The sequence below is a fragment of the Homo sapiens genome, chromosome 11 (assembly GCF_000001405.40).
Source record: "Homo sapiens chromosome 11, GRCh38.p14 Primary Assembly".
Lineage (NCBI taxonomy): Eukaryota > Metazoa > Chordata > Mammalia > Primates > Hominidae > Homo > Homo sapiens.
Genome location: NC_000011.10, coordinates 6,293,172 through 6,496,977, shown reverse-complemented (window position 1 = coordinate 6,496,977; position 203,806 = coordinate 6,293,172). Strand labels below are relative to the sequence as shown.

At 46.1% G+C, this 203,806-nt stretch overlaps 7 protein-coding genes, 3 long non-coding RNA genes and 1 pseudogene across 67 annotated transcripts, besides 21 other annotated features; 7 read left to right on the top strand and 4 right to left on the bottom strand.

Annotated features, from left to right (window-relative positions):
* Window positions 7,594–9,000, top strand: LOC644169 (voltage dependent anion channel 1 pseudogene; annotated as a pseudogene).
* Window positions 9,001–12,296: 3,296 nt separating this feature from the next.
* On the bottom strand, window positions 12,297–15,477 carry TIMM10B (translocase of inner mitochondrial membrane 10B). Its single transcript, NM_012192.4, has 3 exons — window positions 15,423–15,477; window positions 15,126–15,221; window positions 12,297–14,933 (listed from the first exon to the last, which is right to left on the bottom strand). The coding sequence occupies exons 1-3, from the start codon at window positions 15,459–15,461 to the stop codon at window positions 14,757–14,759; spliced, it is 312 nt and encodes a 103-aa protein (NP_036324.1). The 5' UTR covers window positions 15,462–15,477; the 3' UTR covers window positions 12,297–14,756.
* Window positions 14,855–16,054: an enhancer, noted in NCBI's record as "BRD4-independent group 4 enhancer chr11:6502154-6503353 (GRCh37/hg19 assembly coordinates)". NCBI's record gives its function as "activates an origin of replication core promoter dependent on BRD2, P300/CBP, MED14 and CDK7 cofactors, and independent of BRD4, by STARR-seq in HCT116 cells {active_cell/tissue: HCT116}" and the evidence as "EXISTENCE:reporter gene assay evidence [ECO:0000049][PMID:35650434]".
* Window positions 15,369–15,418: an enhancer, noted in NCBI's record as "active region_4343". NCBI's record gives its function as "activates an Ori minimal core promoter by ATAC-STARR-seq in GM12878 lymphoblastoid cells {active_cell/tissue: GM12878}" and the evidence as "EXISTENCE:reporter gene assay evidence [ECO:0000049][PMID:35858748]".
* On the top strand, window positions 15,647–20,459 carry ARFIP2 (ARF interacting protein 2). Of its 22 annotated transcripts, none has more exons than NR_163424.2 (9): window positions 15,647–15,747; window positions 16,515–16,655; window positions 16,910–17,006; window positions 17,720–17,838; window positions 18,019–18,240; window positions 18,326–18,399; window positions 18,780–18,937; window positions 19,086–19,260; window positions 19,710–20,459. NR_163424.2 is itself a non-coding variant. In NM_001370412.2 (8 exons), exons 2-8 carry the CDS (start codon window positions 16,557–16,559, stop codon window positions 19,863–19,865), a joined length of 978 nt encoding a protein of 325 aa, NP_001357341.1. In that variant the 5' UTR covers window positions 15,647–15,747; window positions 16,555–16,556; the 3' UTR covers window positions 19,866–20,459. The 22 variants fall into 22 exon arrangements, 18 of the variants coding, with proteins under 18 accessions (NP_001357341.1, NP_001357335.1, NP_001357340.1 ...); NR_164826.2 differs by having other exon boundaries at window positions 16,799–17,006; NR_163423.2 differs by lacking the exon at window positions 18,326–18,399 and having other exon boundaries at window positions 16,555–16,655; window positions 18,019–18,119.
* Window positions 15,899–16,018: an enhancer, noted in NCBI's record as "active region_4342". NCBI's record gives its function as "activates an Ori minimal core promoter by ATAC-STARR-seq in GM12878 lymphoblastoid cells {active_cell/tissue: GM12878}" and the evidence as "EXISTENCE:reporter gene assay evidence [ECO:0000049][PMID:35858748]".
* Window positions 22,498–23,436: an enhancer, noted in NCBI's record as "H3K27ac-H3K4me1 hESC enhancer chr11:6494772-6495710 (GRCh37/hg19 assembly coordinates)". NCBI's record gives its function as "activates a minimal SCP1, AML or CMV promoter by ChIP-STARR-seq in naive H9 embryonic stem cells {active_cell/tissue: H9 hESC(naive)}" and the evidence as "EXISTENCE:reporter gene assay evidence [ECO:0000049][PMID:30033119]".
* Window positions 22,519–48,365, top strand: TRIM3 (tripartite motif containing 3). 11 transcript variants are annotated; one of them, XM_024448328.2, is made up of 13 exons: window positions 23,037–23,187; window positions 23,828–23,894; window positions 31,246–31,413; window positions 38,682–38,913; window positions 39,131–39,282; window positions 39,502–39,682; window positions 39,949–40,681; window positions 40,803–40,906; window positions 45,540–45,707; window positions 45,918–46,086; window positions 46,357–46,427; window positions 47,532–47,672; window positions 47,798–48,365. In XM_024448328.2, exons 3-13 carry the CDS (start codon window positions 31,283–31,285, stop codon window positions 47,948–47,950), a joined length of 2,235 nt encoding a protein of 744 aa, XP_024304096.1. In that variant the 5' UTR covers window positions 23,037–23,187; window positions 23,828–23,894; window positions 31,246–31,282; the 3' UTR covers window positions 47,951–48,365. The 11 variants fall into 11 exon arrangements, with proteins under 11 accessions (NP_001234935.1, XP_024304096.1, NP_006449.2 ...); NM_006458.4 differs by having other exon boundaries at window positions 23,730–23,894; XM_047426257.1 differs by lacking the exon at window positions 23,037–23,187 and adding an exon at window positions 23,231–23,367 and having other exon boundaries at window positions 23,730–23,894.
* Window positions 22,911–23,140: a silencer, noted in NCBI's record as "silent region_3103". NCBI's record gives its function as "represses an Ori minimal core promoter by ATAC-STARR-seq in GM12878 lymphoblastoid cells {active_cell/tissue: GM12878}" and the evidence as "EXISTENCE:reporter gene assay evidence [ECO:0000049][PMID:35858748]".
* Window positions 23,437–24,376: an enhancer, noted in NCBI's record as "H3K27ac-H3K4me1 hESC enhancer chr11:6493832-6494771 (GRCh37/hg19 assembly coordinates)". NCBI's record gives its function as "activates a minimal SCP1, AML or CMV promoter by ChIP-STARR-seq in naive H9 embryonic stem cells {active_cell/tissue: H9 hESC(naive)}" and the evidence as "EXISTENCE:reporter gene assay evidence [ECO:0000049][PMID:30033119]".
* Window positions 27,565–27,859: an enhancer, noted in NCBI's record as "tiled region #6512; HepG2 Activating DNase unmatched - State 8:EnhW, and K562 Activating DNase unmatched - State 8:EnhW". NCBI's record gives its function as "activates a minimal TATA promoter and a strong SV40 promoter by Sharpr-MPRA in HepG2 and K562 cells {active_cell/tissue: HepG2 | K562}" and the evidence as "EXISTENCE:reporter gene assay evidence [ECO:0000049][PMID:27701403]".
* Window positions 53,554–53,623: an enhancer, noted in NCBI's record as "active region_4341". NCBI's record gives its function as "activates an Ori minimal core promoter by ATAC-STARR-seq in GM12878 lymphoblastoid cells {active_cell/tissue: GM12878}" and the evidence as "EXISTENCE:reporter gene assay evidence [ECO:0000049][PMID:35858748]".
* Window positions 55,991–65,929, top strand: HPX (hemopexin). Its single transcript, NM_000613.3, has 10 exons — window positions 55,991–56,097; window positions 56,248–56,306; window positions 56,440–56,511; window positions 56,692–56,813; window positions 58,469–58,622; window positions 59,326–59,538; window positions 59,801–59,932; window positions 64,961–65,091; window positions 65,175–65,337; window positions 65,508–65,929. Exons 1-10 carry the CDS (start codon window positions 56,015–56,017, stop codon window positions 65,765–65,767), a joined length of 1,389 nt encoding a protein of 462 aa, NP_000604.1. The 5' UTR covers window positions 55,991–56,014; the 3' UTR covers window positions 65,768–65,929.
* Window positions 60,929–61,128: a silencer, noted in NCBI's record as "silent region_3102". NCBI's record gives its function as "represses an Ori minimal core promoter by ATAC-STARR-seq in GM12878 lymphoblastoid cells {active_cell/tissue: GM12878}" and the evidence as "EXISTENCE:reporter gene assay evidence [ECO:0000049][PMID:35858748]".
* Window positions 62,594–62,643: an enhancer, noted in NCBI's record as "active region_4340". NCBI's record gives its function as "activates an Ori minimal core promoter by ATAC-STARR-seq in GM12878 lymphoblastoid cells {active_cell/tissue: GM12878}" and the evidence as "EXISTENCE:reporter gene assay evidence [ECO:0000049][PMID:35858748]".
* Window positions 77,517–77,916: a silencer, noted in NCBI's record as "silent region_3101". NCBI's record gives its function as "represses an Ori minimal core promoter by ATAC-STARR-seq in GM12878 lymphoblastoid cells {active_cell/tissue: GM12878}" and the evidence as "EXISTENCE:reporter gene assay evidence [ECO:0000049][PMID:35858748]".
* Window positions 77,525–101,854, top strand: APBB1 (amyloid beta precursor protein binding family B member 1). 9 transcript variants are annotated; one of them, NR_047512.2, is made up of 15 exons: window positions 77,867–77,993; window positions 85,617–86,351; window positions 93,156–93,331; window positions 93,434–93,490; window positions 93,574–93,659; window positions 93,770–93,833; window positions 94,253–94,402; window positions 94,769–94,896; window positions 94,996–95,001; window positions 95,290–95,404; window positions 95,549–95,633; window positions 95,906–95,989; window positions 100,763–100,878; window positions 101,016–101,192; window positions 101,699–101,854. NR_047512.2 is itself a non-coding variant. In NM_001164.5 (15 exons), the coding sequence occupies exons 2-15, from the start codon at window positions 85,631–85,633 to the stop codon at window positions 101,442–101,444; spliced, it is 2,133 nt and encodes a 710-aa protein (NP_001155.1). In that variant the 5' UTR covers window positions 77,884–77,993; window positions 85,617–85,630; the 3' UTR covers window positions 101,445–101,853. The 9 variants fall into 9 exon arrangements, 8 of the variants coding, with proteins under 8 accessions (NP_663722.1, NP_001155.1, NP_001244249.1 ...); NM_001164.5 differs by having other exon boundaries at window positions 77,884–77,993; window positions 101,277–101,853; NM_001257321.2 differs by lacking the exons at window positions 77,867–77,993; window positions 85,617–86,351 and adding exons at window positions 91,561–91,845; window positions 92,194–92,233 and having other exon boundaries at window positions 101,277–101,854.
* Window positions 77,927–78,116: a silencer, noted in NCBI's record as "silent region_3100". NCBI's record gives its function as "represses an Ori minimal core promoter by ATAC-STARR-seq in GM12878 lymphoblastoid cells {active_cell/tissue: GM12878}" and the evidence as "EXISTENCE:reporter gene assay evidence [ECO:0000049][PMID:35858748]".
* Window positions 91,365–91,659: a silencer, noted in NCBI's record as "tiled region #8482; HepG2 Repressive non-DNase unmatched - State 22:ReprW, and K562 Repressive non-DNase unmatched - State 22:ReprW". NCBI's record gives its function as "represses a minimal TATA promoter and a strong SV40 promoter by Sharpr-MPRA in HepG2 and K562 cells {active_cell/tissue: HepG2 | K562}" and the evidence as "EXISTENCE:reporter gene assay evidence [ECO:0000049][PMID:27701403]".
* Window positions 101,982–106,504, bottom strand: SMPD1 (sphingomyelin phosphodiesterase 1). 8 transcript variants are annotated; one of them, NR_134502.2, is made up of 6 exons: window positions 106,062–106,504; window positions 105,475–105,594; window positions 103,591–103,762; window positions 103,285–103,361; window positions 102,937–103,082; window positions 101,982–102,800 (listed from the first exon to the last, which is right to left on the bottom strand). NR_134502.2 is itself a non-coding variant. In NM_001318088.2 (6 exons), exons 2-6 carry the CDS (start codon window positions 104,949–104,951, stop codon window positions 102,371–102,373), a joined length of 975 nt encoding a protein of 324 aa, NP_001305017.1. In that variant the 5' UTR covers window positions 104,952–105,594; window positions 106,062–106,504; the 3' UTR covers window positions 101,982–102,370. The 8 variants fall into 8 exon arrangements, 6 of the variants coding, with proteins under 6 accessions (NP_001305017.1, NP_001305016.1, NP_000534.3 ...); NM_001318088.2 differs by having other exon boundaries at window positions 101,982–102,780; window positions 104,782–105,594; NM_001318087.2 differs by having other exon boundaries at window positions 104,822–105,594.
* Window positions 106,288–106,787: a silencer, noted in NCBI's record as "silent region_3099". NCBI's record gives its function as "represses an Ori minimal core promoter by ATAC-STARR-seq in GM12878 lymphoblastoid cells {active_cell/tissue: GM12878}" and the evidence as "EXISTENCE:reporter gene assay evidence [ECO:0000049][PMID:35858748]".
* LOC124902624 (uncharacterized) lies at window positions 106,622–111,760 on the top strand. Of its 2 annotated transcripts, none has more exons than XR_007062573.1 (2): window positions 106,622–106,871; window positions 111,564–111,760. It is a non-coding gene; the product is annotated as an uncharacterized LOC124902624 (long non-coding RNA). The 2 variants fall into 2 exon arrangements; XR_007062572.1 differs by lacking the exon at window positions 111,564–111,760 and adding an exon at window positions 108,863–110,888.
* A 19,950-nt stretch (window positions 111,761–131,710) lies between these two features.
* On the bottom strand, window positions 131,711–134,183 carry LOC124902623 (uncharacterized). The gene is made up of 2 exons (XR_007062571.1): window positions 133,868–134,183; window positions 131,711–132,691 (listed from the first exon to the last, which is right to left on the bottom strand). It is a non-coding gene; the product is annotated as an uncharacterized LOC124902623 (long non-coding RNA).
* Window positions 133,605–133,899: a silencer, noted in NCBI's record as "tiled region #11421; K562 Repressive DNase unmatched - State 12:CtcfO". NCBI's record gives its function as "represses a minimal TATA promoter and a strong SV40 promoter by Sharpr-MPRA in K562 cells {active_cell/tissue: K562}" and the evidence as "EXISTENCE:reporter gene assay evidence [ECO:0000049][PMID:27701403]".
* A 16,425-nt stretch (window positions 134,184–150,608) lies between the features above and the next one.
* LOC101927825 (uncharacterized) lies at window positions 150,609–177,837 on the bottom strand. Of its 11 annotated transcripts, none has more exons than XR_007062567.1 (9): window positions 177,281–177,837; window positions 173,286–173,393; window positions 172,943–173,084; window positions 166,513–166,737; window positions 160,230–163,362; window positions 158,585–158,659; window positions 154,587–154,724; window positions 152,861–152,966; window positions 150,609–152,562 (listed from the first exon to the last, which is right to left on the bottom strand). It is a non-coding gene; the product is annotated as an uncharacterized LOC101927825 (long non-coding RNA). The 11 variants fall into 11 exon arrangements; XR_930992.4 differs by lacking the exon at window positions 152,861–152,966 and having other exon boundaries at window positions 160,230–160,339; window positions 162,330–163,362; XR_007062569.1 differs by lacking the exon at window positions 152,861–152,966 and having other exon boundaries at window positions 166,513–166,808.
* Window positions 175,711–175,800: an enhancer, noted in NCBI's record as "active region_4339". NCBI's record gives its function as "activates an Ori minimal core promoter by ATAC-STARR-seq in GM12878 lymphoblastoid cells {active_cell/tissue: GM12878}" and the evidence as "EXISTENCE:reporter gene assay evidence [ECO:0000049][PMID:35858748]".
* Window positions 175,831–175,890: an enhancer, noted in NCBI's record as "active region_4338". NCBI's record gives its function as "activates an Ori minimal core promoter by ATAC-STARR-seq in GM12878 lymphoblastoid cells {active_cell/tissue: GM12878}" and the evidence as "EXISTENCE:reporter gene assay evidence [ECO:0000049][PMID:35858748]".
* Window positions 175,901–176,260: an enhancer, noted in NCBI's record as "active region_4337". NCBI's record gives its function as "activates an Ori minimal core promoter by ATAC-STARR-seq in GM12878 lymphoblastoid cells {active_cell/tissue: GM12878}" and the evidence as "EXISTENCE:reporter gene assay evidence [ECO:0000049][PMID:35858748]".
* Window positions 176,471–176,520: an enhancer, noted in NCBI's record as "active region_4336". NCBI's record gives its function as "activates an Ori minimal core promoter by ATAC-STARR-seq in GM12878 lymphoblastoid cells {active_cell/tissue: GM12878}" and the evidence as "EXISTENCE:reporter gene assay evidence [ECO:0000049][PMID:35858748]".
* Window positions 176,477–178,032, top strand: CAVIN3 (caveolae associated protein 3). Its single transcript, NM_145040.3, has 2 exons — window positions 176,477–176,885; window positions 177,414–178,032. Exons 1-2 carry the CDS (start codon window positions 176,502–176,504, stop codon window positions 177,813–177,815), a joined length of 786 nt encoding a protein of 261 aa, NP_659477.2. The 5' UTR covers window positions 176,477–176,501; the 3' UTR covers window positions 177,816–178,032.
* Window positions 177,064–177,801: an enhancer, noted in NCBI's record as "H3K27ac-H3K4me1 hESC enhancer chr11:6340407-6341144 (GRCh37/hg19 assembly coordinates)". NCBI's record gives its function as "activates a minimal SCP1, AML or CMV promoter by ChIP-STARR-seq in naive H9 embryonic stem cells {active_cell/tissue: H9 hESC(naive)}" and the evidence as "EXISTENCE:reporter gene assay evidence [ECO:0000049][PMID:30033119]".
* Window positions 192,719–193,437: an enhancer, noted in NCBI's record as "OCT4-NANOG hESC enhancer chr11:6324771-6325489 (GRCh37/hg19 assembly coordinates)". NCBI's record gives its function as "activates a minimal SCP1, AML or CMV promoter by ChIP-STARR-seq in naive H9 embryonic stem cells {active_cell/tissue: H9 hESC(naive)}" and the evidence as "EXISTENCE:reporter gene assay evidence [ECO:0000049][PMID:30033119]".

The following is a 203,806-nucleotide window of genomic DNA, read 5'->3' as shown; positions in this document are numbered from 1 at the left end:
CCACCCCCAACGTATCCATCTACCCTATCCCACCTCCCCAAAAGAAGCCCGAATAAAACAAAATCCTTGATCTCAAGGAGCTCAACATCTATTTGGCACGGGGGGAGGGGGATTTTTTGGGGAAGGGCTTATGGAGGGGCTAATTTTTAAAAATTAAGTTGAATGAGGCCGGGCGCGGTGGCTCATGCCTGTAATCCCAGCATTTTGAGAGGCCGAGGCGGGTGGATCACGAGGTCAGGAGATCGAGACCATCCTGGCTAACACGGTGAAACCCTGTCTCTACTAAAAATACAAAAAAATTAGCCGAGCGTGGCGGTGGGCGCCTGTAGTCCCAGCTACTGGGGAGGCTGAGGCAGGAGAATGGCGTGAACCCAGGAGGCGGAGCTTGCAGTGAGCAGAGATCGCGCCACTGCACTCCAGCCTGGGCGACAGAGGGAGACTCTATCTCAAAAAAAAAAAAAAAAAAAAAAAAGTTGATGATTAAAATAAAAAAAGAAATTCAGCCCACCTCTCCTCTGAAATCAGATTAGTATATCCAACTGCCTACTTAATGTCTCCACCTGGAGAGCTTATAGGTATCTCAAACTTAAAATGTCCAAAAGCAGGCTCCTAACCACCCTTTCCCCACCAAAGAAATGCTGCTCCTTTCACTGTCTTTCCCACCTCAGTCAATGGCAAATCCATTCTTTCTGGTTTCTCACACCAAAACCTTGGAGTCAGCTTTGAGACCTCTTCCAAACCCCTTCTTTCTCTTTCCCTCTTCTTTTTCCCTTTCTCTTTCTCTCTCTCCCCCTCCCTCCATAAGTAATCCTTCAGGAAATTCTGCTGGTTGTGCCTTCAGAATATATCCAGAATCCAACTATTTCCCACCATCTTAAGTACTACAACCTTGGTCTAAGCTGCTATCATTTCTCACCTGGGTTTTTCCACAGCCTTTGAACTGTTCTCCTTGCCTCAGATCCTTCTCATGCTTCTCACCATTGCCCCTACAATCCATTCTTTTTAGAGCAGCCAGTGATCCTTTTCAAATATAGGCAGATCCTATAACTCCTCTGCTCATAGCTCACTAATGCCCCCTCATCTAATTCCTTCAGCTGAAGGCCAAAGTCCTATCATGGCCTACAAATTGCTGATAACTGCCTGCTACCTCTGTAGGCTTCTCTCTTCACATTCACACTCTACTACTGCTGTGCCTGAATCACACCAGCCATACCCCCACCTCACAGACTACATACAAGCTGTGCTGTCTGCTTGTGTATCAGTTAGGAGATACACAAGTTATGACTGTTATTTATTTATTTTTTTGTAGAGACAGGGTCTCACTATGTTGCCCAGGCTGGTCTCGAGCCTCTGGCCTCTAGCAATCCTCCCACCTCACCCCTAAAGTGCTGGGATTACAGGCGCGAGCTATTATGCCCGGCTGTGATGGTTAATTTTATTTGTCAATTTGACGGAGCTAAGGGATGCTCAGATAGCTGGTAAAGCATTATTTCTGGGTGTGTCTTTGAGGGTATTCCTGGAAGAGATTAGTATTTGAATAGGTAGACTAAGTAAAGATCATCCTCACCAATGTGGATGGGCATTGTACAATCTGTTGCCTAAACAGAATTTAAACAGGCAGCTGGTGGACTTGCTGTTTTAGCTGAGACATTCATCTTCTGTCCATGGACATCAGTGCTCCTGGTTCTCAGGCCTTCAAACTTGGATTGAATTCCACCACCAGATTTCCTGGTTCTCTAGTTTGTAGACAGCAGATTGTGGGACTTCTCAGCCTATCAGTTCTGTTTCTCTGGAGAACCCCCACTAACGCGCAAGTTTTCTGGAGCTGCATAACAAGTTATTACAAACTAAGCAGCTTAAAAACAACACCTATGTAGTACCTCACAGTTCTGTAGATCAGATGTCCAGCATGACTTTACTGGATTCTTTGCTCAGGGTATCATAAGCCTGAAGTCAACATGTTGACGGGGCTACTCATCTGGTGGCTCTAGGGGGTGGGGGGTGTGGGGGGATCCACTTCCAAGCTATTATTGTTGTTGGCAAGATTCAGTTTCTTGCAGTTCTAAGACTGATGTCCCTGTTTTCTTCATGGCCATTAGCCAGGAGCCACTCTCAGGTCCTAGAGGCCACCTGTCTTCCTTGACATGTGGTTCCTCCATTTTCAAGCCAACAACAGTGCCTCTAACCCTTCTCATGCTTCACACTTTTCTGATGTCCCCTTCTGCAACCATAAAGAAAACACTCTGCTTTTAAAGGGCTCATGTGACTCATGTGACTAGATCAGGCCCACCCAGACAATCGCTCTTACAGTCAACTATGCCATATATTATAACCTTCTCACATAAGTAAAATTTGTCACATTCACAGTCCCATGGAATATGCAGCGTATACTAGGGAGATATATACTAGAGAGCAGGAAATCTCAGAGACAGTGGTCCCCAACCTTTTTGGCACCATGGACCAGTGTAGTGGAAGACAATTTTTCCACGGACCAGGGGAGGGGTTAACGGTTTCAGGATGATTCAAATGCATTACATTTATTGTGAGCTTTACTTATTTTACTATCACATTGTAATATATAATAATTATACAACTCACCATAATGTAGAATCAGTGGGAGCCCTGAGCTTGTTTTCCTGCAACTAGACAATCCGATCTGGGGGTGATGGGAGACAGTGACAGATCATCAGACATTAGATTCTCATAAGGAGCATGCCACCTAGCATGTGCTATTCACAATAGGGTTCATGCTCCTATGAGAATCTAATGCCACCAATGATCTGACAAGAGGCAGAGCTCAGGTAGTAATGTGAGCGATGGAGAGTGGCTGTAAATACAGATGAAGCTTCACCTGCTCACCCACCACTCACCTCCTGCTGTGTAGCCTGGTTCCTAACAGGCCATGACTGGTACCAGTCTGTGGCCCGGGGGTTGGGGACCCCTGATCTAAAACTTCTACCTACCACACAAATGCTGTAATAAAAAGACCCAAAATATCATGGCTTAAACATGATAGTTTATTTTTTTCTCTCACATAACCATCCAAATATAAGTACTCTGAGGCTACCACGGTAGCCTTCAGTTGTTCTGCCTTCTCCAAGGAAGTAGTCCTCATCTTTAAGGTCCAAAATAATTTACCACCATGTGTGCCACGTCCCATCCCAACTAGTGAGATGGAGGGAAAAGGAAAGGAGAAGGCATACCCTTTCTTTTAAGGGCACAGCCTGGCAACTGCACACATCAATCACATGACCAAGCCTAGCTGTAAGGAAAGCTACAAAATCTAATCTTCATTTTCAGTGGTCATATGCCAACAGAAAATTTAGAGGTTCTTTACATAAAGAAAGGAGACAATGGATACTAGAGGACCACTAGTGGTTTACACAACTAGTTGAACAGTAGAAGAGTGAACACTTCTTCAAGATGCTCTCAAGGCTTACTCTCTCAATTCTCTGCTCAAATGTCACCTTATTAGTGAGTTCTTCCCTAACTGCCCAACAGAAAATAGCAACTCTCTCCCCAACATCCTTATCCTCTTTACTTGCATTACTTCTCTCCACAGCACTTATTACCACTTCATATAAATACTTATTTATTTCCTATTTCCCCTGACTAGAAATATAAGCTCCATGGTAGCAGAGATTCTGATTGCTGCCTACTCTATCCCCAGCTCCTATACTAGGCACCATGAGTACATGATCAGAAAATATTCATGGAAAAAAATACATAAATGTATAACAATCTTCATTTGTGAGTAAGAAGATGGGCTCTGGAATCAGACTGCCTGGATTGAAATCCTAACTTCATCACTTACTAGTCATGGGATATTTTACCTCAGTTTCACTTTTTGAAAATGAAGATAATAATGTCTACCTTATAGTATTGTGAGGATTAAGTGAATTAATGCACACAAAATGCTTTAGAATAGAGCCTGGTAAGTAGTAGACATTTGATATAATTGTTAAGTGTTTAGTTGTTATTAATTTTGACATAACGATGAACAAGACAAAGGATTCAGTGAGGGCATGAATAAAGAGCATGGACAACTCTTTCATAAAAGGGCAAGGAACGGTACCTGAGTCACAATAGTCCTTAAAGTTTAAGGCCTTGAAACAAGAAAAAGGTGGGTGCGGTGGCTCATTCCTGTAATCCCAAAACTTTGGGAGACTGAGGTGGAAGGATCACTTGAGCCCACGAGGTTAAGGCTGCAGTGAGCCGTGTTCATACCACCACACTCCAGCCTGGGCAACAGAGCAAAACCCTGTCTCAAAAAACAAAAACAACAAAAAAACACAATCAAAGCTCTTCAGACAAAGACAGAAAGGAATTCTGTTCAGCAAGCTCTGCTGAACCCTCAACACTGCCTAAAACTCTGTTTCTTTTGTCAGTTCACTCTTCCATTCCGGGCAATCAGTATTTCAAACCTCTTGTACTCTCTCATCTTCCATTTCCTTCTGCTTTATTCTCAGATGATGACTTTACCTTCTATTTGAAAAAAAAATGAGATGCTGTATTATCAATCAGCATTCTCCAGAGAAGCAGAATCAATAAGATATATATATTCATATAAAGACATATATTTTAAGAAATTGGCTAACACATGTGTGGGAGCTGGTAAATCCAAAATCTGTAGGGCAGGCTGGCATGATGGAAACTCATGCAGAAGTTAATGATGCAGTCTTATTTTTTCCTCTTTTTTAAATTTTTATTTTTTTAGAGACAAAACCTCACTCTGTTGCCCAGGCTGGAGTACAGATCATAGCTCACTGCAACCTTGAACTCCTGAACTCAAGCAATCTTTCCATCTTGGCCTCCCAAAGCATTCGGATTACAGGTGTGAACCACTGCACCTGGCCCGATGCTGCAGTCTTGAGGCAGAATTTCTTCTTCTCTGAGAAACCTCAGTTTTACTCTGAAGGCTTTCAACAGACCCACATTATCAAGAGTAATCTCCTTTATTTAAAGTCAACTAAGTGTACATGTTACCCATACCTATAAAAATGCCTTCACAGTAACACCCAAATTAGGGTTTGATTAAATAACTGGGTACTATAGCCTAGCCAAGTTGACACACAAAACTAACCATCACATGCTATTTAAAAGGAATTCTCTCAATCTCCAAATGCTAAATTTTAAAATCATTTAGATCTGCTCTTATCCATTCCTCCCTCCTTACTGTTACCAATTAGAGATGCTCTTTCTCTCTCTAAAGGCAAGTTCTATACCTTTGCCCTGGGACTATTCTTTCTTGCCTCCTTTCACTCAACAAATATTTATTGAGTATCAACTGCATCAGGCACTGTTTTCAGTGTTTGGTTATATCAGTGTACAAAACAGAAACAGTGACAGAAATTCCTGAGTTATGGACCTTACATTCGAGTGGGAGGGACAGATAATAAAGAATAAAATGACACTTTGGGAGGCTGAGGCGGGCGGATCACGAGGTCAGGAGATCGAGACCATCCTGGCTAACACAGTGAAACCCCGTCTCTACTAAAAATACAAAAAACTAGCCGGCAGTGGTAGTGGGCGCCTGTAGTCCCAGCTACTTGGGAGGCTGAGGCAGGAGAATCGCTTGAACCTGGGAGGTGGAGGTTGTAGTGAGCCGAGATCATGCCACTGCACTCCAGTCTGGGCAACAGAGCGAGACTTCATCTCAAAAAAAAAAAAAAAAGAATAAAATGAATAAACTACATAGCATGTGAGAAGTGATACGTGTTATGGAAAAAAACAAAGCAAAGAGAATCAGGAATGTCTAAGGGAGCATGGGTTACCATTTTAAACACGATAATCAGAGTAAGCCTGAATAAAAAGGTGACATCTGACATCTGAGCAAGGACTTGAAGGAAAGGAGGACAGACCTTCTCCCTATCTTTTGTCTGGTTTATTTTATTATTTTGAGACAGGGTCTTGCTCTGTCACCCAGGCTGGAGGGCAGTGAGGTGATCATGGCTCACTGCAGTCTTGATCTCCCGAGATCAAGCAATCCTCACACCTCAGCCTCCCAAGTAGCTGGGACTACAGGCATGTGCCACCACGCCCAGCATATTTTGGTTTTCGTTTTTTTTTTTTTGTAGATATGGGGTCTCACTATGTTCCCCAGGCTGGTCTCGAACTCCTGGGCTCAAGCAATCCTCCCGCCTTGGCCTCCCAAAGCGCTGGGATTATAGGTGTGAGTCACCATGCCAGGCCTGTCTGGTTAATTTTAATTCATCCTTTGGGTCTCAGCTTCAAAATCACTTCCAGTGAAGCTCTCCTTCATCCCTCAAACAGAAAAAGTTTGCACTTCTGTATGTTTCCATTACAAGATGCATTTCTTCTTTATAACATTCATCACAGTTGTGATTACTGGTCCTATATTAACCTTCACGTAACTACGTTAAGTTTCAAGAGAACACGGATTGAACGTTCTCGTTCAGCTCTGTATCTGCAGGGCTTAAGCTAAAATTGGTAAAAGCAGTCACTCAAATATCTGTGGAATATGTGAATATATAGATGAATGTGGGGCATACCCAGAAAAGGAAAAACAGAATCTCTATTACATGTAACTAAGCTAATTCCTAACTAATCAAAAGGGGTCTAGACTCAAGACAAAAAGCTATTAGGAAGCACTCTGTTGAGCCCCTGTGTCTCCGTGCTGGAGCTGCAGGGACTCCTTTTTTAAAAATTAAATTAAAAAAATTTTTTAAGTGTAACAACAACAAAAGCTGTTAGGAGACTGCTGCTGTAATCTGTGTAAGAGCTGATAAAATTTTAAGGGGCCGGGCGCAGTGGCTCACACCTGCAATCCCAGCACTTTGGGAAGCTGAGGCGGTTGGATAACCTGAGGTCAGGAGTTTGAGACCAGCCCGACCAACAAGGTGAAACCCCATCTCTACTAAAAATACAAAAATTAGCTAGGTGTGGTGATGGGCACCTGTAATCCCAGCTGCTTGGGAGGCATCAGGCAGGAGACTCGCCGAGGAGAGGTGGAGGTTGCAGTGAGCAGAGATTGCATCATTGCACACCAGCCTGGGCAGAGCGAGACTCCATCTTAAAAAAAAAAAATAAAGCTGATAAAAGTTTGGTTAAGGTAATAACAATGAAGATGGAGAGAAGGAAAATGGTTTAAGAGATATTTAAGCAGAACTATAGGACTTAGAAATTAGGTGGAAACTAGAATGGCAGAGTGATTTGCTCCAGACGGGGCCTTTTAGATGTTGACTGATCTGTGACTATTAAGGGTAGAAGATAACACCTACTGAGATTTTGGGTGAAAAACATCTTTAAATCATTGGAAAAACGTCAAAGGTTAGATGTGCAGGTTCACTTCTGTCTCTTCTGATAAAAAAGCCTTTCTCTTAGTTAATAGCAAATTGAGCTGGGAGGAGATTCAAAGATGCTCATTCAACAAATATTTGTTGAGCACACATTATATGCCAAGCACTGTGATAAGGATACAATGGTGAGCAATACAGACATGGACTCTGACTTTATGAGGTATATAATGAAACACCATTAAAAGCACTACACACCGGCTGCTTGCTTTGCTCCATGCCTCCCTGATGAAGCCCCCATCATAGCTGCCGCCAAGCCTGCCACCACCACCTCTGAGCAGAAGATGGCTGTGCCACCCAAGTATGCCAATCTTGGCAAATCTGCCAGGAATGTCTTCAACAAGGGCTACGGATATGGCCTAATAAACCTTTTGAAAACAAAATCTGAGAATGCATTGGAATTTGAAAGCTTAGGCTCAGCCAACACTGAAATCACCAAAGTGACAGGCAGTCATGGAGACCAAGTACAGATGGACTGAGTACGGCCTGATGTTTATGAAGTGAAACACACAACACACCAGGACTGAGATTACTGTGGAAGATCATCTTGCAAGTGGACTGAAGCTGACCCTCAATTCACCCTTGTCACCTAATACTGGGGGAAAAATGCTAAAATCAACACCAGGTACAAGCAGGAGCACATCAACTTGGGCTGTAACCTGGATTTTGACATCACTGGACCTTCCATCTGGGGCGCTCTGGTGCTGGGTTACAAGGGTTGACTGGCTGGCTACCAGATAAATTTTGAGACTGCAAAATCCTGAGTGACCCAGAGCAACTCTGCAGTTGGTTACAAGTCTGATGAATTCCAACTTCACACTAACGTAAATAATGGGACAGTTTGGTGGCTCCATTTACCAGAAGGTGAGTAAGAAGTTGGAGACCACTGTCAATTTCACCTGGACAGCAGGAAACAGTAACACTAATACGGTTTGTCTGTGTCCCCACCCAAATCTAATCTTGAATTGTAGCTCCCATAATTCCCACGTGTGTGGGACTGACCTGGTGGGAGATAATTGAATCATGGGGGCAGTTTCCCCATACTGTTCTCATGGTAGTGAATGTCTCACGGGATCTGATGGTTTTATAAGGGGAAACTCCTTTCACTTGGCTTTCATTTTCTCTCCCGCCTGCCACCATGTAAGATGTGGCTTTCGCCTTCCCCCACAATGGTGAGGCCTCTCCAGCCACGTGGAACTGTGTGAGCCCATTAAACCTTTTCCTTTATAAATTACCCAGTCCCAAGGTGTATCTTTACTAGCAGTGTGAAAACAGACTAATACAAACACTCACTTTGGAATACCCAAGTATCTGATCAACCCTGACACCTGCTTCTTGGCTAAGTGAACAACTCTAGCCTAACAGGTTTAGAATACACTGAGACCCTAAAGCCAGGTATCAAAATGACACTGTCAGCTCTCCTGGATGGCAAGAATAACAATGCCAGTGGTTACACGCTAGGTCTGGAACTGAAATTTTGAGCATAAATACTGTACAATTGTTTACTTTTACATTATTTTGCAGCACAGCTACCTTCAGAATTTAGTGTATCTTCTACTGTATGTCTGGGATGCAAGCATTGCTAAATGTTAGACTTACAGGCTAAATATGTTAATTTCCAGGCTAAAGATAATTCAGCTTTAAAGTGTTACTCTTTCAGAGGTAGAGAAGAAACCCAATTCCAAAAAAGGTCCTTTCAGCTATAGACTTGGAGGAGGAACTTGGTGGCCCCTCTAGAGAAGCCAGGTTTCTTTTTTATCTAGAAATGACTGCACATGGAAGCTGATAATATGTAGGCATTTTGTAAATTCATATTGAGTAAATGAATGAAATTATGACTTCCTGAGAATTGAACCTTGGTTTCCTAACCCTAATTAATGAGAGGCTTGTTGCTTGATGGTGTGTGCAAACTCACTTGAAAGGGACTCTTTTAGACAGATCTTCATGACCTGTTTCCACCCCAGTTAATCATCACCTATTTTACACCAAAAGGTCTGCAGGGTGTGGTAACTGTTTCTTTTCTGCCATTCTGGGGTGGAGAGGGTGGATATGATGAAGCCAATAATTCAGGACTTAATTCCTTCTCATGCTGTGGTTTTGTGCCCCCCCCACCAGAATATGAAATAGCTTCCAGGAGTTCTGGATATAAGCTTGGAAGAATCACATGGTGACAACACTCAGAATCTAAATTGGACTTCCGTTGTATTCTCACCACTCAATTTATTTTTTAGCAGTTTAATGGGTGTATTTTAGAGCCTTCCATTTTGTGTGAATTTAGATCCTCCCCTTCAAATGCTGTAATTAACATCATTCAAAGTAAAACTTGAAAAATATATTGAAAAAAGTGCGATACACCAAAAGCATGAGGAATTATGGGAGCTGGAGTCTGGGGAAGAGTTCTTTGAGGAAATAGTAACTAGGATCTCAAGAATGAGAAGTAGATAAAGGGGGAAAGCATTGTAAGCCAGGAAACAGCACATACAAAGGCCTTGAGATGAAACAGTACATGACAATTTAGAGAAAGTGAAAGAAGGCCAGTGTGGCCAGAGCACAGAGGGAAAGAGTGAAGTGTGATTTGAATAAATTCAGCAAATAGTATTGACAGTCCATTGTTTGATAGTTACTGATAAGATAAAGCTGGAAGTAGTCACAGGCTGGATCATGCAGGGCCTTGTAGGTCATATTTAGAATTTCAGTTTTTATCCTAAGAATGGGAAGCTCTTGCAAAGTTTAAGCATTAGTTTGCATTTTATGGCTTATGAGTGAACAACAGATTGAAGGGATACAAGAGTGGGTATAGGAAGCAGCAGCAACTGCAGTAATCCTGGTGGGAGATTATGGTGAAGGTGGAGAGAGAGGCAGTGAGAATCAAGGGATATTTAGAAATGTAAACTGATAAGATCTGGCAATTGAGTGATAGAAAAAGGCAAATGCCTTCTAGCTTCTCCAACTGGATGAGTACCAGGCATAGGATAGTTTATTAGGAAACATGTTGAGTTTGGGATGTTTTTGAGATACTTAAGTGGAGATGTCAAATAGCTTGGAGGAGATCTGGAAGTCATCAGTAACTAAAGTTCAGAGTGGGGATGAAACTGTCCTAGGAAAATTAGAGTGAGAAGAACAGAACCGAGAGAAACTTTCAGATTTAAAGGCTGGGAGGAGGATGAGCCTGCAAAGGAGGCTAAGCAGCTGTGGTCAAAGATCAAAGAGGTAGTAGTAAAACCATGAAAGTAGAATCAGACGCCAATGGAAGAGTATCAATGATAAGAAACTAGAAAATTATACCAAATGCTACTGAGAAGTGAGGTAGTGAGGACTGGGAAATAACCACCGGATTGAAGGATAGGAAGGTGATCACCAAGGTGACCTTGGCAAGAACCATTTCAACAGAATGATGGTTGCAGAAGTCAAAATGGACTCGGTTGAGGAATGAAAATGGGAAATGACTTGTAAAATGGAGAGGCCCAAACTATCCAACTGTTTTGAGAAGTTTAACTGTAAAGTAGAAAAGATAGAAGTGTAACTGGAGGGGAAATGAGGTATGAAGTGGTTTATTAACAGGAGAATCTTTAGCATGTTTAAACACTGATGAGAATAATTCAGTAAAGTGGAAGTCAAAGATCCTCCAAGATGGAAGGACTAAGATTCCGAGCACAGAATAGGCACTGGCTTTAGACAGATGTATGCTTGCCTTGTTTAGACAAAAGAGAAAGAATGATGCATATGTGTGGGTAAATAAGTTGTAGGATGTTGAGAGAATGACCGATAGCTTCTACTTTTGTCTATGATGTAAGAAATAGTTACTTGCATAAAGTGAAGATAATGGTGCGGGGGAGTGATAAGAGATTTAAGAATGTTGGTTTGAAATAGTCATTGCAGGGAAAAGTTAAAATGACTAGAAAAATCTAGTAGGACTATGGGGCTGAGACTACATTTGAAGCTGATAACCATGGATTCATAGTGATATAAATCTGCTCCACAGTTGTTTCCTGGGGTGGCATTTAGCTGTCCAAATGCAGGTACAGACAAGTATCACTTTATTTAAGGGTTCAAAAAGAGATGAAAGGCAAGGAAATTCAGCCTATTGCACGAAAACCACTAGTTTAAGCTATACAGGAATCTAAAGAAGGAAGGGACTAATGGAAAGCAGAAGCATTGGCTGCAGTGAAATCAGAGAATGATAGAGGGAATAGTTCAATAAACCAAGTGGAAGGAATATGGTCAATAAATAAGATGCAAGTATTTTGAAGATGGAGCAATTTGAGGTGATGATAATGGCCAAGATATGACAAACGGAGTGAGTGGCCAAGACAGAGTGGAAATCATCAGAGATTGGGCCAAATAACTAGGAGACAAAACACCAAATGAATTGTCTATGTAAATGTTAAAATATCAAGGAGTGGACAGGAAGACCAAGGGCTAGCTATTTAAAGTAGCAGGAGAGTAGTAGTAAATGAGAGTGGTAGACAAGTAATCAGAGGGTTGTATGGATGAACAGCCTCAAAAGAATGAGGCTTTGCAAAGGAGTGGGCAGTTCTGAAGCCACAATGGCAGGAACAACAAAGTATCTCCAACGTTTACATTTATGATAACATGATAAAGCTTGTCAACATTTATTCTTTAGTGTTGTGCTTGGAACATCACATTGCTCCGATTATGCCAATGGCTATCACTTTATGGTAAAACCTGAGGAAGACCAGATTATGGAAGGTAAAGTGGTAGGAATAAGGTTTTTCTCCTGAACACTGAACATATTTATAAACAGGAAAGAACCAGGACAAGAGATTGAAATTTTAAGAAAGGGATTAAGAGATGGGTCAGACTGAGGGACATTTGTTTTTTCATGCCTAGAGGCAGGTTAAGTACAGATAGAAGCTCTCAAAGTTCAAAGAGCAAAGGCTTTAGAATCAGACAGATCTATGCTCCTAGCTCTTCTTTAGCAATTACTATTGTGTGACATGGAAGGACGGGAAGCACAGATAATTCACAATGGAAGTTTATTGCAAGGATACACACAAATGTTGATGTGGAAGGGTCCTCCCACCAGCAGCACAGTATCACAGGTCCCATCCTCCTATCTTCTGGAAGTTAAGAAGTTCAAACCTGTTTTACTTGCATTTATATTTCCCAAGGACAGAGTGCCACCCTGTGGGTAAGGTCCTAGTCAGCAACTTTTACCTTCCTAACAAACTTTTCTGTTCAAGAGATAGCAGCTAAAGGGGGCAAAAAACATGATTGGAACCACTTTTCTCAATAAGAAACTTTGTATAGGCCGGCCGTGGTGGCTCACACCTGTAATCCCAGCACTTTTGGAGGCCGAGGCGGGCGGATCACAAGGTCAGGAGTTCAAGACCAGCCTGACCAATACAGTGAAACCCCGTCTCTACTTAAAATACAAAAACAAAATTAGCTGGGCGTGGTGGCGCATGCCTGTAATCCCAGCTACTCGAGAGGCTGAGGCAGGAGAACTGCTTGAACCCGGGTGGCGGAGGTTGCAGTGAGCCTAGATCGCTCCACTGCACTCCAGCCTGGGTGACAGAGCGAGACTCTGTCTCAAAAAAAAAAAAAAGAAGCTGTGTATAAATGTTTGCACGAAATCTGCAGAATGTGCCTTCTGGCACATTCTGGATTCTTGCTTCCTCATCTGTTAAGTGAGGTTAATACCTCTTACTTATAGTTGTTGTAAAGATTAATATAAAGCATGACATCTACCAAAATCAGAACCTACACAAAGTGTGTGCTCAATAAATACTATCTTAAGAGGCAGCCTGCTGTGTAAAATGAACATGGACTTTAAAGTCAGATCTGCACTTTAATACCGGGTCTGCTACTTGAGAATTTCAATTTTCTGCTCTGTAGATAGGATAGAACATCTGCTTTGTAGGTAGTTGTAAGAAGTTTTAAAATTATTACTGTGGAAACCAATGTCTAAGAGCTTCAATTTCTCTAAAAAAGGAAACAGGGTCACCTGATGAGGGTGGGGTATGGGATTAAGGACAGCAGTAGAGGTGTAAAATAACTGCCATGGTAATTAGAGAAGGAAATGGACCAGGAACCCATAAAGGTGTGTGTTGGTGTGACTGCGTGTTGGTGTGAGGACTTGGCTGAGGTTGGAGGCCTTGAATATTTAGTGGCATTCATTACACAACTGTTTTTCTCTAGCAGTTTGAATGAAGGAATGGAAAAGACAGAATAAGTGGAATGATACAAAAAGATGGCCAATGGTGGCAAGAAAATGGGGTGATGGAATGATATGCTATCCAGGCTGCTGAATACAGAAGTAAATTACACAAAGTTGGGGGGCGGGGGAGGCAATAATGAGAAAAGAATGGAGAGGCTGGAATTAGAAATCACAGAATGTACTCAATGGGACCAATGTGGGGCAGATGATAGAAAGCTGGATTTAGGAGTTTCTAGACGAGCAGTGAAACATTAACGTAGCATTAAAGAAGTCCCGAAGATTTAGTTTTATCCCTTTTTATCATAACCATTGCCATCTACTTCTCCCTTCAGTTTCTCTTCCTCGGATTTGGCTGCATTGCAGAATATGGTCCCCAGCTCTCTCCCTTCCTGATTGCCCGTGAAGACAACCACACAGACCTTTGTTCAAAGGTTTTACTGCTCATCCTGAGAAGACTGTACATACTAAGAAAGTAACAACCTGGGGAAATGGCTGAAGTTCCAAAAGACTCCAGACTTCTTACAGGTTTCATCTCTCTTCTGTGGCCACTAACTTCCCAAGGAGGCAGTGCCCAAAAGCCCTGTGGTTTTTTGATCCGTTGTACTTCGATAGCTCCTCCTTTCCCTAGATCCAGCAGAACTCTAGACATGTAAGACATAGTTCACAAAACAACAGTTATGAACCAACAAATACTTGGCTCACGGTTATGAGCCACTGAAGTCAGTCAGACTTAAGGACAACTAGACAGAGCTCCCATTTTCTGTCATCTGGGCAGGAACCAATCTCCTGTTGTATAAAATGACCTTCTGGTACTTTCTGGAATCTTGCTTCCTCATCTGTTAAGTGAGGCTAATACCGCTTACTCATAGTTTTGTTGTGAAGATGAACTAAGAGCATGACATATTACCCGTTTTAAAATTGTACACACAGACCCTGCTTTAACCAGATGCCTGCAAATGCTCAGGTTTTCCTTCTACATATAGAAAACAATTTCTCAGCTGCCAGGGCTGAAGCCAGCAGATATGCACTAAACGACAGAACAACGGATTGTGCCAATAAAGTAGGCAAAGCTTCCTTGCCCAGAATATAAATCAAACTGAGTAAAAACTGGGTATATTGGCTCCAGGAAAAGGAGCAAGGACACCCAGCTTTCAGGCAACCTCGAATTCTCTCTGTTTAGGATTCACCAACCCCAAGGTCCACCGGGTCCTTCAATCTGAGGGTCCATCCAAGGCCTTCCTTCCTGGGGTTGGGTATGGCTAGCTGCCTGATGGAGAGACCCCAGGCTGTTCAGCAGCAACGCCTGGCACAGCCGAGGCAGCCTCGTAGTCTGCGATGCGGCGCTGTACCAGGGCAGGCATGAGCTGCACGTAAGCGGCCATGAGGCGGTGGTTGGAATGGATCAGCTTCCCAGCACAGCTGTGCAGACAGGCCTCCTAGAAGGAAGATAGGGTTTAAGTGGAGGATAAAGGTGCCCTGTCGGGTCCGCCTCCTTTCTTCCCCATGCCCAGCCTAGGGGTGAGGGTCGTGGGAAGGCCAGGGCCAGAGGTACGGGAAGTGGGGTGAGGAGGGAAGCAGTCTACCGCTAAACTCTTCTTGCAGCGTAACCTCCCTACACAGTTCCCCACCTCCTCAGCGTCCAGAGCTCGGTGGTGCAAGCTGGGCACACAGCGCTGGAAGCAGAGTTCTGTCATCCGATTGTAGACCAACAGGAAGTCACGCAGCTGAGAGAAAAGGGGGACCACAAACTCAGCGATAAGGGCCCCACACTTCTAGTCAAGGTCGCGCCGCCCAAAGTTTCCCAGGCCCGCGCGCCATAGCCCGAAGTTTCCAGCCCTCAAATCCCTGGCCCTGTGGGGTTCCCGCGATGTGTGCAGGAATGCGAGCTGAACGTCTGGCCTCGAAACGACTTAGTTCTCACTTACGTTTCGCAGTTGCTGTTGCTGCTGCTGCTGCCGCTCCATCACGCCACCGGCGCATGCCGTACGCCACTTCCGTTTCAGCTTCTCGGTGCCGCCCCGGAAGTAACCTCTCGCTGATCTCGAGAGCTAGCTCGAGTATCGCCCTGCCCTGGCTGCGACGTCAGCTCCGCCCTTATAATCTGCGACGTGGCCGGCTTCTTCTGCCCGGAGAGGACGTCATTTCCGCCGAGTCCCTGACCTGCTGCTAGGATCGCGACGGGAACTGGAGCCCGAGGTCCCCGCGCGGCCCGGGCCTGGCGCCCTGAGGGGAAGAGCGGCCCGGCCCGAGGTGAGAGGAACATGCTTGGGCGACGGGAAGTTGAACGCACAAACCTGTCCAGAGGGCAAGATGCCCCGAGCCCCGGGGAAGGATGAGGACACACCTGATGTCCAGGTGTATGGGGGTGGGGGCGGGGACTCACACACCTGGGAGACATAACTGACTGTGGAAGGGTCACCGATATCCTGGGAGAGAGAGGCTTTTACCAGAGACTGGGAACATACACCCACTGATCTAACTAAGGCCTGGTGGGGAGGGCCCGAGGAAGACGAGGTGTATGAGACGGAGGAGGGGAGACCCCCTGAAGGAAGGGGGAAGAAACGCTAAAGGAATGTGAAAGGCCAAGCAATGGAGAACAAACCTGAATAGGGGGGTGAAGACCTGAGCCCTGGAAAGGGTTCATCTCCTCAGCATAAACACGCCTGCATGGAGATAAGTTCTAAGAGAGCAGACTTTCCCTCTTCACTGTTGTATTTTCATTGTCACAAATAGTGCCTGACACATAGTAGGCACTCACTAAATGTCTGCTGAATGAGTGTAGAAATAATCACCAGAGTCCTGGTGAGGTTGGGGGCTTGTGAGAAGACACCGTGCTTTGGTGTGCCTGTTTCAAATGTGCGTTTTGGAGGGGAGAAATACATATATCTGAAGAAAGGAATGATGGCCAAACGCTGGGACACTCAAACCCTGGGACAGCCTTTAAAGAAATGACAGAGGAGGCCTCCTTCTTCTAGAGTGCTGGCCAGTGTCCAGAACTTCTGTGTTGGGCTTTGCAGGGTGCTGGGGTGGAGAGTTTTACTCCAATACCTTTCCTAGCCATGACGGACGGGATCCTAGGGAAGGCAGCCACAATGGAGATCCCTATCCACGGGAACGGCGAAGCCAGGCAGCTTCCTGAAGATGATGGGCTGGAGCAGGTGCTTCTGTTTGATTCTTCTAATTGTTTCAATTTAGGAATCCAATTTATAAATCCTAGGTTCTCACCCTCCATTCCAGTAGCCTTCCCCTGACTTATCTGACTCCCTTCATTCTTTTTACGTATCATTTTGATTCTGTGCAGACTTCCCTTGTGTACTATCTTTATGATGCTTGAATCCAAACTTGTTCCCACCTCCAAAATGCTTCTGCAGCCCCTATGTTCCTGAAGCAACCCCTCTTCTCTGGCCTATAGGACCTCCAGCAGGTGATGGTGTCAGGACCCAACCTCAATGAAACCAGCATTGTGTCTGGTGGCTATGGGGGCTCTGGTGATGGACTCATCCCCACAGGTATGAATGTTCAGAAACAGGAATCTTGGGTGGAGGAGGGGACAGGAATGGTTTGGGGAAGCATAGGATATGTCTAGGAAAGCTTGAATTATGTCTGGAGATCTTGGGAACTTCTGCTTGTAGGAACCTCATGGACTCTCCTCAGCCCAAAAGCAACTCCCAGCGTTGTCCATCCATTTCCCTTTTGCCACTTAGCCCCTGAAATGGCTCATTTGTCCTTTCCCTGCCACCACCTGAGTCAAGTTAAGACCTGCTTCACAGGAATGCCCCCCCTCTACAGCTTGAGGCTGAGTTGGAACTTTGTGAAGCTTCTCAGAATTTTTAGATTCTAAAGTTTAGAGGAACAAACAGCCCTGAATCTCACACTAAGATTCCACATGGGAATGCAACCAGGTTTCTTGTTATCATGACCCACCATCCTTGACTCCTGCTGCCCCCAAACTCAGTGTATTTTCTTCTGTTTCCTCTGCCCCTGTACACCAACAACTCCCTGCAAACCCCTCCTCTAACCCCCAAGGAGGCCATATGTATATCAGGATTTGGTTCTCACCGCGCAAAGTCCGAGTTCCTCCTAGTAAGCAGGAGCATCCAGTTGTCTCTAGCATCTCCTTCAGGGAAGTCAATTTCATGTGCTCGAAGAGAAGTATGGGTGGGGCCACAGAGGTGTCTGGTGTATCTGAGAGAGGCTGGTGTCAGAGAACTTGATCCTTTAGGGTCTGGCCGCCATCCATCTCACAGCACCACTCCTTCTGGCCCTGGAGATGAGGTGGCTCGGGGCATTGCTGGAGAAAAGTTTGACATCGTCAAGAAATGGGGCATCAACACCTATAAGGTAGGATTTAAGCACCTCTCCCTTCCCCAAAACTCCTTATGGGTACCTTTTTCCCTTTTCTTCGTGATCGTAATATCCCATCTGTGGCTGAGAGTAGGAGCCTGGGGGGTGCTGGGGTAGATACCTGTTGTGTGGGGAGGCTGTTAGGGTCTCTGATTTATTCCCCCATTTCCCAATCAGTGCACAAAGCAACTGTTATCAGAACGATTTGGTCGAGGCTCACGGACTGTGGACCTGGAGCTAGAGCTGCAGATTGAGTTGCTGCGTGAGACGAAGCGCAAGTATGAGAGTGTCCTGCAGCTGGGCCGGGCACTGACAGCCCACCTCTACAGCCTGCTGCAGACCCAGCATGCACTGGGTGATGCCTTTGCTGACCTCAGCCAGAAGTCCCCAGAGCTTCAGGTGCCTCACCCAGACCAAAGAGGGTGGGGGAACTGGGCATGGGCCCTCCCAGGCAGTCATTCCTCATCCTCCCTCCCTCCTGCAGCCCACAGGGAGAACCCCTTCAGGGTGGGCCCAGCCCTACCCCCAGCAGCACTCACCTGTGGAGGCAGCCTAAGGGTTTGTACAGAGGTCCAGAAGTTGGAGGGGGTGGGGGAGGGGGCACACTAGGTGCCTCACAAATAACCCCTCTCTGCACTGGGGAGAATGCCTTCGTGCTCAGCCTAATCAGAGCCCCTCCCCTGCTTGCCACACTAGCTCTCAGACTGTTCCAGTCTTGTGAACTTACCCAAGAATGCCCACCACCCACATTCCTACCCCAGGTATCCCCAGGGTGATCCCACTAACTTTCCGGCTAAGAGAGCCTTGCTGGAGGCAGTCCTTGGTTGTTCCAGTTTTGCTGGCTGTGTCCTCCCCGGGGAGGAGGGGAATGAAGGGCTCTACAGCTTCAGTCAGGTAGGGAGTGTTATTCAAGGTCTGTTCCTCCCTTCTGCCCTCAGGAGGAATTTGGCTACAATGCAGAGACACAGAAACTACTATGCAAGAATGGGGAAACGCTGCTAGGAGCCGTGAACTTCTTTGTCTCTAGCATCAACACATTGGTCACCAAGACCATGGAAGACACGCTCATGACTGTGAAACAGTATGAGGCTGCCAGGTGTGGGCACTGGCAGGGCTTAGGGTTTGGGGAGTTGGCTGGTATGGGTGGAAATTTGGGCATTAGGGGCATAAGAATTCAGGAAGGAAAGGAGAGTATGTGTTGAGGATAAAGGAGTGGAGACCAGCCTTTATCACCCCCTCCCCAGGCTGGAATATGATGCCTACCGAACAGACTTAGAGGAGCTGAGTCTAGGCCCCCGGGATGCAGGGACACGTGGTCGACTTGAGAGTGCCCAGGCCACTTTCCAGGCCCATCGGGACAAGTATGAGAAGCTGCGGGGAGATGTGGCCATCAAGCTCAAGTTCCTGGAAGAAAACAAGGTGCCAACCCCACCCCCTTGACCCTAGCCCACCTTTCCATCTGTAACACTAACCTTCCCCTCAGACCCTCCCCATTATTGAATGAGGAAATGCAGCCTAGCTGGGGAGTAGAGTGTTCACCCCCTCAACCCCTGGGCCTTTCCAGATCACCCTCCCTCCAATTCCTGGCCCTTTCCTGTTGGAGGATTTGGCTGCTGGTCCCAGGAACATAACTGGGAAAAATCACCCCCTGAGCTGGGGTACAAAAACCCTAGGCCCACAAATCCAGTGAGGTTTCTTCCATCATACTGACCCTTCTCCTTTGACTCCCTGGGTAGAGTTCAGCCCCTACCCCAAAAGCACCATCAGAGCAGAGTCCTTGTGCCCCTGGTCTGTGCCTGGGCTCAGGCTCATAGACCCTCAAGAAGGGCGCCTGAGTCCAGCCTTAGCTGACCCTGCTGGACCCCCAGATCAAGGTGATGCACAAGCAGCTGCTGCTCTTCCACAATGCTGTGTCCGCCTACTTTGCTGGGAACCAGAAACAGCTGGAGCAGACCCTGCAGCAGTTCAACATCAAGCTGCGGCCTCCAGGAGCTGAGAAACCCTCCTGGCTAGAGGAGCAGTGAGCTGCTCCCAGCCCAACTTGGCTATCAAGAAAGACATTGGGAAGGGCAGCCCCAGGGTGTGGGAGATTGGACATGGTACATCCTTTGTCACTTGCCCTCTGGCTTGGGCTCCTTTTTCTGGCTGGGGCCTGACACCAGTTTTGCCCACATTGCTATGGTGGGAAGAGGGCCTGGAGGCCCAGAAGTTGCTGCCCTGTCTATCTTCCTGGCCACAGGGCTTCATTCCCAGATCTTTTCCTTCCACTTCACAGCCAACGGCTATGACAAAACCACTCCCTGGCCAATGGCATCACTCTTCAGGCTGGGGTGTGCTCCCTGACCAATGACAGAGCCTGAAAATGCCCTGTCAGCCAATGGCAGCTCTTCTCGGACTCCCCTGGGCCAATGATGTTGCGTCTAATACCCTTTGTCTCTCCTCTATGCGTGCCCATTGCAGAGAAGGGGACTGGGACCAAAGGGGTGGGGATAATGGGGAGCCCCATTGCTGGCCTTGCATCTGAATAGGCCTACCCTCACCCACCCACCCAGTTTAATTGTGCTTAGAGCCCAAGAAGATTGGGATCTAGCACTAGGAATAAACCTTTCATAAAAGCAGGCCCAGCGAGGTCAATTTGTCGGGGACTCTAGGAGGGTGGCCTGGGTGGAGACAAGCTCAGTCTAATCAAACACCAGAACCCTATCAAGTCAAAAGAGCTGGGGCCAGGCAGCTGAAGTCACAGGTTTCAGAGATGGTTTGAAGGCCCAGTCTTCTCTCCCAGCCTCAGTTGGAGCCAAAGCTTTGTCCTTTAGCCAGCACCAAGATAGCTATGGATCTTAAGAGCACCAGATCCAGAGGGGGTTGGGTTTGCTGACCTTCATCATGCATTCATTCATACAGCAAATATTTACTGAGTGCTTTCATTTGCCAGGGACTGCGTTAGGCCCTGGGGAAACATCAGTGAATAAAACACGGTCCCTGCCCACAGTGCTTAGGGCCTACTGAGGGAAAGAAGTAACCAGGCAACTACAAAACAGTGATAAGTATTAGGATACAGAAGTACAGAGGGCGCTGTGGGAGCACAAAGGAGGGGCATCTGGCATGGACTGGGGTGGAAATGGGGATGTCAGTTTGAAAGCTGAGACCTGGCCAGGTGCGGTGGCTCACTCCTGTAATCCCAGCACTTTGGGAGGCCGAGGCGGGCGGATCACCAGGTCAGGAGATCAAGACCATCCTGGCTAACACGGTGAAAACCCATCTCTACTAAAAATGCAAGAAAATTAGCCCGGCACGGTGGCTGGCGCCTGTAGTCCTGTAGTCCCAGCTACTCGGGAGGCTGAGGCAGGAGAATGGTGTGAACCCGGGAGGCGGAGCTTGCAGTGGAGCCAAGATTGCGCCACTGCACTCCAGCCTGGGCAACAGAGCGGGACTCCATCTCAAAAAAAAAAAAAAAAAAGCTGAGACCTGAAGGGTGAGTAGATGACAAACAGGCAGGGTAAAGGGAAGAGCATCCCAGGCAGAGAGGCTAGCATATAATGAAGGCTCTGAGTAGGAACTGGGAGGAATTGCTTGGAATGAAAAATGAAGAGGGAGTGGCTAGATGAAGACTGCAGGCTGGTTAAGGACTTTTGCCCTCTGGAGAAGGAGCTGAGAAGTGTTTTAAGCAGAAATTTGACTGCATGGGAGAAGTATAGAGTTGAGAAAAGTAGTCCTCTGAGGCTTAAGATAGTGTCATCTAGACTCCAGTTCCCTCATCTTGGGTAGCATAGTAGCCCCAGCCCAAAACTGCAAGCATGATCCCCGTCTGGGTTTCCTTCACAAGCACTGGAGCATCTTGTGCTATGTGCTGAACTCAGGTGGATAAGAGGTTGAGGCGGTTCCCAAAGCTCCTGCTGCACCCAGGTGTTGAGCCTAAATCTGAACCTTGTGGAGAGGTCACAAGAAAGATCCCTAACAGCACTTTGGTTTAGTCAGGGCTAGGTGTCATCACCTGTATGCCCTTTGGCCAAGGAAACCAGAATTTTTCAGGATTTTCCCCACCTCTGGAAGGCTGGAGGAAGGGGAAGACCCACTCAGCAGATTCCCATAGTGCAGGGATCCTCACAGGCATGACTTTGCCCTTTGTCATGGATACTGCAGCTCCCAGACAGTCTTCTGGGCTTTGATCAGCCTGCAATCATCTGACTAGAGCTTGATTTTTGGGGCAGGGAAGGTGGTCCTTATATGAGCTGCCACTTAATGGGCCACTGGGGATTTTTCAACATGAAAGGTACCGAGTCTCCAAATGCTGGTTGTAGGGCCTAAAAACAGGGCTCAACTCCAGGTTCTGCCACTTTCTAGCTGAGTGATGAGGGCTAACGTCTGGGGAGCAAGATCCCTATTTTTTCCCATTGTAAAATTGGGCTAATAAAAGATGCTACCTACTGACTATTAAATAATATATGTAAAGTGGCTAGTTCTGTGTCGGCACATAATAACCACTCAGTCCCTGTAAACTGTTACAATTATTTTCCACTTGGGGCTGCTTTTTGCACAAGGCGATGATTCTGAGAATTGTCCAGTGTCTTTGGTGTGAGGAAGGGAGTCGCTGGATGGTCTGAACCAGAATTTCCTCAGGAGGGGGCTCCTGAAGCGCCCAAAGCCTAATCAAATCCCCCACCTTTCTACCCCTTAACTCCTTCTCCCAGAGTTCTGGGTACTGCCCTTCTGCCGCCCAGAGATCGTGCTGAGGTACAGACGGTTTCTACGTCTTCCTGGTCAGCCGATAGACTAGCATATTCCATAGGAGCACTCCAAGGAAGCCGGAAAGGGCGCCTCCAGGAGGCAGGCGGCCCAGACAGGCTCCCAGAGTCCGAAATCCCTGCTGCCCCAGCTGCCTTTTCTTGACGGAGTCTCATCTCAATCCCTGAGACCGACTACACCGCCCTTCCCGGAGCCGGAGGCAGCTGGCGGAGATCCGGGATCCGAGATCCGGGATCCGGCTCGCCGGCCCGCCGGCTCCCTAGCAGCACCAAGGAGGCAGCGTCCGCAGGAGGTGGAGGCGTTGGCGGGGGGGCGTGCGGGTGCGGTAGGGGTGGGCAGGCGGGGTGGGCGGGGCCTCCGCGGCGGCGGGCGGGGCGTGGGTGGGTCTTCCCTACTGGAGTCACCCCCTCCCCCGGCCGGTCCGCAGCCCCGCCCCGGCCCCTCCCTCCGGCCTGTGCGGCTAGTCCGGCGGCGGCGCCGGCGCGGGGACAGGCGGAGGCGCGGGCAGGGCCGGGCGGACGGGCGCTGGCAGCAGTAGCAGCGCCGCGGGCCCTTCAGAGTGGCCGCAGTCCGAGCTTTGCCCTCGCATCCTGTTCCAACGCGGTGAGTGCGACGGGCGGGCCCCAAGGGTGCGTTTGTATTCCTGTCAGCCCGGGTCTGGGTCGGAGCGTCTGTGGGTGGGGGCACAGATGATTTTCAAAAGCTGTGCCTCTCTCTGCCCACGTGAGGCGTGTCCATGTCCGTGAGAGCAGCAGGGGGATTCTTCGGGCTGTGGCTGCTCACGTGAGGTCCCTGTTTTGAGGCGGGGAGGCGCGGGTGGATGGGTGATGGTTCCTTAGGGGAGCGCGGGGTTTGGGAGCTTGTGTGTGTTGGCGGAGGGTGCTGAACGCTGCGGCCGAGGGTGGTGGTGGTGGTGCGTGCTGAGTGGGACTCTGGAATATTGTGGCCCATCTTGTCTGAAGGGCTCTTTTCTCCCTGGTGCAGACACCTCCACCCCTTGCTCCCCCACCCCCACCCTACCCCACCCCCCGCCCCTTCCATCCTCTGGTACCCACAGGCCCACCAGTCAGGATGGAGGACACCCTTTCCTCCCCATGCACTGCTCTGTGGACAGAAAGCCTCATGTGGAGGCTGTTTTTTTGTAGGAAAGGACCCCTCTGGTTCTCCTGTAGCCTGAGCCCTGCCTGGAGGACCCCAGGCCCCTCCCTGGTTCTGACCTCCTCCCTTCTGCAATTGGCTTCAGATCCTGGGCTGCAAACCTGCAGGGACAGATGGTTGCAGGTTGGAGGGGCAGGCTGCACCCCAGGGAGGTCAGTTCGACTGAGGGCAGGCCCTGGGCTTGTTCTTGGTGTGGGGGTTCTCTGATGTGGACAACAGAAACTCAGGACTGGCCCTAGCAGGAAGATCACATCTGGGAGGTCACAGCAGGTGCAGAAAACATCACAGGTCTCCCTTGGCCAGTCTGTCTAGCTCACTGGTGCCCATTCATCCCCTAAGCAGGGGATGATTTGCTGCAGAATTGGAATCAGAGCTGCAGGCCTGACAGTAGCCCTGCCTCCTTGGGCTTGTATGCCTCCAGTGACAGAGCACTTGCTACTTTCTGCTGTGGAAAAGCTTCCTTATATTAAGCAGAGGTCTCTCTTCTTGGGACTTTATTCACTTGTCTTGTTACTGCCATTACTTTTGCATCTCTCTCTGATGAAAGGGAACTGCAGAGATTTAAACAGAGCTCTCCTGTAACCAACATATACTGAGTACTTCCTGTGTGCCAGGTACTGCCACAGCCACTTAGGAGACAATGGCATTCTTGCCGAGAGAACTTGAGCAAAGAGTCCATCGTTGGGATAGTATAGCCCAGGTTCAGAAAAGCAGAAAAACCATATGGTTAGAATAGAGAGCGTTCATAGAGTGTCACAGGTGACTTAAAACTCAGCAAACATTTATTTACGGGGGCGAGGGGGCAGGGGGAGTGTGGAGGGGAGGCAACTAAGACCATCCTCTAACACATTTAGCCTAACAGTGGAAACTAGAAGTCAAATCATCGAGGTAGTACAAGATGGGATTTAATCATGGGCTCATGGTACAATCTGTGGAAGCCCTTGGCTTGAGAGGGAACCTTGGGAATCTCAGATTTTGAGAAAACATCCCTCTTCTCCCAATTTACAAATAAGGGAATGGGGTTGGAACTTACCTAGAGTTTCACCTTGTGTTAGTGGAGTTAGTTACAGCATTAGGACTAGATCCTAGATCTCCTAACTTTTTAAACCTAGCCAAATTTCAGAGGCAGAATTGAGGATGTAGTCATAGCTTGTATCTGAAAGGTGAAAGAAAAGGTGTAATTGAGAAGACTACCAGGGTTCTCGCTTGTGTGGGTGGGTGAGTGGTGGTGCCTTTTATTTATTTATTTATTTAGATTTATTTATTTTTAGCATATTTATTTTTATGCTTTTAGGATGTAAAAGCATCATGTATAACCTCTGCCTTTTGGAGATTTGCAATCTTGTCCATCTGTTCCATATTTCTTAGTTTCTCATGTTTCTGTTTCTTTACTCACTGTTTTCCCAATGTACGTATCAATGTCCTATTTGTCTCTCAAGACCCAGCTCAAATACCCCTTCCTCTGGAAGCCTTCTTTATTCTGTACCATCCTCAGAGTTAGGTACTTCCTCCAGTTTGCTGCTGTAGCAATTTGAACATGTCAATATCATGGTACTTATCACATTGTAGTTACGTGTTTCCATTTCTGTTTCTCACATTAGTCTAAAAACTTGTGAAAGACAGGGAGTGTGTCTGATTCAGCTTTGTGTCTCTATTTCACAGCTGAAGGACCTGGCCCACAGTGTGCCCAGAGAAGTTTGATTGAATGGTTCATTCACTTTACTCAGTCTGGCAATGTTGGGGGAGATGGCCATGAATTTCATTGCTTTCCTTCCCTGCTAATCTTATTTAAAGGATTCATTGGCTTTAAGGACTTTGCCTCATCCAAGGCTTCATTTGTTTCAGAGAAAGCCCAAAGACTGTAACCTGCAGTCATTTGTCATTTTTTTGAGGTCTCAAATGATCAGATAAACCTGGAAGCTAGTGAGTAGACGTGAGTTATTTTAGCAAGCAAATGAGCCTAGCTGACCTCTCGCATCCATTTTCAACAATGCCTTGGTTACCTCCATTCACAACTGTGTAACTCATGTGTACTGGGAATCCTGTGAGATTGTAGGAGGAAGTCCTGGGGAAAATTAATGCTATTTGAGAATTTGGAGAAACTGAAAAGCCTTGAAACACATCCTTTGCAGATGTCCAGGATCTAGTGGAGTCAGCACTGGCTGTCTTCATTTGTTCACAATCAGCTTCTTGCTTGACTCCCTGCATCTGGCTTCCTGTCCTCCATCCCCTGAAAACCACATGCTCTGAGGTTAATGAAAGCCTCTTTGGGGCTTAAATAATGGGACCTCTGCAGCATTTCACTCCCTTGTTCATGAAGTTCTCTTCTCCCTTGGCATTCATGACATCTGTTTCCTGATTCTCTTGCTTCTCTGGTTGTGCCTTCTCAATCTTCTTTGCAGACTCTGCTTCCTGGGCCTATCTCTTAAATATTGAGGTTCCTTGGGACTTGGTGATAGACCCTCCTTTCTCTCTTTACCCTCTCAGGGTAATGTCATCCACGCCCATGGCTTCAGGAACCATCTCTGCACCAACATCCACATTCATGTCTCCAGGCCAGACCTCTCTCTTAGGCTTCAGCGTATCTTTCCAACTGCCAACTGGACCTCTCCACTTGAATTACATCCCATAGGCACCTCAGATTCATCACATTAAACAGTGAACTCTAGCTGGGTGCTGTGGCTCATGCCTGCAACCCCCACGCTTTGGCAGGCCAAGGCAGGAGGATTAGTTGAGCCCAGGAGTTTGAGGCTACAGTGAGCTATGATCATAACACCACATTCCAGCCTGGACAACAGAGTAAGACCCTGTCTCTTAAAAAACAAAAACAAAACTGAAAAAACCTTAAAAGATAAACACCAAACTTATCACCCTCTCATCCAAACTGCTCTTCTTTGAGAGTTTCCAAAGAATCATCTGTTAATTCCTTCTTCTCCCCTAACTCTTCACATGTAAATACCCAGCCACCAAGTTCAGTTGATATCCCCCTGCAAAATTGATTTATCTTGGCCTGTCTTTGCTATTCTCCTAATCAAGGCAGTTTCTTAATTTTCCGTCCTTGCCCTTTAAACTATTTTCCACATAGCAGCCAAAAATGTACTTTTGTCACTCTATACTTAATAGCCCTCACCACTACCAAAGTTTTCCTTTGCTTTTTGGATAAATCCTTCATCCCCTAGCAGGTAAGCGTAAAGTCTAAACTCCTTAATAAGACCAACAAGGCATTGCATGATATATCTTTTGCCTACCTCTCCATCTTGTTTCTTAGCCCTCCCATCACAGTGTCTGATTCAGCCTCCTGATGCAAAAGGCACCATACTCTCTGTAACTCATCCTCAGCTTGAACGTTACTTTCTTTAGGAGTTACTAAAGTTACTTTCTTTAGGAGAAAGGTTGGCCTCCAACCTCTGGACCCACCCCTGCTCCAGATCTAGGTTAGGTAACCTTTGTACTCCTGGAGCAATTGGTGCTTCCTCATCATGGTCTTCACCACTTTACATTGCAGTAATCTATTTATTAGATTGTGGAATCCATGAAGGCTGAGCTGTGACTATTTGTCTTTGTGTCCCCAGGCCTAGCAGCAGTGTCAAGTGAATGCTGAATGAGGGAGTGAGGTGCCTTGAGAACTAAGCCATAAAGTATGGTGGGAATAACCAATACAGGGATAGCAGAAGGCAGTATGAGAAAGGAGAGTAAAGTCTGGCTCTGAGACCAAGGCCTTATAAGTGTCTGCTGTGATAAACAGTTCACTTGAACCACCACCTATAGGATCTTGGGGGCAAATCTCTAGAGCACAGTGGGATGGAAGAGCTAGGACCCCACGGGAGGAAGAGAATCTCAGATTCAGGCAGGGGTATGGCCTCAGCGGCTGCATGCCCAGTAAGTCTGGGAGGGGAACTGAAGCAGGAAGGGGAGGAGTGGGGGAGGAGCTATTGGTCCTTGGACATAGCCCAATCCCCGCCCCTGTGTGACAGTCTGGGAGAGCCCCTAGGCTTGGAGAGAGGTGGAGCCTGGCATCCAGCTACCCCAGCAGGACCCAGCAGACCACTCCCACTCTTCCTCCCAGCCTTTCCCTTCACCAGACAGAGGCTTCAGCTTGCCTCCCGCCTCCTGGTCCTTCCGCCAACCTTCAATCTGTCCTCCCTCCTGCTATGTTTTCCTGGTATTAAGTCTTCAGACTCCAGAACCCATTACAACTGTAGAGAGAACATCAGGATGCCAGTGTCTACATCAGCAGAGGATACTTTCAGGCATGCCCTTCACACTCTACCCAGGCCCACCCTTACACAAACATAAGGCACAGCAACTCAGCCCTTCTATCCCTCCCCAAATCTAGACTCGCTCCTGCATTCATTCATTCATTCATTCATTCATTCATTCACAGTCTTTAGAAAAAGGCTCATAATGCATCCAACAGCACAGACAATGGTGACCTGGTCCTATTCATTGCCTATTTTGGAGTAATCCAGCTGTTGTTCTGCCACCCTTCATGACCAAATCCCTGCCATGTATTGTCTACATCTGCTGTGTTAACTTCATCTCCCATTTACTCTTCAGTCACTCTGACGTGGCTTCTGCCCCTGCCACCCCACCACAGCCAAATCTAGTGGGCACTCTTCAGTCCGTTTCTTACTTCACCCCTTCTTTTTCTTGCACTGTTCTGTTGATTTCTTTGGTTTCACATTCTTTTGGTTTTCCTACCATTTCTCTGGGTTCTCTTTCTCAGAGTCACCTTTGCTGGCTCCCCTCTCTTGTGCCAGGCCCTTTTCTTATCACTGTCTGCCCTCTGTCCCTAGGTGGGCTCATGTCTTCTCATTGCTGAAAGTGCCATTTATATGCTAGTGATCCCAAATCAATAACCAGTCCAGACTTTTCTCTTGAGCTCCTGTATTCTGTTTCTTACTTGACAGCTCTACCTGGACATCAGAGAGACACATTGTACTTAGCATACATAGAACAGAATGCCCCAAATCAGCTCCACCTCAGCTTTCACTGTCTCTATTCATGGCCCATCACTTGCTAAAATGAGAAAGCTAAGTCATAATTGACATCCCTCTCACACCCAGTTCATCTTGATGTCCTTTGGATTTCTCTTTTATTATTTATTTTATTTTTATAGAGATGGGGTCTCATTATGTTGCCCAGACTGATCTCGAACTCCTGAGCTCAAGTGAACCTCCTTCCTCAGCCTCTCGAAGTGCTGGGATTACAGATGTGAGCCACCTTGCTCGGCCAATGAATATTTCTCAAATCAGTCCAGCTTTTTGCTTGTAGCTCAGATGATACCCTACATTATCTTACCCAAAGAACTTTGGTAGCTTCCTAACTGTTTTCTCTGATTCCACTCTGGCTTCTCTTTGTCTTCAATTCTCACAGCTTGCCAGAGTAGCTTTCTAATTTATTTTCACTTATTTATAAACCACATCATCCCCCCCTCCAACTTAGGATAAAATCACTTTTTTTTTTTGAGACAGAATCTCAACTTTGTCTCATGCCAGGCTAGAGTGCAGTGGCACGATTATGGCTCACTGCAGCCTCGACCTCCTGGGCTCAAGCAATCCTCCCACCTCAGCCTCCCAAGTAGCCTGGACTACAGGTGTGTGCCACCATGCCTAGATGATTTTTAATTTTTTTGTAGATATTGGTCTCATTATGTTGCCCAGGCTGATCTCCAATTCCTGGGCTCAAACGATCTTCCTGCTTTGGCCTCTGAAAGTGCTAGTATTACAGGTATGAGCCACTGCACCCAGCCAAAATCACATTCTTAATGGCGGTTATAAGGTCCTTCATGATCTCATCTCTACCTATCTTCCCAAACTCACCTCTTCCTTTTATTGACTTGGCTCCAACCACACAGTCCTTTCAGGTTCTCCATGAGCCTTCTGCCTAAGAACCTTTATCATGCTGTTTCTTCAGCCTAGAATGATTTCCCTTCCTGACTCCCTGTTGTTTCTCACCCTCACCCATACCATTTTTCTCCCATCCACCCAGAATTCTGCTTAAAAGTTACCTCCTTGGAGAGCCTTCCCTGATGACTCAATCAAAAGTGTTCTTTCTCACAGCATCCCTTTTTTCTTTATATCACTTCCCTGCCACTATTATTTACTTTTAAAATATCTGCCACCACCTCCCCACCACAGGGACAGTGACCCTGTCTGTTTTATCATTCCATTCCTAACACCTGTACAAAGTAGGCAGTAAATATTTATTGAATTCCTGAAATCAATTCAGTAAATATAGATCAATCTTTATGTCAGGCTCTGTGCTAAGTGCTAAGAATGAAAACATAAAATAAAATATAAATAAATAAATAAAATGCCTATCCTCAATAACACTGCATGGAGTGGAGAAAGCAGAGAAGTAACAAGAACATTACAGCATAGCTTATAAGAGTTAGGATGGAGTAAATACAGGGTGCTGAGGGACACAGAGGTAGAGCACCCAAGCCAGACTCTGGGTAGTCATGGAAGGTCTTCTAAAGGAGGTGACATTTATATGGGGACCTGAAAGATGAGTAGGTGTCACATCAGCCAGGAAAAGGGGCCAGGAAAAGGATCCCAGGACAGAGAGAACGAATGCCTGATCTCCCAGAAGCAAAAGAGAACAAGGAATTTTCCAGGAACTGGAAAAAAAAAAAAAAAACCCAGCAGGAATGATTGATCATAGACTTATGAGACATGAGGTTGTAGAAAAGGTATGGGGCAAAGTTAAGCCTCACTGGTCAATATAAGGACTTTGGACAATGGATAACATTTGAAGGAATTTAAACAGAGTACTGACAAGATCAAATCTGTGTTTTAGAAAATTCATTCTGGCTTCAAGGAAGATAAATGAAAAGGTGTCAGTGAGGAGACAAGAACACCAGTTAAGAGGCTATTGCTGTATTCCAGGAGAGAACAGATGGTTGCCTGAATTAGGGGTAGTAACTGTGGGATTGGAGAGAAGGGTTTAAGATATTCAGGAAGCAATCCCGACCTTGATACTAACTGGGTGTGAAAAAGAGTGCAGTTTCAGGCAGTTGTGCTAAGAGGTGGGTCAGGGTATAAATGGAAGAGCTGCAGGTAGTTAGAGGAGAGACACTCCATTCAGGTCTCTTGGAGGAGGATTTGGGGGAGGTAGAGGAGATGAAGGGTAGGTATGTCAGTGAAAATGGACATCTCTGTACCATGCACTCAACAGGCACTATGTCACACTCTCAAATTATTATTCCTGTAATTACAAATTAAGAGACTGAGGCTCAGAGAAGTTACATGGATTGTCCAAGCTCACATAGCTGGTGAGAGACTGAGCCAGGTTTGAAACCCAATCTAATCCTACGTCTGTGCTCTTAAACAGAACACCAGGCTCAGAGGTCACATCACCCTGATCCTTCCAGTCACTGCCCTGTCTTGCCCCTAGCAGGGAAGAGGTGGGGGCAAGTTCTCTGCAGGGGATTTGAGTGGCGGGGATTGGGTGGGGAGAAGAAGTTCTGGACTCCCTGGTGCTGACCATCTCTCCATACAGAGGCTGGTGTGAGTGGCGGGAGCCATCTGTGGGCGCCATGGCAAAGAGGGAGGACAGCCCTGGCCCAGAGGTCCAGCCAATGGACAAGCAGTTCCTGGTATGCAGCATCTGCCTGGATCGGTACCAGTGCCCCAAGGTTCTTCCTTGCCTGCACACCTTCTGTGAGAGGTGAGGGGATGTGTGTACTGGGGAGGGATGAGGACCCTGTGGGGAGGATGAGGATCCTCCTCCCCTGTGGGGAGGGTGAGGGAGCATGTGTAAACCTGTAGTAGGTGAGGCAACATGCTTACCTGGGAGGAGAGCAGGTGAACCCCAACCTGCAGGAAATGAGGTTTTGAGGGCAAGAACCTGTGAGAGAACCATAAGAACCATAACACTGGGCCATGGTTCCTGTCAAGAATAGGGCCTTCTCTGTCCTTTCCCAAACCTCAAGGCAGCTTTTGACACCACCTAAGAAATCAAACAGTGCTCAGACTCAACCAGCTTTGGCATCAGCAATTTATGACTAGTTGGAGGATATTTGAAGTTAGGTCTGTCCTTCCCTGCTTGTCCTTGTTGTCCTCAGGTACTGAGTGAAAGGCAACCTGTCCCAGCCTCTAGGCTTCTATGGATCACTTATTCATTTAACAAATATTCATTTATTGAGCAACTACTATGTGCCAGACCCTGTTCTAGGCATTGGGTATGCAGTGATGAGCAAAAACAGATAAGATCCTTACTCTTTTTTTTTTTTTTTTTTTTTTTTTGAGATGGAGTCTCGCTCTGTTGCCCAAGGTGGAGTGTAGTGGCACGATCTCGGCTCACTGCAACCTCTGCCTCCCAGGTTCAACCAATTCTCCTGCCTCAGCCTCCGGAGTAGCTGGGACTACAGGCGCACGCCGCCACGCCCAGCTAACTTTTTGTATTTTATTACAGATGGGGTTTCACCGTGTTGCTCAGGCTGTTCTTGAACTCCTGAACTCAGGCAATCCGCCTACCTCGGCCTCCCAAAGTGCTGGGATTACAGGCGTGAGCTACCGTGCTTACTCTTTTTAAAAACTGATACACAATAGTTTACATATTTATGGGGAACATGTGATACATTGTTACACAAGCATAGAATGGGTAACAATCAAGTAGGGTATTTAAGGTATCCATCACTTACAATGCTTACTCTTAAAGAGCTAACAGTATAGTGAAAGAGAAAGATAGTCATCAAATAATCATATAGCCAGATTATAGATAAATATAACTTTTAGTAAGTGCTGCAAATAAAGTGCTGAGCTATGAGAGATTGGCATATGGAATCTGTTATAGTTTGGAGAATCAGGGAAGGTTTCCCTGAGGAGCAATTCAGAGGATGAATAGGAGTTAACTAGGTAAAGGGGGTTGGAAGAGCATTCTGCACAGAAGAAAGACCATTGGAAAAGCTCATGTGACATGAGAAAATATGTCAGGTAAGAGGCCTGGAGGAAGCCTGGTAGGGCTAGAGCAGAGTGAGTGTGACTGAGAGTATTATGGGATGAAGCTGGAGAGGTAGGTGGAGGCCAGACCACCTAGGGCTTTGTAGACCTGTTAGGGAATTTCACCTTTACCCTGAGAGCCACATGAAGCCTTTGCAGGGTTTTATATGTGATCACATCTGTATTTTGACAATATTCTCTTGGGCCCTTATCTCTCATTGTTCTGTCTTGGGTGGCCTGGTCCCTAGGTCTTCTCACCACCACTGCCTCTATCCGCACTTTTCCTCTGCCTTCTGCCCCAACGGAAACCTGGCTCTGCACCAGAGATACTGCTTCCCTGCCAGCCCTGCTCTTTGAGATTCCAGCTCCACTGCCCACTCTCCTTTATCAACTGGAAATGGCCTCAGTTTTCCTGTCCATTCAAGTTCTTCTGTCAGCCTGGGGACAACCACCCTCTTGTGCCTGTTGGTTCTTAACTGTTTCTTCAGGGTTGTCCCCCATTCCACCTCAGTAACACTCCCTCCCAACCATGCCCTGAATCTTATAATCCAGAATCTTATCTGTAGTCATAAACGCCAACGTTCCACTCCTGGCTCCCGTTACCCCACTCCCATTACACCACTTTCGATACAATATAGATATCTAGCCCCTTTGACTGCTCCCTCTTTTCCCAGTCACCAGCTGCGTCCTGGCCTCCCTGTCTTTCCTGCCCATCCTGGACCCTGTGGCTGACCGACTGGCTCCCCTGCAGTTCCTTCACATCTTTATCCTTTGCAAAACCCATGCAATAGAAGCTCAATGTTGGATCAGAGCTGAAATTGGATGTCTCTGCACTTTCTCCTGTGCCCAGATCACTGAGCACTCCTGGAGAAAATCTGGCTGAGAAATTGTAATAACAGTAGCTACCATGTATTGATTGCTTACTGTTTGCCAGGGACTGGCTAAGTGATTTATACATACTGATTTCCTTAATCCCTGCAACAGATACTTTATTAACTTCATTTTATTTTTTTATTTTAATTTTTTAATGTAACTTTTCATTTTAATTTTTTTTGGTTTGTTTTTTGTTTTTGTTTTTGTTTTTTTGAGACAGAGTCTCTCTCTGTCACCCAGGCTGGAGTGCAGTGGCGCCATCTTGGCTCACTGCAATCTCTGCCTCCTGGGTTCAAGTGATTCTCCTGCCTCAGCCTCCCAAGTAGCTGGGACTACAGGCGCACGCCACCACATCCGGTTAATTTTTGCATTTTTAGTAGAGATGGGGTTTCACCATGTTGGCCAGGCTGGTCTCGAACTCCTGACCTTGTGATCTGCCCGCCTCAGCCTCCCAAAGTTCTGGGATTCCAGGCGTGAGTCACCGTGCCCAGCTTGTTTCAATTTTTTAAATTTTATTTTTTTTTTAGAGATGAGTGTCTTGCTATATTGCCCAAACTGGACTTGAACTCCTGGGCTCAAGTGATCCTCCTGCCTCAGCCTCCTGAGTAGCTGGGATTACAGGTGCAGGCTACCACACCCAGGTATCCCCATATTAGAGAGGAGGAAACTAAGGTTCAAAGTCAGTAAATAATTAAGAAATATCTCTGGCCAGGTGCAGTTGCTCATGCCTGTAATCCCAGCACTTTGGGAGGCCAAGGTGGGAGGATCACTTGAGCCTAGGAGTTCCAGAGTAGCTTGGGAAACAACATAGTGAGATGCAGTCTCTAAAAAAGAATTTAAAAATTAGCTGGGTGTGGTGGCATGCACCTGTAGTTCTAGCTAATCGGGAGGCTGAGGTGGGAGGATCATTTGAGCCTGGGAGGTGGAGGCTGCAGTGAGCCATGATCACATCACTGCACTCTAGCCTGGGTGACAGAGAGAGGCTCTATCTTAAATTAAATAAACAAATAAAAAAAAAGAAATATTTCCAAGGCTACACAGTAAGTAAATAGCTGAGATCTGAATCCAGTTTTCACTGCAGAGCCTTCACTGTCAACTAGTATTCATTCATGTATCCCTTGGTCCCTGCTCTCAGAGGATGTTCTAGTGGGCAGTGACTGACAGTAAGCAATCAAGAAAACGAGAGCTGCAGCTTGTATTAATGTTTTACAGGATATAAACAGAGAGAAGTAGGGGTGTTTGGGGCAAGAACTATTCTATATAGTCATCAAGGAAGGCTTCCCTGAGGAGGTGACATTTGACCTGAGTTCTGAGGATAAGAAGGAGACAGATTGTTCCAGGCAATAGAAAAATCTGTGCAAAGGCCTTGAGGAAGAAGTAGACAGGACATGTTCAGATACCAGAAAAGAAACCAGTGTGGCCAAGTGAGGAGTAAAGTGGGATGAGGTGAAATTGGAGAGAATAAGGGCAGTTTAAGGGGGAGCTTGTAGGTTTTCAGAAAGTGTTTGGATTTTATTTTAAGTGCAATGGGAAACCATTGGAGTTTTTAAAAATATATATATACAGGGAAATAATGTAATGTAAAAAGTTCACCCTAGCTGTTATGGAGAGAATGGATTATAAAGGAGCAAGAGTGGAAACAGAGACCAGTTAGGAAGCTATCGTGAGCCAGGTACACTTGACAAATAGGAAGGGGATATTGCTGAATTAGAAGGTGTTTTGCATGGGGAAACACTAGATTCAGTGAGCTTGGAAGAAAGCTGCTGAAGAATAGAGTAGAATGGTTGAAATGCAGTGATAGTTGATGAGAAGTGGGTGTTAGTGGGAGCATGGGAAATGGGGGAAAAGATCACTGGGGGTGAGAAGGTCAAGGAATTAAGAAATCACAATGGGGGATGGATGTTAGTGCCACTGAGAATGATGGCAGAGTGGTGCGGGGGGTAATGGAAGAAGAGAGTGAGCCAAGAGAAAGATGTCCACAATTGGAAGTGGGGGCAACCATTAGGTTAGCAGAGACAACAATAAGGAGGAGTGATAGAGATAGAAGGCATGAGCTTCAAAGGAGCTAGAGTTGAATAGTTCAGAAATGTTCCAGTTGGGAAGAGGGAGGGCTCAAGCCCACCTTCTGGCCCTAAGGAGTGTGGAGTATGAGACAGAAACCACTCTACTTGAGAGGACTGCAAGGAAAAGTAAGTCACAATTAAATAAGTTACACTGGGCATGGTGGCTCATGCCTGTAATCCCAGCACTTTGGGAGGCCGAGACGGGCAGATCACCTGAGGTCAGGAGTTTGAGACCAGCCTGGCCAACATGACAAAACCCCATCTCTACTAAAAATACAAAAATTAGCCAGGCGTGATGGTGTGAGCCTATAATCCCAGCTGCTCGGGAGGCTGAGGCAAGAGAATCGCTTGAACCCGGGAGGTGGAGGTTGCAGTGAGCCAAGATTGTGCTACTGCACTCACACCTGGGTGACAGAGCAGGACTCCGTCTCAAAAAAAAAAAAAAAAAAAAAAAAAGCCACCAAAAAAACAAAAACAAAGAAAACACAATTAAATAAGTTAATACTTGTGAAGCACTTAGAATCATGCCTGGCACATAGTGTTTGTCAGATTTTAATTAAGATCCTAAGTTATAGGAAACATTAAGAGTTGAGATTGAGGATATGGGAGAGTTTGCATAATGCAGATCTTCACTCCACAAATTTGAGGTCCCCAAATACAGCTGCCTTCAGTTCTGATGTCTGTTTCTAGTAAGTGTCCTCTGCTCTCCCATCACTGACTAATCTGAGCCATCATCAGGCCCCTGAATCCTCCATCCTTCACTCTCCTATGTCCCTAGTGCCTCTCTATATCCTCCTCTCCTTTCCTCCTTCCCTCCATTCAGAGACTGACGTCCAGTCCTCCTCTTCAGGCCAATCCGAGGCACTCCCCAATCCTCAAGATCTTCTCCTCTCAGTTTTGTAGTCTCTTCCCCCTCTCCTTCTCTCCTGACTCCTCCATTCATAAACATGCTCAAAACTCCCATGCCAAACAGGTAAAAACTCTTTCTAGCACCATCCAACCCCTCAACCAGCTCCTCATTGGAACTTTCAAGCTCCCCTTCACTCAACTTCCAGCAGTCAAGCTTTCCTTCTCCTGCCACTCCCTCCCTGTTTTCCCTACAGACAAAGTACCCTCACATTTGCCAAATTCAGTGGACATTTTCCTGTCCTTACCTTACCCAACTCGTCAGCTGCTTTTAACGCTGATGACTACTCATTCCCTCCTGGAAATGTACCACTCAGTTTTCTGCCCTAACACAGCTGCTCTTCCTGCCTCTCGGCCTGGTCTTCTTTGTTGTCCTCATTCAGTTTTTGCTAAGTGCTCTGTCCCTCTCTCTTATCACTGTCTATGCTTTCTTGTCTGATCTCATCCTCTCCCAGTGCTACCGAAGCCATCTAAATGTTGATGGCATGCCCATCTCTTGTCTCTAACCTTCATTCTCCTGTCTACTGGTGACCTCAACCTGGGTGTTTATTGTTACAGTAAATTCAACCAGGACAAGGCTGAACTTTCCTATAGCTACTCCTCTTTCTATGTTTCTCATCTTAGTGAATGTCACCACTATCCACTCAGTTATCAAAGCTAGGAATTTGGAAGTCAGCGAAGACTCATCATCTCTCTTGCTCCCCATATCTAATCAGACAACACCTCCCACCTTCCCTCCTTCTTAAACACTTCTCAAATTTATTTCCACCTCATAGTCTACATTACTATTGCCTAAATCCAGGTCTTCTTCACTTCCTACCTAGATGATTGTAAGAGTATGCTGGCTAAGCACATACTTTGCATTTGAAGACAGGCTTCAGCACCTACTGCTGTTGTTACCTTGGGCCACTTGCCCTTTCTCCTGCTAACAGAAACGTAATCAGAAAGCATGGCACCTGGCACATATGCACTTAATAAATGGTAACTAGCTGGTGATGCCACTGCCCTCGCCCCCCAACCCCATCTGCTGTCTCATTCCCTTTAAATTCACTCCCCACACAGAGGGGGTGAAGAGGAGCTTGGTAAAATATAAACCTGGCTATACCACTCTCTTGCAGCTTCCTATTGCTGGCAGGATAACTTCTAAGCTCCTTGACTTCTGTCACCATTCCTTGCCTTGGACTTTGTCTCTAGCCAGCCACATCAAACTGCTTACAGTTGCTTATTCATACTATGCTGCTTCTTGCTGCCTTCTGTATCTGGACTACCCTTCCCCCTCTGCCTGCACCATTCTTTGGTCAGGCTAACAATTATTTATCCTTGAAGATTTAGTTTGCATCAACTCTCTGAAGACTTTCCTGGACACCCTCTCCACCTGCTTGAGCCAGATGCATTTCCTTATCACTTTCTATCATTCCTTATATTAATAATAAGTAATACAAGTAGCCTACCATATATAGTGCTATTATGAGTCAGGCATTTTACATTTAATCCTCTTCAAATATAAGTAAGTACTTTACATGTAATCCTCTAACACTCTGTGAAGTCTGTACTTCTCCATCTTACAAAGGAAGAGTCCTTGGCTTGTCAAAGTTATGTAACTTGTCAGGGGTCATACAGTATAACAGGTGACCAACGGGGTGTTGGGCCTGGGCAGCCTAGCTCCAGGACCCATTCCCTTAATCATCATGCTATTTACTTCTGTACTATTCCTGTGACTTTTTTCTCTGTAGATGGGAAGTATTTTAAGGGTAGGCACTGTGCTTTATCTTTTTGTCCCCAGGGCTTGGCATAAATTTGGCAAGAGTAGACAGTAGTGTTAATGAGTTAAAGAAGTTGGGCAGGGGGTGCCTAGTTGCACATTCCTATGAGAAGCATTTGTAAACACCTGTGAAAGGTGAGCCTGTGTGCACACTGTGAGGAATGTGGATAGTCTGCTCTTCTGAGAGGGGTCGGGGTGTGTTCCTACTCAGTTGTAAGGGGCAAGGCCATTATACCTGCTGGCAGATGAGATGTGTCAAGCAGAGAGGTTTTAAAATGAAGTGTAATGGCACACCTGTGAGGGAAGGGGTTGGCACCCATGGGAAGTATAAGGAAGGGTGCACTTATGCCACCCCACCCACTCTGTTCTTTGACTCTCCTTCCTGGACAGATGTCTCCAAAACTATATCCCTGCCCAGAGCCTGACGCTATCCTGTCCAGTATGCCGGCAGACGTCCATCCTCCCAGAGCAGGGCGTCTCGGCACTGCAGAACAACTTCTTCATCAGCAGCCTCATGGAGGCAATGCAGCAGGCACCTGATGGGGCCCACGACCCGGAGGACCCCCACCCCCTCAGTGTAGTGGCTGGCCGCCCTCTCTCCTGCCCCAACCATGAAGGCAAGGTGGGCCCAAGCGAGGCCCAGTGAGGCCGGGACTTGGGGTGGGAGGAGGAGGAGAGGCATTGGGGGGTGCCGAGTGGCTGGGTGACAGGGTACTGCTCTGGATTAGTGGTCCAGGTAGGGGGTGCACTTAGAAGGTGAGGGGCAGGGAGGGCAGGTGGGGAGGGGACAAAGAAGTGTGATGTCTAGCCATTACCCGACTGGAGTCCTTGTACCGCAGACGATGGAGTTTTACTGTGAGGCCTGTGAGACGGCCATGTGTGGTGAGTGCCGCGCCGGGGAGCATCGTGAGCATGGCACAGTGCTGCTGAGGGATGTGGTGGAGCAGCACAAGGCGGCCCTGCAGCGCCAGCTCGAGGCTGTGCGTGGCCGGTAGGCACTGGGCAGGGTCCTGGGCTGGTGGGGCCACAGGGATGGTGTCTTAGCTCGGGCGGGGAGGGGAATAAAGGGTCTGGGAAGGGCAGAGATGGAAGTCTCAGGGAGGTCTCAGGAAGGAGATCTCCATGAGGGCAGCAGTAGGTTCCCCAGGGAGAAGGGAAAGTTCGGCAAAGCCACCCTCAGCAACTCTGGAATGAGATATTCCCCCTCCAGATTGCCACAGCTGTCCGCAGCAATTGCCTTAGTCGGGGGCATCAGCCAGCAGCTGCAGGAGCGCAAGGCAGAGGCCCTGGCCCAGATCAGTGCAGCGTTCGAGGACCTGGAGCAAGCACTGCAGCAGCGCAAGCAGGCTCTGGTCAGCGACCTGGAGACCATTTGTGGGGCCAAACAGAAGGTGTGTCTTGTGTTCACCCTTTCCTACCATCGTCCATTGTGATGGTGTTATTGCCTCCATTGTTCCTCTGTCTTCCACACCAGCTCCCCATTCCCCAGCCTAGATATTCTGCCTCCTGACATGCCCTCGGTAGGTGCTGTGGGCATCTGTGTCCTCTGTCCACAGGCACCCTCTTGTATTTTATGCCACAGTGCTACAACTTCAGTAATCACAGAGACTCCCCCTGTGCCAGTCTGCTCACCCACTCCTCCCCTACCCCTCATCAGGTGTTGCAAAGCCAGCTGGACACACTGCGCCAGGGTCAGGAACACATCGGCAGTAGCTGCAGCTTTGCAGAGCAGGCACTGCGCCTGGGCTCGGCCCCGGAGGTGTTGCTGGTGCGCAAGCACATGCGAGAGCGGCTGGCTGCATTGGCGGCACAGGCCTTCCCGGAGCGGCCACATGAGAATGCACAGCTGGAACTGGTCCTTGAGGTGGACGGTCTGCGGCGATCGGTGCTCAATCTGGGCGCACTGCTCACCACGAGCGCCACTGCACACGAAACGGTGGCCACGGGAGAGGGCCTGCGCCAGGCGCTAGTGGGCCAGCCTGCCTCGCTCACTGTCACTACCAAAGACAAGGACGGGCGGTTGGTGCGCACAGGCAGCGCTGAGCTGCGTGCAGAGATCACCGGCCCGGACGGCACGCGCCTTCCGGTGCCAGTGGTGGACCACAAGAATGGCACATATGAGCTAGTGTACACAGCGCGCACGGAAGGCGAGCTGCTCCTCTCGGTGCTGCTCTACGGACAGCCAGTGCGCGGCAGCCCCTTCCGCGTGCGTGCCCTGCGTCCGGGGGACCTGCCACCTTCCCCGGACGATGTGAAGCGCCGTGTCAAGTCCCCTGGCGGCCCCGGCAGCCATGTGCGCCAGAAGGCAGTGCGTAGGCCCAGCTCCATGTACAGCACAGGCGGCAAACGAAAGGACAACCCAATTGAGGATGAGCTCGTCTTCCGTGTTGGTACAGACAGCCGAGGGCAGAGCCAGATGGGCCAGGCTCAGGTAGTGGGTGGGGAGGGAAGGGAGGTTCAAGATGACCTCTGAATGAATTATTTTGTTTTCCCTCCTGTCCCTTCCCACAGGCAGTCGTGGAAGGGAGAAAGGTGAATTCACCAATTTACAAGGTGTGTCCGCAGCCAGCAGCGGCCGCATCGTGGTAGCAGACAGCAACAACCAGTGTATTCAGGTAAGCACCTTTACCGCTCTCCTCCACCACCAAAATAAGAGTTTTCAAGCTACAGGCTACTGAAAAGATAGAATGTACAGGTCACCTCCTGGAAGATGGAACCCTACAGATAGTACCGTTCCTTAAGAGCAGTGAATCAAAGGATCACCCCTTACGCACCCACCAGCCACCCCATTCCCATAGGCCACAACTGTAACCAGCACCTTCAGTCAGAAACCAGAGTTTACTATGCTTGTAGCCTCTACTTTGTAGGCCATGGCTTAGGGCAGGTCAGCTCCTGGACTGCAAAGATCTGGCTCATTCCTCCTTTCCTTCTGCCTCTCCTTGAGCCTCTTACTTTCTCCCTTTTTCTCCTGGTGGCCTGCCCTCCGTGTCTTCCAACATGCATGCCTGGCTCCTGAATGTATGTAGTCTGTCTGGAGTCTCTGCAGTTATCAGGTTGGCTAGACAGTTGCATAGGGGTATCTTGGCCAAAGGGGGTATCTTTCAGTGGCTAGAAGTTGTAGCAGGTGGTCCTCCCACTGCCTCTCCCATAACCTCATACACCTGATTATGGCATCAACCGCACTGAATGAACATGGTTTCTGCTGCACTGTGAGCTCCTTTTCAAAGCCAGGAAATGTGCCTTTTTTTCCCTCTGTTTCTTGTAGTAAAAGCTCAGAGCCTAGTACAGTGGGCACCAGGGTAGTTGACACAGCAGAGCAGTTAAAAGCTCAGGCTCTGAAACCAGACACCTGAGCTTGAATCCTAGCTCTGTCACATACTAACAAGTCACATGACCTCTTTGAGCTTCAGTTAACTCATGTGTAAAATTAGGAAAAGTATATCTGATAGGGTTGCGGGGAGTGTTAAATGATGTACTATACTTGACATCTAGTGAAACTTCTGATGTTAGCTATTGTTAAAAATATCATCGTCCAGGTGGAGGCTGTAAACAAAGGCAAGCAGGTGGGAAAGTGCTGGAGGAGGTGGTTCAGGGAACTGGAAGGAGCCCAGCAGGCCTGGAGGTAGATTACTATTAGAAGCCAGGGGTAGCTGAGGTCAGATTGTAATTGGTTTTGGAGATGGAGTGTGGAATTTTGATTTTATCCTATAGGGGATTGTTTCTAACTACCATGCACTTTACTTCTTCGAAACATTTTACTGGGTAGCAAAACTTTTCGCTGAAGATCCTTACTTCTAAACACCTATACGTTTAAACTTCCTGACCCTGCTTGAGTACTCATGTCATCGATCCAGCTCTGCTAAGGTCCTTTCCCTCAGTGACGGCTACTCTCTGACCCCTGCTTTTCACCTAACAGTCTAAAAGTGCAAGGGACTCTTCTGTGGCCATATTCCCAGTTCTGTCCAGTCGTCCTTTACTCCTACCCTATTTCTAAGAGCAGAGGAATGGAGAGGCCCTGTGCAGCACAGGAAGGCATTTGGGCCCAGCCTGGATAGTGAGGAGGGGATTGCGGGGGAGTAATGAGGTGGTGCTCAGTTCCCTACTCAGTTACACCTTCCAGCTCCTTTCCAACTCCCTAGGCTGGGAATGCTTCCTGGCATAAAAGTTGAGATTTGGGACCCCTTCTCTGTTGTGCACACACACAGGTGTGCTCACTGCTCACATGCACAGAAAAACAAGTGCCACTTTGTCTGTCCTGGTGAGGGGGCTGAACTTCCTCATAGTTTTTTTTTTTTTTTTTGAGACAGGGTCTCTGTTGTCCAGGCTGGAGTACAGTGCTATGATCACAGCTCACTGCAGCCTTGACCTCCTGTGCTCAAGCAATCCTCCTACTTCAGCCTCCCGAGTAGCTGGGACTACAGGCGCATGCCACTATACCTGGCTAATTTATTTTATTTTATTTTTATTTTTAGTAAAGACGGGGTTTCACTATATTGTTTGGGCTGGTCTGGAACTCCTAGGCTCAAGCTATCCTCCTGCCTTGGCCTCTGAAAGTGCTGGGATTACAGGCATGAGCCACTGCACCTGGCCTCCCCATTGTTTCAGAGTGGGGAATTGAGAGGGAACACCTGGTATAGCTCCACTCTCTTCCAAACACCTGCTACTTCTATAGCAGTCCTCCTCTTGCTTCTACTTCCACCTGCCCTCTATGTCGCCACTGCTAGGAGCCTGGCTCAGATTTCTAAGTTGAATTTCTGCTTCTCTTACTCTGGAGTCCTTAGGGCTGGCATGGGCTGGGCTCCCTGATGAGGTCTGATCCCCCTCCTCCTCTCAGTACATGGGGATTGGGGTCCTCACGACATGACCGTTTTCTCTTTTGGACACTTCTATGGTGGAGGATGAGGCAGACCTCACTGAGTGGAACCAGCATCAGTTGACAGAAGACAAAAAACATTTTGTGATTCTGAATTAATAATTTGATTTGTATATATTATGTCCTTGTGTAATTGTCTAAGCTTCCAGTTTTATCAGCTCTTCTGTGAAAACTCCCTCATTCCCTTAGGCAGAATGTTAAATCACATTCTTCTCAGTTCCCTCAGCCTTTTGCTATAGTACTTTTCATACTTTACTGGAATCACTGGTTTGTTTTTGTTTTTGTCTGGTTTTGTTTTGTTTTATTTTGGTTTAAGTCTTTCTCCCCCACTAGACTGTGAGATCCCTGAAGTCAGGGATCTACTTTCAGATACCATGGTATAGGAGAGAGATGTTAAGGACCAAACTAGGACACCAGCAGATTCTAGAGATATTAAGGAAGCAAGAATGGCAGATTTTGCTAAATCGTCAAATGTCAAGAATGGCAGGACTTTGTGGACTGGGTAGATGGTGTTGCCATTCAGGAGCAGGCCCAGGTTTAAGTTGATGAATTCACTTTTGCAGATGTTTGAGATAGCTATGCGGCATTCAAGTGGAGATGTCCAGTTCAGGTCTGAGATTGAGCTGGGGAGTTCATTCATTTGTTGAATGCCTACTATGTGCCAAATGCCATATCAGTGCTGCAAGTGCAGCAGCAAACAAAACAGATGCAGTCCTTATGCCATGCGAGGCTTACATCCTTAGAAGGGGACACCGATATTTAACAGTTATTTAGCTGCAAAGTGATAATTGTTATGAAGAGAGCTGTAAAGCATATATCCTGGTGACCTAAGTTTATATGTGCATATTGATTTGGTAGGGCGGAGGGTGGTACTTGGTCATTAGTCTTCTCTGAAAAAGTGACCTGGAAATTCTAAGAATGGAAAGATGAGTAAGAGTTGGCCAGGTGTCAGGGGTGGGATAGGCTGGGACTGGAAGAACAAGACATCCCAAAGCCTCATCAGTATTGAGCCAGAACCTGAGCTGCTCAAACTGGAGGGGCATTACCTCACCGCTAAACTGTACCTTTTAGTGCCCCCTCACTTCTACTATTTAGCTCGTGGAGCTCATGGTATCTCCCTTCTCATACTGATGAGTGCTGTCCTGCCACAGGGGACCACTGCAGAACCCAAGAGCTGTGCTGGTCAGCCAGAGAAGAGCTTAGTAGAAGGTCCACATTAGAAGAAAGTGATGCCTGTTGGTGGGACCAGTTTAAACAGCCCTGCAGGACTAAGAGATGGAGTTGGGGTGGGGCCGGGGCGGGGAGACCAGTCCATTAAGGAAGGCACAGATTTGAATCCAAGAGCAAGGCCAATGCCCAGAACTTGAGTTCTCCAAGGCTGCTCCTGGCTCTCGTTCATCTTGTGTCCCCAGAGCCTATAACAAAGCAGAGTGTATGAGACTTATGTAGTGAGTAATGTTTTGACTATGAAGGAAAAGCCAGAAAGCTTAGCTAAAGTGGGAAGGAGGATTAAAGGAGGTGCTTTTGGGATGGGGAGACCTGAGCATATTGGGCAGCTAAATTAGAGGAGGTTGGAGAAGGGAGAGGTTGAAAGGTTCACTCTGTGTAGGAGGAAGGTTTCCTTGTCAGCCCCATAGCCTGAATGGACTAATTCTTGTATACTTTCTCCTCTCTCACCTACCCCATTCCAGTCTGCTACTAAGTCTCATGAGCCTACCTCCTACATATGTCTTGAGTCCATCTGCGTCCCTCCAGCCAATTTCCTTGGTCCAAGCCATCATCATTTCTCAACTGGAATACTGCAACAGCCTCTGACTGGGCAGCTAGCTTGTAGTCTTGACTTCTCCCTACAGCCAGAATGTTCTTTCTTAAAAGCAAAATTGATCTTGTCACTGCTATGCCTAGAAATGTTAAGAAACTCCTCATTACACCCAGGATAAAACATAATTCCTTCTTTTGTTCACCTGGGTGCTCCCTGCAGTCCAGCCACACTGGACAAGTCCTCAAGTGGTGCCCATACTGGACTTTGTGCCTTTTACAATCTGTTCACTCTGCTTGAATGCCTTTCCTCTTCCTTTCCTGGCCGAATTTGGTTTATGTGGCATCCTCATTAGGCTATTTGTTCAGACATCTTCTTCTCTTGGAGCCTTTTCTCACCATTCCCCTTCATCCCTTCATGTTCTCACAATCCCATTCATATCTCTGTTGCATTGCCCCAGACCTGCTGCCATGTTTGATTTTGTCAGTAAGTGCTTGTTGAATGACTGAATAAATGGTGGTGGGGGGGTCTCCTCCCTCAGGATCCTACTCCCTTCTGTCTGTGCCCACAGTGTCTCCCCTCCTACCTGCTCCCTCCCCTTGCTCCTCTGCTCCAGGTTTTCTCCAATGAGGGCCAGTTCAAGTTCCGTTTTGGGGTCCGAGGACGCTCACCTGGGCAGCTGCAGCGCCCCACAGGTGTGGCAGTGGACACCAATGGAGACATAATTGTGGCAGACTATGACAACCGTTGGGTCAGCATCTTCTCCCCTGAGGGCAAGTTCAAGGTGAGAGGCCTGCTGTCACTTTACTTACCCTGGTGTCCAGCTGAACTGACCAGTCTAGTGCCTCTTGGTGGTCAGGGTCTGGACTGATCCAATCCTACCTCCTCCTACTCCCTGTTCTTTCCCCAGCCCAAGATTCTGCTTTGGTACTGGGTTAGGACTACTTTCCCCACTGTCAGAATAAAGCCTCTTATGGATATTCTCTTCCTCCAGACCAAGATTGGAGCTGGCCGCCTCATGGGCCCCAAGGGAGTGGCCGTAGACCGGAATGGACATATCATTGTGGTCGACAACAAGTCTTGCTGCGTCTTTACCTTCCAGCCCAATGGCAAACTGGTTGGCCGTTTTGGGGGCCGTGGGGCCACTGACCGCCACTTTGCAGGTATAGGGGGACAGCTCCAAGATCTATGCTGATACCCCTGTTCCAGAGAACTCCCCTAGATACCCCAGCTGTAAAGGCCCTCTCCTCCTATATCTTGGCTCTGGAGATCCCACTTCCCTTACGTTAGCCCTATCATCTCAGAAATAATTTGTCTCAGTCCTGGAGACCCCACCCCTCTCCTAACACCCTAGCTTTTATCTTCCCAGATACTCTTCCCCATCCCACTCAGCATCCCAGCTTACTGCCCTGAAGACCACTTTGTATTTTCAGGGCCCCATTTTGTGGCTGTGAACAACAAGAATGAAATTGTAGTAACGGACTTCCATAACCATTCAGTGAAGGTCAGTGTCTTCCCTCCCTCCGTGACCACTGTCCCAACATCCTTTCCTCTTCCACAAGACTCCTCTCTATTTTACCTCCTCCTTTTCCCCTTTGAGATCATTCACTCAAACAATACACATTTACACATTTATGCATGGCTGCTTTGTCCCAGGCAGTATGCTAGAAGCTGGAGATACAGTGATGCACAAAGCAAATGTATTCTGTGTCTTCTTGATTATAGTCTAGTAGGGAAGAGAAAAAGGTAACCAAAAAATTACAATATGATGTAATAGATTCTGTGATAGGAAGGTGCAGGGAACTGTGGGAAGGGATACAGAAGTGTATGATTCAGGAAAGACTATATGAGGAGGACCTCAAGCACAAGTGGGAATTAAATGGAAGGCAGAGGAGGACGAGAGTGTTTGAGACAAAAGACACAGGAAGAGCCAAGAATGCAAGGTGGGAACCTTAATAGTGTGTTCGAGAAATCACAAGTAGTTCAGACTCAGCTTGAGGAGGGGACCGTGAAAGCTGAGAGTGAGGCTTGTGTGCCCCCTTAAGGGGCTTGCTCTCCTCCCAAGAGCTATGGGGAGTCACAGGATTGCAGGCAGGGGAGTGATGCAGTCCTGTGTGTCTTAGATCACTCAGGCTGAGGCAAGACTGAGACAGGAAGATCAATCTTTTGCAGTGATCCAGATGAGAAATGATGTGAGCCTGGACCGTGAGAAAGACGAGACAGTGTATGCATAGGGTATAGACTTGAGAGAGGGATTTGAGATGGAATCAAGAGTTGTGTTAATTCATTGGCCTATCAAACAGAGAAGAAATTGGAGTCAAGAGTGACTCATGGCCAGCTGGGTGGCACCAGTCATTGAGATAGAGAACTAAGAGAACTGATTTCCCAAAGAAAATGAGCTGTTAGATTTGATATTCCCAATGGACATCAGCAAGAGATGTCTACTAGGCAGTAGGGCACATGGATGTGAAGCCTATGAAGCAGATTTGGGCTGTAGCTGTAGATCTGGGTGGGGGTTCTCAGCCCTGGGGCTTCACCCTATCCTCCTCCAAAGCCCTACCCTCTGCCTGAGGCCAGGTCCCCAGTCCCTAGCCCCTTCCCCCGCCAGGTGTACAGTGCCGATGGAGAGTTCCTCTTCAAGTTTGGCTCCCATGGCGAGGGCAATGGGCAGTTCAATGCCCCCACAGGAGTAGCTGTGGACTCCAATGGAAACATCATTGTGGCTGACTGGGGCAACAGCCGCATCCAGGTGAGTAAGGCCTGGGAATGACATGAGGGGGCGGTTTCCTGGTGTGTCCCATATGCCCGTTCCCCCAAAACAGACTCTCATCTGCCTGATCTTGCCTCTCCCTCCTTTCTGCACTCCTTCCCCAGGTATTCGACAGCTCTGGCTCCTTCCTGTCCTATATCAACACATCTGCAGAACCACTGTATGGTCCACAGGGCCTGGCACTGACCTCGGATGGCCATGTGGTGGTGGCTGATGCTGGCAACCACTGCTTTAAAGCCTATCGCTACCTCCAGTAGCTGTACAGAGGCCCTGCCTGGCTTGTGGAGGGACAGACATTGGGGTGATTGGACAAGAGGGTCTGGCTGGGAGGTGGGCCAGACCTGGCAGCACTGAATGTGGGCTGTGGGCATGGGTGCACCCGGTGCCCTCCCTCTCCTACCCCCACCCCCACGGTTGCACTTTATTTATTCGGTTCTTGCTTTGGTGACTGGGTGAGCCTGGACTGTGGTCCCAAGGATGTGTGCAGAGCTTCACCCTACCCTTCTTACACACCTCCCCACCCCTGTCAGTCTGCTCCCCATCCCCCAGCCTGGGGCCAGAACAGCCTACCCCAGGACAGGAGTCCCTCTAGTTGTCTCCCTACCACCCTATACACACTGACAGAGACAGCAATACCCCACCCCCCATATTAAATAAATGTCTTCACCAAGATGTTTTTGCTGGGTTCTTGTGGGGTGGGGCTGCAGTGAGGAGATGGGATGGTGGGACTAGCTCTGGACTAAAAGGTGGGCAAGCAGGCAGGCAAGGGACCCAGCTTCCCAAGCAGGTCCTGATATTTTGAAACTTCCGTAGAGAAGAGCAAGAAAGGGTGAACCCATGGGACCCTGACCCACCTGCCATATCCCCATCCCCAGGCCCTACAGAAGTAGGCAAGTCCTTTGCCTATCTGCCCTGGGGCTGGGAAGGATTGTGGGGTTGGGGGGGTGAGGGAATGACCTCTGCCCAGCACACAGCCAGTAGGTGCAGAGAGAACAGTGTCAGGCTATGAAAGCAATCTTTGAAGTTCAAGCCTGGGCAAGGGAATTGAGGCTAGCCCAGGTGGTAGCTACGTGTGGGAGACTCCATGGCTAATTTTAAAAGTCATCCCTGAATCCCTGGAGCCCTGACATATCCCCTTTCTCACATTTCCAAGACTGCTGCCCCTCCCTGCAGTGGAATTAGGGTCTTCACATTCTCTCCTGAGCTCTAGACTGCCAGAGTTTTACTGCTATCTCCAGAGAGAATTGAAAGCAGCATTCAGTGATGATTTGGCAAGTAGGGACTATGATTTCTCTCTCTCTCTACAAAAGACTGAAGCTCACAGAAATAGGTCATATTGTTGATGAAGAGCAGAGCCCAGATTTGAATATGTAGCTGTCATACTCCTAACCGGTGAGTTATAGCACCCCGTTCACCCTTATGCCCCTTGCACCTGGCATGATGGCTGGCAGAGAAAGCACTCAACAAGATTTGGGGAACGTTGGATCTGGGAAAGTTGATCATGAGAGGTCATGGAAAAGATCAAGACATCGATCTGGTATAGCACAATTCTGGGGCTAGGAAAAGAGGGACTATCCATGGATCTGTGGAAGACCATGGGGGCTTTGTAGAGAACAAGGGGGTCCCACTTGGACTATATGGAAAGTCTTGGTTATGCTTACCTCCCTGGTCCTCTCTGCCCCACTAGCTGAAACCTGACAGATAGGCCAGGCACAGTGGCTCACGCCTGTAATCCCAGCACTTTGGGAGGCCGAGGTGGGTGGATCACCTGAGGTCAGGAGTTTGCGACCAGCCTGGCCAACATGGTGAAACCCTGTCTCTACTAAAAATACAAGTATTAGCCAGGCATCGTGGTGGGTGCCTATAATCCCAGCTACTTGAGAGGCTGAGGCGGGAGAATTGCTTGAACCTGGGAGGCACAGGTTGCAGTGAGCCGAGACTGTGCCACTGCACTCCAGCCTGGGCAACAAGAGCAAAACTCCATCTCAAAAAAAAAAAAAAAAAAAAGAAACCTGATAGATAGGTGGAGGGACCGATGAGCTCCCTGAAGATTTTAGTGCAGGTGCTCTTATGGAGCCTGCCCCTCTGGCTCTGATTGTGAGTGGAATTGCCTAAGCCCATGCCCTGGTCAGCCGAGATGGTGTGCTCAATTATCAGTCGCTCAGCACCAGTGGAGTCCTCCCCGAGAACTCTCAGGTGATGGTCTATTTTTCTGCACCCCTATCTTGAGCAAGGCACCAGAAGTAATACAGAATGGAAACTCAAAGCTTCCAGCCCTCAACCTGTCACATGTTTACATTGTGAACACCTAAAAGTAGCAGGGGAATAAAAAGGCAGTAAGGGTGACCTTCCTTGGGCGGGATGCTGCAAATGGCTCTTCTGCTAGCCCAAGAACAGGCTGCTAGGGCTGATTTCCATAGATTCAGATTAGGTAGTCTTCCCATGCCATGGAAAAGGTACATCAAGGTGGAGTCATTCTGTTCCTTCTAAATCCAGCCGTGGTGGGCATTTTCTTTCCAATTCAGGCCTTGGGGCCAAGTAGATGAAAGTAGTGCCTGACAGTGGAGGCCAAGTCTGGAATGATTGTCACAGATTTGGGGGTCACAGCAAAGCCCCTGCTGTCAGAATGTTATTTTGTGGTCCTGCAAGGGTTCACACTTTGCTCATATAGGGCTGTCTGGTGACCAGAACAGCCCTATGGCCATTTGTGGTCTGCGGGTTCATTTATTTATTGAACAAGTATTTGTTGAGCACTTAATATTAGACAGAGTAATGGGCCCTGGGAATACAGAGAAATGGTCCCTGCCCTTATTAAGCTTATAGTCTAGTGGAGAAGGGAGACAAGTAAGCAACAAGGAACTAAATGTGTAATAACAATTTGAGTTCAAGCTGTGAAGGAAATGAACAGAATACAATGATAGACAATATAGTGTTAAATAGAGTGGACAAGGAAAGTCTCTTTAAGCAGTGACCTGTAGGGTTGGAGCAGGGTGGGTAGGGAACTAGCTGTGTTAAGAAAAGGAGATAGAGATTTTCAGACAAAGGAAAAACAGGTACAAACATCCTGAGGGGTTGAGATCTTGATGTGTTTGAGAATCTGAAAGGAGGCCAGGGTGACTGGAGAGGAAGGAGGGTGGAAGGAGAGAGGAAAGGAACAAGTTTGGAGAATTAGGCCTGACTTCGATCATTTAACTAAGATAAAGAGCTTGGATTTGGTCTGGAGTATGACAGTAAGCCACTGAAAAGTTTAAGTGATAAGGATGAAAGGGATGCCCTGTGAAACAAACTTTAAACTGGGCAGTGATTCTGTGGGGTAGGAAGAGAATTGAGAAAGAAAATCAGAAAACAATTCAACTTCTCTAAACTGTTCCTCTTGAAGACTGTGTATACATTAGAATTACAACTGACTTCGGCCAGGTGCAGTGGCTCCCGCCTGTAATCCCAGCATTTGGGAGGCCAAGGTGGACAGATCACAAGGTCAGGAGATTAAGACCATCCTGGCTAACACGGTGAAACCCTGTTTCTACTAAAAATGCAAAAAATGAGCCAGGTGTGGTGGCAGGCGCCTGTAGTCCCAGCTAATCGAGAGGCTGAGGCAGGAGAATCACTTGAACCCAGGAGACGGAGGTTGCAGTGAGCCGAGATCGCGCCACTGCACTCCAGCCTGGGTGACAGAGTGAGACTCTGTCTCAAAAAAAAAAGAAAAAAAAAAAAAATTACAACTGACTTCAAGAAAAAATTTTAAGCAGGAGCATAAGGTGATCTCAGATACGTTTTTAAAGATCACTGTGGTTGTTATAAAGAATGTGTTGTAGAGGAGCTATTTCAATGGTCACACAAGAAAAGGTGGTGTTTGCATTACTAAAGAGGCAGAGAGAAATGGACAGATTTTATGTATAATTAGGAAGTAGGAATAATAGGATTCAATATTTATTAAATACATACAGTATTTCAGGCGTGTTCTCAGTGCTGAAGATATAGCAGTGACTAAAGCAGGTAGGATCCTTGTCCTGTACACAAAGGCAGCATGGTAGACTGTGGGGTGCTGGAGCTGGCTCATGAGAGCTGATTGTCAAATTTAGAATTTTGAGAGCTGGTTGTTAAAACACAGCTATTATTAAAAATCAAACTATATAAACTTAAATACATTCTATTAAAACCAAAGATAATCAGTACTTAAAAGTAATCACTTCCTAATTATTTTACTACATTTTACTATCCCCTGTGCTCTTGTGATTATTTATATCTATCATATCTGTATGGTAGGAATATTGTATGCAGTGTGTTACTGTACATCCCTTCCCAACTCTACATTTGGTGATGTCTTGTCGGTAGCTTAAAGTTGGCCATGGTAGGAGTATTTATATCACAAAAATCTGCAAATGTTACAAATCAGTGCTTTTTCCCCCTAGAGAGCAGTTGTTAAATATTTGCCAGCGAACCCCTTGATAAGAACACACTATCCTTGTAGGAACACACCCCTAGGAGTCAGGCACCCAGGGTTTAAATCATGGCTCTGCCACTTGCTAGCAATGTGATTTGGCTAAGATACCTAATATTGGCTTCCTCATTCATAAAACGGGACTCATAGTGCTACCTTTGTCTGTTTGTGCTGCTATAACAAAATGCCCATGACTGATGATTTATAATGAACAAAAATGTATTTCTCACAGTTCTGGAGGCTGGGAAGTCCAAGATTAAGGTGCCCAGCAGGTTTGGTGTGTGGTGAGGTCCTGGTCTCTGCTTCTATGATGGCATTTTGAACGCTGCATCCTCTAGAGGAGACAAATGCTGTTCATCACGTGGCAGAAAAGCAGAGGAGAGAGAATCCACTTCTGAAAGCCCTTTTTATAGCAGCATTAATCCATTCATCGGGCAGAGCTCTCATGACCTAAACACCTCTCATGAGGCCGCACCTCCAAACACTGGCACATTGGGAATTAAGCTTCCAACACATCAATTCGGAGGGGACAGAAACATTCAAACCATAGCAAGTGCTATATACATGCTATATATATATATATATAGCACTAAGGCCCATTATAGACTGAGCAAGAGGAGGGGTCAGCTGGGATCAGCAAGCTCTTTGGCTGCCTGGAGCTTTATCCCTAAGCCTCCTACCCCTGAGGAAAGGAGACATTCAGTTCCTGCTCCCTGGAGTATACAGCCACAGACTTCAGGCCCAGCACACCTAGCACTCAGTGGGCCCAGGAGAAATGGCTAAGGTCAGAGAACTCATATCAACAGCAGAGCAGGCTGGACATAGACATAGCCATTCCAAGGGACAGTGGGTCAGTGTCCAGCTTACATCTGGCTCTTGGCAATGCAGGAGGAAGCTCTGTCATTTGCAGACATTTGCAGGTTCGTGTTCAGACCCCTTCTGGGAGAAGTAAAAAAGCTGCTGGTTAGGAGGATAGAGAAGACTACCCAGGAAAAGAGATGGTTGAATTTCTCTGGGCTCGAGTTCCCAGAGAAGCAAGAGATTGAGGTCCCCAAATCCACTCTGGGCAGCAAGGTTTGCAGAAGAAGGGAAAGAAGCATAGAAGGGTGTGTACCACTAAGGATGCACAGCCAGGGCTGAGAGGAGTGTGGGACAAAGGCTGTGGAGAGCTAGTTTCAGAGAGGAAAAACTCCTGGGCTCTGGCCTCTAGTTGAAGGGCGGGAGTGCACTGATTCCTGCGGCCTGCAGGGGGTGCTCAGGCCCAAGTACCGACAAGCTTCTTTCCTCAGCCCCAGTAGGAAGCCTGGGAAGGACCCAGGACCCACAGAAGGGGCCTCCTGTAGTGAGGGGAAGAGAAGCAAGGCTGCTGAGTCTTGACTACCCTGAGAAGTCTTGGCTTGTACCCTGTGACCAACACCAGGGTGGCCAACATATCCACAGCCCTGGGTTCCCAAATGTGTACAATGTTCTACTTTCAACTCCTGCCCAAAACTTGAACTTCAACCTGGACTGCCTGCAGTGCAGATGACTCTGCTGGCCTAGTCCCTGGGTGGAGCAGGAGGATCCAGTAATGGTTTCTAAGCCATTCTCGGGTACACAGGTGAATTAGGAAGCAACAGGGAAAAGGGACCATAAAGTAGTATTCTGGGATAGATGGATCCGGGGTGCTGTGAGGGGGACCACACCAGGTGTGTGGGGAAGGGGTCAAGCTGAAAAATGATCATCCAGTATATGTGCTGTATGCCCTCAGACAGCCCTGTTAGGCCAGAAGGAGACTGCACCCTTGGACTGGCAAGTCAGTGCAAGGCCCTGCTAATAGGACTATTGAAGACTCTCACTATGGGTTTTCTGTGGGGTGTTTGTTTCTTGGGGTGAAAGCTTCCCTCTCCCCAGGCAGGCCCAGCAAAATCTGTAGGATTCAGACAGGGTTCTGACAGCTGAAGACAAGTTGTTGAGGAAATTCCTGATGGAGGATCATGGGGTGCTCAGGAGGGAGAATATAAGGTTTCAGAGGCTGAGAGGGAAAGAAAAGGTGAGGGGGAGTCTTAGAATAGTGGCTCCCATTGCCCAACACCCAGAAAGAAGACATGCCCTGCAATGGGGAGAAGGTGAGTATGAGACATTGGCTGTAGCAGCGATGGCATTGCCCAGGCTGCCAAGGACTCAGAGAGTCCAGCCTTGCCCACTGACCTATGAGGAGGGAATGATGTTCACAGCACATTTTCATTCGTAAGTCAGGAGAGGACATTGAGCCTGATGGCAGAGGCCTGGTGACATGTTGTTCCAGAGGTTCCGGAATGTGTGTTTTCCTGTTGGAAGGAAACTTCGCAGAGTAGAAAAGGGATCTGAGACTTTTGGTAAGATTATATATGGGACTGTCAGGGGTCTGGAGCCATCTGTGAGGGATCAGGGCCCTTTCAGCCTTGGCTAGGGAGCAGGGGTCCTGGAACTTCATCCTGGCCCATAGCTGAGTCTGCCCATAATTCTTTTCTGACTCACTAGGCAAATCTCACACAGAAATGGGGCAGCTTTGGGAGTGGGCCCAGGAAGTACTGAGGATAGCAGGTGAGATCCCAGGAAGAGATGGATGTGGGGCCGAGACACTGGAGAGAGAAACAGGACTGTCAGATAAAGGGCGTCTGTGACTCCTAGATCTCATTATGCCTACTACCATAACCTACCCCCAATTCCTAATATTCTCCTACCCTAGAGGGGGGGAAATTGTCAGAAATTTGGCTGCAACACTAGCAACACTACTCAGTACTTGAAATGCATTTTTGCATTTTTTTCATTCAACAAATATTTCTGGAACAACTCTTATATGCCAGGCACTATTTTAGGAGTCAGGGATATATAATGGTAAACAAGACAGGCAAAACAAAGCAAAGCAACAACAACCATCACCAGATAAGTAGACAGATGAAAGAATTTCAAGTTTTAGTAAGTAAAATAAAACAAGCAAGGGTCTGAAATGGCTAGATAAGGTGGTCAAGAAAGGCTTCATTGAGAAGGTAGCATTTAAGCAGGAGTCAGCTAGAAATATTGTGAAATTCCAGTTACAGTTCTATTTGTTCTGGGTTGGTTAAATAAAGCTTTTTCCCCCAAGGTGGAAACTACCAAGAAAGACTAATTACTAGTAGTGGTGGTGCTCTCTGGAAGAGAGACACCTCCTGTTTCTGCCTCATTACTGTCAACCCTTCACTTCCAGGCACTTTTTGCAAAGCCCTTTGCCAGTCAGGGAAGGCGAGAGGCTGGGCATGGGGCTTGGACATTTGACAACAGTGAGACATTATTGTCCCCAGACTCACTAGCCCAAGGGTAAAGCTGAAGAGGCTTGGGCATGCCCCAGAAAGGCCCCTGATGAAGCTTGGAAAAAGCTGTTCTCTGAGTATTTCTAAGTAAGTTTATCTGTGTGTGTGGTTACTAAAAGTAGTAAGTATTGCTGTCTCTAGCTGCCTTAGAGCAGGGCTTGACACAGTACACAGCAATATTAGTTCCCTCCTTTTCTCACCTCCCCCATTGTGGAGATAAACTCAATCACAAAAGGTGATCCTCAGTCTACTCACTTCCCTGACTTATGGATGCCTGGACCCATTGCCAGTGTGAGAGTCACAGCTGGACGTCAGCAGTGTAGCCCAGTTACTGCTTGAAAATTGCTGAAGGGGGTTGGGGGGCAGCTGCCGGGAAAAAGGAGTCTTGGATTCAGATTTCTGTCCAGACCCTGACCTTATTTGCAGTGATGTAATCAGCCAATATTGGCTTAGTCCTGGGAGACAGCACATTCCCAGTAGAGTTGGAGGTGGGGGTGGTGCTGCTGCCAACTCTATATAGGGAGTTCAACTGGTCACCCAGAGCTGTCCTGTGGCCTCTGCAGCTCAGCATGGCTAGGGTACTGGGAGCACCCGTTGCACTGGGGTTGTGGAGCCTATGCTGGTCTCTGGCCATTGCCACCCCTCTTCCTCCGTGAGTAAAGCTGGGACTAGAAGCGAAGGATTGAGTTCTGGGCTAGGGTAAGGTAGGGCCAGTTTTTAGGCCTCGGTCAAATTTGGGGTCAGGGGCTATGGGAAAGGGATCGGTCCCAATGGATCAAGATATCTATTTTGTTCTCCCTAGGACTAGTGCCCATGGGAATGTTGCTGAAGGCGAGACCAAGCCAGACCCAGACGTGACTGGTGAGGCCCTGACTCCCTAAGTCTGTCTTATCTGTCTGGTTGTGTCTCTGCATTTTATCACCTTCTGGTTTTTTTTTTTTTTTTTTTTTTTTTTTTTTTTTTTTACTTTGCCATCTCCCTACCTCCACCCCAGAACGCTGCTCAGATGGCTGGAGCTTTGATGCTACCACCCTGGATGACAATGGAACCATGCTGTTTTTTAAAGGTAGGAGGGACTGAGGTTAGGGCGTTTAGGACCTTAGACTTACTCTCCTTCACAAAGGGTGTCCCTGTCTGTGGGAGGTCTTAGGAATTATCTGATGGTATCACTGACAGCTTCTCTCAAGCTATCTCAGTAGGTCAAAGGTTTCTCACTGGGCCCCTCAGTGAGTGTGGGTTTTTTCAGGGGAGTTTGTGTGGAAGAGTCACAAATGGGACCGGGAGTTAATCTCAGAGAGATGGAAGAATTTCCCCAGCCCTGTGGATGCTGCATTCCGTCAAGGTCACAACAGTGTCTTTCTGATCAAGGTACTGCTGGGCCAAAATCAGGGCCAGGCTGGAAAGGGCTGGAATCGACACTGGGGACCCTTCCCCCAAATGGCCTTGGCATGGAGCCCATAGCAATAGGTAGCAGATTTCTTTCCCATGTGCCCTCCTTTCCTGTAAAAGCTTGGGCTAAGGGAGTGTGCATGCGTGTGGGCCTGGCAGGTGCACCATCCAGTGGCTGTTCTTCAGTCCTAGTCTTAGTTCTACACCGCTCTGCTGTACCTCACACTGCTGGCCATCCTTTTTTTCTCTGGCAATTGCTTCCCTTGCCTTCCATGACCCTGTATCAAGTCCTCTTCATAGGGCAAGGCAAGTTGTTCCCAACACAATGGCACCTGGCTAGAAGAGCATGTGGAGCATGAAATCCAGTCTGCTGTGCTCACCAAGTCCCATGTGACCCAGGCTGTGTCTGCTCAGAGGAAGGGGTGCCTTTTCCTACCTTGCCAAAGGTGCTGTGTGGTTGGGGAAGTCCTGACTGTCGGCTTTGTTTTCCCTCCTGCCTCTTTTCTCTCTCTTCTCAAATGTCTCATTCTATCTCAACCAGTTCCCTAATGTTCCTTGGGGATCCATCCTAGCCTTTCCATATACCTTCCCTCAGTGATCTCAACCATCACCTTGGCTCTGAGGAATATCTATGCTGTGGACACTGGATCTAGATCTACTTTCTGAGCTCCAGACATCTCTTTCCAATTGTATGTTCTACAGGCACCTAAAATTCAGCATCCCCCAAACTAAGCTTTGCATCTTCTTTACAAACCAACCTTTCCTCCTGTGTTTCCTGTTTCAGTAAATGACCCCAAAATGTGCCTGATTACTACAAACCAAGTGCACACAGGGTCTCATGATCTGGGCCTTGGTTATCTTCTCAGGTTTATCTCCTCCCCTGCCACATTCACTGTGTGCCAGCCATACGAATCTACATGAGGTTGGAGCACACTGCTTCCTCATGTTTGGGCTCTGCATGCTGCTCCCTCTGCTGGTAACACCCTTTCCTCACTTGTCAACCTGGAAAATTCCTGCTGATTTTTCAGCTCTTGGGCCCAATGCTTCCTCTTTGGTGTGAAACCTTCCACAACTTCTCTAGGCAGACTTAGGCACTCTGTCTATATTCTCAGTGCACTCTTTACACTACACCTTGGTAGTTGCATGGCTAGGATTGCAGGAGTCCTTTCTGCTTTTGTACAGTGAACTTCCTGAAGTGAAAGACAGAGTCTTGTTATCCTCAGTGCCTCTCACAATGCCTGGCATATAGTAGTTATTCAGTGACTGTTTCTTGGATGAATGAATGAATGAATAAATAAATGAAGAAATGAATGAAGAAATAACGTATGGGTGATTGCAGGATGAACAGTTGTGGATATGTTTGTCAACACTGATAGTGTTGCAGATAAATGTGCCACAGGAGTGTCTGGGTACAGAGCTAGAGGCATGTGTGTTATAGTAATAGTGACTGGATTTGCACAAACTGAGAGTGTGTAATGTGCAAAAGGACAGCACATTGTTGTCCACAGATGGACTGAGAATGTGTAGGGCCACAGGAGGATATCGTATAAGCACAGTAGATAAAAAATGTGTGTAAATGCAGAGTGGCAGTATCTGGGGATGCACAGTCAAAAAGAGAGTACTTTTGAATGCAGGGGGACAAAGTCTGGGTATACCCTCCTGAAAAGAAGGAGAAAGGATACCCAAAGTTGCTCCAAGATGAATTTCCTGGAATCCCATCCCCACTGGATGCAGCTGTGGAATGTCACCGTGGAGAATGTCAAGCTGAAGGCGTCCTCTTCTTCCAAGGTCAGTCCAGGCTGGAATCCAAGAACCTGGAGTAGTGGTGGGTTGGTAGTGATGCCAGTAGTGATGGTGATAGTGGTAGTGATGGTGGTGGTGGAGCCACTATGTGGCTTTTTAAGGAAGGGAAATAGAGAAGCCACGTATGGTCTAGAGGTCACGTGAGGGAAGGAGAGGAAGTCATTCTGGTGAAGGCAACTGTGTGTAATTCTGTGTGAATAGTCCCTCATTGTTCCCCATGACCCTTAGGACAAATCTACCCTCTTTAGTCTTACATACAAGTCTCTCCATGGCCAAATCCCTATTGGCCCTTCAGCTTTGACTTTTATTATACTTTTACCTTAACACTAAGCTCCAGAAACCCTATGCTATTCTCTGTACACTCAGTTTGCTCCATGCTTTGGAATCTTTCCTCTCTCTGGGGTTCCATCTCTCCTTGTGTGCCTTTTAATTCCTACTTCAGATTTCACTTTAAGTATCATCTTCCCTGGGAAGTTTTCCCAGACTCTCCCCACTGCCTTTGCTGAGCTGATCCTGTGTGTTTTGCTGCTGAATTTTGGTGTATGATCACCCTCCTTTAGCCATCTCTCTGATGGCTGTGAGCTCCATGTGGTCAGTACCATTATCTGGCCCATCCTGGGACCCAGAGAAAGCACAAAGGAGGGCGTAACCCGGTCTCACCAAATGCCTGTTGATTGATTGGACAAAGGTGACCGCGAGTGGTTCTGGGACTTGGCTACGGGAACCATGAAGGAGCGTTCCTGGCCAGCTGTTGGGAACTGCTCCTCTGCCCTGAGATGGCTGGGCCGCTACTACTGCTTCCAGGGTAACCAATTCCTGCGCTTCGACCCTGTCAGGGGAGAGGTGCCTCCCAGGTACCCGCGGGATGTCCGAGACTACTTCATGCCCTGCCCTGGCAGAGGTGAGAAAGCCCTAGCACTTGAGACCTGTCAGAATTCATCCACTTTCCCTGAGCTTGTGGATCTCACGTGTCCTAGCTCTCACTTTAACTCCGTGTTGCGACACCTTGGCCCTTAATCTAGCCCCATTTCCATTCTGGATTTTCCCATTGCCCTCATATGGGGAAACCCACACCCCACTAACCCCAGCCATCTCTTCCACCTTGGACCTCACTCTGACCTCTGGCCTCCTTCTGTGTTCTCCTCACCCATTTCTCTCTCCAGGCCATGGACACAGGAATGGGACTGGCCATGGGAACAGTACCCACCATGGCCCTGAGTATATGCGCTGTAGCCCACATCTAGTCTTGTCTGCACTGACGTCTGACAACCATGGTGCCACCTATGCCTTCAGTGGTGAGAGATGCCCCCAACTCCCCCAATGTGCTCTCACATCTCTTTTACTTGTATCTCCCATCCTTGACACATTTCTCCATTGTCATCACTGTGTCACTTATTTTGTCCCCTCTGTCCCCATCCTTCTGCATGCCCTTCTGCATCCCTCATCTCTGAGGCATATTTCTCAATCTTGTCTGTCACGGCCCAAGCCCCTAACTTCATCTACCTGTCTACCATCTACTCCCATGGCTGTGCCCCCTGTGGACCTCTCTGGGCCCCTATGACTCCTTGTGTTCTCCTTGCTCAATGCCCTGCTGAGCCCTCTGGCTCTCCCTTGCTCCCTGGACCTCTATGTGTCTCTGTACCTCCTTGCCTCCCTTTGTTCTTGCATATCTTTCTGAGTCCTCTGGCTCCCCCTGATTTATCCTCAGAACTCCATCTTGTTTCAGGTTCCTGGTTCCTATGTCCAGACCCCTGGGCATAGCACTGCCTGGGGATGAGATGTTCTCATTGCTGAGAACCAGCTGAGAAGTGTTGGGTACTTTAGACCTTTAGAGGCTGGCTTCACTAGCCTCTGGAGGTTTCTCCTCTGAGTAGCCAATGGAGATACCCCTCCCTTGACCCGTGGCATCAATTGGTAAAAGCCATCTAATAATACCTAGGGCTGTTCTGAGTTCAGTCAGGCAGTAAATAGTCATGCTGCACAGTTGAGAATATCCCCAAGAGGAGTGAGCAACCACATCACATCCAACCTGAGATATATGTATAATTAGGACAGTGGTAAGAATATAAAATCGTGAAAATATTTTTTTCACACAAAATTTTTTTGGCTCCTGACCCTTGGACAAATTTGACCAGTTATGACTATCAAGTTCTGTTGAAAAATACATCACCACATGGAGAGCAAATCTCCACAGCAGGATTGCACACTATAATAAGAACATACAGCTAAGATGAAACACACACCTGTAGTGAAAATACAACATTAAACTGAGAACATACGCCATAGTAAGAACACATAAGTATCAAGAGAACACACAGCCATGGTGGGAGCCCATTGGGAGGACACACAGACAAAGTGAAATGCAGAAAGAGAGAGAGAGTGAGTGAGAGATTGTGAAAACAGGGCCACAGGAAACACACAGAAATAGAGAGAGACACCAAGCCATCTAGAGATCACAGAACTTCAAGGCCATGTGGCCATAATGAGAATGCTACTGAACTCCTAAATGAAAAATGTCATGTATGTTCCATAGCTGTTGAGAGAGCCCACAGCATGGAGAGAACACCTTATATTAAAAATACCCAGGCCGGGCGTGGTGAGTCACGCCTGTAATCCTAGCACTTTGGGAGGCTGAGGCAGGTGGATTGCTTGAGCGGCTTGAGCCTAGGAGTTTGAGACCAGCCTGGGCAACATGGCAAAACCTCATCTCTACAAAAAATATAAAAATTAGTCGGGTGTGGTAGTGCGTTCCTATAGTCCCATCTACTTCAGAGGCTGAGCCCGGAAGGTCGAGGCTTCAGTGAGCCGTGATCGTGCTACTGCACTCCAGCCTGGGTGACAGAGTGAGACCATGTCTCAAAAAAAACAAAAACAAAAAACAAAACAAAACAAACAAACAAACAAAAAACCCATATATATATATATATACCTAGCTGAGGTGAGAATGCACTATTTTGGTAAAATCACCAACATGACCCAGCTACAGCATGGGGCAGTCCCTCCCCTCTCACTGGTAAATTTTTCTTTCTCTGACTCACAGTTTTGTTGTTGTTGTTGCTGTTGTTTGAGATGGAGTCTCACTCTGTCACCCAGGCTGGAGTGCAATGGCGCAATCTTGGTTCACTGCAACCTCTGCCTCCTGGGTTCAAGCGATCCTCCTGCCTCAGCCTCCCGTATAGCTGGGACTACAGGCGCATACCACCATGCCTGGCTAATTTTTGTATTTTTTTTTGGGTTACAATGTACTATTTATTAATTTAATTTTTGTATTTTTAGTAGAGATAGGGTTTCACCATGTTGGCCAGGCTGGTCTCGAACTCCTGACCTCAGGTGATCCGCCTGCCTCGGCCTCCCAAAGTGCTAGGATTACAGGCATGAGCAACCACGCCTGGCCCCTCATAGGTTTTTATCTATTCTCTTTGCTTCTTCACAACTTTGGCTTGCACGTGGACCATCATGTTCTCTCCACTTTCTCACTACTTCATGATCTTTCAGTCTCAGTTCCAACTGATACCTCCCTCAGTTGCTCTTTTTTCCTAGTAAGATTTCCAGAGAGGGAATCTGAATGGCCCAGTCCATATTTTCAGACCACACCACATTAAAGTGGTTGATTGCCAGCCTATGTATTGGCTACATTAATGGGTTGGGAACTCATCATTTACTTCATTGCACAAAGCAGCATAGCTCTGGTTCTCAAAATAGGGCCCCTGGGCCAGGTGTGGTGGCTCATGCCTATAATCCCAACACTGTGGGAGGCCGAGGGGGGCAGATCACTTGAGTCCAGGAGTTCTAGACCAGCCTGGGCAACATGGTGAAATCTCATCTCTACTAAAAATACAAAAAATTAGCCAGGTGTGGTGGCATGCACCAGTAGTCCCAGCTGTTCAGGAGGCTGAGGTGGGAGGATTGCTCGAGTGTGGGAGGCAGAGATTGCAGTGAACCGTGACTGTGCCTCTGCAATCCAGCCTGGGTGACAGATTGAGACCCTGTCTCAAAAAACAAATAAATAAAATAAAATAAATATGGTTCCTGAGCAGGGTAATTTCAGTGGGAAACCTCCCAGGGGAGGTGGATATGTCAGTCACCGCTGTATACTCAGTACACGGCTAATAAGAGAACTTGTGGTAGCAGCAAGAACACTAGGTATTTACTCAACAAATATTTGTTGAGCATCTGATAAGAAGTGGGCATTGTCCTAGGCACTGAGATACAGTAGTCAACATGGCAGACAAGATGCCTGCCCTGACAGGCTCTGCTAAAGTGAGAGAGGACAATAAGAAAGAGAAAGGAAGAAAGAGAATAATTTTAGGTAATATTAAGGGTTGTAAAGAAAATAAGACAGGATAGTGGGATAGAGGTGAGGAGAATGAGGGCTGTCTTCTGAAGAAATGATTTTTGAGCTGAGACTTCAGTGATGAGAAGGAATTAACCACACGATGTGCTGGAGGAAAAGCATTTTAGGGAGGGTGAGCAGCACATACTTCAAGGAATCAAGAAGGAAGCCTGGTGAGGCTGGAACACAGAGAAAGAGCAGGTGGGTGACTTGAAAGGGCAGGGACGGCAGTGGCCAGGTTACCTAGACCTGGTAAGGGTTTTCAACCATAAAAGGGAGTCATCAGAAAGTCTTGAGCAGGGCTGTGATATATTCTAACTCATTTTTTATAAAAGATCACTCTGACTTTTTGCAGAACATAAGTTATAAAAGTACAAGCATGTAAGCAAGGAATCCAGCTAGCAATCCGTGCAGTTGTCCAAATTAGAGGTGATGACCGCTTGGACTAGGATGATAGCAGCAGAGGTGGTGAGGAATCACCATGATATATTTTGGAGGTAGAGCTGACAGCATTAACTAATAGCTAAGATAGGCCGGGTGTGGTGGCTTACGCCTGTAATCCTAGCACTTTGGGAGGCCAAGGCGAGTGGATCACCTGAGGTCAGGAGTTCGAGACCAGCTTGACCAACATGGTGAAACCTCGTCTCTACTAAAAATACAAAATTAGCTGGGAATGGTGGCACATGCCTGTAATCTCAGCCTACTTGGGAGGCTGAGGCAGGAGAATCGCTTGAACCTGGGAGGTGAATGTTGCAGTGAGCCGAGATTGCACCATTGCACTCCAGCCTGGGGAACAAGAGTGAAACTCCGTCTCTAAATAAATGAATGAATGAATGATATCAGTCAGAGTAGGGAAGGGAAAAGAGGCTTCAAGAATGACTCAGCTTTCGTGGACTCAGCAACTGAGTGGCTGGTGGTTTTGTTTTCTAAAATTGGGAAAGACTAGGGAGTGTGTGTGTTGGTGGGGGGCAGAAATCAGTTTGGGCATATTAGGTTTTGGGTGCCTATTGGCACCCCATAAGCATGTCAGGTAGGCAGCTGATTTGGAGCCTAAACCTCAAAGGAGAGGTCAGTCAGAGCTGACGAGAACAGATTGGAAGTCATCAGCATATAGATGGCATTTAAAGCCCCTGGACTAGGTGAGATTACCAAGGAAGTGAAGGTAGAGAGAGAAGAGAAGAGGCCCAAAGTAGGGGATTCCAATATTTAGATATCAGGTTGAAGAAAAGAGTAGTCAAAAAAGATAAGAGGAATACTGGGAGAGTCAGGTGTCACAGAAGCCAAGTTCCAAAAAAAGACATTTAAAGGAGAAGGAAGTAGTGAGCAGTCCAGTGCTCCTGAGAGGTAGGGTCAGATGAGAACAGAGAATTGACCATGAGATTTCGCAAATTGGAGAATACTAGCAACCTGGATAAGAACAATTTCAATGGTTGAGGGAAACAGAAGTGTAATTGAAGAGGATTGAGGAAAAAAGACAAATGGGAGCCTAGATAATTCCTTAATAAGTTGTTGTGAAAAGAGGAGAAGAAAAACGGGGTGCTAGCCCAGCTACTCCCTCACTCTTCCACCACCTCATAGGGAGAGACTGGAGAACACAGCCAGAGTGAGAACATTCAGTAGAAGTGGTGCTTCCTTTTTAAGTTCTGGACACTGTATTTCATTATCTATAACCGCATCTCTGTACATGGACACCTGAAATCCTTAGGGAGTGCCCGCCAACCCCATGATGTTGGCCTTACCTGGAAACTTAGCCACTGTTTTCCACACTTGCCTTTCTTTCAGGCACCTGCTGATTCCAGTTTCAGCCAGGGCACAGTGCCCAACATTGCTGACCAAGTCTTGCTCTATTTCTCCTTCTCACCTGGCCTCTTCCATCTTGGCCTCTGGATGCATTCTCTCCCTCTCATGACTCATTTCTGCATTCATCACTAGCCTCTTCTCTGCCTGGGCTTCTGCCAGCGGCCCTAGAGCAACCTATGGTATTCCACAGGGACCCACTACTGGCGTCTGGACACCAGCCGGGATGGCTGGCATAGCTGGCCCATTGCTCATCAGTGGCCCCAGGGTCCTTCAGCAGTGGATGCTGCCTTTTCCTGGGAAGAAAAACTCTATCTGGTCCAGGTGTGTATTGGGGGAGAGGCTTGAGGTAGAGACTGGGACAAGCATATCCAACTCTGTATTTATTACCATCCTTTGTCCTCCAGGGCACCCAGGTATATGTCTTCCTGACAAAGGGAGGCTATACCCTAGTAAGCGGTTATCCGAAGCGGCTGGAGAAGGAAGTCGGGACCCCTCATGGGATTATCCTGGACTCTGTGGATGCGGCCTTTATCTGCCCTGGGTCTTCTCGGCTCCATATCATGGCAGGTGAGGGGCTTCTGGGTGCTTAGAGGGCAGCTTGTTCTGCTACCTGTCTGTGGCATAGATCCCCACCAGGGCATGAGAAGGCCTAGGTCAGGATCCCCAGGGCATGAGAAGGCCTAGGTCAGGATCCCCATGACATGGAAGCCATGCTATGTTTGGTGCCTTCTCCCCAGGACGGCGGCTGTGGTGGCTGGACCTGAAGTCAGGAGCCCAAGCCACGTGGACAGAGCTTCCTTGGCCCCATGAGAAGGTAGACGGAGCCTTGTGTATGGAAAAGTCCCTTGGCCCTAACTCATGTTCCGCCAATGGTCCCGGCTTGTACCTCATCCATGGTCCCAATTTGTACTGCTACAGTGATGTGGAGAAACTGAATGCAGCCAAGGCCCTTCCGCAACCCCAGAATGTGACCAGTCTCCTGGGCTGCACTCACTGAGGGGCCTTCTGACATGAGTCTGGCCTGGCCCCACCTCCTAGTTCCTCATAATAAAGACAGATTGCTTCTTCGCTTCTCACTGAGGGGCCTTCTGACATGAGTCTGGCCTGGCCCCACCTCCCCAGTTTCTCATAATAAAGACAGATTGCTTCTTCACTTGAATCAAGGGACCTTGGTCGTGAAACAATCTTCTTTCTTTGAGTTGAAAAGTTAGCACTTCTCCTTTGAGGGTGTCGAGCTCAAACAAGGCTGTGAGAAACAAGGGAGGGGAGCACTAAGGGGCAAACCTATCTCTGCGCAGATGATTCTTAGGTCCAGATCATAAACTAGCTCTTTGCAGACTATCTACACATAGTGGGGGGAAAGAGAACCAGAGTCGGAAGAGGAACAGCTGAGTTTATACAGCAAGTAAGAGGTGGAGCTAGGACTCTGATTCAACTTGCTGGTAGATGGCCACAACCCAGCCGCAAGGCATCAGAAACAACAGGGCCTGGGGCAACTATGCATGTGCAAAGAGGATTGGCTCAGAGTTGTGGGGTAGGAGGTCCAATCTGGGGGACCTCAAATTATGGTTCTGGGTGATTCAAGTAACACCACTCATGGCTTGTGTTGCCATGAGTTAGGCATGACAAGTGGAATGAAGTTGAAGTGGGGAAACAGAAATACACCAGCTGTGTGTCAGAGGCAAGCTGGAGAGAGAGAAGAAAGAATGAATGGCACCATGGAGCACATTTGCAGAACACAGTCCCTGGGAGTCTTGCTGGAGCCTCAGGAGCTTTGCTGGCACAGAGGATCTGGCCTACCCAATTAGCCTCCTGGGTATCTGCACCATCTAGACCAGCAAATGTCACTGGCAAGGAGGTTGCAGTGCTTGGTTATTTTCTGGTCATAAACTGGTGAAGGCTTTGGGTTCCAAATTTGCTGACAGCTGTTTAACTGGGAATTGGGCCTAGACTATAGGTAGCTATGTCTCAGACAAGGCCCTGTTCCTCCACTGCCTTTACAACCCAGCTGAGGTTGGAGGCTGGCTTGTTTCAGCCTCAAAAAATAGCCTGAGTTTCCAGCAGAGGGCCCTTATTCTGAGCTTCCGTGTCCTAGCCTCATTTTCCTTTCCTGTAAAATAGACACAATGCCACCCACCTTCCAGTGACAATGAATATAGACTCAAACCCATCCCTTGAACTGTCTTGGGAAGGGGCTCTGGACGTAGACCCAGACTGTGGCTCATGGCCTCATGTGATCTGGAGTCAGCCCCTCCCAACCTGTCAGCCATTTGCTCCGTAGGACTTTGATGGGTAGAGTAGTAGCTAACAAGCTCTGACTGTCACACAAGGCTTTGTACTGGGAGGCCAGGCTATAGAGTGGCTCCAGCTTAAAGGGCTGGGAGCTGGGGGACAGTGTCTCAGATTAGGGTCTAACTAGGAAGTTGACTGGAGCTGAGAACAGAGGTTAGGGGCCAAGCAGCAGGGTTGTGGGTCTACTCCTTAGGAGCACCTTGAGCTTTACTTTTCATTCCTAATGGTGTCTTGGATGGCTACCCTCACGGGGTTGGCTGCTAGTCTAAGGGGTGGAGACAAGGACAGAGTTTCAGGTCTGGTCCTTATCAAGTTCATGCACTACACTTGGGACCACTGCTGCATCATGCCAGGGAGCCTAGAGGTGTCTAAACAGTTATCCAACAACTGTGATACCCAAGGTTAACTTTCTCTTGTTTTCGGAGGCAGGGAGTACTAAGTCTCCCCTTTCTCCTTTCCTCCCACGTGTTCTCTTGCAGGGAATCCTCTAGCTTGTCTCCAGGGAACTCCCAGAAATGGTTTGTTTCAGTCAGTTTAGGCTGCTATAAGAGAATATCTTAGAGTGGGTAATCTATCAGCAATAGGAATTTATTGTTCACAATTCTGGAGGCTGGAAAGTCCAAGATCAAGGCTCCAGCAGATTCAGTGTCTGCTGAGTGCTTCTTCTGCTTCGAAGATGGCACCTTTTTGCTGTGTTCTCACATGGTGAAAAAGGGACAAGCAGCTCCCTTTGGGCTCTTTTATAAGGACACTAATCCCTTCCATGAGGTTGAAACCCATGTGACTTAATCACTTCCAAAAGTCTCCCCCTCCTAATGCTATCACATTAGTGACATTTGGTTCCAACATATGAATTTGGGGGAGATGCCAATATTCAGACCATAAAAAGGTCCAACTTATACTTCTTTCATTCATTCACTTAGCATCACCTATGTGCAGAGCAGCTTGCCATTCTACCCTCAAGAATCTGCCGCTCTATCACAGTCAGGAGGGGAACACAGAAAAAGCATCAAGTAAATGCAATACAGTGAGATAGATACTAAGATGGAAGACTCAATATACAAAGGACAGTGGAGCCAGCAATACTTAGGATGAAGAAGGGGTTAGGAAAGGCTTCATATATAATAAACACTTAGTTCAATTTTTAAAGATGAGTAAAATTTATGCAATTCCTTTAGTAAATATATATTCACTGCCAACTATGCATTACCATCCCAGGGAGCATTATGAGCAGAGGAAAGGAGAGAAGGGACAACAAGGGGTGCAAACTGCAACCAGCCCCACAGGGCTGGAGTACAGGGGATGTGTGAGGGGCTGGTGAGATGAGACTGGAGAGGGAGGCAGGAACATACCAGTTCACAGGAGGCCTTCCATGGCAGTCTAGGAAGCATGGATATTGTCTATTTTGGGAGCAATAGAGACCTACTGAGGGATTTTAGACAGGAAGAAAGTGAGGTGATGAGATTTACATTTGAGAAAGATTTCTCTGATTGCTGCAGAGTGGATACCAGGTGAAAGAAAACCCCAGCAGATGTGGGCAGACCATTGTGGAGGTTGATGCTGTGGCTAATCTGGTAGATCATGGCACCTGGACACATGGCAATGGTGGAGTAGTGGGCTGATAAAAAATATTTAGAAGACACAGTCTATAGGACTTGCTGATGGATTGGATCTGAAGGTGAGAGAAAGAGGAATCTCACTTCCAAACTGCGCTATGGCCCCTTTTCCTGGTTCGTCATCCTGCTTCTTCTTCCTTGATTTTCCATGGTACCTTTTCAGAGTCATACTCCATGGCTAACAAGCTTCCCTATGTCTTTTACATGTACAAACATGTACACGTACATCGTTTACATGTACAAACATCTCTATGTCTTTACCTCCAGCCTTGAGAACAGGCTCTACCCCAGGGCCCCTCTTTCTTCCCCTGTAGCTTCCCCAGTGGATGGGAAGCTGTATCAGCACATCTGCACCATTTTCCCCCTTTTCATGCTGTTAAATTCCTTCTCCTTCAGCATCATGGATGTAAGCCATATCATTCTCCCTACTATTCCAATGGCCATCATCTACCAGCCTCCTATGTTCTCTCAGTTGCTGAAGGCTTTGCAGACTGATGTCCCCACACCAGCTACCCAATTACTATGGCCAAACTTTAACCCTATTCATCACTCACAATTGCTCCACCTGTTGAAGAAATTCCTTAAATTCCAGTATCTCTCTTGTGAGTGCAGGCCCTTATCCTTCTGCCTCCCTCACTTCACTCCCACATTCCTGCTCTTTGACTTTGTTACTGTCACAGTCTTCCATTCCCTGAAAGCTATTTTTCTCCCACCCAAATTAAACATCAACATTGATTATCTGGGCCAAGTGCAGTGGCTTATGCCTAAATCCCAGTGCTTTGGGAGGCCAAATTGGGAGGATCACTTGAGGCCAGGAGTTCGAGACCAGCCTGGGAAACAAAGCAAGACTCTGGTCTCTACAAACAATAAAAATAATTAGCAGGGTGTTGTGGCATGTGCCTGTAGTCCCAGCTACTTAGGAGGCTGAGGCAGGAGGATCACTTGAACCCAAAAGTTTGAGGCCACAGTGAGCTATGATTGCATCACTGCATTCTAGCCCGGGTGACAAAGGAAAACTGTCTCTATTTTTTTAAAAAATAATTATTTGAACAACTTTCTTGACAATACTTTTATTTCTTTTCCCCCTTTAACCTCTATTTCATCTAGCTATTAAAAAAAAAAAAAGAAATCAACAACAAAAACCAACTGTAGGTCAGAGAAAGTTTGAGAACTTTAAAATCAGACATGTCTGAGCTCCAATCCCAGGCAAGCCACTTTCTGCTTAGATGTGAGAAATTTAACCTCTCAGCTTCTTATGTGTGTGGATATATATGATATGCAAATAAGAATGTGTGTTGTATCAATCAGTGTTCAATAAGAATACAGAAACCACTCTAGATATCCAAGTAGAGAAAGATTTAATGCAAGGAGTTTGTTACAAAGTTGCAAGAAGGTTTGGAGACACATAACCAGGGAAAGCAGTTACCCAAAAATCGGGAAGCTACTACTAATCTGGATTTAGAGGAACAAATAGGAGGAAAGTTATCACCCAAAGATCAAGAAGCTGGAGCCCATGAATCTGCACTAGCTACTGATGCTATTGGGGTTTGTATTGCTGATGCTATGCAACCACCTCCACTTTCACTAGACAGGAACCACTGCTGCTGATGGTGCCAGAGGCACTGCCAGAAACAAAAGGGCTTTTTCCTTTCTCTTCCCTTCAGACCTAATTGGAGCCAAGCTGACAAGGGAGTCTGAGAAATGTGGTTTTCAGATTTCCAGCCCTGGCGGTGCAGAGAAGATATAGAAAAGTAGATGTGGGAATGAGCACCAATAGACAATATCTGCTACGTGTATTCACATGCATTGTAACTCTTGGTTGCATGTAATAAAACCCAACTTAGGCTGGCACAGTGGCTCATGCCTGTAATCCCTGCACTTTGGGAGGCCGAGGCGGGTGTATCACTTGACGTCAGGAGTTTGAGACCAGCCTGGCCAACACGATGAAACCTGTCTCTACTAAAAATACAAAAAACTAGCCAGGTGTGGTGGCAGGCATCTGTAATCCCAGCTACTTGGGAGACTGAGGCAGGAGAATCAGTTGAACCTGGGAGGCAGAGTTTGCAGTGAGCCTAGATCGCACCACTGTACTCCAGCCTGGGCGACGGAGCAAGATGATGTGGGGAAAAAAAAAAAAAATTCCAACTTACAGTGATGTAAGCAAAAAGGGAATTTATTGATTTAAAGAGCTAAAAAAATCTATGGGCAGATTTCAACTTCATGGAAAAGGTAAATCTACAGGTTAATTTGATATTGTTAGGCACCTATCTCCATCCCTTGCTTTGCTTTCTTTGAGTTAGCGTCATTCTTAGGAAGGTTCATCCTTCCTTGTGGCACCTTGTCCCTCAGGCTTATGTTCTATCAGCACCTCTTGCCCAATAGTTCCAGGAAAATTCCTGGATCTGATTTTTCACTGGCTCAAATTTTGTCATGTGCCTACCTCTGAATTGATCACTTTAACTTAGATAGGCCAATCCTGGGTTAGGAACGTACCACTGAAGTGGGTTGTGGGACTATGATGATTCCCATCTGAACCACATGGACAAAGAGTGGGGAGAGGATGGGTCTCCAAAGAAAACAGATGTGCTATTACCAATAAAAGGGGGAAGGGTTACTGGGCAGATAATAATGGCAACAACAGATGTTCATGATGGGATAATACTTATCTTGTGAAGGTTTTCTTGTTCCCCATCCAACCCTCCTTCTCTTCCTCAGCTAAAGAGTTTAAAAGTATTGATATTGGCCAGGTGTGGTGGCTCATTCCTGTAATCCCAGCACTTTGGGAGGCCAGATCACTTTGGTGGGCAGATCACGAGTTCAGCAGTTCGAGACCAGCCTGGCCAACATGGTGAAACCCCGTCTCCACTAAAAATACAAAAATTAGCCAGGCATGATGGCAGGTGCCTTTAATCCCAGCTACTCAGGAGGCTGAGGCAGGAGAATCATTTGAACCTGGGAGGCAGAGGTTGCAGTGAGCCAAGACCGCACCACTGCACTCCAGCCTGGGCAACAGAGCAAGACTCCATCTCAAAAAAAAAAAATTGATATCACTAGGTATTAAATACCTCAACCTCTGCACTACTCCCACCTTTTGCCCTACATGCACCCCTCTCCTCACCCCTCTCCCTTCAGTCTGTAAAGGTAAGGTGTCCAATTTTCCTACGTGAGCCTTTGATCCAACCCTCTCTCATCATCTCCAGGATCTCCTGATCTCTCATCTTTTTTCTTTTTTTTCAAATTCATCATATCTACTGATATCTTTTAGTAGTTTACACCCAATGTTCAAGTCTCTACCATCTTTTTATTAAAAAGGCAAAACAGAATATTTTCTTTTACCTGATTCATTTTACCAGAGAATTTCATTTTATTTTTCAATTTCCTTTTTTATTATTAATACTGTTTTTGATTGGAAATCACAATATACGTTTATGGGGTACAATGTGATGTTTTGATATACGTATGCAATGTGGAAAGATTAATTAAGCTAATTAACATATCCCTCACCTCCCCTACCTATAATTTTTTATGGTGAGACATTTGAAATTTATTCTCTTTATTTTGAAATATACAATACATTGCTATTGACTTTAGCCTTTTTGCTATTCAATAGATCTCGAAACTTATTCCTCCTGTCTACCTGGAACACTGTACCCTTTGATCAACAACTCCCCATTCCCTTCCATCCCTGCCCCTCCCATACCCCCATGCCTCTGGCAACCACCATTCTGCTGTCTACTTCTGTGAGCTCAGCTTTATTAGATTCCACATATAAATGAGATCATGTAGCATTTGTCTTTCTGTGTCTAGATTATTTCATTTAACATAGGGTCCTCCAGGTTCATCCATGTTGTCACAAATACAGGATATCTCCACTTTTAAAGGATGAAATACTATTCCATTGTGTCTATAACCACATTTTTTTTATCCATTCATCCATTGATGGACACTTAAGTTGATTCCATGTCTTGGATATTGTAAATAATGCTACAATAAACATGAGCATGTAGCTATCCCTTCAACATACTGATTTCAGTTCCTTTGGATATATACCCACCAGTGGGATTGCTGGATCACATAGTAGCTCTATTTTTAGTTTTTTGGGGCACCTCCATACTGCAAAAACTGAATCTTTTTTTGTTTCAAGGATTCACGTAGGAGAATCTCACATACCTTTGCAGCTACTGTCTATTCTTTCTTCCAAATTTCTCAAAAGGGGGCTCTGCACTTATTTGTTCTACTTCTTCATTTTCCATTTGCTCAATTCATTGCATTGTGGCTTCTGCCTTCATTTTCTGCTAATACAGATCAAATCATGGGGATCCATAACCTCCATGTTGCCAAATTCAAAGGATACGTTTTTTTTTTTTTTTTTTTTGCCTTGACCTTATTGGAAATCTTTTCTGCATTTGATGTTGTTGACCACTTCTTCCCCCTTGAAAGTCTTTCCTCTCTTGGATTTCTTCCATGACATTACTCTCTCCTGATCCTTCTCTTACCCTTCTGCTAATTCTCAGCTTTCTTCTTGACTGTCTTTTTCTGTGCTGGCTCCTAAACACTGGCATTCCAGAGTTCAGTTCTCAGTCCTTTTCTCTTCTCACTCTATACTCTTCTAGGTAGTTGTTGGAATAGTCCTGTTGAACCAGGCTTGGTTGCTCACCCCTGTAATCCCAGCACTTTGTGAGACCAAAGTGGGAAGATTGCTTGAGTGCAGGAGTTCCTGACCTGCTGGGGCAACATAGTGAGACCCCCATCTCTTCATAATAAACAAACAAAAGAATAGTTCTGTTGAAGAAGGGTATTGGATTGAGAAAGTTTTTGCTAGGTCTTGAATTTGACTTAGGAATTCCACTTCATGTAGCATGTGGGAAGACTTTATTCCTTATAGATTTTCCAAATGAAAACCGCCATCAAGAAGAAAAGAGGTGTGTCAGATCAATCATAAGAAAATTTACAATACCAAAGCAGTACTTATATATAGTGGAGGATAAAGCTGCCTTCATTCCAGAAGTGTCTTTACTTTTAATAGAGATGAAAGCTCTATACTTTCATATAGGTGACTTGGGTGCCAACTGCCTAGTAATTCTAATTAGCTAGACTACCAAACCAAATAGCATAAAGCCACTACTCTTGGTAAATGACTCTAGATGGATTTGCTTATAATTCAATTTTTTCCTGATAGGTCCAAGGTAATAATTTTCAAAGTCTGCTGCCTCAGAGGAACCCACATTGGTCAGAACCAAATGCAGCATTTGAGGTGGCTCATAGGCTATTCATTGGTTGCTCCCACACCATAGAAAGCATCAGAAGAGGGAAGAGATTACAGTAGGGAAAGGATGGGTGAAAGGCACAGGTTGATTCCCCATTGGTCAGGAGACTTTGCAGACCTCAGAGGAGATCAGGAATTCAGGAAGATCGCCTGCGGGTCAAATACATAAGGAAAAAGATGCCCATGTGAACTGCACATGGGCATCCCTAGCTAATTAGAGTCCTCCCTTCAACCTCATCATGCAATCTATGTCCTTCTTACCTGAAGAGATTTCCCTGAATACTGCAGCCTTCCTGCTCAATGAGATTGGGAAGACAAATATTTTGGTGGGCTATCTGTAAATGGGTGATACTTCTGGATTTTTTTTTTCATTTTCTCAAAAATAAATCTAGATGTCATTTTTTAAATCTACAATTCCATAGCTAATCAACCAACTGATCACTGATTTCTGGGAATTCTACCTCTTGAATATTTATTAAACCTATGCAATTTTCTCCATCCCTAGTCCCACCACCAGAGTCCAAGCCATCATCATCTTTAACCTGGTCTCTTGCTTCCTAACTGGTCTATATTCTTCCAATTTTGCTTTCCACCTATCTATTCTTCCTCAGGAGCTGAAAGCGATCTTCTAAAATGCGAGTGTGAACATGCCCCTCTCCTGCTTCAAACCCTTCCATGATTTTCCATTGCCCTTAAAATAAAGGTCAAACCCTTAGCTCAGCATATAAGGCCCTCCTTGATCTGGCACTTTCCCACCTTCCTATTTCATCTTATGCCATTCTCCACTATCACAACTGTTAGGCTGTTCTTGTGTTGCTGTAAGTAAATACTTGAGACTGGGTAATTTATAAAGAAAAGAGGTTTAGGGCCAGGTGTGGTGGCTTATGCCTGTTATCCCAGCACTTTGGGAGGCCAAGGCGGGCGGATCACGAGGTCAGGAGATTGAGACCATCCTGGCTAACACGGTGAAACCCCATCTCTACTAAAAACACAAAAAATTAGCTGGGCATGGCAGTGGGTGCCTGTAGTCCCAGCTACTTGGGAGGCTGAGGCAGGAGAATGGTGTGAACCCGGGAGGCGGAGATTGCAGTGAGCCGAGATTGCGCCACTGCACTCCAGCCTGGGGGACAGAGCGAGACTCTGTCTCAAAAAAAAAAAAAAAAAAAGAAAAGAAAAGAGGTTTAATCGGCTCACAGTTCTGCAGGCTATACAGGAAACATAGCACCAGCATCTGCTTGGCTTCCAGGGGGTCCTCAGGAAGCTTTTACTCATGGCAGAAAGCAAAGTGGGAGCAGGCATCCCACATGGCTGATCAGAAGCAAGAGAGTGTGGGGGGAGAGGTGCCATACACTATTTATTTATTTATTTATTTATTTGAGATGGAGTTTCACTCTGCTGCCCAGGCTGGAGTGCAGTGGCGTGATCTCGGTTCACTGCAGCCTCCGCCTCCTGGGTTCAAGTAATTCTCCTGCCTCAGCCTTCCAAGTAGCTGGGACTACAGGTGCCCGCCACCATGCCCAGCTAATTTTTTTGTGTTTTTAATAGAGATGGGATTTCACCATGTGGACCAGGCTGTTCTCGAACTCCTGGTCTCAAGTTGATCTGCCCACCTTGGCCTCCCAAAGTGCTGGGATTACAGGCCTGAGCCACCACGCCTGGCCATGCCACACACTTTTAAATAACCGGATCTCACAAGAACTCACTCATCATGGGGAAGACAGCACCAAGCCATGAGAGATCCACCCCTACGACCTGAACACCTCCCACCAGACCCCACCTCCAGCATTGGGGATTACAATTCAACATGAGATTTGATCAGGGACAAATATCCAAACTATATCAACACCCATACTGACCTTCCTGTATTTCTCCTGCTACTTGGAATACTTTTCTCTTCTCCTGGCTGACCTCTAGCTCCTTCATCCCTTTCCCTCACTGAATTGTCACTTCCTATGAAAGCCTCCTAAACTTCCCAGGCCAAATTAAGCCCACTCACATAGCTCCCGGTACATCTCCTTCAAGACACTCATCACATTCCTAATTACATATTTAATGTCTCTTTCCCCTGTTAAATTTCAAGCTGTATGAGAGACGGAACTGTATCTTGTTTCTTGACCTGTTGCTAGCACCAAGGACAGTACCTCATACATAGTAATTATTTGATGAAAGAAAATGAATGAATGAATGAATGAGGACACTTTTGTTCTTCTGGGTAATTCTTCTTCATCTTTCAAGAACCCAGGTCAGATGTCATTTCCTCCAGGTGAGATGCAGTCAAATCTGATTCGTCTTTAGATCCCTAGGGCCTGGCTTGGGACCTGATACATGGTTCATATATCATAGGCATTTGTCAAATCATTATAAACTATTGGTTGTGAATTCATAATTGTTGAAACTGAATGATAGGTATATGAGGGTTCATTATATTGTTCTGTCTGCTTTAGTATATATTGGAAATTTGCCATAATAAAAAGTTAAAACATTTATATTTACCACAAGTAAAATAAAAGTATATTCAAAGATGACTTTGAAGCTTCTGGCTTGGGAAGCCAGTAGTTGGTGTCATTCATTGGAATGGATGGAATGGAGTTGTGTCCAGTGTGGGATGTGTGTTGTGTTGTGTGTGTTGAAGAGGGTTCTTTTTCACCCCAGTGAAACTCCTTAAAAGACTAATAAAGGGGGATGAAACAATAAATTGAGGCTGGACACTGTGTCTGACGCCTGTAATCTCAGCACTTTGGGAGGCCGAGGTGGGAGGATCGCTTGAACACAGGAGTTCCAGACCAGCCTGGGGAACACAGTGAGACCCCCTCTCTACTAAAATACAAAAAGCCAGGCGCGGTGGCACATGTCTGTGGCCCAGGTACTCCGGGGGCTGAGGCGGGAGGAATCTGAGCCCTGGAGGCTGAGGCTTCAGAGAGCCATGATCTTGCCCCTGGGTGACAGAGTGAGACCCTGCCTTGAAAGAAAGAACGAACTCAGATTTGGATATCTTTAGTTTTAGGCACCTGAGAGGGATTAGCATGTAGAGGCTTTCTGGATGGTAATATAACCTCTCATTATCCTTGATGGCCTCTGGGTCACTGATCTGACCATTGGGATGTATCCCACTATCCAGGGAGGGTCTGTAGTAAGTATTGCACCCCACCATCTTCCTTACATCTTTACACTTTTCATTCACAATATCCCCTTCCTTGTGAATTTCTACCGGGGAGCAATGTATTCTTGACATTTTCCAGGCCTTGATGTCAGCTTTATGCTCAGCAGCAGAGGTATTTCAGTGTCAAGAAACATCGGAGTTCCAGTCTAAATTCATCACTAACTGTGACTGCGGGCAAGTCGCTTTACCTCTCTTAATCTTAGCCTCAGCCTCTGAAAAATGAGGATAATAATTCTGGTGATTTTACAGAGCTGATGTGAAGATTAATGCGCGTTAACGGTTTAATAGAGAGCCCGGCACGGTGTAAGTGGTCAATAAATACGAGCTATTATTATGAGCAACGCTGTGTCCTCAGAGCCTCCCCACCAGGACGTCAGGGAGCGGTGCAGCAGGAGCGGCGCAGAGTGCCTCCCGGGAATCCTTCCCCGCGCGGCCGCGGCGCCGCACAGCCGCCGCCATTCGGGCTCCAGCCCCGTCCGCGCGTCTCCCGGCGTGGGTGCGGGACCAGGGCGCTGCGGGGCGCGCAGGGTGAGTCTGTGGAATAGTAGTGGAGGACGGCGCCGCGCTAGGCGGGGGTCCCAGGGAGTCGGCTGCAGGGGTGTCTGCTGGGAGGGCTGGACCGCGGGGCTCACCGAGGTCCGAGGGCCGCCCGCAGGGTGAGGCCCCCAAGAAGCTGCGGCAAGTGCCGCGCCCGCCGAGCTCGCTCCCGCGCCCGCCCCAAGATGGCGCCCCTCCCCCTCCCCTTGCGCGCGCCTCCGCCGCTCGGGGCGCGGCCCCGCGGCCCGCGCGCTCCTGGGCGGGGGATGTTGTGATGGAGAAGCCGCGGCGGAGCCCGAACCCCGCAGCCTGAGCCACCTCCGTCATCTGGGCCCGGGGCCTCACCGCGCAGGTAGGAGGTGTCCCTGCCCCGGCCCAGCCCCGGTGGCTGCGTCCCGATCACCAGCGGCCGGCGGACCCTGTAGCCCCTACCCTGCGGCAGCCCGGGTCCCCCGGCCGGCCCCATCCCCCATCCCCGGGTCGCCCTTCCACCGCGCGCCCGCAGACCGTCCTCTCATACCCACCATCGCAGGGTCCACTCGGGCCCTCACACCGTCCCTTCCGCTGCCCTTTACCTCCTGCCCCTCGGGGTGACTAGGGGCGGGTATGGAGGACGCGAAGCGAGGGGCAGTGGGTGTTGGGGGAGGGGAGGCCCAGGTCCGGGAAGGGGACGTGGGGTGGGGTGGGCTGGCAGGCCGCGCCGATTCCAGCAGGGGTCCCAGGCCCTGGATCTGTCAAGCCGCATTCTGTTGCCCTCAGCGACCGAGGGGTGTGCCCTGGGGCGGCTGTGTCCCCAGCTCAGCCAGGAGGCCTAGCACTGCCAAGAACACTGATTAGAAGCAGTTTTCCCACTGCCAATTCCTAACCTGTTTTGTATCGGCCTGTGTATCTCTTGCATTCTGAGCCCCTCTAGCTATAGTCCCAGCTCTCTCCGCCCTTCAGAGTCAACGCTTGCTGTCTTCATTTCCTTACTTCCCATTCATTCTTAAAAGCACTCCACTCTGTGTCCCTGACACCCACTGAAACTGTCTAGGCCAAGGTCACCGGAGACCTCCTTGTGGAGAACTCCAGTGGACACTGTTATCTCCTTTACCTTTGAGTAGTATTCGGTGGGGTATGTCAACTCACTCTCCTTGAAGCATTTTCCTGCTTTCTGCCCTACAGCATTGTCTGCTCTTCTCAATCTCATTTGCTTCCTCTCCTCCTCTCTTTAGATGCTGGTGAGGCTCTTGGCTCTGTCCCGAGCTGTCTTCTCTCAGTATCTGTTCTTTCTCCCCAGATATTTTATCTACTCCCAAAGCTTCAAATTTCATATATATGCTAATGATTCCCAAATTTATATATCCAGCCCAGACTTCTTTCCTGAAATCCAGACTCATATGTCCAGCTGCTCTCTTGACATCTCCTTGAAAGACAAACAGGAGTTCCAAACCTATAGATTCCAAGCTAAATTATCTTCTGTGGTTTTCTCTGTACCCCACTTCCAAATCTGTTCTTCCTTCGAATCTCAAAAATGGCTCTTTGCCAATCTGGAGTCATGAGCAAGACTTGAGATTAACCCCTCTCTCACTCTCTGCATCTCATTTCACCAAGTTCTGTCACATCCACTGCCTAAATATTTCTCAAATCCATTCATTTCGCTCTTTCCTCACTGCCACCAAAGTTAATCTGGGCCACCACCATTTTTTTTCCTTGACTACTTTAATAGCATACCCTCTTGCCTACCTCCCTTTAACTGTTCTCAACACAGTACCCAGAGTAATCCTTTGAAAAATGCTTCCAATCACTTATTCATGCAATAAATATGATTTCAGCACCTAATATATGCCAGGCACTGTGTTATGTCCTGAAGATATAATTGTGAGCAAAAGAGACTGAGTCCTTGGAGCTGACAATCTAGGAGAAAAATCAAATAAGAATAACATTACAAATGTAATATGTACCATGAAGAAAAGCTGTATGGTGCCTTGAGAACGCACAAGAGCAGTAGCTAAACTGGTCTCGGGGATAGGGAGAGAGGGTTGGAGGACAGCTTCTCTGAGAACATGACGTTTGAACTAAAATATAGTGGATGAGTAGAAGTTAATTCAGCTTAGAGAGTAGGAGAAGAGGTCCCAGGAAGCATGGAAATCACATGCAAACACCTTGTAGAAGGAAAACACATGTCTTCGAGGAATCAGAAGAAGGCTACTGAGGCTGCAGAGCAGTGTGACCAAAGCCAGGGGCAGGGAGGAGGAAGGCAGGCGCCAGACTGAGCAGGAAATTTAGGCCATGTTAAGAATTTGGTCTTAAGGGCCAGGCGTGATGGCTCACGCCTGTAATCCCAGCACTTTAGGAGGCCAAGGCGGGCGGATCACCTGAGGTCAGGAGTTCAGGACCGGCCTGGCCAACATGGCGAAACCCCATCTCTACTAAAAGTACACAAAAATTAGCCGGGCATGGTGGTGTGTGCCTGTAATCCCAGCTACTCAGGAGGCTGAGGCAGAAGAATCGCTTGAACCCGGGAGGCAGAGGTTGCAGTAAGCCGAGATCTTGCCACTGCACTGTAGCCTGGGTGACACAGCAGGACTCCATCGCAAAAAAAAAAAAAAGGGAATTTTGTCTTAAGGTCTTTGTCCTTGATGGTAGTGGATGTGGAGAGTAGATGAAGTCCAGAAATTTTTCTCAGAGAGGAAATCATCAGTACCTAGAGATGGATTGAACATAGCAAGTGCAGGAGAAGGACATGTCAAGATGTACCCCTACTTCAGATTCACAGAATAGGATGGATTCTATCATTCCATGAGCCGGGATCCTGAAAGAGGACCAGTTAGTGTGTGGGAGTGGGAAACATGAGTGGGTCTATTAGCTTGAGACATCCAAGTGGAGATGTTGAGTAGAAAGTTGAATGTACTTGTCTGGAGCTCAGGTGAGGGGTCTGAAATGGAGATTTGAATTGGGAAATCATCAGTGTATAACTGAAGCTGTGGGCATTAATGAATACTTATACTGATTATAGGATGAGAAAGAGGAAGGGGCATGAGAATAAGCCATAAGAAACTCCAGCAGGTAATGGCTAATAGAGGAAGATGAGCCAGCAGAGGAGTCTAGGAACCCAGCAAACAGTAACAAGAAGTGTAAAAGATGAGATGAGATGAGGAGTGTGGAGATGAGAGTGTGGAGGCCCCGGATAGAGGCTGGATGAGAGATTCACGGGGTCAGATGCTGCTGGGAGGACAACCAAGACGAGCACTGTGTCTGTTGGATTGAATGACACAGGGGTCATGTTGACCTTGGTAGGAGCTGTTACTGAGTCGTGTTGGGAGTGGAAGCAGGTTTGGAAAGGGTTGAGGAGTGAGTGGGAGGTGAGGAAGTGGCAACAGTGAGTGGAGACAACTCTCTCAGGAAGTTTGCCTGTATGGGGGAGGAAAGAGAGCAGTGAGTGGATCTGGAGGAGCGTCAGGTCAAGTTGGGAGACCGTGGATCCTATTGAGAAGGAGAGGTTGATCATATAGAGGAGAAAATAGATAAACAGTGGTATAAAATTCCTGGAAAGGCATCATAGGAAGAATCCAAATCATAGGTGAAGCAGTTGGTTTTGGGAAGGAGAGAAAGGGATAGGTGCTGAAGTTTGGTTAGGTTTTTATGTTTGAGGATGTTACCCAGTTGGATGGCTTCCCTTTCCTCTGTGAATCAGGAGGGGAGATCAGCCTCTGAGACGGGTGGCCAATGGAGAGTTATGTCCTAGTCTCAGGCAGGCCTTTGCTGATGTCTTGGCTGTAGTAAGCCCCAGGTTCCTGTAATGCCCTCCTCTTCCTCCTTCATGATATTCAGTCAACAAATAGGGAATGCTATGGGTGCCAGGCACTGTTCTAGATGTTGGTGTTACACTGCATTGTAACAAGTTGTTCAATGACTGTTTCCCGCTGAACTGAGAACTCCTCCAGAGGAAGAACCATTTCTTTTGTCTTCATCACTCTCCCCTGTGTCTAGCACAGTGCCTGGCATATGGGAAGCTGTCAGATTAGACAACTCCTGACTTTGAGCAAGACTCAACCCCAACCCCTGTGGTCTGATGCCAGGATCTTCAGGCTTAGTGACTACTTCTTTCACTTCCTGCCCCGAGGCCCCTGCCCAACTCCCTGCCTTGAGCCAGAACCCAGTTGGCTCTTTGCATCCTTTGGTAACTCCAATGAGAGGGGAGAGATTAGGTTGTGTTCCTTCTTTAAAAAATTGGACTGAGATCATCTTTTTGACCTCGAGCAGTGGGGTGTTGGTGACCACACCACCTCAGGCTAGATGCTCAGGCTTCAGCACTTAAACAGTTTCACCATTCTTCCTCTAATACTTCCTGCCCTGGTGACCAGATTGGCGGGGCTGCCCTGAGGTCAACTTGGCTCTTCACTGTTTCAGCCTCACAGTGCATGCACTCTTCTCAGATCATATCTCCTAGTGCCTAGGAGGTTGGTCTCTGCCTGACCTTTGAGAAACCTGGCTCTGTACACTACTGCTTCAGAGAAGGGTTTGCCATCCTTAAGGTCCTCTGAGCATGGCAGAGTCGTGGAGTCTTCTGCTTCCTGACACCCATGGAGATGCCACTCTTGAACAGTGTCTGTGCCAAGATGTTGGTTTAAGCTACCTCCCTCGCTCCCTTTTCCTAGATCTCAGCCCTCACCTCTCCAGGATTCCTGTCCCATCTTACTTCCCACTCAGGGACCCTTTGGCATTCTCTGACACCCTCCCAAACACTCCCTTTGCTCCTCCCCAGCCCATTGGGCCACACAGCCTTTCTTGGTATTTATTCCCAGCCAGTTCTGAGCTTCCTGGATCCTCCCACCCCCTGTGTCTGTCCCGTTCATCCGTCCTTTCCTTCTGCAACAGCCCAGTCTGTGTCGGCACACGGCACACTCTCTTTGGTAATGGGAATGTGAAATTGAATAAGACACCGTCTCAGATATTCTGATAGAATGTGGTTCTGGGTGTTGTGAGACACGAAGGAGAGAACAGTCACTTGATGGTGGGGAGAGAACAGGAAAGACTGCTTAGGAGCTGTAACTGCTGAGGTTAGTTTTGAAATACAAGCAGAGGTTCTCACAAGGGGAGACAGAATTCCAGGCCGAGGGAGCAGTATAAACAAAGACCCAGGGCTTTAAGAGTGTGCGACATGTTTCAGAATCCGCCACGCTTCATGTGGCTAGAGTATAAGGTATAAAGGAGGCGGGAGGTGGGGAGGGGACTGACAGGTTATAGAGGCCGGCTTAAGAGGGCTCTTGGGTGTCTGCGAACGAGTGCAGGCGTTATCCGAAAGGCAGTGGTGAGCCCTCTCATTTTCTGAACCAGGGAGTGACACAATCTGGTTTCCATTTTTGGAAGATTACTGTGGTTCTGGGAGGAGGTAGAGCTATTTTTTTCTTCATTTATTCCAGTGGCTGTGAGTTTTCTCATTGGCCAGGAGGAGTCACACTGAGCAGATCAACAGCCCCACGTGAGGCAGACACGTGCGCAGAAACCTTTTTCATCTTACAGATGTGTGGGTAGCATAGCACTAGTGTCTGAGGAACTAGAGACGTAGAAAGGTGAGCTATGGGGCCGGGCGCGGTGGCTCACGCCTGTAATCCCAGCACTTTGGGAGGCTGAGGCGGGTGGATCACCTGAGGTCAGGAGTTTGAGACCAGCCTGGCCAACATGGTGAAACCCTATCTCTACTTAAAAGAAAAAAAAAAAAAGAATTACAAAAATTAGCTGGGCGTGGTGGTGGGCACCTATAATCCCAGCTACTCAGGAGGCTGCAGGAGGTTGCAGTGAGCTGAGATCGTGCCATTGCACTCCAGCCTGGGCGCACCGCACCTGGAGAGATGGGCAAGCCCTGCTCAGGTAGCTGCAAGACCTGTGCTCAGCGCTGAGAACACAGAGGGAAGGGGGGTAGTGGTGAGTCAGGGAAAGAAAGAACTCCTTAGTAGAGGAACAGGGAGATAGGGAACTCTCAGATAAGACATCAAGGAGAAAGGTCTGTACAGTGGGAATGAGAAAGAGCACAGTGCAGTGTTTGTTGGGATGGTCAGTGAGGGAGAATTGTCTGTTGGGGGAAGGGTCGGGTAGGGCAAGAGAATCAGTGAGGCCATCGAGGGAGGAGAGAGTAATGTGGTAGGGGCTGTCTGAAGGAGGGCTTGCATGGAGGGCTCAGGATGAGAGAGAAGTGGGCAGTGGTTGGTCAGGGAGAAATAACTGAAATCGGGGGCTGGTGAGGGTCCAGGGAGAGAGCACTTTCTCTTGGGGGTCCGGGAAGGAGAGCAGCAGAGCAACTGGAAGGTCAGGGAGAGTGGGGAGGATGGAATGGGGCCGAGGGTGGGTCCCTGGGTGGCGGGCTGGAAGGATAGTTGGGACTCAAATGGTTGCGGAGAAACTGACCCACGAAGGGCTGTGAGGAGGCAGAGGGAGGGGTCTGGAGGGGGAGCTGTCCTTGCGGAACAGGACGTCCTCTTACCTGAGAGGCAGGTGGAGTTTGTTTGGGGCACCATAAGGCATAGTAACGTAACCAAAGTGTTTTCTGACACTGGCAGAGGAGATGCCAAAGCGAAGCCTGGAGGAAATGGGGACTGATTCATACATTCATTCAGCAAATATTAATGGAGTTCCTGCTCTGTGCCAGGACTACGCTAGGCACTAGGCATACTGTATTTAACCAAAAAGGCAAAATCCTCACCAACATGGAAATTATAAATTATAGTCATGAGGAGACAATCATTAGACAAAGTAAATAATAAATTGGCTTGTCAGATGGTGACAGGCGCTGGGGAAGAGTTTAGGGATTGCTGAGGAGGGGCGGAGGTAGCCTGTGGTTTTAAAATGGGTGTTCAGGGAAGGCTTCACTGAGGCTGTGACATTTGGTCAAAGATCTGAAAGGCTGGGCCGGACGCAGTGGCTCATGCCTGTAATCCCAGCACTTTGGGAGGCCGAAGTGGGCGGATCACGAGGTCAGGAGTTTGAGATCAGCCTGACCAACATGGTGAAGCCCCGTCTCTACTAAAAATACAAAAATTACCTGGGCGTGGTGGTGGGCACCTGTAATCACAGCTACTCAGGAGGCTGAGGCAGGAGAATCACTTGAACCCGAGAGGCAGAGGTTGCAGTGAGCCAAGATTGTGCCATTGCACTCCAGCCTGGGCAACAAGAGCAAGATTCTGTCTCAAAAACAAACAAACAGACAAACAACCCCCAAAAAACAAAGATCTGAAAGGCTGAGGGGCCCAGGGGAAAGGCTCCCATAGTGATCCAGGACAGGGCATTATGAGGGCTGGCAGAGGGACCAGTGCCCAAGGGGAGCTACTTCATGGAAATTGTCACCAAGATGTAGCTTCATCTGGCCAGAGAAGCCATGAATTGCAGCCGAGCGCCCTCCCTCTGTGACCTGCCTTCCAGTGCCATGCCCTGTAGGGCTGGTTCTGCAGCTTATTTGCTCCTGTCCTCACAGTCCCTAGTATGGGGTGGGCTTGGGGGCTGGTTGAGCTGAGTGATTTATGGGAATAGGAACACAGCCGGAGGAGCTTACAGTGATGGGGCTTGGGATGGAAGTGCGGCCGGAGAGGGGCAGTCAGTGATCAGTGTCCAAAACACACGAGCCGGTCCCACTCTAGTGGTGTTCCTGGCACAGTAAGCCCCGGGTGGATGAGCTGGGGGGTGGGGAGGCACAGAGAGCCATTGTGTGGAGGCCTTGCTGGTGGGACCGAGGGCAGGCGCCAGCTGTGCCATCCCAGAAAGCTCAGGGCAGGGGATATAGGGATGGGGTGGGCCTCAGACCTGGGCCTGGACTGTGATGGGGATGATAGTGCTGGGACAGAAGTTGAACCCAGTCATTCTCATAGGATAGAGAGCCATGGGTGCTAGCCTGCTTAGTGCAGGGAGATGAGGAGGCACAGGGCATAGCCCTGGGGCAGAAGCAGTGATGCTGCTGTTCTGGACCAGAGGCTCAACAGCATCTCCCCTCCGCACCCCACAGGAGCTGCCAAGGCCATGTCTGTTCCATCATCACTGAGCCAGTCGGCCATTAATGCCAACAGCCACGGAGGCCCCGCACTGAGCCTACCCCTGCCTCTGCACGCTGCCCACAACCAGCTGCTCAACGCCAAGCTGCAGGCCACAGCTGTGGGACCCAAGGACCTGCGCAGCGCCATGGGGGAGGGTGGTGGGCCTGAGCCAGGCCCTGCCAATGCCAAGTGGCTAAAAGAGGGCCAGAACCAGCTCCGGCGGGCCGCCACGGCCCACCGTGACCAGAATCGCAATGTGACCTTGACCTTGGCGGAGGAGGCCAGCCAGGAGCCTGAGATGGCACCCTTGGGCCCCAAAGGCCTGATACACCTGTACTCTGAGCTGGAGCTCTCAGCTCACAACGCAGCCAACCGAGGCCTACGAGGACCTGGCCTGATCATCAGCACTCAAGAGCAGGGGCCAGATGAGGGAGAGGAGAAGGCGGCCGGGGAGGCCGAGGAGGAGGAGGAGGATGATGATGATGAAGAGGAGGAGGAGGACTTATCTTCTCCCCCAGGGCTGCCTGAGCCCCTGGAGAGTGTGGAGGCCCCTCCCAGGCCCCAAGCCCTTACAGATGGCCCCCGGGAACACAGCAAGAGTGCCAGCCTCCTGTTTGGCATGCGGAACAGTGCAGCCAGTGATGAGGACTCAAGCTGGGCTACCTTATCCCAGGGCAGCCCCTCCTATGGCTCCCCAGAGGACACAGGTACCTTGTGGAGCTTGACATGGGCATGTGGGAGGGTGTGAGGGCAGAGGTTAGGACTCTCATACAGAGGCCAGTGCCAGCCTGATGTGAGCTGAGAGCCCATACCCTGAGGCCACAGCAGGCCATGTCCAGGCTTTTTCATTCAGAGAGTGCTTGGACATTCTGGTAGATCTGACCATCATGCATGCCCGGATGGATGGATCTATTCATTATGCATGCCACCATGGTTGATAAGTGGACTAGTTTACTGGGCACTGACTAGGTAACTGGCCCTCTGCTCAGCATTTTCAGGCTTTATCCTTACAATAAAGCTGTGAGGTAAATATTATGATGATTCCCATATTACAGATAACAAAAAAGAGATCCAGAGAGGTTTAGTAGCTTTCTCGAGACCACAGACAGGCTGAGATTACAATAGAGCTGAAATCTAAACCAGGTCTCAGTCCAGGCCTGAGCTCTTGGCCCCGTGTTATGCTGCCGCCAATGCATAGAGCACAATGCACTCAGGTGCACTTGGGACAGTCGGCCCCGTTTTTTTTTTTTTTGAGACAGAGTCTCACTCTGTCGCCAGTCTGCCCCGTTTTAACAGGTCACGCCTGTTGGGAGCAGCCAGCAGCTCCCCACAGAGGTCTGTTTGGAAAGACTGGGAATGTTGTGTGCTTATAATCCACATGCTCCAGCACCATTGCAAGGATACAGTTTTGTCAGGAGTAGGATATTGACTAAAAGTTAGAAAAGAAAACCCTTTGGGTAGGGGGAGGAGAATAGATACTAGGACTCCAGGGCTTAATCATTAAATATGTCCATTTAAATTAAGCTGAGTCTCCACATTTTCTAATGTCGTGTAGCGAATACAGGAAAAGCTGAGGAACAAAGAGTGGAGATAATGGGCTATAGTTACAACCAAAACCCTGGAGTTTTGTAGATGGAGGTCTAAGAAAGATTAGGAAAGACCCCTATCCTTACCAGGTGGCGGACACAATACCCATACCCCAAACTGTGCAATCTTTGTGGAGAACATGCAGTTCAGATGAGCCTAGGGCTGCACACCATCCCCTTTCGAAAAACTCATTCTGGACATTTTCAAACATACACAAAAATAGAGAGAAAAGAATAATGAGCCTGATTTACCCACGAGCCAGTTTTACCAATTATCAATACATAACTAATCTTGCTACCTGCATGCTCTCTTCCGTTCCTAGGCCCAGCGTAGGTTATTCTGAAGCAAATACTTTTATCTATAAATGTTTACAGCTGGGTGCAGTGGCTCACACCTGTAATCCCAGCATTTTAGAAGGCTAAAATGGGTAGATTGCTTGAGCCCAAGAGTTCAAGACCAGTCTGAGCAACATGGCAAAACCTCTCCTCTATAAAAAAGACAAAAAAATTAGCCGGGAGTGGAGGCATCAGCCACTGTGGTCTCAGCTACTCAGGTGACTGACCTGAGAGGATCATCCGAACCCAAGAAAGTCGAGACTACAGTGAGCCATGATTGAGCCACTGCATTCCAGCCTGGATGGCAGAGAGAGACCCTTTCTCAACAACAACAACAACAGTTTACTTTTGCATTTCTGAAAGATAAAACTCTTAAAAAAAAAACCCACCACAATATCATTATTGTACCTACAAAAATTTAATAATAATTCTTTAATATCATTAAATATCCTGCCAAAAAAAGGCTGGATTGAGCCTGGGCACAGTGGCTCACGCCTGTAATCCCAGCATTTTGAAAGGCTAAGGTGGGTGGATTGCTTGAGGCCAGGAGTTCAGAAACAGCCTGGTTAACATGGTGAAACCCTGTCTCTACAAAAAACACAAACATTGGCTGGGCATGGTGGCTTATGCCTGTAATCCCAGCACTTTGGGAGGCCGAGGCAGGTGGATCACGTGAGGTCAGGAGTTCGAGATCAGCCTGGCCAACATGGTGAAACCTTGTCTCTACTAAAAATACAAAATTAGCTGGGCGTGGTTACAAACGCCTGTAATCCCAGCTACTCGGGAGGTTGAGGCAGGAGAATCACTTGAACCCGGGAGACAGAGGTTGTGGTGAGCTGAGATAGAGCCATTGTACTCCAGCCTGGGCAATAAGAGCGAGACTCCTTCTCAAAAAAAAAAAAAAGAAGGAAAAAAAAAATGTAGAGACAGTGTCTCACCATGTTGCCCAGGCTGGTCTTGAACTCCTGTTCTCAAACAATCCTCCTACCTTGGCTTCCCAAAGCACTAGGCTTACAGGTGTGAGCAACCATGTCTGGCCTGATCTATCTGTTAAAGTTATGTTTGATCAAGTTCCCCTTCTATTTTTTTCGTTGTTGTTGTTTGCAGTTTTGCTTTTGTTTTTTAACTGGAGAATCATGTTGCTTGTCCTGAGTTTTCTATGGTTTGGATTTTTCAGACTCTCTCCTGTGGTCATATTTACCATGCTCCTCTTCCCCTGGATTTCCTGTAAATTGGTAGTTAGTTCTAGAGCCTTGATCAGATTCAGATTTGAGCATTTTTGTGTTTTGCTTTTGCAAGAATATTTCATAGGTGGTATTAAATACTTCTACTAGGCCGGGCGCGGTGGCTCACGCCTGTAATCCCAGCACTTTGGGAGGCCGAGGCGGGTGGATCATGAGGTCAGGAGATCGAGACCATACTGGCTAACAAGGTGAAACCCCGTCTCTACTAAAAATACAAAAAATTAGCCGGGCGCGGTGGCGGGCGCCTGTAGTCCCAGCTACTCGGGAGGCTGAGGCAGGAGAATGGCGTGAACCCGGGAAGCGGAGCTTGCAGTGAGCCGAGATTGCGCCACTGCAGTCCGCAGTCCGGCCCGGGCGACAGAGCGAGACTCCGTCTCAAAAAAAAAAAAAAAAATACTTCTACTAAAGGCAAAGTCTGATTGCCTCTCTTTTTTGTGATGTTAGTGGCCTTTGGTGGTCATTGTCTCAACTCCTTTTAAAAGGAACAGCCCCTCCTGCACTCCAGCTGATTATTTTTGGGATTGGGGTGAGGAAAAATATAGTCTCAATGCAGCCAGTTAAAGGGAAACTGAAAACTAGATATTGGTGTAAAATAGCCCAATTTCTAAACGTTAACAACAAATTCTATTTTTTAAAAAGCACTGTGCAGGCCACACACAATCTATCTGAGGCTTGCATCAGTCTGCAGGTTGTAGGTTGGAAGTTTGCAAGACTAGGGGGTGTGAGTCAGTGACCAAATAGAGGCCTAGTTGCTCACTTGCCCCTGGGATGGTCACTGTGGGGGCTGCAACTCTGAACTACCTATGAAGCTTCTAGGAGTAGGGGGATAGTACTGCTGAAGAGCTGGGGCGGGTTTGCTGGGCAGTGACCTCAGCAAGGATGTTGGAGTGGCAAGAGGATTCTCAAGGATCATGCACTGGTGGAGACATTGTGAATTGAGGATAGAGGTGGGGGCCAGCCCAGGAAAGGGGCCAAGTCACTCTTTTACAACTGTGTTGCTATGACCATGAGGGCTGCAGAGAAGGTTTGTGCTCCTGCAGAAATGAGGCTAGAATTGAGCAAAAATTATATTCTCCTTCCTATTGTAGGATATTCATAGAGCTATGGATTGAATGCATAAATGCATGAATTCATGAATTAAATGAATGATGAATGAATAAACTTTACTACCTGTATTGAATTCATACTCTGCTCCAGGCCTTATCGTAAATGCTGGAAATGTATACTATGGGGCAAAGATGTTCTTACCTCCTGGCCTTCACAGCCTGGTGAGGAGACAAAGAAAGAAACAAGTGGTTATGATCAGTGCGATGAGCTCTCTGGGGCTGGGGAAGTACAGGAGGGGCCCCTGACCCTGCCTGTGAGAGTGGTGGGGGAGAGGGCAATGGGTCAGTTTTAAGAAGGGACCTGTATACTGATGTCTGAAGGAGAGGTAGGTGATAGCCAGGTGAAAATCGAGAGTAAGGGAGGTGGGCTGGGAGAGGACAAGGGGGCATGTCCCAAGCAAAGAGAGAGAAGGGGAGTGGCTGGAGGTAAGGCTGAGAGGCAGACAGGGGTTCATGACAGCACATAAAACCTGGGGAGGAATTTGGACTTTATCCTGAGGGCAGTGACAAAACAATTAAGAGGATTCCGTTGGAAAATTACTTGATTAGTTTAGCATCTCAGAAGAATCATTTGGGCTGTACTGTGCAGCTGAGATTGGAGGAGACCAGATAGGAAGAGAAAGACCAGTTATGATGTTTTTGCAATGATGCAGGTTAAAAAAAAAAAAGCTAGTAGCCTGGGCTATGTTAGTTATGTGGGGTGGAGAGAAGGGGAAAGCTTTAAGTCAATCACTGATTCCTGAGCAAGTGAGTACACCTGGCTTCACCACTAAGGCATTTGTGGATGAACGAATGAAGGAAGGAAGGAATGATACGTGAACATTTAATGTATTTTATATGTAAGTGTCGCATGAATCGATGCAGGAGTGAAGGTGTGCGTTCTGGAATAAATGCATGTGTGTGAAAGCAAAGGCCGGGGTGGGCTGCGCTTGGAGGGAGATGTGCCAAGCTCCAGAAGGGCCTCCCAGATGGCCAAGGGGGGAGAAACTGCCCTTCCAGGACAGATCGGAAGGATGAAGCTCTTTGAAGCAGGAAGGTACAGGCTGACAGGGATGGCAGATGGATTGGTGTGTGTGACTCAGTCAGGAGATGGTGAACTGGTCCCCAGATTCCAGAAGTGTCCAGCCAGCCCTCATGAAGCAGGCTGTGGCTGTGGAGGGCATGGAGGCCCTAGGGTGCTGTTCCTGGAAGGTTTTAGCAGGAGAGTCCTGAGGCAATGGAGGGTCTCTAGGGAACAGCAGGTATTCCCTGAGCCTCAGCTAAGTTTCAGGTGCCTATTGAAAACCTTATTCCATAGAGTGTGAGTTAGGGGGAAGTGGGGGTGAGGAGAGGCGGTGATGGCTGCCTAGAAGGTGGATGGGCAAGAGCCCCTCCTCTTTGGGTGTCTGTGGGCCCACGTCATTTGGAAGCTGAGGATGGTGAAGCACCCTGCCTGAATAACTCTCGTCAGGTGTGCAGCCACCTTGGCGTAACCACGCCCACTCCCAGCCCTGCTGTGTCTGGTTGCCCAGCAGCAGGGTCTTGGGACTGCCTGTCCCTTAGTACTGCCTCTTGGACCAGTCAGGATTCCTGGTTTCCCTGGTAACGGGAAGCACGTCAGCAGTCTGGGCGCTCCCAGCCGGTCCTGGTGCTGCGGTTGCCGAGGAGACGCTGCAGCCTAGCTGGGCCCTGGCAGGTGAGGGGTGGGGGGTGGTGCTGGGAAGCCCCAAGCCCAGCCTCAAGCTTGCTGGGGCTCAGGACCTCAAAGCCCACCCTTGGGTTCAAACTGCTGTGCAGGTCCTGGACAGGGGCGGGATCCCTGAAGGCCTTGAAACCACACCCTATTTATGCTGACAGCTATAGGCTCTGCAGGGCCCCAGGCAGCTGGGGTATTCCTTAGGGGCTGAGTCTCCTGGTATCCCTAAGACTGGGCTTGGCTTAGGCACTGAGGTAACCACTGGAGGGTGGGATGGAGATTCAGGATTGGGGGAGGGGAGCCAGGGCGAGGAAGAAGAGGTGTGAGCAGAAGGGGCTGGGGTCTCATGAACCTCCCTTTCTCCTCCCTTCCCCACCCCCCAAGGAGATTCCCTAGCATGGTGGTCCTGGCCCCTCCCTAGCAAGCTCCAAGCGGGGGAGGATCTTGCCTGGCAGACGCTCTGCCCTGGTGAGAAGGGGGCGGGATGAGCTTTTCTCTGCAGCCCAGCACCAGGCTGTGAGCCCAGCTGGCTGGGCTGGAGGGGCTGTGAGGAGGGAGGGTGGAGGCAGGAGGGGCCGGGAATGAGCGCCATGTTCTCCCAGGACTTTTTCCTGGCCATTATCCTGCAGGACAGCAGCGCAGGTGAGGGGCAGCATGAGGTTGGGCCTCATGTGGGGTGGGGCTGACAGGGAGAGAAGAGTTAGAGGACGCATGAGCGGGTTACAGGGTTGGAGTGGTGTGGCTCTGCCGGCAGACAAGGGTGTATGACACAGATGCGAGGTATGTGTGTATGTGCATGACATGTTTGCTTGCATCTGTGTGCAGCAAGGGTCAGGAAGTGAGCGTCTGTGGTGTCTGCACACATTTGGCAGGGTTTGACGTGTGCCGTGTGTCTGAGTGTGGGTCCGCCTGTGTGTGTGGTACCCACACGTGTGTTGGGGCCATTGTGGTGTGGTATCTGCACACCTGTGTGGCAGGGGCTCGTATGTTTAGCTGCATGCACACACACCTCTGTGGTGTCTGCATAAGTGTATGGCTAAAGTTTGTGTGTGTGTGCCCCTGCACATACATGTGCACCTGTGTGTGATACCTGCCATCTGTGCTGGCATTTTCTGTGTTGCATACCCTGGTGTTTGTGGCTGCACAGGTGTGTGGTAGGGCTTGTATGTGTTGTGTGTCTGTGTATACATGTACGTGTGCAGGAGCTAGAAAGTGTTCACCTTCGTGTTAACTGAGATAATAGATATGTATGAAAGGAGGTTAATTGGGGTCACCCAACATTCATTGCTCCCTTCCTTCTTCCCTCCCTGCCTTCCTCCTTTCCACAGTGTGGCCACATTAGCCACCAACAGGGCCCAGGAGGAGACCTGAGCCATGTCCCCTACTGGTGGCCCCACATGTGGTGACTCCAGACTATAGGCTCTAGGCAGAAGCAGGAACTGTGTTGTGGTATAGCTCTTCCACCACCCCTTCTCAACCATGGGGTCTCAGAGGGGACCGGGCATAGGCACCAGCTGTCTGCTCTTTGGGTAGGCTGACCCTCACCAAGCCTCCCACCTGGCAGATTCCTTCTGGAACCCCAACGCCTTCGAGACGGATTCCGACCTGCCGGCTGGATGGATGAGGGTCCAGGACACCTCAGGGACCTATTACTGGCACATCCCAACAGGGACCACCCAGTGGGAACCCCCCGGCCGGGCCTCCCCCTCACAGGGGAGCAGCCCCCAAGAGGAGTCCCAGGTGAGGCTCACAGGCCTGTTGATTTTGGGCCAGGGGTGGAGGGAGTGTGTGCTGCTGGAGTAGGATAGGACACTCACTCACTACTCCCATCCCTCCTCCTAGCTCACCTGGACAGGTTTTGCTCATGGAGAAGGCTTTGAGGATGGAGAATTTTGGAAGGTGGGTAAGGGGACCTGCTTTACCACGGGATAGCTGGAGGAGGGGCATCATTTTGATACTGATTCCTCAATCCCCTTCCCAAGGATGAACCCAGTGATGAGGCCCCAATGGAGCTGGGACTGAAGGAACCTGAGGAGGGGACGTTGACCTTCCCAGCTCAGAGCCTCAGGTGAGCTGCCAGATGCAGTGAGCTGGCAGTGGGATGGATCTGTCTGGAAGGGGCCTTGGGACAGCTCCATTTATGGGAGCCCTGTGCCAAGTATTACCATCTGCCTTCAGCCCAGAGCCGTTGCCCCAAGAGGAGGAGAAGCTTCCCCCACGGAATACCAACCCAGGGATCAAGGTTTGTTCAAGACTGACACCCATTCTGAGTCTGGGGCCCTCTTATTTGTCAGACAGCCCCTAATGTTGTGCTCTGAGGGGTCTCAGCGCAGTTCCCCAGGTCCTGAGTTAGGAGTTCTTCCAGTCTCAGCACAGAGCCCTGTGTCTGAGCTGGAGGCACTTCAGTTTTTAAATCAACCAGCCCAACAGCCAGGTTGGGGGCCCTTGTAGTCTTAGTTCAGGTGCTTTTTTGTACTAGCTGGGGTCTCATCTGACATCTCCCTCACCCTAACCACATCCCCCTCTCCCTAACCACATCCTGTTTGGGGAGCTTCTCCGTCTTAGTTCAGAACACCCTGCCTCCTGCCACACTCTGTAGTCAGGAACTCTCCAGTTTTGACTCAGATCCTCTACCTCCTGCCCCTCTTCTGTGTCTGGCAGTGTTTCGCCGTGCGCTCCCTAGGCTGGGTAGAGATGACCGAGGAGGAGCTGGCCCCTGGACGCAGCAGTGTGGCAGTCAACAATTGCATCCGTCAGCTCTCTTACCACAAAAACAACCTGCATGACCCCATGTCTGGGGGCTGGGGGGAAGTAAGGACCTGAGCCGGGGGTAGGGGGTGGTACTGTGAGAGTGTGAAGGGAATTATGAGAGATGGGAGGTCTGACCTGCCCACAAGCAGGCTGGGGAAGGGGGATATTGGCCCATCCTAAGTGGCAGCCCTGTGGGATGGATGAGCGACCCCAGGCCAGGACCTTGGGAGATAGTCGCCTAACAACGGTGGAGTCAATGTGAGAGATGACACGTGACCTCCACTAGAGTGAGGCCTGCAGGGCGGGCGGTCTGACACCAAAGCAGGGGCCCCAGAGCTGTGGCTAACATCCCCTGAGCTGCAGGGGTCAGAGATCAGCCACCATCCTGGCTGGAGTCCCACTGAGTGCCTGCTTCTGGTCCTGCAGGGAAAGGATCTGCTACTGCAGCTGGAGGATGAGACACTAAAGCTAGTGGAGCCACAGAGCCAGGCACTGCTGCACGCCCAACCCATCATCAGCATCCGCGTGTGGGGCGTCGGGCGGGACAGTGGAAGGTGGGAATAGGGCTTGGGATTCGAGGGTGGGAGTTCATCCAGCATCAGAGTCCTCCTCTCTAACTCTGTTATTTGCCTCTCTTGTGCTGCTGGACCCAGAGAGAGGTACTATGCCTATTTTCCCCCTCCTACACCTGGACCAGATGCCTGGAAGCACCCAAGCTCCCCTCTTCTGCCCTGCCCCTTCCCACCCGCTATGCTCCACCATTACCCTCCACCTCAGCATGCTTGCCTGTCTACCCCTCCCCCCCAAGAAGGCAGCACCTATGGGGGACCAGCTGTGGGCAGAAGCCCTGGAGGAGCTGTGATGGGCAGGGAGGACGTGGGTGGGGTGGGGACCAGGCTCAGCACTGGATGGTACTGGGAGACACTGAGGTGCCCCTTCCCCAACAGGGACTTTGCCTACGTAGCTCGTGATAAGCTGACCCAGATGCTCAAGTGCCACGTGTTTCGCTGTGAGGCACCTGCCAAGAACATCGCCACCAGCCTGCATGAGATCTGCTCTAAGGCACGGCCCCCTCCACTCCCTGGACTAGTTGCCACCTTTGCTCTACAAGGGTGTGGGTGGGGTCACTGAGTGCTGTAGGGGGGCCCCAGGGCAATGAGGCTCTAATAGATTCTCCCTGGCTCCTCGCCTCCCTTCCTTCCTCAGATCATGGCCGAACGGCGTAATGCCCGCTGCTTGGTAAATGGACTCTCCCTGGACCACTCTAAACTTGTGGATGTCCCTTTCCAAGGTCAGTGTCAAAACCCCTCCAGGTCCAGCTCAGCTTTGTTGGCAAAGGTGGGTGACCCAAGGAAAGGCATGAGCTCCTGGACAGCGCTGATAGAAAAATGAACACATGAAGACTGAATACTCCAATACGTGGAGGGACTCCGGTTAAAGGGAGGCAGGGGACGAGATGAAAGTAGGGCCTCGGCTGGGCAAGTGTCCAGCTTATGCCCTGCTGGTGGGGCTGCGGGTGAGCAAGGTCTGCCACCATGATCAACCTTCTCTTCTTTCCCATAGTGGAATTCCCAGCGCCTAAGAATGAGTTGGTCCAGAAGTTCCAAGTCTATTACCTGGGGAATGTACCTGTTGCTAAACCTGTTGGTATGTGTGTCCTTCTATACCCAGGGGCTGCTACCTTGATCCTAAAACTCTGCCCCTACCCTCTGCCTTCCAATACTTCTTCTACCAGACCTTCCTCATGCTTGGTGTCTCCCTACCCTTTAAAATGCATCCCACCTCCCCATACTTCTGTCCTAGCTCTATTTCCTGTCCTGCCTATAGCAGCAGTCAGCACGCCTTCGCTGAGCATCAGCCACGTGAGTGGTGCTGAACCAGGCACAAAGGGAGACCCCACTCCTTCATCCCATGGAAAAGCTTTGGTGGGATTGGGAGGCTGATGTTAGATGACTGGAGGACACCAGACAGCAGCCTGTAGCTGGGTTTAGTGTTACAGCACCAGCTGTGGGCTGGGAGCATCTGGAGAAGGAAACAGTGAGCATAATTGTCACATACTTCATTGTTGCAAAGAATTTTTTTTTTTTTTTTTTTAAAGACAAGTCTCGCTCTGTCCGCCAGGCTGGAGTGCGGTGGCGTGATCTTAGCTCACTGCAACCTCCGCCTCCTGGGTTCAAGCAATTCTCCTGCCTTAGCCTCCTGAATAGCTGGGATTACAGGCTCCCGCCACCACGCCTGGTTAATTTTTGTATGTTTAGTGGAGACGGGGTTTCACTGTGTTGGCCAGGGCTGGTCTTGAACTCCTGACCTCAAGTGATCCACCTGCCTCGGCCTCTGAGAGTGCCGGGATTACAGGCGTGAGCCACTGTGCCTGGCCTGATCTGGTTAACTCTTATATTTCAGTGCTTTCCTAGTGTCTGCTATTTATTTGTTTATTCACTTAACAAATACCTTTGAAGCTTACCATGTGGCAGGCCCTGGACTAGGCACAGGGAGAACAGTGGCCACAGTCCCATTTTCCTAGAGGTTATAGAAGGTTATGGTAGAAAAAAACCAGGAATTAATAAAATAATCACACAAATAAATGTGTGAGTTATTCGTTGAGAGAAAGTAGCAAGATATAACAAAGGAATTTCATCTAGTCTGAGGTTGTAAAAGACTTCCCTGTGAAAGTGACATTTGAACTGAAATCCAAAAAATAAGTAGAAGTGAATGCGGTCAAGTGGAATGGAGGTGGGGGTGGGATGGGGGAAGATCAGGGTCTACAGTGGGAGGCACTTTGGCATTTCCAAGGTACTGAAAGAAGGCCAATGCAAGATGAGGCCGACAGCTGGGCAGTGGTCAGGCTGCCAGGTCAGGGACCTCAGGGGCTATGTTAATGATTTTTTCTTCATCCTAAGGGCAGCAAGGAGTTATTGAAGTCTCCGAGAGTGCACTTGCCTTAATCAGATTTGAATTTTGAAAGCTCACTTTGGCTATTTCATGGAGGGGACTGTTAAGTGGGTGGAGGTGGATGTGAGCAGCTCAGTTAGGAGGCTCTTGCTGTAGTCCTGGCCAGTAATGAGAGTATCTTGGGCAACAATGGAGCTGAAGAAGAGTGCGTGGATTCAAGAGCTGTTTAGACGGGTATAGTCAACAGGCCTCAGTGATTGGTTCGATGTGGGTGAGGGACAAGGATGACTCCTAAGTTCCTGGCTGTTGGACCTTCTGGATAGTGGATTATTTCTTTCAAGGTGGCAGATGCTTGAAGAGGCCAATTTGAGCGTAGAGATTGTGAGCTCACTTTTGGACATGCTGAGTTTGAGATGCCTTTGGGGAATCTGAGAGGCAAAGTCAGGTTGGCAGTTAGATTCACAGATCTGGAGCTGAGAGGAGAGGTCTGGGCTGGAGATAGGAGTTTTGGCATTATTGGGTTGTAGAGGTAATCAAAGCCATGGATGTAGAGTAGCTTGGCCCTGGAAAGTGGGCATCCTGAAGTGAGAAGGGAAATGAAGCTAGTCATAGCCTTGAGGCCCTCCAACATTCAATGGATGTGTAGAGGATGAAACTGCCAAGGATAGTGACAACTGGAGAGAGGCAGGAAGAAGAAAAGAGGCTACTTGAAAAAGAAGTGGTAGGGTATCATGTCAAAAGACACACAGGAAGAACTCAACAAATGTTTGATGAATGAAATAAAAAATGAATTAATGAATAAATGAGACTTGCTTCAGATTACATGGCCAGGAAAGCTAGACCTGGGAGTCAAACCCCGGTCATCTTTAATTCTCTGCACTTTCCCTTATACCGTGCTGACTTTCACGTCCAAAATCTTACATTGAAAGAGGGGACCCTTCTTAGAAAAGGTGGGGATTGAACTGAGGTTTTGAAAGAAGGTTTGGATTTGCAGAGTGGAGTGGGTATTTCATTTGGATTCGATGGCACTGCCAAAGACTTGGAGCTGGAGGTGAGAAAAGCATGCTGACCCTTACGCCTTTGCTTTCCTCCTTCTCGTCCTCAACTTCTAAACCCTTGTTGGCTCTTCCATTTGTTACCCCCATTCCCATATGTGCTTCTTTCCATCTACCACTTGACTCTGGTCCTCCCTATGCCAGATCAACTGCCTGTGACCCTTGACTGCTCCGCTTGGACAAGTGGTCTCTAAACTTACTTCCTGCTTTATCTTATGCTCGTTTTTAAACATTAGCCCATCCAGAAGCTGCAATATTCATTCATTAATTATTCATTTATTTAACAAGTGGTAATGAATGCCTGATACATGTCAGGCACTATTCTAGCTTCTTGGCATGCATTAATCAACAAAACTGACAAAGATCCCTGCTTTTATTTAGCTGACATTCTAGCAAGGAGAGACAGACAATAAAATGAGTAAACCATGGAGTATGTTAGAAGGCAACAACTGATACAAAAAAAAAAGAAGAGAAAAGCACAGCAGGATTAGGGGGATTGCATGTGGGGCTGGAGGTCAAGGTCACAGTGTAGGTTTTAGTCCTGAGTTATCAAATCTGACAGCCTTTTTCCATACCTTGGTCCACTGCTTTCACTGCTTCCCTGCCAAACTTCCCAAGACTCTGAGGCCAGGCTCCATCTCCCACAGCCCCATCTATTCAGCAGTTTGACTATGATGTCCCTTTCACACACCTGAACTTTGAGATTTCCAATTGCCCTGGCCTAAATGTCATAAACATCACACCCCTCTGCCTGGCTTTTGAAGCACTCTGCAATCTGACCTGGCCCATCCACTTCTGTGACACTTGGTTTTACCAGTTCGGGTGCATTTGCCCTTGTTGCCTTGAGAGTGACTTGCTCATGCATCTGGAATTTCTTCAGCAGATAAGCCCTGTGTTAGAATTGGGGACAGAGGGATGAATTAAATTCCATTTCTGTTCTTGAGATGGCCACGGCCCAGTGTGGAAAAAAGTTTTCCAGCAGTTACAAGACGTTATGGTAAGAGTTGTCTCAGAGTTGTCCTCTCCCTGCCCTGCAGCAGGCATGGCTTCCTAGACAGCACCTAGTTGGAGCCCTGAAGGATGACAGTCTGAAGTTTCTCAGTCCAGCAGGGAAAGGGCACTCAAGACAGAGGCTTTTCCCTCAGTTGCAGTCTGTGTCTCTCAAGGGCATTCTCTTCTCTTGCTTTGTATTCCCCATCTGCTTTACAGGCCATTTGCCAAGATTAGTTGTTAATAATAATGCTACACAAATCATCTGAAGCTCAGGGAGCAGTAAAATATGAAGCTTGACAGCTCTGGTGAGGCCAGTTTTTGGAAGACTTGTATGCTTTTGGGAGCAGTTTGGCCTTGATCCAGCTAGAAGTCAGATGAGCAAGGCCAAGATGGGAGAAGACATGCAAGGAAGACATTTGTCCTCTGCCCAAAAGAGTCCACGTGGTCTGCTCCTAGTGGGAGCTGAGAGCCACTAAAAGGGGCAGAGGGCCTGGGAGTGGACCACAGAGGCATGTGCCTTTTGCACTGGCATTGTGCAGAGACAGTAGATCACACAGCCAGCGTATGAGTGTGGGGACTAGAACTGATGCCTTTGCCACAACATGTGCTCCTGCCTTGGTGCTCTGCTGAGTGCAAGCAAAAGTGGGATCCATGAGGGGAAATGTTTAACAGCAGTTTGAGGTGGAGGAGGCCATGTGTTATAAGGGAAAGTTGATTGATCTGAAAGTCAGGAACCTTGGGTTCCTTGGCTCTTGAGCACATTATAGACATTCTTGAGTAGAACTAAGATCTTGAAAGCCCTTCTAGTTCTGAAAACTAGTAATATAGAGAAGAGGTAGGAGAAAGGCATGGCTAAGAACCCAGGCTCTGGAATCAGACTGCCTGAGCTCAGGTCCCCATTCCTCGATGTGACCTAAGGCATATTACCTATCTCTTCCGTTTCCTTATTTGTAAAATGGAAATAAAGTAATCTATTGTGATGTTGTTGTGTGGGCACAAATGAGGTAATACACTGTAATGACTTAGCACAATGTGATACAGAGTAATCACTCCTCAGATAGATATCTTAAAAAATAATTGGGTCTTGGGAGAGGACTGGCCTGTAGGGTCTGATTTGGGAGTTATTGTGGTGTGAAGCAATGTGATGTCTGAGTGTGATGAGCGCTGAGAGAGCATGATTTGGGGAAATCAGAACTTTGAGAGGTCAGTCAGTTCAGAAGTGTGGAGGAATAGGCAGAGCCGGTGAAAATAACGAGCCTAGGATCCAAGATTTTAAAAAGTAGGAAAATGTCCAGTTACTGAAGCCAGGGGAGGAGAGCCCCAGGGAAGGGATACTTGGACAGCGTTGTCCAAAATGTAGGCTGGCAAAGTGGGGATGGGGCAAAGGCCCTGGGTTTGATTGGGTGGAACTAGAGGTCCAGGGTAGAGCTGGGGTATCCTCTGTCTACCCTCAGTGGTATCTTGTGTCCATATGTTCTAGGGGTAGATGTGATTAATGGGGCCCTCGAGTCAGTCCTGTCCTCCAGCAGCCGTGAACAATGGACCCCAAGTCATGTCAGTGTGGCCCCTGCTACCCTCACCATCTTGCACCAGCAGGTAAAGAGCTGGGGTAGAAGTCGTGGCTGCGCCTTGCCATAGAGGGGAGACTGGGGGTGAGGGGAAGAGCTGCTAAGATGGATGTGGAACACAGTGTGGGGTTGGTGTTCCTTTTTAACTGAGTTCCCTCCATGCAGACAGAGGCAGTGCTGGGAGAGTGTCGGGTGCGTTTCCTCTCCTTCCTGGCCGTGGGCAGAGATGTCCACACGTTTGCATTCATCATGGCTGCCGGCCCAGCCTCCTTCTGCTGCCACATGTTCTGGTGCGAGCCCAATGCTGCCAGCCTCTCAGAGGCTGTGCAGGCTGCGTGCATGGTAAGCTACTAGTAGGGTGGTGTGGTGGTGGCGTGGCCCCATGGGAGGTAGGCTGGGGAGTGACTGCCCTGCTTGCCTCCGCAGCTTCGCTACCAGAAGTGTCTGGATGCCCGTTCCCAGGCCTCCACCTCCTGCCTCCCAGCACCCCCTGCTGAGTCTGTGGCACGGCGTGTAGGGTGGACTGTCCGCAGGGGTGTTCAGTCGCTGTGGGGCTCCCTGAAGCCCAAACGGCTGGGGGCCCATACCCCATGAAGAAGCCCCCACCTTCCCTCCACCTGCTTGTGTTGGGCCCCAGGGAACTAAAGGGTGTGGGTCAGGGAGGGGTCTAGAGGCTATTCCTAGGCCTCAGGCCTCCCAAATATGCCCCTCCCCAGTAGCTACGGTTCCCTGCCTAGGAGCTGGGGAGGGAGAGATCTAATCCCTTCAAGGAAGTGATAACACTGGAGTGGTAACAAGAGGAGCAGGAAGCAAGGCCAGCCCTGGTTCTCCATCCCCATGTGTTTCAGGTGGAACAGGAGGAACTGGTCCAGGCCAGGCCTCATCCTCCTGGACCCAGCAGGGGCAGAAGGAGGAAGGGACTGGTCCAGGCATGGGTCCCTTCCCCCTGCTCCATGGGCACCTCTGCTGTATTGATATCACTAATAAAGTCTGTCTGCACTGCTGTGTGCCTTCTTATGCCTGTACCACACCATCAACCCATTAGCCTGTGCCTCAGTTATGATCTTGCTCCAAAGATCTCCTTGCCCTGCTTGCCTGGAAAGAAGAAATTGGGACAGTCACACAGGGGTCTGGAGTCCAAGTCTCTTATCTTTATTTTAACAGACTGGCAGCATCAGGTCGCAGCAGCAGTACAGGGTTCCTGGCTGGGCAGCACAGGCCTGGGGCGACAGCTCCTGTCTTGTCTGCCCAGGGCAGTGTCAACTTAGGCCTCTACTCCATGGCTGTGAAAGGACAGCAGCCTCAAGGCAGTCTAGCTCCTGGGCACAGGCAGCCAAACCCCCTCCCATATCCAGCTAAACCAGCTCCAGGAAAGGAGAAGGTCCTGTTTCCCCGGCATCCTTGGGGCCCAGGGACTGGTTCTTTCACCGGATGATCTTGCCTGGTTGAACCACAGCAGCATTTGGGCTTTTTCACCCTTTCCTACATCAAGAACTTTCCCAAATGTGGGCCCTGGGGCCCTAGCAAAACAGTGGCCTTGGCCACAGGCTCTGGGCCTCTGGGAGGCTCCCATCTGGCATCAGGTGGCGGCACAGAGCAGGGCTGTCAGCACGGGCAGAGAGCTGGGCACAAAGAGTAGCCAGACGGCAGGGCGTGCCACAGGGCTCCGAGGGTGGGTGGCCCTTATGGTAGAGAAACCAGAAGGTCTGGAAAAGTTGCATGTCGCCCCGCATGCGATATACCAGGTTGTGCCAGGCGGTAGGCAGTGTGTTGGGCAGCCCATAGGTTTCTCGAGCCCTGTAGAGAAGCTGCCAGTGCGGTATGGCTCCCGGTATGTTTGCCTGGGTCAGATTCAGGATGTAGGTCTCATGGTCCAGGACCACGTGAGAGCTCCCGGAGTAGTTTCCATCTATTTGGTACACACGGTAACCTGCAAGGATGTGGGGCTGACTGGAGGGGCAAGGAGCAAGGGTAACTCCAGGGAGGGGCCACACATCCTGCCCATGCTTTGCAGGCTCTGGCTCCAACCTCCTTCCCCTATCCCACCAACTCCAGGATAAGGGAGGCTCCCTTCTGCCTCACTCACCAGGATTAAGGCCGATGTAGGTAGTTGCACTGGGTGCCAGGAAGGCTACAGCCAGCGGCCGGCTCAGAGTCTCTTCATCATAGAAGACCTCAAATTCATCCACATGAGTGTGGCCAAAGAACTGAGCAGCCAGGGTGTTCTCATACCTGGCCAGAAGGTACTACATTCAGAAGATTCTAGGGAGGGGTAGGAAGACATCTGGGGAGATAGGATGCCCTCTTTCTCCAACCTGTTCTAGTGAGGAGCCTCCCCACTCCATGGGACAACAGGGATGGTGAGATGCTCAAGGGAATTTTCAGCCTTCAGACACTCACCCTGTCCCTATTCCCACCCTCATCTCCGTCCTACCTGGCTACAATTCGGTAATAATTCCAGCTCCAGCTCTTCAGACAGTGCCCTGGGGGAATGTGGCCAATTATATGCACCTAGTAGGGAGAATTAAGGATGGTAATCAGGGCATCCAGGGGTCCAGGCAGCCCTGGCTAGAGAAAGGGGGACTGAATGAAGGCTTTCAACAGTGACCATGAGCTGAATCCCCAGGGAACACTTGTTGGGAATGCCAGGAAAATAAAACTTCTGTGCCCAGAGGTGCTCCAGCTCAACAGGAGCCTGCTTGTCCCCCAGCACCACCGTGTTCCCACTACTGGCCCTCACTTTGTCTCCTCGATCCTCAGCAGCCTGAAGCTCCCCCACCAGCCACTGGAGCTGTCCTGCGGGATCCGTGGAGTTGATCAAGAGCCAGAAGTTCTCACGGGAACAAAAATTCATATTGAGAGAGATGAGGCGGAGACCGGGGTATGGGGAAAGAGCATAGAACCCCCCAATTCTGAAACAAAGTAAACATGAGAGGTCAACACTTGTTCCAATCCTGGTCCTCCTGTGCTGGGCATTTGGGTGGAGGGTAAAAGCATACATGACATCTTCCCCACCTGCAAGGAGCTCACAGTCTAGCCAGAGACCAAACAGTTCTAATTATTGGGTCTGTGTGACACAAAAGACTCTGAGGGCAGAGGGCTCCAGGAGTATGGGGGAGGGATAAGAGTTAGCTAGAATGGGAAGCAAGGACCACACAGAGGGAAGATGACATGGGATGGATAAGGTGGGAAAAACTGGAGCACTTAAAAAAAAGGGGGAAATCATTTCCAGAGGGCCAACATGAGCAAAGACACAGCTGGGGCATAGAGAGGTTATGCTGCCAGACCTTTGAAGGAGGGTGGCTGGAGATAAGAGTAGAAAGGGAGGGCTGGAAAGCTGGGTGCAGTGGTTCATGCCTGTAATCCCAGCACTTTGGGAGGCCGAGGTGGGCAGATCATGAGGTCAGGAGATCAAGACCATCTTGGCCAACATGGTGAAACCCCATCTCTACTAAAAATACAAAAATTAGCTGGGTGTGGTGGCGTGCACCTGTAGTCCCAGGTACTTGGGAGGCTGAGGCAGAATTGCTTGAACCCAGGAGGTGGAGGCTGTAGTGAGCTGAGATGGTGCCACTGCACTCCAGCCTGGGCAACAGAGCAAGATTCCATCTCAAAAAAAAAAAAAAAAAAAAAAAAAAAAAGGGAGGGCCAGGAGCAGTAGCTGATGCCTGTGGTCCCAGCATTTTGGGAGGCCGAGGCGGGAGGATTGCTTGAGGTTAGGTGTTTGAGACCAGCCTGGGCAACATAGCAAGATCTTGTCTCTACAAAAACTAAACTAAAAAAAAAAAAAAAAAAAAAGCCTGGTGCGGCAAAACAGTAGAAAGGGAAGGAGGAGTCAGATTAGGGGAGCCAAATGAAGAGCACTAAGGACTCATGCTAGAGCAATCAGAGACAATGCCCCAGGTTCCCTTCTCCCTTCACTTTCATTCACCTTTCTTTTCCCTTCCTGGGTTTCCACGGACGATAAGTACCTGAGGGTGCGCAGGGCTTCGGCAGGCAGCCAGGGCTCCCAAGCCTTGGCCATCGCTTCATAGAGCCAGCGGGAGGAGTGGTTGCCCTCAATGAAGGGGGGAGGGAAGCTATTGACAGGTGTGCTTTCATGGTTACCCACAGCAGGGTACACTGGCACTGGCCCCAGGAACTTCCTCACAAGTGCTGTGACGGTGGTCAGGGCCCGCAGTTGGTCCTGACGAGTCTGGTGCCAGACATCATGTGCGGGGATGTCTCCTGTCCAGTACACCATATCAAAAGGGCCGGCTGGGCCCAGCCCACTCAACAGGCTCTCCAGGGTCCTCAGGGGCAGGTCACACTTGCTGTATTCGCCCCAGTATCCGGCACCTGGCCGGGATGCGGGCGGCAGGCCAGAACCCCGGCGGCAGCACAGTGGGTCTGCACAGTCAGGGTCCGTGCCCTCCAGGTAGTCATGATCCCAGTGCAGGTCAGTGAGGAAGAGGATGCGGCTGACAGGGGCACCTGGGGCTGGGGGGCTAGGGGGTTTGGGGGGCGGCTTCGGCACAGTAGGCAAAGAGATGTTCCAAGATGAGAAAATGTCCCAGTGCCCACAGGTGGAGCCCAGGAGCAGGCCACAGGCCTCAGATGGGCTCAGCACTGAGCGTCTCCACACCTCCACCATGTCATCCTCAAAGAGGTGGACAATGGATTGGCACACGGCAGGTGGTGCTATCTTCAGCAGATTGCACAGCTTGATGGCCACGGAGCCCACGCGAGCCACATTGGGTTCCTTCTGCAGTGGGAGGAGCGCATGGTGAGAAATCAGAGGCAGAGCAGAGGAACCAGGCCAACCCCTGGCCACCACCCCTTGGGCCTCCATTTCCAAACTGGGGCTGGGCAGGACTCAGTGCACCAAGCTCAGTGCACACCTTTGCCTTCCAGATATTGCCCTGTAACTCAGGCAGCACCAGGCCATCGCTTCTTCTTTAGCTCAGCGGCCTGTGGCATGAGGCCTTTGCTTGGCAAGCTGACTTCCTCAGGCACTGTCTGCATTATTTTCTTACTTCACAAAGGTCACAATGGGGTGATGGTGGCATGTAGCCATGGGTGTCCCCAAAGGGGAGCAAACTCAGTGATGGATTGTAGATGCCACCCTCTCCATCAGGGATGCATTCTGAGCCCAGCGCACCAGCATCAGCCCCAGCCCCCAGCCCCAGCACTCCTTTCGGCCTCCTCCACTGCAGCCCCTTCAGTGCTCACCTTCAGCCCGAGGTTGATGGCGGTGAATAGACCTTTGCAGATTGGGCAGGTGAGGTTCCCCCACCCAAAGACATCTCGGAGCCGGGGCACTATGCGATGTAACCTGGCAGGATGGCCTTGGGGAGAAAGAGGGTGAGCCTCTGCCGGAGCCCAGAGAACCCGAGAGTCAGACAGAGCCAGCGCCAGCGCCAGCGCCAGCGCCAGCGCCAGCACCAGGCCCATCCAAAGGAGTCCGGGGGCTCCGGCGGTCCCGTCTTGTCCCTGCTCCCGGCCGGACCTGGGGCAGCTCTGGCGGAGTGACGCTCCGTAGCGGGGCATTGTCGCGCTTCCTACACGGGGCTGGTTCGTCTGTCCCGTCCCCCCCGGCCTGGACCCTAGCCAGCCCTCAGGGCCCCGGGCGGCGCCGGGGACACCCGATTACCCTTCTCTGTAGTCGGCTGACTGCTCCGCGGCCGGCCGCAAAGCAGCTCCGCCCCTTCCTCTTCCTCTGATCTCTGACAGCTGATCTCTCGGTGGCGGGCGGCTGTCAACGCTGCGGAGGCGGAGGGGGCGGGGCGCTCCCGGGACCGCCCCGATTCCGCCCCCTCTCCCTGCCCCCGCCCTGCCCCGGGCGCACGGGCTGCGGGGGTGGGGACTCTCCCTGAGGTCACCAGGGGCTCCGCCTTGAGGTCACAGCCGCGGGAGGCCGTGCTCGTGCTTTGGAGCTCCATGTGATGTGGTCGGTGGAAGACGTCTCCTTTGTCAGAATCCGCGCTCAGATTCCCGGAATAGCTGCCAGACCGACCCCAGCGTTTAGCCCGGGAAGGGGAGGTAGGAGAGAGCAGGGCGGGCAGGATCCTCCCACTGGGTGTGTTGCCTCTGACAGGAAGGCGCCTTCCCTCGATTCCCCATGCTCTGCCACTGGCACCAGCCCTCTTGAGTCACCCTGAGAATCACTCACCTGTGATTCAGATGAGGAAACAAACCTTAGAGATGGTGAAGAGACTAGGAAGCCGTAAAGACCATATAGCCGTGGGGGCCAATAACATGGGCGGGAACCCAATTGGGTCTCCCACCTCCGTGTATCCACGACAGTAAAAGCGAGCATTTATGGAGTTGTTTATGATGTGCCAAGCACCAACCCAGGCACTTTATAATTAATAATCTTCAATTCTCACAACAACCCTAAGAAGTACCTATTATATTGGGGCTCAGAAATCCATACCCAAAATATGGTGGTTTGACTTACTAAGTTAAGCCTTAAGGTGTGTCTGGCCTTCCTACTCCCGCGCCCTCTCTCCCAAAGCCGTTACCTAGCGTCCAGACCCATCAAAAGGAACAACGGTTTTTTTCTTCCCCTCCCTACAAAACCAAGAATATAATCACACCTGAACAGACCCCTTCACATGATAATGTGCTAGTTAATCTGTTCCCTGATCCATTCCTTCTCCCTCAGCAGAATTCCTCTTCCCCTCACTCCCACAACCCCCTTTGCCTGAATGACACCTAAGCTTCTGAACTCGTCTGGGAAGTGGGTAGTCACTCTGTGGTTCCCCGTGGACACATTAATACAATTTCTATGCCTTTTCTTCAATTAATCTGTTTTTTGTGGGTTGATTTTTCAGCAGAATTTCAGAGGGCGAAGGGAAAGTTTCCCTTGGTCCCTGCAAATACTATTATTACCCTCCTTTACAGATAGGATGAGGCACAAAGAAGTTAAGTGGCAGAATAGCAATTAAACCCTAAGCTGTTTGACGAGTGCTTCTGAGGAATCCTCAGAGCTATCAAGTCCTGTCAGTTCTTTCCTTTGATAATTTTTTACAAGTGTTTTTTCCCCCCAGTTCTGGGGACATCATCTCAGATAGAGTACTCACAGTAATAATTAGCATGCATTTTTAAGATTATGTACTATGAAAAACAAAACAAAACAAAACCTTTTTATCTAAGGAAGATGAGCCCCTTTAAATTATCAGGCCCAGACAGGCATTTAAAATGTAGCAACAGTCACTCTCACTCTTCTTTGAGCTAAGTAATTATCTCTTGAAACCACTTGCTATGCCAAGTAGCCATTAAATGCCATACACCTTATAGTTCAACAATGTATAGCCAAGCGCTAAACAATGTATAACCAGTGTTATTTCTGTAAACAATGAGAATTCCTGATGAACAACTTTTGTATTCATTTCCTCTCCTAATTCATCTTTTTTTCTTTGAAAATATGAGCCTCTCTTTTGTTGTCCAGAGTGCTCCCCCAAGACAACTTGCAAGTGTGTCCTGGGTCGCAGTCCTCAACCTTGGCCCTTGGCCCGAATAACCCTCTGTAGGTACTTTTCTGAGGACTCTGCCTTACGTTAATCCTCACAACAAATTTGGAAGTCGGTATTATAATTATCCCCATTTTACGGAGAAGGAAAGTAGGATTAAGTAAGTGGCTCAAGATCCCACAGCTAGCTAGTAAGTGCTGGAACTGGAATTTGGATGTGTCAAGCAAAACATGTCTGAGACAGGTCTCAATCAATTTAGAGGTTTATTTTGCCAAGGTTAAGGACATGGCTGGAAGAAATAAACACGGAATCGCAGAAACAGTCTGTGGTCTGTGGCTTTCTCCAAAGATGATTTTGAGGGCTTCAATATTTAAAGGGGAAAAGTGAGCTGGAGGGAAAGAAGAAGGGTATGGTAATCCACATGTCGCAAGAGAAAAGGAGCAGGTAGGGAGATACTCAATTATGTGTTCGTCTGGCACTTTACATAAGATAAAGTAAATATGCCTGTGGAGATATTTAACCTTTTGTGTTTTTTTTGTTTTTTTTTTTTTGAGACAGAGTTTTCGCTGTTGTTGACCAGGCTGGAGTGCAATGGCGCAATCTCGGCTCACCACAACCTCTGCCTCCCGGGTTCAAGTGATTCTCCTGCCTCAGCCTACTGAGTAGCTGGGATTACAGGCATGTGCCACCACACCCGGCTAATTTTGTAAATATTTAACCTTTTGTCTGTAGCTATCTGCTTAGGAACAAAAGGAAAGGCAGCTTCTTGCATGACTCAGTTTTCAGTTTATTTTTTTTCCTTTTGGCATAGTCAACTGGAGTCCTGAGTTTTTATTTTCCTTTCACAAATGCAACATTCTGGCTCTATTCTTTGCTGTGTGGGGACCCATTCAGAACACCAGAGTTGGTATAACAATTATTTTAAGCCGAAGACATTTCAGATTCAATAGATGCAGAAATAAACCTTCTGGGAGCTTTCTTCATCTGATTAAAACTTCTGGGAAATGTCAACCTAAAGGGAAAAATCTAAGGCAAACTTGATATAAGTAGAGAGTTTATTTGGGCCAAGTTTGAAGACTGTGAAGCGAAGATTCAAGTTGCCCTGAGTATATGCTCCCAATTAGCAGAAGTCACAAGTGGGTTTTTAAAGGAGAAGAAGAGGCAGTTCCTAATGAGGACTAAGCTCTGATTTTTTCTTATCTTGCTCAAATTCCTATCGAAAGGGTCTGGGGAGTCATGCCCTACAAACCATAAATTCTTATCAGTTGGGTTTTATTTAACACTATATATTGTGACTGCCTTTTCAGTCATACTCTGGCATAAAATTACGTGATAAAGAAGAAAGTCAAAATATTTTACCCCAAAACATGTTTCTTTGCCATATATATATATATATATATATATATATATATATATATATATATGTTTTTTGGTTTGGGGTGGGGGGCGGGACAGAGTTTCACTCTTATTGCCCGGGCTGGAGTGCAATGGGGTGATCTTGGCTTACTGCAACCTCCCCCACCCAGATTCAAGGGATTCTCCTGCCTCAGCCTCCCGAGTAGCTGGGATTACAGGCACCCACCACCACCATGCCCAGCTAATTTTTGTATTGTTAATAAAGATGGGGTTTTGCCATGCTGGCCAGGCTGGTCTCGAACTTCTGACCTCAGGTGATCCGCCTGCCTTGGCCTCCCAAAGTACTGGGATTACAGGAGTAAGCCACCGCACCCGGCCACTTTGCCATATTTTGAAATGGCCCTGCAAAGTCGTACCTTATGGGGGAAAATTTACATCTGTAAAGAATCTCTAATAACACAGATCTTTTTCTTCTGGGCCCTCCAATCCTGAAGAGATTAACTGAGAGTCTAGCACCTTTTAAAGGTCTGAATAGGAAACATTTGTCGACTGTTGTCTCTAAGGGCAGCCACTAAGAGACTTCAAAGAACCTTGGTCTCCACAATCTTTTTTTTTTTTTTAAAAATGGCGTCTCACTCTGTCGCCCAGGCTGGAGTGCAACAGTGTAATCTCGGCTCACTGCAACCTCCGCCTCCCGGGTTCAAGCAATTCTCCTACCCCAGCCCCCCGAGCAGCTGGGACTACAGGCATCTGCCACCACACCCAGCTAATTTTCATATTTTTAATAGAGATGGGGCTTCACGATGTTGGCCAGGATGGTCTCCATCTCTTGACCTCGTGATCCGCCTGCCTTAGCCTCCCAAAGTGCTGGGATTACAGGTGTGAGCCACTGTGCCCGGCCTCCACAATCTTTTATCTTAACCTGAACATTTCCTTTCTATTGATCCCAGGTCTTTAGACAAACTCAACCAATTGTCAACCAGAAAATGTTTAAATTTCCCTATAGCCTGGAAGCTCCCCATCCCCCAGCTTCAGATTGTCCCACCTTTCTTGACCAAACCAATGTATTTCTCAAATTTATTTGATTGATGTCTCATACATCCCTAAAATGTATAAAACCAAGCTGCACCCTGACCACCTTGGGCACATGTTCTCAGGACCTCCTGAGGGCTGTGTCACGGGCCATGGTCACTCGTTTGGCTCAAAATAAATCTCTTCAAATATTTTACAGAGTTTCACTCTTTTCATAGACACTAAGTTGTTCACCAAGAATTTACATAAAAATAACATAAGCTATTGATTGGCTATGCCTTGTTCTTTGTATCATAAATCCCAGGAATGTGAAGATAAAGGGTGAGGCATGTCTGACTAGGAACAAACAATTGCACCCCACTTCTTGGTTTTGTGGGAGCAAGGGTGGGGGTGAGGGGTGGAGTGTATGACTGAAGTCCCATACTCATGTCTCTCTGGGCCTGATACATTTTGCGTACCTCACATAGTTCAGAGTGCTCTGAGCTATTTTTCTTTTATCAGAAATGAAGACTGCCATACATACCCTCTTCAGCAAGGCTTCCACTCTGAGGAGGGAGACCAAGAGTAAACTCAACATAAATACCCTTTTCAGGGAAGTTTAATGGCTCTGAAGAAGACAGGAAGACCACACATGCTGGCATAGACCACAGCATCACACACTTTCTGGCCTCATGTTTGTTCTTTTGAAAACCCTTTTGTCTTTCCTTAAGAAACCTCTTTCTCCCCTGGAACTTTCTCCCCTTTCCCTTTCTCCTACTAAGTTAGATGTGTAAGCCTTTTCCTTCCTTCCTTCCTTCCTTCCTTCCTTCCTTCCTTCCTTCCTTCCTTCCTTCCTTCCTTTTTTTTGAGACAGAGTTTCACTCTTGTTCAGGTTGGAGGGCAATGGCGTGATCTCAGCTCACCGCAACCTCTGCCTCCTGGGTTGAAGCGATTCTCCTGCCTCAGCCTTCCGAGTAGCTGGGATTACAGGCGTGAGCCACTACGCCTGGCTAATTTCAACCATTTGATGAGCCAGCTACTTCTTTTGTGGTTCCCTGTGCATATGAATAAACCCTTTTCTCCTGTTAATTTGTCTTTTGCCAGTTTAATTTACAGGCCTCAGCCACTGAACTTAAGAGGATAGAGGAAAAGGCTTTTCCTTCCTTATAGCTACTTCTTTTTCGTAACTGTAGGCTTGGATCTGTAATCTTCAAGGATTCAAATTTTGGCAGTAGGAAAAGGAGGGAGGAGGGATGTCATGAACAAAGTACAAGGCATGAAAGAGCCTGGTAAATTTGCTATGAAACGTCATCTCCCATTTCCCTATCAGGGATTTCAAGTTGCCTCATTTCTCCGTAATTGTTACTGTCCATTCAGGACAGTAGATTCAGGACAGAGATTCACTCTGTCCTTCCTTATGGAGGACACTGATGACCCCAGGGTCCAAATTTATTGATCTTCAAGGCCTTAGCACATACCCAGTAACAACATCTTTCCTGATCACATCCTCTTTTCTCATTTGCTGAGTCCTCTTTTTTTTTTTTTTTTTTTTTTTTTTGAGATAGAGTCTCGCTCTGTCGCCCAGTCTGGAGTGCAGTGGCACGATCTCGGCTCACTGCAACCTCCGTCTCCTTGGTTCACGCCATTCTCCTGCCTCAGCCTCCCGAGTAGCTGGGACTACAGGCGCCCGCCACCACGTCCAGCTAATTTTTTGTATTTTTAGTAGAGATGGGGTTTCACCATGTTAGCCAGGATGGTCTTGATCTCCTGACCTCGTGATCTGCCCACCTCGGCCTCCCAAAGTGCTGGGATTACAGGCATGAGCCACCGTGCCCGACCCGCTGAGTCCTCTTTTATGCAGTGTTTTCATACATGTTGTTTTTGATAGAACCATCACTTGCTGCCATATCACACACCCTTATCCTTCTGGATAGGTGATCAAAAGCCCGTCTTCCCTCAAAATTAATGACACTGTTCTCTAGGAATCAGGTTCTAAGACAGAGACTAATGAGAGAGAAATGTATTAGAAAGTGCTTTTTAAATGAACACCTGTGAAAGGAAAGGGAAGAAAGCAGACTTGGGTAAATGAGCAAGTTGATCTGTGATGCCGTCAGAGGTCTCGTTGGACCCCATAGGAGCGCTGAAGCTGGGATGACCCTTCAGAGTTGTCCTGAAATGGGATGAGAGAGCTTGTTTCATTTAGGAAAATCCCTGTAGGGGGCTGAGGACTTTCTGTTGAGACCATTCTGAGCAGCTATAATTGTCCAACAGGTTCTCCTTGCTTGCTGCCAAGACAGCCAACCTATCAAGATAAGAATTGCAATAGAGAGAGTAATTCATGCAGAGCTGGCTGTACCGGGAACTGGAGTTTTATTGTTACTCAAATCAGTCTCCCCAAAAACTCGGGGATCGGAGTTTTTTAGGATAATTTGGTGGGTAGGGGCTCATGAAGTGGGAAGTGCTGATTGGTCAGGTTGGAGATGAAATCATAGGGCGTCAAAGTGAGTTTTTCTTGCTGTCTTCTGTTCCTAGTTGGGATTGCAGAATTGGTTGAGCCAGGTTACTGGCCTGGGTGGTATCAGCTGGTGCATCAGAATGCAGGATCTGGAAAATATCTCAAGCACTAATCTTAGGTTTTACAACAGTGATATTATTTCTAGGAGCAAGGTGGGGAGGGTCAGACTCTTGCAGCTGAATGCTGCATGGCTCCTAAACTGTAATTTCTAATCTTGTAGCTAATTTGTTAGTTCTACAAAGGCAGTTTGGTTCAGGCAAGAAGGGGCCTTATTTCAGGAAAGGGCTATTATCATCTTTGTTTAAAAGTTAAGCTATAAAGCCTCGTGCGGTGGCTCATGCCTATAATCCCAGCACTATAGGGGAGGCGGAGGCGGTTGGATCACCTGAAGTCAGGAGTTCGAGACTAGCCTGGCCAACATGGTGAATCCCCATCTCTACTAAAAATACAAAAATTAGCTGGGCGTGGTGGCAGGTGCCTGTAATCCCAGCTACTCGGGAGGCTGAGGCAGGAGAATCACTTGAACCCAGGAGGCGGAGGTTGCAGTGAGCCAAGATCATGCCATTGCACTCCAGCCTGGGCAAAACTCTGTTTAAAAAAAAAAAATTAAGCTGTAAACTAAATTCCTTCCCAAGGTTAGTTCGGTTTACGCCCAGGAATGAACATGGACAGCTTGGAGGTTAGAAGTAAGGTGAACTCAGTTAGGTCAGATCTCTTTTGCTGTCATAATTTCCTGTTATAATTTTTGAAAAGGTGGTTTCGCAGCTAGGTATTGATGAAAAGAGTCAAACTTTGTTAAATATTTGAAGAGATTTATTCTGAGCCCAAAAGGAGCGACCAATGGCCTGTGATACAGCCCCAGGAGACCCTGAGAGCACACGCAGAGCATGTGCCCAAGGTGGTCAGGTTACAGCTTGGTTTTACATCTTTTAGGGAGACATAAGAGGCCAATCAATACATGTAAAATGTACATTGGTTTGGTCCAGCAAGGCAAGACAACTGGAAGCAGTGGAGGCTGGGGTGGGGGGTCGGGGAGAGGAGCCTCCAGGTCATAGATTCAAAGATTTTCTGATTGGCAATTGGTTGAAAAGAGTTATTATCTAAAGAGCTGGAATCAATAGAAAGGAATGTCGGCAGGGCGTGGTGGCTCAAGCCTGTAATCCCAGCACTTTGGGAGGCCGAGGCAGGTGGATCACCTGAGGTCAAGAGTTCGAGACTGGCCTGGCCAACATGGTGAAACCCCATCTCTACTAAAAATACAAAAAATTAGCCAGGCATGGTGGCAGGTGCCTGTAATCCCAGCTACTCGGGAGGCTGAGGCAGGAGAATCGCTTGAACCCGGGAGGTGGAGGTTGCAGTGAGCCAAGATGGGTCCATTGCACTCCAGCCTGGGCGGCAAAAGCGAAACTCTGTCTCAAAAAAAAAAAAAAAAAAAGAATGTCTAGGTTAAGATAAGGAGGTGTTGTGAGACCAAGATTTTTGTTTGTTAGTTTGTTTTTGTTCTGTTTTGTTTTTTGAGACAGAGTCTTGCTCTGTCACCCAGGGTGGAGTGCAGTGGCACGATCTTGGCTCACTGCAACCTCTGCCTCCCGGGTTCAAGTGATTCTGCAACTTCCGCCTCCTGGGTTCAAGTGATTCTCTTGTAGCTGGGATTACAGGTGCCTGCCACCATGCGTGGCTAATTTTTGTATTTTTAGTAGAGATGGGATTTTGCCATGTTGGCCAGGCCGGTCTCAAACCCCCGACCTCAGGTGATCCACCCGCCTTGGCCTCCCAAAGTGCTGGGATTACAGGCGTGAGCCACCAAGCCTGACCCGGAGACCAAGATTTTATCATGCAGATGAAACCTCCATGTATCAGGCATCAGAGCGCTTATCAGACCTAAACAGGTGCCAGACTCTTAATTTTCTCCTGGATCAGAGGAGAGACCTGGAGAAAAAAAGGGATTGTCTACAGAATGTAGGTTTTCCCCATTAAGATCTTTTATTTATTTATTATTTATGATTTTATTTTTTATTTTTTGAGACGGAGTCTTGCTCTCTCGCCCAGGCTGGAGTGCAGTGGTGCGATCTCGGCTCACTGCAACCTTCGCCTCCCAGGTTCAAGCAATTCTCTGCCTCAGCCTCCCAAATAGCTGGGATTGCAGGCACCTGCCCCCACGCCCAGCTAATTTTTGTATTTTTAGTAGAGACGGGGTTTAACCATGTTGGCCAGGCTAGTCTTGAACTCCTGACCTCATGATCCACCTGCCTCGGCCTCCCAAAGTGCTGGGATTACAGGCGTGAGCCACTGCACCCGGCCAGATCTTTTTAAATGTTAATGCTCGTCACTTGTTCCCAATTCTGAGAGAGAAGAGTATGATGAGGCATGTCCAATCCCCACTTTCAATCATGGCCTGAACTAGATTTTCTGGTTTAGTTTGGAATGTCTTTGGGAGAGAGGGGACTCTGTCAGTTGGTTGGGGGAGCTTAGAATTTTATTTTTGGTCTACATGGGGGAATAAGCCCTTTGTTCCTGAAGGCAGGTCAGGTGGCACATCACAGTGTCCACCACAGACTACCTCTTGTGCCACTTGGATTCATTTCACAGAAGTCTGGAACAGCTCCTCTAGCATACTAATGACTAATGAGTCTCTCTTCATGGTGGAAATTAGAAGAAAGATAGTGGAAAGAATTATAGCTCTCTGAAGCCTCTCTCAGGACAGCAACTGATACTCATCATTTTCCTCTTTTATCCATTTTAGCTTTCCTTCACCCTTAGAGAGCACCTCTGCTGATTTCAGTGGCTTACCTGATGGTGTAATGCAAACTTTCTCCCTGGGGGGTCTGAGCCTCACTATCCATGCTCTCCTCAAGCCATGCTCCTGCACTTGTCTTTTTACCATCAAAATAGGGCAGGGACTACCAAGAGGCACCCAAGTGGGCCAGCTGGATGCCAAGCATATTCCCCCATGTCTCCATTTTGTAACAGTTGTATTATCAGGATCAACAATGACAATCAGGATCAACGCTACAGCCACCATGATCATGCCTCTTCTTGCCTGCTGGCCCCTGCACGCAGGAGCCCAGAGTTCCTAGGCAACAACCATAACCCATTCACCTGCTGGACACATTTCCCCATTGGGAATCAGAGCCTCTAAAGCAGCAGAGCCTAGAGTTGTAGGGGCAGAAAGCACAAATTTCCCAAGTAGATTCCTGGGAGTGATGGCGAACAGAGCCACGCCTGCTTTCTCTCTTTGGTTCTGAACCCATGTGTTTTACCTTTTGGGAACAGAACACCAGGTTGTTGGTTTAAAGTGTATACTGCATGCTAGAAGGTGGCACCTCCTCCTCTCTAGGAATTACTTCCATGTTTGTGCTTCAGCTGTGCATCTACAGCTGATTCTATCACTGTGTTAGGCTGGCAGTTTCTGGGTGGTCGGCTGTAATGTGACCAGTGGACACAAAAGTCATGTGCCCGCTTTACACCTCTTTTGCTGAAAAGTGGTTCCTGGTACGACATGATAGGATTCCGTACCTGTTGCTCAGACACTGTCTCTGTAAGCCCTTGGATAGTGGTTGAGGCCTAGGAGGTGGGAAAATTCATTATGAACAAAGTTTTCTGCAGGGCTGGTAGTGGGAAAGGTGAGACAACCTTATTCTTGACTTTCTCTGGGTTTTAGAACTTCTGAAACCTATTGTGCAGGCTTCTAGGCTATTGGATAATGACTAGAACTTGGGGAAGGGAGAGCAAGGCTGGTGTTTAAAGATCTAAAGTTATACAGCCTCTGCCTCAGTGGCGAACTGAGTCCCTGGCTTGGAGAGTGATTGGCAGAGGGACAAAATGGGCTGCTTGGTTGGGACAGATAACTTCTTAGTTAATCTGGGTTAATTTAAGCAGACATTCGCTTAGGGTACTTACATTTTGTTGTGTCAGGAAACCTGTACAAACAGCTGAGCACGGTGGCTCACGCCTGTAATCCCAGCACTTTGGGAGGCCTAGGTGGGCGGATCACCTGAGATCAGGAGTTCGAGACCAGCCTCAATATGGAGAAACCCCGTCTCTACTAAAAATACAAAATTAGCCGGGCGTGGTGGTGCATGCCTGTAATCCCAGCTACTCCGGAGGCTGAGGCAGGAGAATTGCTTGAACTTGGGAGGCGGAGGTTGCAGTAAGCTGAGATCAGACCATTGCACTCCAGCCTGGGCAACAAGAGTGAAACTCTGTCTCAAAAAAAATTAAAAATAAAAAAAAAGGAAACCTATACAAATTCTGTTCAAGTGGCCAGCCAATTCTTGAGCTGTCTGTGAAACTGCAAATTGAATTCGAAATTCCAGACAGCAGCCCAGCACTGATGGGGAAAGGTCTCCCTCTTGTGGAAATTTTAGGGATTACTGGAAAGCTAGTAATCTATACCTTTAAGAGCTCAAATCCAGAAGAAATTTTTCTTGACAGGCAATTCCAACGCAGTGTATGTAGAACCCCCAATAGTAGGGGCTGCAATTTAAATTCAAGCTATCTGGATTAGAATCTTTGTTCTGCCACTTATTAGTTGTGTGACCTGGACAAAGCACATCACTTTTTGAGCTTCAATTTCTTTCTGTGTGACATGAAGATAATAGATAATATAAGGTTGTGAAGTTACAATGAGACAGTACTTAGATTAATAGATGTGACAGAGGAAGACTTTTAGTATCTGATGCAAACTTTTAAAGTTGCATCTTATATTTCATTACCAACTATACAGAATCTACCACCTTATACATAGTAGATGCTGTATCTGTATTGACTATCATTGATTTAATGAGGTCTAGCTGATAACTCTCCCCAGTTTTCCATGCCTTATCCACACTGTCCATTGACAGGAGAGAGGAAATCTATGGTTACAGTGAGGTGGAGGCTGAAGGAAAAGTTAAATGTTAAAAACTGCCCTTCGCCACCCCGCCCTGTGGAAGACGTAGGGAGTATTTACTTAATGACAATAACTTAGCTCCATCTATTGTCAGGAAATCATCCATTTATTCCCACCCACCGCCGCCAACACACACACTGTTCTGTGTCAGGCCCAGACCAAGAAGCTGGGGATATACCTGTTAGTAGGAAAAGCCCTGCCCTACAGAAGACTCCAGCTCAGGAGAGGATAGGGGCAAGAATAACATACTTGCCTCACCCCATCAGCCAGCATGAGGAAGCAACATAGAAGCTGTCCCCTGCAGACCTCCTGTCAACAGTCACGTGAGCACCCAATGTCACCAGTGTTGACAGATGATCTTCCAGTCGTTCCTGGGAGAAGGCTTTCCATCCGCAGCTACCTACATCTTATATAGGATGAAGGTCACCTCTCTGTGTCCTGAGATATTGCCACACTCCAACCACACTGTCTCATGTGGACATTCACTTAAAACGACTCAGGATACTTGTAAGCTCCACTGAAGCAGTCAGATCTTTGACACACAGGAAGGGGAGTGTAATGTGGAAGGAAGTGTCTCAGCCCTGTACTTGGGTAGGCTGAACAAGGGTGAAATCTAGTCCTGAAACCTAGACAGTTTTACATTTTTTTTTCTTTACCATCTCTATTCTCTGAAGAAGCTAATCCTTGGGAGGATATTTTTCAGCTTCCAAACAGAAATTGAACTAGGAAACCAATATATATGGTTGTGCATGCACATTTGTGTGCACATGAGTGCATGGGTGGTGTGGTGGATGGGCACCACCCCCAATGCAATAGCTCTCTGACTTCATCAATGCATCCAGTCTATCTTCCTTTTCTCTCTGTTTACCCACCTGCTCCTGGCTTCCTGTCTGTTTAAAATAATACTTTATAATCTAACATTATAGTAATTCCTTTGCAGATATGCTCAGCTCCTGTGTTCCCCTCTCCTCTGTCATTTTCATCTGGCTGAACTCCAGTCTCAAATGATCCCAATTACTTTCATTTTCTTCTTCTGAACCAGAGTAGCTGAAATTGTTACAGCAAATTCTATAGCTAGAAAAAGTGATATAAGGCCGGGCGCGGTGGCTCACGCCTGTAATCCCAGCGCTTTGGGAGGCCAAGGCGGGTGGATCACGATGTCAGGGGATCGAGACCATCCTGGCTAACACGGCGAAACCCCATCTCTACTAAAAATACAAAATATTAGCCAGGCGTGGTGGTGGGCGCCTGTGGTCCCAGCTACTCAGGAGGCTGAGGCAGGAGAATGGCGTGAACTCAGGAGGCGGAGCTTGCAGTGAGCCGAGATCGAGCCACTGCACTCCAGCCTGGGCGACAGAGCGCGACTCCGTCTCAAAAAAAAAAAGAAAAGAAAAAAAGAAAAAGTGATATAATGATAAATTCATGATCCCCAGACTCACATGGTCCCTCAGTGCTGCCTGGCAATTTTTCCGTGTTTCTCTAGTGAGCTTGCTCTTTTTCTACTTTTTCTAACTTTTTCATTGCTTTGTAGATCTTTTCATATCTCTGCATCCTCTGTCCTCACACCACCCACTCTTACTGATTTTGCCTTCTATTTTACAGATAATTTAGAAGCCATCCAGAGAGACATTCCCTTGTCTTTGTTACAACAAATTAAAACCCTGCTTGCATCTGTACCCATCCTCTCCCTTTCCCCCTCTGTTATATCCTAATATTTTACAGATGATGAAATACAGGTGCAGAGAAGTTACATAGCTTGCCTAAGATCACACAGCTAGCAAGTAGTTGAGCCCAGTTCCCAGCAGATGAAGCATCCCTCTTACAAAGGGCTGATACTTTTATATTGTTCTATCTCTCAGGGATCTGATTATATTAGCTATTCCCCTTCTCTTAGTTAATTTTTTTTTTTTTTTTTTTTTTTGAGATGGAGTTTCGCTCTGTCACCCAGGCTGGAGTACAGTGCCATAATCTCGGCTCACTGCAACCTCTGCCACCCAGGCTCAAGCGATTCTCCTGCCTCAGCCTTCTGAGTAGCTGGGACTACAGGCACGCACCACTACGCCTGGCTGATTTTTGTATTTTTAGTAGAGATGGGGTTTCACCATATTGGCCAGACTGGTCTCAAACTCCTGACCTCAGGTGATCCACCTGCCTCGGCCTCCCAAAGTGCTGAGATTACAGGCGTGAGCCACCTCACCTGGCCCTCTCCTAGTTAATATTAAGTTATGTCATCAGTGACAAAAAACTGAAAATAACAGCAGCTTTAAAGGAGGTCGGCATTTATTCCTCCCTCACATAGACATAGCCCATCCAGGACTTGCATGACAACGATATGATGAGCAGGAAACCAGGCTGCTTTGATCTTGCTCACCATCCCCAAAATGTGGCTTTCACCTTGTGGCTCATGCTCCAGCCATCATCTCTACACTCTTGCCAGCAGGAAAAAGAACAGAGCCCTTCCCTTTAAGGACACTTCCTAGAAGTTGCACAAGACATTTTTACCCTTATTTCCATGGCTAGAACTTGAACACATTATTCTACTGCAAGGGAGGTGAAGAAATGTCATTTTTGTTCCAGGAGGTCATTTACTCTGCTGAAATTCACAGACTGTACTACCATAGAAGATGGGAGAATGGCTATTAGAGGACAAAGACAGTCTTAGCCATACTCTTTCTTTCTGACATTTTCAACCTCTCCTGCTCAATTTGAAAATCCAATCAAGATTCTATCTTTAAAAGTCAAAATGAGGTAAATCAACACAAAACAAATGCAAGCTTCTTTCTAGACCTAACCCAGTATCCTTCACTATCGGTGTTTCTCTGCTCTGTTTAACAGAACATATCTCAAAAGAACGTCCTGCACATGCTATTCCCATTTCCTTGCATTTTGACCACCACGAATCTATTAAAATGGCTAAGGCACCTCGTGACCTCCACATAAACATATCTAAGGGGCCCTTTTCAGTCTCTGTCTTCTCGACCTCTCAGCAGAATGGGATGCATTTGATTGTTCTCATTATCTTTGACACTTTCTTCTCTTGGCTTCTCCGACACCTCAGTCTTAGCTTTTAGATTGTTAAAGCAAACTAAATATGGCCTGAGAAGGACTCCATACTTCTATATTTGAGTCCTTGTAGACAAATCGTAACATAGCTTAATAGGCAGACAAGATTGAAAACCTAATTTAAGACTATACACCTGTAATGATAGCTGTGTCTTGGCCAATCCCAGCAGCCATACTTCAACCACTCACAGACTGCTGAGTGTTCAAACTGTGTTCAAATAAGGCAAAGGCCAACCTGTAACCCATCCAGCTGTTTCTGTACCTCACTTTTTTTTTTTTTTTTTTTTTGAGACAGAGTCTCAGTCTGTTCCCCAGGCTGGAGTGCAGTGGCGCGATCTTGGCTCACTGCAAACTCTACCACCCAGGTTCATGCCATTCTCCTGCCTCAGCCTCCCGAGTAGCTGGGACTAAAGGTGCCCGCCACCATGCCCGGCTAATTTTTTGTATTTTTAGTAGAGACGGGGTTTCACCGTGTTAGTCGGGATGGTCTCGATCTCCTGACCTCGTGATCCGACCGCCTTGGCCTCCCAAAGTGCTGGGATTACAGGCAGTGAGCTCACTACGTGAGCCGACTTCTGGTTTTTGTATATTACTTTACTTTTTTTATTTATAAATCTGTTCTGACCATGAGGAACCGCTGGAGTCTCTCTGAATCTGCTGTGATTCTAGGGGCTGCCTGATTCATGAATCGTTCATTGCTCAATTAAACTCTTTTAAATTTAATTTGGCTGAAGTTTTTCTTTCAACAAGATAAATTTGTCACTAATGAGAGTGTTAATTTTTTTCCAGTTTGATTTTCTGTCTTTTGCATTTTGCTTATGGTGGGTTTTGTAATGTGGAATTTTTATTTTATATTGTCAAAATCTTGACCTTTCCTTTTATGGGTTATGTGTTATGTCATACCTAGAAAGACCTTCTATGCTCCAAGAGAAAAATCCTGTGCTTTCTTCTTCTACTTCTTCTTCTTCTTCTTTTTTTTTTTTTTTTAATTGAGACAGGGTCTCACTTTCTCACCCAGGCTGGAGTGTGGTGGCATGATCTCGGCTCACTGCAACCTCAGGTTCCCAGGTTCAAGTGATTCCCTTGTCTCAGCCTCCCAAGTAGCTGGGACTATGGGCATGGGCTACCATGTCCTACTAATTTTTGTATTTTTAGTAGAGATGGGGTTTTGCCATGTTGCCCAGGCTGTTCTTGAATGCCTAAGCTCAGGCAATTCGCCCACCTTGGCCTCCCAAAGTGCTAGGATTACAGGCATGAGCCACAGCGTTCGGCTGACTGTGCTTTCTTCTTCTGAAGAAAAGAAATAGAAATTGTGGCTCACATGGATCTTCATTCGGACTTGAGGTGTCTCACTGGGAAGCCCTGCTGGCCCCAGCTGGTTCCAAGCATCAGAGACTTAGAAAATGTTGCAGAAGTCACTCCAGAGCAGGGATCCGCTCAGAGGTGGGGCTGGGCAGAAGCCCTGTTTGAAAGGTCTAACGGCCATACTGGAATGTGGGAATTAACTTTTTTTTTTTTTTTTGAGATGGAGTTATGCTCTAATTGCCCAGGCTGGAGTACAGTGGCAGGATCTCGGCTCACCGCAACCTCTGCCTCCTGGGTTCAAGCGATTCTCCTGCCTCAGCCTCCCGAGTAGCTGGGGATTACAGGCATGCACCACTGTGCCTGGCTAATTTTGTATTTTTAGTAGAGACGGGGTTTCTCCATGTTGGTCAGGCTGGTCTCGAACTCCCAACCTCAGGTGATCCACCTGCCTTGGCCTCCCAAGGTGCTGGGTTTACAGGCTTGAGCCACCATGCCTGGCCAGGGATTGACTTTTTTTTTTAATTTTAAATTATTATTATTGTTTTTTGAGACAGGGTCTGGCTCTCTGTTGCCCAGGCTGGAGTGCAGTGGCACCATCTTGGCTCACTGCAACCTCTACCACCCAGGCTCAAGCCATCCTCCCTCCTCAGCCTCCCATGTAGCTGGGATTACAGGCATGCGCCACCATGCCCAGATAATTTTTGTGTTTTTTTTTATAGAAACAGGGCTTCACCACATTGCCCAGGCTGGTCTTGAACTTCTGAGTTCAAATGATCTGCCTGCCTTGGCCTCCTAAGGTGCTGGGATTACAGATGTGAGCTACCACACCCAGCTGCAATTCACTTTTGACCAAGAGAAAAAACTTAAGAGGAATCCAGTTGTCCATAAAGTGACAAGGAATATTTGCTGCATATTTGAGGATCTTTTGATCAACTTAATACAGAACCTGGCATCTTTACGTCTCCTTAGGGCCAGATGATCATAGCCACTCCCAGCCTCAGATACTTTTAATATGTTGATGAGCTTCTGAGCTCAGACATCTCTAACTTAACTATGTCCAAAATGGAGCTTTTGATCTTTCATTCTGATTTTGACACTGCTCCAGTCTTTCCTATCTAGGGATGGGCACCTCAGCATACCGGACACTTGGAGTCATTAAAACAATTTTTTAAAATTTTTAAATTCTTTTTCTTTAAACAATTTTTTTTTTTTTTTTAAAGATAGGGTCTTGCTGTCTTTCCCAGGCTGGTCTCAAACTCCTGGGCACAAGGGATCCACCTGCCTCAGCCTCCTGTGTAGCTAGGACTACAGGCATACACCACTGTGCCCAGCTCTTGGAGTCATCTTTGACACTTCATCTCCCTTTACCTCTACATTTTATTAATTATCAAGTCATGTCTATTTCTCCTCTAAAACCCAACCTAAGTCTTACCTCTGATCACCTCTGTAGCTACTGTCTTAGCCTAAGTTACTACCATCTCTATCTTAGATTGCTACAAGTTATCCTAACTGGTTTTCCCTGATTTCACCATTGCCCCCAAGTCGATTTCCCATAGCCCACTCCTCTCTTTTGAAATTGTATATCAGATTGTTTCATTCCCCTGATGAAAATTAATTAATTCAACAAATTAGTATAGAGATCTACAGTGTGCCAGGCACTGTTCAGGTATTGGGGGATACATTAGTGATGGGGATACATCGATGTTTTGAAACTAAGCATTCAAAAATCCCTGCTGTCATAGAGTTTACAAAAAAGCAAATAGTGCCATGAAGGAAAATTAAGAATGAAAGGGGTTGGGGAGAGCTGGGGTGGGTGTGCAATTTGAAGCAGGGTGATTAGGGGATGTTTCACTAAGAAGACTATATTTGGGTGGCCAGGTGCGGTGGCTCACACCTGTAATCCCAGCACTTTGAGAGGCCGATGCCGGTGGATCATGAGGTCAGGAGTTCAAGACCAGCTTGGCCAAGATGGCGAAACCCCCTCTCTACTAAAAATACAAAAAATTAGCCGGGTAAGGTGGTGGGTGCCTGTAATCCCAGCTACTTGGGAGGCTGAGGCAGAGAATTTCTTCAACCCAGGAGGCGGAGGTTGCAGTGAGCCGAGATCACACCACTATACTCCAGCCTAGGTGACAGAGTGAGACTCCATCTAAAAAAAAAAAAGACTATATTTGAGCAAAGACTTGAAGGAGATGAGAAAGTAAGCTTTGTGGATATCTGGGAGAAAATATTCCAGACAGAAGGAACAACATGTGCAAGGTGCTGTGGTGGGAACACATCTGGGCAGTGCTGAGGAAGAACAAGGAAATGACAGTGGCTGGAGCAGAGTGGGGAATGGAAGGAGTAGTAAGAGCTGAAGTCAGACAGGCAACGAGAGACTAAATTATGAAGGGCTTTGAAGGCCATTGCTGGGACTGATCTGAAGGCCTTGAGCAGAAAGGTGGCCCCGCCTACCCCACCAACCCCAGCTTCTCTGGTTCCTCCCTTGGTAACGGAATGCATGCTTATTGCTGTTGTTTGAATGCACTCAAACATTTCCCTTTTATGGCCTTCACACTGGCTTTTACCTCTCCTTGGAATCCTCTTCCCCCCAGATCTTTATCCCTTGCCTCGCCCCTTCACATTACTTACGTCTCTGCTCAATGGATCTTCTCTGACCACAGATTTGAAAATAGCACGCTACCTCCCTTCTATGTTGACTAGGGTCCTACTAGGAAAACAGGAACCACACTGCACATTTTCATAAGATAAAGTTTAATACAAACAACTGGCTACAAGGGTGATTGAAAAGGCAGAGACTCCAACCAGAAGAGTGAGGTGACCCAGAGACCAGCAACAGCAAGAAGTTGCTACCACCCCTAGGTTGGAGGTTTCACTCACGTCCGTGTGAAAAGACCACCAAACAGGCTTTGTGTGAGCAACAAGGCTGTTTATTTCACCTGGGTGCAGGCGGGCTGAGTCTGAAGAGAGAGTCAGCAAAGGGAGATAGGGGTGGGGCCGTTTTATAGGATTTGGGTAGGTAAAGGAAAATTACAGTCAAAGGGGGTTGTTCTCTGGTGGGCAGGGGTGGGGGTCACAAGGTGCTCAGTGGGGGAGCTTTTGAGCCAGGATGACCCAGGAGAAGGAATTTCACAAGGTAATGTCGTCAGTTAAGGCAAGGACCGGCCATTTTCACTTCTTTTGTGGTGATATGTCCTCAGTTAAGGCAGGAACTGGCCATCTGGATGCGTACGTGCAGGTCACAGGGGATATGATGGCTTAGCTTTGGCTCAGCATCCTGACATTCCTGTCTTCTTATATTAATAAGAAAAATAAAACATAATAGTGTTGAAGTGTTGGGGCAGCGAAAATTTTGGGGGGTGGTATGGAGAGAGAATGGGCGATATTTCTCAGGGCTGCTTCAAGCGGGATTAGGGGTGGCGTGGGAACCTCGAGTGGGAGAGATTAAGCTGAAGGAAGATTTTGTGGTAAGGGGTGATATTGTGGGGTTGTTAGAAGAAACATTTGTTGTATAGAATTGTTGGTGATGGCCTGGATACGGTTTTGTATGAATTGAAAAACTAAACGGAATAAGACAAGGAGAAAAACAGGAATTAAAGGACTAAGAATTGGGAGGACCTAGAACATCTAACTAGAGAGTGCCTTTTCAGCATAGCCCTGCCAGCAAAGATTATTTATTTACTTTAAGAGGGAGTTAAGAGTGGCGGTTTGGGGATAGCACCAGGAGATATCAGCTGTGATGGCTTGGAGAAACAGTGTAAACCGGCGGTGTAAACAAGAGCAGGGCATTTATGAGTGGTTGAGAACGGTAAATAGGAGTATGACTAGACAGAAGATAGTAGGGATGACAAGTTTTTTGGGGTGCAGTCCAAGTTGGTCTGGTGTCTGGAATGAGACTGGGGCCTAATAAAAAGGAGCGTCTATAGAGGAGTTCAAATGGGCTGTATCTTGTAGCATTCCGAGGACAGGCCTGAATTCTGAGAAGGGCAAGTGGTAAAAGTATTGTCCAGTCCTTTTTAAGTTGGTGACTGAGCTTGGTGAGGTGAGTTTTTAAAAGACCATTAGTTCACTGAATACTAAGAGCCTGAGAAACTGCTTGGGTGCTTTGACTAATAAAGGCCGGTCTGTTATTGGACTGTATAGAGGTGGGAAGGTCAAACTGAGGAATTATGTCTGACAGAAGGGAAGAAATGACCATGGTGGCCTTCCTAGACCCTGTGGGAAAGGCTTCTACCTATCCAGTGAAAGTGTCTACCTAGACCAAGAGGTATTTTAATTTCCTGACTCGGGGCATGTTGAGTAAAGCCAATTTGCCAGTCCTGGGCGGGGCAAATCCTCAAGCGTGATGTGTAGGGAAGGGAGGGGGCCTGAATAATCCCTGACGAGTAGTAGAATAGCAGATGGCACTGAGAAGTTATTTCCTTAAGGATAGATTTCCACGATGGAAAGGAAATGAGAGGTTCTAAGAGGCGGGCTGGTGGCTTGTTCTATAGCATAGCCTGCCTTTGCTGGTGTGTGGCGATTAGGCCTGGTGGAACTGCCATCACTAAACCAAGTGTGTTCAGGGTGAGAAACAGGAAAGAAGGAAATGGGGTGAATGTCAGGTGGATCAGAGAGATACAGTCATGAGGGTCAGGTGTGGTATCAGGAATAATGTGGGAGGCCAGATTGAAGTCCGGGCCAGGAACAATGGTAATTGTGGGAGACTCAACAAAGAGTGAGTACAGCTGAAGGAGCTGGGGATCAGAAAGTATATGTGTCAGGTGTGAGGAAAAAATAGATTTTGGAAGTTATGAGAACTGTAGAGAGTGAGTTGAGCATTGTTTGTGATTTTAAGGGCCTCTAAAAGTATTAGGGTGGTGGTGGCCACCGCACGCAGACTTGAGGGCTAGGCAAAACAGTAAGGTCAAGTTGTTTGGATAAAAAGGCTACAGGGCACAGTCCTGGTCCTTGTGTAAGAATTCTGACTGCACAGCCTTGCACTTTGGCTGTGGGTAATGAAAAGGGTTGGGATGAGTCAGAGACAGGTAGGGTAGGGGCAGTCTTTAAGCTGTCTTCAAGGAACAGAAAGAGGAGTGGGGAAAGGATTTAGGATCTACGGGGTCAGCTAGGTTTCTTTTTGTGAGTTTATATAATGGTTTTGTTAGGATGGCAAAACCAGGTATCTATAGTCGAAAGTATCTACCCATGCTTAGGAAGGAAAGGAGTTTTGTTTTGTGAAGGTGTTGGGGTTTGAGAGATCAGTCGGACATGATCGGCAGAGACAGCACGTGTGTTTTTATGAGAATTATGCCGAGATAGGTAACAGATGAGGAAGAAATTTGGGCTTGACTGAAGTAATGGGAGCTGTCTGTGAAGACTTGCGGCAGTACAGTCCAGGTAATTTGCTGAGCCTGGTGGGTGTCAGGGTCAGTCCAGGTGAAAGCGAAGAGAGGCTGGGATGAAGGGTGAAAAGGAATAGTAAAGAAAGCATGTTTGAGACCCAGAACAGAATAATGGGTTGCGGAGGGAGGCATTGAGGATAGGAGAGTATATGGGTTTGGCACCACAGGGTGGATAGGCAAAACAATTTGGTTGATAAGGCGCAGATCCTGAACTAACCTGTAAGGCTTGTCTGGTTTTAGGACAGGTAAAATTGGGGAATTGTAAGGGGAGTTTATAGGCTTTAAAAGGCCATGCTGTAGCAGGCGAGTGATAACAGACTTTGATCTTTTTAAAGCATGCTGTGGGATGGGATACTGGCATTGAACGGGGTAAGAGTGATTAGGTTTTAATGAGATGGTAAGGGGTGCATGATCGGTCGCGAAGGAGGAAGTAGAGGTGTCTTATACTTGTGGATTAAGGTGGGGAGATATAAGGGGAGGATGTGAAGGAGGCTTTGAACTGGGGGAAAAGCAGCAATGAGGTGTGGCTATAGCCCAGGAATAGTCAGGGAAACAGATAATTTAGTTAAAATATCTTGGCTTAATAAGGGAGCTGGGCAGGTGGGGATAACTAAAAAGGAGTGCTTAAAAGAGTGTTGTCTAAGTTGGCACCAGAGTTGGGGAGTTTTAAGAGGTTTAGAAGCCTGGCCGTCAATACCCACAACAGTTATGGAGGCAAGGGAAACAGGCCCTTGAAAAGAAGGTAATGTGGAGTGGGTAGCCTCTGTACTGATTAAGAAGGGGATGGACTTCCCTTCCACTGTGAGAGTTACCCAGAGCGTCTGTGATGGTCCAGGAAGCTTCCGAGGTGATTGGGCAGCGTCAGTCTTCAGCCACTAAGCGAAGAAGATCTGGGAAGGAGTCAGAGAGCCTTGGGCCAGAGTTCCAGGGGCTCTGGGAGTGGCTGCCAGGTGAGTTGGACAGTCCGATTTCCAGTGGGGTCCTGCACAGATAGGACATGGCTTAGGAGGAATCCTGGGCTGTGGGCATTCCTTGGCCTGGTGGCCAGATTTCTGGCACTTGTAGCGAGCTCCTGGGGGACATGGGCCTGGAGGAACGCCTGGCCACTGCGGTTCAGGCGTTTGGAAGTTCTTGTGTGCTGGAGATGTGGCTGGGGTTTCTCTCACAGTGGAGGCAAGGAATTGCAACTCAGAAATATGTTGCTACTTGGCTGCCTCTACTCTATTATTGTACACCTGGAAGGCGAGGTTAATTAGATCCTGTTGTGGGGTTTGAGGGCCGGAATTTAATTTTTGGAGCTTTATTTAATGTCGGGAGCAGATTGGGTAATAAAATAAAATGTATATTGAGAATAAGATGGCCTTTTGACCTTTCAGGGTCTAGGGCTGTAGAGCGTCTCAGGGTTGCTGCCGAACAGGCCATGAACTGGGCGGGGTTTTTCATATTTGATGAAGAGCCTAAACGCTAACTGATTTTGGGAGAGGTTGGATAGAGAAAAAGGAGCATTAACCTTGACTATGCTTTTAGCTCTAGCCACCTTTTTAAGAGAAATTGCTGGGCAGGTGGGGGAGGGCTAGTCTCGGAACGAAACTGTAAGCTGGACCGGGTGTGAGGAGGGGAAGTGATAAAAGGATTATAGGGTGGGGGAGCAGAGGCTGAGGAAGAGCTGGGACTTAGCTCGGCTTGGCAAGGAGCAGCCTGGGGAGGAGGTCAGATGGGTCTGTAGAAAAGGCAGATTAGAAAGACTCAGTGATGCTTGGGGTTGGGACTGAGGGGACACGCGGGAGGGAAAGAAGGAAGATTTGGGACAAGTTGCATTGGGAACAGAGACTGGGGGGGACCGGTGTGTAAAAGAATGCCTGGACGTCAGGCACCTCAGACTGCCTATTTTACGACAATAATTATTTAGATCTTGTAGGTTGGAAAAATCAAAAGCGCTGTTTTCTGGCTATTTGGAACCACTGTCGAGTTTGTATTGGGGTCAGGCAGGATTATAGAAGAAAATAAGGTGTTTAGGTTTTAGGTCAGGTGTGAATTGAAGAGGTTTTAAGTTCTTGAGAACACAGGCTAAGGGAGTAGAGGGAAGAATGGAGGGTGGAAGATTGCCCATAGTGAAGGAGGCAAGCCCAGAGAAAAGAGAGAGTAGAGACACGGAGAGAAGGGGCGGGGGGTTCTTGCCCCCTAGAAAAGCAGAGAAGGGGTAGAGACATGGAGAGAAGGGGTCAGGGGTTTCTTGTCCCCCAGAAAAGCAGTACTTGCCACTAAGGGTGAAGGACCAAGGCAGGCATCCCCACGTGGTCAGACACCTCTGAAATGTGGGTGAATAATCAGGCAGGCATCCCCGTGTGATTAAACACCAAGGGAAGACTGTCTTCCTGAGTCCGTGACCAGCGCCGGAGTTTTGGGTTCACGGATAAAATGTGTCTCCTTTGTCTCTAACATAAAGGGAAAGGTACTGAAATTAAGGGAGAGATTGAAGTGTGGTGCCAAGATTGAAAGGAGAAAGAGGTTGAGGGATAGTAAGAGAGGTTGGAGAAGAGAGTAAAAAAAAGGCCACTTACCCGATTTAAAATTGGTGAGTTGTTCCTCGGGCCGGTCGGTCTGAGGACCCAAGGTCGTAGGTGGATCTTTCTCATGGAGCAAAGTGCAGGAGGACAGGGGATTGATCTCCCAAGGGAGGTCCCCCGATCCGAGTCACGGCACCAAAATTTCACTCCCGTCCGTGTGAAGAGCCCACCAAACAGGCTTTGTGTGAGCAACAAGGCTGTTTATTTCACCTGGGTGCAGGCGGGCTGAGTCTGAAGAGAGAGTCAGCAAAGGGAGATAGGGGTGGGGTCATTTTATAGGATTTGGGTAGGTAAAGGAAAATTATAGTCAAAGGGGGTTGTTCTCTGGCGGGCAGGGGTGGGGGTCACAAGGTGCTCAGTGGGGGAGCTTTTGAGCCAGGATGGGCCAGGAAAATGAATTTCACAAGGTAATGTCATCAGTTAAGGCAAGGACCAGCCATTTTCACTTCTTTTGTGGTTGAATGTCCTCAGTTAAGGCAGGAACCAGCCATCTGGATGTGTATGTGCAGGTCACAGGGGATATGATGGCTTAGCTTTGGCTCAGAGGCCTGACAGGAGGGACAGAGAAGAGACTTTTCCCAGGAAGAAGGCCACTGTGTAGAAGGTAGAACCACAGCAGGCCTATTCAGCAATGGAGGCTTAAATGAGATACAGTCACAGCAGAGGCAGAGGAAAAGGTGGTGAAAAATCCTGGCAGGCTGCTGGATTCTGACTGCCAGTCTCCTACCAGTTCATCTGAATGGTCAAAGTCCACCAGCTAACGGGAGCCTGGGAAATGCAGCCTGCAGAGACCAGTTCCCCAGCAATTCAGAGCCAAGCAGGAGGAGGTCTGGAAGGAAACCTGAGGAACGGGTCCTCACCCTGTCCTTACCCAGCTTTATTTTTCTTTAGGTCACTTATCCCTACTCCTATTCTATTCTATTTTGTTCTACTCTAATATGCTCTGTTTAGTTCTTTTCTGTTCTAGTGTTTCTATTCTACTCTCTTCCATTCTATTTTACTGTTTCTATTCATTTGTTCTCTTCTCTTCTATTATTTACTTGTTTGCTGTCTGTTTCTTCCACTAGTAATGAACTGCACAAAAGTAGAGACTCTTCACCAGTGTAACCCAAGTACCTAGAACAGTGGTTGGAATATTACAGGTGCCAAATGAATATTTGTTGAGTGAATGAATGAATAAACTTGCTTACTGTTAAGATTCAAGAGGGCAGGAAACATCTACTGTGTTCATTATGATACGCCCAGTGTCTACCACAGTACCTGGTCAGCGTGTGTATTGGTTTCCTAGAGCTGTTGTAAAAAATTACCACAAACTTGGTGGCATAAGGCAACATAAATTTATTCTCATTGTTCTGGAGGCTAGAGGTTTGATGTCAAGATGTCAGCAGGGCCACACTCCCTCTGAAGGCTTGAAGGGAGAATCTGCTCTTTCTGCTTCTGACATTTCCGGGCATTCCTTGGCTTATGGCTGCATCACTGCAATCTCTGCCTCTGTCTTCAGTGGCCTTCTCTTGCATTTGTTTCTTTTAAGGACATTTGCCATTGGATTTAAGGCCCATCAGATAATCAAGGATCCTGAGATCCTTAACTTGATTACATCTTTAAAGTTCTGTTTTCCAAATAAGGTCACATTCACGGGTTCTGGGACATGGGCATAACTTTTGGAGTGGGGGAAGCAACTATTTAACCTACTACAGAACTTACAAAACACTTGTTGGCTGACTGGCTAGACTGACTAGTCTCCCTGGGTCTACTTTTGCCCCTGTCCAATCCGTCTTCCACAATGCCACTAACCTGACCTTTCTAATTAGAAAAAGCCTTCTTTTCTTTTTCTTTTTCTTTTTTTTGGAATCATAACTTCCTACTTGGAAATTTGAAAAAACTTCTGTGTTTTTCCATCCTAGGGGAAAAAAATTCATACTCCTTAGCTCAGCTACAAGATCTTCCATCTGTTGTTCTCTGCTTCCCTGTTCAAGTCTCTCTTCTCCCTCTCTCCTCACTTTTCACTTTGTGCTCCAACCACATGGCTGACCAGGGTCCTCTGTATATTTGTGTAGTATATGCAGTTTCTTCTTCCTCAAATAGCTTCCTATCCTTTGACCCTTTGGCAAACTCCTATTCATCCTTCAAGTCTCAACCAAAGTCCCTCTTCTATGCTGCCGTCCCTGCACACTGACCCCACACCCCTATCTAGAATCCTAATATGTAGATGCTCATTTGATGTTTGTTTGAATAAGTAAATAAACCCAAGTGGGATGGGGGCTGAGAAGGGTAGGACCTGGATTAGGCTTGGGTCTGGAAGAAAAGGAAAATGGGAAAAGTCACACTTGGTATCTAGGACAGGTGCCAGGGACTGGTGGGATGCTGGGACTGGAAGCATTTGGCCTTTGGGTAATACGGCCTGAGATAGATGTGATGGGAGGCCTGCCTATGGGAGGTGGTGAGATGGCACAGGGGTGTGTGGTCTGGTGTTAGAGGGCCAGCAGATGCGAGGCCCAGGTGGGCTGCCATGCTATAGAATCTAGTCTTCTTGGGCCACAGTTCCCGGGATGGGATTAGTTAACTCAACAGAGACCACCTTTGTTATGAGACCTGGGCACAGCTGTGGCCATGTCTGAAGAGGGACCCGGGAGCACAGGCAAAACAAAATGGAAAGCCCCAGTGGCCAGAGGCCTCTCTGGAGACCAGTGGGAAGGGGACGATAAACAGAGGAAACAGATGGGACCTGTCCAGCTCTTGGGGATCAAAGAGCCCCCACAAACACCACTCCTTATGTCCTCTGAGTAATGGTCTTTAGTAACCTAGGCACAGAGGGTCCTAAAAGAGAGGACTATAGGTCACTGAAAGGACCTGGTCGTGGGGGTCTGAGAAAGGCCCTGGTCTTTGGGGGTCAAGAGCTATAGGTCCTGGTCATTGAATGACCTGATTGTGAAGCCAAGCCTAAATGAGGTGCCCTCACCACCATGGAGCTAGAATGAGGGGTTCTGGTCAGTAGAGAGCCTTAGAAAGAGGCCCTGGTCATTGGATGCATGACCTAGGGGCCCTGGTCACTGAGGCTCTGGTCAGTGGGGGGTGGGACTGGGGGCTGCACAAGGGGCCCTGATTCCTGAGGAGACTGACCTAGAGGCCATGGTAACTAAAGGACTTGAGCAGGGGGCTCTGGTGACTGAAGCCTGAATGAGGGGCTCTGGTCAGTGGGGGCTTAAGGGAAAGGCCACTTCTGTTATTCCTGAGCTGAGGTGGGGAGAGCTCAGTGCTCCTTGTCAGCCTAGCATGCTCCTGTGCCCTCCCAACCTGACCAGCATGGCTCCCAATAGCCAGCAGATGGCACTGTGGCCTTGCCTGATGAGAAGTGGGCAGCCAGCAGGCAGTCCTTGGGGTGAAGAAGCTCAGCGGAGAGACAGGCTCAGGTGCTGCCTCCAGCAGCTTTGGGAGCTGCAAGAATTTGGGAGGGGGTGTGGTAAGACAGACCTTGATCAAACTCTCTGGGGTGATGGCCCAAGGCAGACGCGCTGGAAGCAGAGAATGCTGTGCCGTGGGTCAGGAGGCCTCAGTGTCTTCCATACCTCAGAAGGCAGGACGGGCTTGGTCAATAGCTCTGGAGTTCAGAACAAACTACTGCAAATGTGGCCCAACATACTCAGATACACTTTCACTCCAAGACTAATGCAGCTGTCCCTGTCACAAGATCCAAGACAAACTAAGACGTACCCTGAACATTAAGCTGTCATTTCCCGGCACTCTCAGTATTCCAGAAGGAATTAAGAGTCTGTACCCTGGCACAGTCAGAACTTGTCACAGCCCAGAACTCAATACCTCACTCACGGGGCGTGGCCACATTCCAGAACCATGTCACAGTCCAGGGCCTTGTCATACCCCAGATATAGACACAGAGTGGGGCTCTGGCATCCCTCAAATAATGGCACGTCCCAGGAACCTCCATGTGCAGAACAACCCAGGGCCTGTCCTGTCAATCTTTATATACTGGCATTTCCCAGGGGCTTGTCACAGCCCCTGCTTGGCCCTGAGCTGTGATAGTATCTGGTGTGCAACAGCTACGATGTGACAGGGCCCTGGGATATGGCAGTATTCAGTATACAACAGAGTCCTGAAATGTCCCTGTATTGGAGGATTGACAGGGCCCTGGGCTGTGACTTTATCTACAATGTGCAGCAACTGGTTCCAAAACTCACACCTGTGGGTTTGGCCATCATCAACAAGTATTAGTGATCAGAGTGCATAGCAATTATGGTGACAAGCTCCATGGGGGATACAGAGTGTACAAAGCAGTGTTTCTCAAACTATCCATGGTGACAAGACCAATTTTATTTTAAACATTTGCATTTCAAATCCACTGCAGACTGACACTTTTGTAAAATGCAATTAAATTGCTAGAAAAACAAAAATTTGGCCGGGCGTGGTGGCTCATGCCTGTAATCCCAGCACTTCGGGAGGCCGAGGTGGGCAGATAACCTGAGGTCAGGAGTTTGAGACCAGTCTGGCCAACATGGTGAAACCCTGTGTCTACTAACAATACAAACATTAGCTGGGCGTGGTGGCAGGCACCGGTAATCCCAGCTACTTAGGAGGCTGAGGCAGGAGAATTGCTTCAACCCGGGAGGCGGAGGTTGCAGTGAGCCGAGATCGTGCCATTGCACTCCAGCCTAGGGGACAAGAGTAAGACTTCGTCTCAAAAAGAAAAAAGAAAAAAAAGAAAAAATTTAAAAAGACACAAAATATGAACCCAGTTTGTAAAAATAAACTTTTTATTTTGGAATAATTTTAGATTTGCAGAAAAGTTGCGAAGAGAGTAGACAGTTGCTGTGTACCCTTCATTCAATTTCCCCTAATGTTAATATCTTGGATAACTGTGGTACATTTATCGAAACTAATAAATTAGCTGTGGCATGGTACTATTCACTAAACTACAGACTCTCTTCAGATTTCAGCAGTTTTTCCACTAATGTCCTTTTTCTGTTTCAGAATCTAATTCAGGATACCATATGGCGTTAGGTGTACTTTTTGTTATTAAATTAAATGATAAATAATGATTCTGTCAAATTGCTATAGACATTTCTAAATGCTTACTCTCCATTTCTGAACTTATCTTCTCATGGGAACAAATAATTTGTAGGTGGATACTGGCCTGTAGGCCACAATTTTGAGTAGCGCTGGTATAAAATGGCTAGCTGTCATATATATGGTGGTGTGGCAGGGAAGTGAGGGGTGGGAAGCAACTGGCATTTACAACTAGAGTACAGGGGTACAGAGGAAGCAAAGGTGGTGGCCATGTGGGTGGGTCTTGGCCATGGAACACAGTAATGGAAATGGAGAGCTTTTGGAATGCAGTCCCGAAAGATACCTAGTAAGACAGTGATCCTGCAAGTGTGCATTGTTTTGAAGTTTTGGTGTAAATATCTGCAACAACCAGCAGGTCCTGATGACTATTTATGAGCTCATTGAGCTATAAAGGTGGGTAGAGAACTTCGAATTTTTTTTTTCTTTTTTTTTTTTTTTTTTTTAGAGAGGAGAAGAAAAACCACACACAGGGATCAGACGCCTCCAGCTGAAGAAGGTGAGGCATAGAGATCTCTCACCACTAGGGAACATATCTGAGTCAGTCAGCACCAAATATGTTAGCAGTGGCAGGTATCTGAGTTACTGGCAGCGAATCTGTATGCATCTGCAGCAACCTCAATTCTTGCCTCCTTAGAAGAAAGAATTCAGCCAGGCGTGGTGGCTCATGCCTGTAATCCCAGCACTTTGGGAGGCCGAGTCGGGTGGGTCACCTGAAGTTGGGGGTTCGAGACCAGCCTGACCAACATGGAGACGCCCTCTCTCTACTAAAAATACAAAAATTAGCTGGGCGTGGTGGTGCATGTCTATAATCCCAGCTACTCAGGAGGCTGAGGCAAGAGAATCGCTTGAACCCAGGAGGCAGAGGTTGCAGTAAGTGGAGACTGTGCCATTGCACTCCAGTATGGGCAACAAGAGTGAAACTCTGTCTCAAAAAAAAAAAAAAAAAAAAAAAGAAGAAGAAAGAATTCAACTGAGAGGCATAAGGCAGAAAAAAGGACCAAGGCAAATTTCAGAGCAGCAGTGGAAGTTTATTAAAAAGCTTTAGAATAGTAAGGAAAGAAAAGAAGGAAAGTACACTTGGAAGAGGGCCAAGTGGGTGACATGAGAAACCAAGTGCCGAGAACTTAGAATTTGAAAAGACAAATTTGGCTCTGGAGATTCCACAGTCTGACCTAGGCCCCTGCCAGTCCAAGGACTCTGGTGAGTCAACGTCTTTTAGACTTATGTCTAAGATTGTATGACATGAGATCAAGAAGCACAAAGGTTCAGGGATAGCAAACTTCCCCCGAGGAGGGAGGAAAGGAACAGAACAAGGTGGATGCGTTCATGCTTCAGGGCTTCATCCTGCCCACATTATGATCTGGGACCCCAGCAAGTGGGGAATGTAAACACTCTGGCCTTAGTCTCCCAGTGATAGTACAGTGGAATAAATAAAGTAACCCCAAGGAGGATTCTGAGGATGAACTGAGAGTTATATGCAAGTGTTGGCATGATGTCTGGCATGAAGTAGGAGCTCCCCTTTTCTGCTCAGGATAGTCCTTGCAGGGTGATCAGTTTTCTCATCTTTACCTGCTTCTTTTCCTCCAGGTTCCATTGGTTCCATAAAGCTGTAATCAAGGTCCTAGTAGGAGGTGCCTGGCCTAGGTCTCATCATGTTCTGGATTCTGCCAGCCTCCTTCTCTTTGTGTTAGTGTCCACTCATCCTTCAGGTGTCAGATGGAAGCCTCCAGTGGGTTTCTCCAACACTTCCCTCCCATCACCTCTAAGATGCAGTTTGCTGCTAAACACTTTCTGTAGTCTTATCATTATTGCTATTTGATTATGAGTATAGTAATGGCAGAAACCATACCTGTCTTATTCTCCACTCTATTTCCAGCACCCAGCCAGTGTCTGTCCCAAAGTCAACATTCAGTTGGATGTTGGATAAATAATTGGAAGTAAAGTATGTGATTTTTTTCTTTAAATTATTTTGACTATACTTAACAGGGAGTAATAAACAATGCACAGTCAGGTGTCAAACACTCTTTTATTGGAGCTGAATAGGTTGCCTGGAAAAAAGATTGACCTGATATATATGAATTCAATATACCATAAAAATGGAATAAAAAATCTATAGGGGACAGGCGCGGTGGCTCACGCCTGTAATCCCAATGCTTTGGGAGGCCAAGGTGGGAGTATCGCTTGAGTCTACGAATTTGAGATCAGCCTGCGCAACACAGGGAGATCCCCATCTCTACAAAAAAAAAAAAAAAAAAAAAAAGATTAGCTGGGTGTGGGGGTGCACACTTGTGGTCCCAGCTACATGGGAGGATTGCTTCAGCCCGAGGAGGCTGAGGCTGCAATGAATGGTGTTTGTGCCACTGCTCTCTACCCTGGGTGACAGAGCAAGACCCTGTCAAAAAAAAAAAAAAAAATCACTGGAAAAAGAATAAATTTTTTTTTGAAATGGAGTTTCGCTCTTGTTGCCCAGGCTGGAGTGCCATGGCGTGACCTCGGCTCACCACAACCTCTGCCTCCTGGGTTCAAGCGATTCTCCTGCCTCAGCCTTTGGAATAGCTGGGATTATAGGTGCCTGCCACCATGCCTGGCTAATTTTTTGTATTTTTAATAGAGACTGGGTTTCACCATGTTGGCTAGGCTCGTCTCGAATTCCTGACCTCAGGTGATCTGCCTGCCTCAGCCTCCCAAAGTGCTGGGATTACAGGTGTGAACCACCACGCCCAGCCAAGAAATTTATTCAATACAAAGTTCTGGGAAAACTAGTTACCATCAGATCAGTCTAGATCCTCTTCTCACATTGTATACCGAGTACTTTCCAGATGAACTAAATAACTTTTTAAAAAAATTCCCAGAAACACCAAAATGTTTATCAAATCTCTGGAAGGAAGTAATGTTTCCATCTTAGAAGCAGTAGAAGTGATCACAAAGGAAAAGATTAACTGACTCGGCTATAGAAGTATTTTAAACTTTAGCATCTCAAAAAATAAAAGTTAAGCAAAATAAAAAAGGCAAATAAACTAGGGAAATATTTGCAGTTAGCTGCACCAAGAACTCCCATAAACTGACTTTAAAAGAATACACTGAGGCACTGATAGGCAGGCAAAATACATGATCAGATGATTTTCCAGAAGAAGAAAGACATAAAATGGTGCTTAATCTTCATAATTAAAGAACTCCAGGAAGGAGAGGCCAGTGGTGGCCAAAGAGTCAGGGAGAATTTCACAAGGGAGGTAGAGTGTGGGCTTGTTCTTGAAGATAGACTTTAAAGAGATGGAAGGAAGAGATGCTCACATTTGTGTGGCATTCCCTGCCTACTGGCCTCTCCTGTGTCCCCTGACTTTACAGAGCTTCTGAGGCCTAGAACTGGATTCTAAATGTCTCTTGGGTCACCATAATCTGTCAGTAATGGAAACAACTTTACTCATGGAAGCATACCACTGTGGAACTTAGGAAAGTCTGGCACAGGGGAGTTCTGGAAGGAGAATTCTGCGGCAGGGGGAGCAGGGCAAGGGCTCTGAAATTCCCACGCCTATCCCCACCTCTTTCCTCAGCAGTCTGAGAGTTTTCTGACTTCAAAACTAACTGCTTGCCCAGCCTTGTCCCCAACTCCTAATTGGAGTTGGGCTGTTCCTTTTTTACAGCTTTCCCAGGAATGTGAACAAAACTTTAATTCGTCTGAACACAGTTTGAACTGGCATTTTCATTTTAGGGTCTTTTCTTTATACTGTATTACTTTGAATCCATATCTTTAAAAAATTAAACAAGCAATACATATTCAATGAAGAAAGTACAGATATAGATGGCATTTTATGAAGTTTTTTCTGCAGAACAGAGAGGAAGAGAACATATAAAATATAAATAGCTCACCTACGTCAAATTTCCAAAGCACAGGTTTTGGATCACACAATAAGGAGACCCTGGCACTGGGCTTTCTGGCGCCTCTCCACTAGGTTCCAGGCCTGGCTAGATCAGGACATCTCACTGGGAGGCCACATTGGAGAGATGGCGTGACATCATTATTGCCTCAGGGCCAAAAGCCCCGATTCATACTTGCGACTCTCTCCTGCCAGGCCTCCCACTCAGCTCCCTTTCTGGTCTAAAGATTGTGACTCATCCTCAGCCGTGCACGGCGGCCATTCTCAATCTTTTCTCCACCACCCACACACAATGGATGACAACCATATTCATACGCACTCTCAAAGGTTAAACCCAATTTTATCGAAACCCTGGAAGAATTTTGGAAGGAAATCAAAGCCAATGGCAAAAATAACTATTACATTTCAATGCAATACGATGACTTGAAAATGACATGACAATTGGTGTGTTAGCAATCTTCCTACCACTGCTGGGTGCACGTGTAGCAAAGGTTTTGGAGAAGCAATTCCTGAGAGCTGGCTGTGATGCCACTCCCTCTTCTCCCCAGTTAGTGATGGGGACATTATTATAGGGGTAACTTAGTGTGTCACTGTTAAGCCTCATGCATGTATTTTTAATAGCAGTTATTGGGGCTTATTGTGTATCTGTTTACATGTCTGTTTTCACAAATAAACTTTTCTGTTAATTACTGTATCTTTAGCATCCAGCACAGTGCCTAACATTAATCAAGAGGTAATGATTAAACAAATGAGTGAACAAATCCACTTTGCCGTGAAGCCTGTATGCCCCTTGCTCTGACTCGAAGAAATTCTGCCTTTCCTGTCTTCCAATCTCTGGCCAGCCCACCAGCAGCACTCTGCAACATTTTATAAACACAGTTTGCCTTCTTGTTTGACCTGTTGGTGCTAGTCCAATATGTCACCCCTGACACCTTGGCCCTGTTTTCTGGACGTCTTTACTCAACACTTCTGTTTTTTTCCAGTCCTCAAGAGTCTTTGAGATATTCTCAAGAACTGGAGACTGAGAGGTTTCTTTTAACTCTCCCCTCCCTAGCAGGACCTCTGGGTTGGCTCTCCACATCGATTTTGAATATTTGACAGTAGATTTATCCCTTATCCACTTATTTTATAGCACCCAGAGCATGTAGCGCAGGCCTAAACAAATATTAAGTCCATCTCCTTTGTAGTATATATCACATTTTCCTTCTTTCTTTTTTTTTTTTGAGACGGTGTCTTGCTCGATAGCCCAGGCTGGAGTGCAGTGGCACGATCTCGGCTCACCACAACCTCCGTCTCCCGGGTTCGAGCAATTCTCCTGTCTCAGCCTCCTGAGTAGCTCGGACTACAGGCACGTGCCACCACGACCAGCTAATTTTTTTTTTTTTGTATTTTTACTAGAGATGGGGTTTCACCTTGTTGGTCAGGCTGGTCTCTAATTCCTGACCTCAGGTGATCCATCTGCCTTGGCCTCCCAAAGTGCTGGGATTACAGGCATAAGCCACCACGCCCGGCTATGTATCACATTTTCTATTAAATAAATAATCATACAGTTTGTCTAACAGCTGTGTCTCCTAATTGGAGGTGAGTTTCACAAGGACATGAATTTTATATATATATATGAATTATATATATATAAATTATATATATATGAATTATATATATAATTCATATATATATATGAATTATATATATAAATTATATATATATGAATTATATATATAAATTATATATATATGAATTATATATAAATTATATATATATGAATTATATATATATAAATTATATATATAAATTATATATATATATAAATTATATATATATATATATTTTTTTTTTTTTGAGACAGAGTCTCACTCTGTTGCCCAGGCTTGAGTGCAGTGGCACGATCTCGGCTCACTGCAACCTCTGCTTCCTGGGTTCAAGCAATTCTCTGCCTCAGCCTCCTGAGTAACTGGGATTACAGGCGTCCGCCACCATGCCCAGCTAATTTTTTGTATTTTTAGTAGAGACGGGGTTTCACCATCTTAGCCAGGCTGGTCTTGAACTCCTGACCCCGTGAGCTACCCACCTTGGCCTCCCAAAGTGATGAATTCTATTTTATACACTGTTGTTTCCCCAATACCTTGCACAAGGCTCAATACGCAGGGGAGCTCAATAAGGATGTGTGGTAAGAATGAATGAATGAATGAATGAATGAATGAATAATGAATGCATTGACTGAATGGCTGACTTGTTATGCTTTTGATTAATGGGATGGTTTTGGTTTTTCTTCTGAAAAAAGGCCTTAATGCTGAAGGTTCTGTTTGTAGATGGAAAAACAGGCCTTAGGGGCAGCTGGCAAACAAGAACAGTGGTTAATGTTTAAAGGAACTCCATGGGCAGCTCAAATGCAGGGAGCCCAGCATGAGTTAAAACAGAGGAAAAAATGGCTCTGGGAAGAGGGGGAACAGGAATAGGGATGGTGAATCACAATTTCCTATATCTGGCCACCAAGTTTTCCTGTAATTTGTATTTACTTTAGACCCTGTACTAAGTTCCCAGAGGATTTGGGGTAAAAGTGGAAGCTGGTTTGTTTACGTTACACTGTTCATGTGGATTAGTGTGTGGCAGAAACATTTTGGAGGGTTATTGCTAATCATCCCTGATGTATGTGGGCTGGGGCTGGAGTGGCCAAAGCCGGCCTTTTGGGGGACAACCCTGGGATTGCACCAATTAGCCCAGCAGGGCCCACTCCTCCTCATGAGACCTGGGCGCAGCTGTGGCCCCTCTCTGGACAAAGGGCACAGGGATGGAGCAGAAGGCAGAGCCCTGGAGATAAGAGGCTTCTCAGGGGAGCAGAGAGAGGGAAGCGGAAGACAGTTGGGTGGCCTGAGGGGACCTGCCCAGTTCTTGTTATGCTCACTAGGCCTTAATTAAAGACCTTTGGTCATGCAGCTCTTAGTGATGGTCAGGGTCCCTGAGGAATGGGGCTGATCAAGACTGTTAAAGGTCTAAACACATTAAAGATTATGTTTGGTTTCTACATGTTATTCAAAACAAAATGGTATAGGCCATAAAATAAATACAAAGAAAGTTAATAAAATGTATCCCACGATGGTCATACTGATGGCCTTTTGCAAATATTGAATTCTTTAAAAATTTGTTTTCCTGTTTTGTGGTTTCTGCTTTCATAATGCCATAGCTCTTTCTTATCAGCTTATTGAAGAATCCATCCCTGATGAGGGGTCTGAGGGAGGGTTCCTGTCAATGAAACTTGAATGAAAACTAGAGAAATCTGAGTCCTCAGCTCACGGAGAAGCAGAGTGAGGACCCCAATCATTGATGGGCTCAGTGAGGACCCTGGTTACTGAGGGGCCTGAGTGAGGGTCCCTGGGAGGCCTGTGAAGGAGACTGTGGTCACTGAGGGGGCTGAGCTGAGGCACTGTTGTTGAGGTGTCTCAGAGAAGGTCCTTAGTTACTGAAAACTGGGGTGAGGGTAGGCTCTGGTCCATGACGAGCCTAAACATGATGCTCTGGTCATTGGGGACCTGTGGAAAAATCCCTGATCACTGAGGGGTCTGAGTCAAGGGCCCTACTTACTAAGGGCCTGGGTGGAGACATCTGGTCACCAAAGCCTGAAGGAGAGGGTCCTGTCACAAATTCTTACAGGTGATCAGAGGTTTCTGAGTGAGAGGCTCTATTACTGAGAGGGACAAGGAGGATGCTTGTGTCACTGACTTAGGGTGACCAGCTCCTGATGAAACTGAGGGTGGGGTCCCTGGCTCTCAGAGGGTTGAAGAAAGGGCTCTGGACACTGAGACATGACTGAGGGTATTCGGTCAACGGGAAGTATAAATGAGGGGCTTTCCCTAGCAAGCATGGGCTCACATAGGTGGGACAAACTGCCCAATGTGGGATCTGGTAGCTGAGATTTCACGGCAGGGTTAAACCACAGTGGTCCTTAATTCTTCCTCCCTCTTCCTCCTTCGGCCTGACCTGCAGGTCTTCTAGATACCAGTAGATGGCACTGCAACCTCACATGTGGAGGGGGCAGCTGGCTTAGGTCCCAAGGTGGGTCCCAAGTGCAAGCAGGTGAGAAGTGAGAGAGGAAATTAGTTGCCCTTCTGACCAGATTCCCTGGAGTCAGGGGAGAATCAGGCTTGACAGCTTAGATCCCCTAAGCACAGCCACCTAGAGGCCAAATCCTGTTATCACAGACCAACTAGTTCCAAATGCACTGTGACTTTTTATGTTGGATTCATTCATACGTTTTTTTTTCCAGCAAGTGTACATCCAATATATGATAGAATTTGAGTTAGGTGCTGAGGATACAAGGGTGATTAAGCAAGGTCACTATTTTTAGAAGCTCATGGTGTCAGAGGTGAAAATTAATATAAATAAAATAATTACAATAAATGTGATAAGGATTGAAGAACAAGGATATGCACAATGCTTTGGAGGCCCAGGGAAGGTCTGAATATACAGTTTAAGGAGGTTGTGAAAGTGTGAGGAGGAAGAGGTGACATTGAAACAGGGTCTCAAAGCATGAACAGGGATTTTGTTTGTGAGGCACACATGAGGGAAGGTATCTGGGGCAGGAGCAAATGTGTGAGTAAGGATGTGGGGTGTGTGAGAGAGCCTGGGGTGTCAAGGGATCTCCATGCGGTCCAAAACATCTAGGAAATATGGAACACTATAGGGGTGGGCTGGGAGGATGGTGAGGAGGAGGAATGACATATAGATATGGGGGAAGATCATTAAGAATCTTATACCCATATTTAATTTAAGGCTTTGGTCGTGGTTCTTAAACGGATAAAAAATCAGGAGAATTTTCTACAGGCAGATGAAATATTCTGGTTTCTGTTTAATTACTTTGGTAGCCAAGTTGTAATTAGAGGAGGGATGGACTGCAGGCAGAGACCCAACTAGGCAACCAAGTTAGAATTTATGAGAGTTAAATAAAGAAGGATGTTGCAGAAAAGAAAACAGATCTGAGGGGTGTTTAGGAGGGAGGATGAGCAGGATTTTGTGTCAAAATAGACATGAAAAGTAAGGGAGAACGAGGAATGTAGAAAAATAATAAATGTTAACATTTATTAAACATTTAACATCTGTAATACTTTATCTCAATAATCATAACAGCACTCTCTAAGGTAGGAAATATTACCCCTATTTTCGGATGAGGCAACTGGAGCTCACAGAGGCTACATGATTTGTCTAAGACCACACAGCTAGTTCTGTCCCCTGCCTGGTTTTCCTATGTTAAACCTTTTCTCTCTCCAGATTCCCCTCCAGAGTGAGATTTAGGAAATCCTTCCTTAAAATCCTCCAGCGGCTCCCTATTGTGTACTTCACAGTTGCATCAACCTTTCTCCACCTCATTCTAAAGATCAGGCAGGTAGGACTGCTGGCAACTCCCCAAAGTGCTAACCTTCCTTGCCTGTGTGCACTTTTCTATGTGGTACACTGCTGACAACTCCCCAAAGTGCTAACCTTTCTCGTCTGTGTGCCCTTGTATATGTGCTGCAGTGCTGACAACTCCCCAAAGGGCTAATCTTTCTTGCCTTGTGCACTTGTGTGTGTGCTGCCATGCTGATGCACATTCCAGCTGACACCTTCACACATGCTGGCTCCTTCTGCCTCATCCGCACCTCCCTCCTACCCACTGACCTGATTAACTTATACTTGTCTTTTGAATCTTAACTTAAATGTCGTTTCCTCAGGGTAGTTTTTTATGACTCACCCTCAAGTCCATGAGGTTAGGTCTATGTATAATGTACTGTCACAGCATTTAGTACTTTTCTTTCATAGATCACAATTATAATGAAGTCACTATTTTCATAATTACTAGCTTAACGTCAGTTTCTTCCACTGGATTATTTTCATTTTTTGAGGTGATGGAGGGGCTACTTGAGGGGTATTCATAGCAGCTTTGTTGTAGCAACAAAAATACCATGAATTAGTTACATAAAATGTGATTAAATATTCCTTATAATGAAATATTATGCAGCCATTAAAATGAATGAGAGCTCATGCCACCCTCCCTCAATTTCCATCCAGGCCCTGTTGACAGAAGAGAAGACTCAAGCCTGATTTGCAGATAGCTCTGCATAGGACACAGCTACCAGACAGAAATGGCCAGAGGGAAGGGAAGCCCAACTTTCATCCTTCCGGGAATAACACCTTTCCTGGGGACAGGTTTACACTGATTTCTGGGTGGTGTCTGGTGATTTTGTCAGAGTGGGAAGAGCTAATGCAAGGCATATATTGGAGTTAATCACTTTTGTGAGCAACTGAGCTCTATCTGCTGGATCTTATGAGAATAAGTGTAAGATGTTCCATTTATTTATTTATTTAGACAAGGTCCTCCTGCTCTGTCGCCTAGGCCGGAGTGCAGTGACTATAGCTCACTGTAATTTTGAATTACCAGGCTTAAGTGATCTTCCCACTTAAGCCTCCCAAAGTCCTGGGATTATAGGTACAGCCACCATGCCTGGCCTGCATTTGTGTATCTCCTGGCCTTACCCCTCCTTAGTCAAGGGTTGCCTCTTGGGTGTTAGCTGCCTCACAGTTTGAGGTTGTGTATGCAGGAGTGTGCCCTAGGCAAAAAGTGAAGTTGAGTCAGGCTGCTGACAGATTCCCTCTACAGGAGGCTGGTTGCCATCCTGCTTCCTGATCAACTGGCTGGAGAAAAAGATAAGCCAAGAAGATGCGGGTTGGGACCAAAGGATGCATCTGATACATCAATCAAGTCTTCTTCCCTAAACTTCCCAGTTTTTGCCCAATGGCTTCATGAATAAATTGGCAATGAGATTCGGAATGTTAACTAGGTTTTGGCTCATAATAGAATTCTCTTGGCTGTGTCTTATTTGGCTACTGCCACAGCCAAATATGCAAATTGCCAATTAACAGTGACAAACTCTTAATCCATATTATGAGACCATAATTTAATGGGATCAGCCAGCTAATGCTACCAGCTAGATTGTTTTTAGGCATGTTTCATTACATAGGTGACAGACATTTGTCCTCATTGGAATAGACACTTATTCTGAATTTGGGTGTTACTTCTCCATTTGTCACACTCCTGCCAGCACTGACATCTGCGAACTTACTGAAAGTCTTATGTATTGTCATGGAGTCATATATACTGTTATATCTTGTTATCAGTTATTTAATGCTGCATAACAAGCCATCCCAAAACATAGTGGCTTAAAACAGTAACCATATATTATTGCCCATGAATCTGTGGGTCACCATGTTGATCAGCTGCAGGTTGACTGGTCTAGGATGGCCTCACTCACATGTCTGGTGGTTGGCTGGCTGATGGCTGGGTGACATGGGAGACTGGGACATGTGTCTCATCAAGCATCAAGTTACCCTGGTGTTATTTACATGGCAGGGTCAGGTTTCCAAAAGAGAGACCAGAAGTTTGAAGCATACATTCAGAAATAGTATGATGACACTTCTGCTGCATTCTATTGGCCAAAGCAAACCATAAGGCCAGTCTAGATTCAGTGTGTGAGGAAACAGACTTTCTTGATGGAAGGATTGAAAAGTCACATTTCAAAAAGTATGGATACAGGGAGGCAGGGGAAGCATAGGGTCTTTTTTTTTTTTTTTTTGAGACTGAGTCTTGCTCTGTTGCCCAGGTTGGAGTGCAGTGGAGCGATCTCAGCTCACTGCAAGCTCCGCCTCCCGGGTTCTCACCATTCTCCTGCCTCAGCCTCCAGCGTAGCTGGGACTACAGGTGCTCGCCACCACGCCTGGCTATTTTTTTTTTGTATTTTTAGTAGAGATGGGGTTTCACTGTGTTAGCCAGGAATGTCTGGATCTCCTGACCTTTTTTTGTATTTTTAGTAGAGATGGGGTTTCACTGTGTTAGCCAGGAATGTCTGGATCTCCTGACCTTCTGATCCGCCCACCTCAGCCTCCCAAAGTGCTGGGATTACAGGCGTGAGCCACAGCACCCGGCCAGGGTCCATTTTTACAGTTAATGTATCACAGCTCTGTCAAGAAATTTTTCATAGAAAAAGAAGTAAGGCAAAGAACCAATGTCCATGCCATTCATTGATTTCATTATGGGACCTACAGTGGATTGAACTGTGTTCTTCAAAAAGATATGTTGAAGTCCTAACTCCGGTACCTTTGAAGAGGACCTTATTTAAAAATAGGGTCTTTGCATGTGTAATTAAATTAAGATAAGGTCAGACTGGATTAGGGAGGACCCTAAACTCAATGATTGGTGTCTCTATAAGGAGAGAAAGATTTGAAAACTCTTGGATACAGAGGAAAGAAGGACCTGTGAAAATGAAGACAGAGATTGAAGTGGTGCAGTTACACGCCAAGGAATGACAAGGATTGCTGGGAGCTACCAGAGGCAAAGAATGATCCTCTCCAGAGCCTTCTGAGAGTGCCCTGCTGAGACCTTGGGCTTCTAGCTTCTAGAACCATAAGATAACAAATGAATATGTTTCTGTTGTTTTAAATCACTAATTTTGTGGCACTTTCTTATAGCAGCTCTAGAAAGCTAATATAGACCCTATCAGACAGAAGTTGCTGGCATTATAGAGAAATGAATGTTCAGCTTTGACCCTAGCTGGGGGACAATTGCTTGTGAGTTAGGCATCTTGTCTTGCTGTTGGTGATTTATGCTCTCTGCCAGATTCATATATTCATGTCTCCAAGTCAGAACACATAGGCCCAGGGATTAAGAGTTGGAGATGGGAGCATCACCACTCATAATTATACTTCAATAACCATTCTCAAAATGCTGTCTTTCTCTAACCAAGATTCTTTTACTACCAAAGTATTTAGCATCTTAGTGTTCAAAGTAAAACAAAAACAAAACAAAACAACAAAACCAAAAACAAAGTGAGAGATATTTTCACTAGGTGCCTGTAATGATGATCCCATTACATTGGAAATTGGAAACTGGTCATGTCACATTTCTCATGCCATGTGCAGAAACGGAAAAAAGATGTCCTGCTGTTATCTAGGATAATTAATCTTTTTAAAAAATTAATTTTTAAGTTGACTAATATAAATGGTATAGATTTTTTAGTGTACATGTTTTGATATATGAATACACTGTAGAATGGTTAAATTGAGCCAATTAACATATCAATTACCTCAAATACTTACACATTTTTTCTGTGGTGAGAAAGCATAATCTACTCTTAGCAATTTTCAAATGTATAATACATTGTTATTAACTATGGTCATCGTATTGTACAGTAAATCTTCTGAGCTGATTCTTCCTGTCTAACTGGAGGAAACTTTTGTGCCTTTTGATCAACGTCTCCCCAATCTCCCTACTCGCCCAGCACCCCAACCCCCAGCCCCAGCTACTGGTAACTACTTTTTTTTTTTTTTTTTTTTTTTTTTTGTTGAAACGGAGTCTGGCTCCGTCGCCCAGGCTGGAGTGCAGTGGCGCGATCTCGGCTCACTGCAAGCTCCGCCTCCCGGGTTCATGCCATTCTCCTGCCTCAGCCTCCCGAGTAGCTGGGACTACAGGCGCCCGCCACCACGACCGGCTAATTTTTTGTATTTTTAGTAGAGGCGGGGTTTCACTGTGTTAGCCAGGATGGTCTGGATCTCCTGACCTCGTGATCCGCCCACCTCGGCCTCTCAAAGTGCTGGGATTACAGGCGTGAGCCACCGCGCCTGGCCGCAGCTACTGGTAACTTCTATTCTACTCTCTGCTTCTATAAGTTTGACTTTTTAAAGATTCCACATATTTCTGAAATCATGCAATATTTGTCCTTCTGTGTCTGGCTTGTTTTACTTCACATAATGTTTTCCAGGTTTCTCCATATTGTCACAAATGAAAGGATTTCCTTCTTTATAAGGGCTGAATATATCCCACATTTTCTTTATCCATTAGGATGGTTAACCTTGACTACGACTGGAGAAAAGTGCTTTTCTTCGCTCTCAATGGTTCATTTCACATGGAGGGAGCTCTTTTAGAGTAATAATACTGGCCTCCCTCTCCAGAAGAGAAGTCAATGACTTAGCTAAATGATACATTTGGGAAGAACAAGCTTCAGCTTTCCCAGTTGTCTCTTTGGGATCCAGGTTGACCTCAAAAGCATGCACTTCAAAGGACATTCTAAAGGGGCTTGCCCCATTGGTAGACCTCATTTTTCCAGTATGAACTATAGCTGTGTAGGTAAACCTCTTTTTATTTCTGGGATTCACTATTAGAAAGTTATTTTATCCAATGATATAAGCCATCTTTCTAATATTAACTTTGTCAGTCATAGAAATGATTATTGGTTTCTACCTTTTAACTGGTGTTGAACTCAGGAGAGGGAAAGATGTGCCGTTTATTGAGGCACATCTTCAACACACAACTTCAACATCTGATTCACTGGACCAGGAGCCTTAAAAAATAAACAGGGAGTGAAATTTGGAGACCCAACTATTATGTTAAGAGGCTTTTGGTGAAGCCAGTTTTGGGTTTGGACTTGAGCAAGCATACATTTGTGATTGCAGTGGTTTTGTGGAAGTTTATATTAAGCCAGAAGTCTCTTTTAATGGATGTAACTGGTTTTTATCAGTTGTAACTGGGGAGGAAGTTTCAGGTTTTCATTGCTGGCCAGGGGGAGTTTTTTTTTTTTTTTTTTTTTTTGATGGAGTCTCACTCTGTCGCCCAGGCTGGAGGGCAGTGGCACGATCTCGGCTCACTGCAACCTCCACCTCCTGGGTTCAAGCAGTTCTCCTGCCTCAGCCTCCCAAGTAGCTGGGACTACACGTGTGCACCATCACACCTAATTTTTGTATTTTTAATAGAGACGGGGTTTCACCGTATTGGTCAGGTTGGTCTCGAACTCCTGATCTCAGGTGATCCACCCTCCTTGGCCTCCCAAAGTGTTGGGATTACAGGCATGACTCCCCATGCCCGGGCCCAGGTGGGACTTTCACCTTGATGGGGCCCCACAAGTCTCGGGTAAGGATCTGTTACCCACAGGTTACCTTATCCACAGGTAAGGATCTGTTTTTAATAGAGGCAGGGCTCTGGGCTGACCTTAGGGGAACAGTAGATGGGTCTTGCCTGCCTTCAGCCAAAATGTCTCTGTCAAGGTGCATGTGGGTGTCCTTAATATTCAAAAGGGTAGGCCTTAGCCAGATGCCACTGTGGGCGGGGTTGGGGGATGGCTCAGTAAAGACACAACTATAGCCAAAGTGAGAGCCTTGGGTGTAATGTGCTGTAGATTATTCTTGAACTACACAGGTATTAGAGCAGGACAAGCTGCAGACTAAACCTCTCAGACACCGAGTTAAGAAGGAAGGGCTTTATTCGGCTGGGAGCTTTAGCAAGACTCACATCTCCAACAACCAAGCTCCCCGAGTGAGCAATTCCTGTCCCTTTTAAGGGCCCACAACTCTAAGGGGGTCCACGTGAGAGGGTCGTGATCGATTGAGCAAGCAGGGGTACATGACTGGGGGCTGCATACACCGGTAATTAGAATGGAACAGAACAGGACAGGGATCTTCACAGTGCTTTTCTTATGCAAATAACCGATTAGGTCAGGGGTCGATCTTTAACTACCAGGCCCAGGGTGTGGCGCCGGGCTGTCTGCTTGTGGATTTCATTTCTGCCTTTTAGTTTTTACTTCTTCTTTCTTTGGAGGCAGAAATTGGGCATAAGACAATATGAGGGGTGGTCTCCTCCCTTAGTATCAGAGTTAGGATATGCACATGAGCCATGTGAGGGCCATGAAGATGCTGGTGAGGTGCAGTGCCGTAGTGAGCAGGGACAGCTGAAGCAAAGCTTTAATCAAGGAGAAGAGAGAGAAGAGAAACAGAGAAAGGAGAGTCCTATATCTGTAAAAGACACCCTGAATCCTTTAGATGTGGGTGGGGTGCAGAACAATTATTTATTAGTTGTGGTATTCACCAGTGTAAGTAGGCTGCTCCAAATCTGATCCACTAAGATGTTTTGAAATGACTTTATCCAAGAAAGGGAACTATGGAGAGACTATCCTGGAATTCTTAAGGCTTATCTCAGGCTCAAGTGCTAGTCTCATATCTTGAGAAGCCTAAGATACATGAATAAAAAAGGAAAAGGTGATGCAACTAGATGTAATTGCTCTTAGAGTATCAGAAAAATATGAGCTGATTGCGTTATTATTAGCTCAGAAACAGTCATTAGGTCCTAAATAAATCTAACAAGATAAAAAAGCATAGATTTCAGTGATGGCTGAAATTACTCCTTCAAAAGGGATCTAGGTATAGAAAACTATTAAGGTGTAGCATCTCACAATCAGGGTGGAGAGAGAGAGAGACAGAAAGAGAGAAGGAGAGGGAAGGAGGGACGGAGAGCATGAGGGAGATTATAGCATGAGCAAATAGGGACTTATTCCTTAAAGATGGAGACAGATACACCAGCTAGTTACAGAAAAACTTAATGGGGTTGAGAGGAAGACCAGAAAGATTACTGTAAAGTACTCAAAGCATCACTAGGAGTTTCCAGATAACAGCTTATTGTATGTCGTATCTCTGCTATGTGGAAGTTTAAGTACTCCCTGTGTCCTGAGAAAATATGTCTGAAATATTTATAAATCAGGGACCTAAGCATAGCAGAGATAGGATGTATTAATGTGGAACCAGGAAGAAAAATGCTGCATTGGGTCTATTGGATGCTGGTCTGTTGAAAGAACACCTTCTGTGTGGGATTATCCAACTCTGGATGGAAACTTTTGAAGAGTGAGTGCTTTGGCATAACCAGAACCCATGATTTTATGTCTTAATTATTAGCCACAAAATAAAATCTAGAGAAATAGGGTAGTAAAACAAGTGTCCAGTAGCAGAAAGAGCTGCTACTCAAGTCCTAGACTATTCAACAGTCAAGAAAAGACAGTGTCTTAAGAAAGCTCATGGCTGAATTATTGACTGGTATTTATTAGGTCTGAGGCAGATGACCAACCATCCTGGTTTTTCTGGTTTTAGCATTGAAAATCCTGTACTCAAGGTAAACCAGGATAGTTGGTCACCCTATTAATAGAGGCCCGAGTTTCCAAAGTGTCAACAGCATTTTCAGTTCAGGAATCTGGTGATGGTCATTCTCTAGTGGGAACAAATGCAGAGAGAGAGAAACTTCCCTAGGAAGCAGGTTTCTTGGGTTGAAGACATTATTTAACAGGATGCAGTGGTAGCAGCCATATGGGTAACAGGACTGAAAAATGCCGCTTGCTGTCATCTCAATGCATCAGAGCGCTATAGTCTTGGAAGCTGCAACACAACAGGCATGCACTTGGGGTACACTGGGATGCCAGAGCTTGGGGCTCAATCAGTGTATTTTTTTTTTTTTTTTGGGAGATGGAGTCTTGCTCTGTCGCCCAGGCTGGAGTGCAGTGGCTCGATCTCGGCTCACTGCAAGCTCTGCCTCCCGGGTTCTCGCCATTCTCCTGCCTCAGCCTCCCGAGTAGCTGGGACTACAGGTGCCCACCACCACACCCGGATAATTTTTTGTATTTTTAGTAGAGATGGGGTTTCACCATGTTAGCCAGGATGTTCTCGATCTCCTGACCTCGTGATCCACCCGTCTGGCCTCCCGAAGTGCTGGGATTACAGGTGTGAGCCACCGCGCCTGGCCTCAATCAGTGTATTGAACTGTATAGGAAAATTTGAGCAGGCTGGATGGAAATTAAAAAATCCCTTCAATAAGGCCTAATGACTGAGGTGGCATCATTGCAAATTTCTACACTTTGCAAAAAGAAGAGAATGTTTCTGATATCTCTCTCTCAGAGCGTTGGGGGAAGATATAACTGCACGATTAGATTTACTCCAAAAAGTTATTAAATGCAGAGTACTTAAATAGGAGAGATAATAGTATAAAGATTCACGTACCCATTACCCACTTTAACAATAATAAACTCATGGTCAATATTGATTCCTCTATATAAATCAAGGGGGAAGCTATAATTTTTGTATACCATCTGTGAGTGGGTGGGTTAGTCTCCCTAATTCTGGTGTTCAGAATCAAGGGACCCATTTGCTAAATGATAAAGCCACATTTGCCAATGTGAATTTTATCAGTAATACTGTGGTTTTGATCTCTTATTACCTTGTTTTTTTTTTTTTTTTTGAGACAGTCTTGCTCTGTTACCCAAGCTGGAGTGCAGTGGATGATCTCGGCTCACTGCAACCTCCACCTCCCGGGTTCAAGCGATTCTCCTCCCTCAGTCTCCTGAATAGCTGGGATCACAGGTGCCTGCCACCACGCCTGGCTAATTTTTGTATTTTTAGTAAAGATGGGGTTTTGCTATGTTGGCCAGGCTGGTCTCGAACTCCTGACCTCAGGCGATCTGCCTGCCTCGGCCTCCCAAAGTGCTGGGATTACAGGTGTGAGTCACCATGCCCGGCCTCTTATTACCTTATTCTTTTACTTTATTTCCCAGTTCGTTGAGAACTAGAACAAGAAATTGGGATATCAGTGCCCTGAAATCCTCCAACAACCACTGAGAATAAATAGGCTAGCTACTTTGATTAGATAAACTTCTGTACCTACCTGGACCACAGATCCTGTAAGAGTGGGCCATAACCGACTTTCATCTCATTTCATTACCCCTGGGCAACAGCTGATTAGATCTGACCCAAGGCTACCAGTTAGATGCTCCCTCTCTTTATTGCTCAAGGAATTAAACTATGAGGCCAGGCATGGTGGCTCACACCTGTAATCCCAGTACTTTGGTAGGCCGAGGCAGGTGGATCACCTGAGGTCAGGAGTTCGAGTCCAGCCTGGCCAACATGGTGAAACCCCGTCTCTACTAAAAATTCAAAAATTAGCTGGGCGTGGTGGTGGGTGCCTGTAATCCCCGCTACTCAGGAGGCTGAGGCAAGAGAATCGCTTGAACCCAGGAGGTGGAGGTTGCAGTCAGCCAAGATCACACCATTACACTCCAGCCTGGGTGACAAGAGTGACACTCCATCTCAAAAAAAAAAAAAAAAAAAAAAAGTTAAATACAGCACAATGACTGCAATCATTTGATGGATTTGATGGTAGGCACATGAGCTGAATTGGGATGGCTATTATCACAACATGTATAAGTAGCCTCAGAAAGCTCAGCTTCAAGGAAAGCAGAATGGAGCAGGCACATAAAGAGAAGGGGACCGGAGGGATCAGGAGGCTTGAAAATCGGAGGGAGAAGTCTGGCTGTCTAAGCTTGATCTAGTTTCCCAGGCTTTTCTTGTCCTGGGATTTTGTGAGATGGTCATTTGATCCTAAGTTTATGAGATGAGGAAATTATACTCACCAGATTTGCTCAAGAGAACACTGCAGATTTTTGGAGAACTTTGATGACAAGCTCACTTTGGGTAGAAGCTAAGAAGTCAAGGGGTCTGAGTACGGGCAAAACATCAGCAGGAGAAAGGAAAGGCATTTGCTGATTACTCTGGAAAGGGAGGGAAGAAAGAGTAAGAGTGTGGTGTGTAGAGTCTGTGACATTTGCAGGGACAGAAAGTTGGTAATCACTTTCCTCTACATCATGAGGGTCACAGCCAACATTCCTGTAACAAACGACAGGTTAACAATTGAACAGCATAACATATTTATTTAATCATACTTTTATATGACATGGGAGACTTCAGAATGCAGACCCAAAGATACAGGGAAAACTATATTTATTTGTTTATTTATTTATTTTGGAGACGGTCTCACTCTGTTGCCCAGGCTACAGTGTAGAGGCACAATCATAGCTCACTATAGCCTCAAACTCCTGGTCTCAAGTGATCTTCTTGTGTCAGCTCCTGAGTAGCTGGGACTACTGGTGTATACCACCATGCCCGACTAATAAAGCTATCCATTTTTTATGCTTGGGTTCAATAAAGAATAGACAGCTGTGTGGAAATGTGATTGAACAAAAAGGGTATGACCTAATGGGAACAGACTGCAACTGTTTAGATGATTCTTGGCCTCTTTGTACAACAATCCTTCCTCTCAGGTATGGGGCAGGACCCTTTCTGGAATGGGGGTCTTACAAACTCCTATTAAACAAGATAGGCCAGAAAATTTCTTTCTTTTTAAAAATAATTCCCTTTTTTCTCACTTTATTTCTTCTTTTGTCTTTAGAGACAGGATCTCACTCCGTCACTTAGGCTGGAGTGTAGTGGCATGATCATGCCTCACTGCAGCCTTGACCTCCCAGTCTCAGGCCATCCTCCCTGCCTCAGTCTCCCAAGTAGCTGGAACTACAGGTTCATGCCAGTACACCCAACTAATTTTTTACATTTTTTGTAGAGATGAGGTCTGGCTATGTTGCCTAGGCTGGTCTTGAACTCCTGGGCTCAAGCGATCCTCCTGCCTTGGCCTCCCAAAGTATTAGGATTACAGGCGTGAGCCACCATGCCCAGCCGGGGATTTCTTTATGTGCAGCTCTTACACAGCAAGTCAGGGGAAGGTTAGAATAATACTTTTAGGTTTTATGGCTGGCTTTGGGGGAGAGGGGTTCTGGTTTCTATAACCCACCTTGGGGAAGGATTCTAGGTTTTTTTGTTTTGTTTTATTTTTTGAGATGGAGTCTTGCTCTGTCTCCCAGGCTGGAGTGCAGTGGCGCGATCTCAGCTCACTACAACCTCCGCCTCCCGGGTTCAAGGGATTCTCCTGCCTCAGCCTCCTGAGTAGCTGGGATTACAGATGCCTGCCACACCTGGTTGAATTTTGTATTTTTAGTAGAGACAGGGTTTTAGCATGTTGGTCAGGCTTGTCTTGAACTCCTGACCTCAGGTGCTCCACCTACCTCGGCCTCCCAAAGTGCTGGGATTATAAGTGTGAGCCACCCCGCCTGGCTATTTTTTGTTGTTGTTGTTGTTTGTTTTTTTTTGTTTTTTGGTTTTTGGTTTTTTTTGAGACAGAGTCTTACTCTGTCACCCAGGCTGGAGTGCAATGGCATGATCTCGGCTCACTGCAACTTCTGCCTCCTGGGTTCAAGTGATTCTCCTGCCTCAGCTGCCCGAGTAGCTGGGATTACAGGCATGCGCCACCACACCTGGCTAATTTTTGTATTTTTAGTAGAGATGGGGTTTCAACATGTTGGCCAGGATGGTCTTGAACTCCTGACCTCAGGTGATCTGCCCACCTCAGCCTCCCAAAGTGCTGGGATCACAGGCGTCAGCCACCGCGCCGGGCTGAGATTATAGTTTTTATGGCTTTCCTTGGGGGAAAATGAGGGGCGAGAGATGGGGGCAGGAGAAGGCCAGAGAGAAACTTTGCTTTTGAGGCCTTCACTTGGGGTATCATTTTCTGAGCCCCAACACATTCATATTACATATCCCATGACCAATCCTCAAAACCTTCAGAGTACATTTCTTTACGAAAATTGATAAAGGAGCTGTGCTTGACACCAGATTCATGAAGAACTGAATGTGGAAGCAAGAAAGGATGTGGAAATGCTGAGAAGGTGTGTGGTGTGAGTATAGCAGAATGTGTGGAACTTTGGACTTGAAGCACAGTGGCTCATACCTGCAATCCCAGCACTTTGGGAAGCTGAGGCAGGAGGATGGCTTAAGCCCAGGAGTTTGAGACCAGCCTGGGCAACATAGCGAGAGCCTGTCTCTATATAAATATATATACATACATATATATAGACTTATATAAATTATATATATTTGTACATATATGTGGGTTAGAACTAATATTAACCAAATGATAAATGATCACTTTGAATGTCCAGCCTTCCCCAATTCCTCTTTTGGAGGGCAGCATGTTCTAATTTATAGGGAAATGCAAGAGCATCTTATTGCCCCTTGAGATTTGTCATCTCTGCAGTGCTATGTCCTCACCATGGATGTTTTCTCCCTGCTCTCAGTGTGGCCTGTCACCATCGGGAGCTCCATGTTATTAAAACCACCTTTGCAAAAGTCATAACTTAGGAAATTAGGTCAGTGAAAGAGATCGGACCTAAGTGACCCCATCTTTCTTTTAACCTGTAAAGTGTCTTTGTTCATTCCTGGGTGTAGGCTGAACTAGCCTTGGGAAGGAATTTAGTGTATAGTTTAAACTCTGAAACAAAATGGATAACGGTCCTTCCCAAAAAACCCCTTCATGCCAGGGGGCCAGTCTGCCTTTGTAGAACTAACAAATTAGCTAACCTAAGATCAGTGCCTGAGACGTTTTGTAGACCCCGCATGCCGAAGCAGCAGATGACACCACCCAGACTGATAATCTGGCTCAGCCAGTTCTGTGATCCCACCCAGAAGTCAGCAAGAAGAACTCACTTTGACCCCCTGTGATTTTATCTTCAACCTGATCAATTAGCACTCCCCACTTTTGGAGCCCATACCTGCCAAATTGTCCTTAAAAACTGATCCCCTAATGCCTGCGGAGACTGATATGAATAATAATAAAACTCTGGTCTCCCGCACAGCTGGCTCCGTGTGAATTACTCTTTCTCCACTGCAATTCCCCTGTCTTGATAAATCAGCTGTGTCTAGGCAGCGGGCACAGTGAACACATTGGGTGGTTACATTATCACCCGCTTGATGTCTCTCTCCAGTAAATCAGAGGTGATGGTTGGGGCAAGTCTTTCTTTCCCTTTTCCTCTATAGTTCTCTCTTTCCAGTCTTTTCAAAATTACCAACAGCCTAAGTGGTTCTATGCAGGTTTCTTCACTAAAGAGGCAATTTCTGAAGAGTGATTGTACATCAAAGAGGAAAGAATAAAACACTCCTTAGAGTTTCTCTTTACTTCTCAAAGCGATGTTACCTGCAGGTCCAGATCCTTCACAAGCTCTCTGGCCTTTAGATGCACATCTTTTCCTTCTCCATGGGCCTCCTTTTAAGATTTTATTTATTAGAAACTCCATCAATTTCCTTGGGAAAACCCCACACCTATCCACAAGGAGGGATCTCACTTCTTGGCTCTTTCTCTCTCTCCAAATTTACCGTTCTTACCTTACCAAAGTGTCTCGGTCTGAGTGTGCCAATTAGAGGTAGGGTCCCCAGGACTTTAACCAGATAAAAATGGTGACTATTTTTATCCAAGTCTTGCAAAATTGTGTGTATAGAAGTGGGTTGGGGGTGGGGAAGGAAGAAGAGACTCCAAGATTGCAGTTTGTTGTGGATTTAGATCTTCCTGGCTGAATTTCCTTTTCAATATTTCTACATGTGTTAGGAGGAACAATGTCAGTTCATTTGATTAATAGAATTGTTATATTAGCTCATGCACTGCTCCCAGGAACAAACATTAATTTTTAAAGAGTACAATCTAGACTCATATTGAAAAAGGATATATTTCCTCAATTAGAAGGTACCTTACCTTTTCCCCAGAGTTAGTGGGCCCCATTATTGTGCAGAAAAGAGGTCTGGTTTCTTTCCTGCTTTGCCTGGGAAGCTATTGAAATAATAAATAAGCTGTGTTATCCTTTAATGGATCCTCCCTTTTGTTAATTCAGGAAGGGCTCCAGACTCAACAAATTGTTTCAACAGTCTACTTTAGGGGCTGGGGTGGCTGCCAATTCTCTTACAATAAACCCTCCTTCACTTAAGTTACCTGAGATAATTTCTGTTCTTTGCAACCAACTGACCTATGTCTAGAAGAGAAATGGATTCTGGGAAGTAGGTTTGCAAGCAATAGAGCCTCAAAAGAATGTGGCTACTGTCCTCAGTGTTTTGGCATGGTCCAGAGTGGTAAAGATTCTCTCATCCCAGGAAGGCCTAGCTAGCTTGAGTAGACTTCTTCTCATTGCAAAAAAGTGGCACCTGACCAAGGTGCATTATGATAGGGGCCTGGAGGAATAGAATTAGAAAGTGAGAGAGCTGGTGGCATGACTTCTTATACCGCCATGCCTGGTGGCAAAGGCTATTTAAAACATTGACATCATTCTAGGCTAATTCATGAAGGGTTCAGACTTTTTGGGTATGAATGAAGGTTTGAGTCAGTTCACTTGGTAAAGAAACTGTAACCAGTGTAGATACTGGTTAAAAGCATAAACAGGCTGGGTGTGGTGGTTCATGCCTGTAATCCCAGCACTTTGGGAGGCCAAGAAGGGTGGATCACCTGAAGTCAGGAGTTCGAGACCAGCCTGGCCAACATGGTGAAACCCTGTCTCTACTAAAAATACAAAAATTACCCGGGCATGGTGGCACGTGCCTGTAATCCCAGCTACTTGGGAGGCTGAGGTAGGAGAATCACTTGAACCTGGGAGGCGGAGGTTGTAGTGAGCCCAGATTGTGCCACTGCGCTCCAGCCTGGGAGACAGACTGAGACTCCATCTCAGAGAAAAAAAAAAAAAGCATAAACAACATGAAATGGATTAAGGAGAAAGACAGACAAGGTGAGGTGGCTCATGCCTGTAGTCCCAGAACTTTGGGAGGCAGAAGCAGGAAGGTCACTTGAGCCCAGGGCAACATGGAGAGGCCACATCTCTATAAAAAAAATTTTAAAATTAGTTGGGCATAGTGGCACATGCTTGTGGTTCTAGTTACTTGGGAGGTTGAGGCAGGAGGATCACTTGAACCCAGGTGGTTCAGGCTGCAGTGAGGCATGGTGGCACCACTGCACTCCTGTCTGGACTACAGAGCAAGCAAGACCCTATCACACATAAAATAAAATAAAATCTGGACAAAATAAAGACCAGCTTTACTTTTTAGACTCAAACATCAATTTCTTATCCAATTGACAGTGGATTTTTGACTTTAAATTTAGCTTATTTTTTTCTGTCTATCTATCTATCTATCTATCTATCTATCTATCTATCTATCTATCTCATTGCAAGTATGATTCATTTCTTACTGGTGCTTTATCTTTCTTAGGAAAACAAACATTATTTTTTCTTAAATCAGTAAATTTGTATCGGGCCCTTTTATGTTCTAGGCTTTTCTGTGCTGGACACTTGTTATTAAAACTGAGAACTAAAATATCTGTGGGAGCCAGTTGTAGTTAGGCACAAAGTTACATTTACTTTTCATGCAAATTTGCATGCTCCGCACTGAACATACTCTTCTTTCTCATTATCCTCACATCTCTTTTCCAGGGTGAGGCAGGCTGCAGTGAACATCCTGAGCATTTTCACTATATAGACAGAAAGGAATCTTATTACTTTGTTAGACACAATTTTCATTATACTTTCTCAAAAACGATAAAATCTGTAACAACATTGTTCCCATAATCAAGGTAATCTACATTAAAAGGTATATACACCACGGAATACTATGCAGCCCTAAAAAAGAATAAGATGATGTCCTTTGCAGGGACATGGATGGAGCTGGAGGCCATTATCCTTTCGTATCCTAAGGATACAAAAACCAAATACTGCATGTTCTAACTAATAAGTGGGAGCTAAATGATAAGAACATATGAACACATAGAGGGGAACAGCAGACATTGGGGCCTTTCAGAGAGTGGAAGGTTGGAGGAGGGAGGAGATCAGGAAAAATAACTAATGGGTACTAGGCTTAATACCTGGGTAATGAAATAATCTGTACAACAAACCCCCCAGACACAAATTTACCTTTGTAACAAACCTGCACTTGTATCCCTGAACTTAAAATAAAAGTTAAAAAAAAAGTATATATTTTTGAAAGTCCCGATCCAGGTCCTAAAGCATGGGGCTGTTTCGGAAACTAGTCTTCTATATCCTTTTGTATCTACTTTAAATGGTCCAAATGCTGATGGAAGAGATCACTTCTCCAATAATTGCCCTGTAATTTTATTTATATTGATCTTTTCTTGTCAAGACATGGCTTTTTGGCTAAATGAAAGATTTCCTTATTTTTTTCTTCTCATCTCTCAGAGAAGCCTGTGGTGTTTACTTGGTGACTTGGAAGTTTGGGAAGGAGTTTGAGGACCACACTCACCCTGTGGGATTGTACTGAGGAGAGGGATGCATCCAATATGGTAGCCACTTGCCACATATGTCTGTTAAGCACTTGAAATGTGGATAATGTAGCTGAGGATTAAGTTTTACATTTTATTTAATTCTAATTCATTAAAATTTAAAACTAAACAGCCACATGTGGCCAGTGGCTATCATATTGGACAGTGCAGGGCTGGAGAAACCCTTCAACAAATTTAGGAAAATGGCTTTTGGGTCACACTGCTTGTTTCAGGTGGCTGGATTGTGTTTTTCAATGTGATAATATAGTATCTTGCACTTTGTTGTGGATTTAGAGCTTCCTGGCTGAATTTCCTTTTCAATATTCCTACATGTGTTAGCAGGAATTATGTCAGTTCATTTGATTAATAGACTTGTTATATTAGCTCATGCATTACTCCCAGGAACAAACATTAATTTTTAGAGAGTACAATCTAAAAGCATTCTTGGGCTGGGTACGGTGGCTCACCCCTGTAATCCCAGCACTTTGGGAGGCCAAAGTAGGAGGATTGCTTGAGCCCAGGAGTTAAAGACCAGACTGAGCAACATAGTAAGACCCCATCTCTACAAAAAACTGAAAAATTAGCCAGGTGTGGTGGCATGTGCCTGTAGTCCTGGCTACTTGGGAGACTGAGGTGGGAGGACCACTTGAGCCTGGGAGATCGAGGCTGCAGTGAGCTGTGACTGCGCCACTGCACTCCAGCTGAGCAACAGAGCAAGACCCTGTCTCAAAACAAAACCAACCGACCGACCAACCAACCAACCAACCAAACAAAGCATGTATCTGCATGCTTGTCTGAGGGACTGTGGATGAGCGGGTGGGTAGAGAGCTTAACCCTCTTGAACTTACACTCTCCTCTTGAGCATCAGTGGTGGGAGTTCCAGAAAGGTACTGCAGCTGGGCTGAGGCTAGATGAAGACACCATCTTAGTAAAAGGCTGTGGGGCATCCTGACCAGATGGGGACAGTTTGGGGAAATATTTTGAGCCACCACTCAAAGAATGGCAGCAGTCCCCCGCTTTGCAGGTCTCTCTCCTCTTTGAGGTCCCATTTTTCTGCTACATAGTCATAAGACCTATTTATGCTCTGGCAGCCTTTTGCAAAGTTCTCTCTTACCCACCATCTCTTTGGGGAGGACATGAGGTAGGCCTGAAGATCAGAGAGGATAAATGAAGTGGCTAAGGTTACCCAACAAGTAAGTGGTGAGTGGCAGAAACAGGATTCACAGCCAGTTCTCTGTGTGTGTTCAGGACTTGTTGCACCTTATCGAATCCATCCTCGTTCCTCTTTGCTGCCAGTCATGCATGATCATTGAAAACACCCAGCATTCAGAAAACATTAAAAAATTATTTTTAAAAATTTCATTTCACTCTTGCATGGTCATAATGCTTACTCTAGACCAGGATCAAAAATAACAGAGTTCAATAAAGAATATAGGTGGGAAGAAAAAACATATTGATAATTCATTGAGGGACATCAGTGTGATCAGTGTCACTATTAACTTTTTATCAATTTTATAAAAGCAGCAAGATTTAAATTAAGTGAATTATCCAGAGTATATACAACCAAGGAGGGTGCAGCCAGGATGTGAACATAGGGGTGCTGATAAAAGCCCTGGCGTCCTGCAGAACCCTGGTGGGGGGCAGAGAGCTTACCCCTCTGCTATTCCGCCCCTTCCCCAAGGTTGTTGTGGGCATCAAAACAGACCAAGTACCTACAAGTCAGCTCCTACTGGACCCTCAAATTCACAGAGCACCTCTTTTCAGCTCACCCTGTGTTTCATTTATCTCCTTAATTCTCCTTTTGTTTTTCTACAGTGTCTGCCTAGGTCATGGGTTGGATTGACAGGTAAAATATAGGATGCCCTAATAAAATTAAATTTAACATAAATAACGAATAACATTTCTAGTATATTGCATGGGACGTACTAATACTAGAAAAGGTATTCGTAGCTTATCTTACACTTAAATTTAACTTGACGTCCTATATTTTGATTTGCTAAATCTGGTACCTCTAGCCACTTGCAAATCCGCTGTCATCAGCATTAGTGCGGTCAAGGTCCCAGGCTTCCTCTAGTTCAGAAGCTGAGTAGCATCTAGTCATTCAGTCCAGAGATAGGACATAATACCTGTTTAGCTTCAACTTCGTGCAAAATACTCTGTTGGCTCTCTGGAGGGATGAAACTGTAACTTGTTTGGCCCCTCCTGTCCTCAGTTTCTTCCTATGGGAAATGGAGATGAAGTTTAATTTGGACCAGGCTCAAACCCTGATGCTGCCACTTAGAGTTATGGCCTTTGTGCATATTCCTCTTCCTCTCTGATCCTCCTGATTCCTTCACTGGGTAGCAAGTGAGAGAAATAAATTGAAAGAGTATGTGAAGCTATATGCAAATAGTTATGTGGCAGTGAATGTTTCTTTTTCAACAATTCCAATTTCACTGGATTCAGATTGCTTCTCCAGCCGCTGTGATATTTTTGGTAACATGGTTTATTTGCCTAAGGAGCAGATGCCAGGGTTGGATCCCAGCCCTGCTATTTATCAGCAGTGTGATCTTGGGAAGTAATCTAATCTCTTTGTTTCCCCATCTCCTCACTGTGAAATGGGATAGTAATATTGCATATCTCAGAGGGTCATTGTGAGGATTAATTTAATTCGTACACATGAAAGGCTTACTACTGTCTAACAAAAATCAATTCTGTTAGAAATCACTAGAGTAGCTACCCTCCAGGGCCAGGGTGGGAAGGAGGTAGAAGGCAGTAGTTTTTGTTTTTCTTGTTTTTTTCTTTTTTTTTAAATAGAGTTCAGGAATTAGCAAATATTTCTGGGAGAATTTATTTATTTATTGACAGGGTCCCGCTTTGTCACCCAGGCTAGAGTGCAGTGGCGTGATCTTGGCTCACTCTTGGCTGTTCTCCTGGACAGGTAGAGCAGCCTCTACCTGTCCTGGAGAACTTTAGACTTTCAAAGGCAATAGAATTGGTAGGGTCCAAACTCAGATTTCTAAGGAACAAAGGGGGACCTAGGTAATACCTGGGTTATAAGTTGAAAAAACAGAAAATTGCACTAAAATTATATATACATAGTCAATTTTCATTATCTGCTGTAGTTATAATCTATAAAATTGCTGAGAACACTGAATTAGTGACCACTGAACCATTTCTTCTGCGGAAAATGCAGAGTTAGGTCCCTACAATCCCATAGTCATAACATTTTCATAAACCAATCAATACATAACATAGTTTTATATGTGTTTCTGTTCAAAAACACCTTATTTAATATATATTGTTGGTTCTTTAACATTGAACTCCCAGCTGACAGCATTATAGCTTGTGTCTGCACAAAGCCTACCTAACCCCTGTATTTTCTCTGTTAAGGCACGTCACAGCCTGTGCTCAGGAGCAACAGACTACTTCAACACTACCCTTGGGGGCCACAGTAAGCAGTGAAATCACCAATAAAAACCACAAAAATTGAAAACACGGCACTACATAGATCGTGAAAAAAATACGTATTAATATTTACAGTACCAGTGCTGAAACAAGAAGGGAGAGAGTTGTCTTACTGGATGTCATTTGGGAATATTCCCTGTTGAGCAACTGATATTTTTGGCCCCTTTGTGTATGTCTGCAAATGACCACAAAAACTCCTGGGTGTTGATTTTGGGGTTACAAATACATTTTTGTAAGTAGGCGAATTTGCAAATGCTGAATCCATGAATAATGAGGATTGACTGCATATATAAAAGGGTAGAATCAGCAAATAGGTGGCACAGAGGAGGGTGGAAGGATCTAGAGGTCCAAAAAGCTGGGCTGGATGGTGAGGGGAGCAACTTCAGGGTCACCTTTTATCTCCTCCCCCATCTTCAAGAACTGATTAGCAACTGGTCCAAGCTCTGTGATGTGAGTCAGTAACTCTAGACCAGAGAGCATTTTCTCAGTGCCCAGTTGCCTGAGGCAGCAATGTGCTCAGTTTGATGGAGGACTATTTCTTTTTTCTAAAGAAATTTAGAGCCTTGGGACATTAATTCCACCTTTTCTTTTCTTTCTTTCTTTTTATTTTTTTGAGATGGCGTCTTGCTCTGTCGCCCAGGCTGGAGTGCAATGGCGTGATCTCTGCTCACTGCAACCTCCGTCTCCTGGATTCAAGCATTTCTCCCACCTCAGCCTCCCAAGTAGCTGGGATTACAGGCACCTGCCATCATGCCTGGCTAATTTTTGTATTTTTGTAGAGATAGGGTTTCACCATGTTGACCAGGTTGGTCTTGAACTCCTGACCTTAGGTGATCCGCCTGCCTCAGCCTCCCGAAGTGCTGGGAATATAGGTGTGAGCCACTGCACCCGGCCTCCACCTTTTATTTCTATGTGGGATTGAGCTCTTCATCTGTCACTCTACTGTCTACACAGGAGTCAATTTTTACCAAAATAAAAAAAATACAAACATCAATCAAATAAGGGAACCTTAGGCCCAGTTTCCTGCAGAGATTAACTCTTGATTTTCTCTTCTCATCCCATATCCCACATAATTCAATTCTAATTAGTTTAAATTTAAATTTAAAAACTGATACTTGATTCAGTTATTGGAAACTTTTAAGTATATTTGGAATTACTTGGGTATGTAACTATAAATTTTATGAAGTGTTAAAGCAAACTAAATATGGCCTGAGAAGGACTCTGTACTTCCATATTTGAGTCTTGGTAGATGAACTGTAACCTAGCTTAATAGTCAGATAAAACTGAAAACCTAACTTAGTGGTGTGCACCTGTAACAATAGCGGAGTGCTGGCCAATCACAGGGGCCATACTTCAACCGCTGATAGACTACTGAATGTTCAAACTGCATTCAAATAAGGCAAATGCCAAGTGTAACCAATTTCACTCGTTCTGTACTTCACTTCTGATTCCTGTACGTCACTTTACCTTTTTGGTCTATAAATTTGTTCAGACCACGAGGCACCCCTGGAGTCTCTGTGAATCTGCTGTGATTCTGGCGCCTGCCCAATTCGCGAATCATTCATTCTCAATTAAACTCCTTTAAACTTAATTTGGCTGAAGTTTTTCTTTTATCAAAGTCTAAACATAGAGCCATCATTTCTAATGAACATTTAATATGCAAATTGAGATGTTCTATAAATATAAAATATATACCAGATTTCAGAGACCTAAAAGAATGTAAAATATCTAATTAATACCTAACAAATATGATTACATGTTAAAATGGCAATATTTTGGATATATTGAGTTAAACTAAATATCTTTTAAAAGTTAATTTCATTAAAAAAATTTTAAAATATGGCTACTAGAAAATTTTAAATTACATACATTATATTTATAGTGAATAGTACTGAACTAGGATCTTATTTGCCCCTGCTCACCTTGTTTATGATTATGGCACCAGGCAGTAGAAACACAGGTGTCTACTCATGAGTCATGGACCTGACCTGCTGAGACTCCACAGGCCTTCTCCAACGCTCTTAGCCGTTGAATATGACCAGTCTTTTTCTTGGATCCCATTCGTTCTTCTAACCTTGCAAAGATCCAAGTTTGCTTTTCTTGGTAGGTCCTCCAGGCTTCACCAGGTAGTACTCTAATCTGATTTCCTGAGGAAATTTCAAATCCCAACAAGTTCAAGAGTAGTTTCCATTTTTCCTTTGAGGATTCACTTTTCAACCTTTGAAAGTACAGTACAATCCGAACATTACATTTTTCTGTCTCCATAAATTTTCCCATTATAGATGGAGCTGTGTAAGTATATGGTTGCCTCAATATCTTTTACAAGTTTTAGTGTGGAAGTATACATGAGTAAATTTCTTTCTTTCTTTTCTTTTTCTTCTCTTTTCTTTTCTGTCTCTCTCTCCTTCCTCCCCTTGCTCACCTCCCTCCCTCTCTTCCTTCCTTCCTTCTCTTTCCTTTCTTAGTTCTCTAAATCATCTTTAGCCCACATCAATTAGATGGTTTCAGCTACTTACAGTACTCCTCCTCCTCCATTAGCTTCCCAACCAAATCAATCTCTGACAGATCTACTTGGTTGGAGACCTGACTCCAAGGCTAGTTCTTCCCTTCTGGTCTCTTTTGCCAGGTCCAGGCACTGCAGCAGTCTTCTGCATTCTTTATGGGCAGGAGTGCCTTGCTTACTGCTCTTTAGCCCATTCATCTGACTTAAATGCCAGTTGGTGACAAAAAGAGTATCTTAAACCCTAATCCTACCTGTGACAATCAATATTTCCTTCATCCAAATCCACACAATAATAAGGAGTCATGATTAATCTGCAGTTCCTATAGACAGGCAAGTTGAATAGCAGGCAGTACACTGGTTTTGCACTGTATACTATCTCTGGGGGACTCAATGGATTATTGTGATATGATCACACTTAACTGGATGGGGGTCTCAGTGCCAAAAAGTTGAGGTACCATTCTTAAGAACAAGTCTACTAATCTCAGGAATCATTCTCACCTTTGGATTAAGTGAGTAAGCTTTTAGACCTATTAAAACATTTTAACTCTTTCAAACTCTTCTCTACTGCCTTCCCTGGCTGGCTTAGTAAATGGATTGTTGTACATATGATCTGGTACTGAGCAGTTTTCTGTCCTGCTTCTAAAACCCACTGAATCCAAATAAGATGAGAAATATTCGGTAGGGTAATTTGTGTTGTGCAATGTTGCTAAACCATGTCAACTGCCCTAAAGTGGCATGGGGTGGAAGAGCAATGCTCTTCTTTACCCAGGGTAGACCCACTTCTTTCCCTTCCTTGGTTGAATTGATTAGCAACTATCTATTCTTTAGACACTAAACAAATGATAGTTATTTTTCAAACAAAATTCATAACTAAATACCATTTAACTAATGTAGTGACTAAATCTTATAAAAATCAAATTATTTCCCAGTTGTGGTAGATACTGGATGACTAAAAATGAATTCTTTTTCCTTGGGCTCAGCCCCAGATACAAAGGGGAATGTCTATGCTAAGATAAAAGTTGTTGCAGGGCTCTAGCTATATACAATAGTCTATAAGTCACCACCCATCTGGAATTACTGACCATGGAATCATGGCCAAGCCCCTCTTCAGTGGTTCATTCTATCTCTCAATCCAGGTAAGAGGTAAGGCACATCATCCTCCAATGATCTGCCCTGTCCTTTATCATATGGGTGGTAAAATATATTCCTGGATTAGAGGCTTTAGCTCAAGGTGGAGGGCTGCAGTCCTTTGATGGTGGCTTTTCAGTGATTTGCCTAAGAATGCAAACTCAAACCCAGGCAAGGCTTCCTTGCTGGCAGAGCCCACTGAATTCCTCAGATTACAGAAGGAAACTCAATAGAGTCTATTTAGTAATTCCAGACTTTTTTTTTTTTTTTTTTTTTTTTGCCTCTTGGAATGTCCCAGGGCATTTTTGCAGAAGGAGCCCAAACTCCTACATCCTGACAATTGGCTCCAGCAGTAATTACATACTTCACAATGTGAGCTTGGGTCAACCTAGTTCTTATCTCAGGTGTCTGGTGCTCTGATGCCCCCAGTATGCCTTGGCCAAAACAAACATCCATGACATATTGATGGATTTACTTGCTTTTAAATTGTTTTTTCTATCCCTAATCTTTTTGGTAGTGTCTACATATGTACTAGTTTTCTAGGTCTGCCATAACAAGTTACCACAAATTAAGTGGTTTAAAACAACAGAAGTGTATTCTGTCAAAGTCCAAGAGGGCAGAAGTACAAAATCAGTATGGTAGAGCCACTCACTCTTGGAAGGCTCTGAGGGAGAATCCACTCTATGCCTCTCTCTTAGCTTCTGATCCTTGGTATTCCTTGGCTTGTGGCTGCCCTCCAATCTCTTCCATCATTTTCACAGCACAGTCTTTTCTGTGTCTTTGTGGCTTCTCCTCTACTTATAAGTACACCAGGCATTTGATTTAGAATGATCTCATCTCAAGATCCTTAACTTAATTATATCTGCAAAGATGTAGTTATATCTGCAAAGGTCATATTCACAGGTACTAGGAGTTAGAGCTTGGATATATCTTTTGGGGGGACACTATTTGCTATTGCTTAAATGTGTCCACCAAATTACATGTGTTAGAAACTTAATCTCCAAATTCATATGTTGATTGCAAGTGGGGCCTTTGGGAGGTACTTAGGATTAGATAAGGTCAACAGGGTGGGGTCCCCAAAATAGGACGGGTGGCTTTATAAGAAGAAGAGGCCTGAGCTGACATGCACACTCCTGCCCTCTCGCCATATGATGCCTTCGCCATGTTATGATGCATCAAAAAGGCTCTCACCAGATGCCAGCACCAAGCTGTCAGACTTCCCAGCCTCCAGAACCATCAGCTAAATAAACTTCTGTCTTTATAAATTACCCAGCCCGTGGTATTCAGTTATAGCAACAGAAAATGGACTAAGACACTATTCAACATACTAAAATATGAGATACAAAAATAGTCATTTGAGTGAATAATGTGCGTGATTCTTGCTATAAAAGGCATCCCTAAGCCTACTGGTCATAATATACCATTCCGAGATCTTCCATCCATTTGGATATTTTGATTTCTGGAGTCAGTACAAATTCACTTCCTGATGCCTCAAACTTATAGCTATTGTAACTGCCAGGGGCACAGAGCTCCCTCATTGTGTGGAATGGTTTTACCTCTTCCGTAGACAGGATGTCTATGACAAAGGGTGGAAGGTAGTGCCTGTCTACTGAGGCACATTGCCTGTTAAATGAGTGGTCTGTCTGTGCCTCACATTGTTACTTTTGATTTAAAGGTTAGTGCCTGGAGGATGCATCAGTTTTTCTGGGCAGATGAAAGTGAGGGTCCTGGTCAGGGATATTTCTTTGGTAATGAGCTCACATAGATGTCTCTCATCCTTTCTTAGATTTTGATTTTTCTATTTAATAATCAAAGACTGTTAAGCTCTATTGCTATGTAAGACAAAGGGTTCCAATTCACAAAACCACTCAGCAACCTCTGTCGAGTCTCTCCTCTAGTACTATTATTCCCCTCCAGTAATCAGCCAGCAATTGTTTTTCAAAAGCAGTACAATTCTCAGCTGCTAAAAGCATTCCTTAGTCAAAAATCCTAAATACTTATGCTGTATTTTCCCCTGTAGGATCTGCCCTCCTCCCTCCCTGACAAATCATCTTGGTGGAAGAGGTAGAAATCACAGAGACTTCAGGGTCTCATTTTTCTTTCTGACTTGTAGGACCCAAAGGATAGAATTGACCATACTGTGGCTTGTAACTTGCCAGGGTTAGTCACTGAGGCTTCTCTCAATCCTACTGAAAGTATGTAGCCTTTTGGAGGACTCAAGATATAGAGTGTGTGAAAATTCCAAGGTGAAGCATTTGCTGACTCTAACACCTCCCTCTGTTCTTTGTTGCAGTAGGAGGTGTTACATGTTTCACTACCTGTCCTGAGTTTAAGCACTACTATTCTAGGTAATCCCTGTCTGCTGGATTTCTGGTGGATGGTCTCTGAACCCAGTGGGACAGACTCATCCTCTTGGGTATGATGTGAAGAATGGCAGTGCCTTTGTCACTTTTGTTTTAGGGGATCTTGGCAACTTCATATAGTGGGGCACCTGGCAACTGAAAGAAGAAGGAAAACAAAGATGCAGAATGATACCATCTAAGGCACTATGATCTGATCTGTCTTTTTCAGAGATTTCCTTAAAGCGAAAGGAGCATCCAGCTGTTCTTGAATAGGTAGAGACAGAGGGCCACCCTTAAGCAGATCTTTGTTAGGCAGATATATTTCAGACAGCCCCAGGCCTGATGAAAGGTGTAGTGGATTTGTTTCTCCTTAGTACAGCCAACTCTTCCTCATAGTAGGCTGTGCTCTGGGGAGGGGATGGGCCAGTATATAAATGGAACCCTTGACAAACAGGATGGGTAATACCTTTTAGTTTTTTAAAGCAGTTGTTAGCTCAACTACCATAGTATTCCACTCATTTTTGCAAGACTCATTACATCTGGGCAACTATTGGTTTGTCTGTGTTCTACTGTGAGTCTTCAGGTTTTATTAACTTTTCCTACAGAGACTCTAATACTTTCACATAATTGGGGAAGCCATTTGCAGGAGCATCCTGGGTAATGGGATACTGTAATACTGATATTGATTAATCAAAGTTGTTATTAGTTTTCCAGAGCTACCAAAACAAAAAAAGTCACAAACTAGGTGGCTTAAAACAACAGAACTTTGCTGGGTGCAGTGGCTTACACCTGTAATCCTAGCACTTTGGGAGGCCAAGGCAGGTGGATCACTGGAGGTCAGGAGTTTGAGACCAGCCTGGCCAACATGGTGAAACCCTGTCTTGTCTTTACTACAAATACAAAAATTAGCCAAGTGTGATGGCGGGCACCTGTAGTCCCAGCTCATCAGGAGGCTGAGGCAGGAGAATCACTCAAACCCGGGAGGCAGACGTTGCAGTGAGCTGAGATCATGCCATTGCACTGCAGCCTGGGCGACAAGAGCAAGACTCTGTCTCAAAAACACCAACACCAATGCCAGAAACCCCATAAATTTATTCTGTCATGGTTGTGGAGGGCAGAAGCCTGAAATCAAGGTGTTGGCAGGGGCATGTTCCTTCTGAAGCTCCTAGGGAAGGATCCTCCCTTGCCTGTTTCGGTTTCTGGGGCATTCCTTGGTTTGTGGCAGCTAACTCCAATCTCTGCCTCTGTTGTCACATGGTGTTCTCCCTGTGTATCTCTTCCCTCTCTTATAAGGACACCAGTCATATTGGATTAAGGGCCTACTCTACTTCATTATGGCCTCATCTTAATTATATTTGCAAGATTATATTTCCAAGTAAGGTCATATTCATAGGCACCAGGGGTTAGGACTTAAATATATCTTTTTGGGGACACAAGCAACCTGCGACAATAAGTTTCCACTTTTCATGTCCATACCATGGGGTATGAGAGAGTAGATGCCAGCCACACCCCTAGTTTAGAGAATTTTTTTTTTTTTTTGAGACGGAATTTCACCCCTGTTGCCCAGGCTGGAGGGCAACGGCACAATCTCAGCTCACCACAACCTCTGCCTCCTGGGTTCAAGTAATTCTCCCATCTCAGCCTCCCGAGTAGCTGGGATTGCAGGCATGTGCCACCATCTCTGGCTAATTTTGTATTTTTAGTAGAGACGGGGTTTCTCCATGTTGGTCAGGCTGGTCTCAAACTCCCGACCTCAGGTGATCCGCCCACCCTGGCCTCCCAAAGTGCTGGGATGACAGGTGTGAGCCACCGCATCTGGCTAAGAATAGAAATTTTTAAGACCACTGCCTTAGAGGTGTTATAAAGTTTTTTAATTGGGAAGCCATCAGGCTGAGATGGCTCCACCACATTTGATTCCTACATAAGCAAACCAAAGCCCAATGTAAAAAGTAAAAGAAAACTAGGGACCTTACCAATCAGAAACCACCAACTAACCTCTAACTAGGGGAATTTCCATATTAATGAATCAAATATATTTTCTTTGTCTTACTTCCATGTTCAGCCTATAAAAGCTCACTGCCCACACTGCTGCAGCTGAGCTCTCTGAACCTCTTTTGGCCTTGAGTGCAGCCTAATTTATGAATTGTTCTTAGCTCAAATAAACCCTTTAAAATTTTAAGGTTCGTAAGTTTATTTTTGAACAGAGGGCATCATTCTGCATCTTTCTTTGTTTTCTTCTTTTCTTACCCTTTTTGGAAACTGCAATACAGTTCTTCCTTGGATACTTTATAATCAAGGTCACTCTACTACAATTTCTGTCAATCTCTGCATTATTGACTCAGGCATTCTTCTAGCTGGCCCCAAGTTATTTTTACTTACCTCATGGCTTCCATTTTCCACTATCAGCCAGTTCATATGGCTTTTAAACTTGAGGCTTTGGGGAGACTGGTAGAACCATCATTGGCTTTATTGTTAAGTTTAAGGTCCTCCTTGTTCCAGATATCCAGAGAGGGAGTTAGTGCTACAGGAGATGGAAAAAAATTAGGCAGATAGTGAGGGCAAAAGAGTCCTCAGCAGAATTTCCCTTTTAACAAAAATCAGCCCCCAAATCATTTCTTTTCTAACAAAGAACAGCCTGAAAAATCAAGCTGCAAACATAGATAAGCAAGCTGGAAGCCTGCAGGGGTGAATGCCAGCAGCTGTGTCAATAGAAAAGGGCTACCTGGGGGCCAGGTATGTTCAACATGGAGGCTCCATCTTCCCTTTTCTTTGTCACCACAGTTACAGTAAAGAAACAGGCAACATGGCACTGGCCAGGTAGAGAACCCATCTGCAAAATAAAAGATTAGGGTGGGGGTGGCCATCTTTTTGTGCCTATACAAATGGCATACCTAGCCCTAACCAGTTTTTTGAGCTGTATGCAAATGACACACCTGGTCCAACCAATCTTTTGTGCCCTATGTAAATGACACACTGCCTCCTTAAGGTCATCTATAAAATCCCTTGCATTCCACGGTGGAACCAGCAACCCATTTCTCTGGGACCCCTCTCTGCTGCAGAGAGCTCTTCTTTTTCTTTTGCCTATTCAACTTCTGCTCTGAACCTCTTTGTGTGTCCATGTCCTAGTTTTCCATAGCTGTGACACAACCAATCTCGGGTATTTACTCCAGACAACAATGCCACTTCATTACCAGGTTTTAAAAAAATATCTGTCTATGCTGGGCGCGGTGGCTCACGCCTGTAATCCCAGCACTTTGGGAGGCCAAGGTGGGCGGATCATGGGGTCAGGAGTTCAAGACCAGCCTGACCAACATGGTGAAATCCTGCCTCTACTAAAATTACAAAAATTAGCTGGGCGTGGTCACGCGTGCCTGTAATCCCAGCTACTCAGGAGGCTGAGGCAGGGGAATTGCTTGAACCTGGGAGGCGGAGGTTGCAGTGAGCCAAGATCGCGCGTTTGCACTCCAGCCTGGGTGACAGAGCGAGACTTGGTCTCAGGAAAAAAAAAAAAAATCTATCCAAATCTATCCAAGTATCTATGCAAGTACTTCTTACTTCCAAATGCACTGAATTTCCTTAGCCCCACTCATCAAAGCTGGTGATTCTTTCATAGGCTTCCTGTAATATTAATATCCATTCCCAGTAGTACCCAGATTTTTGTACAGATATCCACTTTTCCTCCCATACCACCCTAATACTCCTGGGGAAGCTGAATCTACTCTACTTCAGAATTGATCTAACTTGTCAAAAGCCAATTATTAGATTTCTTGTCAGTGATTGTTTAGGGAACATAGGCCTAAACCCATCAATGCATGTCATTTTTGTAGCCATAGAATTTGGATTTGGAAAAGCCATGTAACCCAGTGGAAGGCAAGTGTAAAAATTCTGGGAGGCTTCTGGGAAATAAATGTCCTAAATTTTAAGATGGTCCCCTTTTTTTTTTAAGATCTTGTGCAGAGTTGTGAGGCCTGGAATGAAGCTGACACCTGTGCGTATGTGGGCACATACACATGGGTAGGGGGTGTGTGGGGGACATGGGGGAGTGTGAGAGGTGCGGGATGGGGCTCATAGTTGAGCAGTGGAGAGAACTGTAGAAAACCAGATTTGGAGCTGTGAATGACTCACACTTAATCACCACTCTACCAATCCTCTTTTTCAATTATGTTTGAATTGAGTTTCCTGTTACTAAGTACTGTTTGAATTGAGTTTTTGTTCCCTCAGTCTGAAAGCATTTTAACTGGTACATCCCTGATGGATCTCTCTGGGTAAATGTAGTTTCACTGGAAGAGATGGTGATTCCCACCAGATTCCCAAGAGAGCTTATTTTCTCTTGTATTAAGCAGCAGGGGTCAGGCTTATGGCCTTGTATTTGTAGAAATCAGCCATCAGCTTAGCATCACCAGATTTCTGGCATTAGCTGCCCACGTCTGTGGCACTTCAGGCCCATGTAACTATTTCCAGAGTGACACAAGTTTCTTCCACAGTTGTCAACAAGTGGCCCTCACAGGTTCAGTGAGAAGAGGAAGAGGGAGAGAGATCATCAGGATTAATGGATTACTTGCATTTGTGAGACGGTTTGCCAAGTATTGCTACAAACAAGGCACGGGATTTTCTTTTTTCTTTTCTTTTTTTTTTGAGATGGAGTCTTGCTCTGTCCTCCAGGCTGTAGTGCAGTGGAGCAATCTTGGTTTACTGCATTCTCTGCCTCCCAGGTTCAAACGATTCTTCTGCCTCAGCCCTCCCGAGTAGCTGGGATTACAGGCGTGTGTCACAACGCCCTGCTAATTTTTGTATTTTTAGTAGAGACGGGGTTTTGCCATGTTGCCCAGGCTGGTCTGGAACTCCCTGCCTCACGTGATCCTCCCCCCTCGGCCTCCCAAAGTGGTGGGATTACAAGCATGAGCCACCGCGCCCGGCTAAGGCATGGGATGTTTCGAACTGCTGACATTAGAAATTCACAATCCACATCATTAACTGGATCCTCCATGCCCACTCTCTCCCTCTCTGCAGCAGCAATTTCAAATCTTTACTCTCCGCAGTTCCACAGAACACAAGAAACAAACAAACAAGCAAAAAAAGTCAGGCAGGAGCCCAAGTAACCTCTATCAAAGCAAAGACCAGTGCCTAGTCTAACGCTTTTAAGGATTTTAAAAGAGGTGAAGGTGTCCTGCTTATCCTCCAAGCTTGGGTGCTGGGGCCGGGGCGGCTGAGATTTACCAGTGAAACCCAAAGAAAGAGAGGGCAGAAAACTAGAGAAAAGAAACCAGATAATGCTACCCAAGAGGACGAAATAAAGAAGCAGGAAACGAAGCCTGAGGCTAAACCCTGGAGATGACTATTAGGAAAACACCAGAGGATGCCCCGCCCGCCAGCCCACAATGAGCAGCCTGTCCAAGTCACAAAGCGGGGCCTCGGGCCTTGACAGTTCGCGATCTGTAAGCAGAATGTTCCAGGGCCTCCCTGTCGCCTGCATCCAGCCTGGGGGCAATCTTCACTGGTGTGGGAGGCCGAAAGTGGACGGCGACGGAGGCCCCTCTGGTTATCTCTTTGCCGTGCCAACACAGTCTCTGCGCCCACTAAGATGCATGAAATAAAAATTTCCGTGACTCGCCCTTTGCAGTGGAGAACTGAAACAGGCACACCAGGGAATTGGAGCGGAGGAGGGTAACTCAAACTCAGAGTGAGAGGGTTTGCAGGGGGCCGATTTGGGGCCAACAGGCTTCCCAGCAGGCCCCCGGCGCGGGACAGCGGAAGGCGAAACGCTTTCAAGAGACCCCGCTGCCAACATCCCCACGCCCTCGCGCCCTCCCGCCGCCCCAGAAGGCCAACTCCGCCTGCCTGAGTCACAGCTGGAGCTGGGGAGGAGCCAGGGAAAGGAGGCCCCTGACCGTAGTGCGGCCAGCAGTTGCAGGCAGACGGAGCAGAGCGGTCAGGGATCATGAGGGAGAGTGCGTTGGAGCGGGGGCCTGTGCCCGAGGCGCCGGCGGGGGGTCCCGTGCACGCCGTGACGGTGGTGACCCTGCTGGAGAAGCTGGCCTCCATGCTGGAGACTCTGCGGGAGCGGCAGGGAGGCCTGGCTCGAAGGCAGGGAGGCCTGGCAGGGTCCGTGCGCCGCATCCAGAGCGGCCTGGGCGCTCTGAGTCGCAGCCACGACACCACCAGCAACACCTTGGCGCAGCTGCTGGCCAAGGCGGAGCGCGTGAGCTCGCACGCCAACGCCGCCCAAGAGCGCGCGGTGCGCCGCGCAGCCCAGGTGCAGCGGCTGGAGGCCAACCACGGGCTGCTGGTGGCGCGCGGGAAGCTCCACGTTCTGCTCTTCAAGGTCAGTGACCTCAAACGGTCCCCAATCCGAGGCCTTTGCCGGCCTGTGGGCCACCAGCTGGGGGCTCCCCGCTTCCATCCACCTACCACACCCACATTCCTGACCCCTCCCGCCGTCTGTTGCTGTGGAACAGACTCACAGAGCCGCACCCACTTCCCAAGACCCAGCCCCATCCCTCCCTCTCACGCCTGAGCCCCGCCTGGCCAATCCAAGCCCGCCCAGCTCTAGCTCAGGCCACGTCCGCAGAATTTGGTCTGAGTCCCAGCCAATCCCTAAAATAACGGTGGTTGAAAGGGCATTCCGTGACTGCGGGCACTATCCTCTTCTCGCCCCTCACCAGGCCTCACCTACTTTACAGCGTTTTGCAGTTCGCACGCAGCTTTCCCTCCCCTTACCTTCCCACGCCTGCCTTTCCCCCCAGACTCTGGCTGCGGAGGTAAAAGGTTTCCCTTGTGTAATTAAGGAGTGAGTTTCGGGCTGCTGGGGGTAAGGAGCTGCCAGGATCAGTGCTGTGTCCGTCACATGCAGGAGGAGGGTGAAGTCCCAGCCAGCGCTTTCCAGAAGGCACCAGAGCCCTTGGGCCCGGCGGACCAGTCCGAGCTGGGCCCAGAGCAGCTGGAGGCCGAAGTTGGAGAGAGCTCGGACGAGGAGCCGGTGGAGTCCAGGGCCCAGCGGCTGCGGCGCACCGGATTGCAGAAGGTACAGAGCCTCCGAAGGGCCCTTTCGGGCCGGAAAGGCCCTGCAGCGCCACCGCCCACCCCGGTCAAGCCGCCTCGCCTTGGGCCTGGCCGGAGCGCTGAAGCCCAGCCGGAAGCCCAGCCTGCGCTGGAGCCCACGCTGGAGCCAGAGCCTCCGCAGGACACCGAGGAAGATCCCGGGAGACCTGGGGCTGCCGAAGAAGCTCTGCTCCAAATGGAGAGTGTAGCCTGAGGGCTGGTGTTGCCTGCCTCCCCTGTGCTTGTGCCTTGTCCCAAAATAAATCCTTTCAGAATGTAGCACTCACGCCCTAATAAGGAGCGAATCCTACATCCACCAAGGCGGGCGCTCTGGCCCTCCCTTCCTTAAGCCCAGTCCTGTGTCCTCTGAAAGAGGTGCAGTCACTCACACCTGCTTGCGCTCACCATCAATAAAAGTAATTTCACCCGAACCAGACTCCGTGAGAAGGGATGGGGAAGCGGTTGGATGTGGGAAGGCAGTTACAAGGAATAAGACAAATGTTGGAACCTGGAATCGTACAATTTCTCCAGTTTCCACGGAGTCCTGGGTTCTAGCCTCCAGTGACACATAGAAATATCCTTCTGACCACTTGCTCTTTAAACACTTTCCTCATGGGAACACACAGTTGCAGTTTTTGTTGTTGTTGTTTTTGTGTGAGTGTGTGTGTGTGTTTTTTTTTTTAGCATCCAGTATAGTCCTTGCTGTAGGTGCTTACTCAGTGTCAACTAATGGTTTTCCTCTTAGTCTTTTCTTTCCTTGGCACCTCCTAAAAGTTGAGTTTTCCAGGATTCCTTTCTTGGCCCTCTTTTTACTCAGGGTACTTTTCGGTTGACATTCATGCCTAGGCCTCCCCTACCAGCTGCGTACACCCCATACCACTGTCTTGAGCCACAGTTGAAAAGTGCTTCAAAAGTAGCAAGTATCTTCTACCTTTTAAATTCCATTTCGTTCAACAGCTATTTATTGAACACCTACTATGTGGCAGGCCCTACTAGGTATGGTTCAGAATATTTCCCCCTCTTGTGTTTTCTTTACCAATGATGACAAAAAAAATCAATATACCATCATCCACAGAGAAACTTGGGAGTCCTTGTCGGCTCAAGGACTTTCTCTCATCCCCCTCCCACATGGAAACAGCTATTCTAATGATTTTACCTCTGCAATCTGTCCACTTTTCTAATACAGCCGCTGCCTTATTTCAGGCCTTTCACTTGACCGGTATTTGAACTGCCAATCTCATCACATCATTCTTGATTCAAATATTTCAGTGTCTCCCCATTATCTTCAGAATAAAGACCAAGCTCTTTATAATTATTTTCAAGGCCCTTTGTGATCTGGTCCCTGCCTATTTTTGTAGCCTCATCTCTCACCACTTCCCCTTGTGCTACCATTGAGTCACACTGAGCTCTGTGCTCTCACTGTCATCCCTGCTATCCTGCCAAACTCAGTAAAGCACACCTGTTTCAGGGCCAGGTATTTCTCTTCCTTCTCTCAAAGCACCACTTGCACACCTCTAGTGCTAACTGCACTGATTGTGAGGATTTGTGGTTACGCCCCCTCCGATCTACTAGATTGTGACTCTCTTGCAGTAGGGACAGTTTTATTAATTTCTGTATTTCCCACACCAAATACTGTGTCTGGCACACGGTAGACCTTCTTGAGGGGCTGAGGAGAGTTCCCTGCTGCAGTAAAGCAAGAATATTACAGAAGGGGCTGGGCACGGTGGCTCATGCCTGTAATCTTAGCACTTTGGGAGGCCAAGGTGGGTGGAGGACTTGACCTTGGGAGCTCAAATCCAGCCTTGGCAAAATGATGAAACCCCATTTCTACAAAAATTACAAAAATTAGCTGGATGTGGTGGCTTGTGCCTGTAGTCCCAGCTACTTGGGGGGCTGAGGTGGGAGGATCACTTGAGCTCAGGAGGCAGGGGTTGCAGTAAGCCAAGATCATGCCACCGCCCTCCAGCCTGGGTGACAGAATGAGACCATGTTTCAAAAAAAAAAAAAAAGGAAAAACAAAAAACTGGAAGTGGGAGTGGTGGTTAAGGATGAGGAGCACAGTCACCTACTCCTTCATTCAGTCACTATCATATAACAACGTTTTTAATACCTACTTTGTTCCAGGCCCTATGCTAGGTCTCATGAACACCTTGGGGAGCTCGGGATTTAGAGGGAGATACCATCACCAATTGTAATGAATGATGGTTACATGTAAGTTATTTTGAGAGCAAATGGGGAAGGGGCATGACCCAACCTGAAGGAGGAAAAGTGGGAGATATATAAGGAATTGTTCTTGGAAATGGTAAATAGTGAGATGGAAAACAGGAATGGCAAGGGGCAGTAGAGCTCAGCGGTGGGTAGTTTGGGTTCTCTGTTCCCTTATCTATAAAATGAGATAATTATAGCCCCTTACTTAGATTGTTGGAAAGATTAAGTGACATAAATCAAGTGCCCAGCACATTGCCGGAGTATAGTTTTTGCTCCATAAGCTTCAGGTATATAATTTATTTGTCCACTCATTCAACAAATAACTTACTGAACTCTTAGGGTCTTCCAGGTGCTATTTTAAAATCTGAGAATACTGCCAGGCGTGGTGGCTCACATCTGTAATCCCAGCCCTTTGGGAGGCTGAGGCGGGCAGATCGCTTGACTCCAGGAGTTTGAGACCAGCCTGGCCAACGTGGCGAAACCCCGTCTGTACTAAAAATACCCAAAAAGTTAGCCAGATGTGGTGGTGCACACTTGTAGTCCCAGCTACTTGGGAGGCTGAGGCACCAGAATTGCTTAAGTCTAGGGGGCAGAGGCTGCAGATTGCACCACTGCACTCCACCCTGGGCAACAGGGCGACAGTCTGTCTCAAAAAATAAAATAATAACAAATAAAGTAAATAAAATAAAATCTGAGGATACAGTGGCACATAAGAAAGAGAAGATCCATACCTCTATAGAGTTAAATTCCAGTAGGAAGAGACAGGTAATAAATAAGTAAACATGTAAGCCAGATAAAACAAGTAAGCACATGAACCACAAGGGCATTCTGGTTATGAGCTCTGAAGAAAAAGAAAACAGACTAAGGATACAGATAAGGTTTGTGGGGGTGTTCTTTAGATAAGGACACTGGGGAGTAATATTGGGACCAGAGTTACACGTATGAATTACTCCTTGACACTTGAGTTTGAGTGGTGTCACATTTTTATTTTCATGGATTCAATAAGAAGAGTTTAAGCCCCCACATGCCTGCCATGCTGTTGGGAAGTTGATGATTAGCAATTTTAGTTATCTTCCCGTTTTCGAGACTGTGCAGTACCAGGGGGCTCATACCATCTCTCAGCCTTTGCATGTCTCTGCTGCCCTTGCTCCTTATGACCACACGATGTCAGTGTCGGGGAGCCAGTGTCCTCGTTGGTGCCTCCTCTAATTACCCGGAGGTCAGCCTGACCGGCAATATATTGGGGACAGTTAGGGTAGAGGAGGTGTAGCGGGCAGGGGTCCTTCCATGGAAGGCGGCTCTGCAGTAGCTCCATTTGGTCTGGGGAAATTCAACCCTTCTCCTGCAGGCTCCCAACCCTGGTGCTCAGACTGTGCCCCTTTCAAGGTTTGGCCGTCTCAATGGGACTGGTATGAGCAGACTCAGTTCTCTGTCCCCAAGGAAAAATAAATTCTTGTTTTTTCAAATTCCTGGAAATCTACTTGATTTTCCCCTTTCAACCCACAATTAGAATTAAGAACTAAGTGTGCATTTTCCGTATAAAACATCTTGACCCCTAGAAACCCAAAGGCTTGACTAATTTTGCAAGGGAAGGGTATATTAATGTTTATTTCTTCCTGAGTTGTCTATAGCAGCAAATAATAAGATCAAGTTAAAACAAAATTAGTTAAATTTCTTCATAGCTCATTTTGTTATATTATGTTCTCCATTATCACTGCTGGTTGTTATTATTAATATTGTTAAACATTAATGGCCAGGTGCAGTGGTTCATGCCTGTAATCCTAGCCTTTTGGGAGGCTGATGTGAGTGGATAGCTTGAGGCCAGGAGTTCAAGACCATCCTGGGTAACATGGTGAAACCCTGTCTCTACAAAAAAGTTTAAAAAAAAATTAGTTGGGCATGGGGGCACACCTGTAGTCCTAGCTACTTGGGAGGCTGAGGTGGGAAGATTGCTTGAGCCCAGGATTTTAAGGTTGCAGTGAGTTATGATCATGGCACTATACTCCAGCCTGGGTGACAGAATGAGACCTTGCCTTTAAAAAAGTAAAATAAAGGAAGTGGAGACAATGACAGAATACCAACTTGTCATCCAGCACATGTGGCATTTAGCAGCTATTTAAGCAGACGGAAGGTACATTAGTGGATCATTAACATTCACTTTGGCTTTCAACTTTTCAGGCCAGAAACACAAATTTATCTTGCATTCCAGCAAGATTAGGCTGATCTGCAATAACTGCACTCAGAAAACACTGATTAATTTGATTGCTGGATTCATTAATTTCCCGAAGAAATCTAATGGCCAAGTGACTGGAATAGTCTAGCTAGCTATTCAAAACATTTTTCATCCTTCAACAAAGTCTACATGGGAAGCCAAAGTAAGATCTTAAACTAGGTATAATGCAATAGAATAGTAGAAACTGGATAAAGATAATGGGCAGGATAATCTAACATAATATGCCCACTTTCTGCTTTGACATGCCTCTTACATGGGCAAAAATATATACATTCCTGGCAGGAAACTTCTTCCCTAGTTAAGAACTAGACGTCCTTTTGATTTTCCTTTATTGTGAGCAGAGGAATCATATAACCTCAGCATTGAAGAGAACGCGAATGCTGTCTATTCCACAAGCATTTCCAACACTAAAGTGTTCTGTACTGTCTTGACATCTATCCTTGTGGTTTCAGATATTTCTTAGTTTCATCAAAGGCAGACAGAGTTTGCATTCATGGTCTCTTTTCTATTTTAGAATTATTTTTAACATGATGGTGGAAAGCACAGTCTTTATTCAGTCATTTTAAAACAAGAGTCCAACAATCATCCCCTACCCCCGGTCCTGTGAGATTGAGCTTAATTATTCTGATAGTTATTTTCTTTAATCCATAACCTGTGTCTTAAGCATGGACATTTTGTTAGGAAGTCTGGTTTATTAGAGAAGATAGGTTTGAGATGATCCCCTATTATGAGTCATATTGTTTCTGGACTTCTATAGATCTTCCTCTCTCCAACACAGAATGAAGACAGAGCAGTCCAACCCAATTTAAACAACTCCTTTTATTTCACAGAGACTCATGGACTAGACCATTCTAAAGTAATGTGGATTATTAAATGTAGCATTAATTTTATGATATCATTATTACTTCCTGTATTCTTTATGTATTTACATGCCTGGTTTATTCTGATTTCTTTACCCACTTTCCCCAACAGTCTACCTGTTTTGCCCTAACCTTTAGATATCTCTAAATCTGGCTAGTCAAAATGTATTTTAATACTCTTAAACTTAAAAAAAATTACAAATGTACCCTTCTTATGTTTGCATACCATTTGAAATTGTTAACATCTGTGTTGACCAACTCTCCGAATGTTTGATTCAGTTAACTTGATCATTATTCCATAATTTTGTAAAGCTAATTTGAAAGATACATATCTTACTTTTTAGTATGATTTCCCTTCTCCTACCTTTCATTTTTAGAATAGTTATGAATTCATGGCTCTTTTTAAAGACTGAATTGGTATCAATTGCTGGCTGGTAGGTTTTCTCCTGATGCTTACCTGTCACTTCTTGGTATATGGGAGCTCTTTTCAACGTGTTTTTTTTTTTTTTTTGCTATGATTTGAGTGTGTCTCCAAAAATTCATGTGTTGGAAATGTAGTCCCCATTGCAACAGTTTTGGGAGGGAAATGAGGCCTAATGGGAGTTGTTTAGGTCATGAGAACTCTGACCTGTCAACCTAAATAACAAATGGAGAGGAAGACTCTCTAGAAGAAAATGATGTTTATTTGGGAATAGGCGTTACAATGGGAATGTGTATGTCTTCCACAGTAAATTATGTATATATTCAGGAGGTAAAGGAAGACAAAGGTTTTTAAAGGAAAAATGAGGAGGATTATATAATTGTTCTGAGATAATTATTGTTGACTACAAGGATTAATAACAAAGGTGGTGCCAGTCCAAGATTGGACAGAGAGTTGCTAGGCAGATGTCCTCTCAGAAGCATTATTATTATTATTATTTTTGAGATGGAGTTTCGCTCTTTTGCCCAGACTGGAGTGCAATGGTGTGATCTCAGCTCATCGCAACCTCTGCCTCCTGGGTTCAAGCAATTCTTCTGCCTCAGCCTCCTGAGTAGCTGAGATTACAGGCACGCATCACCATGCCCGGCTAATTTTGTATTTTTAGTAGAGATGGGGTTTCTCCATGTTGGTCAGGCTGGTCTCGAACTCCCGACCTCAGATGATCTGCCTGCCTCGGCCTCCCAAAGTGCTGGGATTACAGGCATGAGCCACCGCGCCCGGCCAGAAGCATTTTTTTTTATGTGTAAAGTTGTGATGGCTTTTGTGCAGGCTGTGGTTTTGCAAAGTCTTTTGTGATATCAAGAATTCGTGCACAAGAATCCCTCCTTCATACCCTTCCTCAGCTCTATTTGTCAGGGTTTTTAACACAAGTGACTCCATTTTGATTTTGACAATTTTCATAGCCCTCATGAATGGATTAATGCTGCTATAAAAAGTGCTTGTGGGAGTGGGTTTACCCCTTTCTGCCTTCCACCATGTGAGGACATAACAAGAAAGTCCTCACTAGATGACAGAACTTTGATCTTGGACTTTATAGACTCCAGAACTGTGAGAAACAAATTTCTGTTCTTTATAAAGTACTGAATCTCAGGTATTCTGTTATAGCAGCACAAAACAGACTAAGCTTTTTTGTCTTTTTTTTTTCTTAAATACTTGAATCATCTATGGAGGTATTCTTGTTTTCTTGTTACAACAGTCTATTCCATACTTATCTTGATTTTCTAGTATGTGGCCCAAGTTATCTGGTGATACCTTCTGTGGCAAACCAGCATAAGACCCAAGTCTGATTATTGAGTAGATTATTTCCCATGCTTCCACTGCGGGCAGGGTGACATCAACAGCTGCTTCAAATGTTCTTATGACAATCAGAGTCTTTTAGAATCATGAGTTTATTCTGATTTTTTTTTTTCTTCTTAATCGAGACAGAGTCTCACTCTGTTGTCCAGGCTGGAGTGCAGTGGCACAATTTTGGCTCACTGCAACCTCCGCCTCCCAGGTTCAAGAGATTCTCCTGCCTCAGCCTCCCAGGTAGCTGGGATTACAGGTGCATACCAGGACGCCCAGCTAATTTTTGTATTTTTAGTAGAGACTAAGTTTTGCCATATTGGCTGGTCTTGAACTCCTGACCTCAAGTGATCTGCCTGCTTGGGTCTCCCAAAATGTTGGGATTACAGCTGTGAACCACCGCGACCAGCCTTATTCTGATGTTTTTAACTTCAAATTCTTCCTTACTTTAACTCTTTCAAGTTATTTTTCTTTTTTCAAAGCAACTATTGTTTACTCTAATACAACATCCTTTCACAATCTTTGATAAGCCAATATTATTCTCAGATCAAACCATTTGCTTATTATATTCTTGTTTAAAACATTAGAAACTTGTTATTTCTTTTTAAAAACATAATTTTACTTTATCCAAGCATATTACAAAAGAATACCCATTTTGGGCTTTAGGGAGAACTGATATATTCTATAACATGGTAAAAATGCATAAGAATGCATGGGTATAGCAAATATTGTGTGTAGTATAATAAATATGTATTATGTTCCCTCCTCCTATTGTTTAAGCAACTTAAAATTGATTTTATAGAATATAGATCCAAACAGGGTTTCAGCATCATCTGAACATAACAAAAATCTCTCTGAAAATTAAAGGAAAATATAACCTCATCCAGGGTAATACTCTTTGCATAGGTTAAAATATGCCTTTTCCATATTCCCAAATGCATTTTTTATAATAATTTGCATGATTATATAAGCCAGAGATAAAACATGTGGCCATCTTTAAAAATTAAGGTCTAGACACAGCTTATTTCACCAGTAAACATTTTTCTATTTTACTTAGCAGCATCTAATAAGGAAATGTCCAAATTGAGAGATATTATGTCTTTCAGTTTTCCTATATTATATATTACTTTATATACTTTTACTGCTATATTTTTGTATTTGAAACAAAACATTTAGTATAAAAGTTGCCAAACTTAAAATTATACAGATTAACTTAAGAAACCTCATGCAGAAACTTTACTAAAATGGGAATTGTGATAGATTCTTCCCCTTCTTGATTCTGAAGCACTGTCTCAAGGTGGAACTGGCTCAAAAGACTCCCTCCATGCTCATTTCTCCCACTAGAAACTATATGTGGTATGTTTCATTTTAGGTATCTTTTTTTCCCTCCTTGATATGTTGCTTAATTCAGCCTGTCAAGATCTTACTTATCCTTGAAAGTGAAGTTTCTTGGAAAATCCATTCTGGAAAAAAATAAAAAAAATAAAAAGCCATGGCTTTAGACATGTTTTAACTCATGGTGGCAGTTTACTTTCCTCAAATAGAGTCCATCTTACTTCAGTATACTTGAAAACCATAGATCATTCTGGAGTAGACAAAGTTCATGGTTGTTGTTGTTGTTTTTTTAAATGTCTTCACAGACAAATCACACATTTAACCAGAAGCTGATAAGATTTACAGTTTTTCAACTTCTTACATATATAATTCACATATTTATTCTGGTCAAAACACGCTCTTCAAAAAATAAGTTTCACAATGCGATCCCACCTTACTCCTGTGAGAATGGCCATAATCAAAAAATAAAAAAATAGTAGATGTTGCTGTGGATATGGTGAACAGGGAACAGTTCTATATTACTGGTGGGAAAGGCAACTAGTCCAACCACTATGGAAAACAGTGTGGCGATTCCTTAAAGAACTACCATTTGATCCATCAATCCCACTACTGGGTATCTACCCAGAGGAAAAGAAGTCATTATACAAAAAACATACTTGCATACGCATGTTTAATAGCAGCACAATTCGCAATTGCAAAAATGTGGCACCAACCCAAATGCCTATCAATCAACGAGTCGATAAAGAAACTGTGATATATATATATACACACATACATATATAGACATATATATATACATATATATGTCTATATATATATGATGGAATACTACTCAGCCATAAAAACAAATGAGTTAATGGCTTTTGTAGCGACCTGGATGAGATTGGAGACTATTATTCTAAGTGAGGTAACTCAGGAATGGAAAATCAAACATCGTATGTTCTCACTCATAAGTGGAAGCTAAGCTATGAGGATGCAAGGCCTAAGAATGACACAATGGACTTTGGGGACTCAGGGGGACAGGGAGGGAAGGGGGCGAGGGATAAAAGTCTACAAATACGGTGCAGTGTATACTACTTAGGTGATGGGTACCCCAAAATCTCACAAATCACCACTAAAGAACTTACTCATGTAACAAAACACCACCTGTTCCCCAATAACCTATGGAAATAAACAAAAATAAGTTTCAAAAATAAGTTTCTTATGTTTATGAATGGAAACTTCACGTCCCTAATTAAGTATTTTATAACATTTGCTTAGAAGACATCTGTTCAAGCAACTATATTTTGGAGACACTGTCACATAATTTTGAGGTCAGAATACATCTCCTCTCCCCTTACTCCTCACTTCTGGAAGACATTCCTTTCCACCATGGATGGAAAGATTAAACATTTACATTTCAAACAGAATATCAGAGTTAAAATTATCAATTTACAACCAGCAAAGGAATAAGTACTTACAATTTCAATGTTTTGACTTGTTTCCAGTCTTTTATTTGCCATTCCTTTAGAGATAGTTGGTGAATTTGGAGAATATACATATCTCTATTGTCACTCTCTTTCATGTCGAAAACCTTGACTTCTATCCAATTTCTTTTGCTAAATTAAGATTCTTCATTATTTCAGATCTTCTTCATTTTAAAGTTGACATTTTACATGCCAACTTTATGTAAAATGTGCAGGAATATTTTACATAAAGTAGAAACTATTACTTCTTTAATTTGATAGAATTTGTTTTTAAAATTTGCAGAACATGACGTATGCGGTAGCTCACACCTGTAATCCCAGCACTTTGGGAGGCCGAGGCGGGTGGATCACCTGAAGTCAGGAGTTTGAGACTAGCCTGGCCAATATGGTGAAACTCTGTCTCTACTAAAAATATATTTTAAAAAATTAGCTTGGCATGGTGGCACGTGCCTGTAGTCTCAGCTACTCTGGAGGCTGAGGCAGGAGAATCACATGAACCCGGGAGGTGGAGGTTGCAGTGAGCAGAGGTTGCACCATTACACTCCAGCCTGGGCAACAAGAGCGAAGCTCCATCTCAAAAAAAAAAAAAAAAAAAAAGTCATTTTTTTCTTTATATCATTTTGGTTTTTATTCTTTCGTTTTTCTTTTTTAGCTATGTATAGACACATGCATAGCCCAGGAAATTTTTACCATAAAGAGTTAGGCAATCAGCATAGGAGCTAATATCATTAAAAAAAGTACAACATCCACAATAATAAAATTTCATGCAGCTATAAAAAATGATTTAAACTGATTTTAATAATGTGAGAAAATTCTAATAATATAAAGGTTACAAAACCAGAAAACAAAATAATTTACATAGTATGATTCCAACTATGTTTTAAAATTAAAATGTGCATAAGAGGAAAAAGACTGGATCAAAATGTTAATAGTGATGAGGGTTTAGGTCACATACTTTCTTCTTTATATTTTTTTCTTAATTTCCAAATCAGGTTATGTTTACAATGAGTACATATTCCTTTTATAAACAGTAAAGAGTAAATATCAAAAAATGTTCAGAAACATTGAAAAATAGACCCAAGCAAATAAAAGCTGTCAGAAGTGAAAATGAAATTTATGAGCATAAAGTAGTAGAGAAAGGAAGATTGAGGCAATTCTATGCTGACATATGGAGAATTCAGAGAAGAGTTGAAGAGACTCAATTTAGTAAAAATGCTTCATTTGACTTATAGAGAATCGTGTCTTGAGACTGTAAATTTTATCCTTCCAGCATCCACATCAGGTTCTGTCAGACTGTGCTGAGAAGCAAGAAAAAAAAAGAAAAAAGAAAGAGAGAGAGAGAGAGATTGAGAGAGAGAGAGACAGCCCCTGAGTTGCTGCAGTCAGTCATTCCTCCCCTGACAGAGCTTCACAATGGCGTGCTCCTCCATTCCAGCTGAGCGGGCTCATCCCAATCACGTCAGCGCCAGCACATGCAGGAAAATAAAACTGTAGGCATTTGAGTTACTCATAGGGAGCTAAGGTTAAATAAAGAGGTGACAGGGTAGAGGCGGTGGTGATGGTATGAATCCTAAGCCCTGGCTTTCAAGGCATACGTACTTATGCTTCTCAGAGTATCTTTAAACCGGAGATGTGACTGTGAACAGACAGAATCAAAAGACAGGAGTCCTCACCAGGGGAAAACAAGGTGAGGTGACTACACTCTATGTTAATTACCAACTTCTTATGTATGCAGTGTCCCAGCCTATATAATCACCAGCCTCTCGTATACGCAGTGTCTTGTATTTACAGCAGCATCTCAAAAAGCAAGCTTGCCATCTTCCATCCAATTTCCCTTTTTCTTCCTTACTTCAGCTAACCCTATCTCCATTGTCCCAATTCCCAGTGCTTCCTTTCTCCCCATCTCAATTATCTCCCATGTGCAATTAGTCAACAAATCTTGAAGATGCTAGGTATACATTTCACAAATCCATTCTTTCATTTCTGTTTCATTGCCACTATCCTAGCATAGAATCTCATTGATTCTCATATGGGCTCCTGAAATTCTCTCTTAAATGTTTGTACTTCAATCTATTTTATATGCTCAGTTGGTCAGAATGCTATTCCTGATTTTTAAAACCATATGATCTTCTCTTCCTTTTAGTCAAAGTAGCATTCTTGTATGACATTTGTTATTATATATTCTGTTTGTGCAATTGTTCCATTCTTCACTGTATTGTAAGCTCCCTGAGGGTAAGGACATACTGAGTTTATCTTTCAGAAATTCACAATGCTACATGTATATTCAGAAATCACAAAATGCTTGTTCCATTTCATAGTGGGCCCTTGGTATATAACTTAGCATCCCCTCTCCTCTCCCCTGAGTAAGAAGAAGCTCCTTCCAAAAGCATGCCTTAGGTAAAAGAAATGGAATTGGTGTGTCCTCTTTGAACCATAAAATCTACCTCTGTAGCCTCTGTTTCTCCCCAAATCACCAATTAGTGACAGAAATTCATTAATTCCCAGTCCATCCAAAATAGGCTGAGCTCATCATCCTTCTTTCATAATTGCCTGTTTGCTGGTAGGTTGTTAGTACCTCCATCTTTGTTGGGGATTGATGCCTATGAAGTGTTTTCTACTAGGCACAAGTAGATGTCCCTCTTGTACTTTGACAGACACAAGTTCCTGACTGCACCCAAATCTGAGATGACTGCTGTCAGACTGTCGCCACCACCCAGATTGCTCTGCTTACTTTCCTGGAAGCAATTTGCTCTGTCACTAGGAATCTGTGTTCCTCAAGCTTTCTGCCACTCTACCATTGCCAGTGCTTTGATATTCTGCTATAGAGAGGGGCCTTCTGCCCTTGCTCCAACTAGGTTTGGGGATGAATGCAAGATTTCAAAGGGGAAATCTTGCTGATCTCACAATGTCTCTGAAAGCTCTCAGCTCTTTCAAACATTCTATTTCAAAAGAAAGTTCTCATGTTTTAGGATTTCTCTTCTGAGTTTCTCAAACTCAGCTTGCAACATTTCTATCAAGGGAAGGGCTGAAATCTTGATCTTTTCTCTAAATCAGTGGGTTGGGGGATCTAAGAGAATACTTCAAGCAGACTCATTTTGACGTTTAAGCATTAATTACCCAGCCAGACTGTTAAATACATTGGACTTTATGATAGTGAGAGGTTTGTTCTTCTAATCCTTTTCAACTAGCTGCTAACTTGGCTCTCGACTTCCAAGGTTTATAAACAAGTGAGCCTCAAATATATGGACATGACCATCCACCCTTTATTTCTTCCTGAAATACAGACACAATAAAACCCACACATTTTGCCTAGCAGATTTCAGGTTATACTAATGAGAGGAAAGTAAATAGAAAAAAACAACATTCTAACTCACATTGAACAAAAATCAACTTAAAGCTTACTTGAAGATGGCAGAATACTAAAACTGTAAGGATAATAGAAATACCTAAAACAGGGGAAAAACTTCAAAAACAAGAAGTAACTACAGGCAAAAATTAAAAATAAATATAATAAATTAAAAAGCTTAATAGCATGTTTTAGTCTGTTGTGGTTACTATAAGAAAATACAATAAACTGAGTAGCTTATAAACAACGGAAATTTATTTCTCATACTTCTGGAGACTGGGAAGTCCAAAATCAAGATGCTGGCAGATCCAGCATCTGGTAAGGGTCTGCTCTCTAGTTCACAGATGGTGCTTTTTCTCTATGTCTTCACATGGTAGAAGGGCTGTGGACTCTCTCTTAGGCCTTTCTTATAAGGACATTAATCCCTTTAATTCTCATGATCTAATCTCTAATCACCTCCCAAAGGTGCCACCTTGTAATATCATCACCTTGTCTGTTAAGATTTCAACATATGAGTTTTTGGGGGACACAAACATTCAGATCATAGCACAACTTCAACAAAGAGCAAAGCTACAAAAGCCAAACCCTAGAGGGAATCTCCGCAGTGTGGTAAACACTCACTTAGCAGATTGACTTTTCAGCACTGATTAAAGGAGCAGCCACATATATTCAAATAGAATTATGCTGTACTTTACTGATCCTTGCTCGCTGATTCACAGCGAACTGACCCAGCACTATGCACTCCATCTAAACTAGGTCAATTACCCTCTTTTCTCTAGACCAGTTGTTCTCAACTGCAGGCATACCCTCCACCACCGACCCCAGGGGGGACATTTACCAATGTCTGGAGACACTTTTTAGTGTCACAACTGGCACCTAGTAGACAGACATCGGGGATGTTGTTAAACGTCTTACAATGCACATGATAGTACCTTACAACAAATAATTAGCCTATCCAAAATGTCAATATTGCCAAGATTGGTAAACCTCAACATTTGATTGATGCCTGATGTGACCATTAAACAGACTATTTCTTACATGGGTATCTATAGTTAAGAATTGGTGAAAGATATTCTGCTAGTATGTGATGAAGGGTGAGATGGGGGAGCTTTAAGTTTTACCACTTCTTTTTCTTTTTTTTTTTTTTTAGTTTTACTTATTTTTTAAGTTAGAAGATATTGCCTAGAATTCATAAAAACATTGCAATGATACAGGTTGTAATTCCGGATAAATTGTTTGGTAAAGAGAAAGTTGAGTTTATTATTTTTTTCTTAGTTAGTAATAAACTTATTCTATGCCTCTTTCTCTACAGTACTCAATATAAGAGACTGTGCTGAAGCATTAATGTAACAATATTTATTGTTAGTCAGGATGAATCCCTCACTCACTCTGGAGTCCTGTAATACAGAACAAGCTATTTCTGTTGTGAAGACTCTACAATTCATGCTTCTGCATATGATCCATAATGGAAAAAGATCCAAGTTAATTTAGGATGACCTTCTACCTTGCCAATGATAGCACATCAGACAAACTCCAGGAATGTGTAGAAATATTCTCACAAGGATGTGGTGAAATTTTGTTTTTTGTTTTATTTTCCAAAATACTAGTACTCATTATCAGAACACCTTTCTGTGTCTGTGGTATAATAGAACAGGGTTCTGGAATGTTCCCCCAAAAAGGCACCAGTGAACATATACCATCAGAGCCACCAGCAAAGCAAAATAAAAGGGAGTGAAAGCTTATAAGATTATTTGCAAAGAGTAATTTTTAGGGTAAGACACAAAAGGGTAGGAGTACGTATATATCTGTGTATTTTTCAGAGATATCTTAAAAATTAGTTTTTTAGAGGGTTTAATTTTGTATTTTTAAAAAAATTATAAAAATTTTGTCATTCGTAAGTTATTTACATATATATGCTGCTATCAAATGCACTTGTCACCTGTAGAGAACAACTGATGCCAACACGAAGTTAATAGCAATAGTAAGTGAAAATAGAAAACTGTCACATGGTAGTGTTATTAAGGGGTCTCACCATATCACCATGTCATTAATTTTAATATGGATTTTAATATTTAATATGATACAAATTAGCTTTAACTGTGATTTTCTGCTTTTGATTTAGGTGTGATTAAACAGAAAGGGGGAAGAAACATAGTGTGGATCCGGTGCAGACACACATCATCCCCACAGCGGGAAGTTAAAAAGGGGTTTAATGATGTAGAAAAGGGCATTCAGGTCAGTGCATGCTGACCAGGCTTGTCAGCAGTTTGTCTGAAAGGAACAAGGAGGATTTAAAGTCACAGAGACTCATGTCGGCTTAAGAGTCATGCCTCTCACGAACATCATTGTTATGCAAAGGGCACCTGTACAGCCAAGTCACTGTCCATAGTGCCTGGTTTGGTGATTTGTTCAGTGTAGGCAGGACAAAGCGGAGGGGGCAGAGAAGGCTTCTGCGACAGGGAAAAGTACTAAAATGCTTAGGAGAAGCTGGGTGGTACCTGGGGCCCCTTAAGAGTGATTTGAGGAGGTAGATATACCTCTGGAACAGATTAAGCACTGGCAAAGGCTTATAGATCATTAGGGCTGTTGAATGTTTCCATAAATTTTGTTTCTGTTTAATTTAATACCCCAGAAGGTGGTCAAGAGGGGATATTCAGAGACTCCTGAAAAAAACAGAAGTGAGTCTTGAATATTTTGTTCAACTCTAATGGGTTAAAGAAAAGCCAAACAAATCACTATTCTCATGGTATGGATGGCAGCTGAGTTGTATATAGGAACTCTCCCAGTGTACATTTCAAACATTACAGTAATTCAAAGCTTATTGCAGACATGTTATCAAAGTTAACAAGAACTATTAGAAAGAATAGAGGTAGGCCGGACATGGTGGCTCACGCCTGTAAACCCAGTATTTTGGGAGGCTGAGGTGGGCGGATCACCTGAGGTCAGGGGTTCGAGACCAGTCTGGCCTACATGGTGAAACCACATCTCTACTAAAAATACAAAAATTAGCTGGGCAAGTTGGTGGGCACCTGTAATCCCAGCTACTTGGGAGGCTGAGGCAGAAGAGCCACTTGAACCTGGGAGGCAGATGTTACAGTGAGCCGAGATTGTGCCACTGCACTCCAGCCTGGGTGACAGAGCAAGACTCCATCTCAAAAAAGAAAAAGAAAAAAAAATAGAGTTAAACACAGGACAAAGAAAGCATTTTTCTGGTCAGGTAATGGGCATCAACATGTCCTGTGGACTTCGATTATCTGAGGTTGGGGGTTGGGGATTGAGGTGGCTAACACGATCTACAGTGGGAAGCTCTTGGGCATATGGGCAAAACCTTAGACAGCTACCTCATGGACTCTTTAATCTTCCCTGAAGTTTACAGAAGCTAAGGCTTTTCTGGAAAATAAGGGGAGACTCCTCATATCTTTTAATATGGCTCTGAGCCAGCATTATGTGGGTCCTGGGCCAGCTCTCAAAACAACAGCCCTGAGCAGATAAGGAAAATAAAACACAAGACACTGACCACTTTCAGTATGTTATGCTTCCATTCATCCTTATGGCCCTATATAAGCTTTAATTTTTACCAGAAAGAGAGCTGCCTCTATCACCCCTCTAATGGAGCCTCCTCTCCATCCAAATACTGTGCTATTTGGCCTGCAGTTGAGGGGTTATCTAGCAGGCCGCGCCTTCCAGGGAGGGAAGGGTCTGTCAGGAGCTACTTCCTAGATGGCTTCGCAGTGATCAAAGGAACCAGGGCTGCCTTTGAGTTCAGTGATTGTTGCCCTCCATCCCCCTATGGCTGTAAGAGACTACAACCCTGGAAAACAATCACCTTTGAACAACATTGGAATGGAACTCGGATCAGATCTTGCCATGTGGACAGCCTCGGGTTTTTGGTATATTGCTCATTGCTCATTTGGGTGGCACAGTTACAAAAAAGGACAAAAATGATCAGGAAGCGACAACCCCGAATTTGGGTCTTTTCCGTGTGTACAACTTAACTATTGCCTCTGGAACGACAAGAGGCAGCATATGGATTTTTGCTTTTGTGGGGATGGTTTTACAAGTAATTCCAGTAGGTTACTCTGCTACGGTGCTTGACAGCAGCACCCTGGAGGGCCATACCCCTTCCTCCTTGCTTCCCTGAATATTTGAGATGTGCACAGCCTGCCGAGCAGGTGTGTAAGACTCATTCTCAGGCGGTACTTGTCAGCAGAGGGCTTTTTAGACCCATCAGGAGGATATCTTGCAGGGGCTCTTAGTGGTATTGTGTTTCCAAAAAGAAGGGTGATGGAGTGGGGGTACATCTGTTGAGCCAACAGTTATAATTAGTCATGGTAGATTTTAAAAAGAGCTGTGTATTTAGAATTCACATTTATGATGTGGTCTCTCTTGTTCTGGCAAGATACATTCTGAATTATGTAAAGGATTCTGAGATTCTGGATGTGCTGAATGTGGAAAAGCATTGTTCAATTACATTCTTATCATGGGCCCTGTTCATTACACATCCACAATCACCATGTCCACAGTGTCCGTGGAAATTGGGTTTTCACATAATTTTCCACAGCTGTTTTCTAATTTGATACCCTTAAATGACACTGTAACTCCCTGTATGATGACTGCCAGAACCTAAAGCCCCCAGGCAATTTTCTAAAGAAACATTGATAATAAATATTGGGGTGGTAGCCCGATAAATAGCATCTCTGTTCCCTAATAAAGTTGGAATAGAAGTATGTGGCAACAGTAGACTTCCCAATCCTGAACTCCTCTGGTATCAGAGAGATTTGCCAAGTTATAGTCTGACCTGAAAAACCAGAGTCAAGCAGCCATCAGCACTACCGCTCTGTAGATAGGAAGATTCCCAGAGGGAGAGAAAGAGGGCAGGAGGACAGGGCTGGGCCACACACACCCAGTTCCCCTTTCAAGTCAGGCAATTCACTTGAGAGGCATAAGACCTAGGGTCAGAGGGTTTAGGGAAAAATCCTTCTCATGAAAGCAATAGGTACTGCAAAGGAGCCTTCCTCTACTAACACTATTTTCTCAATTTTCCAGAAATTTCTTTTCCCCAGCTCAAAATAGCTTTGTCCTAAATTAGATGATCCAGAAACAAAGGACTGAGTCATGATAGGCTGTATATCAAACTGTTAACAATGACACACTTGTGTAAAACTTTTTAATTTGTTTTGTTCTTTTTTTTTTTTTTTTTTCAGAGACGGATTCTCACTCTGTCGCCTAGGCTGGAGTGCAGTGGCCGATCTCGGCTCACTGAAACCTCCGCCTCCCGGGTTCAAGCGATTCTGGTGCCTCAGCCTCCTGAGTAGCTGGGATTACAGGCCAGTGCCACCATGCCTGGCTAACTTTTTTGTATTTTTAGTAGAGATGGGGTTTTGCCATGTTGGCCAGGATGTTCTCGAACTCCTGACCTCAGGTGATCCGCCTGTCTCAGCCTCCCAAAGTGCTGGGATTACAGGCATGAGCCAACTCGCCTGGCTTGTTTTGTTCTTTTTACTTACTTTGGCTCATCTGTCACAGAAGTCCTCTGCTAAACAAAGATGTTTGTGGATGTTTCTTCCCTGAGCAATAATTAAACAAAGTTTTTCAAATTGTCAAAATCATTCTAGCATTCTGGGGGATGCCCTTAACCTTGATGATGGACTTTCCAGCTACTAACTTGGGGCTTTATGACTCAGAAACTTGACATGTTCCCAAGGTAACATTAACTTCTGGGTTTGTTTATTAACCGTCCTAAGAAAAGGTCTCACTCTCTGCTGTTAGGAATACATGTTTTGATAATGACGGTGGTCCTACACACACTCAAGCAAGCCATAAATACCCAGGAGGGCATATACTGTGGTGAAAGATGAAGGCCTTTTTTCTGAACTGGACAAGTATCCTCAGCATTTTTCCAGCAAGCCATTATCATTACCGTCATCTATGCATTGACAATAGGATATATTAGCCATCGCTAAAGTGGGGTGCACAATCTCAGGGGCTACTCAGGACAGCCTTTTGAAATTTCCATTTTGATGATGAGATACCTGGTACAACTTCTCAGCACATTACAATGTCTGCCAAAATAGTGTCAGGACACCTCAGTCAATAGAACAGAAAAAACACCAAGTGCTTCTGAACAGGGATGTCATCATAAAGCTTCTAGAAAGTTTCTGCGCTAGGTTGCTGGGAAAGTCGCCAGACTGGGCTGCCTCAAAAGTCTCTGATACTTTGCCTTAAAGTCTCTAGGCCCTCTGTGGCTAAAACAAAGACGGGGACAAGCCATTAAAGGATAATTTAGTTCTAAGTAGCCATTAAAAGATAATTTTCATAAACAGGTAAGATCAGTACTCTTATACAGATATAAGAATAAACATGAGTTAAAGTTTTTATTTAACTAATTCATGAGGAAAGCAGTGAAGTATTACAACCAGGTGAAAGGAGAATCCCAAGGACAGACACATTTATAGATCCGGAATATTAAAATGACTGTGCAAATACAGCCAGATGGGGTTTTTTTTGTTGTTGTTGTTGTTTTACCGGACAGCATTCATTTGCATATCTATAGACAAGAATGATTTAGCATTGCTGCCAGTTATCTACACTTTATAGAGCTGCAAAACAGCTCCCACAGAATTGGAATCAGACAAGTCAGGTGTGCTCTGGAATGACAACACGTAATTTTCAAATTAAGCACAATTTTTTCCTTATAGTCCCCCCACTTTTTATTACAAAGAACCTCAAAGATTCTTGATGACAAAATGAGTATGGTCTTATTAGATTCGGCCTGGTTCTTTAAACAGGTGCAGCAAGACTGTTAACCATATGGGCCTTCTTTAAGTTTTTTCCGCTAGAGGTTCTCTAAGAAATCTCAGCTTGATCTTTTACAAGCTTCTATTCATTTGCTGTCTTGAAGCTAAGATGGTAAGTCCAAGGAAATTTCTCCATAAGATTTCATCTGTAGTATCTATACATTTTGGCCTAATTCCTTTCTTCTTGAATCTTCCTTCCTTCCTTCCTTTGCCATGTTGGCCAGGCTCGTCTCGAACTCCTGACCTCAGGTGATCCACTCGTTTCAGCCACCCAAAGTACTGGAATTATAGGCATGAGCCACCGTGACCAGCCTCTTCTTGAATTTTTCAAAACCTCTCAAGGCTCTTGGCCTGCCACGAAAGTGACCTCCCTTACCACCTCCAAGGCTGGATCCTGGATAAATCCAGGTACCAGGACGGTTTTCCTTGGACAGATTTGCCAGCACTGGCTCCATCAAATCAACCTTAGTTTCCTAAAAGGGGCTGATCATGCACAGGCTATGGCTTCCCTGGGCTGGCAGGAAGCTCCTCTGCAGCTGCTGTTCACAGAGCTGCAGCCTGGTGGCCACTGATGCCAAAGACTGGGTACTTGGAGCCACTGGTGCGCTGGTCAGCAGAGGGCGTGCTCCCTGCCACCTGGGCGGAGAGGACTGGGGAGGATGAAGTAGGGTGAGGTTGGTGGGCTTACTACCTTAATGCTAACTCTCACAGCTGTTTGGAGATGAGCCCACCACCACCTGCCCCTGCTTGTCTCAAATCTTTTCTAAAAAGGACAAAAGAGGCTCACCAGTTGTTCCTCGTGTTCCTGGTTACAAATTATTTGGCAAAGTTTATCCCAGAGATTATCTTTAGAAAACTTTCAAAAATAATTTAGCAAAAGTATGAAGCACAAACAGAAGGACCTGTCAACCACCATGTCAGGCTTCAAGACATAAGAATTTCGAATCTGAACCATTTTTACCTGTACTCTGATTTCCAGGTATGAGCCATCATATGATTGATTACTGCTTTTATGTTCTGCTTAAGAAATCTTTGCCCACTCCAAGGAAATCTTGTCAAATCATTAGAAGAAGCTTTAGGTCACCAACAAGAATGTGGGACTGTGAATCAGTCTCAAAATCAAGAAATTAAAGCAGTCAAAAAAAAGAAAGAGAGAGAAGGAAAGAAAGAAAAAAAGAAAGAAGGAAAGACAGAAAAAAGAAAGAAGGAAAGAAAGAAAACAGTAATTTAAACAGGAAGAAAATATTGCCAGTTGCAGTGGTTATTTGGACCAGTGAAAAATAAGGCATAGTAGGAGAAAAGGTAAATTATGTTCAGGGGTTGCCCCCTAGTGTTCCTGGGCAAATTTGTAGTCTCACTGTAGGAAATGAATGGATTATCATTCCTGACCTTTATGAACTAGTCCTCTCAAGAGGAAAGGAGTGGTGAAAAAACTTTGGTGAAACAAGTTCTCTCTGAACACATCATTCTCTCTGATAGAGAAGGTGTACCTGTTGGCGATCCTGGTGCTGGTCTGGAATTAAGCTGGACAGATCCTATGCATTGCCATCTCTCTACCTACATCTTTTAGAAGAGTGGCCATTTCATGATGTTTTACATAGTATGGTAGCAGCATATTTATGTTACAGTCCTGATGTTAGTTATGTCCAAGGATGCATGTCATTGTGGTAATGCTCATTCTCAATTTGGAAGAGACCAATGCCTTCACTGCATTTGCAAAGATCTCATAAATAAGTCACGCCAGTTGGTCTTCTGTGTGGATCACAGCAAGGTGTTAAGATATTTTGCAACGTTTGAAGTATTCTCTGAAGACAATTTCTTCAGATTGTTTCTTCAAGTCTTATGGCCTTACACCAGGCACATGCTTAATAGATAGGATCTTCACACTGTATCATAAATCACTACTCTACTTGATCTGTTCTATCCAGTCTGAGATGTTTTACAGAGACAGGAAGAAATTTTTATTTAGAACTGGACTAGGAACCCTTCATCTGTATGAAGATAGTTTCCTACAGATGGACTTGATTCATATTGCACCTTGTCTAACTAAACGGGCAGAGGCTATCATATCAGAAAAGCTGTTTAGCTGTATTGCAGTCACCTGGACACAGAAGAGTACCAAGAAATGGCCCTAGGTCTTTGTGTCTGTAATGAAGCATATTAAAGAAGGAGATAAGGATATTTTTAAAATGTAGCATATTTAAAGTATTAGAAGTTCAAATCCATTATTTTCTGGGAATTTTAAGAATATTCTTTTTATATAAGTGCTTATTTATCTCTATCAGCCAATCAGAAAAGAGCCTCTTTAAAAAGAGATTGATAATCTAATTTATTAGTATTATCTAGAGGTAGGAAAATTTTACATACTTACACTGTGAAAGGTAAAGATCTTTCTAAATTATGGACACATAGACAAACAGAGACAAAGAAATCTTATACTTCAATTAAAAATTCCATCATGGGTTAAGGGTAATAAAGAAACCCCAAAACTCACCAGTCTCAGTATGAAAGATTTGTTCTCCTTCCCAGTGAGCCCAGGATTCTTAATTCATTTGGGCTTAAAGTAGACAAATAGACAAACAAAAAGAACTAATAATCCAGATTCTCCATTTTCTCTCACACAAAAGAGAATATGTCTCTATAAGTCATTCATCTATTTATAGAGATCACCAAATGGTCAGACTATGAAACCCAATTCTCAATCATTGCTGCTGCTAATGATTATTGCCTACAAATGAACCAAAACCAAAACACAAAATTAGTAAAGAGAAAAATTAAAATTACAAAAATAGCAAAGATGCATGTGTAAATTGAGCCCAAACTCGTTTTTATTTGGGGGTGGGGTGGGGTAGGGAGGTAAGAGGGAATGGTGTTTTGCATTGCCGTTATTTACAGCTTAGAGTTGTAAAAGAGCTCCCATAGAAACAGAAACAGATAATAGGAAGTGTGGGCTATTGACAATGCATGGTTTTATTGAAGCTCAAAATCTACTCTACATAAGGTAATCCTTAAGGTTGGGATGCTGATGCCATTTTCAGTGTTACAAAGCTACGGTCCTAACTGGGCCTGCCTGTAATCCACTCACTTCTGAGCCCCAGCACACGACTCTAGGATTCTGTTTACAACTCTTCTCCAACCCCAACTAGCCCACGACTTTCATCCAATCAGGACAGGCACCCTCTCGTAGCACTCACAGTATCACCAGTCAGGCCACACACAACGGGGAGAAAAAAATCAACCCTCTTTCCATGTTTTTGAAATCCAGATGTGAAGAGCTAAAAATAATTTTTTAAAACTTGAATTTGTTTAAAATCTCCCTAACTGTAGTTTCCAATGTAAAAAGCAAAGCAAAGCGAAGCGAAGTAAAACAAACCAAAAACCCACTCACAAATCCAAAGGGATTTTCTTGAACTGTTTCAACAAGAAAAACAGCAGGCTCTTCCTACTTTTCTGAAGCTCCTAAATAAAATTTTTTTCTGACTCAGAGTTATAGTGAATTGCTCAACTTTATTTCCCAATGTAAAAAAAGGAAAAGAGAAATCCTCACAAAAATACTGCAGTAAGGCCGGGCCCGGTGGCTCACGCCTGTAATCCCAGCACTTTGGGAGGCCGAGGCGGGCGGATCACGAGGTCAGGAGATCGAGACCATCCTGGGTAACACGGTGAAACCCCGTCTCTACTAAAAATACAAAATATTAGCCAGGCGTGGTGTGGGGCGCCTGTAGTCCCAGCTACTGGGGAGGCTGAGGCAGGAGAATGGCGTGAACCCGGGAGGCGGAGCTTGCAGTGAGCCGAGATCGCGCCACTGCACTCCAGCCTGGGTGACAGAGCAAGACTCCGTCTCAAAAAAAAAAAAAAAATACTGTAATAAACTGTTAATGAGGAGGACAGAAAGAAAAAAGAAGGCAGTCTATCATTCACATGTCTAAAATAGTGCTCGGAAAAGGTGGAGATGCTCCCTTCTCCGAGAGCTTTAAAATGAAACTTTAAGGGCACAATGTGGTGCTCTAGAAGGTATGACATGATATTAAAATGAGTTCCCTCTGTCTTAGATGCAGCTGCAGCCCAGAAGCAAAATAAATAACAGAAGGTGGCAAGCCCCCTACTTCAAGGTGGAGTGTTGGACTACCAAGGCAGGACCAGCAAAGGTTTTGTGAGCTACAGGTCAGTATCCATTCCTCAATCCCTCATGGTTTGAGGTTGAAGAACTGAGGGAGTGGCTGGGTGCGGCGGCTCATGCTTGTAATCCCAGCACTTTGGGAGGCCTAGGCGGGCAAATTACTAGAGGTCAAGAGTTTGAGATGAGCCTGGCCAACATGGTGAAACCTTGGCTCTACTAAATAAAATACAAAAATTAGCTGGGTGTGAGGGCAGGCGCCTGTAATCCCAGCTACTCAGGAGGCTGAGGCAGGAGAACTGCTTGAACCTGGGAGATGGAGGTTGCAATGAGCTGAGATCGTGCCACTGCACTCCAGCCTGGGCAACAGAGCGAGATTCTGTCTTTAAAAAAAAAAAAAAAAAAAAAAAAGAACTCCAGAAGAGAGACTCTGGAAAAAAAAGGTTGAGGCACTGTGGCACTTTTTTCTTCCACCTTCTTACCTTGTGGAAGGTTGGAAGTGGTGAGCTCCTCCTCACCCTAAGTCTCGTGAGATGGGGCTTTAAAAGATCAGCTGGAAAAGCTGGAAAACGATGTCTGTAGAATTGACAGGCCCAAAGTGACTGGTCTTTGCCCCATGCTGGAGAATATTAAAGGCAAAGGCAAAGATTAAAAGTAGGGCTGGAGCGTGTATTTCTTGTGAACCAGATAGGGGAAGGGAAAATATAAACATGAAGATTGTTTTCCAGGAGATCCCACTTCAGTAAGTCGGCTTCCTCCTAAAGGGTGCTAGGCAGCAGGGGGTTAGAATCAAACGCAGAAACGTATGGAGTAAGTGGCCAGCAGGAGGGTCTGTTACAGACCAATGTGTTCAGTGGAGCCATCTGTAAGGGCCCCACATAAGTGTCCTGTGTGAGGAGTCCATAGTAAGCATCTGCAAAGATCATGGAACACTACCAGCAAGTACTACTGTTCCCCTGAACTGAGGCCTTTTCTCCTTTCTCGCTCTTTCCTTCTCCCACCTCTACCCCAAACCCTGTCAGATCCATACCCCAGAGAAAGTAGGGGAGGAGAAGTAGAAGGATTAGGCTGGAAAACAAAGAAGCTAGCTGTGCCAATGCCTACCCACACCCCCACCCCTGCCCCTTCCCCTGCCCCTGCCTCCTTCTCTTGAGTTCAGGCTTCCTGAATGAACCTCTGAGTATATTCAGCTTCCAGCCTGAATCGGCTTGGGCTGGGGAAGGAGAGAAAGAAGAAAAATTTGCCTTAAAGTTCAGAGTTTTGACTATTATGAGACTGTTTTATGACTAAAAATGACTGGAGTACTTTTTAATTTTTCTGAGTGTCTGGAGAAGCTACAGGAACCCACCTACCTGAGGTTTTACTAAGGGGCAAGGAAGAAACTAGCCCCTGAGCAGAGGGAGCAGGTTAAAAAATAAAGTTGCCTTATGATTGCATCCTATTAAATGCCATCTGTTTTAGTCTTTTTTGTGCTGCTGTAACAGAATACCACAGACTGGGTAAATTACAGTGAAGAGAAATTTATCGGCTCAGAGTTTGGGAGGCTGGAAAGTCCAAGATCAAGGGGCCAGCTTCTGGTGAGGGCCTTCTTGCTGTGTTAACCCGTGTTGGAAGGGCAAAGACAGGGTGAGAGAGAGAGCAAATGAGGGCCAACTAAGGAACCCACTCCTGCAACAAAAACATTAATCTACTTATAAGAGAAGAACTTTTATGGCCTAATCATCTCTTGAAGATTCCACCCCTTAATCTATTACAATGGTGATTAAGTTTCCATCATGTGCTTTTGGGAGCCACACTCAAACCATAGCACTACCCTTTTAACATAATGACTATACAAGTTTGCTCCAAAGAAGACAGTCTCTTTCCTAACCTCTAGTGAACAAACTAATATCCTTCTCCGGTAACTAAACAGGACTTGAGAAACTTTTATCCTGAGGATATTTGAATCAGAAAAATACCCTGCAGTCTCTGAGAAATTTGTCAACTACAAAGGACAAAACAATCAAGCCGGAAAATAACTTTCTGACTTGAGCTTTCTAACATTGGCTTCTTTTTTTTTTTTTTTTTTTTTTTTTTGA

Excerpts from the sequence above, each read along its gene's own strand:
- TIMM10B (NM_012192.4), bottom strand. The coding sequence starts at position 15,461 with ATGGAGCGGCAGCAGCAGCAGCAACAGCAACTGCGAAAC. Across the intron at positions 15,222-15,422 it reads AGCAACAGCAACTGCGAAAC|CTGCGTGACTTCCTGTTGGT; the intron begins GTAAGTGAGAAC and ends CTTTTCTCTCAG. Across the intron at positions 14,934-15,125 it reads GAGCTCTGGACGCTGAGGAG|GAGGCCTGTCTGCACAGCTG; the intron begins GTGGGGAACTGT and ends TCTTCCTTCTAG.
- ARFIP2 (NM_001242854.3), top strand. The coding sequence starts at position 16,557 with ATGACGGACGGGATCCTAGGGAAGGCAGCCACAATGGAGATCCCTATC. Across the intron at positions 16,656-16,909 it reads AAGATGATGGGCTGGAGCAG|GACCTCCAGCAGGTGATGGT; the intron begins GTGCTTCTGTTT and ends TCTGGCCTATAG. Across the intron at positions 18,241-18,779 it reads AGAAGTCCCCAGAGCTTCAG|GAGGAATTTGGCTACAATGC; the intron begins GTGCCTCACCCA and ends TTCTGCCCTCAG.
- TRIM3 (XM_047426257.1), top strand. The coding sequence starts at position 23,321 with ATGTCCGTGAGAGCAGCAGGGGGATTCTTCGGGCTGTGGCTGCTCAC. Across the intron at positions 23,368-23,729 it reads TTCGGGCTGTGGCTGCTCAC|GAAAGGACCCCTCTGGTTCT; the intron begins GTGAGGTCCCTG and ends GTTTTTTTGTAG. Across the intron at positions 40,907-45,539 it reads GCAACAACCAGTGTATTCAG|GTTTTCTCCAATGAGGGCCA; the intron begins GTAAGCACCTTT and ends CCTCTGCTCCAG.
- HPX (NM_000613.3), top strand. The coding sequence starts at position 56,015 with ATGGCTAGGGTACTGGGAGCACCCGTTGCACTGGGGTTGTGGAGCCTA. Across the intron at positions 56,098-56,247 it reads ATTGCCACCCCTCTTCCTCC|GACTAGTGCCCATGGGAATG; the intron begins GTGAGTAAAGCT and ends TGTTCTCCCTAG. Across the intron at positions 65,092-65,174 it reads AAAAACTCTATCTGGTCCAG|GGCACCCAGGTATATGTCTT; the intron begins GTGTGTATTGGG and ends TTTGTCCTCCAG.
- APBB1 (NM_001164.5), top strand. The coding sequence starts at position 85,631 with ATGTCTGTTCCATCATCACTGAGCCAGTCGGCCATTAATGCCAACAGC. Across the intron at positions 86,352-93,155 it reads TGGCTCCCCAGAGGACACAG|ATTCCTTCTGGAACCCCAAC; the intron begins GTACCTTGTGGA and ends CCCACCTGGCAG. Across the intron at positions 100,879-101,015 it reads TCACCATCTTGCACCAGCAG|ACAGAGGCAGTGCTGGGAGA; the intron begins GTAAAGAGCTGG and ends CCCTCCATGCAG.
- SMPD1 (NM_000543.5), bottom strand. The coding sequence starts at position 106,379 with ATGCCCCGCTACGGAGCGTCACTCCGCCAGAGCTGCCCCAGGTCCGGC. Across the intron at positions 105,595-106,061 it reads CCATCAACCTCGGGCTGAAG|AAGGAACCCAATGTGGCTCG; the intron begins GTGAGCACTGAA and ends CTCCCACTGCAG. Across the intron at positions 103,083-103,284 it reads TATTACCGAATTGTAGCCAG|GTATGAGAACACCCTGGCTG; the intron begins GTAGGACGGAGA and ends CCTTCTGGCCAG.
- CAVIN3 (NM_145040.3), top strand. The coding sequence starts at position 176,502 with ATGAGGGAGAGTGCGTTGGAGCGGGGGCCTGTGCCCGAGGCGCCGGCG. Across the intron at positions 176,886-177,413 it reads TCCACGTTCTGCTCTTCAAG|GAGGAGGGTGAAGTCCCAGC; the intron begins GTCAGTGACCTC and ends CGTCACATGCAG.